Here is a 288,358-nt window from a genome sequence, read left to right as displayed (position 1 = left end):
GGAACTCCCATAAGGCTAACAGTTGATTTCTCAGCAGAAACTCTACAAGACAGAAGGGAGTGGCATGACACATTTAAAGTGATGAAAGGGAAGAACCTACAACCAAGATTATGCTACCCGGCAAGGATCTCATCTAGATTCAACTGAGAAATCAAAAGCTTTACAGACAAGCCAAAGCTAAGAGAATTCAGCACCACCACATCAGCTTTACAACAAATGCTAAAGGAACTTCTCTAAGTGGGAAACACAAGAGAAGAAAAGGACCTACAAAAACAAACCCAAAACAATTAAGAAAATGGTCAGAGGAACATACATATCGATAATCACCTTAAACGTGAATGGATTAAATGCTCCAACCAAAAGACACAGGCTTGCTGAATGGATACAAAAACAAGACCCATATATATGCTGTCTACAAGAGACCCACTTCAGACCTAGGGACACATTCAGACTGGAAGTGAGGGGATGGAAAAAGATATTCCATGCAAATGGAAATCAAAAGAAAGCTGCAGTAGCAATACTCATGTCAGATTAAATAGACTTTAAAATAAAGAATGTTACAAGAGACAAGGAAGGACACTACATAATGATCAAGGGATCAATCCAAGAAGAAGATATAACAATTATAAATATATATGCACCCAACATAGGAGCACCTCAATACATAAGGCAACTGCTAACAGCTATAAAAGAGGAAATCGACAGTAACACAATAAGAGTGGGGGACTTTAACACCTCACTTACACCAATGGACAGATCATCCAAAATGAAAATAAATAAGGAAACATAAGCTTTAAATGACACAATAGACCAGATAGATTTAATTGATATTTATAGGACATTCCATCCAAAAGAGCAGATTACACTTTCTTCTCAAGTATGCATGGAACATTCTCCAGGATAGATCACATCTTAGGTGACAAAGCAAGACTCAATAAATTTAAGAAAATTGAAATCATATCAAGCATCTTTTCTGACCACAACACTATGAGATTAGAGATGAATTACAGGGAAAAAAACGTAAAAAACACAAACACATGGAGGCTAAACAATATGTTACTAAATAACCAAGAGATCACTGAAGAAATCAAGGAGGAAATCAAAAAATACCTACAGACAAATGACAATGAAAACACGACGATCCAAAACCTATGGGCTGAAGCAAAAGCAGTTCGAAGAGGGAAGTTAATAGCTATACAAGCCTACCTCAAGAAACAAGAAAAATCTCAAATAAACAATCTAACCTTACACCTAAAGGAACTAGAGAAAGAAGAACAAACAAAACCCACAGTTAGCAGAAGGAAAGAAATCATAAAGACCAGAGCAGAAATAAATGAAATAGAAACAAAGAAAACAATAGCAAAGATCAATAAAACTAAAAGCTGGTTCTTTGAGAAGATAAACAAAATTGATAAACCGTTAGCCAGACTCATCAAGAAAAAGAGGGAGAGGACTCAAATCAATAAAATTAGATCAAAAAAGGAGAAGTTACAAGAGACACCACAGAAATACAAAGCATCCTAAGAGACTACTACAAGCAACTCTATGCCAATAAAATGGACAACCTGAAAGAAATGGACAAATTCTTAAAAAGGTATAACCTTCCAAGACTGAACCAGGAAGAAATAGAAAATAAGGACAGACCAATCACAAGCACTGAAATTGAAACTGTGATTAAAAATCTTCCAACAAACAAAAGCTCAGGACCAGATGGCTTTACAGGTGAATTCTATCAAACATTTAGAGAAGAGCTAAAACCCAACCTTCTCAAACTGTTCCAAAAAATTGCAGAGGAAGGAACTCTCCCAAACTCATTCTATGAGGCCACCATCACCCTAATACCAAAACCAGACAAAGATACTACAAAAAAAGAAAATTACAGACCAATATTGCTGATTAATATAAATGCAAAAATCCTCAACAAAATACTAGCAAACAGAATCCAACAACACATTAAAAGAATCATACACCATGATCAAGTGGGATTTATCCCAGGGATGCAAGGATTCTTCAATATACACAAATCAATCAATGTGATATACCATATTAACAAATTGAAGAATAAAAACCATATGATCATCTCAATAGATGCAGAAAAAGCTTTTGACAAAATTCAACACCCATTTATGACAAAAACTCTCCAGAAAGTGGGCAGAGAGGGAACCTACCTCAACATAATAAAGGCCATATATGAGAAACCCACAGTAAACATCATTCTCAATGGTGAAAAACTGAAAGCATTTCCTCTAAGATCAGGAACAAGACAAGGATGTCCACTCTCACCACTATTATTCAACATAGTTTTAGAAGTCCTAGCCACGGCAATCAGAGAAGAAAAAGAAATAAAAGGAATCCAAATTGGAAAAGAAGAAGTAAAACTGTCACTGTTTGCAGATGACATGATACTATATATAGAGAATCCTAAAAATGCCACCAGAAAACTACTAGAGCTAATCAATGAATTTGGTGAAGTTGCAGGATACAAAATTAATGCACAGAAATCTCTTGCATTCCTATACACTAATGATGAAAAATCTGAAAGAGAAATTAAGGAAACACTCCCATTTACCATTGCAACAAAAAGAATAAAATACCTAGGAATAAACCTACCTAGGGAGATAAAAGCCCTGTATGCAGAAAACTATAAGGCACTGATGAAAGAAATTAAAGATGATACCAACAGATGGAGAGATATACCATGTTCTTGGATTGGAAGAATCAATATCATGAAAATGACTATACTACCCAAAGTAATCTACAGATTCAATGCAATCTCTATCAAATTACCAATGGCATATTTACGGAACTAGAACAAAAATCTTAAAATTTGTATGGAGACACAAAAGACCCCGAATAGTCAAAGCATTCTTGTGGGGAAAAAACGGAGCTGGAGGAATCAGACTCCCTGACTTCAGACTATACTACAAAGCTACAGTAATCAAGACAATATGGTGCTGACACAAAAACAGAAACATAGATCAATGGAACGAGATAGAAAGCCCAGAGATAAATCCACGCACATATGGTCAACTAATCTATGACAAAGGAGGCAAGGATATACAATAGAGAAAAGACAGTCTTTTCAATAAGTGGTGCTGGGAAAAATGGACAGCTAATGTAAAAGAATGAAATTAGAACACTCCCTAACACTATACACAAAAATAAACTGAAAATGGATTCGAGACCTAAATGTAAGACCGGACACTATAAAACTCTTAGAGGAAAATATAGGCAGAACACTCTATGACATTAATCACAGCAAGATCCTTTCTGACCCACCTCCTAGAGTAATGGAAATAAAAACAAAAATAAACAAATAGGACCTAATGAAACTTTAAAGCTTTTGCACAGCAAAGGAAACCATAAACAAGAGCAAAAGACAACCCTCAGAATGGGAGAAAATATTTGCAAATGAAGCAACTGACAAAGGATTAATCTCCAAAATTTATAAGCAGCTCATGCAGCTCAATAACAAAAAAACAAACAAACCAATCCAAAAATGGGCAGAAGACCTAAATAGACAATTCTCCAAAGAAGATATATAGACTGCCAACAAACACATGAAAGAATGCTCAACAAAATTAATCATTAGAGAAATGCAAATCAAAACTACAATGAGATATTATCTCACACCAGTCAGAATGGCCATCATCAAAAAATCTAGAAAAAATAGGGCTTCCCTCGTGGCGCAGTGGTTGAGAGTCCGCCTGCCAGTGCGGGGGATGTGGGTTCGTGCCCCAGTCTGGGAAGATCCCACATGCCATGGAGTGGCTGGGCCCGTGAGCCATGGCCACTGAGCCTGCACGTCCGGAGCTTGTGCTCCACAACGGGAGAGGCCACAACAGTGAGAGGCCCACGTACCGCCAAAAAAAAAAAAAAAAATCTACAAACAATAAATGCTGGAGAGGGTGTGGAGAAAAGGGAACACTCTTGCACTGCTGGTGGGAATGTGAATTGGTACACCTACTATGGAGAACAGTATGGAGGTTCCTTAAAAAACTACAAATAGAACTACCATATGACCCAGCAATCCCACTACAGGGCATATACCCTTTGAAAACCATAATTCAAAAAGAGTCATGTACCAAAATGTTCATTGCAGCTCTATTTACAATAAGCCAGGAGATGGAAACAGCCTAAGTGTCCATCATTGGATGAATGGATAAAGAAGATGTGGCACATATATACAATGGAATATCACTCAGCCATAAAAAGAAATGAAATTGAGCTATTTGTAATCAGGTGGATGGACCTAGAGTCTGTCATACAGAGTGAAGTAAGTCAGAAAGAGAAAGACAAATACTGTATGCTAACACATATATATGGAATCTAAGAAAAGAAAATGTCATGAAGAACTTAGGGGTAAGACAGGAATAAAGACACAGACCTACTAGAGAATGGACTTGAGGATATGTGGAGAGGGAAAGGTAAGCTATGACAAAGTGAGAGAGTGGCATGGGCATATATACACTACCAAACGTAAAATAGATAGCTAGTGGGAAGTAGCCGCATAGCACAGGGAGATCAGCTCGGTGCTTTGTGACCACCTAGAGGGGTGGGACAGGGAGGGTGAGAGGGAGGGAGACGCAAGAGGGAAGAGATATGGGAACATATGTATATGTATAACTGATTCACTTTGTTATAAAGCAGAAACTAACACACCATTGTAAAGCAATTATACTCCAATAAACATGTAAAAAAAAAAAAACTAAAAATAGAACTACCATACGACCCAGCAATCCCACTACTGGGCATATGACCAGATAAAACCATAATTCAAAAAGACACATGTACCCCAATGTCCACTGCAGCACTATTTACAATAGCCAGGTCATGGAAGTAACCTAAATGCCCATCGACAGACGAATGGATAAAGAAGATGTGGTACATATATACAATGGAATATTACTCAGCCATAAAAAGGAACGCAATGGGGTCTTTTGTTGAGACGTGGATGGATATAGAGACTGTCATACAGAGTGAAGTAAGTCAGAAAGAGAAAAACAAATATCATATATTAACGTATGTATGTGGAACCTAGAAAAATGGTACAGATGAACTGGTTTGCAGGGCAGAAGTTGAGACACAGATGTAGAGAACAAATGTATGGACACCAAGGGGGGAAAGCCATGGGGGGGTGGGGATGGTGGTGTGCTGAATTGGGCGATTGGGATTGACATGTATGCACTGATGTGTATAAAATTGATGACTAGTAAGAACCTGCTGTATTAAAAAATAAATAAAATAAAATTCAAAAAAAAAGAGGTCCTCTTGTCTGCATTGTCCATCACTGTGACCTGGGCATTAACAACCGGTAGGCTACAATTCAGCCACCTAAGCTCAATAGATCTCCTACAAAAAGGTAAGTGTTTCTCATTCATCTCTTGGCAGGACCCATGAGGAGGGATGGACGTTGTATCCAGTGGGACGCAGAACAGCCAGCACCTCCCACCGCTAATGCTTTCCCGAAGCTCACCTTAGGCTTCTTTAACCAACACAATGCACACATCATTTTACATGCTTTGATTGTATAATATGATCTTTCCTCTCTTACAAAGAAATGCATTATTTTGGGTCTTCTCAGTAATTGCTCAAGTTACAGTTTTCCTAAATCACAACATCATGTTTCTTTTTCTCAAAGCCCTGAAGTCACCTCTAGAAGGAAGACTTGGGAGTTCAATTCCACCCACAAAAGATGCTTTGAGCAGACCAGGTTCTGCCTCTCTGCCCTCCAGCGTCAAGGAATCCCAAAGACAAGAAAATGAGAAGGCCAGTTTCTCAAAACACAGCTTGTCCCTACCAGAGCTGGTATAGAGGTGAGAGGGCCGCCTTGCTGAAGGTCACTGTCAATACATTGTAGCTCTCCATTCCAGCTTCTTTTCCACAGGCCAGTCTCAAAAAACATGGTTTTTCTACTTTTACAGACTCAAGGCAAGCTGATGATTCTTCCCTTTTTGGACTCCGATTGTTTGATGGCATAACCACAAAAAAAAAAAACCCACTTGTTAGCACATTTACATATAGGTGCAAGGAATTCCATAGCCTTATAGCCCTGCAAAATCAGTAATATTAGTCCATTTTCTAGCTGAGAAAACAGAGGCTCAAAGATTATAACACTTAGTCCAAAATGACATGGCAAGCTACAATGATAATACTGAACTGAAAACTATACTGCCAGTTATGTGTTAAACATTCCGAGATGACCCAGCAAATACACAGATTCGTGTTGAGAGGAAGAAATGGAAGCCAGGACAAACCATCATTACCCATGTAGTGACAGGTCATTAGGCTAGAGCCAGGAGGGGGCAGCAGAATGTTAGCCAGGGAGCCAAGACGAGCAGGGGCCCAACGCTGGCTAATGATGAAGGAAACTAGTTGATGGGGTGTCCGTGACCTCCTCAGCAGGGTCTTGCCGCTTACGCCACGCCTGGCTGGGTCTCTCCCCAAACTGGCCATCAGGGAGGGCATCCAGCAGGCAGAGATGGGGCAGGTCGACCAGGATATACCAGGTCTGAAGACACTGGTCAGCTGCCTAATCAAGGAGGCCAAACTCCCAGCGAGCCCACTCCCTCTCCGCAGTAACCCCGCAGGAACTCCGTCCCACCGAGGACAGGCACGGATTTCTTGGGACCAGAGTCTGTCTGTCGACTCCTCCTGTCTCGTGTGCCAAGCAGCTGTGAGCTCAGTAGGCGTTTGCTAAGTGATGGAACAAGGGACATGGGGATCGCGTGTGTTGACTGTTCCAGCTGCCCTGCCCCACCAGGAGGCAGGGTGATGGGGCCTCATCCAGGCCTGCACAGTGATCGTGTACCCTCGCTGGTCCCCAATAGACGCCCCTCTTCACCTTCACCTGAGAGAGCAGCTGAAATCTTTATCTACCAGTTTATTGGGCCACTTTTCATAGAGCTTCCTCCCCGACCCAGCTGGGTGACCAATCTTGTCTTGACAAAATGCCCCAGGTATGTGTTGCTTCACGTGAAGCCACCCATAGAGGCTTCAAACAACCACGTATTTTGCTCACAGTTTTGTGGGCAGGGGAGCGCCCACAAAACTGTGGGCGGGGATGATGTGTCTCGGATCCATGAGCCGTCAGCTGGGCGCCTTGGTTTCCTCGCCCAGCTCTGTCTCCACGTACCTGCTCATGGCCCAGGATGCTCACAGCCACCAGATGCAGGTTTTGCCCAGCGTGGATGTCTCCAGGTGTCCCACTCCTCACAGGACAGCGCTTCCAAGAGGCAAGAAGCCCAGACTGCTCAGTGAAGGGCAGCACCAATGTTACTGACCAGGGTTCTAGGATTCTTGAATCAATAGAAATTGATCAGAGGCCAGACTAGGAACACGGGCAAGGCTTTGTTGGGACTCGTGCTGCAGCACGAGGGAGAGGAAACGAGTAACAGGTTCCCTTGCTCGTTCCCCGAGTGTGGGCAAGCTGGTTTCTTAAATGGGGTGGAGGTAGGGAGGGATCGGTGGGTCGGGCCCAGAGGGACAGCTTAGGTGGACGGCCCGCCCCCTGGGCTGTGCTGTGTGCAAGGACCATGTGCAGTCCCCTGCTTTATGCTCCTGGCACATCAGAAATTGCAGCTGGTTTGTGGCCTTTTTGTATCTTACTGTTCATACGTTGCTCCAGCTGTGCATGCACGCAGTTATTTTTAGTCCCTTATAGTTTCTTTGTATCTGCTGCTGGAGGAGATGTTTGTCCAGGGGCAAGCCCTGCAGTAAAGGGCCCCAGGTCCCAGCCTGTCTCACCAGGAACTGAGCCATTTGTCACCACACTCTGCTGGCCCAAACAATCACAGTGCCCACCCTAACCCCAGATCCAAGGAGGCAGAGACTCTACTCCACCATAGGGGAGGGACAAGTTCACTACCCATTGCCCCTGTTAGTAGAAAAACCCGGCCTGCCCGCATTGCAGTGCACTGTAATTGCTTTCTAATCCTTCCGACACTAGATCTGGAAGGGCCCAGTGAAAGGTTTAACTCCCTCAGCCCAGGTTGGACACTGCCCCCACCCCCTTCCACGTCCTTCCAGACAACATGCACTGAGGCCCTCCTTAGCTTCCTCCCCCATAATTCACACATTCCTTCTATCACAATAAAAAAAAAGAAAGAAAAAAGAGCAACAAGAAAAATAGAACCTTATCATATTAATTACATTCCTGTTAGAGCATTATAGTGGCTCTCTGATGACAACACAACAGCCAAGACCTCTATTCATGTCATTCCTGAGTTCCTACCTGTGCTGGAATCACAAAGAGCTGCCTTATAAATGATCCTTATGACAAAAAAGAAGCAGACTCACAGACATAGAGAACAAACTAGTGGTTACAGTGGGGAGAGGGAAGGAGAGAGGGGCAAAGTAGGGGTAGGGGATTAGGAGGCACAAACTATTATGTATAAAATAAGCTAGATATATTGTACAAGGGTCTATTGTACAACTCAAGGAATATAGCCAATATTTTACAATAACTATAAATGGAGTATAACCTTTAAAAATTTTGAATCACTATATTGTACACCTGTAACATATAATATTGTACATCAACTATAGCTCAATTTAAAAATTTTTTTAAATAATAAATTAAGCTGAATCACAAAAAAAAAAAGATCTTTACTCATATGAGATGCACGACTGGCTAATGGGCCTTAACAAGCCCTAGACGGGAGAAGCCCAAGATGAGAAATGCAGTCAGACAGCTGCCCTCATGGCCCCAGGACACAGCTTGACCAAGGTAATTGATGTCAAACAGAATCCAAACAGTCTCTGGGGTCTTGTCCACTCCGGGAAATGCTAGAGGGAGACTGCCAGGGCCAAAGATGCACGAGAAACAAATTAGCTGGAACCACCACCCCCATCACTACCTTGCCCCGCAACCATATCGCCAGCTACTGGAGGGGAACCAAACCTTGGGCTGTGCCTTCACCCGCCATGGGCCAAAGAGGCCACTCATCCACTTGCAACTAACATCTCTGTGCACAAAGAGATGACAAAATTCTGCCTCTAAGCACCGAAGTGCTGCATAAGCCCATAAGGGCATACGAACAAAATACCACTAGTTCCTGAAAGGAAAGGAGTCTTGTCCATAACTGCCTGCCAGAACCTGCTCCCTAAGGGCTGCCAAGACCTGGAGGTATGTTCTGTGTGCACGAAGCCAGCAGAATGAAATCCCCGCAAAGCCCAAGATGGGCGCAGAGACAGACAACAGAGCTGAGGGGGGCAGAACAGACAGACTTCGGTTTGGGCGTTTTTGCAGTCCCACCGATTTCTTGATTTATAGATTGTGGTTATATTTCTGTGTTCTTTTCAAATTTAAAATGTTTTCGTTTTAAACATTTTAGCATTTAAAAAAATTATTTACCCTCTCAGAAGCTATTCAGACATGGCTTTTGTTTCATTGTAGGGTACCTGGGATGACAGAAAAATAGGAAGATTTCAAAAGATAAGTCTGCAAGAAGAGTCAGGGAAATGCCAGTGGAGAGTAAGAGGGAATGTCTGAGCTGCTTTGGGTGCTGGAGAAAGAAAGTAGAGGAACATTCTACAGTCTGGTCGGCCTGTCTCAGGGCCTGGAGAAAGGAGCTTCCAGGTCACCGGGGCATGAATGTGTGGCTACCCCATGCTGACCCCAATGTTAATACCCATAGTAGATTGAATAGTATTTCCCAGAAATTCATGTCCACCCAGAAACTCAGAATGTGACCTTATTTGGAAATAGACTCTTTGCAGACATAATTAGTTAAGGTTAAGATGAGATCATAAGGTGGGCCCTCAATCCAATGACGAGTGTCCTTCTACAAAGAAGAAAAGGCAGACACAGAGGTGAAGGCCAAGTGAAGATAGAAACAGAGGTTGGAGTGATGAGGCCACAAGCCAAGGAATGACAGGAACCACCAGAAGCTGGAAAAGACAAGAAGGATCCTCCCCTGGAGACTTCAAAGGAAGCTGGGGCCTGTCACCACCTTGATGTCAGACTTCTGGCCTCCAGAACTGTGAGATAATACAGGTCTGTTGTTTTAAGCCACCCCGTCCATGGTAACTTGCTACATACAGCAGCGCTGGGAACTGAATATAAAGCCCAACCCCCAGGCGTCCAATTGGCAGAGAAAGGGAAATCCAGAAATAGAACCACACACACAAGGAAAGCCAGCCACACTGTCAGGTCTGGAACCCCACGTGTTTTCCCTCATCTTGGGAGACCTGAGGTTTGTGATTCTCCAATCTGAACAGGAATGATTTGATCGGTGTCTGGGCTCTACCAAGAAGACACTGCGGGGACACCCTGAAGGCATCATGACAATGACAGTTCACCTTGATAGTTTTCTATATGACCGGCCCTGTCCTCAAGTTTCATGGGAAAAGAACAAAAGAGCACACGACACCCGAGTGGGTGGGAGCTACTGGTACCTCATGGAACGGCAAGGAGATGGGAGCTCAGAGGGGTTAAGTGACCTGTCCACTTAGAGGTTTGCTGGAGGCTATGCCAGGGTCAAACCCAAGTTGTCAGACTCTGGGGTAGGGGGCTTTTCTCTTACTGTCCAGGCTACTGTCACCAAAGCAGAGGGCATTAACAAGGAAGCAGGGGCTGAAACCCACGTATGAATTCCCAATGGCCACCAGGAGAGGAGGACATCCAAGGTGGAGTCTCCTCTATTAACTAGGAGAGGGCAGCAGGCAGAGAGGGAAGGGAAGAGGGAGGGACAGAAGGGACAGGAGACAAGGGATTCGGGGACCTGCCATTATCCACCGGAGGGGATGTCTTGCATAACTTGGAACACGGTCTAAACATAAACCACTTCTAGAGCACTCGGCAACCTCCACCGTTCAGCCGATAAAAGGCGCTAAACCTTGCAGGCTGCCACCCTTCAGAGGAGATAATGAGACGACTAGAAAGGTCAACCGCCCTCTGAAATGCGTCCTGGAAGAACAGAAGCGAGCCCGAGGAACTGTATTCGCTTTTCCTGCATGTCTGTGTTTAGTAGTTACACTTTCCTGGTGCATTTTTTAAAAGGAAAAATCCACAGTGTTGAGGTTTGTTTTGCCTTCCCTTCAGGCTACAACGCATCCTCCGGGGTTCACGGTCTGTCTGCATGAAGCCAGAGCACAGGCTTAGGAGGAGTCTCTGTGGGATGCAATCCCCCCTTCTCATCCACTGATATCAGGGGGTCCCACAAGGGAGAAGGGAGTCTGGGGTCCCTCTGGAGTTCTTCATTCCCAGGATGAAGGAGGGCTAGGGGAGCAGCTCCACTAAGAGGGAGGCAAAGGCAACCAGACTCTGTGACTCTGTGACCCTGGGCATCCAGGGCTGGTTCTGTGGGATTGCTGGGCCAACTCAGCTGCTTAGGTGGCACTGGGACATGCCAGGCTTGCACACATTCCCCAAGGGCAGTGCAAGGCATGGGACCAGGGCTCCACCAGGTAAGCACGAGGGTTCACGCAGGGCAAAGCCAGGGCTCGCCTGGGAGCAGTACAAAGCCCAGATCAGTCTGGAAAGCACATAATGCAGCCTACAGCTTGCCAGAGAGCACCAGTGCACCCCTGGCTCCAGCTAGCCACGTATGGCTTCCTTTCTTCCTAAAGTCCTACAGCCACAGAGACCTAGAATGGTAAGGATTTACGTCAGAAGGACACAGTCCCATTCCTCAGGCCAGAAGAAGATGCCGATGGCTGAATGTCCCCTTTCCAGTGGTGACAGTCAGAAGCAGGACCCAGACCTCCTGCCGTCAGTCCACCAACCCCGCTCGCACGCACCTCGCACTCCCACCCAGGATGACGCTGTTCCGTTACCTGTGCCTGTCGACTTTGCCAGCTCCTTGAACACAAGGTCCAGGTGGGCTCACAGCCCAGCAAGCAAGCCTAGCTGTGTGTCTGCTCTGAGTTTACAGAGGCCACAGGGGGAACTGACCATGGAAGAAAGCCCTGGAGGACAGAGCAGCGCAGTGTTTACACGCACCTGCTCTGGACTCAGGTGTGTATCTGACATACTCTGTGCATCTCTGGGCAAGTCACTCAGCCTCCCTGAGCCTCAGCACCCTCGGCAGGACCTATCTTGAGTGGTATTGCCAGGATGGATGAGTCACTGTGAGCGAAAGCTTAGCTAAGTGCCTGGACCATACCAGGATTCAACAATTACAGTCAAGAAGTATTATCATCAATTACCTTTCAAGTTACTGCACGGGAAAAATCCAAGTTCCCTACTGGAATTTCCACCCAAGAGAACCGAAGCAGGAAACCCCAGAGTAGGGACGGGAGAGTGACCCATGGTTAACATCCCAGGCCAGGACCTGCCTTCCACGACCCATCCTTCTACCCTCATCGAGCAATTGAGACCAAGTCAAACCATGCTTGGCGTCATCTCCCCGGTCCTCCCCGGCACTGCCCCAGCCCGAGGGGCCAACCTCGGCACTGCACAGCACGCAGAAGGAAGACTGTCCAGCTACAAATTCACTTTTTTCCTGACCCTGAAAAATTGGGGAACACATCCCCAGAGCCTAAATAGGCCCTCCCGGAACATGCAAAAGGAGAAAGCCAATCACGCCCCCTGACCTTCTAGCCTTTCCAGACTGTAATATCATCAGTCTCCAGGAAGCCCTGCTTTGAGCAAGCAGCTTCCTGTAAGTCTGGAGTCTTAAGCCCTTTTCTCATCCATCCTTCAAAGAAAGAATTTGAACAAAGAAAAGCAGGCTGCCCACGTGATCATGGTCGACACGGAAAGTTCTGCTTGTGAGCACCTGATCACAGAGTAAAAACAGAAGCTACTTGGCCTCCAAATACTGGGCGCTGGGCTAAGTGCTTCACGTACATCAATTCATGAGATTCCCCACAACCCCTGATGAGCTAGGTTTGATTACCCCCATTTTAGAGATGAGGAAACTGAGGCTCAGGACCTTTCAGTAACCTGCCCTGGCTTCATAGCTAGCAAGAGGGGGAGCCAACATGCTATCCACCTCCAGATCCAGCATCTACACAAAGCATCCTGGGTGTCCTCCCCATGGATGTTCAGACCCCTCCGATGTCTGAAACTAGATTTCTAGGAACCCACGGTCCATGAGCTAACAGAAATTTCTGGAAGCTTCGAAGGCTGTAATGACCATAATCTGTCTGTAAAATAATTGTTTCAGGTGGATCTGGCTGTCTAAATGCCTGTCAGCCTTATCTGTCACCCCTAATTAGGAATGTCCACTTTATTAAAACTGAGGAAACTTCAAGCAGCCGCTTCTAATTATTTCATTAGCAACCCACCACCGCTTCTCACCACCCTGAAACAAATATTTGGGGCATAACTGAAAGGTATCATTTCTTCCATAAAGTTGCTCTCGTGTTAGCACCTAAAATAAGAAGATTATGCATATTAGGTTAAAAATGGAGACTCTTATAGCAAAAAAAAGAAGCAACCGTCTGCTTTCTAGAAGAGTTCTCTTCTCAGAAAGGTGGACCCCTAGCTCTGCGGATGGAGCATGAGACGGCATGCAGCTGAGAACCAAAGGGCTCACCATCTCATCACTGAGTTCCATCCAGATTGCCCAACACCCCACATCCTGGCAACGCCACAACACCATGGCTAGTGCGTGATGGTGCACCCCCTAAGAACCCAAAAGTGAAAGAAGTAAGACTGCTCCCTGAGCTTTGAACTGTGGTGTCAGCGGGAGGGGAGAGGAGAGCAAAGCCACCCAAGACACTTGGCATCCTTACCTGACGTTATAGGGTTGGGTCAGCAGGATCCCCCCAGTGACACCTTTAGCCAACTTGGCTAAAGTACACTGCGGTTCAGAGAGCCTCAATAGGGAGCATCAATATAGGGATGCAGGGCTGTGTGTCTCCACCCTCCACTTACTCTCTGAGGCCAGGCTGAAGGGTTGGGGCCACTGACCATTCTTACGGAAGGGCTGACATGCGCGTGCTAGGTTTTGAGAAGATTCCTCTAAGAGCAGAGGGGTCTGGGAGGCTAGTCAAGGCCGGTGCCGTCATCCAGAAACGGGTACAAGGGGTGATTTGGGGTTGTGGCTCGGGGAGGATATGGAGTGATGTACACAGGAGGTGCTGAAGGAGGACTCACCGGGACGTGGGAGGGAAAAAAGAAGCAGGATTTGGGGTGACACACAGTGGGGAGATGGGGGGCGGGTAACGTGACTGGTGTGGTCCGTTTAAGGGTGATTTGAGGTCAATTCAGCACAGTCTCGACCTACTGATTCCATTAGCTGTCTCTCCCTCTTGGACTTCTAAATGCAAACGATGTGTTCAACTGAATCATTAGGAAGCGTGTGGTTTCAACTCTCCACAAAGAAAGCCCTCCTTGGATTCAGAGATAATACGATGCTTTCAGGTTTCCGAAACAGGATGCTGCACACCCTCAGCTGGTCCCCAAAATGCTGACTTCCGGGCAAAGGTGAGAGAGCATCAGGACAGGAAACAGGTGCTGGGGAGGTTTCCCCGACTTTGCCAAACTGTAGCTGCAGACCTTTGTCATCACACTAACCCATGGCTTCTATGTTGTAATTTAAAAATAAGGCATTTATGGAACTAAACCAATTTCTCCCCTTTGCCTTTGCTGCCAGTGAATTCAGTCCTTGATGCATTCCTGGGGCCAGAATATAGCTATTTCTCAGTCTTGTCATTAGAAATGTGTCCTTTCTTCCATAATTGTCCCATTACCTATGCATTGACCTTCATAAGCTGCCTCCAAACTTTTCTGAAAGTAAGCAAGGGATGTGTCGCTAAAAAGATGCTCTATTCCATGCAGCTACTTCCATGCATCAAAGAGCCCTGAGCAGAGTATCAGACACACAGGAACCCCTACTGTCTGGTGGCCCCACCTCACGTACAAGGTCCTTGTGTGGGTTATACTGTGTCCCCCAACAGGTATGTTGAGGCCTTAACTCCTGGGTACCTGCGAAAGTGACCTTATATGGAAATGGGCTCTTTAAAGATAAAATTAAGATGTACATTAGGGTGAAGTCATACTGAAGTAGGGTGGGCTCTTCATCTAATAAGACTGGTGTTTTTATAAGATGAGGAGAAGAGACACAGAGACAGGGATGCAAAGAGAAGGACACCAAGTGATGACCCAGACACACAGAGGGATAATAGCCATGAGATGATGGGGGAGGGGGGAGCGGAGGTGGGAAGATGTTAGAATTATGCTGCTGTGAGCCAAGAAATGCTGGCAACCACCAGGGGAGAGAACATGGCCCTGGCGACACCTTGATTTCAGACTTCCAGTCACCAAAATTGTGAGAGAATACATTTCTGTTGTTTTAAGCCACCCAGTTTGTGGTCTTTTGTTACAGCCGCCTCAGGAAACTGATACAGCCCTTCATACTAGAGCAGACGCCGCCATGACCCTCCCCACCAGCTCCATCCTAGCCCCATTTGCCTGCTTGCTGCCCCTCAAACCCTCAGCAAGGGTCTCAGAGCCCCCCACCAGCCTGCCTTGGCAGATCTTCCCCCAACATCCCGACATCTGTGGGACTTGCTCCCTAGTATCTTTCAGGTCTCTGCTCAGACATCACCTTCTAAGGGAAGCCCTCCTTGACCACTCTCTATATACAAACCTACCCAATCTTGCCCTCTGTATTCTCCAATACCTACTTGTTAGAGGTGGAATTGTCTCCTCCCGGGCAAAATATGTTGGAATCCTAACCCCCATTTACCTCGGAACCTTATTTGGTGATAGACACTTCACAGAAGTAATCAAATTAAAATGAGACCATTAGGGTCCCAATCTCATATGACTGTGTCCTTGTGAAAAAGGGAAATTTGGACGCAGAGACAGACACACACAAAGGGAAGATGATATAAAAACGATGAAACAGAATGACCACGAAGCCTGGAGCAGATTCTCCTTCACAGCCTCAGAAGGAAGCAACCCTGCTGGCACCTTGATCTCAGACTTCCGGCCTCCAGAACAGAGAGACAGTACATTTCTATTGTTTAAGCTGCCCAGTCCGTGTATTTGGTTAAGGCAGCCCTAGAAAACTAATACGCTTCCTGATCTGCTACATGTTGATTTCTTTTTTTTTTTTCTTTGCTCCCTATTAGAATCTAATCCCACGTGGGCAGGGATTTTTTATATTTTATTCACCACCCAAGTGCCTGGAACAGTGTCTGGTGTGAAGCAGTTGTGCAATAAATATTTGTGGAATCAGTGAATGAATTTGTTAATTGCTCCCTCCATGACGGCACCACACACACATTATGTACAGTCCTGAGAGGTTTCTTTCCTCCTGACACCAAATATATGGTGTCTTTTCCAACACCACTTCTCCAACTCTCCAACACCAGCTGGGTGGCCAGCAATTCAATTCAGTTCTGACACTCTCTACCTGGAGTCAGTCAGTTAAAGGGGTCATTCGGCCCCTCAAGACTGCCCTCTCTTCAGACATCATTCACAAATCCTGGGCCACCCAATCTTCTGACCAAACGGCTATAAATCAGAAATTCCCAAGACCCCCTCCTCAGGTTTGATAATCCTCTAGCACAACTCACAGAACTTCAGGAAAGCACTTCACTTACTATTACCAGTTTGTCATGGGGGATACAACTCAACAATGGCCAAATGGAAGAGAAGCATGGGGGTTGGGGGTGGGACACAGAACTTCAATGCCTTCTCTAGGGAGGCCACCCTCCAGCACCTCGATGTGTTCAGCAACGTGGAAGCTCCCTGCATCCCATTGTTCAGGAGTTTTTATAGAAGTTCCATTACATAGATGTGATTGATTCAATTACTGGTCATTGGTGATTACCTCCAGCCCCTCTTCCCTCCCCAGAGGTTCCCTCCAGGCTTCTATTCCTGGTGTGATCTTTCTGGAAACCAGCCCCCATCCTGAAGAGGTAAATACAAGACCAAGAAATATATAAAAAGATGGCCAGTATGATTAGCAGATGCAAATTTTTGTATATAGCATGGATAAACAACAAGGTCCTACTGTATAGGACAGGGAACTATATTCAATATCCCATGATAAACCATAATGGAAAAGAATATGGAAAAGAATATTTATATGTATAACTGAGTCACTTTGCTATACAGCAGAAATTAACACATTATAAATCAACTATTTTTCAACAAAACATTTTTTTAAAAGATGCTCAATATACATACTAATTAAGGAAAGATAAATTAAAACACTGAAATATTTTATAACCACCCAATTGGAAAATATGCAAAAACCTAACAATTTCAGTATCAGTGCAGATATAAAGCCATGGGATAACTTACACATGGGTATTTGAAGGGTAGTTTGCTACAATCACTCTGGAAAGAAAAGACTTGCTCTTCAATCCAGCGGTTCCATTGCTAGGAAAAGAATAGAAAAACTCTTACAGAAGTTCCATAGGGAAAATGGCACAAGAGAGTTTATTGCATTATTTGTTTGTCATAGAAAAAATATACACAGTATGACATCAATAAAATACATTCTGACAACACAAAAAAATAGGGATTCACATATAGGATGTTAATAGAATTTTCAAATGCCATTCTAGGTAAACACCAAATTCAAGATGACAGTTCCCCTCTGGGTGAGGGACGGGGAAAAGAAAGGGATCATGGAAGGATATACTGGGAGTTTTGCCAGCATGTGTGTTCTTTTGCTTCTTAAAGAAATAGGAAGCAAGTATGACAAAATATTGGAACTCCCTAGAGCTGGGTGGTAAATGTGCTGTGTTTGTCATGAACTTTTCTGTGTATTTGAAATCATTCATATTTTAAGAAAAGCATTCAAAAGTGTGCCTCTTAATGTAGTGACTCTTTTTCTCTTGAGCAGGACCTCTTTTATCAGTCCCACGGTTGCCACGGCAGCTGCACACTTACTATGCCCCCTGCCACCCTCACATAGTGGGCTTTACACTGCCCGGACCTCTGTAAATGGGGAGAAAAGGATGAACTGATAGTTCTTCAGACCTCTGAAGATCATATGAAACGTCTTCTCATCTCTTTTCGAAATGGGCTACCTCCTGCTGACCACTAGGTAGGACACCAGCTTGCCAGTTGCTGAATAAAAACGCTACGTAGAGAATCCTTGAAGCAGCCTCTGTTTCTGCAGAGAGGACCATGCTCAGAGAGCTGTTCGTGGTGTGCTTCCCAAGTGTGTAAGCAACACCCTTCTGGACTCCCGATGATGACAGTTCATTTGGAGTGCAGGGAGCAACACGTTGCTAATTTGCGCACATTTAAACATATATTCAATTAACTGAAATTTTTGTTGATCCATGATTTTTTTTTTTTTCTGGCTAACTGTGGTTGGGAGAAGGAAGAGGAAAAAAAATGGAAAAGAGCACTTATTTGATGTCCGTTATGTGCCAGGAAGCAAATGACAGCTTTGTCTCCTGTGACCCTTGGGCCTGTCCTTGAAGGAGGAGCATCATTTCAGTTTCAAAAGGAGGAAGCAAAGGCTCTGAGATGTTAGGTGCCTCACCCAATATCTCACACATGAGCAACAGACAGAAGGTTTGAACCCACCTCTCTCTTCCAACAAAGCTTGCCCTCTTTCTGTCATACTCCTTCTCCAGAAAGCCTTTGCAGTGAAAGTCTGAGAGAGAGAAGGCAGAGAATATATTTAGTGTAATTTAAACATCTGTAGGTACAGCTATAAGAGAACAGATTATAAGAAAACAGACAAAAGGGCAGTCACCTCCGAGTTCCGCCTGAACCAAGATCACAAAATAAAATGAAAAATATTGTAGCTTATTCCTCCCACAAAATGAGTTTTTTAAGGGAGTAAAACGTCTAGGGAGCTATTCTTATATAACAAGAGGGAAAATAAGGTCCCGGTATGGTCTTTTCACTCCAGACGTGGTGAACTGGGAACAGATTCTCACAAGCATTTGTGCATTTGTTTGTTCGGGGGCGGGGGGCGGGGTTGGGGGGAGCGGGTTGAATCTCACTAGGGCTGCCATAGCAAAGTACCACAGACTGGGAGGCTTTAAATAGATTTATCCTCTCACAGTCTGGAGGTCAGAAGTTTGAGATCAAGGTGTCAGCAGGGTTGGTTTCCTCTGAGGGCCCCTCTCCTTGGCGTGTAGATGGCCACCTTCTCCTTGTGTCTTCACATGGTCACCCTCTGTACTTCTCTGTGTCTGAGTCTCCTCTTCTAATAAGGACAGCAGTCCTATTGGATTAGGGCCCACTCATATAACCTCATGTAAACTTAATGACCTCTTTAAAGATCCTATCTCCAAATACAGTCACTTTCTGAGGTACCAGGGATCAGGACGTCAAAACATAAACCTAAGGGAAACACAATTCAGCCCAAAACAGGGAAAATAAGAGGTGTGAAGAAATCAGATCAGAGTTTGTGGGATTCTGTGAAAACAGTCATAGATGGTGACATAGCGTTGTTTAGCCACCAAACCAGAACAGAACCATCTTCTCTAGAAATATCCCAGTTGACTGGCATCAGAGTTGAATCATCAGTAAAATCTTTTTTTTTTTCCTTTAGAATCATATGAAAATAATTATGACAAGGATTCTGGGGAGATTGTGAGGCATAATATTTTCATCTCTTCAAATTCCTCCATCAAATCAGACCAAGCAACCAGTGTATCAAAATCAAAGACCTTGGGCTTCCCTGGTGGCACAGTGGTTGAGAGTCCGTCTGCCGATGCAAGGGACATGGGTTCGTGCCCCGGTCTGGGAAGATCCCACATGCCACGGAGCGGCTGGGCCCGTGAGCCATGGCCGCTGAGCCTGCACGTCCGCAGCCTGTGCTCCACAACGGGAGAGGCCACAACAGTGAGAGGCCCGTGTACCGCAAAAAAAAAAAAAAAAAAAAAAAAAAAAAGACCTTGAACTTCTACAACAAAATAATTAACAAGGTATTCCAATGAATCTTGCAGAATGAGCATGTGGGGTAAATCACCAACAGCTACAAGACCCGTATGGTTGAGGATCTGTGTGGGAGGAAAGAAAGGGATTCCGACAGTACAGAGAACAGAAAAACCACAACATTTCTCACCTGTATTCACTGACAGCACAGAGGTCCAATTTGAAAATTGTAGCATCCAATTCACAGGGGAGCACGAGGGGACCATGACACACCATTCTGACCATGAAGGAGAAGTCTGGAAGCCTTCAAAAACAGCACAGGGAAGCTACCTGACAAGACAAACTCCACAAGGAAGAGATCAGGAATAAAGAGTACAGAGAACAGAGGTGGTGCAGGAAAACTTGGGGGAGGGGATCAGAAAGTCAGATCTCTGAAAATATTGAATACAATATTTCTTGTCACTTTGCAAAAGCAGCAGAAGAGGGAGCACTAGAGCCAGGAAGCTACAAAACCTATTTTGCTGTATCCCTCACTCCTATAAATACAGAAAAACTCATTTCACTTAAAAACAAAACACAATAGAAAGGATCATGGCCAATTCTAATATAAAGTTGTTATAAGAGGAAAGAGAAATAGAACATAATATTGTCCTTACAGGCAACGAGAGCAAAACAGAAAGCTATGCTGCACAATGCAGATGAAAATGTAACCTAATATTTGCAATGAGGTGAAAGGAATTAAGCAAATGATAGATGTTATTAAAGCGTAACTTAGGGAATTCCCTGCCGGTCCAGTGGTTAGGACTTGTCACTATCACTGCGATGGCCCAGGTTCAATCCCTTGTAGGGAAACTAAGACCCCACAAGCTGAGCCATGTGGCTAAAAAAAAAAAAAGTGTAAAAATCAAAACTAGAAACCTTTAGAAGTATAGGATTTGAAAGGACAGGTAACAGAACTCAGAACAGGATTAGAAGTACAAGGAAAATTTTTCAGAAAAAAGTAACTAAATTAGCAGAGACATCAAAAGCAATAAACAAAACAAATAATGGCTTAAAAGAAACAAAATATAAAACAGCAGATTTTCCAAAATCAAAACAAAATGAAGAGGTTCCACTTTTGGTTAAGATGTAGAAGATCACAAAAGACCACCACTACACCATAGCTATGAGAAAGTGCTGGATAAGCTTGAAATTGTATTTTTCTTTAACACCATTAAAGAGTTGTAGATTCAAAAGAAGTCTGAATAAACTAAAATCCAGAGAGGGATGAGCCCTTCTTTGTTGAGCACGGCCTCTTCCATTACTGGGGTAAGTTGTCAAGTATGGGAGCCTGGATGGGCAGAAAAGCAAATTGGCTACTGGTAGAGAAAAATTGAGGGGATAAGGAGAAACTGAGTGTTTAACAGCTGATGTGTAGATTTGAATCTGGTGGAGTCCCAAACACAGAGTCAGACATCACTGTCTGCCAACCTTCTCTCACAGAAATTTACTGAGTAAATGGAGGGCAGGAAGATGACACAAGAAAGAGAAATTTTGTGGTATCAGATCTCACAGCACTGCTGGAAGGAGGGTAATCCCACACTCAAGATATTTAGAAACAGAGGTGAATTAAGTTAACCAGAGTGACAAACCCAGTGCTAATTCAGCTCAACTAATGATTAGATTGAAGAGATCAGATCCTAGACCAAGATACCTGACTCAAAAAAGAGCAAGAACTTCCTGGAAAATATTATAATTTCTGTCTGTTTTCACTGCTCTGTTATACTCAAACAGTAGTATTTAATTAAAAAACAAACAAAAAACAACAAGAAAAAAAACCTAAAGTACATGTGAATAAACCTGAAAGTATCACCCATAAATAGAAAAAATAGTCAGTAAAAACAGACCCAGGGATGACCCAGAACTGTCATGTGCAAATAAAGACTTTAAATGTATTAATATATATGTTAACATTTTAAGAGTGAAAAATGCGCAAAATTTGTGAAAATATAAGGAATTGTAACAGAGAAATAAAATGAGAAACTAATCTAGTGCAGAAATGATTTCCAGGAACACTCTTCCTGCCCTCTGTTCCAATTCACCTGGCTTGGTGACACAAATATCACAATATATTGCCTTGAGCATCTCATTTCTTTAATTTCATAGGAGAAAAAACTGCCTTCATAAGACCTAAAGTTGTTAACTACTGTAATATTTTGCAGTAATTATATGTTTTTTTTTTCAGGTTCAAGTGATTGAGTAATTTAAGTACACATTATCAACTGGATTTTTATTTGAAGAGTCTATTTGTAGAGAGATACTACTATAAATTCATTCAAGCCTTGTAACTTGGATATAACAATATTTTAAGGACTTTAATATATGTTTTTAAAGATTCAAGAGAGAAATCCAAACACAGCAGGAATGAGAAAAAGAATTATTCAGAAAACTTGATAAAATTTGAATATGCCAGTTTAACTGCAATTTGAAAATGTGCTTTGGAATGTTTCAATAAAACAAATGAGAAATTATAGACTCGTATGGACTTGTATAAAAAGTGTCTTTTTTGACACTAAAATTTGTTAAAGCACTGAAAGAAAATACACATAAAAATTAATAGAGGGCTTCCCTGGTGGCGCAGTGGTTGAGAGTCCACCTGCCGATGCAGGGGACACGGGTTCGTGCCCCAATCGAGGAAGATCCCACATGCCGCGGAGCAGCTGGGCTCATGAGCCATGGCCGCTGAGCCTGCGCGTCTGGAGCCTGTGCTGCACAACGGGAGAGGCCACAACAGTGCGAGGCCTGCATACAGCAAAAAAAAAGAAAAAAGAAAAAAGAATATTTAAAAAGCAACAAAGATGAGAAATGAACAACAGAAATCATTCTGCTGTCAAAGAGAGAACGTTAATAATGAAAAAGTTTAGATGATCCTGAAAGTAGTCGATCATTAAGACAAGGAAATAAATTTCTAATAGAAATAATTGTTTCTTGAATGACGTGGTATCCAATTAATAATGAGAAGTGAGTCATAGGATCAGACTGAAATAAGATTTCAATATTTTGCTTCTGTGACACTGAATAGTGACACGGATGAAGATAACATAAAACTCCTAACACCACTACAACAAGGACGTTGATGACCATCTGGTTAAAGAGGATCGGTTCAAAGAATACTTAAGAATAGTGAATCAGGGCTTCCCTGGTGGCGCAGTGGTTGAGAGTCTGCCTACTGATGCAGGGGACACGGGTTAGTGCCCCGGTCCGGGAGGGTCCCGCATGCCGCGGAGCGGCTGGGCCCGTGAGCCATGGCCGCTGAGCCTGCGCGTCTGGAGCCTGTGCTCCGCAACGGAAGAGGCCACAACAGTGAGAGGCCCGCGTATTGAAAAAAAAAAAAAAAAAAAGAATAGTGAATCACAAGAAAGTTGAAATGCCTTGCAGTCCTAAACTTCACGGGTGACAGAAACTCAATAGAGATGGTCCCAATTTTAACAATCCTAAAACTTTACATGATATTACCAGTAATTAGTTGTGAGGTTGTAATTAATTAATTAATTAATCTTTGCCAAACTATCAATAACAAATATTGATCACAGATGCCAGAGGAAAGACCAAATGACCAATCTATTCTCTCTTTCTAAATATAGTTTAAAATCGTTGCCATATGAAGAGGAAAGCAAAGAATATGCAGCCCAAAAAATAGAGAGGGGGGAAAAGAGGTGGTTCGGGCAGCTAACTAATAAAATAGTGTGTTACTTTTCTGGACTTTTTAATGGGTGTGCTATTAAATTTATGATCGATGGTGATTTTTTTCTCTCCTAAATAAATATTCACCATCAAACCTAACTCCATATTCATAATTTCATGTTATTTGTTATTAAAATGGACCCTCCAATAATACAAGCTTCGGGCCTCAGAAAACCTAGCTCCACCCACACAGAGCACTGGCCAGTCTCCGTGGGCACTGGCCACGTTCCCTGATTAGTGGGGGTTGGGGGATGCAAGGGCATACCCTTCAGGTTCTTTTTTTTTTTGGCACATGCGGCATGTGGGATTTAGTTCCCCAGCCAGGGGTCAAACCCACACCCCCTATATTGGAAGTGCAGAGACTTAACCACTGGACTGCCAGGGAAGTCCCCAGGTTCTTTTAAATAAGTCACCAATGTCTCTTATTTTTCGTTTGCTGGGTTTGGTTTTATGATTTGTCTTTTTCCCCCTTAAGGAAGGGCTGTCGGTCATGTTAATGAAAGTGACAGCATCCCCAAGTGGGAAGCATCCTGGGACCATTTCACCCACCAAGACCACTTCTGAAGCAGAAAGTAATAGTGGTTCCACCACCAAGCCAAAGGGCCCCATGGAAAGACAGGAAAAAAACATGTGCTCCCTAAGAGAGATAAGACAGGCTGACCAGAGAAAGGGTGAGAGTAGCCCAGGAGAGGTTCCAACCCCTGGGGCTTCCTGGGAAGGTGGCAGGACCCAGAAGTGTGGGAAGCTGATCTCTGTGAAGGGAACTTTGACCATGGGAGATGGAACAGGAGGATCCAGTGGATGAATTCTACCTGCCTCCCTCCTGAAGGATGGCTCTGAGCAGCTGCATGTTCATACAGCCAGCCCGGAGACAGTGCATGGGACCAAACAACCAGCCAGCCTGTCTGGCGAGGCTGGGATGGGTAAGTAACACACCCGCTTGTCTGCTTTCCCTCCTTGTCTGCTCAATCAATTGCCCCTACTCTGGCTTCTCAGGGATTTTCACACACACATACACACACACACCCAATAAAGTGTTAGCTCATTGTATCTGTTCTTCAATTTTAAAAAGGTGTATCAAGAAAACTGACCTAGAAGCCCAGATATAAAGTTTAGTCAATTCTCCAATCACTTAGCCATGGAAAGCATGATGATTATATAATCAGAAAACAGCCCCTTCCTGTCCTCATGCCCCAGTTGAAAATGGAAAGCAAAATGCCCAGATGTGAAAAAGGCTTGGGATAAAGGCCAGTGTCCTAGAGGGGCAAGAGTTACCACAGAGAGGAAATGACCAGGGAGCATCTGACAGCATGTGGGTGAGTTGGATTAAAGATGGAATCCAGTGAGTGATGAGCAAAGGTTTTGCAAACCTGAATGTAAGTGATGTGAAAGTAAGTTTCAAGCAAATGTTGAAATTAGGTTTGGCTGCAAATAACAGAAAATTGTCAAAAGCAACTTTTTCAGTACTCTGAAAATTAACCAAAGGCTTGCAACAATTTGAGGAGATTTATTCAAGAAAAATGACTAAATCTTGGTAAGAAATGTGAACTTTGTAGCATTTTCACTTGCCCTGGGCCCATCTTCCTTTTACCAGCTGGGGCAGTTGGGGCAAGTTGCTCCCCCCAAAAGTCCCATTCCCAGACTCTGCCATTATTGTCCTGTCTGCGAGTTTTCTTGAAATCCCAGTGGCCACACACGATGAAGAAAATAGACTATACACATTTAGTCTGGAAAGTTCGTAAACAAACAGCAGCTGTTGCTAACAGAGTCTGGGAGATGTGATTTCCAGAGTTTCCACAGCATATGATTTAATATGTCCGGTTTGCAACAAACACGTTATTAGACCTATAAAGACACAGGAAATATGGCCCACAGGAAAAAAAACGCTGTCAGAAACTGCCCCTGAGGAAGCCCAGATGTTGAACTTACTAAATAAAGATGTTAAATCAGCTATTATAAATAAATTCAAAGAACTAAAGGAGGCCAAGCTGAGAACAAAAAGAAAGCATGAGAACTATGTCCCACCGAACAGATAATATCGCTAAAGAGATGAGACTTATTTTTTAAAATAAACAAATATAAATTCTGGAGCTAAAGAGTACAGTAATTGCAAAGAAAAACTGAAGAGTGGGGCTCAACAGCAGATTTGAAGACAGGTTGGTTGAGATTACACAGGCTGAGGAAAAGAAAGTGTCTTAGTCAGCTCGAGCTGCTGTAACAAATACCAAAGACTGGGTGGCTCAAACAACAGACATTCATCTCTCCCAGTTATGGAGGCTGAAAGTCCGAGATCAGGGTGCCAGCATGTTTGGGTTCTTGGTGAGTTCTCTCTTCTTGGTTCTCACATGGCAGAGAGAGAGAGAAATCTCTGGTCCCTTCATCCCCTCATTAGGACCCCAATCCCATCATGGGGCTCCACCTCCATGACCTCATCCAAGCCTAATCACCTCCCAAAGGCTCTACTTCCAAATACCATCACACTAGGGATTAGGGCTCCAACATATGAATTTGGTTGTGTGGGGGGAGAGCAACACAAACTTTCAGTCCACAGCAGAAAGAAAAAAGAATTTTTTAAAAAATGAACAGTGTCTCAAGAGAGCTGTGGGACATCGTCCAGTGTACCAACATGCACTTAATGGAAGTCTCTGAAGGGGACACACAAGACATTTGCACCTACCACTCCTCTGAGTTGTCCTTCCCTTATCTACCAGCATGGCTCACTCACTTTCCTCTTCCAGGTCTCCACTCAAATATCTCCTCAACATGGAGGTCTTTCCTGACCTCCCTGTGTAAAACAGCAATTCCCTAGCCCTCCTCACCATCCCCCAACCAGGCACTTCCAGGCCTCCTACTCTGCATTGTTTTTCTCTATGGTGGTCATCTACCTGATTGTCTATCTATCTATTCGTTTATTTGTTTGTGGTCTTCTCCCTCTACTGGTGGTAATTTCCAGGAAGGCTGACAGTTTGCTGTTTCACCACCAGCAGCTGGCCCAGTCCTGGCACCCCACAGCTGCTCAACAAATATTTTTGAATGAATGAATTCTGTCAGCCATAAAAATATCTGTCTGCTTTGATCCAGTAAACTCAGTCCTGGGAATTTAAGCAAATAATTCAAGAGAAGAGAAAAGTTATGTGAATGCAAATGTCTATTGCCGTAGAGTCGTTGGTCAAACTTCATCTTACCAAGGGCATGGGATAGGCCAATGATGAAAATATGGAGTCGGGTTTTTAGGAAAGGTTCCTCGGAAGAGAGAGTCTTGAGCAGAATCTTGAAGGAAGTGGCAGGTTTGCTTTAGCAGAAGAAAGACTCTGGCCAAAGACCCAGGGGGAGGAATGGGTCCTGGAGCATGAAGCCTAAAGGACACCAGTCAGTCATCGGCACCATGGGTCCCAGGGGAGTGGAGTTTGAGAACCAGAGAGAAGTTGGTGGGTGAGGGGGGCTGGGGTCATAGAGAGCACCCGAAATTCAGTATAAACACCACTGAGCTCTTCTTGCAATAAACATGGGAGAACCCCAAGATACTGTACATGTAAAGTTTGCATCTTACAAAAACTATTTTAAAATACCTACAAATGGGTAAAGTATGTGAGATTCACTCTTCCAGATCAGGAAAGTCATCGTGCAGTTCCTGGCAGATCTGTCAAACAAACTCCCACCTGGGTTTCTAATCCAGAACCAGCACCATCAGCGAGGGCAGCACTTCTTGTCTGGGGAACACCTCCACACCTATTAAGGATCCCATATCAGATCATTTGGGGGTTGTCGGCGTGTTTGCAACTCTGTCAGAAGAGATGTGAGAGTAATTTCAACAGAAAGACTGAAAAGCCATTCCTCTAGGGGAGAAAAGTCCTTAGACTGAAAAGTTCTTCAGGCAAAAATATTTGAGAACACAATAATAACAACAAAATTCTCAGGGCATGGATTTGCAGCAACATGGATGGACCTAGAGATGATCATACTAAGTGAAGTAAGTCAGACAGAGAAAGACAAACACCATATAACATCACTTATATGTGGAATCTAAAATATGACACAAATGAACTTATCTACAAAACAGAAGCCAACTCACAGACATAGAGAATGAACTTGTGGTTGCCAAGAGGGAGAGGGGATGGCTGAGGGATGGAGTGGGAGGTTAGGATTAGCAGATGTAAGCTCTTATACATAGAATGGATAAACAACAAAGTCCTACTACATAGCACAAGGAACTATATTCAATATCTTGTGAGAAGCCATAATGGAAAAGAATATGAAAAAGAATATATATATATATGTATAACTGAATCACTTTGCTGTACAGCAGAAATTAACACAACATTATAAATCAACTATACTTCAGTTTTTTTAAAAAAAAGTTCTGAACTTTTTAACTCTGGTTTGGTTTTGTTATCTGTTTTACTCAAAACGACAGTAAATAGCATTTTACCATGAAACACATTTTCATGATGCAGATGGCTTGATGGTTTTCCTCAGACGTTGGATTTTTAAACTTGAATTCTAATTCTCTTTGCATTACTATATTTATTCCTATTTTGTGTCATCTCAATAACTACCATTGAATGCTGTGGCTTTGCCTATGCCCCTCACTTAAGTTCCAAAGTTACCATGTGGCTTTAGCCAAATGATTTGAACCCTGCCCCTCCACTGTACAGTGAAGATAATCAGATTCCTCAGTCCTAAAGGCAATTTTAGTTAAAATGCTAAAAGTATGATCTACAGCACGAGATCTGACTCAGCTCTAAGGAATCACTGCTGCTGATTGGTTACCTTCAGAAGAATGGGAAAGGTTTTGCATATTCAAAGATTTTGAAAAAACTGGTGTCCAGTCATTGTAGCTCCCAATGTCACTTAGAAGAGAGATTCAACACGCAGAACTACCAAATAACAATTCAGAATGGGATACTGATAAGCTCCCAAGTATGCCCTTCCAATTAATACATGCAGTCATCCCCACTTATCCTTGGGGGATATATTCCAGGACCCCCAGTGGATGCCTGAAACCGAGGATAGTACCAAACCCTATATATACTGTGATTTTCCCTAAACATACATGCTGAAGATAAAGTTTACTTTATAAATTAGGCACAGTAAGACAATACCCTAATTGCCAGCATCACTACTCTTGTTCTTTGGGGTCATTATTAAGTAAAATAAGGGTTACTAGAGCACAACCACTGTGATACCGCTATAGGTGATCTAACAACCAAGGGGACTACTAAGTGACTAACGGGTGGGACATGTTAGAGAAAAGGATGATTCATGTCCTGGAGGGATGGAGCGGGAGGGCATGAGGTTCCATCATGCTATTCAGAACGGTGCACAATTTAAAACTTATGGATTGTTTATTTCTGGAATTTTCCATTTAATATTTTTGAACCACAGTTGACCTCAGTTAACTGAAACCACAGAAAGCAAAACCACACATAAGGGGGAACTACTGCAGTACATTAAAATGAAGTGAAAAATAGGGGTGGGGAAAGGAGAATTGGAGGAAGGTGGTCAAAAGTGGAAAGCAAAGAATGTTGCCCACCATCCAGCTCTACAAGGATTGAGTTATTAGTCACTGCAGTCGCTGACCTATATATAGAATTCAGGGCGAAGATCAAGAATGAGGCAAAACAGGCCCTTAGAGAGTTAGAAATATTTCAGATGAAACTTTTTATGAACCTGGATTCTTGCTTCTTCCCATACTTAGAAAAGCACTAAAATCATTAGCTGAGATATCTGTCCCTCATGATGAGCAGTAAGCTTCCACTGAGGTCTATGTTTGAGTGCACATACCCCTTTGCCAAAATCACGTGTACTCTGACCTCTCCCCCTCCCTCTTTGGAGCACTTCCTCAGAGCTATCTGAGAGGATTTCTCCCGGGCTCTAGTCCTCAGTAAGTCCCCTGCAACTGAAACTCACAGCTCTCACACTGTGTGTTTTTTTTCAAGTCAATGAAAAGTACAAACTTCCCATTATAAGATAAATAAGTACTAGGGATGTAATGTACAGCATGGTGACTATAGTTAACCCTGATGTACAGTATAGTTGAATGTTTTTAAGAGATTCAATCCTAAGAGTTCTCATCACAAGGAGGAATTTTTTTCTTTTCTTTTTATTGTATCTATATGAGATGATGAATGGTAACCAAACCTATTGTGGTAATCATTTCACAATATGTGTAAATCAAACCATTATGTTGTACATCTTAAACCTATACAGTGATGTATGTCAATTATTTCTCAATAAAACTGGAAAAAAATAATTATCAGGATTTTTCAAATGATGTGAGAAATAATATGCAGAAGGTACCCATGGAGGAGACTCAAAAAGTCATGGAGGTGGACCAAGATGGCGGAGCAGTAAGACGTGGAGATCACCTTCCTCCCCACAGATACGTCGAAAATACATCTACATGTGGAACAACTCCTACAGAACACCTACTGAACGCTGGCAGAAGATGTCAGACTTCCCAAAAGGCAAGAAACTCTCCACATACCTGGGTAGGACAAAAGAAAAAAGGAAAAACAGAGACAAAACAATAGGGACGGGACCTGCACCTCTGGGAGGGAGCTGTGAAGGAGGAAAAGTTTCCACACACTAGGGAGCCCCTTCACTGGTGAAGACGGTGGGTGGGTGGGTGGAGCTTCAGAGCCACAGAGAAGAGTGCAACAGTGCTCTTTCTCCTGAAATTGTTATCAAAAGTAATTTGATGTCCTTCTCCCTCTGGCCCCTGTGTCCAGCCTGCACATTTACACTATTATCAAGAGCAGCACTTGTCCAATTTTTTGGGTAGGTGGACCACCTGGGGACCCTGTTATAAGGCAGGTGCCTGGGATTCTGCATTTCCAAGTTCCCAGTGACACCATCCAAGGAACAGACTTGGAGTAGCAAGGTTCTTGGGTCTAATTCTCAAATTAGGGGAAGACATTTCAGAAGCTCCCAGGGAGCTTTCTCACACTTGCCTAAACGACCTACACCAGTCCACAGGGTGCAAAGGCCTCCTTCCATGCACTTTCCACCCCAAAGCTTTTGCTGGGCAGACTGACCAATGACAGAAATAAAAGATTATTAAAGACTAGGGTTTGTTTTCTTTTTTTTTGCTATATTCAACTAGAAAAAAAGCTCTGAGCCTCGAATATGGTCTCAGCCTTCTTTCCACCTTCCATGTCCTAACCACGCTCATTAAAATTGCAGATTCCCAAACTCTGTCCCAGAGAGTCCGATTCAGCAGGTCCTACTGTGGCCCAGGGACTGACCTTCTGATGCAGGTGGGGCCTGGACCACATCTAGCGAAGGACGGAATCATTGCTCAGTTTCCTTCCAGGGCTACTCAACTGTACCTCACTTTGGGAAGAAAATCAAATCTGCTCAAGTGTTTTGAGATCGATTTAAATACATTTTGGGTTTTTGTTTGTTTTTGTTTTTGGCCGTGCCGCAAGGCACGTGGGATCTTAGCTCCCTGACCAGGGATCGAACCTGCATCCCCTGCACTGGAAGCACAAAGTCTTAACCACTGGACCGCCAGGGAAGTCTGTAAATGTGTTTTCATATTCTGATCAATTTAGATAGCCAGAATATAACTGCAGTGCCTGGAAGTCTTCCTCTGCAGGTTGAAGCAAAAATAAATTAGATAAAATAACAAAATATAAAGTAAAATAAATCAACCCCAGAAGCCTTGAAGAATAATGTAGACTCTTCTGTAGGAATTTCTGAAGATGCAACCCAGTGCTTTACATTGCAAAGGCTCTAAAGTTTCCCTCTCTCTTTCTGTCTCTCTCTCTCTCCTCTTCCTCCATGGAAGCTTCCTCACCTTTTCCATATGTGCGCCCCCATAAACGCCACCTGGACCCTGTCTCCTGGGTCAGGGACCCTCCCACAGTTCACTGGAAAATGTAGTCTGCTCTCCTGTCCCCCTTTCCTTTTCTCTCACATTGAAAACCTGGAGTTCTATGGAATAGTGTATCCACTGTGATATCCTTAGATCTCAATCAGAAGTTCTGGAGTTACGTTTCTTCAGAAAAAAGTCAGTGAAGACAGGGGTCCTATAGGGGTTAAGAACCCCTGTTGGTTTTGAGGCAACATTGGTATCGACTATTAAGTGGAGGGGACCGCAAAGGACTTCAACCATTTAAAACTACAACAGGTGATATCTTAGAAGTTGATGAATGGGAAGAAAACTCAAGAGTGGTTTCACAGCGTCTCACTTCTTAAGTCTCAGAGTCCTCCTGGGTGAAATGAAGGTAACATCTAACTCACAGGGTCATTGTATTTGACAAATAAATGCCTAACTGGGGCTACTTGGCCGTGGAAGCTGTGGCATATTGCACTATAATTGTTGAAGGGCCTGTTCTCTCTCCCGTTCCAGACTGTGAGTCCCACTGGGCAGGGTTCCCTATTTTCTGCAGGTCTCCTGAGTCGGTGCTTATACCGTGCTTGGCGCTGCAGCGAGCTGTAGGATGATGTGGAGGAGGGAGACCCGCTGGTCATGCGGGCAGAGCTCGTGGGACTCCTCAGCAGGCTCCGCTGTAAATTCACTCAGAAATCACATCTGTGATTCGCCAGACACAGGAATGAAGGCCAGCTGCAGCCTGCCACCTTCTGCCGGGACGGAGAGAAATAATGCCTGCAACCGTGAGTCACAGTACACGTCTCACTGAATATCAACCTTGGGGAACCCGGGGCGGGGGGGTGGGGGGGAGGCGGAAGGCGGGGGACGGCGGGGTGTCCTGAGGTCCAATCTGCATTCCCCACGGGGAACAGGAGTGAAAAGCAAGTTGGGACCAGGCTTGGATACTGCGGGGAGGGGAAGATGGCCTCTGCAAGGATTTTCCTGGGAGGGTTCCTTCACGGCGGTGAGGGCTTTCTTCGGGCACCACGTCACGGGGCACGGCGAGGATGTGACCCCGTGTGGAGGGCTTGCTTTCCCTAGCGCAGCCCTGGAGCAGTCTCTAGAAAGCCCCATTCCGGAGAGCTGCCCTGCAGCACGCCAAGCTCAGCACAGCTAATGTGTCCAACCACCAGAGACGCAGCAGCACAGATCCCGACGTGACCCGGAAGCCGAGAAGCCCAGCTGTCCCCACCCAAGTGCACCTGAGGACGCCACTTCGCCGGCAGCCGCACCTCCTCTGGGAGCGAAGGGCCCGGCCCTCGGGGCGTGGCCCGGGAGAGTCCGGCCAATCGGTGCCGCGGGCTCCGGGTCACGTGACCTCCGGCCGGGGGCAGCCTCCTCCGCCTTCCGCGTCGCAGCTCGGCCCAACGTGGCGAAAGGGTGCTGGCACCACCAGGATGAGGGTCTGCTCGGAGAGCAACTCAGACAGCCTGTCGTCTCCTCTGTCCCGCGCCGCCTGTAGCCGCACCCCAGAATAGAGGCTGCGAAGCTCCGCGGCTCCGGCGTAGCGTGCAGGGGGCCCCACCAGGGGAGGGCAAGGGCGAGAGCGTGGGAGGGAGCTGCAGCCGGCTTGCCCCTCCCCGCCAGGACAGCAGCGCTCCGCGGGGCTGCACGCCGCCCTGGTGTCAATCGCCTCCAGCCGACCCCGGGGGGCCCCAGGCCCTTGACCTGCACTTCCCTTGACCTGCACTTCCTGGGTTAACGGGTGTCACTGGGGACTTAGGATCCCGTGATTTTCCGGCTTTAAAACATCTTTGTCACCACCTACCCTCCGCCCACTGGAAACCTTGAGGCATGGGAGAACGTTCCAGAAGGAAATCCGGGGTCGACCCCATCTGAGAAGATGTGGTGAGAGCAGCTCGTGTCTGCGCATCCCACAAAGGCTCCAGCTTCTCCCCAGATCACCTCACCTGTCCTATAACTACCCTGCAGGGCGGGCTTCGTCCCCATTTTAGAGACGAGGAAAGAAGTTCAGACGGGTTTGAGGAACCTTGCCCAAGGTTGCACAAAGCCAGGCTTTGCATCTCAGCTGCTTGTGAGTGACCAGCTGCAGGCCGGCAGGTGGGCCTTGAGGTCTGAGGGGACAGGCTCGGCTCGATGCCCCTGGGCACTCATCAGGGAGTGGGCTGCACGCTTGATCCCCGGCCCCAGATGTGCCAGCTGCTGAGCCCAACCTCCGGTCCCCAGGAGAAGACGGCCTGTCAGCAGTACCCCCCAGAGCTCCTCACATGCCTCTGGCTTGGTGCCGCCCCCGGATCCAGCCTTCCAGCCCCGGGGCCTTGGAGGAAGAAGGAGGCCCGCCATGGACTCCAGCGGTAATGTGAACGCTCCGGCTACGAGGGGCCACTTCGTAACCACAGAGATGGGCAAGAGTGAAAGATGGCCTCCCTCCGATACACTTCTCTGAGCGAACTCCTCAGGGGTTATTAACAGTGTCCCAACTTAAATCCATTCGCGTCAAATGAACATTTGTCTCAGGCCCACCAGGATACCTGGCAGAGCCACACCAGTCTGCTTCGGCCACCTGCATGTGAGTCAGAGGCTGCCCTGCCATTTAAAACACTCCGTGGAAATGCCTGAAATTCCATTAGCGATTCTCTGAGATGAAGAATCATCCTCTCGGGCTTCCCTGGTGGTGCAGTGGTTTAGAGTCCGCCTGCCGATGCAGGGCACGCGGGTTCGTGCCCCAGTCCGGGAAGATCCCACATGCCGCGGAGCAGCTGGGCCCGTGAGCCATGGCTGCTGAGCCTGCGCGTCCGGAGCCTGTGCTCCGCAACGGGAGAGGCCACAACAGTGAGAGGCCCGCGTACCGCAAAAAAAAAAAAAAAAAAAGAATCATCCTTTCTGGATTCTTTAATAGATAAAAGACACTAAATCCCTGATTTCCTGATAGGAGAGGAGGTAACTTAAAGCGCAGGATTCCTAGGGAGAGGGAAGAGAGGACACAAAGGAGGGGGAAGCCTCCTTCCTACCCCCCACCACTAGGGCCTCTGAAGAGAGTATAAGAGGGGGTCTTTCCACTTGGTGCAGATCACTCAGAAAGTTATAAGACCTGGTTTCTCCAACTCATTTAATACTCCCCAAGCCTTAGAGGGGTGCTTTTCTTCCCTTTGTGGGGTTCTGAGACCACATGAGCCTACTGAATGCTCATGGCCCCATGTAACCACATACCAGGGATATGAACAGGAATCCCAGCGCTCTCTACTGGCCAGACTTCCCTCTGAGCAGCCGTGTCATCAGAGAGTAAGACCAGGCCTTTCCCGGGATTCATCAGAACCATTTCTGTTACCCATGCGGGGAAGCAAAGCAAAGCTATACTCAGGAAATAACGAGAAAGAGCCATGAAGTCAAAGGAAAAAGGAAAACAAATTGATAAATCAGTTGTGTTGGCTCTAAAGAAGAAACTAAGAACCCCAAGGCGATACACATTATTATTAAAACAGGAAAAATTACTGTTTGGACATGCTCTTGACTCCTGTCTCTTCATCTGCTCAGACTCCTGATTTCAAAGCCCAGGATGAGAGTGTGGAAGTTGCAGAAGGGGCGCGGAGGAAGAGATTTATCATTTATCATCCGAGGAGGAGATCTGACATTCCTTCCTCACTCTTCTAGAAATAAAGGGTAGATTCATAAAGCAAGAGCACTTCCATAAATTTTGAGAACTGTTATCATCAAAATGAAGCAAGTGGTCCAGAGGAAACTAAATCCATCCTCATTGCTGCCGCCCCTCCCCCGGGCAAATGCTTGCTCACATTGCTGAGAATCTGATGTGATTCAGGGAAGGCAGAGCCAGTCGCCAGTAACTTGTTGGTCCCCCAGTAAAGATGCCACCACTTCTAACTATATGGAAGGCCAGTGAACCCAGAACTCTCGGGCCTTCTACATCTTGGTAAGGACATCCCTTCCCTTTCCTCCCTCCACACTGCCCCCTCCCCCCCACCAGAGGCATGGCACAGAGCAGGTACCATGCTGCTCTGCCACCCAGCTGGGGTGGCAGGGAAGAGAGGCCCCTGATGCGGGAAGAACGAGCCACCACCTCGGGGCCCAGCCCCACCACCCCTTATTGGCTCTTCCCACCTTCTAGGGGAGGGACTCTGCCTGGTATTTCTTCGAGATCTAAGCAATCACATCAGAGATCCAGGCACAGGTCAGGAGGACAAAGGAGGCAGCAACACTTTATATTTGCACAGCACTTTACGGTCTGCAAAGTACTTTCACGTAACTTCCTTTAAGAAGGTTATCATTACAAGCCCTAGATCAGGACGCTGGGGCACAGTGTTCTAGGCTAAACTGTTTCCCCTCACAAATTCATATGTTGTTCTAACCCCCAGTATTTGGAGAGAGGGTCTTTAAAGAGGTAATTACGGTTAAATGAGGTCATTAGGGAGAGGCCCTAATCCAATATGACCAGTCTTTGTCTTACTGAGAAGATTAGGACCCGGAAAGGAAAGACACACACAGAGGAAAGAGCATGTGAACATTTGGAGAACATGGCCATCTACACAACCAGGAGAGAGGCCTCAGAGGAAACTAACCCTGCTGACACCTCGATCTCAGGCTTCTAGCCTCTAGGGCTGTGAGAAAATAATAATATCTGTTGTTTAAGCCCCCCAGTCTGTGGTACTTTATCATGGCAACCTGAGCAGACTTAGTACTCAGAGGACAGTCACACAGCCATGGGGCGGAAGAGGTAGGGTTATTCTCCAATTCGTTGATTCCAGTCACAGTATTCCTTCACCTCCCAGGCAGCATGCACCTCTGCACGAATTAGGAAGAAGCACCCCTTCCTCAAGATACTGCTGACTGCCAGAAAACTGACCTAAGATAGTGTGACGAGAATGGTGCCCCTGGAGTTGCTCAGTGCACGACATGCACTGCCATACAAGGCAGCCTAGAGTGGAAAACACACTCGGACACCCTCCATGGCAGAGGGTCGCATGGGTCATTGATCAGGCTCCCCAAGCACCAAACACAATCTACTCCGTGATCAGGACCTAAGATAAAAAAAGCCACTGAGGTCTCACGAAGGTCCAAGCAGCCCCTGCATCAGCAGGGCTCAGAGAAGTAAGGCTTCCTTGTGTGAGACCTCAGGGGCACTCACGATACACAATCGCAGAGGGGCTTGCAGGCAGCCCCGGCTTGCCATGGCATGATTTTAATATTGTACATACCGTGAAATCCACACGTACTTTATTAGGTTTGCTTTTTGCCTAAATAATTGGAGGTTTCGATTTAATGTCGATTTGGGTCAACTGGCCCAAATGTTATATATCATATTGTAATTAAAATTGTATCATATTGTTGCTTAAAATTATTTTCCAAAGAGTTGTTTTTGAAATAAGAACAAGCTGGGGACGGGGGTGGGGGGTGACAGGGTATGGTCACAGTTTGCATGGCCATTGTCCTAACATCAGCCTTCTCATGAAACAAAAATCTATGTCTGTAGAGAATAAACATATGGACACCAAGGGGGGAAAACCGCAGTGGGGTGGTGGTGGTGGTGTGCTGAATTGGGTGATTGAGATTGACATGTATACACTGATGTGTATAAAATGGATGACTAATAAGAACCTGCAGTATAAAACAAACAAAAAAAACAACTAATACTAAACTTTCTTTGGGTTACTTGTATGGAAATATGTTAACATAAATGTTTCAGACATTACATGAATTTTCTAAAAATATTATATGTTCTGGTATAATATAAGTCATAATTCTAGTTATTACTTTAAAATGTATATCTCAGAAATAACTAAATTTCTTTGTCAATTGAATTATTATGAACTTTCATCAAATCTTTACCCGTGGTCATTTTCAAGTCTTTTGTCATTTACAGACGGTTCTGGGTGTACTCTGATGCTTTTGCAAAAATGTTCCTATAAAAGGGTTTCATCTTCAAGGAATTCATGGAAAAGACCCTGACAAGTACAGGTTTCTGGTAACTGACTGTACTGCTGAACTGAATGAATAAGCATTTTCAGAACTCTAATGGAAAACTGATGAATTCATAAAAGTGCTAACAAAAGATCAAGAAAAAAAAATTAGTTACATGGGACTGAGTGAACTGATGAGGATGATAATTTTTGTGACTTTCTGTTTGAATTAAAAAAAAAAAATCCCCCCCCCCCAAAATCTGTCTGTCAAAACACCTTATATTTTCTCAGATAAAACAAATTACTGAAGGACTTTTAGGAAGTACAACTGTTTCTGGATATATCCTTTGAAAGAAAATGATTACTTATTTTAAAAGCAATTTTTCTAACAGTGAGCAAAGAAAAATTATTATATAAAATGAAAAAAAAAGAAGGAGATGCAAACAGCGTGAGAGAAAGTTCTCTTAAAAGCTCATGACAATGTGGTTTGTGCACACAAGGAAATAGAAGCTGTATTTTGGGGGTACGGTGCAAAGCAAGTGGAGTGGAGTAAAAAATACTTTTTATTCAGGTGGCACCAGTCTCTCTTAAAGAACAAATTTCTTGTTTGAGAAAAAAAAGAAAACAACAACTGTGGTACACTGTATGGTAGGTTAATATTTTCCAAAATTGTCAATGTAATATTTCTGGTCTCACATATCCTTCCAGGAGGTAGCATACTCCCTTTAGGAGATGGTGTCTATCCCCTGCCGCCCTTGAAACTCAGAGGGTCTTTGGGAATAGAATGTGAGGACTAGAATGCAGCAGTGTTCTCTCTCCACCATCCCCCCCGACACATCATCTCCCCCACCTCTCTCTCCACCTCTCTTCCCACCTCTCTCCTCCTTCTCTCTGTGTGTGTGTCTCTCTGTCTCTCTCTCAGAATATACATGCTTAAAACCCAACCACCATGCTGTGCGGTGCCCAGAAACCCTATGGGACCTGAGGTCAGAAGGCTCTCACAGGGAGCGTTCCGGGAGAAGCACGGGAATATGACCATACTAAATTGTAGGGCAGAGATCAAAGCAAGTAGAAGTCCAGGGGAGAAAATGCTCTACAAGAAAGGAAATGAAATCACAGTATATGAGTTGGCTCAGCAGGGAACAATTGTTACATTGTCATAATAACACACTGAGAGTGTAAGGGGAGGAGGTGAATAAAGATGTTAAGAGTGAAATCCTCCAGTCTAGTAATAAGAAATCAACAGATAATGCGGAAAAGATGGGTGTCAGGAAATGACCGTATCAGCACATATGGACGTGATCAGCAGAGTAATGGTCCCCAAAGACGTCCAGATCCTGGAACCTGTGACTACGGTGCCTTATGTGATAAAAGGGACTTTGCTGATGTGACGAAATTTACCACCTTGAGATGGGGAGATGATCCCGGATCATCCCAGTGCGCCCAGTGTAATCACAAGGGTTCTTAAAAGATGGACGAGGGAGGCGAGAGGATCAAGAATGAGGTGAGACCATGGAAGCAGAGGTCAGAGTGATGTGACTATGGCTGTGAGGTCGGAGGAAGGGCCACATTCCAAGGACTGTGGACGGGCTCCCGAGGCTGGAAAAGGTGAGGAAACAGGTTCTCCCCCGGCCTCTCCAGGAGGAACACAGCCCAGCTGACACCTTGATGTTCGCCCAGTGAGACTCGTTGCAGACTTCTGACCTCCAGAACTGTAAGATAACAGATTTGTGTTGCCGCCACTAAGTTTGCGGTAGTTTTTAAAGCAACCACAGGAAATTAACACAGGAGGTAATGCCCAGAAGCAACAGCTCAACGGGTGAAACAGTTTTCTGGGAAGCATGGCTATGGGGGGAAAGGAGTGGCTCGAGGGACAGCCCTCACCGTCTGTGCCTTTCTGTTCTAGATAATTCTTCAACTACGTGCATCTGTTTGATAAACATTTCTTGAGCTCAACAAGGGGTCCCTCACATCCTAGTCACTTAAAGAGAGGAAGATGGGAGAAAACGGACTGTGGTTCCTCCAGGGATGGAGGTTGAACAATTAAACAACCAACAGGGGCTCCATGTGAGCCTCTGTGGGGCCCCCCACCTACAAGGTGGTCTGAGGGATTTTAAAAGATGCCCAGGGACTTCCCTGGTGGTCAAGTGGCAAAGAATCCACCTTCCAATGCAGGGGACGAGGGTTCGATCCCTGGTTGGGGAACAAAGATCCCACATGCCGCGGGGCAAGTAAGCCCACGCGCCACAGCTACTGAGCTCAAGCACTTCAACGAGAGAGCCCGCGAGCCGCAAACTAAGACCCGATGCAGCCAAAAAAATAAAGAAAGTAAGTAAATAAAATCTTTTAAATGATAAAAGATGCCCAGACCCTGCACCCAGGGGTCCATCAATCCCACTTGCTTCTCACCTCACAAGACCCAGAGCCAGGCAGAGCTGCCCCGGGCGGCACGGCCCCAAGGCCATGGGCACTGGGAGTCAGCAGAGATCAGGATGGGTTGGTGACGTCAGAAGGACCTGACGTGCTGCCTGGAGGGCCGGCCTCGAGCTGGCCTTAAAGAATTGGAGGCTTCTGGTGAATGGCAGGTACGAGGGGCAGGTGAGTGCCGTGTGTGTTGGGGGACACTGTCAAGACCACCTGGGGTTCCACGTGGATGGGATTCAGCCCAAGGGTGAGGCCTAAGAGTGTGTGATCCACAGCTGCATATTTACACCCCTGCCGCGTCCAGCCAGCGTTGCCAGACACTCGCACCGCTCGGCTTCATTCGCAACGTTGACTTGGAGATTTCCTGCTGCGGTGGGCAGGTACCACTCAGAGGGGCGAGAAGGAGCCCACGGCTCTTCCTCTGAGCACCTTGTCTACCATTGATTCATTCAGCAAACACTGTTCCAGCACCTCCATGCACCAGGGGCACTCTAGGCACCGGGGATCCTGTGATGACCAGGACAGCCTGGGAGCCTGCCCTCGGGGCCCACCGTCCAGTGAGGGAGTGATGCTGAGCACGTGCGTTTATGGGGTGGGTGTGGAGGAACGCTTTGAGGGAACGTAAAGCAACGGGAGGGAAGAGAGGGTGTGCCCTTTCAGAGGGAGGAGTCAAGATATGACTAAGAAGGTGACATCTGGGAAGACGGAGTGGCGGGGTGGGGGGGGGTGGGGGGGGACTGACCTCGACTTACGTATCCTGGCACCGCTGCCGGATCTCCTGCAGGACCTAACGAGGTTCTGTGGTTTCTCCTCTGCCTCTGTCGGTAAGACCAGCGACGGTCCCACTGCCACAAGAAACCATTCCAGATGTTTGCTCCCATTTGCAGATGGCTCGGCTGCCCAGCTCTGCTTGCTACAAGCATGTATCAGCTGTTCAACACACCGGGCTGAGAGCTCTCCAAAGACAAACGCAGGGGCTTCTCCGGTGGCGCAGTGGTTGAGAGTCCGCCTGCTGATGCAGGGGATGCGGGTTCGTGCCCCGGTCTGGGAAGATCCCACATGCCGCAGAGCGGCTGGGCCCGTGAGCCATGGCCGCTGAGCCTGCGCGTCCAGAGCCTGTGCTCCGCAACGGGAGAAGCCACAACAGTGAGAGGCCGGCGTACCGCAAAAAAAAAAAAAAAGACAGACGCAGACACATGGTGACACTGTGGACAAGGCGCCTTCAGGAGCGCCGCTCGGTCTGTCCCCCCGTAGATCCTTCCCGGGGCCTCCGTGCTCTGTATAAGGCACACGGCCAGACACACAGAGTCATCAGCGGGGTTTAGTGTCTCTCTCTTTGGAAACGGCACATCTTCTGAGTCCCACCCAGGGCATGTCCGCCTGTTGTTCTCTTTCGGCTGGGCCTTAGCCTTACAAAGGCGCACACGTGCCCACGCACGTAGGCGGAAGGAATTGGGGCACGTGGCCTCGGCGCTCCGAAAGCATCCTCCCCTTTAAGGGGCTGCGGAGGTTAGGCTAGGTTCAGAGTTCAGCTGGACTTGCTGAGATTTTGCAGCAGAGGTTCCTAAACTTTGGTGTGTGCTGAAAATGCAGATCCCCAGGCCCAGAGAGCGATTCAGATTCAGACGTTCAGTCTGAAGAGGAAGCTGCAATTCTGCCAGTTACAGGCCCCCAGGAGCTTCCCGTGCTGTTGGTCCACAAAGCACACGTTGAGAAATGGTTTTACTGTTTTACAAACCAAAGGTAGTGTTGGAGGCGAGTTTTCTGAGATGCCATCTCCTAGGGCGTCGCACAGTCAGAACACAGAACAGCTTCCTTTTAAAACCAAAGCGCAAACCCCTCAAAAATTCGAGCAGGGGCTTCCCTGGTGGCACAGTGGTTGAGAATCTGTCTGCTAACGCAGGGGACACGGGTTCGAGCCCTGGTCTGGGAAGATCCCCCATGCCGCGGAGCAACTAGGCCCGTGTGCCACAGCTACTGAGCCTGCGCGCGTCTGGAGCCTGTGCTCTGCAACCAGAGAGGCCGCGACAATGAGAGGCCCGCGCACCACGATGAAGAGTGGCCCCCGCTCGCGGCAACTAGAGAAAGCCCTCGCACAGAAACGAAGACCCAACACAGCCAAAAATAAATAAATTAATTAATTTTTTTTAAAAAAAGTAAAAATGAGTTGATTTAAAAAAAAAAAAAATTCGAGCAGAGAAGTGCTGGAGAGGGATCCCGCATAGATAAAGTGCGTTTTTCAGCTCATCTCCAGGGCTCCCAGGCTCTTCCCTCCAAGATTAACTTTCCCCTTGGAGTGTTGTTGTTGTTGTTGTTAAGTCTGATTTCCATGATGCCCATCAAAATTCCAGTCCTAGATCAAAGTCTCTTACTCCCTGAGGATAACCAAAATTAGCTGATATTTGCAAAAGAATGTTAATATAACTAAGACTGCAGAAAACTAAGGGGAATCCTTATTGAAAATACAAATAGCAACAAAATGCAAGTTTCCAAAATGGAGGTTTCTGGTGCTAAGATGACCATCCACCAGCGGTGAGTGGGCGCCTCCCACCCGCCACCCCCAGTGTCCTCGCCTCCTGGACTCCTGCTGCCCTGTATCCCCCTCCAACCACCGGACAACACAGCCATCACTTCCTCTGAGAACCGAGGCAGGAAATGGAAAGATGGTTTCCTATGCTCTGTCCATAGAGTGACCCCACCCATGCTGCTGCCACCCGAGGGGCTCTGGTCTCTTTAGCCCCAAGCTCTGGGCTCTGGGCTTTGCAGGGGCGCATTCGTGCAAATCCCATTCATCGCACACCCGTCACTTCATGGGTAAGCACAGCATACGTGCCATGATAATCCACACCCAGAGCAGCTCACACGCATGTCCCCTGCAGAACCACTCTGGAATTCCATGAGACACAACTTTCAGCACAGAGCAAAGACTTGAAAACTGGCCTCTTGGATTTACGTCCAATAAAAAACGTCCAGCTCTCCAACCAACAAGTTTAAGCCTAACTCCCCACTTCACACCTTATTAGCAGCCCCACGTCTGACACACGCCCTCCTGGATTCTTATCTTCGTAACTAGTTCTTAACCTATAGGAAAGGACCACAGCTACAATGCCTATATTTCCATAACAAAAAAAAAAAAGAAAGAAATTGAGTGATGACACACCGAGTGTTTGCTTGGATTTGTGAATTCATGTGTGTGTAACAGTCGTACAACTCCATAACAGTAAGTTGCATTTAGACATTTAACGGATCACCTTAACTGAAAAGAATCAAATTCCACAGAACGAAGGCTGTCCTGGAGAAAGTGGGATGTGTGGTTGCCGTAGTAATCGATATCTTCCAGAACGAATCCGTGCTTGGCTAATTACAGCCTTCTATTTTTAAACTCATCTGCATTCTTCTCCCCCAGAGCCCAACATTTCTCACACGACTTCAGCAATAAAATACTATTACTGTTATCCGTACAGACTGTGCTGGTCTCAAAATAACTTGTTTCCAGTCGGCCTCCGCATGCCATGTGAGGCAAGAGGCCCTTGTTCCCCACGCACATGGAAGGCCAAACGGACACCTTTGAATGAGCCCAAATGCTTTACAAAATGGGAGTAAAACAGCAGCATGGAATTCCAGGGCTCCAGCTGTCTTGTGAGCACCCGGGGCCTGGGGTCGGGGTGCAGCCAGCTGGGCAGCTAGCCTACCACTGCCCTGAGCCAAGGCCCAGGCCTCTCACTGTCTCATGGGAAGCTCTTTGGTAACAAACCACAGAGGTGATGGAACAGAAATACTGATGGTCAGTCTGGAGCCTATGGGATCGTCTCAGGTCAACCCCCGGGCTGTGCCAAGGCCCAGTACCCCCAGCCTGAGAAACAGCTTCTAGCAGCCTTCGACCCTTTGAAAGCCTGGCTGCCTGGGGTCCTGCTAACTCCATCTGAAGACCTGTCCTTCCCAGCAGGGATGTGGTGCTGTGGAAATAGATGAAGACCACCCAGTGACAGCAGGCAAAGGCTCTCATTTCTTCCCAGCTTGTTATAGCAAGGGAGCTGTATTGGTACGCTAAGGCTCCTGTAACAAGGCACCCACCACTGAGGGTCTGAAACAGCAGAAATGCGTTCTCTCACGGTTCTAGAGGCCAAGTCTGAGAGCATGGAATCAGAAGAGCCGTGCTCCCTCTGAAGGTGTTAGGGAGAAAGTCCCCAAGCGTCTCTCCTGGCTGCCTGTGGTTTGCTGGCAACCTTTGGTGTTCCTTGACTAGTAACTGCATCCCCGGGTCTCGGTGCAGATCTCTACGCAGATCCATTTCCAAACGTCTCTGTTTTCTAAGGACACCAGTCGTATTGCGTTAGGGGCCCACCCTGTTCCAGTGTGATGTCATCTTAACTAATTGCATCTGCAATGATCCTATCTCCAAATAAGGTCACATTCTGAGCTGCTGAGCGTCAGGACTACAGCATACGAATTTCTGGGAGTTCCCTGGCGGTCCAGTGGTTAGGACTCAGCACTTTCATTGTCGAGGGCCCGGGGTTCAATCCCTGGTCGGGGAACTAAGATCCCGCAAGCCATGTGGCAAGGCAAAAAAATAAATAAATAAAAGTGAATTTCTCGGGGACACAACTCAACCCATAACACTTGCCTCTGGCAGAGACTCAAAGGCAAGCAAAGCAGGAAGTGGGAAAGCTTTAGCGTGAATGAGAGGGGAGGCTTCAGGGGGGCCCTGATGGGAGGCTGCTGGCACAGGGAAGCTGGAAGCAGCTGACTAGAAGTGGGCATCCTATGTGGTTGGTTAAGAAAAGCGCAAGTTTAGCTTTCTCTGGCTGGTCCTGAGCTGGAAGTCAGGGCAAAATTTAGGGAAGTTGGCAGTCACTGACCAAGTCCTGGGCGTTTTGGGCCCGTAGCTGCAGAGGTTCTATTTATATCTACGTGGTCTCTCCATGCTATATTCAGTCTCTCAGTGCAAATGACACCTCCTGAGGTTCTCAGGATGCTTCTGGGGCCGGAGTGGGAGGCAGGTGGTCTGGAAGGCGCAGCACAGGAAAGGCTCAGTGCCTACGAGAGCAGACCCACGATGGGCAATCCCACAGGGCAGATCGGCTCAGACCCTTGTCCAGAGAAGAGGCAAAATGCCCAGGGGCCCCGTCTGCAACCTTCTCTTTTTATTCCCACAAGGCTGAGCACAGATGTGTAGCGAGGAAGTGTACATACTCTGACCCTAGAGCAGCGGTCCTCTGGCTTTTGGGTTTAGCTCCTCCCTTTAAGGACCCCAAAGAGCTTTTGCTGATGTGGAGAATAGCTGTCAATATTCACCACACTAGAACTAAGAGATTTTTAAAACATTAAGCCCATTACATGTTCATGGAAATAACATTTTATGAAAAATAATTATATTTTCATAAAAGAAAAACACTGCAAGAGTGGCATTCTTTTAAATTTTTGCAAATCTCTTAAATGCCAGCTGGAATCTCATGTCCGCTTCTGCGTTCAATCTGTTGGGATATCACACATCATGTGACCTCTGGAAAACCCCACATTACATTCATAAGAATGAACAAAAGCTAGTGTGGTAGGATCATCATGAAAAATAGTTTTGACCTTGCAGGCCCTCTGCGGTATCTTGGTGACCCCCAGGAGTCCCCAGACCACAGCCATAGATTCACGCGTGTGGACCAAAGTAGAAATCAGACCCGTAGCAAGCCCGGGCGCACTGTGACGTGGGAGAGGAGGATTATAACCCACCTTAGTCAAAGAGACTCATCTCACAAGTGAGGAAAATGCCCCAAGCCTGAGCAGAAGGTATGAAGTGTAAGACGGGTCAAAGTCAATGACTTCCAGCATCTTCACCTCCCACCTGAAGATGCAAAGTCAAAAAAGCAGAAATGAAAAATGAGTAACCCCTCATCGCTTGTTAGTTCCATTTTTCCTCCACTACTTCCAAGATTACAGTTGTCGCTCAGGGTCCAAGGGGGATTGGTTCTAGGACGACAGCCCACCCCCAGGATACCAAAACCCGAGGATGCTCAAGTCTCATACAAAACAAAACGGCATGGTATTTGCACGTAACCTACACATATCCTCCCATATCCTTTAAATCGGCTCTAGATTACTTGTAAAACTGAGTACAACGTAAACGCGATGTAAATAGTTGTAAATACAGTATAAATGCGATGTAACTAGTTGCCGGTGTGTGGCAAATTCAAGTTTTACTTTCTGTAACTTTCTGGAATTTTTTTCCAAATATTTTTGATCTGCGGTTGGTTGAATCCAAGGGTGCAGAAGCCTTGGATGCTGCACGTGCAATTAGAAACTGATTGAACTGATGGATGTTGGGGAGCATTCGTGCCCCCACCCTCCCCGCCACACACACACACACACACACACACACACACACACACACACACGAGTCCTTATTAGACCCACCCCAGCCAGGGAACCCAGGCCAGGAGCAGAAGGGCAGTGAGGATGCAGGAGCTCCTCTCTTTTCCAGTCTTCTGCCTCAGCCCCACCCCCTTTCTCTCTAACTGCTCTGGGCTCCTTCCCCCTCCTTCCCCTTCTGACTCTGGCATAGCCTGAATTACACTTTACCATCATATTTAAGATGAAAGAAGTAGCTGGCTGGCCACTTACTAGAGTAGATTAAGACTAGTGGATGGGGCTTCCCTGGTGGCGCAGTGGTTGAGAGACCGCCGGCCGATGCAGGGGACGTGGGTTCGTGCCCTGGTCCGGGAAGATCCCACATGCCGCGTAACGGCTGGGCCCGTGAGCCATGGCCGCTGAGCCTGCACGTCCGGAGCCTGTGCTCCACAACGGGAGAGGCCACAACAGTGAGAGGCCCGCGTACCGTGAAAAAAAAAAAAGACTAGTGGATGAAAAGGTAAAAAGAAAAAAAAATTAGAACGTTTTTGAAAAAATGCAGTTGCTGGAATTCTAATCCTTACCTCGTACTGTTCCATCCAGTGGAAGAGAGAGGGTCTCTCCTAGTGGATTTACAGAATGAGGAGAGACTGTCTCCAAGCCCACCAGCCCCAGGAAGACCTCTTTGCATCTCCTTGCCTCTGACTAGTTTCTGTGTCCTTCCTTGAACTAGTTATTGATGGCCAGGGACTTGGGATTCCCTGATTGACTTAGGGATCCTTTCCTGGAGCTGGGGATGGGTTTCAACCTCTTCAAATCTTGTGGCTAAGAATGGGGAGGGAAACAAAGGGTTCTGTTCATGAAAGGAGGGGGCTTAAAGAAAAAGAAGACTAACACCCTTCTTTAAAGTGGTTGATTTTATGTAATGTGAATTTTGCTTCATTTCAGTAATAATAATACCCTTATTTTAAGTCTTGTTTAATTTTTAACTTTTTTTAATCCCATTTAAAATGTTTATTTCAGCCATTGATTTAATAAGGAGGAGGAACCTGGAAATTCTGATTCCATAAAATGTGATAAAAAAATATGTGTTAATTTTTAAAGAAAATTTAGTGAATCATGTAAAGTTTCCTTACATTATACTCCAAATGTAAAGAACAACAAATTAAATATGGACACAATGATAGAGAATCAGAGATACTCAGCTCAGTTCTCAAAATGAAGGCTTGAAACTCCAGAAGTCCCCTGCTTGATGGACCTGTATCTACCAAAAAGTAGACGTCCAAGCAGGGCTTCTAGCTCTATCCCCAAAGGCACAAAGACAGGCGTGATGGAGAAGTTGGGGGAAAGTAAACCATACAAGGATGAAACTAGAAATTGGAAGTATTGTTTGTTAACCAAAATTTCAGAAATGGGGATCTGATTGAAATAAAGAGGTATTTCTTTGGGGTTTCTTAGGATTGCAGCCAGGAGACACGGATTCCAGGGGCACCTGAACTGTGTTCCACAGGACCACAAAATGGAGAAAGCTTGTAAAGGCAAAAACTGCAAGGCCATTGTTAGTTACATGAGTTGTTTATCAAGAATTATAATGGGAGCTGGCAGGAAGGATTGGTTGGGGTCCAAGGTGGTTACATAGTTATAAGGGAGAACAGCCTTGAGACCACAAGGTTGCAGTTGGCAGGTGTTGTTTTAAAAATGACTGATGGTGTCCTTGAGTTTGGTACAGTTCACAGAAAGTCCAAGTTCCCAGGGGTGCAAGGACGTGTCTGAGACCAGATCCTCATGGCCGCTGACTCCTTTTTGTATGCCTGAGCTATAATTACTCCATTATGACGTCAATCTGTCATCGAGGTCCTATCGCTGCAATACCGTTGCCTAACACACAACCCCAGCACTCTGCATCTTGTTGACCTTTAGAGGTTGTGGCAGGTTGATTGCACTTTGGTGGATCTAGGCTGCAGTGTGGCTTCTGGTCTATTCCCCATGTTCTTTTTATGATAAATAGCAGAGCACCAGAGGCGAGGAAAACCACTCGTTCAAGACCTCTGCTTGCAAGGGGCAGAGTCAAGATGGCGGCGTGGGAAGACGTGGAGTTTGGGTCTCCCCACAACTAGGGCACCTGCTGGATGCTGGTGGGGGACCTCGATGCCCAAGGAGATGGGAGGAACCCCCAAGCAATCGGGTAGGAGGTGGGGGGACTGAGAGGGGAGAAGTGGAAGTCAGACAGGACCGGCGCCCCTGAGGGGTGGCTGGGTGGGGGGAGGGGTCCCCATGCCTGAAGGGACCCTCGGGAGCTTGGATCAGGGGGTAGCGAGTCTAGCATTTCCCCTGCTCAATCAGTGTGGGAAGCCTTCCCAGCTCTTGAGCCGGGTCCTACACCCTCAGAGGCCCACTCTGGGCCATGTTGGTCCTGGGGGCATAGGAAGGAGGCTGGCAGAGAAGAGGAGAGGCAGGTGGCAGGGGCCCTCCAGGACCAGAGGAGTGGGAGAGGAGCAGAGGGCATATGCCTCGCCCACCTGAGCCTGGGAAGCCTGGTGGGCTCCCAGGCCGGGTCCCCCCACCCTCGGAGACCAGAGGCACACCTGGGTCCCTTCTGTCGGGTTGAGCCTAAGACCCAGCCCCCACCCCCCCCAGGGCCTTTTCCAGCCCTGTGAGTCCTAAGCATAGGCCCCACCCACTGCCTAAACCCCACCCCTCCTAAGCTCCGCCCCCTCACAGCCAAAGCCTTTTCCACCTTTTTTTTCTTTTCTCCTCTTTTTTACTATTGTGGTTCTGTTTTACCTTCCAGTTGTTGTTTCATCTATATTTTTATTTTTATATTCTTTCTAACATATCTGTTAGTTTCCTATCTAATTTTATTTTTTACTCTTTATTATTGTTCTGCTCCTTTTTTTCTTATTTCTTTTTTTCTTTTTTTTGTTTTGCCACCCTGCACAGCTTGTGGGATATTGGTTCATGAGCCAGGGGTCGGGCTGAAGCTCCTGTGGTGGGAGCTCCGAGTTCAAACCACTGGACCCCAGGAAATATTCATCGGAATGAGGTCTCCCAGAGGTCCTCATCTCGGCACCAAGACCAGCTCTACCCAACAGCCTACAAACTCCAGTGCTGGAAGCCTCAAGCCAAACAACCAATAAGACAGGAAAACAATCCCACCCATCAAAAAAAAAAAAAATGAGATGGCAAAAAAGTATGTCACAGATGAAGGAGCAAGGTAAAAACCTAGAAGACCAAATAAATAAAGAGGAAATAGGCAAACTACCTGAAAAGAATTCAGAGTAATGATAGTAAAGGTGATCCAGAATCTCAGAAATAAAATGGAGGCACAGATTGAGAAAGTACAAGAAATGTTTAACAAAGATCTAGAAGAACTAAAGAACAAACAAACAGAGATGAACAACACAATAACTGAAATGAAAAATATGCTAGAAGGAATCAATAACAGAATAACTGAGGCAGAAGAACGAATAAGTGAGCTGGAAGACAGAATGGTGGAAATAACTGCTGAGGAGCAGAATAAAGAAAAAAGAATGAAAAGAATTGAAGACAATCTCAGAGACCTCTGGGACAACACTAAATGTATCAACATTTGAACTATAGGGGTCCCAGAAGAAGAAGAGAAAAAGAAAGGGTCTGAGAAAATATTTGAAGAGATTATAGTGGAAAAATTCCCTAACATGGGAAAGGAAGTACTCACCCAAGTCCAGGAAACGCAGAGAGTCCCATACAGGTTAAACCCTAGGAGAAACACACCAAGGCACATATTTATTAAACTAACAAAAATTAAATTCAAAGAAAAAATATTAAATATTAAAAATATTTAATATTAAAAGAAAAAATAACATACAAAGGAATCCCCATAAGGTTATCAGCTGATTTTTCAGCAGAAACTCTGCAGGCCAGAAGGGAGTGCCATGATATACTTAAAGTGATGAAAGATAAACCTACAACCAAGATTACTCTACCCAGCAAGGATCTCATTCAGATTCAATGGAGAAATCAAAAGCTTTTTCAAACAAGCAAAAGCTAAGAGAATTCAGCACCACCATAACAGCTTTACAACAAATGCTAAAGGAACTTCTCTAGGCAGGGAACACAAGAAAAAGACCCACAAAAACAAAGCCAAAACAATTAATAAAATGGTAATAGGAACATGCATATCGATAATAACCTTGAATGTAAATGTTAAATGCCCCAACTAAAACACACAGATTGGCTGAAGAGAAACAAAAACAAGACCCATATATATGCTGTCTACAAGAGACCCACTCCAGACTTAGGGACACATACAGACTGAAAGTGAGGGGATGGAAAAAGATATTCTGTGAAACTGGAAATAAAAAGAAAGATGGAGTAGCAATACTCATATCAGATAAAATAGACTTTAAAATAAAGACTGTTACAAGAGATAAGGGAGGACACTACATAATGATCAAGGGATCAATCCAAGAAGAAGATATAGCAAGTATAAATGTTTATGCACCCAACATAGGAGCACCTCAATACATAAGGCAAATGCTAACAAGCATGAAAGGGGAAATCGACAGTAACACAATAACAGTAGGGACTTTAACACCCCACTTACATCAATGGACAGATCATCCAAACAGAATATAAACAAGGAAACACAAGCTTTAAATAACACAATAGACCAGATAGATTTAATTGACATTTATAGGACATTCCACCCGAAAGTGGCAGAATATACTTTCTTCTCAAGTGTACACAGAACGTTCTCCAGGATAGATCACATCTTGGGTCACAAATCCAGCCTTGGTAAATTTAAGAAAATTGAAATCGTATCAAGCATCTTTTTTGACCAAAACGCTTTGAGATTGGGAATCAATTACAGGAAAAAATAAACTGTAAAATCCACAAATACATGGAGGCTAAACAGTGTGCTACTAAATAACCAAGAGATCACTGAAGAAATCAAAGAAGAAATTTTAAAAATACATAGAAACAAATGACAATGAAAACACAGTGACTCAAAACTTTTGGGATGCAGCAAAAGCAGTTCTAAGAGGGAATAGCAATTCAATCTCACCTCAAGAAACAAGAAAAATCTCAAATAAACCATTTAACCCTACACTTAAAGCAACTAGAGAAAGAAGAACAAAGAAAACCCAAAACAGTAGAAGGAAAGAAGTCATAAAGGTAAGAGCAGAAATAAATGAAAGAGAAATGAAGAAAACAATAGCAGAGATCAATAAAACTAAAAGTTGGTTCTTTGAGAAGATAAAATTGATAAACCCTTAGCCAAACTCATCAAGATGAAAAGGGAGAGGACACAAATCAGTAAAATGAGAAATGAAAAAGGAGAAATCAAAACTGACACCGCAGAAATACAAAGGATTATAGGAGACTACTACAAAAAACTATGTACCAATAAAATGGACAACCACGAAGAAATGGACAAATTCTTGGAAAGGTACAATTTTCCAAGACTGAAACAGGAAGAATTAGAAAATACAAACAGACCTATCACAAGTAATGAAATTGAAACTTAAAATCTTCCAACAAACAAAAGTTCAGGACCAGATGGCTTCACAGGCGAATTCTATCAAACATTAAGAGAAGAGCTAACACCCATCCTTCTCAAACTCTTCCAAAAAATTGCAGAGAGGAACACTCCTAAATTCGTTCTACAAAGCAACCATCACCCTGATACCAAAACCAGAAAAAGATATCACAAAAAAAGAAAATTACAGACCAATATCACTGATGAGCATAGATGCAAAAATCCTCAACAAAATACTAGCAAACAGAATCCAACAACATATTAAAAGGATCGTACAACATGATCAAGTGGGATTTATCCCACAAATGCAAGGATTCTTCAATATACACAAAACAATCAATGTGATACACCATATTGACAAATTAAGGAATAAAAACCACATGATCATCTCAATAGATGCAGAAAGAGCTTTTGACAAAATTCAATACCCATTTATGATAAAAACTCTCCAGAAAGTGGGCATAGAGGGAACCTACCTCAACATAATAAAGGCCATATATGACAAACCCACAGCAAACATCATACTCAATTGTGAAAAACTGAAAGCATTTCCACTAAGATCAGTAACAAGACAAGGTTGTCCACTCTCTCCACTCTTATTCATCATAGTTTTGGAAGTCCTAGCCATGGCAATCAGAGTAGAAAAAGAAACAAAAGGAATACAAATTGGAAAAGAAGAAGTAAAACTGTTTGCAGATGACATGACACTATACATAGAAAGCCCTAAAGATGCCACCAGAAAACAACTAGAACTAATCAATAAATTTGGTAAGGTTGCAGGACACAAAGTTAATGCACAGAAATCTCTGGCATTCCTATACACTAACAACAAAAAATCAAAAAGAGAATTTAAGGAAACAATCCCATTTACCATTGCAACAAAAAGAATAAAATACCTAGGAATAAACCTACCTAAGGAGGTGAAAGACTTGTACTCAGAAAATTATAAAACACTGATGAAAGAAATCAAAGATGACATAAACAGATGGAGAAATATACCATGTTCTTGGATTGGAAGAATCAATATCGTAAAAATGACTATACTACCCAAAGCAATCTACAGATTCAATGCAATCCCATCAAACTACTAATGGTATTCTTCAAAGAATTAGAACAAAAAATTTTACAATTTATATAGAAACACAAAAGACCCTGAATAGCCAAAGCAATCTTGAGAAAGAAAAATGGAGCTGGAGGAATCAGGATCCCTAACTTCAAACTATACTACAAAGCTACAGTAATCAAGACAGTATGGCACTGGCACAAAAATAGGAATATAGATCAATGGTACAGGATAGAAAGCCCAGAGATATACTCATGCACATATGAGCACCTAATTTACAACAAAGGAGGAAAGAACATACAATGGAGAAAAGGCAGCCTCTTCAATAAGTGGTGCTGGGAAAACTGGACAGCAACATGTGAAAGAATGAAATTAGAACACTACCTACTACCATACACAAAAATAAACTCCAAATGGATTAAAGACTTAAATGTAAGACCAGACACTATAAAACTCTTAGAGGAAAACATAGGAAAAACACCCTTTGACATAAACCACAGCAAGATCTTTTTTGACCCACCTCCTAGAGTAACAGAAATAAAAACAAAAATAAACAAATGGGACCTAATTCAACTTCAAAGCTTTTGCACAACAAAGGAAACTATAAACAAGACCAAAAGAAAACCCTCAGGATGGGAGAAAATATTTGCAAATGAAACAACTGACCAAGGATTAATCTCCAAAATATACAAAACAGCTCATGGAGCTCAATATCAAAAAAACAAACAACCCAATTAAAAAATGGGCAGGGGTTTCCCTGGTGGTGCAGTGCTTGAGAGTCTGCCTGCCAATGCAGGGGACATGGGTTCATGCCCCGGTCCAGGAAGATCCCACATGCCGCGGAGTGGCTAGGTCCATGAGCCATGGCCTCGGAGCCTGCGCATCCGGATCCTGTGCTCCACAACGGGAGAGGCCACAACGGTGAGAGGCCCGCGTACTGCAAATAAAAAAAATGAATAAATGGGCAGAAGACCTAAATAGACATTTCATCAAAGAAGACTTACAGGTGGCCAAGAAGCACATGAAAAGACGCTCAGCATCACTAATTATTAGAGAAATGCAAATTAAAACTACAATGAGGGAGGAGGAACCAAGATGGTGGAGTAGAAGGACGTGCTCTCACTCCCTCTTGCAAGAACACCAGAATCACAACTAGCTGCTGGACAATCATAGACAGGAAGACACTGGAACTCACCAAAAAAGATATCCCACATCCAAAGACAAAGGAGAAGCCACAATGAGACGGCAGGAGGGGCGCAATCACAGTAAAATCAAATCCCATAACTGCTGGGTGGGTGACTCATAGACTGGAGAACACTTATACCACAGAAGTCCACCCACTGAAGTGAAGGTTCTGAGCCCCACGTCAGGCTTCCCAACCTGGGGGTCTGGCAACGGGAGGAGGAATTCCTAGAGAATCAGACTTTGAAGCCTAGTGGGAATTGATTGCAGGACTTCGACAGGACTGGGGGAAACAGAGACTCCAATCTTGAAGGGCACACACAAAGTAGTGTGTGGATCGGGACCCAGGGGAAGGAGCAGTGAGACCAGGGGAGACTGAACCAAACCTACCTGCTAGCGTTGGAGGGTCTCCTGCAGAGGTGGGGGTGGCTGTGGCTCACCATTGGGACAAGGACACTAGCAGCAGAAGTTCTGGGAAGTACTCCTTGGCATGAGCCCTCCCAGAGTCTGTCATTAGCCCCACCAAAGAGCCCAGGTAGACTCCAGTGTTGGGTTGTCTCAGGCCAGGGAACCAACAGGGAGGGAACCCAGCCCACCCATCAGCAGTCAAGTGGATTAAAGTTTTACTGAGGTCTGCCCACCAGAGCAACAGCCACCTCTACCCACCACCAGTCCCTCCCATCAGGAAACTTGCACAAGCCTCTTAGATAGCCTCATCCACCAGAGGGCAGACAGCAGAAGCAAGAAGAACTACAATCCTGCAGCCTGTGGAACAAAAACCACATTCACAGAAAGATAGACAAGATGAAAAGTCAGAGGGCTACGTACCAGATGAAGGAACAAGATAAAACCCCAGAAAAACAACTAAATGAAGTGGAGACAAGCAACCTTCCAGAAAAAGAATTCAGAATAATCATAGTGAATATGATCCAGGACCTGGGAAAAACAATGGAGGCAAAGATCGAGAAGATGCAATAAATCTTTAACACAGACCTAGAAGAATTAAAGAACAAACAAACAGATGAACAATACAGTAACTGAAATGAAAACTACACTAGAAGGAATCAAGAGCAGAATAACTGAGGCAGAAGAACGGATAAGTGACCTGGAAGACAGAATAGTGGAATTCACTGATGCAGAACAGAATAAAGAAAAGACAATGAAAAGAAATGAAGACAGCCTAAGAGACCTCTGGGACAACATTAAATGCAACAACATTCGCATTATAGGGATCCCAGAAAGAGAAGAGAGAGAGAAAGGACCAGAGAAAATAGTTGAAGAGATTATAGTGGAAAACTTCCCTAACATGGGAAAGGAAATAGTCACCCAAGTCCAGGAAGCACAGTGAGTCCCATATAGGATAAAACCAAGGAGAAACACACTGAGACACATAGTAATCAAATTGGCAAAAATTAAAGACAAAGAAAAATTATTGAAGGCAGCAAGGGAAAAACGACAAATAACATACAAGGGAACTCCCATAAGGTTAACAGCTGATTTCTCAGCAGAAACTCTACAAGCCAGAAGGGAGTGGCATGAAATACTTAAAGTGATGAAAGGGAAGAACCTGCAACCAAGATAACTCTACCCAGCAAGGATCCCATTCAGATATGATGGAGAAATCAAAAGCTTTACAGACAAGCAAAAGCTAAGAGAATGCAGCACCACCACACCAGCTTTACAACAAATGCTAAAGGAACTTCTCTAGGCAGGAAACACAAGAAAATGACCCACAAAAACAAAGCCAAAACAATTAAGAAAATGGTAATAGGAACATGTATATCGATAATAACCTTGAATGTAAATGTTAAATGCCCCAACTAAAACACACAGATTGGCTGAAGAGAAACAAAAACAAGACCCATATATATGCTGTCTACAAGAGACCCACTCCAGACTTAGGGACACATACAGACTGAAAGTGAGGGGATGGAAAAAGATATTCTGTGAAACTGGAAATAAAAAGAAAGATGGAGTAGCAATACTCATATCAGATAAAATAGACTTTAAAATAAAGACTGTTACAAGAGATAAGGGAGGACACTACATAATGATCAAGGGATCAATCCAAGAAGAAGATATAGCAAGTATAAATGTTTATGCACCCAACATAGGAGCACCTCAATACATAAGGCAACTGCTAACAGCTATAAAAGAGGAAATCGACAGTAACACAATAAGAGTGGGGGACTTTAACACCTCATTTACACCAATGGACAGATCATCCAAAATGAAAATAAATAAGGAAACATAAGCTTTAAATAACACAATAGACCAGACAGATTTAATTGATATTTATAGGACATTCCATCCAAAAAGAGCAGATTACACTTTCTTCTCAAGTGTGCATGGAACATTCTCCAGGATAGATTACACCTTGGGTCACAAATCAAGCCTCAGTAAACTTAAGAAAATTGAAATCATATCAAGCATCATTTCTGACCACAACGCTATGAGATTAGAAATGAATTACAGGGAATAAAACGTAAAAAACACAAGCACATGGAGGCTAAACAATACGTTACTAAATAACCAAGAGATCACTGAAGAAATCAAAGAGGAAATCAAAAAATACCTACAGACAAATGACAATGAAAACACGACGATCCAAAACCTATAGGCTGAAGCAAAAGCAGTTCGAAGAGGGAAGTTAATAGCTATACAAGCCTACCTCAAGAAACAAGAAAAATCTCAAATAAACAATCTAACCTTACACCTAAAGGAACTAGAGAAAGAAGAACAAAGAAAACCCAAAGTTAGCAGAAGGAAAGAAATCATAAAGATCGGAGCAGAAATAAATGAAATAGAAACAAAGAAAACAATAGCAAAGATCAATAAAACAAAAAGGTGGTTCTTTGAGAAGATAAACAAAATTGATAAACCATTAGCTAGATTCATCAAGAAAAGGAGAGGACTCAAATCAATAAAATTAGAAGTGAAAAAGGAGAAGTTATAACAGACACCACAGAAATACAAAGCATCCTAAGAGACTACTACAAGCAACTCTATGCCAATAAAATGGACAGTCTGGAAGAAATGGACAAATTCTTAGAAAGGTATAACCTTCCAAGACTGAATCAGGAAGAAATAGAAAATATGGACAGACCAATCACAAGTAATGAAATTGAAACTGTGATTAAAAATCTTCCAACAAGCAAAAGTCCAGGACCAGATGGCTTCACAGGTGAATTCTATCAAACATTTAGAGAAGAGCTAACACCCATCCTTCTCAAACTCTTCCAAAAAATTGCACTCCCAAACTCATTCTATGAGGCCATCATCACCCTGATACCAAAACCAGACAAAGATACTACAAAAAAAGAAAATTACAGACCAATATCAGTGATGAATATAGATACAAAAATCCTCAACAAAATACTAGCAAACAGAATCCAACAACATATTAAAAGGATCATACACCATGATCAAGGGGGATTTATCCCAGGGATGCAAGGATTCTTCAATATATGTAAATCAATCAATGTGATACACCGTATTAACAAATTGAAGAATAAAAACCATATGATCATCTCAATAGATGCAGAAAAATCTTTTGACAAAATTCAACACCCATTTATGACATAAACTCTCCAGAAAGCGGGCAGAGAAAGAACCTACCTCAACATAATAAAGGCCATATACGACAAACCCACAGCAAACATCATTCTCAATGGTGAATAACTGAAAGCATTTCCTCTAAAATCAGGAACAAGACAAGGATGTCCACTCTCACCACTATTGTTCAACATACTGGAGAAAAGGGAACCCTCTTGCACTGTTGGTGGGAATGTAAATTGATACAGCCACTATGGAGAACAGTATGGAGGTTCCTTAAAAAACTAAGAATAGAATTACCATATGATCCAGCAATCCCACTACTGGGCATATACCCAGAGAAAACCATAAATCAAAATGATACATGCACCACAATGTTCATTGCAGCAGTATTTACAAAAGCCTGGTCATGGAAGCAACCTAAATGCCCATCGACAGAAGATTGGATAAAGAAGATGTGGTACATATATACAATGGAATATTACTCCGCCATAAAAAGAAACGCAACTGAGTTATTTGTAGTGAGGTGGATGGACCTAGGTCTGAATGAGGTAAGTCAGAAAGACAAAAACAAATACCATATGCTAACACATACATATGGAATCTGAAAAAATAAATGGTACTGATGAATCTAGTGGCAGGGCAGGAATAAACGAAGACATAGAGAATGGACTTGAGAGAGAGTGCCATGGACTTATATATACTACCAAATGTAAAATAGACAGCTAGTGGGAAGCAGCCGCATAGCACAGGGAGATCAGCTCGGTGCTTTGTGACCACCTAGAGGGGTGGGGTAGGGAGGATGGGAGGGAGGCTCAAGGGGGAGGGGATATGGTGATATATGTATACATATGGCTGATTCACTTTGGTGTACCACAGAAACTAACACAGCATTGTGAAGCAATTACACTCCAATAAAGGTGTATTAAAAAAAAAAAAGACCTCTGCTTGTACCATGTTTGCTAACATTCCATTGCCAAAGCCAGCCAACCTGGTCAGAGCCAATATCAATGGGTATATCGTGTCCACAGTGACAGGGGGAATTATTGCTCAACAATAATTCACGTGATCAATTTGGGGCGGAGAGGGGACAGTGGCCACCATGAAATGTGTGGAGCAGCATCTTCCAGAAAACACGAAAAACGTGGTGCTTTGATTTAAAGTCTGCAATAGAAAAGACTCATTTTAATGAGTCTTCTAAAATAATAGTATCTTACAAAAATGAAATGTATTTCTAACTCTGCATTTTGAAACACACATATTAAAATTTATCAAATAGAAATAATGTACTTTTTATAAGAAAAACTCTAAATCAAGTTGATAGGGACAGAGTAAAGGGACAAAGTAGGTGGTGAAATAGTTAATCCCACTAGGGGATTGTAAATAGAGAAAAAAGTATGGGAGACCCTGTAAGTTAATGATCACTCAAGAAAGCAGGTTTGTTTAACCACAAAAACAAGCAGGCTCACTTAGCAACAAAACCATGCAACAGAAGCATGAGACATGCCCCCAAACAATAAAACAATGGTGGCGTGAGACCCACATCCTGCCTGGTGAGCTCAGTAAGTCAACGATTCCTAGCACATGGGCCTCTGTGCACACTAAAAATAAAAATATAAGGAAAGAGTGACATTACACTAAAACCTGAGATGACTTACCATTTTTAGCATATACCACCCTTCTGCTAATTTGAATAGTACCATGATAGGCCCAGTTGGACCACGTAGGGACAAGAAAACTCCCCCACCCAACGTGGAGGAGGAGCTGATGATGGAAGCGTGACGTCTACTCAAGAATGAGGAAGGGGCTTCCCTGGTGGCGCAGTGGTTGAGAGTCCGCCTGCCGATTCAGGGGACGCGGGTTCGTGCCCCGGTCCGGGAAGATCCCACATGCCGCGGAGCAGCTGGGCCCGTGAGCCATGGCCGCTGAGCCTGCGCGTCCGTCCACAACGGGAGAGGCCACAACAGTGAGAGGCCCGCGTACCGCAAAGAAAAAAAAGAATGAGGAAGAAGGTGGTCTTATCCTCCTCCCCACTTTTCCTTGGATTATAAAACTGTAGCCCACTTTGTCCTGGGCACGGCATCCTCTTGCCCGCCGCTTGTATTTGTCACAAGTGTCCTATACTAATAAACTCTTTCCTTACCTGTCACTCTGCCTCTCACTGAATTCTTTCTGTGCCGAGACAGGGGAACCTACACTCTACTAAGTACCCAGATGCGTTCTGTCGGTTTCAAAGTCATCCGACCTCAGGACAAATAGTGAGTAGAGGCCATCTTCAATTATTCATTCATTTTCATTCACACCAGAGGGTTACTGGGTGACAGTGTGCCACTCGGGGGCTGGGAGGGGTCCAAGGGGGAAAAAGACAGCTCGCCCGAAGCACTCAGAGTCCAGGCGGGGAGGGGAAAAAGGAAAGAAATGCCCATAAATAATTAGAACTTGAGATGAAAAGTGATAAACACTTAGAGAAAATGGTTCCGGGGGTTTAGCAGAGGGGGCGTGTTAATTCCAGATGCTGAATGATAATACTGTGGGTTGTCATGATTGCAAGAAATCCACAGAGCTTTCAAACTAGGGAAGATGATGGGTCCAGACTCTTCATTTTCCAGAAAAGGAAACTGAGGCCCAGAGAGATGTAAAAGGGCCAGGACCCACCGGGACTCTTCCACTCTGTCTTCTGTAGCTCTGCTTCCGCAATCCCCAAACCCATTTTCCTGGCAGCATTTCAATTCTATTCAATGAAAAATTATTCGGCTCCGAGGGTGGCATTTACAAGGTGTGGGGAGAGGCATGAAGAGCGAGCACGTGGTTGAATAAATACCAAGCTGGTCAGAAAATAACAAAGGAAATATCAGCCAGAAATTTACGACCTGCACGTATTTTCCTTACTTTTTTCCGCCATGTATATTCATCCAGACTCCCTGTTCTTTGACCGAAATACCCAGAAACACACCCATCTTTTTTGGCCCGAGGAGCAGAGATGTTTTCAATGATCCAACGTGTCTCTTGTTCTAAGAGCCCTTAAAGGATGTGAGTTATGAGGCCTTTCCTCCTGCCATGGATCCTTTAAATTATGCTCATAGCTTGGCAAAGCACTCTTAACTGCCTGGCCCATAAATCAGGCGTTGCCGCAAATTTCTTGCTTCATTGCCAGTGAAGAATCCTCCTGGAAGATGTTCATGCTGGAGTCGTTAGTGAAGCTCCCGCCAGATCAATGGCCTTGTCGGACCAGGGCCCCCGTGTGCTCTAAGAGAACACAGGGCAGCCCCAGAATGCACTCCTGAGGAGTTCCCCAACCTGGGTTGAGCCTCGGTCCTCCTTGGCTGTGTGATCTAGCATCAACAACTTCATCGCTCTGGGCCCCTCATCTGTAAAGCGGGAATCATCTGACTTACCTCCCGGATTGTTTTGAAGGTTAATGAGATTAAGTGTGTGAACCAGAGGCTATGAGATTAAAAGATTAGAAAATAACAATAGAATATCCTGGAACACAGCACGGGCTTTCCCCAAAGACTCCTTACTCTTGGGTCCAGCTCCATGGGAGAAGCCCCTCCTTTCTTATCCCACCAACTACCCACAACTTTCCACCCTTGTCATTCAAAATACTGCTGGACCGGGAGCCCCTGCACTGCAATAGCGGAAGAAATAGGCCTGGAATTTGCTGTGGACCAAGCCTATTTCATTCTCTTCCTTTCTCTCTGAAATGCAAAACAGGCAGGACACACACCACTCATCCAAGTTGCCATCCAAGTTGCACACCCCAGCGTGAGAGGCCGGGTCCTGGTTTCTTAGGGCATCTTCCTGCAGGAGCTCCAGGCCGTCCTCACAGCCTGGGGCCACTGGTTTTCCTTTTATAATGCTTTTCCTCCCTTAATTTTGGCCACAGCCCAGGGTTTCTCCTTCCGGGGCACTTCTCAGGGTGAGTCGTCCATGGCTGCAGCATCTTTGCTCCGTTTGATTGTGAAATAGTAACACAAGGATGTCACTCCAGATGTAGAGTGTGTATGAGTTGAGACTTGAAATCTCAGTCCCAGCCACAGCTCCTGATGGGTAACCAACTACAAGAGCTGCCTTCTTCCAGGGAAGGCAATCACATCTATCAGGATGTGTAATTGGCTGTTCCACAAGTAGATGGCTGGGGAAAGCAGGGCCAGAATCAGCAGGCATAACGCCCACAGCCGACAGATTGGGGTTCACTGAATATATAATGTCTGTGCTTTCAGAGCCCCCCAGAACTTGCTTCCCTGCAGGAAGGCTGTGGTGGTCCCTGTACTCTCTGGACATTTGTAGGTCTAGTCTTTGGCCGGAAGCTCTGGATCTCTGAGGAGAGTCCTGGGACAGGATCCGACCCCCAGCATCCAATCTGATACAAAGTCATCCTGGAAAGAGACTCCATAAACGCCCATCTGAAGGTTAAGGTAATTTGGATTCTTAACCCTGCCTCAAAGAAAAGGGTGAGTGGTTAAAAAAAATAGTTTAGTTTAGGTAAATTCATTTTATGTTTTACATTTGTTGTGTTAGATAATTCTATAATAAATATAAGTAATGTGAAGACTCCCTTCACTTTATTACATGTCTGAAGTCAGTAGTGTGAACGTAATGTGGTTGGCTGTAGACCTTTGACTTCCGCAAATCTTTCTTGGAAACTACTCATAGCCCTATATCTTTTCTCAAATTAACTCCTGCTTCCTCCCATAATCACTGTATAATTCAGTGGTAATGCTTTTTGAAAAGCATTTTTGGTGCCCCTTGCATCTCAAAGGTGGCCTTGTCAAGGATTGTACATTTGGGAATTAACCCTTCATCTTCTTTTAAATGTGTTAGGTCTGTTCCTTTAGCTTTTATTCCTTTTCTTTTTGTTTTGTTAAGGCAAAATTCACATAACGTGGAATGAACAGATCCTAAGTATACCATTCAACAAGTTTTGACAAATGGATAAACCCGTGTGACTCTAGCCCCAGTAGTAATACAGAGCATTTCCAGCACCACGGAAAGTTTACTCACGTCCTTCCTATTAATCTTTCTGCCCCAGAGAAAACCACTGTTGTGGTTTCTATCAGCATAGACTAGTCTGTCATGTCCTAGAACATCATATATAGGATCAAATAGTGTGTATTCTTTTCCATCTGGCTTGCTTTACTCAACATAATGTTCTTAAATGCATACGGTTTCATATATCAGTAGTTTGTTCTTTTCTGCAGTTGAGTAGTATTCCATCATATAAATACATCACAATCCACTCTCCTGGGGATGGAAATGTAGGTTGTTTTCAGTTTTTAACTATTAGAAATAAAGCTGTTATGAAGATCCTTGCACGACTGTTTTAGTGGACATACATTTTTATTTCTTCTGGGTAAACAAGTGGAAACGCTTAGTCATAGGGGAGGTGAATGCTTCACTTGACAAGAAACTTCCATTTTCCCAAAGAGATTGTACCGTTTTATACGCTCATGACAACATATGAGAGTTGTGGTGACTTCATGTCCTGAACAAGCATTTGGTGTTTTGGGTCTTTAATTTTAGCCATTCTCCTGGGGCGTAGGAGTACCTCATTATGATTTTAATTTGCATATTACTGATGAATACTGAACGCTTTCTTATGAGCTTATTGGCAATTAATGTGTCCTTTGTGAAGTATATGTTCAAATATCTTGCCCCCTTTTCTTTCTTTTTTTTTTTTTTTCTTTTTCTTTTTGGCTGCGTTGGGTCTTTGTTGCTGTGTGCAGGCTTTCTCTAGTTGTGGTGAGCAGAGGCTACTCTTCATTGTGGTGTGCAGGCTTCTCATTGCGGTGGCTTCTCTTGTTGCGGAGCACGGGCTCTAGACTCACAGGCTTCAGTAGTTGTGGCTCGCGGGCCCTAGAGTGCAAGCTCAGTAGTTGTGGCACAGGGGTTTAGCTTGCTCCGCGGCATGTGGGATCTTCCCCGACCAGGGCTTGAACCTGCGTCCCCTGCACTGGCAGGCGGATTCTTAACCACTGCACCACCAGGGAAGTCCCTGATTGGAATGTTTTAATGACCTTGAATTCCTAGAATAAATCTTAGTTGGTCATGATTACCCTTTTTATATGTTGTTGGATTCTAATAGCCAATATTTTGGTAAGAATTTTTACATCTGTGTTTTAAAGGACTACCTTCTGTAATTTTCTTTTCTTGAAATGTTCTTGCCTGGTTTGATGTCAGGGGATTCCTTGTCCATTTTCCAAACAATTTGCACAAGATGTACATTATTATTTCTTAAATACTTGGTAGAACTGACAAGTGAGCAATCTGGGCCCTGAGTTTCTTTGCGGGAAAGTTTATAATTACAAATTCAATTTCTTCAACAGATATAGAGTGATTCAGACTTTCTATTTTTCTTTGACTATTATAAATTTGCTTCATTCAAGAATTTGGCCATGTTAATTAAGTTACTGAATTTATTAGCAGAAAGCTGTTCATATTTCCTTATCCTTTTCATGCCTTTCAAATCTGTAGTGATGTCTCTCTTTTATTCCTGATATTAATAATTTGTGGGTTTTTTCTTCAGTCTTTTGAGGCATTTATGAATTTTATTCATCTTTTTGTTTTATTGATTTTCTGCACAGTTTTCATTTCACCAATTTCTGCTCACATTGCCTTCTTTCTACTTTGTTGGATTTAATTTCTTTCTTCACTTTTAGCTTTATGGATCATTGATGCTAAACTTTTTCTTCTTATCTAATATATGTACTTAAAGCCATAAGTTTCCTTCTATGTACTACTTTACCTGAATTTCACAAATTTTAAAATCCTATTTAAAGTATTTTTAAAATACTTTCTAATTTTATTTTGATTTCTTCTTTAATCCATGAGTTATTTAAAAGTATGTTGCTTAGCTTTCAAATATTTGGGGACTTTCTAAGTATTTCTTAATTAATCCTACTGAGACCAGAAAGTATTATTTCAATACTTTTTAAAGTGTTGAGTTTTATTCTGTGGTCTATTCTAGTGACTGTTCAATATGTATTTAAAAATAAGAAGTGTTTTGCTTTTGTTAGGTGTAGAATTTTGTTAATGATAAACAGGTTAAGTGGATCAAAAGGATTATTTAAATCTTTTTTACCTTTACTAAAATTTTTTTTTTCTTGCGGTACACGGGCCTCTCACTGTTGTGGCCTCTCCCGTTGTGGAGCACAGGTTCCGGACGTGCAGGCTTAGCGGCCATGGCTCACGGGCCCAGCCGCTCCGCGGCATGTGGGATCTTCCCGGACATTTTACATTTTCTCCTTCCCTTCGTGTCATACTGTTTCAGAAATTTTACATCCACATTTTTTATAAGCCCTACAAGATGTTAATATTGTTACTTTTAATCAAATTGGCTTTCAAAGAAATTAGGAAATGGGGAAAATATTTTATACTTTTCCCATATTCACCATTCTTGTTCTTTTCATTTTTGTGTGTTAATTCAAGTTTCCTTCAGTACAATTTCCCTTGAGCCTAAAGAATTTCCTTAACATTTCTTGTAGAGCAAGCATGCTGTCTACAAATTTTCCTAACTTTTTTGTTTCTGGATATGAATCATTTCATTTTTTAAAAAAATTTTATTTATTTATTTTTGGCTGTGTTGGGTCTTCATTTCTGTGCGAGGGCTTTCTCTAGTTGCGGTGAGCAGGTGCCACTCTTCATCACGGTGTGTAGGCCTCTCACTATCGCTGCCTCTCTTGTTGCGGAGCACAGGCTCCAGATGCGCAGGCTCAGTAGCTGTGGCTCACGGGCCCAGTTGCTCCACGGCATGTGCGATCTTCCCAGACCAGGGCTTGAACCCGTGTCCCCTGCATTGGCAGGCAGATTCTCAACCACTGCGCCACGAGGGAAGCCCCATTTTTATTTTTAAAGGCTATTTTCTCTGAAAATGGGACTCTAGATTCACAATTTTGCCTTTTAGCACTTATAAAAAATGTGCCATTATGCTGCCTCACATTGTTTCTAATGAGAAGTCAGAATCATTCTTATTGTTCCTGTGTATGTAATATGAGGAGTTCTTCTAGCTACTTTTAATCTTTTTCTCTCCATCTTTGAGTTTTAGCAATTTAAATATGGTACACCTAGATGTGGTTTTTCTTTGTGTTTATCCTACTTAGGTTTTGTTGAACTTTTTGGGAGGATATTTCTCATCAAGACTGGAAAATGTGGGGACTTCCCTGGAGGTCCAGTGGTTAGGACTCTGAGCTTCTATTGCAGGAGGCACAGGTTCAATTTCCGGTCAAGAAACTAAGATACCACAAGCCGTGTGGCATGGCCAAAATAAACCTTTCACCTTCTATTTCTCTTGCACAATTTTTCCTCTTAGGTATGGATCATATTTTCCTGGTTTTTAAAAAATATTTGTATTTGGGCTTTTGTTAATAGTTACTTATTTATTTGGCTACACTGGGTCTTAGTTGCAACACATGGGATCTTTAGTTGTGGCACGTGGGATCTTTTTTAGTTGCAGCATGTGGGATCTTTTTTTAGTTGCGGCATGCAGGATCTTTTTTAGTTGTGGCATGCAGGATCTTTTAGTTCAGGCGTGCAAACTCTTAGTTGTGGTATGCGGGATCTAGTTCGCTGACTAGGGATCGAACCTGGGCCCACTGCATTGGGAGCATGGAGCGTCTTAGCCGCTGGACCACCAGGGAAGTCCCTCCTGCCTTTTTTGGATGCCTTGTAATTTTTTATTGTTTGCTGGATATTGTTCATGTTGTTATTGAGACTCTGAGTTTTATTGTCTCTCTTTAGAATGTGTTGTACTTTGTCTGACTTAGCAGTTAATTACTGGTGAATCATATATCCACGCGGTGGAACCAATAAGACATATCTAGAACACACAACTAACTCTTACAGCTCAGTAATGAGAAAACAAACAACCCAATAAAAAAAACCCACAATATTTTAATAGACACTGCACTAAAGAAGGTATACAAATAACAAGTAAGCACTTGAAAAGTTGTTCCACATCATTAGTCATCAGGGAAGTGAAAATTAAAACCACAATGAGGGACTTCTCTGGCAGTCCAGTGGTTAAGACTCCACGCTTCCACTTCAGGGGGAATGGGTTCAATCCCTGGTCAGGGAACTAAGATCCCACATGCCACATGGCGCAGGCAAAAACAAACAAACAAACAAAAAAACAATGAAATACTATTATATGCCTCGTAGAACAGCTAAAAATCAAAGAACTGGGGCTTCCCCGGTGGCGCAGTGGTTGAGAGTCCGCCTGCCGATTCAGGGGACGTGGGTTCGTGTCCCGGTCCGGGAGGATCCCACATGCCGCGGAGCGGCTGGGCCCGTGGGCCATGGCCGCTGAGCCTGCGCGTCCGGAGCCAACGGGAGAGGCCACAACAGTGAGAGGCCCGCGTACCGCAAAAAAAAAAAAAAAAAAATCAAAGGGCTGAAAATTCCAAACATTAGTGAGGATGTGAAGAAACTGGAACACTCATATATTGCTGGTGGGAATGTAAAATGGTACTTCCACTTTCGAAAACCATCTGGCAATTTCCTGAAATGTTAAACAAACATTTATCATATGACCTAGTAATTGTACTCCATTTCCTATGAGAAATGAAAATATATGTCCACACAAAGACTTGCACATAAACAGTCACAGCAGCATTCACGATGGCCAAATCCATCAACTGATGAAGCAACAAATAAAATTTGGTATATCTATAAACAGAATACAACTTAGTAATAAAAAAGAATTAACTACTGATATGTGTAACAACATAAATGGACATTAAAACCACTTAAGACGTTAAACAACAAAGATATACTGTATAGCACAAGGAATTATACCCATTATCTTGTAATAACCTAAAGTGGAGTATAATCTGCAAAAATACTGAATCACTATGCTGTACACCTGAAATTACACAATATTATAAATCAACTATACTTCCATAAAAAATAGATAAATAAAAGACATATACCAAAATAAAAAATAAAATATAGCTATGTATACACATTTTGAAATCACGTTAAAAAAAGAGATACATCGATCTTAAAAAAAAAAACTTAAGTGGAAGAATCCAGACACATATGTCTATACAACTATAGAGACAGAAGGAAGACCAACGGTTGCCTGGAATGAAAGTAGGGATGGATCGCAAATGGGCAAGAGGGAATTTTTGAGGGTAATGGAAGTGTTCTAAAAGCTGGATTCTGAATTTACGGACTCATCAAACTAGGCACTTAAAATCAGTGAAATTCATGGTAAAGCCAAATTACACCTAAAAAAAGCTATTAAAATGTGTTATGTTGAGTGAAAGAAAATTTAATTAAAAGAAAGTATTCAATATAAACTGTATTATTCTATTATATGAGGTTTCAGAAGAAGTAAAGTTAATCTGTAGTGAAATATCACAACAATAGTTACCTCTGAGTATTGTAGGTGGGGATTGATTAGAAGGGGTAATCAGGGACTTTTCTGGAGTGATGGTGATTTCCATAACTTGACAGATGTTTGGTTACACAGTTGTATGCATTTGTCAAAACTCATTAAATACGCATTTAATATTTGTGCATTTCACTCTATAAAAATTTTACCTAAAAATAAAGACTATAAATAAATATTGAACTCTAATTAATATTATGCATGTTGCAGCTCCCACGCCTGGCTGTGCATTTGAGGCACCTGGGCCCCCTTCCCCTACAAGAAACGCCAATGCCTGAAGGAAACTCCAAACCATCTTAGGTTTACATTGACTTGTAACCTACCAGAGTCTACCTAACACATAACATCAAATGAAGGAAGGGTTCTTAATACCAAGGATCCTTATTTTTATTGCTCGTCTTAATGTTTTTTCTCCCCTGTCACACTTGACTTATTCCCTCAGTTTGAAACAAGCACACTATTTATTTGCATTACAATGATTCAAATATTAGAACAAATCCCACAATCAGTGGGTCCCTTTATGTCATGGTGTTTCCTCCCACTCTTCCCGCATGGCTCTTATAAATGAACCGTCCATCTTACCACTGACAACATCTGACACTCAGAGACATATGGCAGTAGGCACTAAATCATTGTTTGCTGTACTAAACAAGAGCACTACCCTGAAATCATAAACAGCTAATACTTCTGAGTAAGGAAGCAAATAAAAAGCCAATCCCAATGAACTCAGTTTCTCAGTGTCCCCTTTCTAACAGCCTTGTCATTGCTCACCAAACTCCCGAAGCCACGTCTTCACCTTCCCTTCAAAGGCAAACTGGCTGCAAGTCTGGTCTGTGTTGAACCAAAGGCAACAAGTCAATGAGTCTTTGGGAAGGATGCTCGGTCCCCCCAGCACCCTGAGAACAGGGTGGGGAGGTGATGGACTACAGGCTCGACAGGAGAGGACGGTTTAGAGGACCAGAGAGGAGGCCTTTATACACACCTCTGTGTTCACAGTGTACCCAGGACAACACTGAGGACAGTAACACTTAGCAAAAATGAGGCCCCACTACCTTGTCCACTGACATGGAAGAGCTTTGTTAACCTTGTTTTGCCTGTTTATTTCTCAGCTTCCCTCCCAGGTACTCAGGATGACAGGACAGAGCCTCAGGCTGCCCGTGAAAACATCCTGCCCGCACGGGGACCCTCAGCCCGTACGCATGAGCAAACCGTCCCCACCTACAGCCCCTTCCTGTGCCTTCAGTTTCTCCCCCCTTTTCACCTCCACCCCCCAGTTCTACCTACTCTTGACGGGAATGACTCACAGGCCGCAGAGGTTGACACAAAATCCTCAGTTCTTGCATTTTCTCAAAAGACACCCAGAAACGCATTGGGAGGAAGGGAAATGTACATTCTTGATCATCTACCAGATCACAGATGGCAACACAGAAATCCTAATTTGTTATCTTATAAATGCTTTTCCCTTCTCATCTATCAAGAGAATCTGAAGGTCTGGGCGGCACAGGCTCAGTTTCCCCACCACGTGCTTCAGAACCTACAAGGACACCGCTGCGCCCGTCTCAGTGCCCGGCTGCCACCAAGGCTGCCTGGAGGGCGTCAGGAGGGGGGGGGGGTGGGAGCGCCTCGTGTCCTGTGGACTCAGATCTCACCATGCACAGGGGAGCGTAGTGGGAATTTGGCTTCGCTTAAAGACGGCAACCTCTTAACAAGCGTGGTTCCTTGACCAGCACGACTGAGCGAATGACCCTTGTGCAAAACAGCCACTCCTGAAAGTGACAGGGCTTTTAATTGAGCTCCATTTGTCACCAAATAGCAAACACTCATGTTGCTTGCCATCTGCAAGAAACACCCTTTTGAGCAAACACAAAAATAACCACGCATTGACCTGAATCCTGGAATTAATTAAACTGGGTCAGATGAACTTTAGATGAGAGATTTACATACAATGATTATTATAACAATAATAACTAATGATAATCAGAATGTTTTCAGCTCTTTTGGTCACAAGACCCCCTGGGTTGCCTCAGTAAAGGGGTTTCCATGCACAGAAACCCTGGACGACAGCAGAGGTGACGGCCAAAGAACAGCCCCCAGAGGAGCCAGGCGTGGCCTTCCGACCAAGATGGGCAGCAAGTGTCACAGATGATGTGTCTAGGGGCCCCTCAGTCCCTCCTGCGTGGCCTCTGCTCTTCCCGGTGTCACCCTCCACCTGAATCCTCCTCTCCACCTGGCGGCCTGACTCACCTGGAGCTCCCTCTTGTCCACAGCTCTTCTGCCTCGTGACGCCTGAATGAATCAACCAGCCTGTCAAAGGGGGAGGTCAAGAGAAACTTGGCAGAAACCCTGAAACAGAAAAACACACGTGACCTTTCGCGCACCGTGACAGCGATACCCACTAACACGTCCCCTGAGAGGCTGTTCTCAAGAGTGAGGTCACCAAGATGAAAACGCCATCTGTGCAGAACAGAGAGTACATCCCCTCGCTGCGTGCCTCCAAACCCTCCTGCCAGCGTGATGGTCCGAAAACGGGAGTCACTGCCACCCTGTCACGTAAGCCTCTTGGTCTTGCCCCAAACCCCAGTCTGCCTTTCCGCCTCCATCTTCCCCTCAGACTTGAGGCACCACCAACCTGATCTACTTGGCCTGCATGGGCTCCTGTGGCTACTGTAACATATGACCACAACTTCACTGGCTTTAACAAACGCAGGTGGATCGTCTTACGGTTCTGGAGGTCAGAAGTCCAAAACGAGACTTCCTTGTCCCCGGAACAAACTCGTTTCTCATTCAAAATCCTTCTTAAGTGTTATATCCTCTGTTACCCACTTTGTTCCTCCTCTGATCCTGTAAATCCTTGAAGCGTGTCCATGTTGTGTTAAAATAACTACGTATGTCAGCCCCTGAGACTGAGAACACGCACGTGCCAGGAAACGTTTTCCACTGAAGAGAACTGCCTTTGTCACGTCTTAAATTCCATCCATAGACGGTGGGCCGTATTTCAGGCTTGTCTGCTCTTCCTCGGATCTCGTGGTCTGTTCCTAGACCCTGATTTGGTTGCAGTGGCTTTACAGAACCTTCTGACATCTGGTAAAGCAAGTCCCTGCAGCCCCTATCACTCTTCCTCATTGTGTCTTTCTTGTCTGTCCTCTCAGGAAATGATTCTCCTATATACATCTTAAGGTTGTTTTAACCGATTAAACGCTCTGGGCAAATCGGCGGTTGAGGCAGATGAAAGGAGGGATCGCACTGGGAATTGGGGTTTTGGAGGAGATGGAACTGTTATCCGACAACGGTGGTGGTTACACATGTGTATACATACATTGAAACTAATCAAACTGTACACTTATTTTTTTTTAATCTTTGGCCACGCTGTGAGGCATGCAGCATCTTAGTTCCCCGACCAGGGGTAGAACCCACGCCCCCTGCATTGGGAGCACGGAGTCTTTACCGCTGGACCACCAGGGAGGTCCCAAACCCTTTAACTGTATCCATCCATACCCCGGGGCTGTTGCTGACAGTTTATGCTGAACGCAGCTAGGACCTTGGCAACTTGGCAAATGAGGGGGCGGTTAGATTGGAACTAAGAAGCTATGTTTTCGCTCCTTACAAAAGGAAATAAACGCTTGACCTCGTATTAGTCATTTAGTTCCGTCGGTATGAATTAGTGCTGCTGGCTAGTCACGTCTCCTTGGATGGCTGGCAGCAAGTCGCCCACGGATGGCTTCCGCGGGTGGCTCAGGGCAGAGTGCCGGCAGGTGAGGCCGCCGGAAGCCCGTGCCCTGGACACACCGCTCGGCGCTTCGCAGAGGTGCCTTCGCTCAGGATGGCGGCCAGCCAGACCCTCTTCTTGCGGGGCCTCTGCAGCACCTCCTGAGGCAGCCGCTAGGGTCCCGAGACGTGGTACCTCCTTTTGCAGGGTGGAATGCAAGCAAATCCTGCCTGGGGAAGTCCCTGTAATCCCCTGAACTGTGCCCGCACGGCGGGGTCTGGATCTCAGCCCTGGCAGGGGCCTGTCTCAGTCCCAGGTGTGGTGTCGGCTCCCTGTGCCTGTTCTTATTTTATTTCTGTTTTTTCTATATTTGGCCCCAGTGCACGGCATGCAGGATCTTAGCTCCCCGACCAGGGCCTGAACCCACGACCCCTGCATTGGGAGGGTGGAGTCTTAACCACTGGTCCTCCAGGGAAGTCTCTGTGCCTGTATTCTCTAGCGGCCTCTTATTAGCCATTCCCCGGTACTCCTGTTCATACTTCTTTATACTAAGCTTTCCCTGTACAAATTTCTGTGTGGTTTCTGTCTTCTGGATGGACCCTGACTGACACACAGGCTAAGCAAACAATTCCGCAGCAAACGTCAGCTGCCTTTCATGGAGAAGGAAGGATGCCTGAGAAGGTGGGGTCAAAAGCCCAGAGGAACCGAGGTCCATGGAGATGGCCAACGATGATCCCCAGGCCCCAGTACTCCTGCTGCTATGTAGACCCCTCCCCATTTAGGGACGACCAACAAGATACTGAGGAAATGACAGAGTGAGGAGATAAGTCATAGAGACTTTGTAGCTTCTACCTAAAGCTCTTGGCATACTGGACTTGGTGGAAGCTAGGTGCTATGTGAGGATGCTATAGGGGTCATACGCAGAGATCCCCATGGTGAGGAAATGAAGCTTCTGCATGAATTCAGTGACTACCTAAAGCCTCTTACCAACAGTCTGGAAGGGAGATATCTTGGCAGGAGACCCTCCAGGCCCAGTCAAACTTTCAGATGACTGCAGCCCTGATGGACATCTTGACAACAACCTCAGCTCTAGTGACCCCAAGCGAAACTATCCCATTGAGCTTCTCCCAAATTCCTCACCCAAGGAGACTGTGAGATAATAAATGGTTATTACTTTAAAGCCACTAACTTTGGGGGTAACTTGTTATACAGTATTAAATGATGTATACACATAGTCTCAAAGTATCTCCCATCAAATGCTAATGACTTACAAAGGGAAAGCTAATAACTTTACAGTGGAGAAAACTGAAAAATACCACTTTAACCAAGGGATCAAAGTTAACATCACCAGTAATAAGATACAACAAAAGCCTATGCCTCCTGGTGTGATGTAATGAGAAGAGCACAATATCACTTCTTGGTATTCTTACCAAAAATGTATAACCCTAATTTAATCACAAAAAAATCAGAAAAGACAAATCCAACGGAAATTCTATAAAATACCGGGATGGAACTCTTCAAAAGTGTGAAGGTCCTGAAAGACAAAGACTGGGGAATTGTCCTGGAGTATAGGAGACAGAAGAGACATGACAACTAAATGCGACGCGTGATTCTGGTCCAGAAAAACGACGTTAGTGGGACAGCTGATGAAATCTGCATAAGGACTGTAGATCAGTGACTAGTATAGTATCAGTGTTAACCTCCTGACTTTCATAATTGTATTGTGGCTACAGAACATGGTTACTTTAGAGGAAACTGGATGCAAAGTATCCGGGAACCCTCTGCACTATGTTTTTAACTTTTTAATAATCCTGAAATTATTTAAAAATTAAACGTTAAAACTAAAATTCCTTAAAAATGAAGGTAAGGAGGGCTTTCCTGGTGGTGCAGTGGTTAAGAATCTGCCTGCCAATGCAGGGGACACGGGTTCGAGCCCTGGTCCGGGAAGATCCCACATGCGGCGGAGCAACTAAGCCCGTGAGCCACAACTACTGAGCCTGCACCTCTGGAGCCTGCGCCTCTGGAGCCTGTGCTCCACAACGGGAGAGGCCGTGACAGTGAGAGGCCCGCGCGCCGCGATGAAGAGTGGCCTCCGCTCGCCACAACTGGAGAAAGCCCTCGCACAGAAACGAAGACCCAACACAGCAAAAATAAATAAATAAATTTATTTTTTAAAAAATGAACGTAAGGAATAGTTTCAAATATCAAAAACTAAAGTAATTCACTACCAGTAGACTGCAATTTTAAAAAAACAAAAACTTGGGCTTCCCTGGTGGCGCAGTGGTTGAGAGTCTGCCTGCCGATGCAAGGGACATGAGTTCGTGCCCCGGTCCGGGAGGATCCCACATGCCGCGGGGCGGCTGGGCCCATGAGCCATGGCCGCTGAGCCTGCGTGTCCGGAGCCTGTGCTCCGCAACGGGAGAGGCCACAACAGTGAGAGGCCCGCATACCAGAAAAAACAAACAAACAAAAAAAAAACTTAAAAGGTGTCCTTCAAGCAGAATGAAAACAATCCTAGTTGGAAGCTCAGAGATGCAGGAAGGAATGAAGAGTATGAAAAAGGGTGAATCTTACTGTGGGTAAATCCTACCGACTGCTGACTTCATAGAAAGCAATAAAATCTACTGTGGGCTAAAAATAGAGTTCAGATATAATAATCATATCATGTAAATTGAGAAGTATGTACAGTTAAAAATATTCTAAGATCCTTGCATTGTCTAGAAAGAGGGTGAAGTGCTTTAATAATAGTAACCTTAGATAAATGAGTGTCACACTTTTTAATCTCTATGGTTACCACTAAAAGACAAGTGGAGTGTTGGATAACTTCCAGACTAATGGGGAAAATAGAATGATAATTGAAAAATATACTATCAACCCAAAAGAAGAAGAAAATTACATAGAAATAGAAATCACTGGGGACAAAAAGAGTAGGTAATATAATTCTAAATAATGTATAATTCCAAATATATTCTTACTTATATTAAATCTAACATATAATTAATATGGAATCAATGTACAATTCCAAATACATCAGCAATTATATTAAATCTAAGTGGATTAAAAGTCCAATTAAAAACAAAAAGACTTTCAGAGTGGATAAAAATATGTCCAGTCTGACTCTATGCTGTCGACAAAAGACAGATAGAAAACAAAAGGATACAGAAAGCCTGAAAGTAAAAGGATAGTAAAAGATATATTATGCAAACACTAATCAAAAGATAACTGGTACAACTGTACAAATTATAAAGAAAGTCAGGAGTAAGACAAGGAGGCCCACTATGTTTTCTACCACTCCAATAACTGCACTGGAATTATTAGCTAATGTCGCTAGATGAGAGAACAACAAAATGACAGCCACTGGAAGGAAAATATAAAACATCCCTGTTTGCAGATGATTTTATTGCATACTAGAAAAGCACAAGAGTCCATGGACAATATACTAAAAAAAAAAATGAGAGAATTTAGTAAGGATATAAAATTAACATTAAAATACCATAAAATAAATAGCCTTCCTATATTCATATAATAACCAATTAGAAGATATAGGGGAAGAGAAAAATCCCACTTACAGTACAAACAAAAAAGGAAAAATACCTCAGCATAAAATTTAAAAGAATTGTGTAAAACTTTTATGAGAAAATTTTACAACACTCCTGAAAGACACAAAAGTGGATTTAACCAATGAAAAGACAGACCATGTTCTTGGATAAGATGACTCAACATCAAAGAGAATCAATTCTTCCCAAGTCAATTCATCATTCACAGAATTTTCTTCTGAAATTAGATATATTTGAAAAGTCATATGGAAAAAAATAAACCAGCAAGAATAACCGGGAAAACTGTGAGGAAAAGAGTGATAAATTGGGGGTACTGGCCTGCCAGATACTAAAACGTGCCACAGAACCTCTGCAGTGAAAACAGCGTGCTTGTGGTATATGGGTAGGCTTACACACCATGCAACATGTTAGAAGGTACGAAAGACCCAAGCAATTATGACAGTTAACATATGACAAAGGATACATGTGAAATCTTTAATTAATGGGAGAAAGATGGACTTTTTAATAAAAGGTGTTGAAACACCCACATAGCCATTTGGGGAAATACAAAATCGGATCCTTGCCTCACAAGATAACAATAGAAAAAATTACAAATGGATCAAAGATTTAAATGTAAAAAATGAAACTATCAAACATATTAGAGTGGGGAAAACTGTTCTATCACCCAAAATATAGAGAACAAACTTCTGGATCTAAGGAGATTTAAGAAACACAACAACTAAATGCAATGTCTGGACCTTGATTGAATCCTAGTTTGAACAAATCAGCAGTGAAATATATTGGGGGGACAATGGGGAAAGTTGACTGTGGACCTGGTATTGGATGTGACAGTAAGGAATTACTGTTAATTTTGCTTGGTTAAGCAGGAAATTGTCATTTTTTTTAGAGATGCAAATTACTGAAGTAATTTGGGTGAAATATCACATTTTCAGCAAAACAAAAAAAAAGGTAAGTTGAAGAGATTTTTGGCGTATTATCATAGAAACTCAAAAAGTCTCTGAATGCTTCTAGTTTGGGAAACTCATTGCCTTTTTGTCCTTACTGCAGTTAGAAACTATAGCTGGAATTTTGTCACAAAAAATATCATTCTAGAAAATGCCCCAAATGGCACCCAAATCAAACTCTGAGCAGTGGACGTTCACATTCAGCTGTGCCTGATGTGGCTTAGTACCTAAGGATTGCCGCGGCCCCGAAGGCCAGCCAGGGCAGCTGCCGGGGCGGTTGCAAAAGGGAAAGAGGAAATAATTCCTCCCAAGGACATAGAGGCCCAGAAGCCAGAGCTGAGGACAGCAAACCAGTGTCTGGAAGGAGTCCTGCAGTGGGGCGTGCCCAGAGCTTTCCCAGCCCCCCAGCACTGGGGGCCCAGGGCAGCCCTGGGAAAATGAGCGCTGGGGTGAAGGGGCTGCCCCATTTTCTCAGCTCTGCAGATCTGAGACCAGGCCGCCAGGGAAGTGATGGGCAGACAGTGTTTTCAGGGCCTGCTGGAGATTAGCCCAGGATGCCTGGAGACGGGTCATTCCAGCAGCAGGAGGACTGTGACATCACGCTCCACAGGTTTTGGGGAGAGCTAGGGCTGGGCGTGGACAGGTAAGGGCGGGGCGGGGGCGGAGCTAGGGAGATTCTGTCTTCTCACCACAGTTCCTCTTTCATCCCAAGGCTGCTGTGTCTTGGGAGAACTTGGTCACACAAGAACAAACCCTTGGGCTTCCCTGGTGGCGAAGTGGTTGGGAGTCCGCCTGCCAATGCCTGCCAATGCAGGGGACGCGGGTTCGTGCCCCGGTCCGGGAAGATCCCACATATCGCAGAGCGGGTGGGCCCGTGAGCCATGGCCACTGAGCCTGAGCGTTCGGAGCCTGTGCTCCGCAACGGGAGAGGCCACAACAGTGAGAGGCCCGCGTACCGCAAAAAACAAAAACAAAAACAAAAACCCTTTCTCTGTGTTGAAAGTTAGTCAGAGAAAGGAGAGGAGATGCAGACTCACCCTTTCCAGGGCAAAAGTCACCACTCTGCTTGACCGGAAGCATCACAGATGGGCAGTTAGCTGGTCCCCTGCAGCCGTGGGCCTTTCTAGAAAGACTGAGCCGTCAATGCTCTAGAGGTAGTTTTAAGGTCCAAGAAGTTTCCTTTGACAGTATGTTAACACTTGCTGTCACCTCCCAACCCGAGGTTTACATATCTAATCTTGAATAGGGTTTATTTTCACCTTATAAAACCCTGATGCTACTCTTGTGACTCTGGTCTATGTGGTGACATTGGGCTTCTGTCCCATGTCTCTCAACGGAGGAGTATCACCTGGGACCCAGATGGGCACACTTCTCAAGCCCAGACTTTTCATCACCACAGATTTTTTGCAATTTAGGCTTATAAAACATATAACCATTTATTAAATACTCAGAGACCCAAAGAAACTTGTCTATTTTTAAAAAATTGTCTTCAGGTTCAAAAAACAAAATTCCCTTGGTGCAATTCTTACCTGTTTTTTTTTTTGTTTTCCTTCACCCGTTTCCCGGTCTTTGGTTGTGGTCCAATGCCTGTTCCAGCCTCCTTCAAACCACCTGCACCCCTACCCTGGCCTCTTGATAGCGGGCATGTCACCCTCACTCCAGCCCCACCCAGGCCTGCTCAGCCTGGATGCTGGGTGCACAAAGGTCACCTTCGATGGCCCCCAGCCCCAAGCTTCCGATCTGTGCAAACAAAACAAAAAGAATCTGCCCCAGGGTGGTATCCACTGTAAAAACAAAGAATGTTACCCACCATTCAGTTCTACAAGGATTAAGTCCTAGTTCACCCTGAAAGAAATTCAGGACAGAAAACAGGAAGAGGCACTCTGTGCTTTGGAAAAAACATACCCCTCAGATAGTTGGATGTATATCTCAGAAAGAACTTTAATGAACCCAGATTCTTGCATCTTCCCCTACATAGAAAAGCACTAAAATCATTAACTGAGATACCTACTCCTTGTGACTAGCAGTAGTGTTTTACCAAGATGTGTGCTTGACTGCACGTATTCCTGAGCCAAAAATCTTGTATATTCTGGTTCTCCCCCCACCTCTTTGGAGCAGTCCCCTCAGAGCTACTGAGAGGCTGTTTCCTGGGCTATATAGTCCTCAGTCAGATCCTTGAATAAAACTTAACTCGTAATTCTTACATTGTGTGTTTTTCCTTCAGTCAACACCATGAATGGAGGTGTAGCACCCCTCTGCTTCCCTAAAGCCAGAGGGGTAGAGGTAGCTGATTCCTCTCTCTGGCCTGAGAATGTTCTGTCAGGTACAAGAGTGAGACATGGTGTCTCTCCATCCATGATTCTGTGAGCAACTTCCTGCTTCAGGGAGTCCCAAACACACAAACTTCAAAAAGCTTTTGGAAAGAGACTTAACGGGTCCGGCCAAATTCTCTTCCTTTCCAGGAAGCACATGCTCCCATTCATTCTTTTACTCCACAGGCGTCCCGCATCCTATATTGACTTTACCCCAAGCACTGGAGAGAGAGGAGGAAGGAGAAGCAGGCCCTGCCCTCCAGGTGCTGGCCAGAGAGACATTGTTAACTTTGACACATTGGTCGACGTTTGCGGGTGCACACAGGAGCCGTGGAACACAGGCAGGACCCTGGGTCATGGAGGGAGGGGGCACTGGCAAGGACCAGGAAGGCATCACAGAAGATCAGGCTGGGAGCAAAGGCTGATGCAGGCACATTTGAGAGGCTGGTGAAGCTGGAACACAGGAGGCTGCGGCTCAGTGGGGCAGGTGGGTGTCAGCTCTTGAATGAATTTTCTAGAACCTTAAATTATATCCTGGCAGTGATGGGGTAGGATTTTAAATGGAGGAGGTCAATGTTTGTCTGTGAGAATGCTATCAGGTAAGTGATGGACCGACCGGGGGCCTAGGAGGCAAGAGACAGAGCTGGAGTCGGGGTGGAGGCTTGGATGGGAGGCCGTTTCGGGTAATGGTGAGTGAACTCGCTCAGTCTGAAAACCTAGGCTTGAAAACTGACTCCAAAATTAACAGCTCTGTGACCTTAGGCCAGTTACTGAGCTGCAGGTAACAGTCCTTACCTTCTGGAAATCTAGAACAACTAATAAGAACTGACAGTTACTAAGCTCTGCTATGTGCCAGGCACCGTTCTAAGATTATTTATAATATAAATGTATTTAATCCCACAATAACCTACAGGGTGGGTGATAGTCTCATCCCCATTTTACAGATGAAGAAACTGAGACCCAGAGAAGTTGAGTACCCTAGTCGATCAGAAGCACAGGAGCCTGAGAACTTGTGGTTGGCATCTGAAGTGGCGGCAGTCTTGCGGGACTGAACCCTTTTACATGCAGAATCTGATGCTAACTCCAGGTAGATAGTGTCAGAATTGAATTGAATTGTTGGACACCCGGCTGAAGTCTGCATCAGCAGGAAAAGGTAAACCTTTCAACGCCTTTGTACGGGCAAACTGATGAGTGGAGGTCAGGCATCCGAGGACAGACCTTGTCAGTAGACAAGCTTTGAGCCACAAACTGGTCTATCACTCCCTGCTGCTGGACACGGGGCTGTCCCGTTGGTGGTTCTCTGCATCATGGCCTGGTCCTATACCAACAGACCATGGCCCAAAGACTCTTTGGGGAGCAGAGATTGTTTCTGGGAGTAGGGCCAGAGGGTCCTGGACCTCTGTCCCAAACTTGCCTTTTGGTGTACTAATCTGGAGACTGAATTCACTTACTCTTTCTTTGCTCCATCTATTGTAGGAGAAGGCAGATTTTTATTTATTTATTTATTTATTTTTGGCTGCATTGGTCTTTGTTGCTGCGTGCGGGCTTTCTCTAGTTGCGGCGAGCGGGGTATACTCTTCATTGTGGTGCGCGGGCTTCTCATTGTGGTGGCTTCTCTTGTTGCAGAGCATGAGCTCTAGGCGTGAGGGCTCAGTAGTTGTGGCTCGTGGGCTCTAGAGCACAGGCTCAGTAGCTGTGGTGCATGGGCTTAGCTGCTCCGCAGCATGTGGGATCTTCCCGGACCAGGGCTCGAACCCATGTCCCCTGCATTGGCAGGTGGATTCTTTAGCACTGCACCACCAGGGAAGTCCCAAAGGCAGACTTTTTAAGAGGCCAGATATTAAATGTCTTAGGTTTTCTGGGCCAAGAAGCAAAACTCTAGGATATTGTGTAGGAATTTATATAATAAACAAAAAAATTTAATTGGTGAAAGCCAACTATAATAATAATTGAGTATAATTTTTGTGTAATACAGGTCTAGTAGTAAGAATAATTTGAATTCTTTGGGGGAGATAACATTTCACTTAATTGAAGTTCAAAGCTAGTGATTAGTATCAAAATTAATTGCACACCTTCATATGCTAATGCTGATTTGTAATGAGATTTTACATACTTCATGTTTGAAAATGTCTTCCCACGGATAGGTACTTCCCAATACTGATATCAGTCGATGAGCACAAGGTTTTTAACTGCACATATTTATCGCTTGAAAGACATTTATAGGGAATTCCCTGGTGGTCCTGTGGTTAGGACTCCACGTTTCCACTGCAGGGGACATGGGTTGGATCCCTGGTTGGGGAACTAAGATCCAACATGCTGTGCAGAGTGGCAAAAAAAAAAAAAAAAAAAGAAAAGAAAAGAAAGAAAGACATTTATAGAATTCTATTAGATTTTTCTCTTGATGTTTGCTTTTTAGCAGATTAATCACTTCAATTGAAGGTTACGTGGAAGCTCCTCAATTGCAGCTAATGGATTTTGAAATGTGCACATTTCTTTTGGGTTTACATTAAGGTCTAAAAATGGCTCCTGGAACTGCAGTATGAGCTCAGATAACATACCTGCCGCTAACGTGTGTGGGAATAATGGAACTCTTCCTCCTTGTTTCAACTTTTGACAACATGTTAACATTAGTTGTGATCCCAACAACGTTAGTTCTTGTTGAAATGCCTTTACCATAGTGTGAATTCCATGTATAAACAGTTTTCCCTTGTGATTTTAGATAGAATTCATTAGGAAACATTATCAATCTGCAGCAAAAGCTAATTTCCAAAGCTGTTCAGTGTTTGACAATAGTGGTTGAGGGCAGTTCTTCTTATTCAGAAAAGTTTCAGTCTTGGTCCTGAGGTCAAAAATTGAAATAAACTTTACAACTACTAAACCACTGAACTGTTGTGTTATAGACCAGGTCAGGACTTTCAGCTACTATTTCTGACAAGAATTCATGGAACTGTTGCCAGGTAAGTCCACAACAGCAACTGAAGTTCACTGTTGACAATATTGGTTCAATAACACATGATTCAAATATTTTCCACAACATACCCAGTGATTTAAATAATACAACAAATAACCCTACACTTTAACATGTTATATTATCACAAGCATTGTAAGTTTGTCCTGTTAATCCTTTTTCTACTCTTCACATATTTTTTCCACCATCAGTTGTAGCACATCTTAGCAGATTCCACTTCAGGTTGTACTCAGTTTCTCAACTTTGAAAATATTTTTGTCTGTAGTTGTTACACCATAGGGTGTGCACAAAGGCTAATTTCCAACTTAGCACAGGTTCCTCAAGTAAGCTAACATACATCAACTCTTGTAAAAAAGAGTCACAGAAAAACACTCAAAATCATTTGCTTTGTTTTTTAATTGACTATTGATGTCACTCCTGTTGTCTGCAAAATTTTGGAGCTACTCTTACCATCGAAAGGCTGGTAGTTCTAAACAGGCTTACTTTCTCTGGTGGTGTTTCTTCAGCTGCTGCATCACACACGATTGAATTAACCCACCATAGGTAAGTGGCTTTCCTTGCTTGCCTAATAAACGAGCCAATCAGAAACTGACTTTGGTTGCAGCCTCCTTTTCCATTTTTATTTCTGTGAAGGAATTCTGTGATGAGATGTTCAATTTTAAATTTTCTAATTTTCCTGACCATTGCTTCCTTGTGAGTTAGAAGTCATTTGTTGGATGTTTAGACTGGTAATGCCAACACATATTGTATTCTTTGTAATGTGACAGCTACCATATCATTGCGTGTTGCCACTTAATTCAGGAACAAAATAACCCATACTCCATCAAAGCTGTGATATTTGAAATCCACTTTCCCCTTCTCTTGTTTTGACATAATGACCACACTGGTAATAAAAAATGAATGCGTGGCATGGCAAAATAGGCAGCACTGAAAATACTGTTGATTTACAACCGTCACTGCCACGTGCAGGGCACCAAACAGCAGGGCAAAGTGAGTGCGCCACGCATGCGCTCTGTGGCAACTCCTCAACGCTGCCAGTGTAGCAAAAAGCAACCACAGGCAATATGCAGATTTTAAAATGTGGTGGTGTTCCACTAAGACTTCATTTATGGGTACTGAAATCTAAATTTCATATAATTTTCACAACATGAAATGTTATTCATTTGATGTTTTTCAACCATTTAAAATATAAAAACCATTCTTAGCTGGGCAGGCTATACCAAAGCAGGAGGGTGGCTGTGATTTGCCAACACCTAACCTTTGGCGACAGACAGGAAGCAGAGGCCAAAGCCATCCCTGCTTTTCCGGAGTCTCCTGTTCCTGAGGGGCCCACCGCCCTGGAACGATGTGCTGAGGGCTTGCTGCCAGCCGCATGTGGGCAAATGTGAGTAACGGCAGCAAGGAGCGAGCAAGCTGAAACGCTTCAGAGAGAAGAAAAAAGGGAAGGCTTCCTTGATAATCACTAAAACAGCATGAATCTCCTTATTTTTTCTTCCATTTACAACTCTATTTTTACCTTTGTTCAGAGAGTCCTCAAGAGCCTCACTTAATCCAGAGGCATGGGCTGGGGGCCTGAATTAACAATCTGGATTTGCACGATTTGTCTGGACTTGGCGGACAGGCGGGAGAGACAAAAGGGGCCTATGGCTGCCACGTGGCAGAAACAGTCTCGGTGAAGGGCTCCCGACTTTGTCACACGACACCCCAGACACCAGCCTGAAACACCGCCAGGGAAGAGGTGAAGCCGGAAGAAGAATGCTGGACCCTGGAAACCAGAAGGAACAAAAATGACCTTGGGAGAAAGGAAGGGGGACAAGGGACAGCATTTAGAGGAGGAGAAGGGGAAGCAGCAGAGTCTCCGTGTTCACTCTTCAGAGTCTCCCGGGAGCTATTTTAGTTACATAGTTAAATGAAAAGACAATCAGAGATAAACCTGTTCAACATTTCCAGGTTCAGGAAAGCCATGTCTATCGTGGTTCATGAGAACAATGCAGTCCTTCCAGAATCACTAAGCTTAGTCAGCCCATATGCCAAGAGTCTACATGAACTGATGTTAGTCTCACCCATAACTCCACTTCGGGTGGTCACAGCAGCTGGAGGGATCGTCCGGCTGCAGGTTGTGGTATGTGATCCCAAAAGTCGAGGTCATCGTGGCGGCCAGAGCCTGGCCTGGAAGTTGGAGGCTGTCACTGGTCAGGTGTGGCATCTTGAACAAGCCGCTTCAACTCTTAGGTTTTCTCCAAGGTTTCTCTTAGGTTTTCACCTCACCCAGTGAGGTGCCAAGCAAGTGATTCTCACCCTTGCACGTGCATATCAATTACCCACAGCCGTTGTTAATACGCAGGTTCTGAGTAGGTCTGGGCCGGGCCTGAGGATCTGCGTTTCTAACAGGCAGAATGGGCGATGCTGATGCTGCAAGTCCCGACTACGCCGGGTGGCGAGGGTCTAGGTGACCTCTCTGCCCTCGCTAGTCCTAAATCATCTGAAGGCCCAAGGCAGGCGTGGGCTCTTACTTTTCCGACTGTACAGGTTTCTCTGGTGAAAGTGCCCGGGCTCTCCTCCCACCTCCCTTTACGTCATCTCAGTCCCCATCACCTGCTTACAGAAGGACCAAAATCGACCACCCCAGGCCTCACCTTCACCCCTTCAACCTGTCCTTTTATATCAAACGATCTACTCGACATGCCCACTTAAATGTCCTGGAAGCCCTTAGCACTCAAAAGTCCTGAACTGCAGGGAGATGGTGTAGGAGAGCTGCTCTACCTCAAACGCTCCCAATACCATTGACAGCACGGCCGCCACCAAGCTGCTCAGGCCAACGCCTCCACTCCTGCCACCCCCCCCGCCCCGCCACTCACTCGGTCCGATCCACACCCCAGGCCTGCCAGCTCTCCTTCCTAAGTGGCTCTGGACTCCATCTGCTTAGGAACAGATACCTGCAAGGCCTCTCACTTCCTCATTTCGTCAGGCTCTGAACATACTCTTTCTTCAAGATTCTAGAACATTCCCACCACCACCTGGCTAACTCCCATTCACCCATTAGGTTAGCAGCCTAACCCTCAATTCCTCAGGGAAACCCCGTCCAGTCCCTGGACCAGAAGAGGGTCCCTGTTCACACCCTGACCCTAATAACACTCGGCTCAGCTGGAGTTGAGCCCCACCCCCAGGAACAGTGATGGACTTGGCGTCAGCCCTAGGACGTAGCCAAGTGCCTTGCACAGGACAGGTGGTCATGATACTTTTCTCTCAGGTAGTCCTCATGTCACCTGCCTCAAGACACACCCCCTTCCTCCAGCTAGTAAGACATTTTACTCAGAGTAGGGCTTTCCATTTATAAATTCTACTTCCAGGGTTAGTACTGATTGCTTCCTTCGATTCGGAGTGTCGTCTGCAGGCAGCAGGGGAGATGTTTCTAGTTCACTCCGGTTTTATCCGACCAGTGAGGGGAGTCACCGCTAGCGCCCCGCTCCTAGTGAAAGCCAGGCAGGGCCCTCACCCACAGAGCAAGCTGAGCTGCGGAGAAGGACCGCAGCTGGTGACTACGGGGGAAGCCGCACAGGACAAGCCCTAACTTGACTCCTCCTGGACCAGTACAGATGTGAAATCATTGCCCTTACACGTGCGCAGGAGGCACCTTCAGAAAAGTGTCCACGGTCTCAGCAGCGCCCACCTCCCCACGCCGGGGGCAGGACCTGGGCGACAGTCGTACTGAGTCAGAGAGTGGCGGTGATGAAGACCGTGTGAGCCCCCCTGCAAACGGCAGAGCATCTCTCAGGTCTGACAGCAGTCTTAGATTCACCCCCATCCTACTCTGATCCGAGGTGTGCAGTCAGCACTAGGGCTCCTGCTGGCCAGGCCCTCACGCCAAAGGCATGTCCAGAGGGCAGAGATGTGCCCGCAGGTCAGGGAAAGACGGAGAGCTATTAAGAGGCACAAAAGCAGCCCAGTTTGGTTTACAAGAAGGAGGCTGTCCATTGTATGTGAAATTTAGGATCGTGGGGAACTCTTGTCTCCCCAAAGCATTTTATCTACCTCAGGGAAACATTTAAATCCATTATTAGATCCATCGTGAGCTCCACCCAGCTGCAGCCACAGGCCATGTTATGCACGTGCTCCTGTGCGGTAACGTCAACCACACACATATGTTCTAACTCGAAGGAACAGACTTTCTCTCTTAAGGCATTTTTGTCCTTATGCTTGCTCTGAGGAAAGGAGGATGCCTTAGGAATGAAAAGGGAGTCAAATTACAGGCCCCCAAGCTGGTGGAGGTACACAGTCCTCTAACATATGAACAAAATAAAGAATAAAAACAAAAAAAACCAAGCAGCAGCTAGCTCCTTAAAGCTTTTAACGTGTGGGTTATAACTAAGTTTTGAAAGCTTCCCCAATTATATTGCTGTTTACGAACTTGGGAACTGATTTTTTTACTTATCCTCCTTTCTCCCTAAGTCAAATCTCTGAAGGCTAAAAATGTAACATATGCCTTCAAGTGGGAAAAGGGACGTAGGGAGAGGCCACCGGACACATGACGGCCAGGTTGAATGACAGTGCTTGTTAAAAAATGGGCCCTTTCCATAGTTAGGCCTCCAAACAGCTTCCTTTAAGTTACAGAGAAAAATCCTTTATAAAACATTTAAATATCACACATTATATCAAAGCCAACTACAAAACACACAACCTCAAAATTCTAAAATAGATGTAGGTACTATGCAGTAGCAAAATCAAGTAGGAAGGGAATAACGTCCAGTTACAGACTCCAGAAATAAAAGTAAACTGGAAAGTAATCCTATTTAATCCTTCACAGAGAACACTACTCGGTTTCCCACAGGATGCTTGTTAAATTGATACAGAAGTAGATCCATTCATACTGTGGACCCAAGCTCTCTAGTTACAAATTATATTTATTGAGCACCTCCTACATTGTGCTAAGATTCTTATGTACATTATCTCAGTGAAGCTGCATAAAATCCCAGAGTGGATACTACAGTCATTCCCATTTTACCAAAAAAAAAAAAAAAAAAAAAAAAGGAAAGTGAGGCTTAGAGAAGTAAAACAACTTGCCCAGGATAAGAGCACGGATAGCACGGACTTGAACCCGATTCTAGATTGAAAATTGCGGCCACTGCACTGCGGAGCCCTCCGGAATGTCTGCACGCTCAGACCAGGTGGCTCATGCCCTGGAGAATTTGCCGCTGGGCCAACAAAGACCACACGAGACTGAGGTGTGAAGCAGCACGGCCCAGCCCCATCTCTGGGAAATAAACTTAACACGTGCCATTCTCATGGGACATCTGAGAGCTACTGATAGGTTGTCACACCAACCCCTTCCAAAAGGGAAGATGACAAGAAACAAACTGTGAAAGGTTTACACACTTACATCTGCTATTTTTGCCTTTCTTGGAGGCTTGTTTATAATATTTTATAATGCAGGCTAAGTTGTGAATTTTAATTACCCATTGATATATATTTAATTATATACACTTCAATAATGAAACTATTTTAAAACGTTCTTCAGACTTCCGGGAAGATGGCGGAAGAGTAAGACGCGGAGATCACCTTCCTCTCCACAGATACATCAGAAATACATCTACGCGTGGAACAACTCCTACGGAGCACCTACTGAACGCTGGCAGAAGACCTAAGACCTCCCAAAAGGCAAGGAACCCCCCACGTACCTGGTTAGGGCAAAAGAAAAAACTAAACAGAGACAAAAGGATAGGGACGGGTCCTGCACCAGCGGGAGAGAGCTGTGAAGGAGGAAAAGTGTCCACACACTAGGAAGCCCCTTCGCGGGTGGAGACTTCGGGAGGCGGAGTGGGGGAGCTTGGGAGCCGCGGAGGAGAGCACAGCAACAGGGGTGCGGAGGGCAAAGCGGACAGATTCCAGCGCAGAGGATCGGGCCGACCGGCACTCACCAGCCGAGAGGCTTGTCTGCTCGCCCGCCGGGGCGGGCGGGACTGGGAGCTGAGGCTCCGGCTTTTGTCGGAGCGCCGGGAGAGGACTGAGGTTGGCGGCATGAACACAGCCTGCAGGGCGTTGGTGCGCCGCGGCTGGCCGGGAGAGAGTCCGGGGAGGGGTCTGGACCTGCCGAAGAGGCAAGAGACTTTTACGTCCCTCTTTGTTTCCTGGTGCGCGAGGAGAGGGGATTGAGAGCGCTGCTTGAGAGAGCTCCGGGGACGGGCGCGAGCCGCGGCTAGGAGTGCGGAGCCCAGAGACGGACGTGGGACGCTAGGGCCGCTGCTGCCGCCGCCAGGAGGCCTGTGTGCGAGCACAGGTCACTAGCCACACGCCCTTCCGGGGAGCCTGTGCAGCCCGCCACTGCCAGGGTCCCGGGATCCAGGGACGGCTCCCCGGGAGAACGCACGGCGCGCCTCAGGCTGCAACGTCACGCCGGCCTCTGCCGCTGCAGGCCCGCCCCGCACTCCGTGACCCTCCCTACCCCGCGGCCTGGGTGAGCCAGAGCCTCCGAATCAGCGGCTCCTTTAACCCCGTCCTGTCTGAGCAAAGAACAGACGGCCTCCAGCGACCTACATGCACAGGCGGGGCCAAATCCAAAGCTGAGCCCCTGGGAACTGTGAGAACAAAGAAGAGAAAGGGAAATCTCTCCCAGCAGCCTCAGAAGCAGCGGATTAAAGCTCCACAATCAACTTGATATACCCTGCATCTGTGGAATACCTGAATAGACAACGAATCATCCCAAATTAAGGAGCCCTGTGGATGAAAGGCTCTTGGTGCTGCAGCCAGGAGTCAGTGCTGTGCCTCTGAGGTGGGAGAGCCAACTTCAGGACACTGGTCCACAAGAGGCCTCCCAGCTGCACATAATATCAAACAGCAAAAATCTCCGAGAGATCTCCATCTCAACGCCAGCACCCAGCTTCACTCAACGACCAGCAAGCTACAGTGCTGGACATCCTATGCCAAACAACTAGCAAGACAGGAACACAACCCCACCCATTAGCAGAGAGGCTGCCCAAAATCATAGTAAGTCTACAGATGCCCCAAAACACACCACCAGACGTGGACCTGCCCACCAGAAAGACAAGATCCAGCCTCATCCACCAGAACACAGGCACTAGTACCCTCCACCAGGAAGCCTACACAACCCACTGAACCAACCTTAGCCACTGGGGACAGACACAAAAAATAACAGGAACTACGAACCTTCAGCCTGAAAAAAAGGAGACCCCAAACACAGTAAGATAAGCAAAAAGAAAAGACAGAAAAACACACAGCAGATGAAGGAGCAAGATAAAAACCCACCAGACCTAACAAATGAAGAGGAAATAGGCAGTCTACCTGAAAGAGAATTCAGAATAATGATAGTAAGGTTGATCCGAAATCTTGGAGATAGAATGGACAATAGAATGGACAAATTGCAAGAATCAGTTAACAAGGACCTAGAAGAACTAACGATGAAACAAGCAATGATGAACAACACAATAAATGAAATTAAAAGTACTCTAGATGGGATCAATAGCAGAATAACTGAGGCAGAAGAACGGATAAGTGACCTGGAAGATAAAATAGTGGAAATGACTACTGCAGAGCAGAATAAAGAAAAAAGAATGAAAAGAACTGAGGACAGTCTCAGAGACCTCTGGGACAACATTAAACGCACCAACATTCGAATTATAGGGGTTCCAGAAGAAGAAGAGAAAAAGAAAGGGACTGAGAAAATATTTGAAGAGATTATAGTTGAAAACTTCCCTAATACGGGAAAGGAAATAGTTAATCAAGTCCAGGAAGCACAGAGAGTCCCATACAGGATAAATCCAAGGAGAAATACGCCAAGACACATATTAATCAAACTGTCAAAAATTAAATACAAAGAAAACATATTAAAAGCAGCAAGGGAAAAACAACAAATAACACACAAGGGAATCCCCATAAGGTTAACAGCTGATCTTTCAGCAGAAACTCTGCAAGCCAGAAGGGAGTGGCAGGACATATTGAAAGTGTTGAAGGAGAAAAACCTGCAACCAAGATTACTCTACCCAGCAAGGATCTCATTCAGATTTGATGGAGAAATTAAAACCTTTACAGACAAGCAAAAGCTGAGAGAGTTCAGCACCACCAAACCAGCTCTACAACAACTGCTAAAGGAACTTCTCTAGGCAAGAAACATAAAAGAAGGAAAGGACCTACAATAACGAACCCAAAACAATTAAGAAAATGGGAATAGGAACACACATATCGATAATTACCTTAAATGTAAATGGACTAAATGCTCCCACCAAAAGACACAGATTGGCTGAATGGATACAAAAACAAGACACACATATCTGCTGTCTACAAGAGACCCACTTCAGACCTAGAGACACATACAGACTGAAAGTAAGGGGATGGAAAAAGGTATTTCATGCAAATGGAAACCAAAAGAAAGCTGGAGTAGCAATTCTCATATCAGACAAAATAGACTTTAAAACAAAGACTATTAGAAGAGACAAAGAAGGACACTACATAATGATCAAGGGATCGATCCAAGACGAAGATATAACAATTGTAAATATTTATGCACCCAACATAGGTGCACCTCAATACATAAGGCAAATACTGACAACCATAAAAGGGGAAATCGACAGTAACACATTCATAGTAGGGGACTTTAACACCCCACTTTCACCAATGGACAGATCATCCAAAATGAAAATAAACAAGGAAACACAAGCTTTAAATGATACATTAAACGAGATGGAGTTAATTGATATTTATAGGACATTCCATCCAAAAACAACAGAATACACATTTTCTCAAGTGCTCATGGAACATTCTCCAGGATAGATCATATCTTGGGTCACAAATCAAGCCTTGGTAAATTTAAGAAAATTGAAATTGTATCAAGTATCTTTTCTGACCACAACGCCATGAGACTAGATATCAATTACAGGAAAAGATCTGTAAAAAATACAAACACATGGAGGCTAAACAATACACTACTTAATAATGAAGTGATCACTGAAGAAATCAAAGAGGAAATCAAAAAATACCTAGAAACAAATGACAATGGAGACACAACGACCCAAAACCTGTGGGATGCAGCAAAAGCAGTTCTAAGGGGGAAGTTTATAGCAATACAAGCCCACCTTAAGAAGCAGGAAACATCTCGAATAAACAACCTAACCTTGCACCTCAAGCAATTAGAGAAAGAAGAACAAAAAAACCCCAAAGCTAGCAGAAGGAAAGAAATCATAAAAATCAGATCAGAAATAAATGAAAAAGAAATGAAGGAAACAATAGCAAAGATCAATAAAACTAAAAGCTGGTTCTTTGAGAAGATAAACAAAATAGATAAACCACTAGCCAGACTCATCAAGAAAAAAAGGGAGAAGACTCAGATCAATAGAATTAGAAATGAAAAAGGAGAAGTAACAACTGACACTGCAGAAATAAAAGAGATCATGAGAGATTACTACAAGCAACTCTATGCCAATAAAATGGACAATCTGGAAGAAATGGACAAATTCTTAGAAATGCACAACCTGCCAAGACTGAATCAGGAAGAAATAGACAATATGAACAGACCAATCACAAGCACTGAAATTGAAACTGTGATTAAAAATCTTCCAACAAAGAAAAGCCCAGGACCAGATGGCTTCACAGGCGAATTCTATCAAACATTTAGAGAAGAGCTAACACCTATCCTTCTCAAACTCTTCCAAAATATAGCAGAGGGAGGAACACTCCCAAACTCCTTCTACGAGGCCACCATCACCTTGATACCAAAACCAGACAAGGATGTCACAAAGAAAGAAAACTACAGGCCAATATCACTGATGAACATAGATGCAAAAATCCTCAACAAAATACTAGCAAACAGAATCCAACAGCACATTAAAAGGATCATACACCATGATCAAGTGGGGTTTATTCCAGGAATGCAAGGATTCTTCAATATACGCAAATCTATCAATGTGATAAACCATATTAACAAACTGAAGGAGAAAAACCATATGATCATCTCAATAGATGCAGAGAAAGCTTTTGACAAAATTCAACACCCATTTATGATAAAAACCCTGCAGAAAGTAGGCATAGAGGGAACTTTCCTCAACATAATAAAGGCCATATATGACAAGCCCACAGCAAACATCATCCTCAATGGTGAAAAACTGAAAGCATTTCCACTAAGATCAGGAACAAGACAAGGTTGCCCACTCTCACCACTCTTATTCAACATAGTTTTGGAAGTTTTAGCCACAGCAATCAGAGAAGAAAAGGAAATAAAAGGAATCCAAATCGGAAAAGAAGAAGTAAAGCTGTCACTGTTTGCAGATGACATGATCCTATACATAGAGAACCCTAAAGATGCTACCAGAAAACTACTAGAGCTAATCAATGAATTTGGTAAAGTGGCAGGATACAAAATTAATGCACAGAAATCTCTGGCATTCCTACATACTAATGATGAAAAATCTGAAAGTGAAATCAAGAAAACACTCCCATTTACCATTGCAACAAAAAGAATAAAATATCTAGGAATAAACCTACCTAAGGACACAAAAGATCTGTATGCAGAAAATTATAAGACACTGATGAAAGAAATTAAAGATGATACAAATAGATGGAGAGATATACGATGTTCTTGGATTGGAAGAATCAACATTGTGAAAATGACTCTACTACCCAATGCAATCCCCATGAAACTACCACGGGCATTTTTCACAGAACTAGAACAAAAAATTTCACAATTTGTATGGAAACACAAAAGACCCCGAATAGCCAAAGCAATCTTGAGAACGAAAAACGGAGCTGGAGGAATCAGGCTCCCTGACTTCGGACTATACTACAAAGCTACAGTAATCAAGACAGTATGGTACTGGCACAAAAACAGAAAGATAGATCAATGGAACAGGATAGAAAGCCCAGAGGTAAACCCACGCACATATGGTCACCTTATCTTTGATAAAGGAGGCAGGAATGTACAGTGGAGAAAGGACAGCCTCTTCAATAAGTGGTGCTGGAAAACTGGACAGCTACATGTAAAAGTATGAGATTGAATCACTCCCTAACACCATGCACAAAAATAAGCTCAAGGTGGCTTAAAGACCTAACTGTAAGGCCAGAAACTATCAAACTCTTAGAGGAAAACATAGGCAGGACACTCTATGACATAAATCACAGCAAGGTCCTTTTTGACCCACCTCCTAGAGAAATGGAAATAAAAACAAAAGTAAACAAATGGGACCTAATGAAACTTAAAAGCTTTTGTGCTGCAAAGGAAACCATAAAGAAGACCAAAAGACAACCCTCAGAATGGGAGAAAATATTTGCAAATGAAGCAACTGACAAAGGATTAATCTCCAAAATTTATAAGCAGCTCATGCAGCTTAATAACAAAAAAACAAACAACCCAATCCAAAAATGGGCAGAAGACCTAAATAGACATTTCTCCAAAGAAGATATACAGAGTGCCAACAAACACATGAAAGGATGTTCAACATCACTAATCATTAGAGAAATGCAAATCAAAACTACAATGAGATATCATCTCACACCAGTCAGAATGGCCATCATCAAAAAATCTAGAAACAATAAATGCTGGAGAGGGTGTGGAGAAAAGGGAACCCTCTTACACTGTTGGTGGGAATGTAAATTGATACAGCCACTGTGGAGAACAGTATGGAGGTTCCTTAAAAAGCTACAAATAGAACTACCATATGACCCAGCAATCCCACTACTGGGCATATACCCTGAGGAAACCATAATTCAAGAAGAGTCATGTACCAAAATGTTCACTGCAGCTCTATTTACAATAGCCCAGAGATGGAAACAACCTAAGTGTCCATCATCGGATGAATGGATAAAGAAGATGTGGCACATATATACAATGGAATATTACTCAGCCATAAAAAGAGACGAAATTGAGCTATTTGTAATGAGGTGGATAGACCTAGAGTCTGTCATACAGAGTGAAATAAGTCAGAAAGAGAGAGACAAATACCGTATGCTAATACATATATATGGAATTAAAAAAAAAAAAATGACATGAGAAACCTAGGGGTGAAACAGGAATAAAGACACAGACTTACTAGAGAATGGACTTGAGGCTATGGGGAGGGGGAAGGGTAAACGGTGACAAAGCGATAAAGAGGCATGGACATATATACACTACCAAACGTAAGGTAGATAGCTAGTGGGAAGTAGCCGCATAGCACAGGGAGATCAGCTCGGTGCTTTGTGACCGCCTGGAGGGGTGGGATAGGGAGGGTGGGAGGGAGGGAGATGCAAGCGGGAAGAGATATGGGAATATATGTATATATATAACTGATTCATTTTGTTGTGAAGCTGAAACTAACATACCATTGTAAAGCAATTATACTCCAATAAAGATGTTAAAAAAAAAAAAGAATAAAGAACCATATATAATTCCCAGATATAAAAAAAAAAAAAAACACGTTCTTCAATTCAGACTCCTGTCCGGTTAGCCAAGCCAATCTCTGGGCCCTCCAAGTCATCCTATGCAAGGGCACAGTCACCGGTAAAGCCACTTAAAAAGCAGAGACCCAGGCCCCACTCCCAACTCTCTGAATCAAAAATTCTGGGAGGGTGATGAGCACATCTGTGATTTTATAAAATCCTACGGGTGAGTCAGATGTGTGGCAGGGTTGAAAACTCGTTTTAAATTGATGAGCACTTATTTAACAGTTTGGTAAGATCACCTAGGGTTCACCAAACACACCGTTTCTTTTCCCCAGAGCTTGCTTACGGATTTGCTGGGCAATTAATGGAGCAGCGCCTGAAGTCAACTACTTCACCCAGCTCAGGATCCCGTGTGTCATGTCACCTCTTCAACAGACGGGGGCTTGCCTGCGATGTACGTGAAGACTTTCTCCTTAGGGTCACTATTTCACTATATCGTGCTTTAGACCTTTAAAAACATAAATAATCCTTTGACACCATCAGCAGTCATCTTAGTGTCCAGGGAGTTGACAACCCCCATCCTCACCCAGCCTGCTATTGCATTCCTATGCAACAGTGAGTCAAGGGTGACTCACAAACTCACCACCCTGGGCTCTATTTTAACCAATTCAACACTCTCCTGGCAAAGCTCCTCCTTCTTGACAGACCTCCCTGGGCCCCAGCCCTGGGCCCAGCTGCTCGGCTGGTGGCAATGGCCCTGCCTGAGGAAGAACCGCCACACACCCAGGGCCTGCCCCTCTATCTTACCTTTGGCGCGGAATCCTCCCCCTTTGACTGCAGCTTCAGCTAAAGACCTGAGGCAACTATAGTGATTAATGAGGAAATATTGGGAGTAAAATTTACAAGAATAAAATAAAATTTTACAGAAGTATTTTAAATAAACTGTGGTCTTTAAAACAGACAAATGAATATAATTCCTACATGGCCTTTCTACATGTTGCAACCTGAGAAGTCCTCAAGTATCTTTCTAGATCTGAGAGCACACGGTTGACCACACCCGAGCCTGCATCACCCAAGGGCGCCACCTTCACCGGGAACGGGTGTGCGCTCACTTACGCCCACCTCCTCCATCCTTCACCAGGAGCTTTGTCACCCATTTTTCCTGCCGCACATTTAACCTGCGTTTTACCAGCCAACAAGATTCCTACCGCAGTGCCTCTGTTCCTTCAGAACCCAGCTGAGACTGGACACTGACATCCAGTTAAGGCACAAGGAAGCGAACTGGAGATTCATCTTCCCTCCTCGCTGCTCTGAAGCAGCGTCCCCAAGTCCTGCTGCAGGTGGCAGGGAATTCATGACATGCCAAGCCTGAAACTTAAGTCATTCCCACCGCTCTCTTTAATAAAAGGTCATACCCTCAAGGTGTGAAATTATGTAAAAAAACAAAAACCCTGTGTTTTGGGCTTCCCTGGTGGCGCAGTGGTTGAGAGTCCGCCTGCCGATGCAGGGGACATGGGTTCATGCCCCAGTCCGGGAAGTTCTCACATGCCGCGGAGCGGGTGGGCCCGTGAGCCACGGCCTCTGAGCCTGCACATCCGGAGCCTGTGCTCCGCAACGGGAGAGGCCACAACAGTGAGAGGCCCGCGTACTGCAAAAAAAATAAAATAAAATAAATAAACCCCGTGTTTTCATGTAAAGAAGCTGATATTGAAACCTGTGGGGCTCTACCTAGTTATCTGGTACACATTTAAATCATTGTGTTTTAGTTGGAGAAATACTTTCGTCTTTGAAGATCTAAGGTAAGAAAACTGATGACAAATACCTCGGGCCCTCTCTGTGTTAAGGTGAATGGTATCCCCAAAAATTACGATGCAAGAACACCTTAGCTCTTTTATCATGTTTTCCTGTGAGCAGCTGAAACCAGGGACCTTGGCTGTACATAATGCCAAAGAGAAAGAAAAACGCACAAACCCACAAGACCACTTACCATCCTAAATGAGTCTTCCACAAAAAAATAACGAGTGCTTTAAACACAGGGATATGTAGGAATTAATACTAGAGTGTGAAAGCCCAGGTGATACCCACAAGATGGTTCTCAGGGGACGGGGAAACAGGTTACAGCTATGCATTATGAGGGATGAAGAAGAATACGATAAGCTATGTTCTTAGGGTTTTCTTCTTCTTTGTACTAAAAATTACTTGATGTATGTTTTCACCCTAGGAAACAAGTCTAGGGAAGGAGATCCATGGTTAAGAAAATGAGACCTTCTACTCTGCACTTCCTGACACCAAAGGCTTCCCAATGTCGAGCAATCCCAAGGATTCTAAGAAATCTGAACAGACTCAGTATACCGATCGGTTTTTCTCCTAACCCTAATCTTAAAATTTCAAACTTTTTTTTCATATATGGCACTAAGACCAAGTTCTGTATCTGGAATGAACCATCTGATCTGTTAGCTTTGGTCACCACTACAAAAATGGATATAAAAATGAGTACTGAACTTGTATTCTGAGAGCTAACAGAGTAAAGGCAGGCCAAAAGGAAACTGGGGAACTAATCTAGAAGAAATTTGGCATTTCCTATCGCATCATTGTATCGCCTTATTATAAGACTTATTACAACAACAAGTTTAACAACATAGGAGCTGGGAAAGACGATACAGTAGCAAACAGAGTAGTCATCTTGTGGGCCTTATATAATTATTGTAGCCTTAATGATTTTTCACGTGTATCAACAGTTCTAATAGTCATTAAATAAAAATAAGCCTAAGTTTTTTGGATACTGATTCTGATATACAAAATGTGCCACTTACCTATAAAATGCTCATTACCCTAAGAAAAACACTAAAGGAAGTTTCTTTCATACATGTGGTAAGTGCACTTTATGTAGACAATCTGAACTTTACAAAATCACATTTAAATTTACAGTAAGTTTTTTGCCTTCTGAAAGCCACCTTAATGTATACTTATGCAGGCTAACTTATAAAAAACAGGAGACTTTAGGTTAGGATTAATTCACTGTGGCAGGAATTCTAGACTTTCTTGTATAAAGTCCCTGATAGGCCCCCATCAAGGATCTGGGGAAAGAGGAACGATATTATTTGTATTTCCTCTTGCTTCCAAGCAGGTCAAATCCTAGAGAAAATCATCTAACTCTCACATCCATCCTAAACATTACGGCCTATGAGCACTTTGAATCAAAGAGAAACTGTGAATATCAAGTAAAGAAACAATTTTAAAAAATCAAAATGGTCTGTTAAACCTCCAATGTTTACTTTCCAAGATTTTTGAAGCCTACGTTGATGTAACTACTGTTTTCCTTTCTACACGTCTGACTAAACTTATAGTCAGTATACCTACCAGACCATTCATTACCTGGACCAGGTTAATTGCATAGAAAGATTTCGACTATGTTTACATTTTTCTTAAACTAATTTTAAAAAAGCATAGTAAAGAGTCTGAGGACAAATTATTCAACTGTTTATCATACATAAGACCGCATGACTATAATACAAAGGGGAGTTCTTTTTCATTTAACGTTACAATATACACAGCAAGTCCGGACCAGATCTTACAATCTGCACACAGGTATTTAACCTTTTCCATGCTGTTTATGTTTACAATGCACAGAAGTCCTGTAACCAAACCGTGTAGTAAAGCACACAAAACTGGACTGTAACATAACACAGTATGCAGAAGCATTGGATTTTATGACTTCCTTTATGTAAATAGCGGTTTAAAAACTGCTTTCGTTTTTTGGTGCTTGCTAAGATGTGGCAACCAGCACAGAAAATGACCTGACCCATGTATCTTCACCTTATATTCCTAAACAGCAGTAACTACTGAATTCCTTTTGATATTGCTAGACTCAAGATGATGTCCTTTTATTCACTGTAAACTTTATGAACTACCGAGTTCAAAAATCCATCCACAGGCTTGACATTTAATTACAAAATAAAAATGGATTTCCTGATTAACAACAAAAAAAAATTTTGTGGTTTATAAAAACTGATATTCCCAAGTTTCCATTCACATGATTTTAAGCCTTTTTTCTTTTGTCACTGACTGATTACATATAAAAACCTGCTCTTGTTCAGAAAAAATTGATCTAGTCAGCCACATGGAATTGACCAATAAAAACTAATGTGGTGTTTCTGCTGAGTTGTTTTGAACAGGGTTATCGGCAGAGGTAGATTACTGCTTCTTTTCTAGGCTTCTTTGATCCCGGACAGGTAAATTCCTTAATCTTCATTCTCCCAACTCAACCGCTCAAAAGTTTAACACCATAAAATTGGTCAATTTAAAATGGGAACACAAATTTAGCAACTGCCAGACTGTGTTACATTAAGGCAGCACAATCTCAAAACTAGGCACCTGTTAGACACCAGCCTGTTCCCTTCCGGGTCATGCATGGAAGTTTTGCTTTACTCGTGCTCATAGTTTGGACCTGTTGGTGCAATCAAGGTCTTGCTTTCAAGTTTACAAGTAGGTTAATCAGGAATACAAGAATCAACTGCTGGTTCCACAGCTTCTGGATCCAGTGTCCCTTTACCTTCAGAAGCCTGGACACATTTAGGATGTAACAGCTGTTGTAATCTTGAGTTAGATGTCAATCTATTATGTTCAGTACACAGATTGCTGTAAATGTATTGGCTATGGATTCAACAACAGTTCCAGTTTTGTTTAAGCAATAGTACAGCCATAATTTTCAACTGACATTTAAAAATGGTCTAGTTACACCTTGTGTCAAAGTGCAGAACTGCTACATTATTGGTTACAGACATCTATGTGCTATAAAAACAGCTTTGGTACAATAAATTATCAAAAAAGAAAATAAATTTTTGTAAAATTCACAGCATAATTGTGAGGCAAAAAAGCAGTCACATAAAATTCTGCATTTTTTTAAAAATGTTCAGGATGAACAGAAGACATCTTTGTGCAGAAGAAATGGTGGAGATACCACGTGCCGAGAAAAAGCAAAAGAAAAAGTAAAAAGCAGGAAGGGACACAGCTGTAGCTATTTCCATCAAAGCAAACCACTACTTCTGTGACCTTCAACCAATAAGGAAGTCAACTTTATGACACACGCAAAGTGACCTTGCAATACCTTACAATTAGTGGGTCACAAAAGTCTATTTTAAAAGAAAGGCCTCTTGAATTACCCATTCTCTGTGTTTTCAGCATTAAGGACTGTCTGCAAAAGCATGTCCAAAAGTGATTGCATCTGAAATGGTAGGCTCTTCTAACTTCGAGTCCAAATCCATAAGGCCAAAGGTTATCCCAAAGACCACCACTCAGACCTCCCCAGGACTGGCCACAACTGACCCGTTGATTGCTTCTCAGTGCACCTTGGTTAGGAGACCAGTCACGTTCCATTACTATCTCACTGTGGCCTCAACAACGGGAGACCCACAGGATCCCAGGCAATTGCTGCTTTGCTCCTCAGTAGGTTCAGACAGGAGAGTTCTGATCCCGCCACTTAGCATGCTTACTGTGCCTTACAAACTCCAATACAACCGTCCCTTCCATACAGCTGAAGGTGATGTTTGTGTGAGCTGGAGGTCCCTCTTCCTTACAGTACTGCATTTCCGTGCCCAAGTGTGTTTAGAGGACTTAAAACCCCAAATTTCCCACCCCCCACCCTAAACAAAATGAAAACAAAACAAAAACGGGAAGGAAAAAAGGAAAAACAAAAATGGAAGGAAAAACACCCTCATGGGGCCCTTTAAAATGCAAATTATGTGCAGTGCCTTTTATTTTAAAATTAGTTGGCAAATGATTAAGACCAACATCTGAACAACAACTTCTGTGGAATAGAAAGACAAAAACCCCACTATGACTGGGATGTGGCGAGTTAAAATGGGGGAGGCAAAAAGAGGACACCTCTGAGCTATCCGTGAAGATGGGTTTGGACATGGCTCTTTTAAAAACTTCATTGTCCCTTTGCAATCTTTTCAAGTTAAAAAAAAAAAAAAAGTCAGCTTTGCCCTCTTGTAGCGGTTCAGTGTGTTAATCTCCTTCTGATTCAAGCAGCTTTGCACTTTGTTTTTTGGAAAAAAACACCACTTCTATAAAAACACACAAGAAACAAACTCAAGTTTCAATTTAGTCACGAGCTAGCTACAGGACTCTGTTGCACACAAACTCCTGTCATGGGGGACTCTTCTCTATCAGCCCCTTGCCTCATTGTCAGATGTCCTTCAGTCATGTAATGTGCAGGACCTGTATTAGCAGAAAATTGGTATGTTGGATGTCCAGCTATGCCAGTCTCTTGGCGGGGATTGGAGTAGACGGTTAAATTAACGTCCATAGCTCCATTCTGTCCAAAGTCCAAGGTATTAGCAGCCACTGGGCGATTCTGGTAGGCTTGATTGCCTTGATTACCAGTAGAGGAGGAAGATGTAGAGGAAGAAGTAGTTGAGGAAGACAGGGATGTCATGGAGTGGTGACTATGGCCAACCTCCATAGAATCCTGGGTAGAGGAGCTATTTGTTGGAGAATTGTAGACCCTTGGCCTGGTCCGGTTGCCCAAGGCTTGTTGTCCATGGTGGTGGTGGTGATGGTGGTGGTGGTGATGATGATGGGAACTGTTTCCATGGTGATGATGCAATGCATTCTGTTGAGGGGCTACATGAAAGGTTGTTTCTTGAACAGGATGAGTTTCAACAGTGACTTGTGTAGGAGCTTCAGTGCCTGACCAACCAATGGGAGCAGGAAATTGCTGACGCACCTGTAAGAACAGATTTTAAAACGATTTAAGAGTACCATTTCCAAGCTTTAATCTTCGATAAAAAGCTACAACACTAGCATTTACATTAGTTAGAGAGAGGGTTTTGAAACCTTAATGTGTTAGACAGTTCTATAACACAAACTTCCAAATGTGTTCAAGAGTGAAAAATATTTTATTATGAAAGCTTCCATTTTTAGCAAGTTACACCCATACTCATATATTTTACTCGCCACTTTCTTTTCTTGGGAGCACTGTTTAAGCCAGGGGTCAGCAAACTTCTTCTGGGAAGGGCCAGATAGTAAATATTTCTGACAGGTCCAAAAGGCATTCTTTACTTTCCCCCTAAAGCTCCTCCTCTCTCCAATCTTTCCTGTTTTAATAGAACCACTAGTACCCATCTAGCTGCTCAACCATTCCTCCATCCAAACAATCAGCAAGTACTACTAAAGCTACCTCCAAAATAGAACCCAAATCTGGCCTCTTTTCTCCATCTCCACCACGACTACTCTATCCTAGGTCACTATCATCTCTTGCCTAGACTAATATAACAGCCTCCTAAATCAACTCCCATCTTCCATCTTTGCCTTTTTCCAAACCATTCTCCAAAGAGTAGCAAGAACAGTCTTTTTAAAACACAAATCCAAATCAGGCAAGAAAAAGAAAAGTCATCCACATTGGAAATAAAGAAGTAAAATGGTCACTACCTGCAGATGACGTAACATTACATTATATGGAAAACCCTGAAGACTCCGTTAGAAAACTGTTAGAACTAATAAATGAACTCAATAAGGTTGCAGAATATAAAATCAATACACAAAAATCGACTGCATTTCTATATACTAATAATGAAACAGAAAAAGAAAACAATCCCATGTACAACTGTATCAAAAAGAATAAAATATCAAGAAATAACTTTAACCAAGGAAGTAAAAGACCTGTAGAAGAAGGTCTGGAAGAAGAAGACAAAAATAAATGGAAGGATAGTCCATGCTCACAGACTGGAAGAGTGTAAGAATCAATGTTGTTAAAATGTCCCAACTACCCAAAGCAATTTACAGATTCAACGCAATCCCCCACAAAATTCCAACGTCATTTTTCAAAAAAAAAAAAAGAATAATCCTAAAATTTGTAATCCACAAAGAAACCCAAATAGCAAAAGCAATCTTGAGAAAGAAGAACAAAGATGGAGGCATCATGCTCCCTGGTATCTAACTATACTACAAAGCTATAGCAATTAAAACAGTATGGTACTGACATAAAAAAAGGCACATAGATCAATGGAACGGAACAGAGAGCCCAGAAATAAATCTACGCGTATATGGTCAACTAATTTATGACAAAGGAACGAAGAATATACAATGGAGAAAGGACAGTCTCTTCAATAAATGGTGTTGGGAAAACTAGACAGCCACATACCAAAGAATGAAACTCAACCACACTATCTTACACCAAACACAAAAATTAACTCAAAATGGATTAAAGACTTGAATGTAAGACCTGAAACCATAAAACTCCTAGAAGAAAACATAGGCAGTAATAAGCTCCTTGACATAGGTCTTGGTGATGATTTTTTGAATCTGACACCAAAGCAAAAGCAACAAAAGCAAAAATAAATAAATGGGATGACAACATACTAAAAAGCTACTGCCCAGTAAAGGAAACCATCAACAAAATGAAAAGGCAACTTACTGAATGGGAGAAAATATTTGTCAATCATATTATCTGATAACAGGCTAATATCCAAAATATATAAAGAACTGATAAAACTCAACAGCAAAAATCCAAACAATCTGATTGAAAAATGGGCAGAAGATCTGACTAGACATGTTTCCAAAGAAGACATACAGATGGCCAACAGGTACAGGAAAAGAAGCTCAACATCATGAACCATCAGGGAAATTCAAATCAAAACCACAACGAGATATCACTTCACACCCATGAGAATGGCTATTATCAAAAAGACAACAAATAGCAAGTGTTGGTGAGGATGTGGAAAAAAGGGAACCCTCATGCACTGCTTGGTGGGAATATAAATTAGTGCAGCCACTATGGAAAACAGTATGGAGGAGGTTCTTCAAAAAATTAAAAACAGAACTACCATATGATCCTGCAATTCCACTTCTGGGTATTTATATGAAGAAAACAACAACAGTATCTTGAAAAGATATATGTACCCCCATGTTCATTCACTTCAGCATTATTTACAATAGCCAAAATATGGAAACAACCCAAGTAAGTGCCCACTGATGGATGAATGGATAAACAAAATAATCCAAAATCCATAAACAATCTGGCCAATGCTCATTTCTCCAAACTTTTCCTCTAGCCATCCTTCCTCTTGCTGCCTAAGTTCCTACTACACAGGATCTTCCTTCTATTCCTCTACCTAGTCAACATCTTTCAGAAGCCTCAGGGTGTTTGTACTTACTGTTCCTTCTGCCTAGAATGCTCTGATTTCTAATTTCTGCTTGGATGATTCTTTCTCATCATTTCAGTTCCAGAGTCTTCCCTCACCACTCTGGCTAATGCTCCCCCAATTTCTGTGGCAGAGGTTCCAAATTGTCCTCAAAAAACATACTCTTCTTCCTGAGCATAAGGCTGCACTACGCTTACTCCCCAGCCTCCCCTGTACTTAGACATGGCCATATGACTGTTTTAGTCAATGGAATATGAATGAAGGTTCCTATGTTACAGCCAGATCTGTCCCACAAAATACATCCCAAGTCCTTCTGCCTGCCAGATGCAGCAGACAACTAGGCCCTTGGGGATGGGGCAGTCATAAGATGGTAGGAACCCAGGATGTGGGAGAGAGCCACGCCACTAACCTGAATACCCACTCTGGACTATTACATAAAAAAGAAACTTCACATTTTTTAAGCTACCATATTTTGGGGGTCGCCCTGTTATCAGTTCGGCCTATCTGAATTAATACCTCCCACCCAACAAATCACTACTCTCTATTACATTATCCTGTCTTATTTTCTTTTTAACAGTTAATAGTACTTGCAATTTCTATTCATTTGATTCGTTTTATTTATTTTCTGTGTCACGGTAAGCTCTAGGAAGGCAAAGCCTGTGTCTTTATCACCAGTGGCTAGCACAGATCATTAAGACCACTCAACAAAGGTGGTCTCAGAATCAAAATTCAAGAAAAACTATTGAAAATAATCCAGTAGAAAAATAGGCAGAAAGTTCTCAGAAAATATTAATGGTTCTTAAACTATGAAGCTACTTAAATTCATGGAAAGAAGAAATAAGTGAAATGCAACTATACTCTGTCCAATACCAGGTTTTTCAGTTCAGACTGATCCAAAGGTGATCACACTGACTGCTTCTCCAAACTCTGTTAGTGGGAGGCTAAACTGGTAAAACTATATGGAGAGCAATCTGGCAACAGCTATCAAAATGACAAACCACGTTACTCTTTGACCCAGCAATTTCACATCCAGGAACTCATATCACATATAAACTGCATGTGTGTGGATGATTTATATGTAGGGTTATTTATTACAGCATTATTTGCAGTAGTAAAAAAGATTGGAAATAAGCTAAATGTCCATTAATAGGGAACTACTGCAATGACTTGGAATATCTAAACAATGGAATACTGTGTGACTGTTAAAAACACAACAAAAAGAATGAAAAAGCTCCCTATATGATACAGAAAGAGCTCCATAATATACATTTTAAAATATATGTAGGGCTTCCCTGGTGGCGCAGTGGTTGACAGTCTGCCTGCCAATGCAGGGGATGCAGGTTCGTGCCCCGGTCCGGGAAGATCCCACATGCCGCAGAGCGGCTGGGCCCGTGAGCCATGGCCGCTGAGCCTGCGTGTCCGGAGCCTGTGCTCCGCAACGGGAGAGGCCACAACAGTGAGAGGCCCGCGTACGGCAAAAATAAATAAATAAATAAAAATATATGTAAAACATGTTAAAATAAAAAAAACAAGATGTGTGCACGGTATGCTACCATTTGTGTACAAAGGTTAGGTGAAGGATATACATTTGTATTTGCTTGCATATGTATAAAACATCGCAGAAAGACTACATAAAACTAATAACATTAATTTAGAAACTGGGAGAAAGGGATGGAAGAAGGAAGGTCGTTCTAAAGAATTAGGGAAAGCCTCTGGCCATGATATTTGAGACCTGAAGGATATATAGTAGTCACCAAAGCAAAGACAGAGGAAAAGCTTATTCCAGGCTGAGCACGGTCAATGTGAGAAATGTGAAAGGGAACATGGTATACAGTCTGAAAAATGAAAAAAAAAAAAAAAATTCCAGGAAGACCAGAATGAATGAAGAGGAGGAAGGATGCCTGGGTAGGAGCCAGATGACAGAAATCACTGAATCCTGTGTAAGAAGTCGCAATTTTTTTTTTAAGTACAAGAGAAAGCCAGAAACTGGCTGAAAGCAAGGGAAAGAGCTGGATCAGACTGCTCTACTGAACATTCACTAGGCTGCAGAGAAGAGAACAGAGGCGAACTGGTGAATGAAACTGGACGCTGGAAGTCCGGTTGGAATAATCTTTACAGCAAGATAAGCTAGAGATGATTGTACCAAGCGGGTGAAGTAGAGAGAACAGACACATATGTAGGATATTCAGAATCCATACTATTTACCATTGGATTCAAGGTGGGGGGTGAGGGAGAGAGGAGTCAAGAATGAACTCCCCAGGTGCCAGGTGTACGACCTGAGCAAATGGGTAAATTCAGGGCCACTTGTATTGATACAGATAAAAGGAGATGAGCTTTGGCGGAGGAGAAAATGATGACATCAGTTTATAGGATGCATTTGCAGTGTTATGCTGTAGCGACTTCCAAAACGGTATTTATAGTAAATGATTAGAAATAAAGGTGTGGGGCTCAGGAGTGAAGTCTAGATCAGAAATAAAGACATAAAGTGACCGACATCGAGATGGTAGCTGCAGTCATTGGTAAGAGCAGGTGAGGTCACCAGGAAGTGTTTAAGGTGAGAGACAGGACACAGACCACCCACGTTTACGTGGCCGCGGGGGAGCAGAGAATCCAAAAAGGAGACAGTGAAGGAAGGAGGTGGGCTGGGATGAGGGCCATCCTGTCCGGGAAGGCAGAGGAGAGTGCTACAAAAAGCATGGAGAGGGGCTTCCCCAGTGGCGCAGTGGTTGAGAGTCCCCCTGCCGATGCAGGGGACGCGGGTTCGTGCCCCAGTCCGGGAAGATCCCACATGCCACGGAGCGGCTGGGCCCGTGAGCCATGGCCGCTAAGCCTGCGCGTCCAGAGCTTGTGCTCTGCAACGGGAGAGGCCACAGCAATGAGAGGCCCGCGTACCGCAAAAAAAAAAAAGCACAGAGAGGCCAGGGCTGTGTCAACGTGAGTGAGGACCAGAGAGTGACAAGTGACTGAGTGTCTGCCGGGCTCCTCAGTAATGACCACTGTGACTCCACAGGAACAGTTTCCTGAGTTGGGAAGCAGCCCAACTGGAGCAGCTGAAGACTTCTTAAAGGGTGAAGTAATAGTAGCAGAAATGTGGGGCGAGGAAGACAAGGGCCAGGGAAAGGTTTTGCTTCAGATGGGAGAGAGCTGGGGATGATCAGGTGCTGACGGGAAGAAGGCGAGCAGAGGACACAGGGGCCAGTGGCTGAGCAGGGCCAAGTCCTGTGCAGGTGGGAGGAGAGGGGCAGGGCCCGAGGTGGCTGACCCCAGGCAGGAGCTGCTGCCCCTGCTGACAAGGGGCCGGAGAAAGGGGACAAGCACACATGGCGGTGGGGCGAGGTGGCTGGTGACACGCAGTGAAGCGCTCCTTTCTGAGGACTGTTCCTTACACAGTGAGGAGTGAGGGAGAGCAGAGAAGGGGAGGCAAAGGTTTCTAGCAAGAGTAGGAGAGTCTGAAGCAATTATTAAAGAGAATGGGAGCACGATGAGATGACCTGAGAAACATGCAAGCTTGCCCAAGTAGATGCTGGTGACTACAAATTAACAGGGGTAACAATGCATCTACAGATATGCCTTTCTCCACCAGCACTCAGCTGCCCCAGTCCCAAGAATGGGCAGTGATATTCATCAACTTCCATTTTATTTCTCATTAGATAATATGCTTGCCTCTCACTGTAAACATCATAATGCAGTACTCAGTATGAATTAACTTATTATTTTACAAAGAGTATTTAATAAATATTCTACCATCATCTGCTTCACCCCTTAAAAAAATTTACTTAATTAGATCCTCTTTAACAAAAAACCTTCAAAACAAAAAATGGAGGTGAAAATCAAACCACAAACTGATTCAGAATCTAGGACTGTCAGTGATAGCAGATCACAAGAGGCAGTGGAGTGCAGTAATTAAGATCACGCACCTCGGAAAGTTCCCTAAACCTTGAAGTCACAGTTCCCAAAGTAAAATGAAAATCCAAACAGGGCAAGGCTCAAAATGCTGCCGGAGTAAACAAGATAAACAAACACCTGGAGCAGCTGCTGGTACGCACTCAATAAACGGGAGCTATTTCTAAACACGGAGGGAAAATGTTGCAAGGATGTGTAAGTTAGAATTCCTTACAACCAAGGAAGATATGAACCTTTTAGAGTAAATGACATTATCATTCTAAAACCACTTGGCATCCAACACTGGTACGCCTGGGCACAGTGGAGGGCGTGAATGAAGGGCTGTGTGACTGCTCACCTGGGGACTGTGTGTCTCACAGTCCATGGCCTGGACAGCAGCTGTGAAGTGCCCGCCGCTGTGCCGATGCTGGTGCGTTGGGTCCGACCTGGCTCTCCCACTGTTGCTAGTCCCCGATGACCCACCTGAAGCATCACAACACGGTACAGCTTGTGAGTGTAAAGTTAATTCTGTTCAAGTATATATCCTAAAACTATAACATTAAAACGGGAAGTGAGTCACCAAAAAAAAATCTGTATTAACCTGAAGTACACCAGGAAGGCTTCCAATTCTCTATGTTCTTTCACATCAACCACTGAACTAAAATATGACCAAGTTTGGTTAAGTCAGGGGAAAACTCAAGCATGTGAACCAAGTATTTCCATTTTAAAAACAATTTTAAAATTTGGCTAATAAGGAGTATTGTTTCCAAGCAGAATTTATTATACGCATAATTAAGTATTAGAGCTTTGGGGGAGGTGAATTTTTTTACTAGCCACAAAGAACAGGTTCGGGAAAAATAATTCCTCCCACCCATTAACAAACTTTAAAAAACTTTAAAATAACCCCCACTTTGTAAAGAAAAGAGGAAACATTTCAAAGCCTAATATAATATCAAAAGAACAGACCTGAGCTTGAAGATGTACTGGAGGTGGTGCCCGAAGACTGTGACTGCTCCATGGCAGGACTCGTGGATACACTATTACTTGTGTTTGTACCTTCATCAGCTGTTTTCTTGAAAAAACTGTGCTGCAGGGCATAGTAAGGTTGAATTCGAGTTTTGGGGTCATAATCAAGCATCCTTAAAATGAGGTCTTTGAACTTCAAGTAGTCAGCTACTGTATGACCCGATTCCCCAGCACGACGCCCACCAGGTCCTCCTGTTTCTACTCCGAGAATATTATGAAGTTTGCGGGTTCCTGGTGGTTTATACTCCTAAAGAGAAAAAAGATAAAAAGGCTTTCTCTAAATCTGATGGAATATGTAAAAGCCTACGTAATGTCAAATATGCTTACATGTATGATAATGTTGAGGCCTTTATTAAAAAGAATGCTTTATAGTTAGAGCCTCTATATTTTCACACTAATGTGAAATATTCACAATACTATTCACATACTATTCCGATTAAAATACTATTCACAATACTATTCACATACTATTCCGAACACACTGTACTTAGGAGAAATTCACTTTTGAGACCAGAAATGACTATAAAGATCATCTAGCCCAGAGATCAGCAGACTATGGCCTGGCTCAGAGCCTGTTTTTATATAGCCTCCACTATGAATTGTTTTCATATTTTTAAAGATTGTAAAAACAAACAAAACCAAGTAAGAATACTCAACAGAAGCCCACAAAGCCGAAACCTTTACTATGGGGTCCTTTACAAAGGAAGTGTGCCAACCAGTGGTTGTGAACCTCTTTTCTGCCCAATACACCTGTGAACTCAGGGGCACTTACTCAGTAACAGTGGCTCATTAAAGTTTTAAAGACCACTCCTAATAAAGAATCATGGGTCTAACCCTACCTGCTCATATGCAGATAGAAGAATCAGAAGTAAATTATTTATGCCTCATTTTATTGATAGAAAATATGGTTAATAATAAATTGCCTTAACATGTGCTGAGATTTTCTGGGAACTCATTTTAACAGATAACAGTATAACCTTTAAAATCCCTATGAATACGGAATTTATTCAGAATAGTATCATTGGATTTTTGCTTCTAGGTACAATGTAGAAATTCGCAAGAGACCATCGCTCTTACTCTAAAATCAAGAACAAGCCAGGCAGGCACACAACAAAATCACTGCTTTTTAAAAACCTATCAGAGAGCTGAGGACTAAAGAAACCAGATTAACTAAATTCTAGAAAATGAAGAGTCTTTCCTAGGAAAGAAGAGACTTATGGTGGGAGAAGGAGCAAATGCCACAGATGTGACTAAGAAGAGTCCAGCCCAACTCCCAACCAACTTCTAACAGCCACGTGTGGCTGGGCCACAGGACGGGACAGGCAGATGACCCAGGGAGGGTCCCCCAGGGCACTGCAGAGCTGGGTCCAGAGCAGCATTATGGACACAGATCACCCCGAGGCACCAAGAGTTAGCAACGGGTTGCTGGCTGGGCAACAATGCATAAAAGATCTCTGCAGTTTCCAAACACCGCTTAAAACCTATGAAGACAGTGGAGAATAGAATCTAAGTCAAGCAAACAAACAAAACACAGCCCAGATTCAGCTAAACTACAAATGAAACTGACTCAGTCTCATCACACTAGCAGCCTGACAGAGTAAGCAGCATGCCTCTTTCTAAAGGGAAATAAGATTTACTTCCATCTCAACTGTTCTTAAATACAGCAAGTCCAACATACATATAAAAAATTATAGACACATGAAACAAACAAACAAAAAGGGTCCATAATCAAGTGAAAAAAATAGTAGAAAACTCACATATATAAATGACCCAAATGTTGAAACTGACAGACAGGTATTTTAAAATAACTATGGGGCTTCCCTGGTAGCGCAGTGGTTAAGAAACCGCCTGCCAACGCAGGGGACATGGGTTCGGGCCCTGGTCCAGGACGATCCCACATGCCACAGAGCAACTAAGCCCGTGCGCCACAACTACTGAGCCTGTGCTCTAGAGCCCATGAGCCACAACTACTGAGCCCATGTGCCACAGCTACTGAAGCCCGTGTGCCTAGAGCCTGTGCTCCGCAACAAGAGAAGCCACTGCAATGAGAAACCCGCACACCATGACAAGGAGTAGCTCCCGCTTGCCACGACCAGAGAAAGCCTGCACGCAGCAACAAAGACCCAACGCAGTCAAAATAAATTAATTTTTTTTAAATAACTATGATAAAAAGAATTTACTTCAAAAGTTAGGTAACGTGTGGATAGACTGGGGGGGTGTTATTTAAAACTAGTTTTTTTTCTTTTTTTCTTTTCTTTTTTTTTTTTGCGGTACGCGGGCCTCTCACTGTTGTGGCCTCTCGCATTGCGAAGCACAGACTCCAGATGCACAGGCTCAGCGGCCATGGCTCACGGGCCCCGCCGCTCCGCAGCACGTGGGATCTTCCTGGACCGGGGCACGAACCCATGTCCCCTGCATCGGCAGGCGGACTCTCAACCACTGCGCCACCAGGGAAGCCCAAAAGTATTTTTTTAAAAAAAAAGATAAATTAAGTGAAAACACTAGAACTAAAAGAAATGCAGAGAATCCATTTAATGGTTTTAACAGCAGACTGGGCTCAAGAGAAGAAAAGCAATCAGTGAACTAGAAAGACAGAGCAAAGAAATTATCTAAACTAACACACAAAAAGAAAACAAAATGAATAAACCAGAGACCTCTAATAGTAAGCACTATAACATATATTTAATTGAATAATTAGCAGGAGAAGAGAGAGTGAAGCAGAACAAATATTTAAAAGGATGATGTCTGAGCACTTTCAAAAACTGATGAAAGAGATTAATCCACAGATCTAACAAACTCAGCAAACTCCATGGAGAATAAATACAAGGAAAACTATACATAAGAACCTAATAGTCAAACTGCTGAAAAATCAAACATAAAAAAAAAGCAAAAAAAAAAGAGGTTGAACAAAAAGATCTACAAAATTCATACCAGCTTTTATATGTCATGTTTGAGCGTGTCACCCAAATTGCTTGCTTCTTTTCTCTTCCACAGAAGATCCCTGTGCTAAAGGCATTTTCCTTCTTTGTTATATCCCCAAGTTCTCTTTCTCAGCGTGAGAGCGTGCTAAGCGCAGCTTGAGAAGACCTGAGCTTGCTTTCTAGCCCTACCATTCCTTGCTGTGGTCGCCAAAGAATTTATTTAACACTCTTGAATCTCAGTTTTCTGATGTGTAAAAATGGAACTGAGAATATCTATTATTACTATCTATCGTCATCTTATTGTGAGAATCAAATAAAAACATCTTAAGTTATAATAATAAAAAAAAAGCATCAAAATCAGCCAGGGGGAAGACAGAGAAATATTTCATAAAGAAAACAATGCTTAGAAAAACCATTGACTTTTCTTCAGAAACAATGTAATACAGAAAACAATGTCATTAATATATTTAAACAACTAAATTTGTTTAGGTTTACGTAAACCTAAAATTCCATATCAATTTGTAATTTCCATATCCATGGAAAATATCTTCCCCAAAACGAAGGTGAATAAAGGTATTTTCAGATAAGCAACTGCTGAGAGAATTCATCAGCAGAAGTTATTCACTATAAAATAAAAAGTTAAAGGAAGTTCTTCAAGCTGAAGGAACATAATACAAGATTGAAGTCAGGAACTGCAAAAAGAAATGAAAAATTCTATGGGTAAAAAGAAAAGAACTTTTTTTTCCTTTGGGGCTTGCAGGATCTTAGTTCCCCAACCAGGGACTGAACTCGGGGCCGCAGTAGTGAAAGCTCCAAGTCCTAACCACTGGACCACCAGGGAATTCCCAAAAAGAACTTTTTATTTTATTTTTTATGTACTTTTAAATCTCTTTAAAAAATCATTTTTAATTTAAGTAGTCAATGTTTGTGAGGGTTATAACATATGTGTAAGTGATATATAATGACAAGAGACAGAAGGACTTAGATAAAAGCACGTGGTTATCACACGGTTTATAAAGTGATATAACATTTTGTTAAGTTCAACTGGTAAGTTAAAGATGCATACAGTAAAAGCAACACTAAAAATTACACACCGAAGAACAGCTAAACAGTCACTTAAGAAAAGGTGAAATAAAATACCAAAAAGTACTCAACTCAAAAGAAGGCAGTAAAGAAGGAACAGGGAACAAAGAACAGATAAAACAAATAGAATACAAATAAGGCAAAAGTCTAAAACCCAAACCCCTGAATAATTAAATAGGTTAAATATTCATTGTGAAAGGAAGATACTATTTGACTAGATTAAAAAGGATGACTCAACTACATTTTGTATACAGAAGTCATACTTCACATACAAAAGTATGAACAGGTTTACTACAGTAAAAGGGTAAAAAAACCACTATAAAAATGTTAAGAATTAAAAAGCTGGCATAGAGTAATATTAGACAAAGTAGACTCAAAGACAAAAATATTATTAGAGATAAAGAGGAATATTTCATGGTAATGAAAGACTGAATTTATCACCAAGTCCTAAAAATACTAAACAAGTATACCTATTAAGAGAGCTTCAAAAAACATAAAGCAACTGAAGGAGATAAAGACAAATCCAGTATCATCACTAAAAATGAACACTCCTCTCAGTTATTGATAAAACAAATATACACAGACAGACACAAAGTAAGGATGTAAAGATTCTCGAAGAAAGATAAGGCCAACAGGCCCATGAAAAGATGCTCAACATCGCTGATTATTAGAGAAACGCAAATCAAAACTACAATGAGGTATCACCTCACACCAGTCAGAATGGCCATTATGGAAAAGTCTATAAATAATAAATGCTGGAGAGGGTGTGGTGAAAAGGGAACCCTCCTGCACTGTTGGTGGGAATGTAAATCGGTACAACCACTATGGAGAACAGTATGGAGGTTTCTTAAAAACTAAAAATATAGTTACCATATGATCCTGCAATCTGACTCCTGGACATATATCCAGAGAAAACTAATTCGGAAAGATACAAGCACCCCGATGTTCACTGCAGGACTATTTATTGGGTTGGCCAAAAAGTTCGTTCGCGTTTTCCCATAACATCTTGCAGAAAAACCCGAACTTTTTGGCCAACCCAATACAATAGCCAAGACATGGAAGCAACCTAAATGTCCATCGACAGATGAGTGGATAAAGAAGATGTGGGGTGTATGTGTATATATATAGCAAAATATTACTCAGCCATAGAAAAGAATGAAATAATGCCATCTGCAGCAACATGGATGGACCTAGAGATTATCATACTAAGTGAAATAAGCCAGACAAAGAAAAATAGATCACTTATATGTGGAATCTAAAAAAAAAAAAAGGAAAAGAAAAGAAAGATGCAAATGAACTGACTTTCAGAACAGAAACAGACCTACAGACATAGAAAACAAATTTATGGTTACCAAAGGGGAAAGGGATGGGAGGGATAAATTAGGAGTTTGGGATTAACATATACACACTAGTATATATAAAACAGATAACCAACAGGGACATACTAGATATTTTGCAATAACCTAGAAGGGAAAAGAATCTGAAAAAGAATATATATATGTATGTGTAACTGAATTACTATGCTGTACATCTGAAACTAATACAACATTGTAAATCAACTACATATACTTCAATTTAAAAAAAACTTTTAAAGGAGAGTATCTTCATAAACTTGAGGAAGGTAAAGATTTCTTAGAATACAAAAAACACTATTCATTAAAAAAAAGAAATTAAATTTCCTGCTCATTAAAAACTACTACTAAGGAAAGAAATAGGTGAGGTGCAGTCTGAGAATACTGACAACATGTATGTGACAAAGGACTTATATCCATTACATGTTAAAAAAAAAGGAACTCCTACAGCTCAACAATTAAACATCCCAATAACAAACAGGCAAAAGACTGGAAAGACTATCACAAAAAAGAAGATACACGAATGGCTAATGAGCACATGAAAAGGTGGTCACTATCATCAGTCATGGGGAAATGCAAATGAAAACCACTATATATACCCATTAGAATGGCTAAAATCAAGAAGACCAACCACATCAAATGGTGAGGATGTCATGCAACTGCAACTCTCATACCTGTGGGGATGCAAAATGATAAAACTGTGGGAAACTGTTTGCTCTTTTCTTATGAAGGTAAACACACATACACCCTATGATCTGGTAATTCTACTTCTAAGTAGTGAACCCAGAGAAATGAAAATTTAAGTGTACAAAAGTTGATACAAGAATGTTCCCAGTAGCCTTATTCATAATAGTCCTAAACTGGAAACAACCCAAACATCCACTGACAGGTAAATATAAATACAGTATTTCCATTCAATGAAATACTATGAAGCAATAAGATGGAGTAACTTCTGAGACACAATATGGATGAATCTCCAAAAACAATGTCTGTTAAGTGAAAGAAACAAAGTAATAAATACTATACAGATCCCATTTACATGAATTTTTCCTATGAATAGTCAAAACTAACCTATGATGACAGAAATCAGAAACTGAGGGTGAGATGACAGAAAAGGATATAAGAGGTGGTGGAAGTACTTACTCTATGCCTTGTTTTAGGTAGTGGATATATACTGTTGTATTTAAAAGTTAAAAAGTTAGAACACTTAAGACACTCATCTTACTGTGTATAAATTATACTTCAACAAAACGGTATCGTTTATACTCTTAATTCTTCATCCCCTTTCCCCACCAAAGGAAAAAAATAGATAGTAGGTATGGATTTCATTACTAGGAAGCTAAAATGGGCCCTTGAAACATAAAATGAGAAATTAAAAATAAAATCACTAAGGAAATAAAGCAAACAAATATACCCAATGATGGTGCATGCACACCTGTTTATACTTACGGTTAAAATCCCTAGTGCATCGTTACAATGTAACCATTTGGTTATGGATTTGATTTTTTTGTTGCTGAAAATTTATTTCTATTCAAAGAGAAGTAATTATCTTACACTTTAAAAAATAAAGTTTCTTAAGTCAGCTGCTTAATTGCAGCTAAAGAAAACCTCAAATAATCTATGGTTAATTAATATGTATTAAATGTGGGTCAAGATACTCACTTTCAATTTTAAGGGAAAAGATTTAACTACTCTTTTCTGAAATGTCCCCCCTAAACAATTTAAAATAATTATACCTGAATTTTGGAGAAATGATAGGTTACAACTCATTGTGACTTAACTGTGGTTTTATAAGGCAGAGATTAGGGAAATGGAATGAGATGAATGTTTCATTTAGAAAAAGGAAAAAAAACAGCAGCAGCAGAAGAAAAAAAAAACTTCAAAGTGGAAAAAGAAGTGGTAGCCTGTACTGCAGAGAGATAAAAACATAAAGAAGGCTTCACATCCTCCATGCTAATTAAAATCAACTGGTAGGAGCAACCTTGAATGCTGCAGAAGCTAAGGACTCCTAGGCTGTGTTTTGGTTCAATGGGAAAAGGCGCCATGACTGATAAAGCTATGTGGACAAAGGCAAAAGGATTCAGGATGTCTGCTTGGTATTTTCCATCCCTTCCTTATGGGGAGTAGGCATAATTTAGCTGCCAGATATTACAATGCTTGGAACTTCAGAGAATAAGGCAAAATGCAGTAAGTTACAAATCAGTTGTGAAAGATAGTTATATATATGTATTATTTTTTTTAATATTCTTAAAAAAAACCCCATTTGATATTAAGAGTTAAGACTCCATAGCTGAAGGTGAATTACAGCACATAAGCATCATCTTCAATTCACTGGAAATGACACCTGGTGGCAGCATCGCTAAAACGCAAGGGCAAAATAAAAAGTGTAGCAAAAATAAAATCTAAGTGTTGAAAACGCAAAAACTACAATCACAAGGTGTCTGGTATATGTATCACATACAATCACAGATTTATAGATTATTTTCATCTTATACTAGAAACAAGCTAGATTACAAAACATATGTTTATTTTCAGATATATAAAACAAAGATGTAAATCAAGATGCAAAACTGTTATCATTTACTCTATTAAACTGACACAGTTTAGGTCTCTGAAAAAAGTTCTCAGATAGAAGAAAATTACTAAAACGTACCTAACGTGTTTAAAAACCTCACTTAAATTTTAAAGATTTTGGAGATGTGAAACTCCTGTTACCCAAGCTAGGAATCTGAAATCTATCAAAAGGACCATTTAGTCAGTTCATATTCTTGTCACAAACTGCTTAAGAATCCTTTTCTCTCATCTGAACTTAAAAAAAAAAAAAAAAAGCCATTTACTGCAATTATGACTTCCACTGTTCACAGCTGCAGTATTGTTAACTGTGACTTCACTACGTACTCAAACTATGAGAAACAAAGGTCAAACTTACTAATTCTACTGTGGAAACAAGGCATGGTGATTTGATCAGCTACCTCAAAAGGCAGACATACAGTTTCAAAATGAAGCCTTAAAGAGCACTAAGCAAACACTGGTCCATACAGGTAGTTCAGGTCAAACTCTATAACCAACTTATGAAGAAAATATACATACCTAAGTTATCAGTGGAACTACTGTTAATAACTGACTTCAGCAACACTGATTTCAAGTAAATACAAAATGCGCTATATAAAGACAGCTCAGTAAAAGAAATAACAAAGGCTCAAAAAAATTATTTCCCTATTTTACCCGTTTTCCATCTTTGGTCTTCTTTAAGTTCCAAGTGCCATCTGGCAACTTCTCAAAGAACTTTCTTGCTTTTGGTGCTTGGTCAAGAATATGAGCAGGTGGAATACCCAGAACTTCCACTATTTTATTCATCTGATCTACCTGTATTAAAAATAAAAACAAAACACCTGTAATTTCTACTGTAGGAGATCCTATCTGTGCTCATCCATCCATTCATTCATTCATAAATTAGAAATAAATAAATCGAGCATCTCCTGTGTGCGGGGCACTCCTCGGGGCAGTAAGCATAGAATAATGAACAAAAGAGATAAAGTCCCTGCTCTCCTTGAGCCCCACACTCCACAGAGGGGAGGGCACACAATGAAGCAAACACGTACATCCATGGGATGGCAGGTGGTCACGGATACAATGGAGAGTAAGGAAATGACTGGAGGGAGTTTTAAAGTTTAAGTTTTGGGAGAATTTTAGTTAAATAATCACACAGAGAAAAAAAAAAACCCAAAGGCTTAAAAGTGTGGACCCAATAAAAGTATTTTTTTTAAGTGCAGATTAATTCACTCAAATACTGAGCGTCTACTATATGCTGGAAACCATGCGCACTAGAACACAGCAATAAACAAAACAAAAATCCCTGCCCCAAAGTTTGTGTTGTAGAGGAAGAGATCACCAAGAAGCAAATACATAATAAGCAAATACATATCAGGCGACCACTAAGAACCATGGAGAAAATTAAAAGGGGATGGAGAGTGAGAAGGGCACTGCAACTTAAAATAGGGTGTCACGAAAGGCTTCCCCGAGAAGGTGACGTGAGAGCAAAAACATGAAGGCCGCAAGGGCAGGAGCAAGAGCACTCCAGGCACGGAGCAAAGAATGAACGTAAGGGCCCTGGTACAAGCCTGTGGTTCGTTCGTAGGGACCTGAGAGAGAGCTGTGTGTGCTGGGCCGGGAGACGGCAGGGGCGGGGCGGGGCGGGGCGGGGCAGGACAGCAGGGAGAGGTGGAGAGAGAACAGGAGACAGAGGGAGTAAGGGATTTTCAAGCTACTCAAAAGGACTGGCTTTCACCATGAGTGAGATGGAAGCCACTGAAGTTTCAGATGCTCCTAATATTGTTTAAGCCCATGAAAAAGGTACTATTACCTTTATATTATTTATTATTAAAAGAAAACCAAAGACACACTTATGGCAGCTCTGCCAAAAAGTAGCTCACTGGCTAGAGTGAAGTGAATTAAAAGGAAGGAGGAAGGGACACGTTTCTGGCACTATTTACTGACAGTTGTATAACCCAGTTCAAGTCATGAAATTTCATTAGTCTTTCTTTTCTCACATATAAATGAATGGACTGATCACAATCTGCAATGGTTAACTTTTCTTTAATAAACAAAACACAACAGGATCCCACAAGCAAACAGTTTTAAAACCAATGAAAGCCCATTCTTCTGACTGTAAGGGAGCTTGGCCTCCCTCTCCCTTGCCCTCCCTCCTCCCAGGCACTGCCTCTGACCTTCAAAAATCTTCTAAGAACACAGAATAAACACCTGTGGACTCGCTCTGAAATTCTATAGTCCTAATTTACCCTGAATTATTCAGATCAAATATTCATCAACAACTACTAGTCATCATTTACTTTAATTTCAAATCATACTCTCAAAATTTACAGTCACGTTTACACTGTTTTTAGGGTGGTCCTCATTTCTTCATTATCATCTTTTTCTGTTCTTATACTTAAAATCTGTAAAATTTATACCAAAATACTTAACATTTTCTAATCTAATTTATTGCTCTCCTCCACTGGCAGATTGAAAGATCTCGCTTCCCGTCTTACAATTCTAAACTCACCGTTACATAATTGAAAAAAAATTTTAAATGGATAAAATAAGTTCAAAACTGACCTAACACTTGAATGATAAAAGTTGGTAAATAGACATCTTTTCCTAAAAACAACTTTCAGATTATACTGTCAGAGACTGAAAACAAAAACAGAATTTTTAAAGCAATCCATCATATACCTCATTGGCTCCACTGAACAGAGGTTCTCCAGTGTGCATTTCAACCAAAATACACCCAAGGGACCACATGTCGATAGCAAGGTCATAAGGCATTCCCAGTAGCACCTCTGGAGACCGATAAAAGCGACTCTGAATATATTGGTATATCTGAAATATATTTCAAAATAGTATTAATTCCAAAACAAGTTTTGTTTAACTGTGGTCAACAATGAATTAAGAACACAAGTCTAATATTAACAGCAAAAAATAACTGGGTTATTAGAGTTCCATTTACTGATTTCAACATTAGACTATGAATACTGTTTAAAGAACTAAACGTTTCAAGGGAGTCGTAAATCTGTGAAATGAAAAAAAAAAAATATATATATATATATATATATATAATTCAAGCCCTTTCATTTAGTTCAATCCTAACCGGTAACCAAGATATAGCTTAAACAATTATGCCTTATTAGAAGAAAATATTATTGAGAACAATTTATCTCCCTATTATTCTTTCCTGCTATGGCTGGTACTTGGTTTACCATTAATTTAACAGCTCAATTGTATCTAAATTAACCTGAAAGACTTTTTTCAGGTTAATTCAAAGCATTAAGAAAGACTCAAACTCAGTACAATGTAATTGAAATTTCAGACATCTGTACTGTACTAGTCTCACAGATAAATCTAGAAACACTGCCACATAAAGATTCAATTGGGAGTCGTTTCTGACTAATCACTTCTCTACCCTGTCCTCCTCCATCTCATTCTAAGACTTCTTAGAAAAAGAAATCTTGAAATGGATTATTTTCGATGAAGTAATCTGAGATGTCTTCAGAGACCAATTCATCTTCACCTGGCCATTTAAAATTTGTATCTAGAAATACTACAAAAGCAAAGATAGTTTTACTAAAAAAGGGGAGAGAAACAAAATCCTCCTACCCAAACTCCCTAACTTAACACTCAAACAAGGCAGCCAGCAGCATGGAGCCGCTTCTCACGAAAGCTTCTGTGACTTCCACAACTCCAGCCAAATCTGAGAACCATCCCATGCCTCCACTAGCAGGTCAGCTCAACCTTAAGGCCTGCTCAGAGTGAAGAAAGCCTAACTGAAAGGGACCAGAAAGAACTACTACATTTCCAAGTTTTTATAAGCCAATGGCATCGTGAAGCCCCAAAGACTCCCTACTACTGAGACTTATTTCCCAGCTTAGGAAAGGAAGTTTGTCACCTACCTATCCAGCTGCTTAAAGCAGTAGTCGGGTTATCTACAAGCCTGTGTGTGCCAGGATCGTCTAAGAAACTTTTTTTGAAACATACTTGCCCTGCCACCTTCTAACACTGAGCCAGCAGACCTAGAATAGGGCCACTGCATGTCTGTTTTGGAAATGACTTCCCATGGGATTCTGATACACTCACATAGTTAAAAAACTCACTGAGCTAGAGGTATAGCTGTTTCACTTTGGCTGGAGAGAGATAGTAGTGCTTGATATCACGGCGGCATATATGATTTGGTTTAAATAGGAAAAAATTTTACAAGTCTAAAATCTATTCAAATGACTCTCAAGATGGGCACATATTTTCCATTTACAATATACTTGATCCCTATTAACAACTATGAGCATCTTTTGATTTTCAGAGGCATCCGAAACTGCAAACTTTGCTTCCTATTCCTTCCATTTTTAAGAAGTATTTCAATGTAGCATTGCTACCATAAGATAATTTTCAGAAAATAACAAAAAGACAATCTTGTTAACTGACCATAAACCTTCATGATTAAATTAACCTACTGTATTTAAAAGCTGGAATAAAGTTGGATAGGAAATTTCACTAATTTGGAAAAACAAGAAATGGAAAGCCAATATGAAATAGGAATATCTCCATGTTAGTTATGTTTTTACCTTTTTTTTTTAAGAAATGCAGTTTCAATACTTACAAGTAAATAGGAACAACATTTTAAATGAATAAAGTATTATCAAATGGTGACCCTAGTTGGTTTCAAGAAGAGACCATCCTATAACTTCTATTTTATATGCAAAACACTGTTAGAGTAGCTTTCATAATGCTAGAAAGATCAGTAGGAAAAATTTGCTTTCCTAAAATCAGCTAAACCTAAATCTATTTACTGCTATGGACATGTCTGTTTTTAGCACTCTAAAGAAAACTAGTTCGGTGTCATAATTTATAAAACAAAAAAAAGATTTAAACTTATTTATCAAAACAAGTATGTCTATAAACCTAGTAATTTACACTGTATCACTGTGTGTAATGTAAAATTACCTGCATTTTTTTTTACCCATCAGCTTTTGAGGAAAAACATTTATCTCGACCTATATTTAGAGAAATATTTTACAGCAAGGAGTCAATGTTCTATTATTGGAATTTCCCCAAATTTATACTAAGGACCTCTATTTGGGAAATATAGTTACAACAAATCACCTAATATTTAATATATCCATCCCCTCTTTTCTCTTAGACTTTTAGTATACACATAATTTTTTAAGTTAAACTTTAAAAAACTAATACCTTCTAATTCAAAGTTTACTATTTGCATTTTAAAAGGTATTTCCCAAAATAGGTATCAACACAAGGTGATTCAAGTGCTGCATTTTAAAGATAACCATCCTGTAATTACCTCCAAATTGTATACAGATTAATAACATTTCAAGTATCTACTTACAGTCTTTTAACCTAATTCTAATTTTAATTCACAAGTCCTGAAATATACTTACCCTCTGCCCCAGCTGACAAGAACTGCCAAAGTCAACAATCTTGATTGCACTGCGTTTGGGGTTACAAAGAAGGATATTCTCAGGTTTTAGGTCACAGTGAATGATACTAAGTTCTGGAGTCGCAAGGAAAAGCAGTGCAGTGCACATTTGCTGTGCAAACTTTCGTGTTAGGTTCAAAGAGACGCCTCGAAAATTGGTGTTCCTCAACAAGTCATAGAGGTTGTAGGACAGCATTTCAAAAACTAAACAGAGGTGGTTTCGAAACATAAAGTGGCGTTTTAAATGCACTGAAAGAGAAAAAAGTTTCATTTTAAATTATACATACCAATAAAATGAGAATAACATGCACATGAACTCTCCAACAATCTGTAACATGACAATGTCAAATGCAGAGTGAAAATCAAGTTAAAATCTGGAGATCAGCATTCTGCACTAAACAGCACATTCTTTAATCAGTTAAGAATATCTAAATTGTTCATCTGCTGAATTAATATATTAGTGTATAGTGTCTGCCAATATGCAATATAATGCAAGAAGTACCACCAAAATGCCTTGCTTAAAAAAAAATTAAGTCAGGTATGAAAACGCAAGTAGCAAACTGACAAAGAGTACTGAGAATACTTTGATAATTTTATTGTCACTGGTAAGAGAAAACACGTTGTACTCCCTGAAAGCCCTACCTCACAACTTCATCTAAGCTCCATCCACTGGGATGTCCAGCTTGTGACGATGCTGTACTTGGCAGCCCTCTCTGGGAAGGCTTTGATACACATACACAATCTGCTTTGCTGAGCCTTAGACTTCACTAGTGATTTTCTGAAACAATTGTCAAAGGAAGACAGGTTTTTTTTTCTTTTGGGCAAATACAGCAAAGGCTCGAAAATCACATTGCAAGGTACTAGAGTTCATAATCAAGGCATCTGATTATGTTCATCAAACTGGTACATAGGACATCCTGTCCAAGACTGAAGGTTTGGGAAAACTTCAAAATAAAGCTCAATCACAAGAAATTGTGAGTAGGCTTATGAATGGGGAAAGTCTAATAGAATACATTACTTGGTATCACTACTGATCCTCTAAAAAGGCTTAATCGTCGACAAACTGCTTCGAAAAGTTGTGCTTTAAGTATTAACACTGACTTCACATCAGATGAAGTCATTCAATAAAGTAAAGAACTGCCCTTCACTATAAAAATTCTTACACACACCAAACTGAGCACCTATAATTCAACTGGAACGACATAAAAACAACCATTTGTCAAGGCTACCTTCATTTTGGTCTTTTAGTATCATTTAAAACAGAGGTTTCTCTACAGATTTATCTGGAATAACTAGGACAGTATTCAATGTCTGGTCCCTGAGAAAGGGGATACATTGTGTTGTCCTGGTAGGAGCCCTGAACTGTCTCCCTGGAAGCACTGCATGTCAATATAGCTTTTAGATCATTCCTGATACACGTGATCTAAAATTAGGATAAATAACACAACTACTACATGGCTCTATAGGAGTCCATAGTACAACTCAACTCTCACTAACAGTTACATAAGAATGTATAACATCTGTTCTTAATCACTGAGTTCATAGGTTTAAAATTAAGAACATAGCTCCATGTGACATAAGACACCCCAGAGACATGGTCCAAACAAGAGTTCTGACCTGGTTAAGCAGCAGCCGCAAAAGGTAACTGATGTCAGAATTCAAACGTGATTATGACAATCCCTCTAAGAAGCTGTGATTAGAATATTCTTCCAATGGAAGATCAATCCACTCAATTCCACTAATTCATCATTCATTTACTAAGTATCTATAATGTGCTGAGCACTAAAGACACTGTCAAAGAAAGCTCAAACACAAGTATATACATTAAGTTTTTTTAAACTGAACTTTGGGGAGAACAGACGGTTGGCAAGACTTTGTTCTACACTTAAACTGAATGTTCTTTTAACTAGACCGTGGCAGGTACCAAATAATCCAGATAAGAAATTATGCTATGTGGTAAAAAAAGTAAGAGTTTTTAGAAGTTCAAAGACTTAAAGACTATACAACTCATGAGACTAAATTATATTGATCAAATCACTTCAAAATTAAGTTATTTACGTTATAAAAGAGCAATACAACTTCCAGACACCTTAAATTTAATGTACCAACTCTACTGCCATGGCTGTGTCTAAATCTAAAGTTCTTTTTGCTTGTTTTCCAATATAGAAACTCAGTTTCTTAAGACACTGTGCATGAATTCACCTTCTTCCTAAATAAGAACCTTTAAAAACAAAAAAAACTCATCCAAAAGAATATCTGTAATAACTGATGCAATTAATGATCATTAAAGTCAGTTTATTAGAAACAAAAATGACAGCCATTATTATAACATAACCAAGTAGCTAACATTTCGTGTTTTCTTTCAACAAGGCAGAAATAAATTGTTGTAGTAATGCTATCAACGTTTTCTCTACTACTTAAGCAAAAATTCAAAATAAAGCAAGAGTGAGAAAGAAGAAAAAGGGAGGTATGTTTAGAGACTGTAAGTCTAAGGACTGCATCCTTAGAATGTCCTTCTTGGCCTCCTAAGCCCCTTGAACGGAAATGTGCTCACGTTACACTAAGTTGTAACTGAAAGTGAACAGCAAACATGCAGTAAGTGTGAAAAGACTTGAAATACAAATGTTATTACTGTGGGTTTTATCAGACATCTACAGAGAAGGCACTAAGGAAGAAAAATTAATAGTATAAGCTCATTTTATTGCAACAATGAGGAATGAAGGATGTTTCATAAATGAAATTTAATCTGAATATGTGAACCTTACACCTTTAAACATCAATTTTTTTGTTTCTGTTATTTTGGGAGGACTAAAGAACCATAATGCCCTCCCTTCATTTCTTTTTTTTTAAAAAATAAATTTATTTATTTTTGGCTGTGTTGGGTTCTTCGTTGCTGCACGCCGGATTTGTCTCTAGTTGTGGAGAGCAGGGGCCACCCTTTGTTGCGATGCATGGGCTTCTCATTACTGTGGCTTTCCTTGCTGCGGAGCACGGGCCCTAGGCACACATGCTTCAGCAGTTGCAGCATGCGGGCTCAGTAGTTGTGACTCACGGGCTCTAGAGCACAGGTTCAGTAGTTTTGGCGCACGGGCTTAGTTGCTCCGCGGCATGTGGGATCTTCCCGGACCAGGGCTTGAACCCGGGTCCCCTGCAACGGCAGGCGGATTCTCAACCACTGTGCCATCAGGGAAGCCCTCTCCTCATTTCTTAAAAAGGAGTTTGCTAATAAAACTTAACCTCATATGTTTTTCAGGTAAAGTTAGCATTTCTGAAGGTGAGCTGCTAATACATGCCTATAAAACAGTCTGTAATTAATTGACCCTAAGGTCTCTATCTTAAAATTGACATCATTTTGTGTTTACAGTTGGCAGCAATTTGTTTCTTGGTGGCACATAAAATTATGGTGTCTTAGATTTGATTAAGAATAGTATTAAAGAATGTATAATCAGAAGATGTTTTATCCATATATCAATTGGCCCTAGACTTAACTATTTTCATAATTCTTCTGTCTCCTCTTTTTGTATTCAGAAGAAACACCATACGACAATGAAATAAACACAAGCTCTGGAGTTAGGCAGAGGTAGGTTCAGACCCTAGCTCCAAGAGCCCTGGGACCTTGGGTATGTTACTCTTTGTACAAACTACCTGTAATATAAGGATTTACCACCTTCCTTTCAGGACTGCTATGGTTACAGATGATGGAAGAAAACCACAAGGAATATGGTAGTAGTTCAAGAAATGTTGGCTACTATTTCTTGAGGAAGAACCTGAGATCTTGGCTCAGACATTCCAAAAATGGTTCTGTAACCATTAACAACATATTAGCTCACTTCTAATTTCTGAGCTATATTAGAAATGGTTAAAGTTAACACAAAGTGGCCTCTCTATATAAACATGCACCATTAAAGCAAACAAATGACACTTGTAAGTTTGAAAAACAAAAAAAAACAACAAAAAAAGACACTATTCTCATTTGTTTTTATACTATATACCACCTAGAATGCACGTACCCGAAGATGTAAAATATTACTGCCAGATCAAGTAACGTGTATAAATCTATGCCCTCCAACAGAAATAACTGAATTTTTACCCAATCACTAAGATAAAATCAACATATATTCATACAAAAATAACTCAAATTTGTGGTCTGGGTTAGGGCGCACTGCTTTCTTTGCCTGTTTGTTTGTTTACCTATGTAGTATTTCATTTCAGTGTCATGTTTGTTCATGAGCTCAAGAAGTCGCACTTCTATCTGGGCTTGATTCAGAAAAGCCTTCTTGTTCTTTATTATTTTAATGGCGACCCATTCTTGCTCCACACGATCATACGCCTTTACAACCTAAAAGAGAAAAAAGACAGATGATACCTATTTCATTAATGAACAATTTAACAAGTTTACAGTTCAGCTTAATTGTACATTTATCTAATTCCCCTTTTTCTGACCTTCCTAATTAAAAGAGATCCTATTCGTTTCCATTCAACAGCATCCATTTACTATTTTATTGTCACTTTAAGTCATTTTTCAAATGGATTTCTTCTGCATCCTTACAGTATTTCTAAACATCCACAAAATAGATAACTTTCTTAAAATGAGATTAACTATTTTCCTCCTTCAGAAATAAATTATGAATCTTGACAAGTGCTTTGGGGTTTTTTACCTTTCTTACTAAATAACATTATAAAACAATTCTTCTAACTATTCTTTTAGTAAGAGAAAAACCTGGTTTAAATCCCAAGCATATGTGTGAGATACTTAAAAGGTTCTAAGTCATCTGAAAAATGCAGATAACTTTCTAAATGTGACTTGGATTTTCACAGATAAAAACTTAGGCATACCAGAAGAATTAGTTTACAGTTATTCAATTTAAAAAATATCAAAAACAAATAACCAGGAAAAAAGTTTAAAATGCCAAAATTAGGGGATTTTGAGTTTTAAAATGAGAAGGAAACTGAAACATTCATGTGCAAATCACCATGCATACCTCTCATTTAAAATTTTACTCATTTAAAACAAGTTTCACACTATTAATAAATTTATACAAAAATCAGGAAATACACAGATAAAACTATATCTCTACAAATCAGAAACTGCTATAAGTGATTAAATATTATATTTATAATATTACAAATAGTCTGAATAGATAATAGTTTTAGATACATTTTCTAGCATATTCAGAAAGTACAGAGATGCAGGTAGAACTCCAAGTGATTCCAATGTGTTGGCTGAGTACCACTGGATTAGAGGAAGAGAATGGAATGCATGGTCCAAGATCACATCAGTCAAGGTTACTGTCAATCATAGATCATAAATCATTCAGCTGAAATCAAACTTGGAATGAAACGTGCAGTATCTCTGGTTTCACCCAATTCTAAAAAAATACTATCTATTGTCTTTTAAATCAGAGGCGACCCATGTAAACATCTGACCAAGTGCTTCTGATATTCTTCTGTTTCACTGACCATATTGACTGGTACCAAGAGTTGCAGTTCAGTGCCCAGATCCTAACGGTCTCCAGGACAAAGGCCACTAACATGGACTCAACTATTTACTGACTTAGCAAATAGTTAATTTGCTCAATGCTAAAGCAATGATCTGCAACCCTGAATATCACACATTCAGTAGGGTGTTTTCAAAAATACCCATGCCCAGAATCCAGTCACAGAGACTCTGATTTAACTGCTTGGAGCCTAAGTATCCATCCTCCCCTCCCCACCCCACCCCCAATCCCCAAAGCTCCCTGGAGACTTTCAAAGTGCAATCAGGATTGATGACCACTGGCTTAAGAAATGAAGAAGCTGCTTCTCTGACAAGGATCTGGCAGAGGATTTAGCGGACGTCTGACCAAGTCGGTAAGGAAGACTTTATCTGGTGAGTGACAGGTCCTGACCCTGAACACACCTCAGCCTAGGAGAAAGGCATCAGTCAGTCTGATCTGGTAAAATGGATTTTGATGTCAAATAGGCCTATGTTTTCACAGGTTTACTATGCTGACTTGCTCTTAGGAATCAGAGTATAAGAAAATTAAAGGGGAGGGGGAAAGATCACGGTGAGCTCAAAGACTGAGTATTTAAGGAAAACTAAGTTTAGAGAACAGGCCGTACAGCCACAGTTTTCATGGTGGACATCACAGAAGTTTGAAAAGCGTCCTGTTGAGAGCAACTGCCTAAACGCTGGTGTAATTTTGAAGGTGGACATGACAATCACTCTATCCAGGGTGTTCACGGCCTTACTTAAAAGGTAGAGGCCTCAGAAATGCCTTTCCTTAAAAAGCTCTCAAGGAGAAGCAGAAGCTGCTTCTGACAAAAAGTAATCCTTTCTTAAAGAGGGACTCCCCACACACTGAGAATCCCCTGACTCAGGAGAAAAAGAGGTTACAAATCAAGGGGAAAGGCCCTGAATTACGTATAATTACAAAAATTCTGTGAAATCATGGACAGGGGCAAATGTATTATACATGGGACACCAGGGCCTGGTAGAGCCACACCAGAGTCAGGGGTCTTCTAAGAAGCTTGTTCATATTTCCCTATAGGTTTAATAGCTTGATCTGTCTGGGTCTAGAGCTGTAGCTGCTACTGGCCTGTAGTATACTTTTTGTCCTAAGCATGATTAGACTGACACATGATGAATTTTTCCCCACAGGTTGAAAAGAGGCATGCTTTGCTTTCACTCAGGGCAGGAACAGGTAAGTAAGAGTGTATGCAGGTTCCATAGTTTTAGACAAACCAAAAACAACCTCCAAAATCCAAAATATTGTCCAAGTCAAAAGAAGTATTTGGATTAGAAGTTATTATAGTAACTGACTTGCTGCACAAAAGCTACGAGGCAAAGGAGGCTGGGATTAACAGTAAATCATACCTCAAACAAAAAGGCTCTGTGACTTGATGAGATAAGATAGGGAGATTTACACATGGGAAGAGCTGGGGGATCCACTGCCAGAGAAAAGCTTTTTAAAAGTGCAAGGAAGAAGGTCTGACAGCTCTTAGTCTGGGCACAGCTGATGTAAGAGGCTAATGTAGTTAGGGTTTGTGCTTTGTATTGGGATAGGGTGGGCAAGTGAGGAGAAGAGAGCTGTGGGTGGAGAGAAGAGACTAGGAACGAACAAAAAACCAGGTCCACTGGAGTTCCTCCCTCACTCTTCCGGGTAGAAGCGGCCTGAACGACCCCACCCATCGGAACAATGCCAATCACAATATTAGCAACGCTGATGCCATGAGGACTTAAGAGGAGACCCTGGAGACCCTCTGCCCATTTAGAGGCCTGACGGAGCCAGAAGAGGAGCTGAGGAAAAACTTAGGGCACAGCCCCTGGTGTCCCAAGTCTCCAAAGAAGCGAGAGGACATGTGCTGTGCCAGCTGAAAATGGTAATTTTGTTCTCTGTGAGGAGGAGTATCCGACAGGAAGGTAATTATCTCTCTCATACATAACGACGAACCATCCAGAGACTAAAAACCCCACATGAAAGAGGCAATACTGTCTATTAGTGATTAAAATCAACCACTTAGTATTAGTAAAATAACTACTTGATAGCTATAGAAAGTTTTTTTTTAAAAAGTCTAATGGAGTTTTTATAGCTGATGCAGTTTTCTTACCTTTACAGAAAACTATAATAACCCAAATACTTACATATCTGTTGTTTAGATCTATTTGCAAATATTAAAAGTGTACTACTGAGAAAAGGCTATAGTAACATGATTCACTAAGAAGTTCTTTCTAATTTATGAAATTCAGCATCTTCCATTAAATTACCTGTCCAAAGGAACCTTTGCCTATCAAGGAGTCAATTTCGTAACGATCCATCCACTTTTCTCCGTTTTTTACAATATAATCATAGTTATCATCATCATAACCATCATTGTAAACCTTCCGCTCCTTCTTATGACTAGAATCGTCTCCCTGGCCCTGCTGGTGTCTTCGCTTCTTTTTTGCATAGTAAACCTGAAATGAGAAAATAGTGTTAGCTGTGCAATGAAAAATTATTGGGGACGGGGAGCAGTGAGGGCACCATATGTCGAGTACATACAAGACACATCTGCTATCAGTAGGAAACTGATGAATTTTTATTCTTTATAACACACACAAAAATAAAATAAATAATTTTCTATAGTTGCTACTGGAATTACAGAATAACACTGATATATAACAAATGAAAAATATCTACAGTAAAATTCACTTTAGAATTATACTGTTTATACATTTTTTAAATAGGAGATGTTACGTGACCACGCCAAAGTCTCCCACTCAAGAAGAGTAACAGGACCTGATTCATATTTATTTTCTAAACTAAGGTATAATTTATATACAGTGAGATGGTATAGATCTTAGAGAAATGCAAATCAAAACCACAATGAGGTATCACCTCCCACCATCATCAAAATGGCCATCATCAGAAAATCTACAAACAGCAAATGCTGGAGTGGGTGTGGAGAAAAGGGAACCCTCTTGCACTGTTGGTTGGGAATGTAAACTGATACAGCCACTATGGAGGACAGTATGTAGGTTCCTTAAAAAACTAAAAACAGAACTACCATATGACCCAGCAATCCCACTACTGGGCATATAGCCAGAGAAAACCATAATTCAAAAAGACACATGCACCCCAATGTTCACTGCAGCACTATTTACAATAGCCAGGTCATGGAAGCAACCTAAATGCCCATCGACAGACAAATGGATAAAGATGACGTGGCACATATATACAATGGAATATTACTCAGCCATAAAAAGGAACGAAGTTGGGTCATTTGTAGGGACGTGGATGGACCTAGAGACTGTCACACAGAGTGAAGAAAGTCAGAAAGAGAAAAACAAATACTGTATATTAACGCATATTTGTGGAACCTAGAAAAATGGTACAGATGAACCAGTTTGCAGGGCAGAAACAGACACAGATGTAGAGAACAAACGTATGGACACCAAGGGGGGAAAGCGGCGGGGGGTGGGGGTGGGGGTGGTGGGATGAATTGGGCTATTGGGACTGACAATGTATACACTGATGTGTATAAAATGGATGAATAAAAAGAACCTGCTGTATAAAAAAAATAAATAAAATTCAAAAATTCAAAAAAAAGAGTGTATAATATGAAGGACTTTGGGGAAAATGTATACGCTGATGTAATCAACATATGCTAAACAAAATAAAGAACATTTTCATCCTCCTTATATTCGAGTTCCCTCATGCCCCTTTCTAGTCAATCCCAATTTTATATTTGATCCTAGAGCAAAAGATTTTAAAAATGAAAGTTTAAATGTATAATATATGAACTGATGTTTTGCTAATATAAAAAGGGCCTCTGAGACATGCCTAGTTCTTAAGCCTGTAATAACATATTAATGAAAAACAGCCATGCCCCTCCCCCCCCCACTAAAGGCCGTAAACCTTATGGTTGGTCACAGATTCAGTTATTTTCCTTGTATCTATTTTTCTTATAAAGTAGTTTCTAAGACTAGTAAAAAATAATAGGTGGACTAGGCAACAGTCCAGGTAACTGGTAACTAACTTTCAGGAAATTATAAATTACATTACACAGAGCAACATCAGAAAAACTAGTTTACAAGGTGGCAAAACAGTTAAAAACAAACTTTAACAAAGCTACTGTTAACAGTTTAACAATTTATCAGATATTAGCAAACTGACATTAATCAATTGTTAACAACAATTTATCAGATATTTTCAGATGACCAAAAGCTAGTTTGGAACATCTTTTATAACATATAAATTGTATACAAAATCCAACTTAGAAATGCTCCTCATTGAGTTCACTTCAATTTTATCCTGCCACATTGCCACAATAATATAATACTGGCATTAAAACAGCATCAAACTGCTATAAAATTTATACACACATAAGAACATCTTTTTAGTTAAATGGCTCTAAAGCTGGTAGAAGATAAGTCTTTAACGTGAAAGGATGTAAGGCCCCATTGGAAGAGGAAAGAAAGCATAGGGTGTCCACCCTTCTCCAAAAAAGCTCATTTAATAATTCATTACAGAGCTAGAGTTGGGATTAGAAGCAAGTAACAACCAAGCCAAAGGTCTAAAACACCAGAAAAATAAGTTTTGAAAGCCAAGAGTCAAGTTGAAAGGTGAGTAATTCAAAGGGCTGTCCATGTTTTTTATCCTACTTACTTCCACCAAAAAGGCTTTCAGATATCTTACAATGAAAAAGATACAGATAAAAGAACACACATTAATTTAAAAAGAAAACTTTAAACTACATAAATATAGATAGATCAGACAGACTAGAGCAAATGCCTGTTAACTGGGCATTAAATACATCTCAGAGCTTCCTGACATCCATGGTAAAAGTAGAAACAGATATGTAAAAATTTAAGCAAAATTCCGTAACATTTTCATACTTTTATATTATCATTATTACCTTCCTTTCCCCTGAAGTTTTGGAGACGAGATTATTATAAAAATGACAACTCAGCATATATTAAATATAACTTTAAAAAGAAGGGAAGTTATCCACAATTATCTTAACTTTTTGCAGTCCTTGTTAATATATCTTATTTGTTTTACACAATTATAATTTTATTATCTATAAATCACTAACTTACCAGTCTTCATGATAATCATCAATATGACAATCCTTGGGAGTTAAAAATAATTTTAGTATGCTTAAATATGCTACAAAATAACTTTTTCCCTTGCTCTATTGCAAAATAGATGCTGTTATAACAAATCAATAGTCTTACCTCATTAATATGCTTATATGTTTTGATCAAGTCAACAGAAAGTTTTCTCAGGGGAGCAGTAGCTGGATCACGGAAGGTTTGGGGCATCCGCCTCTGTAACATGACAATATCAGGCATCACCTTAAATAGACAGAAAAGACTAGCACTTTAACTATACTGTACTGGTATGAATTCCCTCTTCTGTAACCTGTGTATACGTTTTTAAAAAAGAAAAAAAAAAGACATCTACGTTAGAATAGTATACATGCTCTCTTGGTCATATCTCTTTCATCCGGAATCCACTGAAGACAACCACTGGAACAAATAAACGGAATTAGAAGATAATATGCCCAGTTACCAAGGCTTCAGTTTTGTTCCCCAAATTCAACAAGAGGAATACAGATATACCCCTGGTCCAGGAGACATGCATGATGCTGCCCAAGAGGGCTTCTCCACCATACAATTAGCCTAAGGAAAAATTTCTTCTAAATTATTCCTAAAGCCTGACCTGGTTCACAACAGGCAGATGAAGACTAACCCACCTTTCAGCTTCCTAACACGGGAGTCTAAGACCCAGTTGGCACCACGAAGCAAGCTGTTCGTGGAGCAGAGATGGAGCTTGGTGCTGCAGAACTGCAGCTCCTAACAACCCCAGACCCTGCCCTCTGACCAGCACCTGTAAGCGAGGCTGAAATCTTCACTCACTTCTTTAACATGACTGAGTAAAACATGCCCTCTACCTTAACACATCCGACCTCACCCTCCACATTCCCTGTGCCCCCAGCCAGCAGCACTTTTCGGCACCTGACGTACTGGTATACATTTACTCATTTACTGGTTCTAGTTTTTTCTCCTTCTCCTTCCACTACAAGGAAAACTCCATATGGGGCAGGGATTCTTTTCTTCAATGTTGTATTCCCTTTGCCTAAAACATAGCAGGCATAGAGCCTGAAACACAGTAGGTACTTAATAAGTATTTGTTGAATAAACAAGTGAAGCCATAATACCAATATCCCTACCTATGATTACACTAGGAGCTGACCACAAATAAGTTCCAGAGAACACCTTAAAGCTAATGAAACTTTCTTTTAAAAAACTCATTTCAACCATACTCCCACCCCAAAACTAACCCATGTCTCCTTCATCGTCCAATAAGCAGTCAGGGTTCAACTGTGAGCTTCCTGCTAGACGGGGGATAAAGCAGGAAACACAAACGTCCTCCAAACATAAATACGCCCAGGAATGCTGCAACCAGCACACTAATGATCCTGGATGGCTGCTCTCGCCCCACTCAAGCCTCAGCAAAGGAGTTCCCAGAGGGGCTTCTTGGAAGCAACAGATCCTCAAAACCAATTAATGACATCAAGGTACCTTCAGTCACTACGCTAGTCATCCTTGGGCTCCTGTCTAGCTCTCCTGCAGACATTTACACCAGCAAAACAACTGAGCCAGAAGCCCCTGATGCAGCCCCTTCCAAAGGCACTGTGGTCAGTCAATCTGAGGGGCAGAGAGACAGAAAAGACATCATACTAAGGCCTCACAGAAATGTCTGGAGTCTTGGGAAAATTAACCAAGTTAACCCACAGTAACAAAAAAAGAAGACAGAAGGGTTGTAAGGACAGAACAGAAAAGAATCCCCATCCCTGTGGTATGAAAAGATGGTGTTACCTAGTTACAGTTACCTAGCTGTACTCTCTCTCCCTCTCTTTATTCTATGAAAGAAGTGGAAATTTGAGCCAAATTTGAGGATTATAACCTGGGAATAGCAACCCAGCTCCGAGAACTGTTCCGACCCTGCACTTTCTCTTAAACTGGTATTAACATTAGTTTCTTCTGAATCTATACTCAAACTCTAAAAAGTTGTTATCCGGATGGCAAATTCACTGAACTACTGAATTAAGTTAATAATTATTACCTCTTCCCATGATCCTCTCCTTCTTAAAGTTCCAAATAAGGTTTAAGGGAAAAAAAACCTTCAATGATTGTAACTATTTGTCTGAAAATATAGTAAGACTTAATAATATCACCTGAATTAATTTATTAAATATATATAGTTTTATTTTTCTAAATATGAACAGGTACAGTTAGGTTCACAGAATATTTGGTTCTTATACCTGTCCTTGGAGACTTAATTTAATGAATAGACAATATCAGTAATAAGCATGTCAAATACTTTTATGTGAATGAATGCTATAAGCATTTAAGGTAATGAAAGAGGTTTCTCTTAATGTATTTCCTTTTTTTATTTTTTAAGACCCTGACCGTTTTCAAGCAGGTAACGTACTTGGCAAGACCATTCTTGGACTATTGGAGTGTAGCCTCACTGTGAGGTTTCACGAAATCTGAACCAGTGAAATACTTGTTTACCTTTGCCACAAGAGTTGATAGAAGGTATAACTACTGCTAGAAACAACTGAATTACTTAAGTAGTTAATAAAATAATAATTATAGCAGCAAATATTTGCTATACACTATGCTTTGAGTATGCAGATTTTTACTCTCTCATGTAATCCTCTCAACAATCTCATGAGAATAAGTAACGTAAGTTCCTGTCACTATTTTACAAATGAGAAATCTGAGTCTCTGATGTGAAGTTACTTGACCAAGGTCTTAGAGCCAGTAAATAACAGAGATGAGAAGTGAGGCAGTCTCCCACCTAAGCCTATGATCTGAACCACAGCACTGGGCCAGGAGCTCCCTGTTAATTTTAGGTCTCTTGTCTATCCTCTTGTTGAATCATTTTTAGTCTATTTGTTGGACAAAATAATTGAGTCATGCATAATAAACACCAATAAAATAAACATATGCATTTATTACAATTAATTATGTTCAAAACTGTAAATACGCTTTTTTAACTTGCCCACTTACAATTCCACTGGTATTTCAAACATTGGAAAAAATGTGACTAGTGCCTACATCTTTCCATGAGTAATTATGCTCGCTTAAAACACCAAAATCCCACAATCAAAAAAAAAATATTTAATGTACATAGGACATGCATGAAATTGGATATGAATGTAATTTTGCCTAACAATCTTTCCTGCACTCAATATATGAGTGTGTGCTATGGCCTTGGCATGTCACACAATATTGCTAACCTCTTCCACAATTAGCCAAGCTACCTAAAAGGCCAAATCAATTAGCTAATTCTAAATACATTACTTTTCTTATATTCTTCTGGCAACAGAAGTTACTATTTCAGGGGCATCTGTATATATAAACCAGATGAATTCCACCCACAAAAAACTGGCCTTTAGATCAGGCTGTATTTCAGTGCTTCAAATAGTGCCTTGTGCAGGCTAGGCACTCAAAATATATGGAAAGAACAAATTAATTTCGACAAACTAAACGACTCTTCCTTCACAAACTTTCATTGTGATTTCCTGTTAGGCAACCAAACTTTCTGTTTCTCATTACTGTGGTGCCATAAGCACCAATCCAGAATTAGAAAATTAACTTGTCCAAATACACACTCAGTGACAAATCTATATACTAAGACTCAAGCCAGCCCTAAGCATTTGACACTTTGTCCACTTCCAACTTCTTATGGTCACACAGTCAGGAGAATGTAACATAGCAAGCTCCCTCCTTCCCTTCCGCAGCCGGGCAGAAGTCCCACAGCGTTCAGAGGACCCAGGGGCTCCCTGAGCCACTGCAGGTAGCCCAGTCCCACCACGGCCTCCACACCGCCCCCAACGCCCTCGCTGAAAAGGCAAAGTTGTTGAGCTATTCTCCTGCCACCTCAGCCTTAAGGCTCCGGGAGCCAAAAAATGTCACATCCCCAACGCTCCTATCTCTTGACCTTTCTGTGTGATGATGACACAGATCACAAAGCCAAAAAAAAAAAAAAAAAGGCAGTAGTTCACACCTCCTGCTTAAAGAAGCTACAAGAGCTAAAACAATCTTTTTTTCTTGAAAAGATTCCACAGTGTTAAGTACTAGGACTTTATTTAAAAATTGTTTTCTAGTTTAATAATACCTATTCCACCCATTTTATTTATGTTTACCTCATATTTTCACATATACAGTGGAGAATGAGAAACACCATGTCCTGCCATTCTTGCTATTTTGAGAGCTATTAATAAAGTTGAATAGCATATGTAACACATATCCAGAGTACATAGCTTAAGGACCATGAAAGGTACTGTGAAAACTGTTAACAGCCCAGAGAGACTCAGCATTCTGAACATCAATCATACTTTTCTACTTTTACTTTTACTTCATTTATCTTTTGAACAAAACTGTATTTAAATTCACATGAAACACACTCACACAAGAAAGATTAACTACCAGAAATAAAACGTTATCTTCTTTCAATTTACTTGTACAATAAACCTTACTTAAAAGGCACTGGATAGGATGATTATGGAAACTGAATAATGAAATTACAGAAGTTTAGAGCTAGAGAGTACTCTTCTGGAGGGTCTAGTCTAAGGTCTCAATCTTACATTCAAGGAACAGAGAGAAGAGTCCATGTGACCTGACTCAAGTCACACAACCAGATCATGAGTCAAGACCTGGAGCCCATGTCTTATGACCAGCAGACCACGCCACATCAGTGCACAGTTTCAGTGCTTTACACTTCAGTTATAAGTAAGCTTTTAATCTGACTGCCTTATTAAGGTTCCAAAATTTCTGGAGTTTGGCAGAAGTATCTGGCTGAATACTATTACTTAAAAGACAGTCTTTTTACATCATATGAATCTTTTAAAATATTTTACAGCTTACAATGGAAATACTAAGTAACTTATCTCTTATTTGAAAATAACCCTCAAATAAGATGTTAGCTGTATCTAAAAATAGGTACTTTGTTAACTAAATTACCTACTACAATAATACAAACATAAAATAACTTGAAAGGACTGGATTTTTTTCCTAGCCCTCCTTAGATGCCAGGTGTTACAACTGAAAAAGCACTGTATCTAAGAAGAAAGAAGCCTGGGCTGGGCCCCAGAGTCTACTGCCTACATACTTGGAGAAGTCACAAATGGGAGCTCAATCCCTTCAGCTGTAAAAACAGACTAAAAACAGACACCCTACCTGATAGGCTACTTTTGAACAAGCGGGAAAATGAATCCAAACATACTTTGTTTCTTGAAAGTACAGTGCAAAGACTGTGCTATTACTACTTTTTGGACGTCCAGAGAATTTTCTTCTGGTACACAATTGAACACTTTCCAATTCTGACCAACTGCTCCAATTCTCAAACATACAACTTCTCCATTTACTGCATAAAACAAATTCTTATGTCCTGTCATAATTTATCTTACTATTTAACTGTGAATGTTATTCACGTTATATAATTTTATAAATGTAAAGTCAGTTCAACTATTCACAAGATCTTATTATAATACATACAAGGGTGTCCTCAAATAATGATGTTACTTAACTGTAGCCAATAGCTCATTAAAACCAGGTATTATTGAATTAGAGAAAACACATTTCCTTCAAATAATCCAGTATAAGAAATACTTCGAAATTTTCTGGTTTTGTTCATATCGAAAGACCTAAACAGTGACAAACCAAATTCCTGAGTACATGGAAAAACAGCCATTTTCTGCACTCATCACACACAGTCTCAGTGGAGAAAGAAACTTTACCACAACTATAGCTAGTAAAAAAAAAAAAAAACTCCCGAAATCAAAAATCAACATGGTGGACGCAGTTAATTCAGGAAGATTCATACACACATGCATATGTGTATGTATATCAAGAGATTTCAGCATTTATTCACTTTACACTATCCGTCTTATGGAAAATTGCTGAATCTCTAGTCTGAATATTAGAATGAGCAGCATGATTAATTTATAATTTTTCTTTTTAATTTTAAGGAGTTTCATATTTATTTTTATAAATGTGTACTAAAGTAGTTTATGACAGTATAAAATCACCTCTTTAAGTTTCCTATAATGGAATCCGACTTGTTTTCCTATAACTTACATTTTTCTACTTAACCGCCTTCCCATAAAAATAAGGTTTAAGTTTTTTTATTTTAACTAATATTCTTTAGAAGTAACTTTTCCCCCATCGCAGAATGAGAGAATGTGGTTATGTTTATAAGTGTTTTTCTAATTAAAGTGAAATACATAGAAAAAACCAACCAAAAAAACCAACAAACTTTTAAACACAAACTCCTTAATATCATATTCTGTCAACCCGGAATCCCATGTGACATGTAAACTGAAAACCATTAAGGCATTCTGCCTATTTACTACTTTACCATTTTAATGAATAAATTACCATCCCAACAAATCATTTCTGATACGTCATAAACTTACCTGGTTAGTTAGAGGCTGCTGAATCTGGTCAGAATAAGATAAGGCAGAAACCTGTTGGTCACTTATGTTTGGCTGGCGACGGTCACTGTACTGATGTGAATGGGGCATCTGTCCAGCCATCTGAAGGCCAGCAGCATGGAATGAAAATGACGGTGCAAGCCGAACAGATGAAGGTTTGCATGCTGAAGTCTCTCCTCCTACGAGAAGATAATAAGTGAGGTTTAAAGGATGCATTCATATCCCAATGTTTGTATCTTTTGACTTATCTGATAGTTCTTTAAATAAGGACTTTAGGATGTTCAATAATATTAAAAACCTTTAAAACTGCAAACAAGGGTATGACACTCAACACAACTGTTGTACAATAAACGGTATAAAATATAATAGTGATTAAAATGAATATCTACAAGTCTGTTTTAAGAGAAAATCGTAAGTAAATCTTTTTGTAAAGCAATGGAAACAACCTTTCATACTTATTTTTACATGAGATTTGCATCAATTGAGAACCACAAGTTGCAAAAGTAATCTCTGAATTCCTGCAAAGGGCCTGTCCAATGGATCAGCTCTTCAAAAATCAATTCAAAGGAAAACTGCTGAGATGCCGCTTTGTCAGGTGTATGGCAATCAACAGCCCTAGCATCCCCCAAACCAGGTGAAAAATGTGTCCTAATGGTGCTCACCACTGACACAGGTAATTAAAAGTTGAGCGCACAATACATGGAAACAAATTCACAGGCTGCTGTATTCCTCTGGACTCTTCTGACACAGTCCTAAGAGAGCCTAGACCAGGCAAGCTTGCCACAAAAACGAACAATCAATTATTATCCCACAGGTAGGCTGGGACCATGGTCATAATTTTCATAGTAGAAATGGAAAATTAACATTTTGGTCCTAAAAGTATTTGGTAGCTAGCTAATAAAAGTTAATTTTTCTTTAGGAAAAGAAAAAGACTTTTCTTCTTATATTCAACCAAATCTGCAAATTTGCAATCACAGACTAAAGCCAGAAAACAAAGCACAAAACCCTGGTCAACCAACACTGGCCCAGCATACATGTGCCTGTCTTCCTGAGTAAACCAGCAAACTCTCACCACACAACACACTACACTGTTCAGCACCAGAGTAATTTTTCTAAAGTCAGCTTGTTTTGAAACACACAACGGCGCTGGCCCCAAAGTGAAGACCACAGATTCTTAGCCAGGCTGCTGTAGTTTGAAATTTCAGCTTCACGCTTACCAGCTGTGTGGCCTTGCACACCTAATTTCCTGATAATGATAATAATATCTACCTCAAACAGCTGTGGTGAAGGTTAAGTGCTTTAATACATGTAAAGTACTCAGAACGGCTCCGGCAATTAGTAGATGGCTTAATATCAACTGCAATTACTGTACTGTAATGCACGGTACAGTAGATGGGAAGGAAGATGGGGCGAGTACCCTTCTTCTGGAGCATACAATCTCTACCTGAATGTTGCACAGATTCTGCAAACTAAAGAGAACAAAGCTCAATTCCCCCAAAAAAATATAAGTTCCACTTCTATATCCTACACAGCAAACGCCACTACGCCACTGTCTTCTACCCAGTCAACCAGAATCAAAGCTCTGAGAGTCACGTTCGAGTTCGTTTCCTCCACAGACGGCGTTGTGCAAATGGAAGCCCAATCTCACTGATTCTACTTCCCATAGAACGCTCAGTCTCCTCTTTTCATTTCCATTACCCCATGCCTCACTTAGATGACTAAAATAGATTCCTAATAGATCTCTCTCTCTCTTTACTTTGCCCATGTGCAACTCCGCATTTCTTCAATAAGATGCCTAGAGTGACCTTTCTAAGGCGCAAATCTCAAGTCTTCACCCCCTACTTAGTGTTGTTTTTAGACCTTAGCTTCTATCTCCCTCCATTACAGCGTGCAGTCCTTACTGACCCAGAGTATATGATTCATAAATATCTGCTGGATAAGTACAATGTTCCTGCGATGACAGATGGGATAACTTCTCTAAACATTTCATTATTCATAATTTAAAAATACATTCAGTTAATCCAATTCCATAGAGCGACTTTGTTCGGTGAAAAAAAAAATTTATCCTAAGGAAATAATAGATGATGTGCACAAAAATAGTAAGGGAAGAATGTTTATTTTGGTATTGTTTACAACAGCAAAAAATTGGAAACCTAACTGTCAAATAACTGTGTGTGTGTGTGTGTGTGTGAAATCTGCATGTTAAAAACACAAAAGACTGGGAAGGAATATAAATGTATATGAAAAGAATTGGGGTCCTTGATCTATAAATAATTCTTATAAATAAATAGTAAAAAGACTAAGGCTCTGAATGGCAAACGACTTAACTATTCTGGGTCCTAGTTTCCCTACCTATAGCCGAGGTATTATTACACTAACCCTGTTCCTTTCGGATTGTTATAAAGTTTAAACGAGATACCACAAGTTGACATGCAGAATAGAACCTGGTACATAACATGCACTTTTTAAAACATACAAGTTTCTGTTTCTATCATCAATGTCATTATTACATATTGTGCTTAAACTTATTTGTTATAATACACAGAAAAAAGTCATTAGTATATAGCTTAAATAATTATCATCAATTGAACCTGTGGGACAAGAAAAATAAAACTTGCCATCATTCCAGAAACCCCGCACCACTACTCTATGACGCCTCCCAATCAATACCTAACTCCCTCATCCCTAAAAGTCACTAGTATCTTGACCTCCAAAAACAGATTAGTTTTAACTTTATATAAATGAATTTGTTTGCTTAATGTTAGGCTTATGAACTGTAGCTTGTTCATTATCATTACTTTATCCACCCTACTTTTGATTGACATGGGATTACTTCCAGTTCAGAGCTATTAAGCATACTGCCACTAGAAAGATTCTTAAGTGATTTTCGGTATATACAGAGATGCTGTTCTGTTGGTTTTTTTCCAGTTTTTTGTTTAATCAACCTATTTCTTCCCTAGTAGTTTATGAAAATTCCCTGTGCTCCATTCCTTCACTGACACTTGGAACCATCAGTATTTCTAATTTCAGCCACTGCAGTAGGTGTGTACTCCACTGTGATTTTAATGTGTATTTTCCTCGTGACTATGAGCATCTTTTCATTTATCAGCCACTTGGGTATCCACTTAGGTGAAATGCCCATTCAGATTGTTTTTCAATTTTTCTATCAAGAGAGTCTTTTTCTTACAAATATCTAAAGCCAAAAAAAAATAGATTTTTTAACATATTTTGGATATAAGCCCCTTATCGGTTATAGATGGTTTACACTGTCACTCTCTTAATGGTATTTCTTAAATTAACTAATTTATTTTATTTATTTTTTGGCTGTGTTGGGTCTTTGTTGCTGTGCACGGGCTTTCTCTAGTTGCAGCAAGCGGGGGCTACTCTTCATTGAGATGCACGGGCTTCTCATTGCGGTGGCTCCTCTTGTTGCAGAGCACGGGCTTCAGCAGTTGTGGCTCACGGGCTCAGTAGTTGTGGCTTGTGGGCTTAGTTGCTCTGTGGCATGTGGGATCTTCCCTGACCAGGGCTCAAACCCATGTCCTCTGCATTGGCAGGTGGATTCTTAACCACTGCACCACCAGGGAAGTCCCTTAATGGTATTTTTTGACGAACACAATCTCTTAATGTTACCAACTTTTGGTTTAAAATTAGTACTTTTGGTGTCTGTTTAAGAAATCTTTCCTTTATACCAAAGTCATGAAGAAATTCTATGTTATCTTCCAGAAGTTGAGTTTTACCACTCACATCTAAAGATGGGTAGTGCTCTTGGATCTGATTTCTGTGTTTCCGATAGAAATCAAGTTTCATTTCCCCCCAAAATGGACATCCAGTTAACCCAGAACCAATTATTAAAAGGAAAGTTTCCCCAATGCCCTGTAATGTCAACTTTATCAAAAATCACATACTCATACATACTTGGATCTGTTTTCAGATTCTTTATTCTCTTATGCTGGATAAAGACTTACCTAGATTTCTTGTATCTTTGTGTAAGAACCAAATATTGTCTAAATTATGATAGCTTCAGAAGTTGTAATATGTAGTAAAGAATTTTTTTCTTCTACAAGAATGTTTTGGCTATTCTTAGCCCTCTTTGTGTCTATGTTTTAGAATTAGCTCATCAAATTCACCAAGACAAATAAACGCATGCTGGGATTTTGGTTGAAACTGCATTGTCTGGAACAGCGCTGTCCAACAGAAAGTTCTGCAATGATGGATTTATCTGCACTGTCTAGTAAGTAGCTACTAGCACAACTGGGCACTTGAACAGTCTTCTTTTTCCCCCTTCCTAATCTTTATTCTTCACTTTGCCTTATTCTACTTGCTGCCACCTTCAGTACAGCGGTGATTAGAGGAGGTACAGGTTCTGCTGTCTCACACCCAATCTCAGAAGGAAAGCTTTCTGTATTTCTCCAGTATTGTGGTTGCTCTAGGTATTTAACTGATAACCACTACCAGGTTAACGAAGTTCCCTTCTAGCCCCAGTGTGCTAAAACCTTTTTCTCATGAACTGATGCTGAATTTTATTAAATGCTTTTTCTGAACTCCACTGAAATGACATGCGTTTTCTTATTTATTTAGTTAATGTGGTGAAATACACTGGTTTATGAATGTTAAATCAACTGCAGCATTCCTGGAATACAATTTGGTCATGATTATCCTTTTGTAGTAAATTCACTGGTGACATCACCTGGACGTGCAGCTTTCTTTGTGGGTAGGTTTTTCAATTAAATTTCTTAAATATGACTATTCAGATTTTACATTTTCTGGTGTGTCTGTTTTGGTAGGCTATATGTTTCCAATACTATGTTTACTTTGTCTAAATTTCAAATGCATCGTTATCAACTTCTTCATAATACCCTCTCTTATAAGCTTTTCAATCAGTGTAGACATAACTGTAGTGACAGCCCCTTCACCCAAGATTGGTTAAAAAGTCCTTCTCTTTTCTTCTTTGTGATCAGTCTAATCAAAGGTTTATTAATTTTATTAAGTATTTCTCTTTTACTTGTATTTTCTATTTCTGTACTTATCTTATTCCATCGGTTAGCCAGAGAGGTATATTAAAAATCTCCCATTTAGGTCATGTACTGCATTACATAAATTGAAAGTTTTTATACCTTCCTGATGAATAAGGCCTTTTATCATTAAAAACTGCCCCTGTTTGTTTCCAATAATGCTTTTCACCTTGTCTGACATTAGCATGACTACACCAAGCCCACCTCTTAATCTTCGCATGGTATGTCTTTTGTTCATCCTTTTACTTTCAACCTTTGTTCCCTTATATTTTAGGTTTGTTTCTTGTTAAACAGTATGTAGTTGGGTTTAATTCATGTATGAACACTAATAACCTTTCTATACTTATTCCAACTGTTTTATGTTCCTTTCTTACCTTCTGCTGGATTAAACTTTATATGCCCTCCTTGCACGCAGATTATTTTTTTTAAGTTATCTTATACATTACAATATGGATTATATATCCTTGACTCACCAAAATCTAATTACTCCTTTAATTTGTATACTATTGTTGACTTGCGTATGTACACACACACACACACCACAAACACACAATCACAAGACAGTGACTAATCATCCAGCATGAGTAGAATCAGACTCAAGAATACATTTTGGGTGACGGATCAATAACTTTTTGATATCCAGACAGCCATGAAAGAAATACAATGAACTGGATAGCTGCTGCTTGATTATTACTGTTACAACTATCCTCCTAAAATACTTGTTTCATTTTCTGAATCTAGATCTAGTCAATTACAGGCACTAAATTCAACAAGCACTCACTGAGGGGTAACTAAGGCATTGGTTTGTGGGGGTGACAATGCCACCCACGATCTATAACAGTGAGTCTCAAACTTTAACGTGCTTACAAATTGCCTTTGAATCTTGTTAAAACTGCAGACTGACTCAGTAGATCTAGAGTAGGGCTTGAGAGTCTAACAAGCCACCAAATGATGCCAATGCTGCTTTGAATAACATCTAAAAAAATTTAACTGCTCATCTTAAGAAAGCTATCTTCCAACTAACGCAAATAGCAGAGAGTCCAAAAACAGGCTATATTCTGACTACACAATACACCGTAAGGCTTTTCCCCCCACATTTTGGGGTTTGTAGGTTGTTTTTTTTTTAAAGACTAAAACACATTTCTGTCCTAAGAGTGGTATGGTAGGTGACAAAGAATCTGATTTTCCTTTAAAATTTGCTGTAGGTAATCTAAATGTGGGTCAACAAGAAACAACTATGTTTTTCACTTGTGGGATTTTTTTTGGGCTGCATTGGGTCTTCGTTGCTGAGCGTGGGCTTTCTCTAGTTGTGGCGAGCGGGGGCTACTCTTTGTTGCGGTGCACGGGCTTCTCATTGCGGTGGCTTCTTTTGTTGCGAAGAACGGGCTCTAGGCGCGTGGGCTTCAGTAGTCCAGACACAGAGGTTCAGTAGTTGCAGTGCAGGGGCTTAGTTGCTCCGTGGCCTGTAGGATCTTCCAGGACCAGGGCTCGAACCTGTGTCCCCTGCGTGGGCAGGCAGATTCTTAACCACTGCGCCACCAGGGAAGTCCCTGTGGGATTTTTTTTTTATAAAGCTATTTACAATACCATCTGTTTACTATAAAATCTATTATAACTACTTAGTAACATTACCAGTTACTTAGCGAAGTGAAAGAAAGATTAAGCTTCTAGCACTAAGGCCTGGTATATAGGTGGTGTCTGCCACATGCTCACTGTCTCCTTTCTTAGCTCAACTGCTGCATGTGAAATCCAGAAAGAGACTCAAGTTTAGTTTCCTCCCACAATGCCAGAAAGTATTTAAGGTATTCACTCATTCATTCCTCTCCTATAATAAGACTCCAAGAAGACAAACTAATATGGGAATTTCTTGTCAACTTGATTCTATAATTAAGCAAATCACCATGGTTTTTATTCTTTCTAAAGTTTCCATCTTCCTTTTTTTTTTTTGCGGTACGAGGGCCTCTCACTGTTGTGGCCTCTCCCATTGCGGAGCACAGGCTCCGGACGCGCAGGCTCAGCGGCCATGGCTCACGGGCCCAGCCGCTCCGCAGCCTGTGGAATCTTCCCAGACCAGGGCACGAACCCATGTCCCCTGCATCGGCAGGCAGACTCTCAACCACTGCGCCACCAGGGAAGCTCCCATCTTCCTTTTTAAATCTAAATGTTAATGAGGAAATAGACTCAGTTCATCCTATAACAGAGACGATGATAAAGAATTAGGCTGAACTATATGAAATTGCTGACATTAGACCTCCTTTGGCCTACAAAACAGCAATTTCATATGGTTTAACCTATATCTGCCATATTATATATAACCCTTATTCAACTAAATTAAAAATAATATTTTAGCCCAAGAATGTATCATAAATACATGTTGCAATAGCAGATATTTTAATTTAATGATAAACTTACAAAACTTAATTCAAAAGTATTTTTTTTAAATATCTTTACTGGAGTACAATTGCTTTACAATGGTGCGTTAGCTTCTGCTTCAAAATCATGCCTTGGAGCTCAACTCCAAGGTAATATTTTAAATTGCTGCCAAATAGTATAAAAGGCAAGCTGGAGAAAAGGATGCATGTAAGGTTCTGTCTTCATTTTTTATATCCTTCTGAACTCTATGAATCTTTTTAACCATAAGCATATCTTCATAAATTTTAAAAGTTCATAAAAATGTTGGTAAATAGTTTATTTAAAAATGAAGCAGCGGGCTTCCTTGGTGGCGCAGTGGTTGAGAATCTGCCTGCCAATGCAGGGGACATGGGTTCGAGCACTGGTCTGGGAAGATCCCACATGCCGCGGAGCAACTGGGCCCGTGAGCCACTACTACTGAGCCTGTGCCACTACTACTGAGCCTGTGCATCTGGAGCCTGCGCTCTGCAACAAGAGAGGCTGCGACAGTGAGAGGCCCATGCACCGCAATGAAGAGTGGTCCCTGCTTGCTGCAACTGGAGAAAGCCCTCGCGCAGAAACGAAGACCCAACACAGCCAAAAGTAACTAAATAATAAATAAATAAATAAATTTTTAAAAATGAAGCAGTTTCCTCACTATGTTCTAAACTTTAACAACTAGAGACCATAACACTAGTAGAGATTAGCACTGATTCTAGAGAGAAACATTCCATGAACAGATCTCAGCGACTGAGAGACGGCAAGACAGAGGCAGAAGTAGACACAGAGGAAATACCAAACAGAAAAGCCTGGGAGAAGACCCTGAGTGAAAATACCAATCATTTATCTCTGATATAAGACCCACATGTAGCATCACTTGTAGCTAACTTGAATTTTTTTTTATTAATATACTGATAGGAGACCATCCTTGTGACAGTATTAATCCACATTAGATTTTAAAGAGACAGAACAATGTTAAAGAACAAAAAAAATGAAAATAATTCAAGTTAATTAAAACTAAGACATTCAAATGCAGAAACTTTTACAAGGCCAAGTTTCTGAGACAGAATCCCCTAAGAAATGACAGAAAGGCAACCAACCTTAAGTGGGAAGAAACCTCCAAGGTCCCTAGCAACAAGATATACCCATAGCAAAAGAGAAGAAAAACGTTAAAGGAATAGCCAGTTGCACTTTTAATGATGGCTGGCAAGAAAAATACAAATTAAGAGGGTAACTGAATGGAAGTCCACGAGTAAGATATCATTAGTACTAAGAACAGTGCCTGGGACGTGGCCTGCATTCAGTAAATATCTGTTCGGTGAAAGAATGAACTGAATCCATCAGGAATATTTAGAACATGAAGAAATGGTTCAAAAAGGGAGGGAGAAAGCTGAAGGGGGTAAGGATGAAAGAAGTATTTTTAAAATGGCAAAGTGGTTAAGAATCCGCCTGCCAATGCAGGGGACATGGGTTTGAGCCCTGGTCCAGGAAGATCCCACATGCCGCAGAGCGGCTAAGCCCGTGCGCCACAACTACTGAGCCTGTGCTCTAGAGCCCGCGTGCCGCAACTACTGAAGCCCGTGCACCTAGAGCCTGTGCTCTGTAACAAGAGAAGCCACCACAGTGAGAAGCCCGCGCACCACAACGAAGAGTAGCCCCCGCTCACTGCAACCAGAGAAAGCCTGCACGCAGCAACAAAGACTCAACACAGCCAAAAATAAAAATAAATATAAATATAAATAAATAAATAAATAAAATGGGGGCTCATGAACCAGAAGTAAAGAACAGTCTAATCACAGCACAGGCTACATCTATTGCTGACAGTCAATTTCTCTTACTCACTTTTATATCCCAAACACATGACAGTGCCTGCCTCCACAGGTGTTAAATAAATATACATTAAGGTGAAACTATGTTATGATTCTATAAATTATCTAATTTTAAAAACAAATGAACTGATTTCTTATTACCCTCTAGCTAGTGGCCAATATGTATCACCACAGAATGCATGTGTACATGTACACACACACACACACACACACACACACACACACACTTTAACCTAATAGCCAAAACAGCATATTCAATTGTCTACAAACAGGATGAAGTTGCTCATATAACACCTAAACAAATGCTCGGTTTATCAATATGAGATGTTAAGTAAATCTGTGCATTAAATTGTTAAAAGTAACAATGGTATAGGGATAAAAATATTTCTCTTTAAAGCCTATAATATCAGACTTCCACTTCTGACCATTTTAGAGCACCTGGTACCGAACTACCTCACTCACAACAAACCACTACGAAACTAGTCAAAACAGATGAAATGACTGTTTTCAGACACTGGACAACAGGCCGCACAGAACAACAACTTTGTGTGCCTAGTGATCACCGAGAAAAGGGAAACAAACTTGGTGAGCCCCACAACCACCTTGGCTTTCTATCTGGAGACAATTTCCAGAGTACAGTGCAGGGAGGGGGGCCCAAACAGAACACAGTGGTCTTACTGAACTGAGGAGACAGAGATGAGAGTTCAAGGCTACTGAGTTAGCTGGAATCTGTGGGGCAGGCAGTAGAAATAAGGAAGTTATGCAGAGAAGGAGCTCCATTCATCTATACCTGGGGATGCCCTTGACTGTGTGGCCAAATACTAAGCTGCACAATCGTCAGGTGAAGGTCCATGAGGCCACACAAAGAGCAACAGGCAGGGAGCTGAAAGCTGAACAACTACTAGAACTTGCCCCGGACTGAGAGACAGTAAGTGTTCTAATCACTTAGGGTGGAGAAATCGTGACAAACACCACAGACATTCAACAGAGACCCCAGAAAATCCACACTTTAGGAGGAAAGCTATACTGGCCCTATAAAAGGCAGCCTTCCACTTGTAACAGAGACTGAAACAAACCTCAAAGGATCAAGATGACCAACAAGTAAGCTAACAGCCCACCAGGACAAAATTCAACACTTCTTAAAAGGAGGGCAACAAAACCCAGATGCTCAACAGCCTAGCATTCTTAACGTCCATATCCAGTCAAAAATCACTAGGCACACAAAGAAGCAGGAAAAGGAGATCTGTATTCAGGAAGAAAATACCTCATTAATAGACCCAGAAATGACAGAAATAGTGAAATTAGCAGACAAAAAATAGATTACAAATCTTTTAAAATATAAAGGAAATTACGGACAAAATAAAAGAACAAACAGCAAATCTTAACAGATAAATGGAAAATATAAATAGGAACCAAAAAGAAATTCTAGAAATGAAAAATAATTGAAGTGAAAAATTCACTAAATGGACCTAATAGGAGACTAGACACTGTGGAAGGGGGGAAAAAATCAGTCAATTTAAAAACAAAGAAACAGGCCTTCCCTGGTGGCGCAGTGGTTAAGAATCCACCTGCCAATGCAGGCGACACGGGTTCGAGCCCTGGTCCGGGAAGATCCCACATGCCGCGGAGCAACTAAGCCGGTACGCCACAACTGCTGAGCCTGCGCTCTAGAGCCCGCGAGCCACAACTACAGAGCTCGCGTGCCACAACTACTGAAGCCCACGTGCCTAGAGTACAAGACACTATAACTTAAGGATGCATGTGGTAAGCCCTCAAGCAACCACTGAGAAAGACTGGATGGATGGATGGATGGACAGATGGACGGATTATCCTCAACTAGATCACAGAAAATCTTACTTAGCCCTAAGAAAGACAGTAAACGGTCCTTTACCCTTTCAGTTACTAACGGCAAACCAAATTCTTATAGCTGAAGTAAAATGTCAAGCACTTATTTTTAATAATAGCATCTGGGGGCTTCCCTGGTGGCGCAGTGGTTGAGAGTCCGCCTGCCGATGCAGGGGACACAGGTTCGTGCCCCGGTCCGGGAAGATCCCACATGCCGTGGAGCGGCTGGGCCCGTGAGCCATGGCCGCTGAGCCTGCGCGTCCGGAGCCCGTGCTCCGCAATGGGAGAGGCCACAACAGTGAGAGGCCCGCGTACCGCAAAAATAATAATAAATAAATAAATAAATAATAGCATCTGGAACACAAAAAGGATTAAAATAATCACTCAAGATACAGCTGCCAGACTCTATAATTATTATACTGTACATAGTATATATAATACATAATATGGGTAATTTATATTTCTCCCAATATTCTAAAATTATAAAATATGTTTAAATAGAAAAAAATAAATGAAACAGATAATACTACCTGGTTATTTTATGGGTTATCAGCAGCTATGAAAAAATTCCAAGTGGAAAAAAAGAAATCCCTTTTTTCTTATACTGTCCATTAAATTAAAATGTTTAATCAGTAATAAGCCCATCTAAATAAAAAATTTCCCCCTTTAGTAGGAAACAAGGTGCCAAGCAGCCTTTGAGCCCTTAATTTTTAGTAATGGGGGGTGGGGCTGAAACAAAAGACAAGTAAACATACACAATTTCCGTAGAGAAATTTTAGAAGCGAGATTAAACCTTTCAAGAGATCAATTCCAACCACTTGAAGAAAATGAAGATCAGTGATTTTCTTCCTTGGCCTGGTAGCTACTTAGTGACTGATATGGAGTCCACCTCCCAGTCCACCTCCCAGTGCAATAATGTTACTGAAACGGACACTCCCCCTGCCCTCCTCCAGCTTTGTTCACTACTGAATCCCTAGGACTTAGAACAGTGCTCAACATGCAGTAGACATGCTGTAAGTAACTGCTGCCTAACCAACTCACTGTGCAGTACAGAAAGAGCACAGACATTTACAAATTTATAAATATGAATCTGCCATTAGGAGAAGATTTAGAAATGCCAACACAAAAGATTATTATGTTACAATAAATTAAGCATACAAGCTGCTGAATTTTAGGTGTGATTAACTGGTAACTGATTGTAAATGACTTCAACAAAACTTTTCTAAAACTTAAAACTAAAATTTTACTGGAAAAATTACATGCTAAAGAAAGCAACATACTTAACACAGAAACCAAAATAATGGCCACTTGAACAAAATGTTCACAAACATGCTTTTGAGGCAAATTAAGTTTGAGGGAAATACGATAAAAAAAAAAGGTTTATCTTCATGATGGCAGCTGCATGATCCTTGCTGGCTCATAACTGTTTCAAAGTTATATAGCCTCTAACCCATCCACCCCACCCTACTCCAGTCCTTTTGGGAAACAAAAAGCAAACTTGTTTCTGATAGTTTAATTTTAGATGCTGTTTCACCGGACAGCCCTGCAGAGGGACAGAAAAAAGATGCCTTCTGAACGAGCAAAATCCAGCTCTCAGCACAAGGGAACAGCAAGGAGACAACAGCTGCTGCAGCAGCCTTTTCTGGCTGTCTCAGTACAAAAACAGTGTCACCTATAAATATAGGACCTAATTTACATAAATTTCTTTCTAGCCACAGTATGAGAATAACATGATTTATTCAACAGGTAACTAATCAGGCTAAAGGAGACCAAGATTCGAAAAAAAGAAAAAAATCTACTACCACTGTGAGAATAAAAGTATTTTCAAGAATCTAGAAGATCTACACAGGACAGTGCTGGTTGCTCTATCAGGCATCCGGGTTAATACCAAAGAAAATGAGCAAATAACTGGGGTCCTGACTAGAATGCTTGTATAAATGCTAAACATTTGTTTAACTGAAGGATTCACATGTTCACTGCAGTCATCTGGCCTGCAGTAAGTTTAACTTTCATAAATAAATAAAGATACTGAAAGTATTACAAAAATGATGTAAGTCATTCAAACTGACAAACTATACTGGTTAAAATCAAGAAACAATTCTTTCAAGCAAGCTAAGGAACTATCATCATTCAGTTAGACGGTAAGCCAGATCTGAGAGTCTAGCGTGCCTTTCAACGAGAAGGGACGACAGTGATCGCGTAGCTCAAGGCTATCAGACAGCTGTCCCTCATACTAGAATTTGTCAGATGACACATACCCTTATTTATGGTTTAGCAAATACAATCACCTGAGACAGGGTTAGCGGTAGTTGACAACGCATGAAACAGTTAAAGTCAGCCTAACCAGCAGTAACGTGACATGTGCATTCAACGAACGCCACTTCCTATTTTCAGTCAGAAGATGGGGTTTTCATTCACCTCCTCTCAGGTCAGAGTCATCTGTGGGACAGTTAAGGAAAAGCACTGGAACCATCCAGATGGGATAACTGTAGATCTCAAGCTGCTCATAACCACCTTTGTGAAGCTCTGCTTTCCGTATCTCAGATTCCTCTGTAACAGGCAAATTTAGCATATTCATTTACAAAACAGGTAAAATGAGAAATACACCAGGAAAGTTCAAGCTTGCTACATAGAAATACACTGAACTAGGATTTAAGACTTCCTCTCGCTTGCTGTAACACCCGCATAAATGCAGCATGGTAACAAATAAGTCAGTTTCCTCATACATGAAATGAGATGGTTCATCATCTTGTCCAGTCACGTAAACACAAAGTATTCCTTCCTTTGTAAAATGCCATGGATTTGAAATGTTACACAGATCACTGCCAGAGGAAAGGAAAGGTTGTGCTCAAAAGTCTCTGTTTAGAGCTTAAATGACACATTTTAATAAATGGTGGTTAGATTCTAATTTATTTCCTTTTTAAAAAAATCTATACAAATACATAGTAAAATACTATTTATCTAAAAAAAACTTTAAATGTTTTATATATATATACACACATAAAGTATATACACGTATATACATACACACACATAATGTATGAGTATGTTCATACATATAAACCTGAATTACCCAAAGATGCTCCCTCCCCAACCCCATTCCAGGATTTTTCTTCAGATCTCTTGACCACGACTTTGCTAGGGCCCATAAACACTACAGTTGCCTTCCAGAAACCTGGAAGTACAAAAGGAAGAGAAACCACATATTACAACACAACTAAAAGCTAAAATATTATGAAGCTATTAAAAAGCTGAACACTGCCTGCTTAGCTGCCTTCCCCTCCAGGAAGAAGAATCAGAACACAGAGAGAGGCCGCTAGGAATACAACACAGGCGGAAATGTCACCTACCACAGGCTGCCATCACTTCAGCTATGCCACAACCATGCCACTTTAACAAGTGTCTGGAGATGCTACTAAGTTTCAGGCACATAAAGTTTCTTTGGAAAGAAAGCTGCCCCATACGTTCCCTCATCTTTGCCTCTGCCTTCTCCCAAAGCAGGCACAGCAACAGCAGCTGAGAAAGAAAAAAACACTTTTAAAACTCTCTCCCTCTCTGATCCCAGGCGGAAAAGAGGAGAACATACACATAACTCCTCTCCTCAGTCTTTTTTCGTTCTAGCTAGACAGCTGTTAAACATACAAGATATTTTTAAATCTAGTTAAGTGCTTAGTTGGGTACCTATATTGAATTGCAGCATAATACTTAAAATTATCCAATGAGGCAATCATTTGGCTTTGTGATTCCAATTAGAACACTGTATATTTACAGGGATTTTCCATTACAAAATGCCCCAAAGGCAAGATATTTATCTGACCAGAGACACTTTAAAAGTTAAGTACTGAGCAAACTGTTAACTGTTCACAGAGGTTTTAAAATGTAATAATATTTTTAAAAGGAACACTTCATTAAAACTATATTTATGTAGCAAATAAATACATCATTTTAGAGTTCATCATTAGTTTTCCCTCTTCCATTTCTACTGTGCAAAAGTGTTTAAAATTTGCATCTGAGTTCCATGCCAAATGAAAACAGTCTGGAAAATGTTACTGTCCAAAGTGTTATACAATATCCTTAAATATATAAAGCTCTCTAACGATACAATTAAAAACACTAAGATCTGCCCCCACACCCCGAAAAAAGGCAAAAGATGCAATTCTCACAAACCAATAATAAGCATATGGGAAAACTTTCAAACTCACTGGAAGTCAAAAAGTAAGTCGACAGGTAAATAACAATGAGATTTCATTATTTACCTCTCAAACAAGCACATTTTTCTAAACCAAAGAGAATACCCTCAGTAGTAATAGTAAGAATAAAGCAGGTTTGTATGACCCTTTACCAGGATGCTCTGTCAATAGTTTTTCACAACTAAAGAAAAAGTAATAAAAGTAAAAAATAGTAACAACATTCATTAAACCCTTCTTCCATGCCAAGTTTTGTTCCAGTATGCCTCATATCCATGAAAGCTCCAAGAATTAGGTGGCATCATTACAGCATCTGTTACACTTTACATAGAAAGAAACTGAAGTCCAGCAGCTGCACAGGGGCCCTGAATGTGGTGGCCCCATGCTCATGGCTGGTCAGTGGTAACACAACCCAGGCTCTGCAGAGTCCACTCTCCTCACCAGGGAACGCCTCAAAGATAGAAAGAGTGGGAAAGTGCTCAAGAGACACGAGAAACACCTCCTACAAGACGAGACTGCTAAGTCCTCCCTTGCAAAGGAGTGAAGATAAACTGAACTAGCAGGGAAAAGAGATCGAGGCTGAGAAAGAGCACCCTGCTTGAGAATGTCCTTCCCAAGTACAACCTGCTTGAATTCAAGTGAAAATAAATGCAGCACGGATGCATACAAATGGATGGCTGTGGCCAGAAGAGAGGGGAATTTAAAAAGGAATCTAGGAAAAACAGATAAACTTCACATGAAGCTTTACAAAAGTACCTTCCTAAAAAAGCCAGTTCTCAGTCTCCATGAATCTTGTGAAGAGCTCACGAAAATGTCCTGTGGAAAAAGACAAGACCGGGAAGTGGGCCACGGTCCAGACCTACCTTCACCTGCAGCCTCACCCTGTGCAGGCCCTCCCTCAGGCTCCAGCCCCAGCTCTCCCAGGTGCACCCTCCGCTCCCTCCTTACTCCGCTACTTTGCCCGACCAACTCCCACTTCTCTTCCAGACAGCGGTTCAAACGTCACTTCAAGTTTGGCTGGAGAACATAGACAGAGGGGTAGGTTACAGATAGAAAGGCAGGCTGGACCAAAGAGTCTTTCTGCCAGGATAAGAGATTTGGATTTTGTAAAATAGGTAAGAGGGTGCCAGAGAAAGGGTGCCAGGAGTGACACCACTCCAGCTGTGTTTTCAACTATAGAAACACACACTCTGGAGTGTCTGGATTCAATTTTGCCACTTACTACCTAGCTACTGAGTGACTGGATAATTCAATCTCTGCCTCCCTTTCCATCTGCAGAATGGGTTAATAACAGTGCTTGAACCTCAAGACTATTATGAAAGTTAAAGACAATGTTTTAAACCAGGGGTCCCTAACCGCCAGGCCACGGACCATTATCGGTCCGCAGCCTGTTAGGAACAGGGCCGCACGGCCAGGGGTGAGCGGCAGGCCAGCGAGCGAAGCTTCATCTGCCTCTCCCCATCGCTGCATTACCACCTGAACCATGTCCCACCCACCCCCCCATCCGTGGAAAAACTGTCTTCCACGAAATCGGTCCCTAGTGCCAAAAAGGTTGGGGACCACTGTTTTAAACAATATCTGGCACATGGTAAGTGCTCAATAGATGTTCTATTATTTAAGCTTATCATAATTGATGTGTAATACGGATTGAAACAGAGAGAAACCTCAAGCAGAGATCAATTAGGGGCTTATTTCAACAGTCCGAGCAAAGGACTGTGAGAGGCTTTAGGAGATTAATGTTGAAAAAAAAAAGGAAGATGTATGAAGAGACACCACGGGATAGAAATGACAGGACTTAAAAACTTGTTTAAAGATGGAAGATGAGAGAGAGACAAGCTGGTTTCAAAAATGGCTCAGTGGTTTTGAGCCTAGGAGACTTAGGAAACAGTGGTGACAATGAGAAAGTCTGAAAAGGGCACTAGGTTGAATGAACACATGTTCTTAAATGTAATGACTTGGTCAAAGACTGCTTCCTAGTACATCTCAGCAGTTTTCATGCTATCAAGCACAAGACAGTTAAACCTTTATTGAGAATAGAAAGGAGAAAAGGTACAAAAACAATAAAAGGAGAAGGAAAAGAGTGTGGCAGAGAAAAACAAAAATTGGCCTGGGGAGGAGAAGCCCACAGTTCCGGTCCAAATTCAGAGGTTAACTACGTGACACTGGGAAAAACATGCCACCTGTACCAACAGCCCTACCCCATCACATACCCTACTGCGTCACATGCAGAGGAAGTATCACCATCTATTTGGGGCTTCTTCAAAATATACACATCACCCTCCTTTCTTCCCCATCTCGGAAGCATTTTCCTAGAAAGCCTCTGTTTTGACAGGTGTTAACTTAACCTGCTCTGGATGCTTGGGCAGATAAAAGGTTGAACACCCATGAATAACCATCTCCCCAGTCACTTCCAGCCTTGACATCATCATATTTGCCTGAGCATACCTCAGTCAGGAATATACGACTGTCCCCAAAGCAAGAAGAGTTCACATTTCCCAATCAGACCACGACTACAGGTGTGCCTTGTTCTACTGCGCTTCACTTTACTGAACTTCGCAAATATTGTGATTTTTACAAATTGAAGGTTTGTGGCAACCCCGAGTCAAGCAAGTCTATCGGCACCATTTTTCCAACAGCATTTGCTCACTTCATGTCTCTGTGTCACATTTTCGTAATTCTTGCAATATTCCGAACTTTTTCATTATTACTACGTTTGTTATGGTGATGTGTGATCAGTGATCTCTGATGTTACTATTGTAATTGGGGTTTTTTTGGAATTTTTTAAATCAAGGTATGTACTTTTTTAAAAGACATAATGCTATTACTGAACACTTAACAGATGACGGTATAGTGTAAACATAACTTTTATATGCACTGAGAAACCAAAAACTTCATGTGATTCACTTTATTGTGGTGGCCTGGAATCGAACCCACAGTATCTCTGAGGTGTGCCTGTGCATATCTATCTATATATATGGGAAGTGTCCATCACGATATAGTCAAAAGCCTACTTCCAATCTTCAATACCAGTTTCTTGTCCTCATTAGATTTCCTCTAAAGTCACCTAGGTTTCCCAGAGCACACAATCTTAACTTCTAAACTGTTTTAAAGGCAACATTTTTTGAATGACCGTATGACACTATAACTGGATATATTATCCCAAGTAAGATTAAAAACATTTTAAATTAGAAGAGTTGATGTTTTCCATTAATTCTACGGGTATATTCACGATTTCTACTTATTACAATACTTTAAAAAATGGTCTTCAAAAGTTTTATTTACAACATCAACACCTGAAAACATGAGATCATGACCTTAAAAATCTGTGTTAAATTTCTCTGCCTCACTTTGAACAGATTCGTTACATCAAACGATCTCCATAAGCATCCCAAACTACTACTGAAAGCAGTTCCCCATGCTTACATGTCATCCTCAAACAGACCTCTATTATTCAGATAAAGTAATGAACAGTAGTAGTATACCCCATAACAGAAGAGACAATATAAAAGACTGTTTAAGAACTCAAGTATGTAGGGACTGAGGAATAATTTTGGGGAAATAACCTTATTTTATATTCAGACATGTACAATGCAGATAAATATAATCACAATGCTAAAAACTAGATTTGATTAAGTTAATTTTAACACAGAAAATACTTCTTTTTCTAGTCGAATGACATCAAAGAAAGAATGTAGATACATGTCAATAACACTTCTTCCCACTTCCCAAGTGAAAAGATGTTTTTCTTTTCCTTTCTTTTTTTGTTTGTTTGTTTGTTTGTTTGTTTTGTGGTACGCGGGCCTCTCACTGTTGCAGCCTCTCCCGTTGCGGAGCACAGGCTCCGGATGCGCAGGCTCAGCGGCCATGGCTCACGGAACCAGCTGCTCCACGGCATGTGGGATCCTCCCAGACCGGGGCACGAACCCGCGTCCCCTGCATCGGCAGGCGGACTCTCAACCACTGCGCCACCAGGGAAGCCCTCCTTTCTTTTTTTAATTAAAAAAATTTTTAATTGAGGTATAATTGACATACAGCATTATATTAGTTTCAGGCGTACAACATAATGATTCAATTTTTTTAAGTCATTAGGGAAACCACTTTTAAGATTTTTTAAAATAACTCTCAACTATCTAATATCTAAAATGAGGGGAACAAATAGTTATAACACAATTCCAATTAGAAATTTATGCTAAACAAACTGGATTTGGGTTTCCTAAAATATAACTGAAGAACATACCTCTTCAAAAGAGGTAAGATAGCAGAACATCTCTCATCCTTCCTACCTGGGCTGCCAGACCCCATTTCCAACTACCTCCTCAGGGGCCTTCCTCCAGGGAACCTCCTCCATCAAACTGCCCCTTTATTATCATCTACCTCTCCCTTCCAGTTCTGTCAAACATATTAATATGCTCTATTTCCTTACTGTTAAAACCAAATCCTTCCTGGATTCTACATGCCCCCTTAACAACCAATCTATCTTCTAATTCATTCATTCAACAAATATTTACTGAGCGGGCTTCCCTGGTGGCGCAGTGGTTTAGAGCCCGCCTGCCGATGCAGGGGACGCGGGTTCGTGCCCCAGTCCAGGAGGATCCCACATGCCACGGAGCGGCTGGGCCCGTGAGCCATGGCCGCTGAGCCTGCGCGTCCAGAGCCTGTGCTCCGCAATGGGAGAGGCCACAACAGTGAGAGGCCCGCATACCGCAAAAAAAAAAAAAAAAAAAAAAAAAAATTTTACTGAGCCCCTACTATGCTCTAGACCTAAGCTGTCCAATATGGCAGCCACTAATCACAGGTAGGGCTACTCAGTGCTTGAAATGCATCTGGCTGGAACTGAGATGGGCTGTAAATGTACAACAAACGTAAAACATACAAGATTTCAAGGACTTAGTACAAAATAACAGAATGTAAACTCTCTCAATAATTTTTAACTTTAAAATAATATTTTTAAATAAATAATATATATTGGGTAAATAATAATAATATTGGGTAAAATAAAATATATTACCAAAATTAATGTTGATTCTATTTTCTAAACTGTGACTCCTAGAAACTTAAATTACATAGGTGGCTTACATTATATTCTGTTGGACAGTGCTGTTCTAGATAAAGTTCTCAGCATTAAGGCCAAAAATGTGAAGATGAAGGGCAAAGTCTCTGTCTTCCTGGAGTTTGTATTTTATTGCTGGTGGGGGGAGGGCAGGATCCCTGAGACAATAAGTGAACTTGATAATACCAGAAAAAATGTCCGATTAGTGTTCTGAAGAAAATAAGACAAGGAAAAGAGAAACTGGGTGTGGAGGGGAGCTGTGTCTTCTCTTCACTTCCCATCCCTCACAACAGAGAAAAAAGGCAGCAGGTTTCCCCTCTAGTACAAACTCAAACAGACTGGCAGTGGCCGTCTGGAGCGCATACTGTTACAGATTCCAAGGCTAACTTGAACCTCGGTTTAGAAAGCACGGCATGCTGTGTCTGCCCAGGCTGGAGCAGAGAGGAATGCCAAGTGCAACCCACTTCTATAAACTGCATCCCCCCTATCCATCCACTCAAGCTAGAGACGGCAGAGCCTTATTCACTGTCTCATTTCCCTCCCTCCCTGTGCACGCACATGCGCGCACGCGCGCACACACACACACACACTCTCTCACACAATCCAACTACATTCTATGACTCTGGCCTAGGAATGTCTCACAAATCCATCTGCTTATTTCTGTACTCTTCATCAAGATCTCAATTCAGAAGAAAGGGTTGAGGATTCTACAGTACCTGCACCTTCTCCCCACTGCTGTCAAAGTTTGCTTCCTTAAAAAAGTTTCAAGATCTCCAACACCTTGAGACATTCAGAGCTTCCAGGTTTAAGTGTTTACAGCTCTCATCTCATTGCCCACCATTCCCTCCATCCTGTCCCCCCATCACACATCCTTTCTCTCAGCTGCATTGACAGTGTCTGAGCAGAAGTTTTCCCTCTATCTAGAATACTCCCTTTTCTTTTTTCTGCTCCTAGAAATCTTGAACTCAAACTTCAAAACCCAGATGTAATGTCATCTTCTCTTAGAAACCTTCCCAGAATCTTACAGCGAGCTGCTCCCTGCTCCATTTCTTTTCCTACTATTCTGCGGTTAGCACAGCAAGCATGTTCTGTGCGGGAGTAATCAGCATGCCCTCACAGTTAGCACCCTTGAGGGAAGGACTGGTCTTATTTGTTCAGGTATTCTCAAAACTACAACAATGCAAAGGCTTAAAGCAGACACTTTAATAAATCAATGAGTGAATGAAGCAAAGAGAGATACAGGAAACCCCTGCCCACAACCCTCTAATCTGGATAAGGGACTCCTCACGAGCTGCCATCCCACCCTAACTGCATTGGAATGATTTCTGTGCTCATCCACTGAACTACGAGAAGGCCAGGATGTCTCTCTCACTCACCTCTTTTAAGCCAGCACATAAAGGCACTCAATAAATATTTTATTCAGTGAGTGAGTGGATGAACCAATATTATCAGGCATCAAGTTCCCAACCTCAATTTATAAAGGGGGCACCTGCAATCCAGAGTTTTAACGACTTGTCCAAAAAGGTCAGTGGCAAAATCAAGACTGGAACAGTCTCCTATCTTACACCAAAATATGGGACATTTTCTCCTGATGAAAAGGTGCTAAAGTAGGGGTTTGTCACTTTTTGGTCACTTGGTCTCTGGACACCCACCACGGTTTGTGGGAATCACAGAAGACAAAGAAAGCCATGCCTCCTACTATAAAAGCTGAACAGTAGCAAAACTTTGCTCTTCCTCACTCCTTGGTAACTAGGGCTTCGCTAGCAACCCAAGTTTGAACAGTCAGAGCGAGCATCTTGAGGAGTCACTTCTGAAGATGCACCAACAGTGAGAGCACACTCACTGTGGGGACGGGACAGACAAAGCTCACGCGGCGACTGACTGCAAGGTGCCAGGAGAGGCATCCTGTGGCCTGACCTGGCTGTGTCCTCTGCTGCCGGCCACTTTGGTTCCTACTTATTTTTCCAGCACAGTCTCCAGCTTTCCAATCAATTCTGCGAGCTAACTTATAGCCTTCCATTAAATTCATTTTCTTCCCAAATTAGGAAAGGATGAGTTTTTCCGCATCCAAGAACCCTGTCACACATAAAGGAACAATGAAGGACAATCACCCAAAATGGGGGGGGGGGGCATGTGGGGGAAGTAATTTAGCAGAATCATGGGGGGATGAGAAAAGGAACAATGAAAGAAAAAATTACATAGACTAAATCAAGGTCTTGCTGGTCATATTTATGGTGGCTGCATTTGCCATGTGGACAAGACTACTAATCGGTAACTAAAGGTACTTTTTTTTTTCCTTACTGAGGCAACTAGTCATTTCCCAGCTTCTCTTGCAGCAAGCATGGCCCTGTAACTAACCTCTGACCAATGGAATGTCAACAGAAGTGATGTGTGGTACTACCAGGTCTGACCCATAAAAATCTCCCATGTAAACCTCCATGCTCTTTCCCAATCCAATGACTGAATGCCAAAGCCCAGGGTGACCTTTATACACCACATGTAAGATAGGAAAATGTCCACAGTTTGGTCCCTGAATAACTGTACAGAGCAGAACAGTTATCCCCTGATTCAACAGTCAGTAGGCTACTACATGAACAAGAAATAAACTTCTAATTTAAAATCACTGAGGGCTTCCCTGGTGGCTGAGTGGTTAAGAATCCGCCTTCCAATGCAGAGAACACGGGTTCGAGCCCTAGTCCGGGAAGATCCCACATGCCGCAGAGCATCTAAGCCCGCTCACCACAACTACTGAACCTGTGCTCTAGAGCCCAAGAGCCACAGCTACTGAGTCCGCGTGCCACAACTACTGAAGCCCACGCGCCTACAGCCCATGCTCCGCAACAAGAGAAGCCACCGCAATGAGAAGCCCACGCACCGCAACAAAGAGTAGCCCCCGCTTGCCACTAGAGAAAGCCCATGTGCAGCAACGAAGACCCAATGCAGCCTGAAATAAATAAAAATATATATTTTTTTAATTATAAAAAAAAATGGGGCTTCCCTGGTGGCACAGTGGTTGAGAGTCTGCCTGCCGATGCAGGGGACACGGGTTCGTGCCCCGGTCCGGGAAGATCCCACATGCCGCGGAGCGGCTAGGCCCATAAGCCATGGCCGCTGAGCCTGCGTGTCCGGAGCCTGTGCTCCATAACAGGAGAGGACACAACAGTGAGAGGCCTGCATACCGCAAAAAAAAAAATATATATATATATATATATATATATATATATAAAAAAATAAAATCACTGAAATGTTGGGTATGTTTGTTATACCAGTTAGCCTACCATAATGAATACAGAAAGTAATATCTACCCAGAAGGGTTAGTAAATACTTAAAGAAATGTTATTTCCCAGTTTGAAAACAGTGATCAGATGTATGCCACCTCCCATTAGTAAGGATCTGGACTAATACAAAGCTACCACCCAAAGGTTAAGAAATGTGTTTTTGGTTTTGAGAAGGTAGACTTTTTCTTGATGAATAAGTACAAAAGCAGAGGGTGGGAGGGAGTGAATTTATGTGAATCTTCAAATCAAATGAAATAACCCCTGTCTTATATGTATTTCCCTCCTTTGTTCAATATTTGAATTCAAAGAAACTCAGTATACAGATTTTTTTTCCAGGATAAACCATGAACTATATATACCAGAAGCATGTAAAACCTTACCATTTTCCTATAAATTTTCATCATGAAAACTAAGTTGTATTATACAAAGTGCTACCTACTCAATAGCTCGCTTGGGGGACATCTCAACCTCTAAAGATCTGGAGTCATTTAGGTCTGAAATGGGGACCAGACATCAATATTTTTCAAAGATTTCCCAGGTGATCAGATTATGGGGCCCCTCTACTAGAACGAGAATTTTCATTAAAATTTGTGAGATTCAGAACAGTGATGATATAGTACAAAGTACTTTAATATTTGACATGAAAGCATAATTTTAAAAATCTACAATGTCTACTCATCAACTGATGGGGAGGCTTCTATTAAAATCCTTCCTAATTCTTTGCATTTTGAGGTGCCAAGTCAACTAAGGGGTCACAATGTACAAGAAGATAATCAGAAAATCAATTTTTTTAAAACTCTTGGGTAGAAGGGAATATTTAGACAGAGGTTAAAATCCATGTCTTAACAGCCCTTAAGGGACTTCCCTGGTGGTCCAGTGGTTAAGGCTTCACCTTCCAATGCAGGGGGTGTGGGTTTAATCCCTGGTCCAGGAGGTAAGACCCCACCATCCCTCACGGCCAGAAAACCAAAACATGAGACAGAAGCAGTATTATAACAAATTCAATAAAGACTTTAAAAATGGTCCACATCAAAATAGATCTTAAAAAAAACCAGCCCTTAATAATGAATATTTCTGAAGAATGGGACTCTAGGGTAACAGGAACAACTCCCATCATCTAATTTATATATACTTTCATTACGTCATTTTTATTTATTCATTAATTTATTTATTTATTTTTGGGTGCATTGGGTCTTCGTTGCTGCGTGCAGGCTTCCTCTAGTTACAGCAACCGGGGGCTACTCTTCATTGCGGTTAGCGGGCTTCTCATTGCGGTGGCTTCTCTTGTCGTGGAGCATGGGCTCTAGGCACACGGGCTTCAGTAGTTGCAGCACGTGGGCTCAGTAGTTGTGACTCGCGGGCTCTAGAGTGCAGGCTCAGTAGCTGCGGCACACGGGCTCAGCTGCTCCGCGGCATGTGGGATCTTCCCGGACCAGGGCTCGAACCCACGTCCCCTTCACTGGCAGGCGGATTCTTAACCCCTGCGCCACCAGGGAAGTCCTTATTACATCATTTTAATACACATTTTTAAAATCACCACATACCATTCACACTTACTAGAAAACAACAATAAATGCTCTTCTGCAAGCATAATAGGTTCCCTACTTCAAAACAAATTATTCAGTCACCTCCATCTTTGGAGCTACCACAGCGATCCCGCACCTAGAGAATGGAAACTACCCTCTCGGCCCCAAAGTTCCAACCATCTATCATCTCTGTCGGCTTCCCAATCAAGCTTTATTTTCTAGCTCTGAAGCTGAACCAGTACCTTCGAGCACAATGGCTGGCAAGATCTTGAGCAAGCAGTGAGCCAACTTTTTCTTCAAGCCAGAGTGTGAATATTTTAGGCTTTATCAAGCACACAATCTCTGCTGCAATTTAATCAACTCTGCCCTCACAGCACAAAAGCAGCCACAGACAATACATAAACCCATGAGTGTGGCTGTGTATTTATAAGAAAGAGGCAATAGGCTGGATTTGGGGTCTTGCGACTTCAGAGGCAGCAATGTTAGTGAGGCACCCTAAAATTATACACACACACGCTTATATATCTGTATGTTATGTATCTACATGTATAATATAAAATATTGTGTATTTATGTATTTATTTATATAGTACATGTGTTTGTGTTATTATCTGTTTTACCCCAACTATAACACAAGTCCCTGAAGGATGGAACTGCTGCTGCTTCATTCACTGACATATCTTCAGTGAATGGGTACATAATGGCACTCAAAAAACATCACTGCCTGGCTCAACTAACTCACCTCATGAGACTCAAACACAGATTAACAGGAAGGAAGGGGATACAAAAGAACCAGTTTCTCCTACTAGGAGAGTAGAGAAATGGTAAGTGCCCTCTGGTCCCCTCCCAAGCTGTCACTGTCACCGACAAGGAGGACAAGTGCTAACAAAGAGGGACAGTCATAAGACTAGTATCAACCAGAGGAGCAGTGACTTGTATCAAGAACTCCATGCAGCAGAGTTATCAAGGGGGCACCGAGGGACAACTCCCTCTGCCCATCCTGGGCACGGTGCTTCAACAGGGAGAAGGAGGAGAGCCAGCCAGGCCTTCCTAGTTGTGACGTCTACAGTGCCTGTTCCATACGACAGGCACTGAGCAAACACTGCACTAAAAAGAGTAAGTGGATTCTAGCCTCAGCTCTACTATCTCTCAGTGTGACCCTGGCCGTCTTCAAGGCTCGGCTGCCCTTCCTTCAAGTGGGGATGATAAGTCATTCCAACACCTATGAGAGGGTCATGTGAGCTAACACATATGAACACACACTTTGTAAACTCTAAAACACCACCCAAATTCAAAGATGAAGGATTTGAAAGCTGCCTTCATGCTATGAATTCTCAAACTCCAGGATACTAATATTTTTAATAGCTAGAAAATAGTATCAATTTTCCTATTAACTACTTTATTGAAAAGAAAACTGATGTCAATTAAAATGTTTTTTAAAAGTCCCCCATGGACCTGAATAGGCTATTTTCATTTCGAATTTTTGAAAAATGCAACCTGTCTGCTTTGTTTCCTGAGTTGCACCCGCTACAGTGAGTATTTAATAGTAATGCACTTAGTTCAACATGTTTTAGAAAAAGAGTTATTATGCCTACGTTTTCAGAGATACTACAATACTTAGTAGATGGTTAAAATAAGTGCAGTATAATCCATTTTATGCAAAATGAGTGAATTGAGAGGCCTAGTGCTCAGGAAAACTCTTTCAAACTTTCAGTTATAAAATGTTCTTCCACATTAACTATCAAGAAATATCGATGGTATGTATGGGCACTAGCAAGGATTTTCCTGCACAGTGCTACATTATTTTCTTAATGCTGAAGACATTTGTGGTAGCAGAGTCTACTCACTGTTTTCCAAGCAGGGAAGTCCTTACCCCCAAATGAATGATGTTACGACTGCTAATACTGACACGAGCAGGATGCTAAGTTCCCTCCCTTTCCCCGGCTCCATAAGGAGATAGACTGTGATTACGAATGACCACTCCTTTACACAGAGCTTCCTGGGCTTTCATATGGACAACTATCATTCCTCTACTCCAACTGGGAAAAAATATTAAGTTGTTCTAGATACAAGAATACGTTTGCAAGATCTTATGGAGGACTGTGGCTGGAACTATAAACTAGACTATCCCACAGGCACATGTTCATTTGAAACAAGTCAAATGAAACTGAAGTAAAGCACTCCCTTGGAGAGACCATCCCTGGCCTTTCTAGCAAAAACTACCTCCCCCAACCATCTGCTTGTTTAGATGTTTACTGTGTATCTCTAGCCATTAGAACATAAGCTCCATGACAGCAAGGACTCTGTCTTATCCACTAGTATATATTCAACACCAAGAGGAAATGTTTGGCACAATAAATGCCCAAAAACGTATGTTGCTTACCTCACTGTTTTCTTAAACTACCTGACATCCAGCAGAATATCCCTTATCTACTAACTGATCATAAATAGTTCCATTATTTTCAGGTATGCATTCTGTAAGTTGTATAAATTTAACAGAATTGCTGGGACTTCCCTGGTGGTCCAGTGGTAAAGAATCCGCCTTACAATGCAGGGGACGAGGGTTTGACCCCAGGTCAGGGAACTAAGATCCCACATCCCGCGGGGCAACTAAGCCCGCACGCCACAACTACTGAGCTTGCGCACCTCAACCAGAGAGCCCGCGTGCCGCAAACTACAGAGCCCACGCACTCTGGAGCCCGTGCGCCGCAACTACAGAGCCTATGTGCCCTGGAGCCTGCACGCCACAAGTAGAAAGAAGGCTATGCACCACAATGAAGAGCCCGGGCACCATAATGAAAGAGCCCGCACGCCTCAACGAAGAGCCCGTGCAGCACAACTACGACCCAACGCAGCCAAAAAAAAAATTTTTTTAATAAATAAATAATAAATAAATCTTAAAAAAAAAACAGAATTGCTTTGGTTTCCCTATATTTATTTTTACTCCCACCTTCATTAAGTGACAAATGAGGCTGATGTTCTAACTTTGTAATAGTATTATAGTTTCCTTACGAAAAACTTTAACGTGTTAAATAAGTGAGTACATTTAAAGAAAAATATTAGAGGCAGCATGGAGGAGTGCCTAGAAGCACAGACCCTTGAGCCGCGACACCCAGTTTGAATTCCAGCTCCACCACTTACTAGTTGTGTCCTTGAGCACCTTTCAACTTCCTGTGCCCCAGCTTCCTCATCTAGTCAGGGAACTAGATGCCAAGGAGAAATGATCATCACATTATCACGTCCCAGTTCTCCAGCCCTTCCACTCTTCCTCCGAACATTTTCAGAGTATCACCTACCCAGGAAAGCCCCGCTGTTGACCCCGTCAGCCCCTCCCTTAACTAGCTACTCATGCTCTCTCTCCTTTTCATGGTAAAGCAGGACCAACATCTATGAATTCACTATTCATTTCTGAATTTTCTGCAATCTGCAATTTCTACTTAGAAGTTCTATTTAACCAGAAGCAAACTAACTTATCTTTTCCCCCGAGAAAAGAATGTCCTTGCCTGACTTGAAATTTCCACTAACAATACTCTCCCACTCATCCAGGCTTCACATCATGCTGCTCTAACTCTTCTTCATCCTCCACCTTCGTGACTAATCATTCTTTAAGTTCTGTCTAGGGTTCCTTAGGAAATTCCTTCATATCCATCTTCTCTGTTCTTTTACCTCGTAACTGTTCTTTTACCTCGTAACTGTTCATAGACAGTAAGTTCCATGAGAATAGTGGCAGATTCTGTAATTTTCACAGGTCTATCAATTACTAACACCTAGTAAAGGGTTCTGTACCTAGTAGGCTCCGTAAGTATTTGTTTAATAAACTAATGCATGGCTGGCTTACTATAACCACCTCCTAAATGGCTTCCATGAGTCCAGACTCCAATCCTTCCTAAAGTTATTAATCTTTCGTAAAATGCCTCGTACCTACAATTTGTCTGCTCAGACACACTCATTAATATACTCAATTCAAGTAACCACTAATTATAAGGTACTACAGGCGGTACTGGGGAGGAAAGAAAGAACTGGGGCACAATTCCAAAAATGAGTCCTCTCCAGTTCTTCAAAAATGTTGCCAAGTATGTGCAAGAAACAGCCATGTAAACGCTTATAACAAAGGGTAAATAGACATTAATTCTGATTAGTAGGTAGTTTTTAATTAAGATAAGCAAAGGAAAGGAAAAGGAGACATTCCAATGAGGAAAGAACATAGATAAAAACGTAAGAGCATAAAAGTGGTATGTTCAGGGACTTCCCTGGTGTTCCAGTGGCTAAGACTCTGCGCTCCCAATGAAGGGGGCCCAGGTTGGATCCCTGGGTCAGGGAACTAGATGCCAAGTGCCACAACAAAAGATCCCACATGCTGCAACTAAAAGATCCCACGTGCCACCAGGAAGATCTCACATGTTGCAACTAAAAGATCTCGCGTGCCACAAAGAAGGTCCCACATGTCGCAACTAAGACCCAGCACAGCCAAATAAATAAATATTTTTTAAAAAATTAAAAAGAAAAAAAATTTTTAAAGGGGGTACATTCAAGGAAACACCACTAGGGGAGGGGGGCAGTTACAGGCTTAACTGTGTCCCCTCAAAATTCATGTTAAAGTCTAACCCCAAGCACCAGAGAATATGACTTTATTTGGAACTGACCTTATTTGAAAATAGGGTCACTGCAGATGTAGTTACTAAAGATAAGGTCATTAGGTTGGGCCCTAATCCAGTATGGCTGATGTCCTTATAAGAGGAGAAAATTTGGACAAAGAGACAGGCACACAGGGAGAACACCATGTGAAGATGAAGACAGAGATCAGGGTGACGCAGCAGAGGTCAAGGCATGCCAAAGACTGACAGCAAACCACCAGAAGCTAGGCAACATACACACCAATCAGACTGGGAAACATCAAGATTCACAGAGCATTAAATAAATTACACAGGGTACTATCTTCTCAGTAGTGAGGAACAATCAGACTAAACACTGTGCTGGTCTCACACACAAAACCTTAAGTACAACTCAAAAGATCAAATTATTTCTAAGAAATCTAACTGTCCCAGAAAAAAGATCACAGAAATTTATAGGTATGTAAAACTACCCAGCACTCAACAAAGTAAATATTCACGAATGTCTGGCACACAATCAAAATTACCAAGCATGCAAAGAAGCAGGAAATCATAACCTATGGAAAAAAAAAATCAATCAATGGAAACTGATCCAGAATTGACACAGCTGTTAAAGTTAGCAGGTAAGGACAATAAAAGAGGTATTATTATAACTACATTCCACATATTCAAATAGTTAAGGAAGGTTGTGGAAAATATTTTTTAAAAGACACAAATTGAACTTGTATAAATAAAACTACACTGTGTAAGATTAAAAACACATTAAAGGGACTTCCCTGGTGGCGCAGTGGTTAAGAATCCGCCTGCCAATGCAGGAGACATGGGTTCGAGCCCTGGTCCGGGAAGATCCCACATGCCGCCGAGCAACTAAGCCCATGCGCCACAGCTACTGAGCCTGTGCTCTGGAGTCTGCAAGTCACAACTACTGAGCCTGTACACCACAACTACTGAAGGCCGCGCTCCGCAACAAGAGAAGCCACTGCAATGAGAAGTCCACGCACCACAACAAAGAGTCGCCCCCGCTCACCGCAACTAGAGAAAGCCCCAGCGCAGCAACGAAGACCAAACACAACCAAAAATAAAATAATAAATTTAAAAAAAAAACACATTAGACATTGTAGGAAAAAAAGATGAGTGAACTTGAAGACACAGCAATAAAAAGTATTTCAGAATTCCAACTGACTATTCAACACCTGAAACCAGCTGTCAAAACAGAAAAAAATAAAACAGATTTTTAAAAAGAGAGAAAATAAAATTAACAGACATTCACTGAGTTCTGGGACAACCTCAAATATCATAATATACATGTAACTAAAGTTCCTGATAGGGAGGAGAGAATGAACAGAAACAATTTTGTAAAAATAAGTCAGAAATTTTCCAAATTTGATTAAAAAACCACAAACTCACAGATCCAGAAGTTCAACAAGCCCCAAGCGCAAGAAACATATAGAAAACCACACCAAGGCACATCATAATCAACCTGCTCAAAACTAATGACAGAAAAAAATTCTTAAAAGCAGCCAGGAAAGAAAAAGGACATATTATACATAAAGGAACAAGGATAAGGATTAAAGATTTCTTAGAAGAAACAATGCAAGTGAGTAGAGAGTGGAGTAACATCTTAAAATTGTTTTGCAAGAAAAAAGTATCACCTAGAATTTCTATACCCAATGAAAATATCTCTCAAAAACGAAATAAAATGCAAAAATTTTCAGATATACAAAAGGTGAGAAAATGTGTCACTAGCAGACCTGCACTACAAAAAATATTAAAGGAAGTACTGAGGATGGAGGAAAATGTGACCAGATGGAAACAGGACCTAGACAAAGAAATGAAAAGCATCAGAAAAGGTAATCACATGGGCAAATGTATAAGAATTTTTCTAATTAGTTAAGTCTCATTAAAAGATTATTAACTGTTTAAACAAAAATAATAATGTAGTGTGGGGTTTTTTAACATACATACAAATAGAATCTGTGAAAAAGCAGTAAAAAGACCAGTAAAAGATAAATGAAAGTATTCTATGGTACAGTCAATATGCCAAATGTGATGTGATATAAGTAGTAGTATTTGAAAGTAGACTGCTATGAGATAAAAAGCAATCACTGAATTAAAAAACAAAGGGTTAAAATGAATAAGCCAACAAAGGAGAAAAAAAATCAAATAATAAAATATATTCATTTAATCCAAAGAAGACAGAAAAAAAAGAGAAAAGGGGGAACAAAGAACAGAGGGGACAAATAGAAAATAAATAGCAGCCTGATTTAAACTGAAACATATCAATAATCAAGAGGCAGAGATTTGCAGACCTGGGGCAGGGGGAGCAAGACAACTATATGCTGCCTATAAAAACACATTTCAAATACAGACATTAACACATTAAAAGTAAAAGGCTGAAAAAGATATATCATACTAACACTAATCAAAATTAAGACAGAACAGCTATATTAATATGAAACAAAGTATTCTGTAACCCAAGGAATATATGACTAGGAATGAACGTCATTTTATAATGATAAAGATGCCAAATCATCAAGAGGATATATTCATTCTGAATACGTATGCACCTACTAAAAGAGTTTTAAAATACACGGAGCAAAAAAAGATAGAATTGCAAGAATAAATAGGCACAATTATATTAGAAAATTTCATATCCTTCTCTCAATAACTGATAGTACAAGTAGACAGAAAATCAGTAGGGATATAGCAACAACACTATACACAAACTTGACGTAACCGACACTTAGACAATACTCCACCAAAGAACAGCTGAACACACACTCTTTTCTAGCAACACAGCACATTTACCAAGACAGACCATAATATGGGTCATAAAACAAATCTCAACAAATTAAAGGGAATCAAGTCACACAAAATATGTTTTCTGACGGCAATGAAATCTGAAAGTAGTAATAGATGTATGGAAAATCCCCAAATACTTAGAAACTAAATGACACCTGTGGCTCAAAGAAGAAATGGCTCTAAACACCTGTGGCTCAAAGAAGAAATCAAAGAGCAAATTAAAGGTATTTTTTTTGAACTGAAAGAAAATGAAATACATTATATCAAAACTTGGGGGAAACAGCTAAAGCAACACTTAGGTAGAAAATTATAGCACTAAACACCTCTATTAAAAAAGACGACATTGGATAATGGAATGGACAAAAACACAGTACTGTTTCTAATATAGCAAATAATGTCCAGTAGTACCTCTGTTGTGTGAATTAAATATATAAATGGAAATAGAAAATATAATTTGAACTAAATATAAAATATTTTTTAAAAAGAAGTTCTGAAATCAATGGCTTCTGTTTTCTTGATATACAGTGAGCATGAATCTGAAGAATCAATATTGTTTAAGAAGTCAATCCTTCCTCCAAAACTATCTATAGATTCAACACAATTCCAACCCACAACCTAGTAGGCTTGTTTGCAGAAACTGACAAAATGATGTGACGATTCACGTGGAAGCTCAAAGGACCTGGAGTGACCATGGCAATTCTGAAAAAGAAGAAAGTCGCAGGACTAACACTACTACTACCAGATTTCAATACTTATTATACGGCTACAGTAATAAAGGCAATATGGTATTGGTGTCAAGACAAACAGATTAATGGAACAGAAAGTCCATAAACAGACCCACACACATATGGAAGACTGATTTTCAACAAAGATACACAAGTAATTCGCTGGAGAAAGGACAGTCCTTTCTTCAAACGGCCCACTTGCAGAAAAAGTGATTTTTTAGCTACACCTTGCAGCACCATTTAAAATATTAACTCCAAATGGATCACAGACTTAAATGTAAAACCCAAAACTATAAAATCTGGAGGGGGAGAAAAAAACATAGGAAACTTTTTAGACCTTGGGACAATCAGGCAAAAGTTTTCCAAAAGCATGATCCACAGAAGACCAAATCAATGAATTAGACGTCATAAAAATTAAAAACATCTGTTCTTCAAGACACATTTAAGAGGGCTTCCCTGGTGGCGCAGTGGTTGAGAGTCTGCCTGCCAATGCAGGGGACACGGGTTCGAGCCCTGATCTGGGAAGATCCCACATGCCATGGAACAACTGGGCCCGTGAGCCACGGCTACTGAGCCTGCGCATCTGGACCCTGTGCTCTGCAACAAGAGAGGCCGCGACAGTGAGAGGCCCGCGCACCGCGATGAAGAGTGGCCCCTGCTTGCTGCAACTAGAGAAAGCCCTCACACAGAAACGAAGACCCAACACAGCCAAATAAATAAATAAATAAAATAAATCTAAAAAAAAAAAAAAAAAGACACATTTAAGAGCATGAAAAAGTAAGCCATGGACTAGGATACATTATTTGCAAATCATGTATCTGCTAAAGGACTTGAATCCAAAATAGGTAATTCTCAAAACTCAATAAAAAGGAGAAGAAGGAAAAAAAAAGGTTGGACAAGGATTTGAACACTTCACCAAAGATGACATACGGAGCGCAAATAAGCATTCCTAAGACCATGTGAAACACCACTTCCACCAAGAATCTTTTCCTTGTCCCAATCGAAAAAGGATCACCCCTCTTCTGAATCTCCACCTCTCTTGTAGCACGGATATTTCACCACTTTGCATAACTATACCATACAGTTATATAAAGACATACCTCATCCACCTCCATTAAATTATAAACTCCCTGAGTGCAGGAGCCTATATCTCTCTGACTATGGGGACGAATAAAGCATTTCTATTCATTTGTTTTATTTTATTTATTTATTTTTCTTCCAGCTTTACTGAGATATAATTAACACAGAGCAATGTGTACATTTGTTTTAGAATACATCTTCAGTAAATATGCCTAGGAAAAACAATAATCAGCTATTAAGGTTTAATTTTTGTTTACATTCTTTGCAAGGCTGTAAGATTGTCCAATTAGCCTGTCTAATTTAACCAGGCCCTTAAATAAAAGATATAACAATTAAAGGGGTAAACTTCTCAGAAAATTTGATATAGACATCTAAAACTCAAATGGATTATTTCTGGTGCCATCTTGTGTTTCAATGCTTTAGGGCCAAGGAAAAGGGAGGAAAGAAAGTTTAAAAGCCCTATGCTTTAAGCAACAGACACAAAAGGTGAAGAGCACTGGTTGCCACAAAACCAAGTGAAGAAAAGCCAAAGAAAATTAGAGCTAGAACAGTATAACAGCAGTTCTTATTTTAAGGGAATAACACCAGCTGGCTTAGAAACTCAGGCACTGAAACATCTAAGACGCTGAAGCCTTAATCACTGTGACCACCTATACTGGATAACAATAATATCAGAATGTTACTTTTGTTCAATTGTTATCTGTTCTTCATACTAAAATGTTCTTCCTTCCTATTATTCTCCAGCTATTTGAATTAAGTCATACTTAAAACCTTAACAAAGTTCTGTGGGCTTTCTCAAAAGCCTTTCCCAGACCACTCAACCCATTTCCCATGTCCCTATCCTCAAAACGCTTGGTGATTTCTTTTTACCTGTACTCTTCCAGATAAATACTTATGGCACGTTCTAAGTATGACTGTCTTATATTTTCATCTAACTTTGCATGTGTTTACTCTTCACCTCTTAAGTTCTTTGAACAAAGCACTGAGTTTTTTATTTCCTACAGAATCTCTCACCTAACTACTCAATAAAAACTTAATGTAAACCTAAGATAGTATAATACAAGCAATAGTTAAAGCATCTGACTTAAATCAGAAAGATAATAATAAGAGTTGGTGAATAACAACCTGATCTTCCAAGTGAACAGAAGAGCATGAACAGGGGGTTCCAGTTATGCTCCTATCTGCTAAGATTACATGAGCAGTACAAGATAAATTCTGCCCCAGAGCTTGCACCAATTTATTAAAAACAAACATGTACCTTTATAAAAGGTCAAAATCATGAGAAGTATCAAATATGCTACTTTTTGCAATGGTACTATTTCTAATCTGAAAAGAAAGAGATCAATTTTACTGAATAGAGTCTTAGAAAACCTGTGCACAGCGCTGCTCCCTGGGTTATATTTTGGCAATGCTATTCCCTTTCTGTTATAAAGTATTTAATTAGATAAAGATTTTATACAATTTAACTTCTATAATTTAATACACATATTTTGGTTACAGGTATTTAACAAAGCAATTAAATCCTTATTTCCACTTCTGTTCTAAAATCCGCCTGCCCGCAGTGAGTGGGAACTGCTGCAGATCATTAAACGCTCATTTATCAATGTCTCTCACCAGGCAACACAACGCAGCAGAACAGCACATAGAAACCATCCTGAACCCCAGCAACAGCGGCTAATTAGCATAGCCTACCACTAAACCGGCGCCATATGATTGGAACTGTTAGTCGGAATGCTAGCCAATCAAACTAGGTTATGCAAACAGCCTATTTTAGTTGCCGGGGCAGAGCTACTTCCAATTGTCCAATAGGAAAACAAGCAATAAACAAGAAATGAAATTGAGCTTTGTCACATTTTCAAGTTGCTGTTAACACTTTCAGGTTTAGAGCAAAATTAACAGCAACTGTAAAGGATTAGAATCATATTTTATTTTTCACTCCAAATGAAATCCAATGGCAGTACACACAGAATACAGTTAATGTAGTGTATGTATTGTAATTTTAACTTTTTACTATATAGCTATGAGTTTTTCTATCAGAAGCTGCCATCAACATTTTAACTTTTTCCCCCACCTACTCAAAGGCAGGCATTATGTAAATGTCTTTCTATACATTCAAACAGATTCTCATTTTAGAGAAATCCTATAAAGCATTTTTATTCTATTACGGAAAGCCTGAACAAAAGGTCGGCATAACAGAACACACGGCTCAGTGGAAGTCTGAAACAAGCTTTATCAGACTGAAGAGAAATAACATTTTGGTTTTGGTTATGATATGTGTTAATATATAGTTTCAAAATAATTTTAAAATAATAAAACCCACATTAATTGTTAACCTATAGGGCTCAGAATACACAAATTGGGACCAAGAAAATAATACTCATATCTTGGAACCAAGATCAAGATATGAGCAAAATATAAACACATTATATTCATATGTAAAATTTCTAATAATGAATAAAACATTAAAAAAAAAAAAACTTCTACTCTGTCAGTACATACTAACAGCTACAAATATAGCCTTAAAGAGCATCAGTGTCCTGACAATTCTTAGTGGTTGAGAACATTTCTTTAATCTCACATATTCAGAGAAATGCTTTGAAACATGTCAAGGAGACACAGTTCCCATTTGTGCCTTGTAACTGTATCTTTATAAAAGATACAGTTTTATTTTAAAATAGATCAACTTGTCCCACCTATCCTAGCAATTATCTCCTTCTAAACGGGAGTACAGATTCATCCCACACCAAGAAGTCAGTGATTTTCAAATATATTTTCCCACAGAATGTCTGTAAATGTCTCCAGAAAGACTGCTAGCATTTGTAAAATACATTGAATTAAGACAAAGAGCAGATTTCAAGCACCAGATTCAAAGAAAACAGCATGTTGCTCCTATCTCTACCACTGCAAACTATCTTCCCCCTTAAGAAAACCGAAGCCACTTTTCCACCATCTCCAAGCATCCGTCACCCATACCTGTCTCCTAATTTCTTCTCATGTTCTCTCTACTTAGCAGTTCTGGATGAAAATCATTTAAAAAGTCCAATAAAACCACAAACCAGAGTCAGCTTGTTAGAGGGAGGAACTTTAAAGCTGGAAGAGACCTGAAAGACTAACACTAACCCCTTGTTCCATAAACAAACTATACTTTTAGAAAAATAGTGCAAAAGATCCTACAGATGAAAATCAAAGCCCTCCCAAATAATCTTCTAACAGTATCTATAAATAATCAATATATCCGTGGGGTACCTGTAAGTCTCATGGTTTGCTGTTCATATGAAAATATATTTAAATATAAATGTTCAAAAAAGATTAGCTCAGAATCATTCTCCATGCCATCATATGATAAAAGCATCTATTAACCAAGGCTTACTTAAGAAAGGGTTGAAAATCACTAACCCAAAGCATTTAATCCATTCCTGAAAGACGCAATCTCATTTCACTTCAAACTTTAGATATCATTTGTGTGTTTTTTAAACACTTGGAACCCTTTACAAGCCTCCTTTAATTCCTAAAGACAAGGGCAAAGAAGATTTTTAAGCCAATTTCATTCATACTCTTGCTCTTGCCCATGAATCTTTAATATCTTGGTCATTTCTCCCAGGTTCAAGTTTTTCTTACTTCCATCACATTGATTAAGTGATCTTAATCCAGCCTGTCTTCCAATCTACAGCAGTTAAAAAAAAAAAAGCATTTTCCATATAAACAAAGGCTGTTTCCTGGCCCACCTCTTTTTTTTTTTTTTTTTGGCCCACCTCTTAAACACTTTTCATAGGACAAAATTTTCCCATCCTTGAAGAAGAAAAAAAAATTAAAACCTTGGATTCTTATTTTCCTTTGGGGCCTAGAGACACAAGGAAATATCATCTGTCTGGTGACAGATGCTCTAGGATAAAACATCCTGAATTTAAATGTTGTTTAGTTATCAGCAGTTCTTTTAAAAGTTACTTAAATTGTGGAGTTTAGGAAAACGTCAATGACTACTACTTTTAGAATCAGAAATTAAACATTTAAAATGTTTAAAATTAGTTAACTCACTAAATTAGAATCTTCATTATATAAAATATGTATTTTAAAATTCCTAGTAAAGAAAATGGTAAGTTTTCTAAGTATACAATTAATCATTAACTTTTTAAAAATATAGTATTCCAATTATGTTTTCTCCCCTATATTCTAATTAGAAACATATTTAGAATATATAACTAGTAACTTCTCATCTGCAATTAATGATGTTCAAGACATATATCCTCTCAATGTGTAAGAGACCATTATTATGCCACATAACAAATCATCCAAGATTATCTCAAATGACAAATCACACCATACCAACAATTTTGCATTTTAGGGAGAAATACAATGTAGCTTTATAGTTTTGAAAAATGGCAAGTATTTTCCTTTTTTAATTTGAAGCCATCTAATCTGGAAAAATATTCAAAAATTTTTGAGCAACTACTGTGGTCAAGTTTGTAATGCCTCATTCTATAAAGTGAGGCTGCCACCATACTGTTTAGCTGGACATCCTTTACAAAAGATTAAGTCCAGGGCTTCCCTGGTGGCGCAGTGGTTGAGAGTCCACCTGCCGATGCAGGGGACACGGGTTCATGCCCCGGTCCAGGAAGATCCCACATGCCGCGGAGCGGCTAGGCCCGTGAGCCATGGCCGCTGAGCCTGCGCGTCCGGAGCCTGTGCTCCGCAACGGGAGAGGCCACAACAGTGAGAGCCCCGCGTACTGCAAAAAAAAAAAAAAATTAAGTCCAGTAGATTCTCTCCAACTTAAGAGCAATCCTGATGCTTTTTTCCCCTCCTTCTCACGAGTCTGCTTGTAAAAACAGAAGGTAGGGCTTCCCTGGTGGCGCAGTGGTTGAGAGTCCGCCTGCCGGTGCAGGGGACACGGGTTCGTGCCCCGGTCCGGGAAGATCCCACATGCCGCGGAGTGACTAGGCTCGTGAGCCATGGCCGCTGAGCCTGCGCGTCCGGAGCCTGTGCTCCACAACAGGAGAGGCCCGCGTACAGAAAAAAAAAAAAAAAAAAAAAAAAAAAGAAGGTAAACTGTTATTTAAATCTGGATTATAGACATAAATTTTTAAATCTTGGACTATTCTCTACTCTTGTGGATCAACTAATTCACATTTTGGAAATGGCCCCATCTTCATCCTCCTTCCCCTCCCAAACCAAAAAAGGCACCAAAACATTATGAATACTCACTGTTGTATATTAAATATACTTTTACTCCCTCATCAGGTATCATGGAAATATAAAAATCTGATCAAGCCTTTATTTAGCTAAATGTTATCATAATCAATGCACATTGCCAAAACAAACAACAAAAAAAGATTCTTGCAAATTAACTTTGGGGTTAAAATCTTTCTTTGTATTGTGCTTATCAAGACAATAAAATATAGTAAGTTTCATCTTTCTTAACCATCTTCACCTATACATTAAGTATTTTCTTATCAATTCCCATGTCATATGAAAACAGGTGGACAGATTTAATACATTTAGGGGTTATATTCAGTTTGACTTTAAAAATGAACAGTATGAAAATTTCACTTTCAAGATGGTTGTGTTCGAAGCACCTGAGATAAGCAGACATCCTCCCAAGCAGCGGTAACAAGGAGAGGCCACGTGGAGGTAATGGACAAAACATGGACAAAGAAAACAATGCTTCCAAACAGAACCCAAACCAAAAGTCACAAAGGCAGAAACTGAAGTACAGGTATTGACTCTCAAGAGAGCTATTTCTCACATGGGCAACTTTAATTGCTATACTACAGGTGGGTAGTAGAAGGAAAGTTTTACTGAGACCACGAATGCCACCTAGTTCTTAATATTTACTACCAGAACTCACTAGTAAATAGAGAACCAAGAACAGCGAGAACTGGAGTAATGCTTGAAAAATCCTTGAAGACTACCAGCAAGAGAAGGAACCGACGCCACACCCAGAAGCTCAGTTTCCTAAATTGAGGGTGGAAGGTGCTTTTAAAAAGAAAATCTACAGCACTAGATAGACTAATAAGCATACCGGTTCATATGCTCCATGATATCCACCAACACAGCAGTCAAGAGTCACAAAAATAAAATCAATTCATTGAAGCATGGGATGGAGAAATACCAGTGAGCCAAAGGTTCTGACAGACTTCTTCAAGATAAAAGGCCAACAGGATCATACCAATATCCAAAGAGTATCAGAAAGACCCAGAGCTGAAAGCTGACACCAAGAACCACAGCAAAAGTGGCAGGTGCCATTCTGAGTGGAAAAGGAAAACTGGAGGAGAAGGATGGGCAGAAGTGGGCTTGATTACCAGACAACTACCTGCTGCGTGGTCAGCCTGTCCCAACAGCTCCAAGAAGTGTCTACCACACAGTCAACACACTGAGACTCAGACACTCAAACACAGATGAACAGTCACCCCCAGGCTGAGGCCAAAGAAATGCCCCAGAAGACACTAAGCCACCTGCCTAGGAAGGGCTAGACAGGAGCAGCACAACTCGGTACTGCTCACTGTGGTCCCCCACCCTGGAAATGAAAGTATGAGAAACCTCTTGCCAGGACCCCAATTCACAGCCACTGAACTGAGGTCATCCGTCCAGTGTCTCACCACAAACGCCAAATCTGCACTCGTCCTGTCACTTGGGAGAAAAGATAATGGCAGAGGGAGTTCAGGTTCTTGAGTTGGGCAATAGGGGTTACAAATATTTTTTATTAAAATAAAAATTACAATTACTCTGCATCTGAGATTTTTAAAAATTTTTTTCCTAGTGAAAACTGAATGCACATCATACAATTAAATCATTTTTAAAAATCATCATGACATTGCACTACACCTCCAATCTTTGTTAACATTTCTTCTGTGAGTGGAAGGAGCTCAGTGACATCGTATTACATCTCCCTCTCTATAGGTTCTAATACACTATGTGGTTTTTCCCAGTATAGCTTTTTGTGTTTTTAATTTTCAACAGAATCTCAAGACAAAATCATGGAACTCAATTGCAGTTAAAGAAAGATATCTAAGTGTATATTCTTATATACAATGTAAAAGTCATTGTCTGTGAGGTAAAAAGAAAGGGTACTAAAGCCCTCATTTTATATCTTGGGAAAACAAGAGAAACTGTCTAAAACTGACAGGTCAAGAAAGAGAGGTTTAAATCAATTTTATAAAATTTTACTAATAACAGAAAAACTTTAAAATAGTAATAGAAATTGGCAGAAAGAAAGGTAGCATAGAGAGCTATTTGATTTCCTCTTTCTGGGACGACAGCCATTAGTTTCTTAAATAATAAAATAGGTCTATTACTCTATTTAAAGTGATGTAAGTAACCAAAGGAAGAATTTAAAAACTGAAGATTAAAAGGCATTTTACCACTAAGGAGTGAGAATGAGGAAAAGGAAAACTGATATTTCATTTTTTACTTCCAGAATTGATTAAGGTTTATTAACATAAGCCCATAAATTTAGTAATTAATGAGTAATTAATGCTTAATATAGAAGAAAAGTACAAATATGATTTTAACATGTCAGTTAAGCATGGGCTAAAAGATACTACTACTAGTAGGGGAAAAAAAGGTTGGTTGTAACCAGGAGGTTATAGAAAAGGCAAGCATTCAACAAATTTTTTTTAGCTTTTATAACTTTATACAAAGCAGACCTAGGTTTCTATTAACAAGATAAATATTTACATTTTCAAGTGTCTGCTTTTTGAGTACTTGATCCCATGTATATTTTGTGGACAGTGTGTAAAAATGGAAGTAAACTTATATGTGCATCTCTCTAATCTCTAACATAGATCCATTTAATAATATGGACCTCTACACTTTTTAATAAGACTAGTGTTTAAAGGACACCCCAGGCCTCAACCAAACTAAGGAGGGACCAGTAAATAGTAGCCTGATGTCAAACGAAAAGGGAGAAAAAGCACTTAGAAGTGCAATCTTAAATTATACCTTTGGAGTAGCTGATCTACATTGTCAAAACCTTTAGCATTAACTTTTTACATCAGCTTTTTTACTTTGGGTTTTCCTTTTAAAGGATTTTACTGCTCAAAATAAACCAAAATTTATTCAAAAAGCCTTTTAAATAATGGCCAAGTCTATCCATTTTCTAAAACTACAAAAACCAAACTCCATCAAATTATTCCTACACTCAAAACAAATATTTCATTTCACTTGAATCTACAATTCAAATCCCTGTCGATAACATACATTCTTCACCCCTCATATTTGCTTGTGTAAGAACACATGTTCCTTTTTAAAGCAGTAATTACTTCCACAGACCTTCCAGAAAAGCTAATACAGATAAGCTTATTGTATCTTATCAAAACCAAAGAGTAAATTATTTATGAAGCCCTTGGGAATCCCTGTAAAAGAGGATATACAATACACAAAATAAAAGGTCACCACCACCAACAGATTGTTAATGGGTTTATTCTCATTTGTTCAACAAATATTTGAGAATCGATTATGTTCCAGGCATTGACACTAATAAATAAGACCTAGTCCCTCCATACAAAAACTTAGAGCTACTGGATAAAATAATACTATGAATTAAATTAAAACACAAATATGAACTGCAAAATTATGAGAAGTAAGTAACAAAGCAGAAATATACTGGTTAAGAGTTGGGAGTCAAGCTCCTGGGTTTGCATCCAAGCTCCATCCCTGACTAGCTGTGTGACCTGGGGCAGGCTACCTAACTTCTGGCTGGGTTAATCATCATACCTATCTGAGAGTAATCATCAAGAAAAAAATGAGTTAATAAATGTCAATCATTTAGAATGGTTCCTGGCATATATATCATCAGAGTCAGTGAGGAACTCTTAGAAAATGAAATTTTAAAAAAAAATACTCGAGAAATATCAGCAAAAAATTTTAAAAGGAAATTCACAGAACATATAAAAACATATTCAATCTCACTATATTCAAATAAATGCAAATTAAAATATTAAGTTATGTTTTGTCTATTAAATTGGAATATTTTTAAATACTCAGAATTCTAGAATGTGGTAAAATTCTGCTGTGTAGCTGGGGAAAGCATAAACTGTCCCTTAAAAGGACAGTTGAAAATATGTATCTTAAAAATGAACATATCCTTGGGGCTTCCCTGGTGGCGCAGTGGTTAAGAATCTGACTGCCAATGCAGGGGACACGGGTTTGAGCCCTGGTCTGGGATGATCCCACATGCCGCGGAGCAACTAAGCCCTTGTGCCACTACTGAGCCTGCGCTCTAGAGCCGGCGAGCCACAACTACTGAGCCCACGTGCTGCAACTACTGAAGCCCGCACGCCTAGAGCCCATGCTCCACAAGAGAAGCCACCGCAATGAGAAGCCCACGCACCACAATGAAGAGTAGCCCCTGCTCACTGCAACTAGAGATAGCTGGCGCACAGCAATGAACACCCAACACAGCCAAAAATAAACAAAAATTTTTTTTAAAAGTACATATCCTTTAACTCAATAAATGCAAGTTCTAGGAACTGGACCTAAGGCAATAAATCAAACATGAACACAAGGACTACCACAGTAACATTCACTTAAACATGAACTAATTAGCAACAATGGGGAATAGTTATCTGATTTGTAAAATACTAATTACTCATTAAAAATGATGCTATAAAAGAATATTGATGGAGAAATGTTTAAATTTTAAAAGAAGACTAAAAAAAGTAAGTAAAATGTGACCCCATTTTGTTTCTTCAATACTGTTTGAAGGAGCCACATGTACATAAGGTATAACAGGCAAAAATATATCAACTAAAAAAATACAGTGATATTCTGATTATTTGGATTACTGCTGATTTTTATTTTCTTCTTTACAGAAGTTCTATTTGAACTTGAATTATTTTTAATTAAAAATATACAAACTTGGGCTTCCCTGGTAGCTCAGTAGTTAAGAATCTGCCTGCCAATGCAGGGGACACAGGTTCGAGCCCCGGTCCGGGAAGGTCCCACGTGCCACAGAGCAACTAAGCCCGCGTGCCACAACTACTGAAGCCGGCGTGCCTAGAGCCCATACTCCGCAACAAGAGAAGCCACTGCAATGAGAAGCCCATGCACCAAAACAAAGAGTAGCCCCTGCTTGCCGCAACCAGAGAAAAGCCCGCACGCAGCAACAAAGACCCAATGCAGCCAAAAATAAAAAAATTAATCAATGAATTATATATATATACACACACACACACAAACTGGACTGTGGTGGTAACAGCTGCACAACTGTATAAATTCACTCAAAACTCAAACTTACTCCTAAGATGAATTTTATGATATGTAATTTGTGTCAGAGAATATTTACACACACAAATACACACATACTTTACTTCTATAAAAGGTGAGGGATAGGAAAAAAGTCCTTGCCCTCAAAGAGAGAAAAAAACTACATTTTGTGTTTTACTGAATGGGGAAGAGGGAAAACTAAAGTATTTCAGATCTCTTTCGACAATAAATTTTCGTTATAACAAAATCTTTTTCTACTAGATTCATGTAAAAATGGATGTTAGATAATCATGTCAAGTATATCACTATGAAAAAACAAAATGTTATTAGCTTTTCAGGTAACTTGGTTCCCAGAAAAAACCCTTTGCCCCTATTACATTTTTTCCCTATCTACCCTGCTCCTGCAAATAAATCCTTTCTGAATAATTCCAATAAGTAGGAAAAAAATCAGCATTAATTCCAATGCCTAATAAAACAGTCCTTCAACACAAATTTTAAATTATGTAAATGAGATGAATTTGAATTAACTGTAAGTCTGATAAAATTTGAGACATTAAACATGTAATTTGAGAAGACAGGTCAAATTCTCAAATAAGGGGGAAATTTAAGAAAATGCAAAACCTAAATACTCATAAATAGTATGGTAATAACAACTGAGAGGAGAGAGAATAATAATAATTAAAATAGAGCACATCTATCAGGCATGTGCTCGGACTACATTGTGAGGTTTTATTACCATTATTATGCCTCCTATTCCCCATATGAAGAAAGTGAGATTTGGAACTTTGTATTTTGTTCTCATGGTTACCCAAATCCCTTCTATTTTCCTTTCTTTTCACTATGTGTCTAGGGGTGAAAGAGTATGACCTACTGATTCCCCTACTTAGAATACCACTGAAACTTAATTAGTAACTTTTCCCCCCTCCCCTCCCTCTTCTCCAACTTGAAGTAATATTCTTTTATTTCCCATTAGTAACAATGAAGCAATCAGAAACTGTATTCTACCTTTTTTTGTTGTTGTTTGTACTGTATCTTCATTGCAGAGAATCTAGCCATTACATATTACACTCACTCATAAGCATCCTTTAAGTTCCACAAGTACCTATTTAAAGCTCCCCTTATATCAACGTCCCTGCAATCTCTCTGGGTGCCAAAGTTTAGTCTCTGGTAGATTCCTTAAGAAGTGCTCAAAGAAAGAACAGCCTCCAAATTCATACTCACGTTCATAATATTTTCTCTGCTGTCTTTATACTTCAGTCAATTTAGCTAGGTGTAAAACTCATGGCTCTTATCTCCTTTCCTTGTGAATATGAGATGCTACTCCATTGCTTCCAGAATAAAGCAATGCTATCAAAATCAGATGATCTAATATTCTTCCTTTAAAGAACTGGGTCTTTACCTAGATACCCCGAAGAATTTTCAATAATGTTTAAAGAATATGTCTACATGTTGGTTGTTTCTGTATCGATTTATCCAAGTATACAACATACCCTTTTCAAATGTAGTGGCAACACTTTTTTTTAATTTCAGGAAATTTACTTGAGTTATTATTATTAAAACTTATTAAGTTTCATTGCTTTGGTTCCTCTTCAGAGACTCTTATTATTTGTATGTTGAAACTTCTTGCCTCTCTTTAGTAAATGTCACTTTCTCCAGAATGATTCTTTATTTTTCTTTAATTCTTTTTTATCAGAAATTTTTTTCTTCTATTTATCTTCTGTTTCTCCGAAGAAATTTTCTACTATTTTTTCACTCTTGTGTCCTTCTAGTTTAGACTTCATTTTTTAAATTATTTTTTCTTTTATTTCTCTTTCCTTAGCTATCACCACATTTCTAACATTTCCTTATTCAGATTTATGTTGCTCTTCCATATTTGTACCATTTCCTAAATTTCTCTGAGTTCATTTAGAAACATTAGATTATATTTTTCATTTGTTTCATTAACATTTCTTTCTAGTAATATGTTTTCACTGTCTGCAGCAATATTATTCTCTCCTTATTCCTTTCTTCTTACAAAAGCTCTGTGGGGAATTTGACTGTGATCCTAGTCAGTTGCTCTATTTCATGTAAAATAAAAAACTTTTAGGAAACTGGAATAGCTTTTCCGGTTTCAATAAGAGTCCTTTTCTGTTTTCATGAAGAAGAAATGAAGGACACTGAAATATAGTTTCATGAATGAGGTCTCCTGTACTTTCACCTTCCCCCAACTTTATATGTCCTTTTTTCCCTTTTCCCCACTGTCTTCATCCTCCTTAATTTGGATTCTATTACCAGCAGCGTCTCCTTAGTGCAGGACTTTGACCAGCAAGGGAACTTCAACTGGTAAGTTTTGAAAATTCATAGGGACCAGATGGATCTAACCCACAGAATTCACTGTGGGCCCCTGGTATCCTGAGAACTCAAAAACATCTCTTAATTTTAGCTTCTGTTCTCCAACTTGCCTGCCACACTTTCCAGGGACTTTTTGTTAGCTAGCCTGGGCTTCTCCTGTTCTCAGGTCCATCAGATTCCTGCTGCTCCCTTCTGCATCTTTCTGTACAAATGCTGACACCATGCAGGTCTTGTAGTTATTGGAGATTTGTCCCCACCTACTTCCATTAGGGTTTGTAGTGATACTGTTCACCTAGTCTTATAGAAAGTGTCCATGAATTTTTGGTTTTGCTGTGCTGGTTACTCTGTTTTTAGGGAAAACTACGAAGATTCAAAAAACTATGCCCTGCTGTCATCTTCCCAGAACTCAAAACGTTCTTTTGGAGGTACATTTAGTAAGTCCCTAAAATCTAAAATAATGAATATGAATCTATTTGCTTTCGCCTAGGCCTTGAATAAAGGCACTAGGGTCTAAGAAATTCAACTTTACAACATGGCTAACCTCAGGTTTCCCATCATCTTCTCTATAAATATCGTATGTTTTCTTATGAGATATATATATGATATAATCATTATTAATTGCTTTCACTTGGAAATCAGAAACTTAATAAAATATGAAACATAAAAGGATAAGGAAATGGAAAATAATGCAGAACTCTTAAAACTGTTTGAAGAAATTTATTAAGGCAGACATTCAGAGTAAAATATTTTTAGGCATTAGTAGAATGACAAAAAGTGGTTTTTTTCTAAGTGTTCGTTGAGCACTTTCTATGTCACAGGAACCCTGCGAGACACACACAGCAAAGACAAACAGGATAAGCCATGGTCCTCTGACTTTGAGAATCAGACTAGCTGGGACCAAAAAAACTGGTAAGCAAACATGTGCAAATGCCATAAAAGCATTAAATACAACCATTTGCTAGAAAGAATCCTGGGAGGAGAATATTTACTGAACTATATTAGTTTTGTCACTTTATACATTTCTGAAGCAACTGAACTTTTTCCTCCATTGAGTACACACTATCACTTTTATATTTTCTAAAACAGAAGATTCTTCTTTTTGCCAGCTGAATTAGAAACTTGTTTTTAATTATAATACTCAATGCTCACAAATGTATATTAAAAGACCAACATTCATCTAATGCTAGTGAGTATAAACTGGTACATATTACCAAACACCATTCTAAAAGTCTGTATGAAGGGCCTTAAAATTTTCCAAGCCCTATGACCTAATACTTACGCTCATAGGAATAAATTACAAGGAAATAATTTAACATACAACCCAACACTCATGCACAGATGTCAGTACTTTAAAAAAAAGTGAAAAGGAAAAATTAAAAAAAAAATGTCTAATAAGAGAGAAACCTAACTTAACTAGGAAATGAGCATACAAAGAAATGGTTTCAACTCAGCATACTTTAAAATAAATTTCCAAAATAATTCACCTGCAAAAAGTTATAGTTCTGAATGCTCTGAATTTGCTCCAAGTTCAAAGGAACAGCAGATCACTATAGTTAGTAAGTTTCTGATGACACAGGGAAATGTTCACAATATAATGCTAGGCAATAAAAGAAAAAATATAAACAACATAAAAATAGATTCTACCCAAGCACACAAACCTGAACAGATATTCAGATGATATTAATTAATCAAAAATGGCATTGCAAACAAAACACTAGAAGGGGAAGTGCCATAGTGCGACGGGCAGTAGAACTCTGGGTATGTTTCCTTCCACTTACCTATATTCTCATAAATTTCCAAATTTTTTCACTGACGCTGTATTACTTGGTAAATACAAGTATTTATCAATTTTTTCTTGGGAGAAAAAATTAAAATCTGAGAGCAAAAATAAATCCACTCACCAAAACCCATCAATTCATTGAATTATTAAGCACAAAATCAGACCGCTCGGGGTTAAGAAATGAATGACAGCTGAAGGAGGGAAAACACTTACAGAAAAAGACCAGATACGCAGGACCACATGAAGAACAAGTCCAAAAGGAAGAAAATGGGCAATACACTCCCAAATATCAAAATGTACATATCCTTTTATTTCCCCCAGTGCACCCTGTACATGAATGGAATTACAGAAGTTGGTTTTATTTAAATATACAGATCTGATTTCTAATTGTTCTGCAATAGTATGCCATACTCTTGTGACCACTGAAGTATATAAACTTTGCCCTACAAAACCCACATTTTAATCTAGAATTAAAACTCTGCTATATCAAATGGTTTTAAGCACTTAAATTCATAGAAATATGGCAGACAATATGAACAAATGAGCGGAATTTAAAATAAATTTCCGGGACTTCCCTGGTGGCGCAGTTGTTAAGAATCCACCTGCCAATGCAGGGCACATGGGATCGAGCCCTGGTCCGGGAAGATGCCACATGCTGTGGAGCAACTAAGCCCACAACTACTGAGACTGCATTCTACAGCTCACCAGCCAAAACTACTGAGCCCACGTGCCACAACTGCTGAAGCCCACGCACCTAGAGCCCATGCTCTGCAACAAGAGAAGCCACCGCAATGAGAAGCCCACACGCCGCAACAAAGAGTAGCCCCCGCTCGCCGCAACTAGAGAAACCCCGCACGCAGCAACAAAAACCCAACGCAGCCAAAAATAAATAAATAAATTTATATAAAAAAAGAATTGATTTTCAAAATAAATAAACAAATTTCCAATGTTATTCATCCTCAAAGAGTTTCAGTTCTGTATGTTCTAGAACTATTTCAAGTTCTAAAACAACTAGCCTATCACTATTGTTAAAAAACAATTTCAGTTGTTAAAGAAGCCCAACAAATAAAGAACAGTATCAACTGCTGTATCCAACAGCTTTTCCCACTAGTGTTCCCTTGGATGTTAACAGGTATAAATAAGAAATAAAAGGAAGGTGAGGTCCTTTTATCAAATAAACTGGAAAAATGCAAACGCCTTTATGTTAATGTCCACAGTGATCTCTGAGGCAGTGCATTTTCCAAATTTAATCTCCTAAGTGATTTCTACATTCTAAATAAACGGAATTTGGTTATAACTTAATTCAAAGCGGTAAAAAGTAGCTCCTAGGTTCCCAAGATGATAGTGTGCTTGGGTAGAACGGTGTCACTCATCGCTAACAGGGATAAATAGGAGAGGAGGGAGTGTGTGCAGGAGAGACATGTAGGAGGCAGTTACATGAGTCTGGAGCTCAGAAGAGAAGAGTGGGACACAAAGGTAGATTTTGACAACATCGGCATGAAGGTATCAGGTGAAGCCATTACTGCAAATGCTATTAACCAGAGAGTGCTTTCTGTTTTTACTCTAGATGGCTTGAATTCAACAGACAAGTGTTTAAGATGTATCATAAACATCCACTGCAAAATTTGTTATATATCTGCCCCCTCTTCCAATTGAAATGTGTTCCTATGTGCTCCTTGATTCTAAGTACAGGGATCCTTACGAGCAGAACACTATTACAGTACCTGGTACAAAGCAAATGTTAGCCAAATAAAATGTTTGGTCATAAATGATTTTTTTTCCCAAAAATCAAAAAATAATCTAATTTTACCTAATTTACATTCTAACTGTATTTTAAAATATGCAAAAATTCCCTCAAATTAAGTTAAGTACAGGAACACCTATATACACACGTACCAGAGATATATTGAAGTTTAACTTTGGTTTGCTGTTCAGTAAAAATCGATTATTAAGCTGTGGCTTTTGAAAGACAGTCAGTCAAAGCATACTTCAATGTCCTTTCTAGCATCCCTGAACCTGCACCTAAAATGAAATGGTATGAGAGAGTAAGGTATCATCACAGCTAACCAACATAAAGTCAGGACCATGAATGCCTGGGGAAACAGTATTCACTTTCAAGTAGGCAAAAGCATTCTAGAAATAACTTTCAATGAAAAACCTCCTTACGAGCTTTTATGTGTTAAAATTCTATCCGTTGAAGAATAAATGTGTGCACAGTAAAACAAGAGCAAACTTCATTAATTAATGATGATTGTGAAAGCTGTTAATTTTACATTCAAAAACAATTATTAACTTTCAAACTGTTGAAAGGGAAATACGCCAACAGCTAATATGTATATTAGAGAGAGTCAGATCTTTCTTCTTGAGTTTTTTCCTTTATAAGCCAGTAAATGTTGGTAATTTTTAAAGACTATGAGGCTGAGTAAGAGACTAGATTATATCATAAATCTAGTATTTGTAATTTTTTTGTGTGTTCTAGCATTCATAAAATTAACTAGATAACCTTTAAAAACTGGATTTACTCTTTAGATATTTCATTTCATCCATAAGCCTTTCAAGAAAAAGAGTTATTTAGAAACTCTTCATATCTTATGAAGGTAAACTAGAAATAAAATAGCAACTTTGCCACCTCAAAATTTCTTAAGGGAAAATCTCCAAAATCATTAATATTCATGGATAAATCTATGAGATACCCCCAAAATACTTTGTTCCTCTACTGACCTCAGGCGAAAGTGAGCATCTACTTGGTATAGCCAATGTGCAGTATAGTGCCCAAGGAGCAATCCGGGAGCTGACAGTGCTGAGCAACTGTTCCTGCACCAAAAGGTCAAACGTATAAAATCTGACAACAAAATTTTCATAAAATTCTGTAATTTTTTCTGTAAATATTCCTATTTATTCCTCTATGACACTGACATTCAGCCTCAGCATCATGTTGCTTTTGTCAGCCACTCAGCCAGCATGTGTACATGGTGTACCTCTAATACGTACAGGCAAATATACATGTGTACCCGAGAGACAGATTACAGAGATAATTACTCAAACACCTTTTACTCAAAAAAGAATTATCATCAGATTCTTTGAGTCCCTCATGAATGTAAAGTATGATTTGATCTATAATTAAATTTAATATATATTCAAGCACATTTCTTCATACAAAATGGCACACCTGAGACATTGTTTTTTAAAATCCCGAGCTGAAGTCAAAAAATGGTAATTTTTTTTCTTTTTAGAAAACAAAGATCACCCAAATAAAAAGCAATCACAAAATCCTTAGCACCTTCACCAGTAACGTAATTAAGCATCTATCCAAGATTTATGTGGTTACTTCTTTTCCAGTTAAAGATCACTCTTTTAAACAGTTTATAAATCAAATAAGACTATCTCTGACCAGACCTGCAAATATAAGCCACTTGGTTTAACAAAATACCTCCTAATCGGCCTGATTTAAGAACATTCAAGTTTAAAAGTTAGTTAACACTTCATCCATTAGCTACACTACATTTTCAAGAGCCCAAACACAGCCACAGATGGAACAAGCCTCCATTTTTCCATGTATAAGATCACCTCAAATAATTATAAAGCAATCAAAAATATTCTTTCAAAAATGCCTTCTATACTGCTTCTCTTGTATAAATACAAATGACAAAAGGATAAACGGGAAGGAGAAAAGGAAGAAAGAAAGGAGAAAGAGAGGAATGAAGGAAGGGATGGAGAGGCAGGAAAGAAAAAACAAAATCCCAGACCATATTTTTTAAGGAATCATACATATGGGTATAATATCCTTAACTGAATTATCAGAGACTTAAGACACACTACTAACATCTACTCCCTATGCCTTTAAAAAATCTGCTCTCTTCTAACAGGGATCTGGGGGAACATGCATTCAACCATAAAGGTGAATATTTTATTTATTTTTAACAGAAATACTTCAATTCTCGCCAAAGTATTAGCCAACACCCCTTTTGAAAAGGTCAAGTACTAGCAATCACTATGCTGTATTTGTATTAATAACACTATCTGTCACTGATTATCAAACTGATTCCCAAAGTCAAGTTTAATAAATATCCCAACTATCTTTGCATTTATTGATCTAAATAATTCTCCCCACTAATGCTGTTTATCAGAAAGCTCCCGCATTCAAAATATACCACCAGTTCCCACATTCTCTCAGACAGCCACAGTTTTACTGTATTTCAAAACTTGAGTCACCTGTATGCATCGTCTTCTTTCAAGTCTCATATCATCCTGATGGGGTGGGGGAAGGGAGGGAAGAGTCCAGCAGCAAAACTATAACACTGTGTGAAGAAAAACAGATTATGATAAGAGATAAGGATGCAAGACAATTACCCCTAATTGAGGAACATCTAATGTAAATACAATCCCCAAAACATAGAGATAAAATTACTGCAAATTCATTTCCTCACATTTATTTAAGTTTACTCGAAAATAATTTTCATTAATGAAAAGCAATTATATATAAAATATAAAATATTTAATTGTCAGGGAGAAAAACAGTTTTAAAATCTGACTACTACCAACAAAAATTTCACACATTTCTAGGGATGAAATAAACTGTCAATATTACACTGTTCTATGTAATTTTATCTGAATAAAAAACATCTACATTTTGTAATCTACATCAATTCACAAATCAGTAAATGTGAATTCACTTTTCACCATGGCTTACTATCAGAGGTAATGAAACTTACTCTATAGGAACGATCACATCAATCTACCAATGTTACTGGTAAATTAAGTTCTGAGACACTGCTCACCAACTGTTCCCCTAAGCCCACAAGCCCTCTTTTGCTCTAGGAGTGGCTTCTTGTACTTATTGTAATTCTTTCACTTTACTTCCTACTTATTACTTACACTGCTATTTTATGATTGGCCAGCAAATTCCATGACTGATGGGAAAGAAAAGCAACCTGGTAGCTATTGTCAACTGAGAGCACGTGATGACAGACAAGACAAAGACAAGCACAGGCTGAAACCTAACTTATAAATGAGTCTGGTCTAAAAATCTATTTTTCAAATTGATGCTGTGGAAGTAAGTATTATTCCTAATGAAACAATGTTGCTTATGTTGGCCAAGTTCCCAGACTAGCCAAAAGACATCTATTGAACCCAAAAGATAATTACACCAGCCATGGGCACTGGGGACCCTGCAGAAGAAACATAGAAACTTAACCAATTCTAGATCCTCTCTTTATCCAGACAAATTCTGAAATAGGTTGTTTTCCTTTGTTAGCACTCTCTCAACTCCTGATGCCTGTAATTCCCTAAATTTTACATTATGACATTCCAATCATCCTGCTAATAACAACGCTTTCCCCTAAGTATGTTCCTAAATTACCACCCAAAGCTCCTACTGCCTCAGTGTAGTTCATTTCAGGTATGTGATAGGAAGAAATCAACAGGGCTGAAATAATTCACTTTAATATTTGCAGTTTTCAACAAGGATGCTAGCTAGTTAGCCCAAATAAACCCCTAAATGATAGAATTCTAACAGTGTTGCAAAATAATGTTAAAAACTACTGAGATAGTTTGAGGAAAAACATTTTTATGCAAGTGGGTCATAATATGGATTTGACTATTTATTGCCACCAAATATTTCTGCTTTTCACTTATTTCTGCTTCTACTTACTTTTGAACCCCAGAAGTTCTTTAAAAGCTCAAATTCTGTACTCCAAATAACAGCAACTGAAAGAGCAGCTCAGGGAAGGGGTTTACATGTATGAATTACTTGTAAATTAGGAACTACCTGTGTCTGAAATCATTCCCTGGATTCCAGATTCCATTCCTGAAGAACCACTTTTCCAGCTTAGATGCTGCTGTGGTATCAAGGAAAACCCTAGGCATGTGACCAATTAGTACCCAACCTGGGGGAAAGGCGATATGGACAGATAAATGGATGAACATTAAAGTAGTGCATCAAAATAGTTTTATTTGCAAAAATAATATTTGAATCATCAAGATTCAAGATTTTTTACTGCAAAGACATAGTTTTCTAATAATTTTTCCCTCATAAATGGTCAGTCTTTACAATTCTAGCATAAACCATGGTAAAGGAAAATGTGAATTTTTAAATCTCTTGCCATGAACTGCACATTTTCAAATCCTTCAGGCTCTTGACATCACACTCTTCACCTGTAAGATGTCACAATGCTACCTATACCCTGCCAACTTCAATGGTTTCAATAGGAAAAGATGAGTCGGCCAGTGGCACAATGGATAATGCATCTGACTCTGGATTATCAAAATGGTCTCACCCTAAAACTGACATCTTTTAGAAAAAAAATCAACCATTTAATCACACTCATTTGAAGAGCAGCCTTTAGCAAAGGGTAAAGAATTTCTGTAAGTTACAAAATCTGCTGCTGACATATGCAGCAACTAAACCATCATATACTGAGAAATGATAAACTCCTCAAGTCTTGACCTTAGATTACTTTAAATAAAGATTCTAGTGATTATTCCAATATATCCTTCAGGCTGGTCACTTTTCAAAAAATAGATGTGAGTTTTAATGACAATAAGTAAGTAACAGCGAACACAAATGTACTTTGCAATTACAGATACAATTTTCTTTCTAAAGAAGCTTACAAATCCAGACAGTCATATTTTTCTTTTTTTCTGAGAAAAACCTACAGTGATTTTTTTATCTTTCCCCCCACAAATGGAGCCATTCACAAATTATGGAGCAAAATTAGATGCCAACAAAAAGCATCTACTATCCTTACCATAGGAACCTCCCATAGTCCTCAAAATCTTTTACAGTATGTTTTAGCTCACATTTTGCCCAAGGCAATATAATGGTCTATGAACGATCTAGGAACTGAGCTTAAGTGGTTTCTGAAGTTAACTTACAAACCAATTTTTAGTTGTCTGAAAATCACTGCATAAAATTAACCTACAGCACATCTGCAGGGATAACAGAATTTCAACAAGCTGAGTTTACGTGCATGGTATGCTCAGGAAGGTATCAGACTCGCTCTCTTTTTGTCTGTCTCTCTTTTCTCAAGAGGGGTGGGGGAGATGAGAGGAGGGGAGAGAGGGTGGGAGGATATCGAGACACCTAATCAAAAGCACTGTCATGCTGAGATTTATAAAATTACTACAAATCTGAAAAAAACTAGAGTGGCAAAACTATGGTTGAAATGAATGCATTAGCATGATACGGCAAATCCAGATTAACTGAAGAGTTAAACTAAATGGCAGGTATTAATGTATTCTCTAATGACACAATGTTTTGTACTGAGGCAAAACTAAAAACTGTATCTAGTTTTGTTTTTTTTAAAATAATTTTATTTATTTATTTTTGACTGTGATGGGTCTTTGTTGCTGTGCGTGGGCTTTCTCTAGTTGCAGCGAGCGGGGGCTACTCTTCGCTGTGGTGCGCGGGCTTCTCGTTGTGGTGGCTTCTCTTATTGCGGAGCCCAGGCTCTAGGCGTGCAGGCTTCAGTAGTTGTAGCACGCGGGCTCAGTAGTTGTGGCTCGCAGGTTCTAGAGCTCAGGCTCAGTATTTGTGGCGCTCGGGCCTATCTGCTCCGCAGCATGTGGGATCATCCCGGACCTGGGCTTGAACCCATGTCCCCTGCATTGGCTGGCGGTTTCTTAACAACTGAGCTAACAGGGAAGCCCTATATCTAGTTCCAAAATAACTAAAGTAGTAGGGAAGTATCATAAGCAGCCAGTGAAAAAACTCAGTCTGATACAAGCTTCAGAAGTACTGGTAGGTACTATTTTATTTCTTAAGCTGGGTACAAGTATACAGTTGTTTTTTTTATAACCTTTTAATTTTATGTGTTATATCAATATATATTCTCATATATTCACAATTTTAAAAATTTAACCCACATGAAAAAATAAAATATAATGCACAATGAGATTTAAAAGGACAATTCTGATAGTTCAGAAGATGCCAATTAAGAATAAGCTACAAAAAAATAACAAGCTACAAAACTGAAAACAAAGTTGAGAGAGTGGCATGGACTTATATGTACTCCCAAATGTAAAATAGATAGCTAGTGGGAAGCAGCCGCATAGCACAGGGAGATCAGCTCCGTGCTTTGTGACCACCTAGAGGGGTGGGATAGGGAGCATGGAAGGGAGGCGCAAGAGGGAGGAGATATGGGGATATATGTATATGTACAGCTGATTCACTTTGTTATAAAGCAGAAACTAACACACCATTGTAAAGCAATTATACTCCAATGAAGATGTTAAAAAAAAATGAAAACGAATTTGAAAGACCTAAAATTTGATTCCATGGATCAAATTACAATGTGATTATCTTAAAATTATACTCTGTGATTAGCTTTCCTTATAAACTTCTGCTCATTTACACTAACAGAGCAAGGAAGTGATAGAAGAAAATGTCTTTTTTCCAGATAATAATTTTAGAAATAGATTTTCAAGAATTATAATAGCCAAAGGAGTCATGGGGGAAATGTTCTGATACCTAACACACAAGGAAAATAAAAAATCTATAACTCTAATTCCCAATAAGATGATCAAATGGCATACACAGAAAAAAGTCCTTTCACTAACTGGGGCTTTCAAGAGAAATCCTAAAAACCAAGAACATTTATGATTTCCCCCAGGATCCCTAAGAAATAGTCACAGTCTTAAAAAAAAAGTAAAAAGGCAAAAAGCATTATGATGATATCAAATCGAAATTATGAGTAAAAGTGCAGGGAAAAAGCCATTTGCTATACACCATCAGCTGAGACACTTCACAGACGTTGACACACACCACACACCGTACAAGTAGGCACTGTTATTTCAACGGTGGGGAAATCAAGGGTCAGAGAGATTAACCTGCCTGGCCTATGGGCACAGCTTGAGAACTCTGGTCCCACACCAAAGTTCACTACTTTCCACCACTCCAAGATGCCTCTCATTAGGGATCATTGAAATGGTTAGGAGAAAATTGCAAACCTGCAAGAATCTAGGTGACTTAGTCTGATTTTAGACTCACCACTCTTCTGCCTCAACCATACCAAACATGAAATAAAGCTCATAAGCAGTAAATTAATTTGTATAAAGTATTTCACTTTAGGGGAATGGAAAAGTAACTCTCCTGCAAAGTCAGCCTAGCAGAGAAATTCTGATTACAGCATGTAACAGTTCGTTCTATATTCCCTTTACCAAAAAAAAAAAAAAAAAAAAGAATTAAGGAGACAAGATGAAAAGAGTGTAAAAACCAACAGCAGATAAGTTATTTTTGCACTAAAGCCTCAGGCAAGATAAAAAGAACATGAAGGACTGAAAACCTGGGTCTTGGAATATATGACTCCAATGGCACGGTGGAAGTGGAAGTAGCTGATACATGGGTTTAAGGGGAAGAAGGATGTGATTTCTCATGAAACTGTACATAAAGAACTAACACAACCCTGAGTGAGCACCAGAGAAAAGGTTCAAGAAGACAGAGCTGAGTGGATTAAATAAATATTGTCCCAATTTTTGCTACCTCAAACACCAAGTTACCTGGCCTCTCCAGGACTATATCTGGGCTAAACTGAGACAAAATTAGGCACTGAGTATTCATATATGGCAATAAATACAGGAAAACAGGAGGGAAATAACTCATAGGCATATTACCTGTTACAACACATAACGCATTGACAAATATCTTTTTTAAGACTGGTGGGCAGAGACTGAAAAGTTTCTAGGAGTAAGCTATGACCAAATTAAAGTACGGTACCCTGCCACTAATTCAAAACACAGAGACTTCCCTGGTGGCGCAGTGGTTAAGACTCCGCCTGCCAATGCAGGGGACACGGGTTCGATCCCTGGTCCGGGAAGATCCCACATGCCACGGAGCAACTAAGCCCGTGCGCCACAACTACTGAGCCTGCGCTCTAGAGCCCACACGCCTAGAGCGCGTGCTCCACAACAAGAGAAGCCACCGCAACAAGAAGCCCACGCGCCGCAATGAAGAGTAGCCCCCGCTCGCCAAAACTAGAGAAAGCCCGTGCACAGCAACAAAGACCCAACACAACCAAGATAAATGAATAATTTATTTTTTAAAAAAACATATAAACTACCAGTGATACTTTATTTTGCTTGCCATCCTTTGTCTCCTTTAGTGAGTCTGAAAACAATGATTTTCACAGGTTTATTTCAACCTTCAAGTCTATCAACCTATCTGCATGTATTCTCTTATACTCCAAGTTCCTCAAACATTAATATTCAGACCACAGCACTTTTCAGGAACCTAACTTCCACTACTGGAGAGTGACTACTACTATATAAAGTAGATACTAGGACATATCCCTGTCATAAGCAGACCTAAGTTCCAGAAGGCTCACTTCTAAGATTTGGTTGAAAGGCAACATTAAGTACTATCTTAGTTATATGTGGAATTAAGCAGACTGAAAATACCAACTTGCCTCTAGCCCACCTCTCTCCTTTAAGGTTCAGGCCCACATTTCTGAGAGTCCAGTGAACGAGCTTGATTTTGTTTCCCACTTATAACTGCATATGAGGTATCTTATATTTAATGTACAAATAAACATTTTCCTTTAATTCACTTAATTCTCATAAATAATTACATAAGTTAAGTAGCACTATTACCCGTTTTACAGGTGAGGAAACTAAGACCCAGAGAGGTGAAGTTGCCCCAAGTCACACAGGACGAATTGTAGAGAGATAAGATTCAAATCTAACCAAACAGACTCCAAAGCCGCTGATCTCAGGTCCCACATTAAACTGAATTTGTCATTTCCCCACTCTTCTCTCTTGATCAAAAAAGACGAGGAATGACCAGGCAGGACAGGAAAAAAATCCACTTCTCCTTCCTGTACTCTCAGTTTTGGTTAACGGGTATCACTACACCCCAATCTCCCAAACTAAAACCCTAATATCATCTAGGACCTCTTTGCTATTGCTTACCCCACATCCAATCCACACAAATTCTTGTGTTGAGAAATTCCCTGGCGGTCCAGTGGTCAGGACTCGGCGTTTTCGCTGCCAGGGCCCAGGTTCGATCCCTGGTTGGAGAACTAAGATCTCACAAGCTTCGAGGCGCGGCCAAAATAAGAAAAGTGAGTTCTGTGAGCTATTCTAGGAAATGAATCAAACCTAAGGAGGAGGTCACAGGAACCTCCAGTTTGTAGCCAGTCAGACGCCCAGGTAACAACCTGGGCTTGTGCTTGGTGTCAGAAGTGGAGGGTCTTACAGGACTGAACCCTTTACCAGGTAGACAGTGTGAGAATTGGGCTGAATTCTCAGACACCCCGCTGCCATCTGAGAACTGCTTGGTGTGAAAAAGCCCCTCCCCCGTGAAAAACATACACACATACACACACACACACACACACACACACACACACACACACACACACACACCCTCACATGCTGGAACTGGGTACAGGAATCCTTTGTAAATAGGAATTAAAAGCAAAGTAATATGAACAAAACAAATTTTTTCAATCTCTTCTGCTGATGCGCTTGCTTCACATCACCTACACATAACATACTCAAACTTTCTATTACTCAAATCGATCCTGCTCATAAGAGGAATTAAAAAGGGGTGGCCCAACGACCTCTAGGTGCTTTGAGAATCAAACAAGGTTGAGACCCAGCGCTCAGTGTCATACCCCGTTACATTTCCCTCCCTAACCTGACATCTGGGGTGATCTCATGCATGCATGTATTCCAGAAACAAAGCATATCTATCAGACAGAAGACACTTAGGAAGAATATGTTCAATCAATAATAGTCTGCGACCCCTTCTCATAACTAGTTTCTAAGAAATGCAATAAAAAAACTGCTCACTCTTTCCTTTCTGATAGTACCGACTTTTCTAAATAGAATGGTCTGAAGTATTTATATGTATGTGTGTGTTTCTAAAGTATTTTATATACACACAATTTTATTTATAAAGTATATATTATATGTAATTAATTTACATAAGTACATGCACACATATACTTAGTTGATTATGTGTACTTTAATACATATAATTATATATAATCTTATGAACCACTGTTTTTTAATTATCCTTGAATTTCAAAAATACAGAAAAACAACAAGATCCAGAAATAATAAAAAAACACACACTATTATTAACAGCTTACATGTTCTTCCAATAAGCCTATTACTAAGAGTAGTAAAATGAGTTTAGTTGCACTTATTTTCCCTGCTAGACTTTTGTGGAACTTAGAGAAATGCTACCTCCTAAAAAATTCTTAAAATGTGTGACCTTGTATTTCAGGGTACCAATCATCCTCCATGTCTCTTTCACCTTTGGCTCCAAACTCAGGTGTTACTCTCCAGTTCCATCGTCTGGCCCCTCCAACTCATTCTTCTATACATCTTTCCCTCTAAAAGAAGTACTTCAAAGATTTACTCTGAACTAATAATTCCAGACTCTCTTCTCTACCCTGACCGCTCACTCAGTATCTAGTCCAACAGCTGCTGGATGCTGCGTGCAGTGCCACATTACTACCTCAACTCACTATGCCTAAAAGGCATCCTCATCCCTTCCTTACACAGCTCACACTGCCATCTCTACACGTGCCCCCAACACCACAACCATGCTAGTAACTGCTGACTTCTTTAGCTACTCTAAACAGTCTCACTAAATTCTATCGATTTTCAAAATGCCTCATGCCTTTCCATTCTCGTCCACGCCTACTGTTATCACCCTGGTCCATGTCCTTATATCAGTCCCTATTTCACACATATTACAGAGGCCTCCTAAACTAAGCATCTCCTAGGCCAGACACTATGTCAGAAACAGTACAGGAGGTTGCCAAAACTAGACTGCAGACTCCACCCCAAAAGATCCTGATTCAGGAAGCGTGGAGACGGACTCAAGAATCTGGTTGTTTTTAAACAAGAACTTCCAGGTTATTCTTGAGCACAGCCGATTTGGGAACTGTTTTACTTAAAGACAGCTCATCCCTTGTCCCATTTCATCACACCTTTAGCTGCCACGCATACATCCCTGAAGCACAGACTTTCAACCTGGATTTAACCCCTCTGTAACTTAGGAACATTAGATCAAATCTTATCGCCCTGAACTCAGAGCTCAGCATGGCATTCTATAAAATGCCACTTAACCTCCTTCTGCATCAATGCTCAAATCATTCCCCCTTCCTAAAACTTGCCCTTTCTTTACCTAAATCCTATCCACTCTTCAAGACCACCTTAATTCTCCCTCATCCAGCTTAAAGCCACTCCAATCTCTCCTCTGAACTTGCGTTTACTTATCGACCACTATATTTTAGTAATTATTTATGTTATATTCTTACTCAAGTCATAGTATCTACTGCTTGGTGAATCTCAATCTCATATTTCTATTATAGCCTAGGAGATGTTCAATAAGCACGTTAGAATGATAGAATAACAACATGGAAAATACTGTCTTATATAGAAAAAGTGGGCTATAAAGCAGTATGCAAATATATTCATTTTTAAAAAGGAGAGAGTAACTGTGTGCAGAGAAAAAAAAAAAAGACAGGTTATACACAAAATGCAAATAGTTATCTCCAGAGAGAGGAACTGCAGGAAATTGTTATTCTTATCTTCAGTATTTTTTAAAGTTTCTAAAATGAATGGGCATTTTGTAATGAAACGAAATCTTAAACCTAGAATCTTAAACCTTAAAATCTTAAACTAGGATTTTCTTGATCAATGGCAATTCTGTATAAATGACTGGCATGGGGTATCAGCAGCCATACTGTCACAATCCTAACACATATGACTGATGTGTTAATGTCAACATTTCCCAACCTATATTTCAAATTCCGCTGGCCTCACTAGACTGGATGTTCAACTTTGGGGACCTCTCATTCACAGTCATGCAAATCAGTTACATACACGGGCATGCTATTTTGCTAGCTGCCTGTGTGGAGTTTTATTTGTTTGTTTCTTGTTCTGGTTTGTCCTTTCAATCAAAACTGCAAACTTTAACATAGTAATGCTGCTCTTATGTGGAAATATCCAAAAAGAAACACACAACAGGTAAGAAAACTAGAACTAATATTAAAATAAATCTTAGAAATAAAGGTCTAGTTATACCTTTAAATCGCCATCTTAAGCACCCCTTCCTCCTTATGCAGAATAAAATCCTAAATTTATAGTGAAAATCTACCCATCTCCAAGAATAATTCTCATGATAAACTATACCGAGAATTTTCAATCCTGAATCAAACTGTATGCTAAATTCCTCCATACTAACTTACGTTCATGTTTTTTTATGCACTCTGAAGAAACAGAAAATAACTATACAAAGCCTACAAAACACGCTTCAGATGCACAGAGACTTATTCCTCAGCTTCTTCTCCAGCTGAACATCAAGACACTCAACCTCTCTTCTCAAATTTAATTAGCCAGTCCCAGTCCATTTTTCTTGCTCGAATCTTATGCTTTATTTCTCAATTTATAATCTTCAAATCTATACATGGTATACTTGAACATGAGCTTCAGCAAAAGTAAGTATTATTCCCATACAATTTTCTTCATGTAACACTGATTCCCATTCTGCTTGTAGTCTATTTTGCTTCACATTCAACCTCTTTTAGAAATACATTTCATGATGAAAAATACAAAATTTATATACAAAAGTACATCATCAAAAATAAAAAATCAGAAACAATAAAAATGTTCAACAACACTTTCAAAAGAAAAGAGGACAAAGATTATTGTACATTCACATGATAAAATATTATGTAATCATTTAAGTTCTTAAAACAATTATATTACATGAGGGGAAAAGGCATGCATTATATTTTATCAGAAAGAACTCAAAATCTTCATCAAAGCGCAGTCTCAGGAAAGTTAAAAACAAAAAAAAGAATAGAAAAAACTCTGGAAGAAAATACATAAACTATTAATATTGAATGTCTTTGGCTAATAAAAGACTGGACGGTTTTTATTGTCTTCTTTACACTTTTCAGTGCATCACACTTTTCAGTGCATCACAAAAACTTTTGTTTTTTGCGGTACGCAGGCCTCTCACTGTTGTGGCCTCTCCCGTTGCAGAGCACAGGCTCCGGACGCGCAGGCTCAGCGGCCATGGCTCACGGCCCCAGCCGCTCTGCGGCATGTGGGATCTTCCTGGATCAGGGCACGAACCCGTGTCCCCTGCATCGGCAGGCGGACTCTCAACCACTGCACCACCAGGGAAGCCCTATGCACATGTTTTATAATCAGGAAAAAATGGTCCAAGAAATTCAGCCAACATAAAAGTTGACATGGAATCTAGCTAAAGCCACAACTATGAAACAACCTTTAAGTACCTCCAATGTTTAAAACTCCAGTAAAGGTGAAAAGCTCATGAAAATAAACTATTAAAGATATTTGCGGGCTTCCCTGGTGGCCCAGTGGTTGAGAGTCCGCCTGCCGATGCAGGGGACATGGGTTCGTGCCCCGGTCCGGGAAGATCCCACATGCTGCAGAGTGGCTGGGCCCGTGAGCCATGGCCGCTGAGCCTGCGCGTCCGGAGCCTGTGCTCCGCAACGGGAGAGGCCACAGCAGTGAGAGGCCCAAGTACAGCTAAAAAAAAAAAGATCTCTGCTTTTAAAACTCAGTTAATATACTGCTAGGTCACTGTCCATGGTAGGACCCCCAAAAAGTGCTTTGTGCTGCTTAACCTGGTGTTCAAGGCCCAAAGCCGTCAGGCTCCGGAGTCAGCCTGCTCTAGTTTAACTCCTGGTTCCACAACTTACTAGGTGGCCTCACGCAAAGTTCTAAACTCCTAGTTGACTAAGTGCCCTCATTTACAAAGTGAAAATTACCCCATAAAATAGTGCTGCTATCGATGACATAGCACATGTAAAGCATTTAAAGCACTGCCCGGTAAATGCTCATTACCTGTTCACTTCTTCATACTGTCATATTTTATACTGTCATTATTATCTCCACCTTTCCAGTCTTATTTCCTACTATATGCTTTCCCCAAATCTACACTCTAGCCACGAGGGACAAAGATCATTCCCCCAACATCACTTTTTTGCTCAGACTCCATGAGCCTTCCTTCCTTTTCTGCCTGTCAACACCAATGCCTTCTCCTCCAGATAGTCTCCCACCAGCAACCTCTACAGTAGACACCACTTCCCCCTCAACCCTGCCACAGCAGTATTTATACCAGATTAAGGCCCTAACCCCACTCTGCCTTCAACTGTAGCTAACTATATGCTTGACAGCACCTAGCCCCAGAAAGTGAGAACAGCCTGTTCAACTCACCCTCCAGATGGCCAGCTTCCTCAACTATAGCTGACTCTCAATACAGGAGGGAAAGGAAACCAGTATCATCAAACTACATCATCTCCAAAAAAATATCTGCTTTTGGTTGCTTTGTTGAAACAAATGAGTTAAATTTTTTAAATATTTAAGACAAGATTATAAGCACAGTTAAGTCATACCTGCAATCTAATGATGGAACAAATGACTTTGCTAATTCATTTCAATGCGAAAGGCACAAAACTGAGTATTTCTGATACAGAGAATGGTATATGAACTAAAAAAATATTTTATATAATTATCAATTCTCTATAAATAGCCATAATCAGATAAAGCTTGGGCACAGTTTTTGTTTCTTGTTTTGAGTTTGTTTTTTTTTCCTCTTAAACACCAAGCCTCTTTTCTAAAGAGAATATTTTTAAATGTGGTATTATTTATATTGAAAATGTTAGCAAACCAGGTGGGCAAAATAGTGACAACTGTGGAAGCAGGAGGACAGGGACATGAGGGTTCATTATATTCTCTACTTTTATGTATGTTTCAAGTTTTCCATAATTAAAAAAAAATTTTAAATAGAAGTGGTGATATATGAAAGAAGTATTAGAAATACAATTCTTTAAACTATAAAATAAGTGAGATACTTGACAAAAGCAGCTAACTAAAAGAAATTTAAAGATTTGATATTCTATGACAGAGAACTTAAAAACATACCATGACTAAGCAAAATTTGCTTTTTTTTATTCTTTTGTTTGTTTCTCTTTTGGGAGAGGAGATAGGGGTTAAAATTGCTTGGGAAACTATTTTACATAAAATGCTTTATATAAATAACTAACCAAGATTTACCTATGTAAACTTTGATTCCTATAAAATTTTTCACAGGGACATTTATTGTGTTAATAAATATACAGCTGTGATGTGAAAATTCAGGGAATTGGGGTGAAATTCCTTTTAGGGTGTCATCAGTTAGCTCTGAGGGATCAACAAAGCACAAACTTCCTAGTGCCAAAGTCCACAAGACAGACAGATCCCACTACTAGTTTTAGCAGCTAACGTTCTCTAGCCACTCTTGGAGAAAAAAAAAATTGAACATTTTAACAACTTGCCCCAAAATTTCCTCTTGCTACCCAAAGTCATAATTGATGTTTGATCTTCCTGTTTTTTCAATATTACAAAGAATAACATGTTTTTTGTGGTAGCTAATACATATGGATTATACAATAACACTGAATTTAGTATCAGATTGAGAGCAAGAGGTCTTCAATTTCATTTAATTCAAATCAATCCTTTAGTAGATGTGGAAACTCAGGTCTAGAGGTTATGTGCCTTACTTAAAGAGTATGTGAAAGTAAAATAAACAGATCAGAAAAGATCTGATTATCAAACCAATGATAATAGCAAAATAATACTTAATTGCCATTTTAATTGAGCTTCAAACTGCATTGCTACAAAGAAATATGGGCAAACATATATCTGTACAACAACAACATAAGCATACTTATGTTTCTTTTCATATAAATGGAAATACACAGGAGAATGTCCAGAAAGATAACTGCAAACCTTGAACAGCAGTATCTGTCGTTAGGACAATGGGACTGAGAAGGTGGTTGGGTAGGAATGGACAGGAGTGGACAGAAAGTCGCAAGAGGGACAACCATACATACTTCTGTATACAATTCAGAAGTGCCATCACTTACGCCTATTGAAACAACTGAAAAATAATTTTAAATAACTGCATACACACAAATAATATCCTAAAAATCAGATGATGTCATGACATGATGAGAGTTTCAAATCTATCATTCATTTCTTCAACAAATATGTGCTGAGAACTGGAGACACACGGGTGAGATTTACTGCCACTGTGTCTGCCCTCAGGGAACTCACAGTCCAACGTGGGAGACAGGCAAAATCACACTAATATATAACTACAAACCATGCTCACGATTATGAGGGGGAAGTACACATTGCTAAAAGAGAAAATTAACGAGAAGAACCAATTTAGATTTGAGGAAGAGGGAGTATCAGAAAAATCTTTCCAAGAATTTGACAGGTGAGATCTGGATTTGTAGTCTTAGTATGGGTAAGGCTTCTGAAGCTCACAATTCTTTCAATTTCTAGATCTACGTAAGAGAGGCAGTGAAAATTCAGAACTTCTGAGAAAGTAATTAGGTGAGTTGGGGATCTGGAAGTACCAAGGACGTTCGGCCAAGACAATGAAAGATTAAAGGACCAGTGACTAGACATTTCCAAATAATTTAGCAAGTCTCAAGGATGGAATGAACTGACCTTGACTCGCTCCCTGTAGTTAAAGAAAATAGGACTAAGAGTAAGAAGAATGTTACAGGAGAACAAGTGGCAAATGAAGGAAAGAACGAAGGCATCCATTAATGGGAGAGCTGTTTCATGAGTGACAGCCCCTAGTCATTGCATCTGCAGAGCTTGCGACCCATGGCATCTGCCTTGGCTATGGTTCCAACACTAAGTGGGAAGTGGGGTACAATTTACTCTAGAGTCCACCCCTTTGGCCTGACCTTCATCCAAAGGTCCACATCACTACAACATTATTTAAAAGTCTGCCTACTCCATGAAATATAATCAGGGAAACAAAATTTTTAAAGAAAATTGTCTCCTCCACTGACCCTGTTTTCTTGCCCAGGTTCTCTGGGGACAACTTCCCAACATGGTGGAGGGAGCTAGAATCCAAGCAAAGCATGGGGGTCCTACTGAGATGTGAAAGTAAAGATTAAGAGTTCCAAACAGCTGAAGCACCTGGAATCTTTGGGGGACAGAGCAACAGAGAGAGGAGAGCTATGCAGAAAGGGGTCTCCAAAAGTCTGTAGAGGGGTCCCAAGAAGACCAGAACGTACATGGGGCAAGGATAAGACAAGCTTAGTGCAGAGTGACTGCTAAGAGGTTGAGAGCAGAACAGAAATGAAAGAGAATGGGAAATTTTGGAGTCTTTGCCCAGCCACAGTGGAGAGATCTCTTTAACAGAGGTTTACTGTGTCAACTTGACTGAGCCATGGGCTGCCCAGACAATAGGTCAAACATTATTCTGGGTGTGTCTGTGAGGGTGTTTCTGGATGAGATTAACATTCCAATCCATAGACCGACTGCCCTCCCTAATACGGGTGGTCCTCATCCAGTTGGTTGAGGGCCGGAGTAGAATAAAAAGGCTGACCCTTCCACAGGTAAGAGAGAACTCCTGTCTGACTGCTTTGAGCTGAGACTTCAACCTTTTCCCTGCCTTTGGACTCAAACTGAAACAGCAGCTCTTGAATCTTGAGCCTGCTGGTTTTCAGACTAGAACTTAAACCATCAGCTCTTACGGTTCTCAGGCTTCAGACTCCGACCAGAACTACACCATCAGCTCTCTGGGTCTCCAACTTGCAAAGTGCAGATGTGGGGACTTCTCAGCCTCCATAACCACACGAGCCAATTTCTTACACTAAATCATATACCTCCTATTGGGTCTGTTTCTCTGGAGAACCCTTACTAATACACACCTTAACATCCTTTCCCCCTTTCAAGACTAAGGACCACACTTTTAGAGTATAGCCTTCTGCAGACCAAAACGAATAATGTCTAAAACCAAACCCAGGCAAGATCCACAGGAAGACCCAGTTTGGAAGTCATGTCCCACCATATTAGAGGGGCCAGGCGTCACCTTGAGCTTTCTATAAATCTTGAGTAATAAAATACAAAACCAAACATAAATAAATTCGAGGTGACCAACCAGCTTTGTAGAACAAACATTCTCAAGAAGGAAAAAACAGTATTCAATCAAAATTCAGTAAACAAGAAACAGAAAAATGTGATCCACAGTCAAGGGGAAAAAAGAGTCAATAGAACACCAACCCCAGGTTGCACAAGATGTTAGATATAGCAGACAACAACTTTAAAGCAGATATTTTATACAAAGTATTAGAAGAAAATGCATTCAAAAACTTTAAGGAACAATTTGCTCTTTAATGTGTGAATGAACAGAGTATCTCAGCAGAAAAATTGAAACTACAAAAAAAAAAGGAAATTATAAAATCACAGAAGACAGTGAGAAAACAGTAGAAAAATATTTGAAGAAATCATGGCTAAAAAAAACCTCTCAAATTATAACCACACCCAGGCACATCATAGGCAAACAGCTTAAAACCAAAGATAAAGAGAGAAATCTTGAAAGCAGTCAGAGAGAAAAAAGACAGTATACACAGAGAAAAGAACAAAATAGTAACTATCACTAACATCTTACCAGACACAAGGAAGCCAGAAGACAGTGGAACACCACCATTAATATGCTCAATGACAACAACTATCAATCTGGAATTCTATACCCAGTTAAAATAACCTTCAAGCCCAAAGGTGAAATAAAGACAGAATTTTTTACCAGCATACCTGCACTACAAAAACCACTAAAGAATGTTCTTCAGACTGAGGGGAAATTATACTGGATGGACACACAAATCTATACAAGGAATGAAGAGTGCCAGAAATGGTAAATAAGTAGGTAAATTTTCATAAATGATTATTTTCTTGTAATTAAATTAAAAGATTATTGTTTAAAACAAAAATTAATCATAAATTGGAGCTTAAAATGTGCTTAAAGCTAAAATCATAAAATTGTAACATACATAGGAGTAACACATGTAGGAGGAAAAAATATGGCAACAACTGCACCAAGCAGGTAAACAGCTTGATAGTGTTTACCGTTATTACACTTGGGAAATAGGGAGTGGGAAGTGCAAAGTGTCACTGACTCTAAATATTTAAACACAGATATGAACTTCCCTCGAAGTTGATACACAGAACACCTTCAGAAGTTCCTGTGAAGAAGAGCTCATACAAAGTAATTACAAACACACAAAGAAACCCTCCATCACAAGAGAAACTCAGTGGGTAAACAACCAAACTTCATACCCAAGGAACTAGAAATAACAGAACTATCTGAAAAGAACTTCCAAATATGTATCTTAAGATATTAGAGAAAAGAGTCTGTTTTTTTTTTAAGGGTGACAAAAAAAAATTAGGCACGTTCAAGAAAGAACCAGGTATTAAAATTAATACACACACATACATTTATGTTCATGACTGGCTCAGGACTGCAAAAACCCTCCATTGGTACCTTCCATTCTAAGTGTAACAACCATCTTTTCTTTTTAAAACAACACTGTTTACTATGTGTTCATACCTTATTCAAAATGATCAGTCCAAAATTCGCTAAAATAAGGTATAGCATAATAAAAAACAAGAAGTCCAACTGTAACACATTTTCAAGTTTGATAGAACCAAGCAATTTTAGGAAAAGTATAATCATAGTATATTTTTCATTATCCTCCTGCAATCGCACCTTCTCACAGTCATTAAAATTCCTAAATTGCTAAAATGAGTACCAATAATTTATATCATTTTCTTAAATTTAGACTCATTTTTAATAAATCCTGATAAAAATTACAACTTTCACTCGAGCTAGTCCTAAAAGAACAATAACCTCCACTATTTAGAGACAAGTAGCTCAAAACCATTGTTATAAATGACATGTGAGGTGGTAAAATTTGGGGCAATGCCACCCAATTTGGATCCCAAATTTGAATCTCAAGCTAATGTTGAAAAGATGTAAGATACATCATGAATGTTTACTGTAACTGGAAATATACTTACGAATATCTTAAAGTTACTATTTCAAAAGCAAACTTCCTACTCTTCCAAATAATGCATAGGAGTGTAAGCTAAAAAATGTCACCCTCCAAAAAATATGCACATCCTAATCTCTGGATGTTATCACAGTTAGAAAAAGGTCTTTACAGGTGTGATTATGACGTAGTTAAGAATCCTGAGATGAGGAGATTATCCAGGTGGGTCCTACATGCCTTTACAAGTGTGCTATGAGAGAGGTAGAAGGACACGCGACACACCGGCAGAAGAGGAGAAGGCAGAGCGACCATGGAGGCAGAGGTCGGAGAGATGCAGCCACAAGTCAAAGAATGCTGGCAGCTGCCAGAAGCTAGGCGAGGCAGAGAAGAGACTGTCTCTTAGAGACCCCCTGGGCCTGATGACACTTTCATCTTGTTTCAGTGGTACTGATTTTAGACTCCTGGCCTCCAGAACAAGGACAGAATAAATTTCTATTGCTTTAAGTCACTAAGTCTGTGGTACTTTTTTTACAGCAGCCCCAAGAAACTAATACAAAGAGGTAAGAAAGACATTTTCAAATCTTCTTAAAATATGTACATTTACAAATGTCACCTATGAAAAATGCTCCAATCTGTATTTGTATTCTTGAAGGATGTGGAAAAGTACGCTTGATTTATGTCAACATCTCATTTGGAATGATCTTCAATCTTACTGCTTTTTTGTGAGTTCCTTCAAGATTTAAAAAGACATAACCACTGGAAAACATGCAGTGTAAAATCCCCACCACTTTCGTGCTCAGTGAAACCCAATACTGAGCTATCCAATCTGTAACAGTTCAAGAAAGCTTTCACATGTTCTATCACAAACAGCAAATGTTAAAATGTCAAACCTAGGCTGTCAATGACATGAGGGCACAAACTGTATTTGTGTTTTTCACTACTTTATCCCCAACTTTTGGTACATTATCAAATAAATCAGCCTTTGTATTTCCTGTCAAGATTCCCTACTACCATACACTGCATGTTTGCTATACCACACTTCCCCTTCCTTTACTCTGCAGCTTAATAATGAACCCCCAGACCTCCATCCGTAATATCTCAATGGGTTAAGCAGCAGCCATGCCCTCGTCAAAGCCAAGGCAAACCTAACATGCTGAAAGGAAGGAACAGTCTGACATGTCCTGTCAAGTTGCTTCACCAGGAAGAAGCCACTTACTTGAACATCGATGCATAAGCCAGATTTGGCTCCAACATTACCAACTGCTTCTAGGCTTTAAAATCCCAGGCTCCTTCCACTAAAGGACACGGCCTCTCTCAACTCACAGAACTGTTGGAACTGATTAAGGTGATATACATTAGGGCCTAGCACATGGTTTGCATTATCACATTTAGTTCCACTTCCCTTTACTTCAGAGAAGGAAACGTATCCTTAACCTTCACAAGCTTCTCTATCATGTTACTTGCCTTACAAGGTCCAGGCAACTGCAAATGGGGACAGAAAAGAGTCCTCCTAGTACCTGACAGAGGCTGGTCCCTCTGGGGTAGAAAGAAAAAGGGAAGTCACTCCTCCTGTCTCAAGCTGTGCTCTTCACCTTACGTGACCTCTCCCATCTGAACCTGAATATCATATTCAGAACCTGCCTTGTAACAGTTGTAGAATTCATCCCTTGAGAAGAAAATGTTCTTAATAATGGTACTGTGATCTGTTTATAAGTCTTGTCTTCTCTACCAGGTTGTAACTTCCTTATGGGCAGAGACTATATCATATTCAAGGCCAAAGTACAGAGCACAGTTTCCCACACAGATGACAATGAAAATGTATTTAACGGAAGTCATCAAGTCGATATACAGTATCTTATCACTATGTTAAAACAAAAGTATGTAAATTATCTGGCTTGTTCTGCTATTGGTAGTTATGCTGAGCAGATAACTTTTCCAGAATCCCTGTTCAATTAGGCAAGGATCAAGAAGTCTAGATTTCTATCTCACAGTAATTTCCCAGCTTACTTCTAAAGGGAGATATGAGCACTTAACTTTATTTACCAAATAAATTAGCACAATACCTGGCACGGACTTAACTTATAATGCCACCTAACATTTTTTATGATACTTTTTAATTTATGAAACAATTTCAAGTACAACTCATGTCATGCTCCCTGAACCCTGTGAAACCAGGTAGGTATAATTTTGCACTTTTACATGTGAGGCAACTGAGGTGCAGACTATCCAAAGCAGTGGACATCCCATACCACTGACGGCTGCATCAGAGTCACCCTGAGGGGCTTGTTAAAAATTCAGATTCAGAGACATAACCATCAGAACCTCCAGAGGATAGGGCCTGAACCTGTATTTTGAACAAGGGCCCCAGGTGATTATGACACATGGCCAAATTTACAAATTAACAAGAATTCAGAGCCCAAGAGGCCTGATGGTATTTAAGAAGGAGCTTCCTTCTGTTGGGCTAGTTTACCGAAGTGAACCATGGGCTACTCCTCTGGAAAACTGAGATGTCACTTGTGACTGAATGTGCACCTAGGTGTTTCTAGGAACACAGAATACAGCAAAGATTAAACGACTCTTTACCTGGCTTGTACTCTGAGGACACAAAGGTATAATCCGTTAGAGCTGGTTAGTTTTATGTTCCTAATTAATTTCAAAACTTGCCTTTTGATATACTCTACTTAGCATTTTAATCCAAGTGCCAAAATAATTTACTTCCTCTTTGTGTTAATTGTAAGATTTTTGCTAAACAAAAACATTAAGTAAAAAGCTTCCCCCAAAAGGGTGCTACTAGGAAGGCTGAATGGTTTCATCCACACTATCTGTGGCAGAGACAGTCATCTCTTTCCTCCATAAATATAGTCAAGCACACAACTTCCCTGCTAGGTTACACTTCCCAGCTTCCCTTGCAGCTAGGTATGGCCATGCAACTAAGTTTTCATGGACAGAATGTGAAAAAAACAGCGTGGGGTGACACTTACGGTCTTTTAAGACAAGGAGTGAACACTTTTCAGTCTCTTCACCTGCCTGTGAGTTAGGGCAAGGACAACACAGATGAGGGCCGTCCCCTAGGGTACTGTGAATGATCAAGGTGGAAGAAACGTGTCTCTGGATGACCCACTGAGGCAGCACCCCCAGCAACCTGGCCATTCACCTCCTCGAGATGATTCTGTGTTCTCAGAGTCATCAAAGTGCTGGCTCCCACTTACAGCAGCTTAACCGTGGACCCTAATACACTACCGTGTACGTGACAACTAGAACTAATCCCCTCTAACAACTATTTAATACATCAGCTGAGGACGTTTCTAAGGTGTCTGATAATAAAATGTTGGATGCTGAAAGGCTCTTAAAAGATCATCTATGAAAGTCTAGAGATTAAAAGACATGGCAGGAAGAACACTGGACCCTGGGACTCCTAACTTCCCAGGTCACTCTCCCTTTAACATTATGTTAAACCTGGATTCTAAAATCATAGAAAAAAGAACCGCATTTTTTAAAATAACCTTTGGATTAATTTTATTCATTGATTCAACAAATAATCTACCCCAGCATCTGCCAGTTGCCAAGCAATGTGTTTTCAGGTGAATGCAGATTTACAGAGGCCTTTCGTTTCCTGGCTGTACTATGCCTTTAACCCTCCTGAGCCTGGATAAATTACACAGAAAACAAGTACAAAGACGTTAACACTACCCTGAAGGACCCAGAAATACTCAAATCAAAATCTGAAGTTTTTCCTTATAGAAAGTAATATATTAGAAACATCTCTTCTACTTCTGCTACTGCCCTGTAATAGCCCCCATCCCAAAAAAGTATTTTCATTTGTACCCAGTCCAAAGCAAAGAAAGAAGTCAGTAAACCCAAGTAACAGTATTCGGCCTACACTCCTTCCCAGAGAACAGGGGCACTGGGGTCCTGCCTTCTCACCCACCCTGACCCCCCCAGGGCCTGCACCATACAGGAGACAGAGGCGTGGGAACAGGCCTCACTCCCAGGAGAGACAGGAACGCCTCCTTTCCTCTGGCATACAAGAGATCCTGGTGAGCTATGTGATAATAAGCTAAAGAACAGGAAGAGCTTTTTCTAGAAAGCTAAAAGGTTTCCAAATCCCAGAACAGAGTCCATTCTAACAGTGCTTTGTCCATAAGGATAAGATCGATCTGCCTGGATGCAAAACTCCATAGAGTAAAATGCTTTCCCCCTCTGGATTTTTAGAAGAAAATCTATTAGTGCAGGTAAAACCTCAGTATTAAAAAAATTACCCAGATCACATACCAAGGTTTTCCAGGATGGGGGAGGTGGCTCAAGTCCTGTGGGGCAGGCACTGTGCAGGAGTAATCCTTACAGAACAATGTTTCTCAACCTTTTCTCCTTCGTTCCCATCACCAGGAAGAAAACTTTAGTTAAATTAAATTTCTCCTTAATGAGTGAAATTAAATATTATGGAATAAGATTCTGTCAGGTAAGGCTGACTTACTGTAATATCTAAGATTTTTTTCACTCCTCCACGCCCAAGAACAAGTTCTCCCCCTTGGGGAGTGATATCACCTCCCCCATGGAGAATGCGTGTCACAGGACCTAAAAATGTGATCCTCAAACTTTACACATCACCCAGACCCCTTCTCAGACATTTGGATATGCTAAGTCTGGGGGTAGACCCAAAAATCTGCATTTCTTTTAAGCTTTCCAGAGGACTCCAATGTATATGGTCAATGAGCCACAATGTTTCTGACAAATTTCCATTGTTACACCCAAGCCCAGTAACAGGATGACCTCAATATGAGAACTATTTAAATGAAATGAAACACTGAACACTGTCACATTCCCAGCATTAAGGAGATCTGTTCAGGGGCAAAAAAGAAAAGTCTTGAGCTACAATTACAGGAGATATGATTATCTATTTCTTCTTTCTCCTGTACAAAGGACAATCACAGGATTACTGGAGAAATACTTGAGATATTTTATGGACTGTAACATGTGACCCAAAAGGAGGTTTACATCACTTATTTCACAAAGTACATATTCAGGGTTTTTATCTAGTACTTTGGTACTTTAACTTAGGTGTAATTTGGAGCTGAGAAGGCCATAAAGTACTCATTATCTCTTCTACCCAATCTCCAAATCTATATTTATAAACCCTACCAAAATTATCAAACCACAGTTTAACTGAATAAGACAGATTATGTTAATATTATACAGCTATCTGAATGTAGTTACAGCAAAAAGGAATACAATCACATCAGTGCATTATAAAATGCATAAACTGGTCAGATTAGATAATAAAAAAACAAAACAGAAAAGTCACCTTTTTCCCCTTCAGAAAAATACTTCGTTCATGTAGTGGGATGTTCCTTGGTGGTCCCAATAAACCACTCTTGCCAGTGTCCACACCTTGTACAGTCTCCTCTGCTTGAATCTGGACAGGCCTGTGACTTGCTTTTGGCCTAAAGAATCTGGTGAAGATGACATTATGCCAGTTCCAGGCATAAGTCTTAAGATGGCCCAGTGGCTTCCGCTGTTGGCACCTCCAGAATCCAGTCACCACCTCTGGAATCCGCCACCACGTACGAAGTTCAACTACCCCAAGACGATGCTGTGAGAAAGCCCACAGTAACCAGATGAAAAAGTCACAAGGAAGAAGATGTCTCAGAGACCACACATGTGCTGGAATCCAACATCTCAGACTTTCCAGTCCCAGGAGACACCATGTGCAATGGAGGCAAGGCCTGCCCAAATTGGAGAATTGTGAGCAAAGAAAAGAGTATTGGTTGTTTTAAGCCACTGAGATTTGACATGGTTCATTAAATAAATATAGATAACCTCAACATTTTGTATGTAAGCAAACATGGAAGAAAAGTTACAATGTATGTGTTTGGAAAATGAAAGTAAACACTCTACATCTGAAATCATTTATCTTCTTGAACTGGAAAAAGGCTGGTAAATTCTGACACCTTATATTGTATCAGCACACTTCTTTAACAAACAACTCAGGACTCCTATGAGATGCTCAAAACTGAGGAGAAAAGGGGGTCAAGACTCCATCTCCAGACTAGAGACGTATACATACCCACCACAAACAAAATAGTTTATTAAACTTCAGTAAAAAACTTGCCTATAGATAATCTCTTTGAGAATATGTCCTACTGGCTAAGATACAGAGTGGAGTTTTTTAAACTGGTTTGTATCCTTACACAGAGGCATCAATGAGTACTGAAGAGTATTGTTACCTGCTATCAGTAAATGACAACCATGGATAAGTCTTTATATTAATGGGTTCAAACACTTATTGAGAATATTAGATATACTATGGGCCAGGCATCCCGGATACCAGAAAAAAAACAATCCCTGCCCATAGCTGCTCAATCTAGCAAAGGCCCCAAATACAAATAATGATTTTATAAATGCTACTTAGAATAAAACTGTGCACAAAAAGGAACTAACAAGAACACAGAAGACACAGCTATTCTTTCTACCCAATTCCTGCCTCCTTCCAGAAGAGCTAGGAGAAACTAAAAGAGATGACATCTGAGATGAGTAACTAAGGTTATGGAAGACTTTACCCAAAACCCACCCCACAAGGAAAACATTCTAATATTGGTTCCATTAAGGGCACATTTGTCTGCTTTGTTCCCCAAGTGTCTCGAGCATCTAAATCAGGGCCTGCCACAAAATACGTACACAAACATTTGTTAAATGCAATTTAACTCCTACAGTTATGACCTTGGACATTTCACTCAGCATAATTTATAAAAGATGAATAATGGCTTACAGAGTTGCTTTGAGAATTAAATGAGATACTGTATGGTAGTATTTGGAAAATGGTAATAGGTCAATAAAATGTTTGGGTGGTATTATTATTTTAGAGGAAGCAGCATTTGTTTATGTATTTAATGCATCAAGTGCCCACTATATGCCAAGCTCTGTGCTCTATAGAAAATGTTATAAAACTAGCACAGACAATGTGCCTCAAAGGAAAACTGAGAGGAAAGGAGCAGAAAGCATAACACATGTGGGGAAATGAAAGCTACTTAGAATAGCTCTGGAGTGGAGCAAATACGGTAGGGTTGCAGATAAAAAGACTGGAAAAGTAAGCTGAGGTCCAACTATAAAGAGAACCTGAATATTTTAATAAACTTGGTCTTCATTACATGGAAACGAGAATCACGGATGATTACAGGCTGTGGCAAAACAGCACAATCAGGGTGAAAGCAGCTATAGTAGGAGGGAGGTAAGGCTGACAAGTGTAAAAGAAAAATAATGACAACAAAAAAGATCTGAAAAGGGAACACTACAGCTTCACCAAGTACACATTCAACACAGTGGATAGTCCATGCATTTACAATTATTCTCTCACAAAGCTCCACTGAAAATAAAATCAGTATAGAAGTCAAAAAATAATAATAATAAAAGAAAGAATGGACCAATGTTTAGATAATGAAATAAAACACAGACAGTGGTAGTAGACTTAGGAGAATGAAGGAAGGCACAGAATAAGTGTCTACACTTGGAGATACCAAAGAAAATAGTTAATGTACCCCGAAATCTGGAAAGGCCTAGGACACACACATATTCTCTATGTCCACTGAGACGGGGAGAAGATCCACACCCTAAGAGCAACAAGCACACCTAATGCTCAGGCTTTGGTTTCTAATACCATTCTCCATGAAAAAGAACCAGAGCTCTAGGCAAAGAGTTCTCACACTTGACACCATATGCATGATCCATAAAGGAAAGATTTAATAAACTGGACTTCATCAAAATTCAAACCTTTTGCTCTGAAAGACTCTTTTAAGAGGATGAAAAAACAAGCTATGTATGGACAGGGAGAAAGTATTTTCGAACCATATCCAACAAAGACCTTGTATCTAGAATACATAAAGAACTCTCAAAACTCAGCAGTTAAACTTTTCTTTAAAAATCCAATCAGAAAATGGGCAAGACATGAACAGATATATCACCAAAGAGGAGATACAGATGGCAAACAAGCAAATGAAAAAATGTTCAACATCATTAGTCATTAAAGAAATGCAAATTAAAACCATAACAGGGTATCACCACACCTGTTAGAACAGCTATAAATAAAAAACAGTGATAGCACTAAATGGTGGGGAGGATGCTGAGAAAGTGGATCCCTCACATAGTGCTGGTGAGAACAATAAAGTGGTACAGACACTATGGAAAATAGTCCGGTGATTGCTTACAAAACTAAAGATGTGTTCACCACATGACCCAGCAATCACACTCTTAAACTTCTACCCCAAAAAAACAGAAAACAATGTTTACATGAAAATCTGTTCTCAAACATTCAAAGCAGTTTTATTCATAATATTATACAAAATATTGGAAACAATCCCAATGTCCTTCAGTAGGTGAATGGTTGAACAAACTTGGTACATCCATACAATAGAACACTACCCAGCAATAAGAAGGAATTAACTATTGATATACACAACACCAAATGGACCTCAAGGCGTTATGCTTTGTGAAAAAGATTGATCTCAAAAGGTTAATACTGTGTAATTCCATTCATATTGAAGTGACAAAACTACAGACATGGAGAATAAACAGAATGGTGGAGGGGGGTGTTGGGAATACAAAGAGGTAGCAAAGGAGTTCTTCTAAAGTGATGGAACAGCTCTGTTATCTTGATTGTGGGGCTAGCTACACAACTCTATACATGGAATAGATAAGTTACAAAAGACTATACACACACGCAAATGCAAGCTTAAAAAATAATGAGAAGTGAGTAGTTCTGTAGTGCAGTTAACAGAAATGTACCAGATATATCAAATTTCCCAATTTTGATACTGTAGTAGGGCTACACAAAACTCCACTGAAGGAAACTGGATGAAGGGCGTACATGGGACTTTATATTATTTTTGCAACTTCCTGTGAGTCTACAATTATTTCAAAATAAAGGATTTTTTAAGGGGGTGGGGGTCCTTGGAAAAATAGCCAATTCCAAGACTGAGACAATAGTTCAAGATGAGCCTGGAAAGTGCTCCAAAAAATGATGGAGATATGCTAAAAGGACATAGAAGCAAACTTGAAGGGGCTTCTACTAGCAAAATCTGGGACAAGTGAGGCATCAAAATAAATAATGACAGTAATGGATTACAACCCACTGCATAAAACAGAAAATCAGGTACTCATAGTGATATAAAACAAGTGAATAAATTAGAAGCCTGATTACTGATGGAATATTTACACAGTCTCCAAGTATCTCTACACAAAATATTTATTACAAAGAGGGAGGAAAAGTAACTTTAAAATGGAGAAGCCTTAAGGCACCACCATAATCAAGTGATCAAAGTAAACGTCATCAATAAGGAACAAACTGAAATCATATGCCACCTGTAGTACAGGCACAACGACGCCCCTGCCCCAAGACTGGTCCACACCCTCATCCTCAGAACCTGTGAACGTGTTACTTTACACATGGCAAAGGAGAATTATGTTTGCAGAAGAAATTAAAGTTGCCAATCAGATGACTTTAAAATTGAGATTATCTTCAATTACCCCAGTGGGCCCGATGTAATCACAAAGGTCCTTAAGAGTGAAAGGGTGGGGGGGGAAGAAGAGAGAGAGAGAGATGGCAGCACGAGATGGACGAGGTCCAAACCTGCTGGCTTTGAAAAGAGAAGAAGGGGGCCATAAGCCAAGAAATGCAGGCAGCCTCCAGTAGCTGGAAAGGGCAAGGAAAAACATTATTTTGTAGAGTCTCCAAAAGGAATGCAGCCCTACTGACACCTTGATTTGAGCCCAGTTGAGATGCATTTTGGACTTCTGAACTCCAGAACTATAATATAATAAATGTATGTTTTTTAAACCACTAAATTTGTGGTAATTTTTTTACAGCACAAACAGAAAAACAATAATACACCATCTAACAAAATGCACTGAAATTAATATAGCATCACTTCTATGATACTCCTGGCAAAGATACTTAACCTACATCTAATACAAAGAAACATCAGACAAACTCACATTGAGAGTGATTCTATAAAATAACTGGCCTGTATTCTTCAAAAATATCAATATCATAAAAGAAAAAAACAGTTGAGGGACTATTCTAGATCAAGAGTTGAAGAGACGTGACAACAAAATGTGTTAAGTGATCCTAGATTGACTGTATCCTTCTCCTATAAAAGAGCACCACTGGGGCAACTGCTGTAACCTGAATGGAGGCTTAAGGATCAGACAGCTGTAATATATCAATGTTACATTCTTGCCTTTGATGGTTGTATTGTTGTCAGGCAAGAGAATGTCTCTTTGTAGGAAACATGCACTACAATATTCAACAAAGAGACATCATGTCAACAACTCTCTCTCAAAAGATTCAGGAAATAAAAGTTATCTGTATTTTACCAGCAACTTTCCTAAGTTCGTTTTAACAATTAAGTATATAAAGTAAATGTAGTAAAACCCCAAATTACAGCCCAAACCCTATACAGGCTGGCAACTATCGTGTCCCCAAATAGACCAGAGGCATGCACGCTCTCTGGGGAAATGCAAAGAGGCTCCACACGTTGAAAGATCAAGCACAACAGAGAACTGGTTTGAGGCAGAAGACGAAAAACAGAACTGGGTAAGAGTCTCTACATGGAACTGTGGACTCTAGTCCCCTTCTCCAGTTCTGCTTGCAGAACATCAGCAACAGGAATACACGTCCCCTCTCCCCCAGGCATGCGATTTACAGTTTCAATCAGGAGACACCAAGAGCCCTGGAGTAAAAGCCCTAGGGTTACTCATATTCATGGGTCCCTCGAGCACCACACTAAGCCTTCAGTGAACAAGCCTCAACCTCACAAAGAGCTTCCTTCCGCTTTACTGTAACTTACTCCTAAATATAAGCCACCAGCCCAGGGATGGCCAGGTATTTGAGGAAAGCTGCCAAAACTCAAAGGCAGAAATCAAAACAAGCAGAAAAACAGGAATACAGAGGAAACTGAGACAGTGCCATGAAAGGGGGAAAAAGGCAATTAACCATAATATGAACGTGCTTGAAGAGGCAAAAGAATATATGTAACCATGAAGTAAAAACAAAATGCTAGTGGGGGGGAGGAGCAGAGAACATAAAAAATACCTTGATGGAAAGTAAAAGTTGAAAAATATCTCCCCATAAGCGTAAAAAGTAAACAAATAGAAAATAGACAAGGTAACACTACAAAACTTCAGAACACCACAGATGAAGATCAGATCCTTAAAACTTCCAGGAAGTGGGAGGGTTCATATAAAAAGGATCAAATTTTCTAATAAACTAATGGATCTATATTAATATTTAGTAGCCACTAACATCACAGAAAGTCAGATATTTTTGTGCCTCCTAAAGATAACATACCACCCATGCAGTATTCTCCCCACTCACCACCTCTCAAAAAAAAAAAAAACAGAGAAAAAGAAGAAAAAACCAAAATTTTATCAAGATCTTACTGCCAAGTAGAGGAAATACATTACAAGGGACGGGGAACACATCAATGACACCACAGGGTTTCATTCAACAACATCCAAGCTGTAGAACACTACAAGACAGATGATACACTTTCTTTAACAAATAAAACTCAGGGGGAAAAAAACCACCAATAGATTAAGAGACTTAAGAGATTTGTCAATCAATGACAATTTATGGACCTTACCTACATCCTCATTTGAATGAACTGTTTAAAAATATAATTATGAGACAATCGAGGTAACTTGAACTTTAACTGGATATTTGAAGAATTACTGTTAATCTTTTAAAGGTACGATAATGCTACTGGGGTTATGGTTTAGAAACTAGTCCTTATCTTTTAGAGATACATACTGAAATATTCAAGAGTGAAATTATATATCTGGGTTTGCTTGTATAAAATCAAAGGGAAGAGGGGTAGATAGGATTATGAATTTTTTTAAAGTGGCCATGAGGGCTTCCCTGATGGCGCAGTGGTTAAGAATCTGCCTGCCAATGCAAGGGACACAGGTTAGAGCCCTGGTCCGGGAAGATCCCTCTTGCCACAGAGCAACTAAGCCCTTGTGCCACAACTACTGAGTCTGCACTTTAGAGCCCACGTGCCACAACTACTGAGCCCACGTGCCACAACTACTGAAGCCCGTGCGCCTAGAGCCCGTGCTCTGCAACAAGAGAAGCCACTGCAATGAGAAGCCCGCGCACCTCAATGAAGAGAAGCCCCCGCTCACCGCAACTAGAGAAAGCCCATGCACAGCAACAAAGACCCAACACAGCCAAAAATAAATAAATTAAAAAATGGCCATGAGTTGATCAATGTTGAAGTTGGGTGATGGATACATGGGAGTGCATTATGTTCTCTAACTTTTCCAATGGAACCCAGAATACAAATTATATCTGCTATAGAAGCTAAAAAACCATGAAGAAATCCATTCAGAGTTCTCAGTAAAAATTATATTCCAACTGCAATTCTGTACCCAGTCAAAACTTTTACTCGTGAGAGAAAGCAGATTAAAGGTATTTTCAGATGATGTCTCAAAAAATTAACCTCTCTTGCACCCTTTCTCAGGAAGTACTGAAAGTTGTGCTCTGGCAAAAAGAAAGATAAAGGCAGGAAAGATAAAGTTCAGAGAACTAGGAAACAGGAGACCCAAACCTGTTGGAAATACACAAAGGAACCCTATTAGACCTAGAGAGCAAGAATTCCATACAGACTAATAAGGACCAACTGTATACCACAGGGAACTTTTCTCAATACTCTGTAATGACCTACAAGGGAAAAGAATCTAAAAGAGTAGATGTGTGTATATGTATAACTGATTCACTATGCTGTACAGCAGAAACTAACACAACATTGTAACTCAACTATACTCCCATAAAAATTTAAAAAAAAAAAAAAAGAATTCCATACAGGAGTAGTTTGATGGACGGCCCCTTGAGAACATTCTTAAGGGAGGGGGTGGGGGTGAGTGAGAATGAGGAACAGGACAACTAATTATCTGATATTTGTGCAAAACTATATGGAGAGGCTATTAGAAGGTACAGGAAAACTCAGTCACTAGTACCTAGAAAACAAAACACAACAGAATTATACGAGGAAAACAAAACAGGAAAAACAAAATTATACAAGGAGGGAAATGTAATCATAGTATACAATTTTCCTCCATGGTGAACAAGACTTACATAATCATCATTAAACATATACATTTAAAGAAAAAATATATATATATAAAACTATAATGAACAGATGGGAGAAGAAGTGTAAAACAGGTGGTTTAAAGTTAAATATTCATCTACCTTAACAGAAAGTCAATAGATAATATCTTAAATTTTAAGTCAAATACCAAATTAGGGTCAGAGTTACCTACCCAGCCTCCACTCTCCCCTTCTTCCTTTCTAACAGAAGCTAATTTTGTCCAGAACCGCTTTGCACACCCATCCCTTTAGGCATGTTCTCAGGGAAAGCGCTCAGTTCCAGGCGTGTGCTTAATTGGTCTAAATGTAATTCCATTTCCCTTCCTAGTGAGTCTTTCAAAAAAAGGCATACAACCCAGGAGGTAAGTCTGCCGGAGTTTCTAGGCAAAGTTTCCATATTCTTATACAGCTACAAGAAAAATAATTTTCTTTTTCTGGACACTGCTGGATCTGGGTACAACTCCTGAAACTGCTGCAGCCATCTTATTAGTCTGAGGATGTAGCCGGCCAATGACTAAAGGGGGAGACAGAAAACTGGGGCCCTGAAGACATTATTGTGCCACAAAACCAATTAGCCCTAGAGCCCACCCTACCTCTGGACTGAAGCCAGTTTGGGTCGTGGTCTCAGTACTACCATCCAAAAGCATCCTAACTGATAAGCAAATTATTTAGAAATAGATAAACAGCAGAAGAAACAGGTAAGAGTTGAGGAAAAAGTGACCACCTACGGGGCAGAGCTTGCCAGCTAGTGTGCATGGCACACAGTGCCACTAACGTTCCAGAAGTGCCAAGATCCCCTAAAGACCTCAGGACACCCAAACAGCCTCTTCTATTTTGTCCACACAGAACCTGAGGTGGAAAAGTTCGGGAAGCACTGCTCTACGAAGCACGGCTGGAGTAATGAAGGGGTGCCTGGGGACAGGCTGTTTTCATCACAAGCCTTTCAGTAGTATTCAATTTTGATTATATGCATATTAAAACTAAAAAGTAATTCTTAAAAAAATTATTGCAGTAAGCAAAAAGAAACTAAAGATCTGATCTGTAGAGAGGTCATTAACAATAATGTAAAGAAAGAACTTAATTGAAGACTATTTCAGAAACAAAACTCAAGAGAGCTGGGTAATAGAGTAAATTCAAAAGTAACTGAGAGGAAGTTACAAGGAGTCAGAGACTACATAGATGTTTCTTCTTTAGGGACATAACTACTCAATCACTGCAAAGTGAAAACACAAAATTACTTTCTGTTGCAATCCACTGATTGGATTACACTAGCTGCTATCTACAAAACTCTCTTCAAGTTTTACATGGAATTCAACTTGGGAAGCCGATACAGTTTAAAATAATACCAGAAACCCGTCATTCAGCCATGTATTAAGGGATAAGCAAGATTCTAGCCCTAGATACATGACGAACAAAATGTACAAGGTTCTCAGACTTCCCTGGTGGTGCAGTGGTTAACAATCCACCTGCCAATGCAGGGGACAAGAGTTCAATCCCTGTTCCGCGAAGATCCCACCTGCCGCAGAGCAACTAAGCCCGTGCGCCGCAACTACTGAGCCTGCGCTCTAGAGCCTGAGAGCCACAACTACTGAGCCCGCGTGCCACAACTACTGAAGCCCGCACGCCTAGAGCCCGTGCTCCGCAACAAGAGAAGCCACAACAAAGAGAAGCCCGTGCACTGCAAGGAAGAGTAGCCCCTGCTCGCCACAACTAGAGAAAGCCCGCATGCAGCAACGAAGACCAATGCAGCCAAAAAATAATTTTTTTCAAAAAGGTACAAGATTCCTGCTTTCATGAAATTAATATTTGCTAAAACATATTCCACAGAAGCAATACAAATAATAACTAAGAGTGAGGGCTGAACCTGGTTTGAATTCTATCTCACCAACCACTAGGGAAAATTACTTCACCTCTAAACCTAATTTTTATCATCAGTTATTTGAAAATAATACCTTACTAGGTTGTGATATGTGTGTGTTTATAAACTATTCAGAGCAAGCTTAATAAAGATTGCCCTTACCATGTTACAGGTTTCCTATAATATGCTAATGTGTACTGTGAATCTCCAAGAAGGTAATTTTCTCCAAGCTTATTTCCTTCATACCACACCATGGAGTGATCTGCAGAGCACATTTACTGCCAAGAGAAACTCTCTACTGTGTACCCTACTTCTAATCCAATAGGACTGATTTTTACTACTGTATCCTCAATACGGTCAGCCTCTTTTTTTTCTTTTTTACCACTTTTTAGCATCCACTCTGCAAACGTCTTTAATCACAGTTCTAAGACTATTATGCCTCAGTCTCCCATGCTAGATCCTGACCATCCTAGAAACAGAGGGAGTATCTTTTAGACTAACTGCTCCAGTACTTGGAAAAAACACAGTATGGTAACACTAAAAATGCCATTTCAAAGAAACAGTGCATGCAGTTTAACCTCATTCTTTCAATTATTCAGCATTTATGGAGTTTTCTATACAACAGGCCCTTCTATGATTCTATGCTAGGCCCTGAAGAGACAGCAGTGAACAAAGCAGATGCAACTCCTGCTCTTAAGCAGCTCAGTCTAAAGAAAACAGATACAAAAATAAATAAACCTAACTGGTATAAAATTCAGGTGGCGTGGTAAGAAAAAGTTCAAGGTGTTGTGAAACCTAACCTAGACGGGAAGGACTCAGGGAAGGTTTCCCTGAACACAGACATCTAAACTGAGATGGGGAAGATGACTAGGAGTGAGCAGGATGGAGTCCTAAGTGCTTTACAAGCATTCTATTACTCTTCACAATGCTATGAACAGTAGGCATATATTATCCCCACGGGGAAACTGAGGCTCAGAGAAGTTTTCATGGCTAGGAAAAGGCAGGGCTAGGATTCAAAGCCAGATATCTAGATCAGACTCCAGGGAATGTACAAAAATGTACAGCATCCAATCAAATGTACAGCACTTCTTTACCACTATACTCTACTGTCTGTAATGGACAGACTCTAAGATGGCTCCCACGACACAGCCTCCTGCTGTTCATGCCCTTCCACAGACCCTTCCCTTGAACCAAGACCTATGACTTGCTTTTAACCAAGAGAATACAGGAAATATGAAGGGATGTCACTTCTGCGGTTATGATACATGAGACTGTGTATCTGTCTAGTGCGTAGACTCGCTCCTTCACTGTCTTTGAGAAAGTAGTGGCCATGCTGGAAAGGACCACACAGCAATGAACTGAGGGCAGATGTCTGCCAATAGGTAGCAAGAAACTGAGGCCCTCAATCCAACACTGCACAGGGTACCGAATTCTACCAACAATCATATGAGCTTAGGGGAGACCTTCTTCCCCAGTTACACCTTAGATGAGACCAAAGCCCCATCAATAACTTGACCAGAGCCCTCTGAGACCCAGCTAAGCTAAGCTGTGCTCAGACATCTGACCTACAGAAACTGTGAGGCCATAAATGTACTTGTTTTTAAGTTTCTAACTTTATGGTAATATTGTTACATATCAAGAAATAACACCCTGTTACACAATAAAGTTCTTCCGCCATATCCTGGTGCTTTGCTGAAATAATGATTTGCAACTACTCTTAACTACACATCAAGCCAACTTCAGGTAGCAGTCACAATTGCTCTTTTTAAGCAAAACTCATGTACCAAGATGTCAACATTAACCACAATCTGACCCTGTGTTTTATTTGTATTTTTTATTGAGATACATTTGACATAAAATATTAGTTTTAGATGTACAACACAGTGATCTGACATTTGACCCTGCATATTGTAGCCATTTTTTAATAACCTTGTCTGCTAATTCCATTTTCTCTATCATTTCTGTTTCTCCTGAGTTTTCTCTTCTGTCTTCAAGCTCACTAATCTTTCTTCTGCCATGTCTAATCTGCCATTAATGCCATCCTATATATTTTTCATTCCACACATTAGTTTTCACCTCTAAAAGTTTTATTTGGATCTTTTTATACCTTTCATAATTTCTAACTTTTTGAACATATGGAATACAGTAACTGCTTTCATGTCCTTGCCTGTTAGTTCTAACATGTCAGTTCTAGGTTGGTTTCAATTTACTGATATTCTAATCGTAAGTCACATTAACCTACGTCTTCACACATCTAGTAATTTTTGATTGGATGCTGGACATTTTACACTGTTGAGTGTTGGGTTTCTTTACGTTTCTTTAAAGAGTATTGGCCTTTGCAATGACTCGCAATTACATTACTTTCAAATTACAGGTGACCCTTGAACAACAGAGGGGTTAGAGATGCTGACCGCCCCACACAGTCAAATCTCCAAGTATAAATTCACAGCCAGTCATCCATATCTGCAGTTCTGCATCCATGGACTCAGCCAACCGCAAATCATCTAGTACTGCAGTACTGGAAAAGATCCACGTGTTAAGTGGACCTGCACAGTTCAAGCCATGTCGTTCAAGGGTCAATTGTAGTTTGCCCCTTTTAAGGCTTGTTTCTAAGATTTTTTTCAAACGGATCTAGAGTAACCTTTATTCTAGGACTAGTTTAGCCCCATTAAGACATGACCCTTTTGGAGTCTCAATCAACGCAGCATATAATGAGATCTTTCTACTTTGGTTATCAAGTACTCAAATATTTTCCAGCCCTGGGTGAGCTCAGAAAATTGTTCTGCTTACAGCTTCCCAGTGGATTCCTTCCCCAGAAATGTTTCCTTCATAAAACTGTACCTACACATGCACCACACATTGGCATTCAGTCAACATTTAAGGGGACCACTAAGGAGATTTATGGAACTCTTTCTCTGCATAACTCCCTTCTTTCCAGAACTCTGCTCCTCAAATCAGAACCATTTTGGCCTCCCCCAACTCCAATCTTTCTTTCCTCAACTCACTGGCTTTTTTGGGGATCTCCTTCCCTGCTCTGAGATCTGCCTCCAGGCAGAAAGGTGCACCATCACAGGACCTCCTCGTTTGTTTCCCATCTGTTAGGGATCGTGGTTCTGCACTGCCTATTGTTTAATATCTGAAAACAGTTGTTCCATGTATTTTGTCCAGTTTCCTAGCTGGAGGGTAAATTCAGAATGTTACTGCCCCATAGTCAAAAACAGAAGTCATGACTCCTGACAACAATTTTAAAGTAAATGTTTTTTTTTATAAGATACAACTCCTAAACATACACACACACATCATTATCACATTATCCTGTCTTTATTTTTATCATGATATGTATCACTCTTGGTCAATTATGTTATTTGCTTTCTTGCTTATTCTACATTTCACAATAGAACGTAAGCTCTGTGAGTACAGGGATCTTACCTGCATTGTCACTCCTGTATCTCCAACACCTAGAACATATCCTGGACTAGAACAGGCACTCAAATTCAGCAAATTCATTAAATCAATAAGCAAAGTTGTTTTACGAGTATTTCACTTAATATATATTGTGAACTCTTCTACTTAGTAAATTCTAATCTAGATACAGGTAACCCTGACCACAGAGTTCCTTAGAATTGTCTATTGTCATAATTAGTATCATCTGAGTAAAGGTTCTTGGTTGCAAACAAAAGAAACTAACTCTACCTTTGTTGAAACTGTAAAGGAAGTTATTAAAGTGTATTAGGCAACTCACAGAAAACCCCAGGAGGGCCAGGCTGGAAGGCTACATAACCAAGAACACCGAAAATTCAAACCACAGATCTGGTCCGGTGGAGACAACACAGGATTCGGTCCCTGTGATTTGTAGAGATACCACTGACCCCGGAACTAAATGCTACAACTGGATCTGTCACTGACTGCCTCCAGAAGAGCCGCAGCTGCCATCCCCCTTGCACTGCAGAACACAGACTCTGCAAAGTGCCTGCTTCTGCAAATCACTGGCTTCTGAGGTAGTGGAATGGAGGTCCCAGGTCATATGATTGCATCCTAACCCCCCAAAAATGCAGAGAATGTGAGCAACTGGCTTTCGTAATGGAAGACGTCTACCACCCACCAAGATTCTTAAGGGAAAGAATTCCCCAAACATAGAAAGCGATTAGATGTTCTGGTTAATTATCTGAAAGACTAATGAACCAGTAGCACAAAGCATCAATCCCAGCATACCAGAACTTTTATCTATTTCTTCAATTAATGGGTTATAGAAGCTCTATGCTCCTTTTTCTTTTCTATCTCAATGTTTAACTTTAGGGCCCATAACTGTTCACTGGGTTTTTTATTACCTGGAAGCAGCATAAGCAATCTACTATGATTAACCTTAAGCAAATTTACTTCCCTGCATCTCAGTTTTCTAACTTATAAACAGATACTATCCACCACCTTCTAGGGCTGCTGATAATATTAAAATAACTAATAATGAATATGTAGAGTCTGGCCCATAGCAGGCAATCAATACTAGCATTATTTAATAATGTTACCATTATTAAATAGTTTATTTTTTAATAAGAGAAACTCACTGATTTACATGAACATCTTTTTTTTAAAAAAATCTGCCAGTGCCAACAAGCTGAAGATCCAAGTTTCTACTTTACATTGGTACTATAAACGTTATCCCCCTTAGCCCCTTTGTTATCAGAAATGAAGCAACAATATAGTCTAACATGTTGCCACCAGAACTAAGTTCAAGGAATACATAAATAGATGGACAAATGGATAGCTGGATGATGGAAGCATCAAGCCAAGTTTCCTTTAGAGTTCTCTACAGTGAACTCTAACCATACTGAAGAGCTTCATGACCATGAATGGGACCATGTATGTCCATCTAACTCACAACTACGTCCCAAGGGCCTGGCAAGGGGCCAGGCAAAGAGCCAAAACATAAAATCTGAATATTTGCTTTTCTAAATATTTACTACAGAAACTAGTCCCCGAGAAAGGTTTCAGAACTACTTTAAAACAAGTCCCTTTTAAGCTTTTAAAAAGATCATTCACCTGACAAGATCAAAAGCTTCAGTAATTTTCTAACTACAAGACTCAATTCTTTTGAAAATCCATCAACGAACTTTCCCTCAATCATTCTTCCTGTTCTGTTGTCCAAATGTGAAGAAAAAGTAAAGCCAAAACGCATCCAAACCACTTTCTTCACTTTTCTATCACTTTTTTTTTGGCTGCGTTGGGTCTTCGTTGCTGTGCAAGGGCTTTCTCTACTTGTGGCGAGTGGGGGCTACTCTTCATTGAGGCGCACGGGCTTCTCATTGTGGCGGCTTCTCTTGTTGTGGAGCATGCAGCCTCAGTAGTTGTGGCACGTGGGCTCAGCAGTTGTGGCTCGCGGGCTCTAGAGCACAGGCTCAGTAGTTGTGGTGCACAGGCTTAGGTGCTCTGCGGCAAGAGGGACCTTCCCGGATCAAGGATCAAACCCATGTCCCCTGCACTGGCAGGTGGATTCTTAACCACTGCACCACCAGGGAAGTCCCTTCTATCACTTTTTAAATGACGTCAAAGCTAGAGCTTATTTTAAATGTGAACCCGAGAGCTACTGCAAATGCTGGATTGACATTCCAGATATAATTGCTGAATGAACCTCACTTTGCTGGCTAAGAATCATAAAGAACATCCAGCCTGATTCCCTCCACAATTTAAAACCATTCCAAATGAAACTAAAAACTGTATCTATTTCAATAAACTAGTAAAATTATGTACTCCTTTAATAGAGAAGGCACAATCTTTCAACTCCGTTAATACCAACACTGAACTTCTAACAACTAGTAGGTATTTCAATATGCACTGATTAAATTAATCCATGAGTAAATAACTTGGTCTTTTTACTGGCTACATAGTTTTCCAAGCTTATTTTTAAAAAGACAGGATTCACCTTTCTTCTTCTTCTTCAAGGCTCCCATAATCCCTGTCCAACTCTTACACCAAATGTACATTCCCCTTATGTAATCATTTGGTCCTTGAGACCAACTAGTAAAGACCAAAACGTAGTTCACGGATTCATTCAACAAATGTTTATTTGGTACTCACCATACGCCAAACACTTGCCAATCTCTTAGAATGCAAGGGGAAGCAAGACACCACTGCGCCTGCTCTCTGGAGGGTATTAATAAAACAAGCACTAAAAAAATTACCAACTGTGATAAGCACTGTGAAAGAAAAGTACAGGGAGACATGAGATATTGAAAAAGAAGAGGTGACTAGGACAGGACTCTGCTTTCCCTGACAAAGTAATATCTGAACTGAAAATGAAGGAGGAAAAGAAGTTAACTAAAACAAAGAAGGGATGATGGCTGGCCCAGGAAGCAGACATGCAAAGACATGGGAGGCAGGACAGCTTAAGTCAGCTGGAGCCAGATCATCCAGGTAGGGGGTCCTATGACTAGTCTAGTCTTTCCCCTAGAAGTCACAATAAATCATTAAAGAGGTTTTTTTTTTTTTTTTAAAGAACTGAGAATTCTTGTTCATCCATTTGTTCAAATCTCTCCTCCATTTCTATCCATTCTATTGAATTTTATTCCTTGACCTTCCCTATATGCCCACATCCTTTACTTCAGATGTCTGTATCTTTATCTTATTCAGCAAACAGCCTTTTTCCAAACATCTCCCATGAATCCTAAGACTTCTGTCTTCAATTTCTTCCCTTTGCATAGCTGACTCCAGTACTGCTGAGTAGCTGTGGGCCTTCAGGCCAATTCTTAGGTAAATTTACCTAGCATTACTGACATTTTGAACTGTACCACAAAACCACTATAAGGAAATTCAAAAATTGAAATTAGATTGCAAAATATGTTGAGATCCTAATAATTTTCTCACCATTGCTCTTTTGGAAAACTTTAATGAAACAGTCTTTTGTACCACAGTAAGGTCTCTCAAAAATAAATGTGTTTGGCTTGTGCTCCGCAACAAGAGAGGCCGCAACAGTGAGAGGCCCGCGCACCGCGATGGACAGTGGCCCCCACTCGCCGCAACTACAGAAAGCCCTCGCTCAGAAACGAAGATGCAACACAGCCATAAATAAATAAATAAATAAATAAATAAATAAATAAAATGTGTTTGATGTAAAGGTGAAGTAAAACACACCACTGTGATGACAGCTGTTCTTTTTCAAGGAGAAACGATCAAATCAGAACAAATTTTTCAGCAGACAGTATCTGTCTTAAAGACAGCAGTCCTACTTATATCCAAATAAACTTTAACCTAAAATTAACTGTCAAAGGGACTCTTAAAAGGAGACAAAAATTTTGACCTTCAAAAGCAACATCAAACATTACTCAATTTCATAGCCTGTGTTCCCTTTAATGAAAATTCATGTATACTCTAGACTGAGTCCTTAAGCCTACTCTGGATTAGGAGCAGGCTATTAAAGATCCCCCGCTACAACTAACTTCCGTGATGGCACACACGGCGAGGGCTTTATTTCAGCATTGATTCCCAGGCCCTAGTGCCATGTTTGGCACTAGTAGGTACTCAATAAATAGCTCTATCTGCCTCACAAGATAAATGCTTTTTAGACGATTGGTCTCCCAATAACGACATATGTGAAAATAAACAGAATATGGTATTTTTCAGGAAAATACTAAGACACTCAGAATAAATTAAACTCTCACATGTTTAACTACTCTATACTTTTCAAACCGTGAACTATGATACAACCTGTTCCTTTCCAGAATCACAGCTTCTGACACTGCCTTCTCCCACTGCCCCATTTTTTAGCTCATTTTTAATGGTGCTACAAATTACTTCCACCTGTCACTAATGTAAGGTTTGAGCTACAATAATAATTCTATCTTCTGTTCTTCCACAGTTCCTTCAGGACCTTACCAGGAAATATTCTCAACTGTCCCATGCAGCCAGTCATTCAACTCGTCATGGCCTTTACTATACTGCCACCAAAGCTGAATTCTCTCCTCTCTATCTCCAAAACCTGGGGCACGTTGCTATTTGAATCCAGCAATATTCACTTTGTTCTGTTGAAAATTAAATAATTAGGAACTCAACATGTTCCAAACTTGGCTCTCCCTCTGTCTTGTTTTTCCCTCTCCTATTCCTCATGCCTGTACACCTAGAATGAGCCTTTCAAAACCTTCCTTCTTAGGCTGTCATCTCCCTAACCCATGGATCTGCCATCATCGCCCTGCTGAAAAACCTTCAATTGCCCCAAATTCAAATTCCTTTTAAGACCCATAACTCTCATTTCTCACTGCAATTGTTCCTATCCCTCCCCCAACATAACACACACACACACACATAAACACACACACACGCTCTTAAACTCCAGGCACACCACCACAGGTGCCCATATGACTTCTTCCAGCCGACTGTCACTTCCCCAGGTTCTACTGTAAAAAGCCCATCCATTCTTCGAGACCAAGCTCCCATCCCTCCTCCTCCACAAGGCCTGCTCAGATGCCCCATCTGTCTGCCTTCCCCACGTTCTTCTAATTAGTTCTTTGTATGGCAATAGCTCTAACTGTTAGCAGCCATGGTCTTACCTGTGCTAATTTTGCCTGTATACACACAACTGTCTCAACACTAACAGCACAGGTCACCAAACCTTATTTACTTTTGTAGTCAAAGTTTCTACCGCCGTAATTCACATATCTTATACAGAGGACAGGCAAATGTTTCCTCAGCTGAAGAGGAACAAGAAGCCCCTTTTACAATTTATCAAAGCAGGTACAATTATAAGCATTTACAATTTATCAAAACAGTTTTTCATTCAACAGAATAAATACAGGAAAATCACAGAACAATTTTAACTAAACAACAAAGAATGAATACTTTGTTATTTAATGTACAAGACTTACAGTACAACTAAGATGCTCAAATTCACTCATAAAGAAATGCAAATTCAAACAATTAGACTTCACTATTCACCTATTAAATTAACAAAGATTTAAAGCTTTGATAACACCAGTGTTGGTGAGATTTGGGAAACTATACACTCTCAGACACTGCTGATGAAGTACGAATTGGTGCTACTTTCTGGAAGACAATTTGGTAATACATATTCAAATGTGCACATACCTGGTGAACCAGCAATTTCCCTTATAAATATATACTCTCTGGCTAATGCTCACAGAAAAGTTACATGTACAAGGATGTACACTGCAGCATTGTTTAAAAATAGCAAAGATAGGGGAAAATAATTTAAATGCTTTTTAATGGAGACTGACTCAATTGTGCTGCATCCATAACATGGAATACTTCCCATCCGTTAAAAAAACAGGGAAACTCTACCACCTGATATGGGAATAGTTCTAAGATGATCAAGAAGCTTAAGTTGCAAAACTGTGTGTTCAGCATGATCCCATTTGCTTTTGATTTTAAGTACACAGAGTGGATACACACACACACACAATGTCACACTAAAAAAAAATCAGGATCGCACTAAATATACAGCTTTGTAACAGACGTGTATATACTAAATGTTTACATATACAGTTGTACATTTATATGTATAGAACATTTCTAGTAGGAAAAACTAAATAGCTATTACTTATGGAGCACAGGGGGTGGGGAGGTGACACCATTCTACCGGGCTGGATCTTTTTTTTTTTTAATCGTGAGAATACATAACTTGTTGATTGTTAAGAACTAAAATTCTCTAGATCAAAATGATACCTTTTATGTCTGATATAAGACTGCTCAAATAGGAGCCCTAAAACGATGAAAAAACACTAAGAAAAAGAGAACACTCCTACTCCAATGACTCCGTATTCCATCAAGCCCAGTGGTCCTCAGCAAAATTACCCACAGTCCCATTACGGACACTCTTAGCAACAGAAGGCCAGCAAGTGCCAGTCTAATGCTACCAACCTCCGGCCACCAGAGAAGCCTCCGTGAACCCTTCCAGGACTGCACCACAAGCAGACATTTCTCAAACATGCCTTTGGTTTCCTTGGGCAAGGGCACATGTGCCCTATCCTTCCCTCCCCGTCCCAAAAAGCTCTCTTATTAGTGCAGGTGCTACTCTCCAATGTTTAAAATGACAGCCAGCTAAATGATAAAAATAAAGTGTTAGCCTGATAACAGATAAAGGATATTCCTCTGGGAATATTTCCACTTTAAATTAGGGAATCCAGCTCTTACCTTAATCTAAAGGAATGAATTCAACAGTGAGAACTGCAAGCAAACCAGAAGAAAAGGAAAGTAATAATTTGAGGACATGACCTCCCTTTGTTCCTTCTAAACATGCCAGGTCAAAACCTACCTGTCATCTACCCTAACGCTGGAGATACACTACCCTACTCACTACAGCACCAACACTAACTACACCTGAATTAAAACCTCAGTTTCCCACCTTTAAATACTATTTGACCAACTCAGGCTATTCTTCTAAGAGGCTAAGAAGACAGGTAAGTGAGCCAACCATTCACTACCAATGAGCTCACACATAAATAGCAACATATTTGAAAACAACAGATCTTCCTATAAAATCAAAAATGCAGGGCTTCCCTGGTGGCGCAGTGGTTGGGAGTCCGCCTGCCGATGTAGGGGACATAGGTTCGTGCCCCGGTCCTGGAAGATCCCACATGTCGCAGAGCAGCTGGGCCCGTGAGCCATGGCCGCTGAGCCTCCGCGTCCGGAGCCTGTGCTCCGCAACAGGAGAGGCCACAACAGTGAGAGGCCCGCGTACCGCCAAAAAAAAAAAAAAATGCAGTTGTACTCTATTCTCTGTCCCCTCTTCTGTAGAAAGAACAAAGAACCCCCAGACCTGCTTATTCTGAGGCACTGGTTAAGTCATTTATTTTCTCTGCATCCCCTTCCTTCTCTAAAATGAGAAATGAACTACGTCTATGTTTCTCAAAATGTTTCTACTGCATCAGGATTACCTGGAGTCCAAATTAAGAAAGGGGATTCTAGAGTGTCACCCATACCTACAGAAAGAGAAGTATCGGAGCTTGGGAATCCCACAACTTTGACAAGTTCTCCTGAAAACTGTTTGAGACCCATTAGTTCCTCAGGTCTCTACTTGACCTAATTATACGCTAGTTCAAAGAATCCTAGACCTTCCTCTTTTGTCAAACCCATGAAATAAAGAGGAAGATACTGGACAGTAAATGTTTAAATATCACTGCTATCATCCTCCTTGCAGCTTCAGTGATTCAAACATTTACTGAAAACCTAACAAGATATTGCGATACTGAATCACAATATCCTAGTATTGCTTGCTGAGGATATGCGCACAAATACATACAAAACGGTCAAGGGGACTGCTAAAACTAAATCCAAGAGCTTAGATTTCAAATACTGTTTACATATAATAGTCAAAGCAATCAAGAATCATGTTTCTATCAGAAAACACCATAGTAAAATAATGTGACCCAAAATTCCTTCACTACTAGAAGTTTAGTTACATTTTTTCTAATCTGACTACATATGTATATACTCTATATACTATGTACTGATAGTCTATTTCAATTTGTACACCATAGTTCAAAAGAGTAATTTGCTCAAAAGAGCAAATATGGAATATAAACTTATTAATTAGTGCAATAAGTTGTCTTTTCAAAGTTCATTTCTGTAAGTTTCTTCCAAAACATTTGAAAGTGTGACAGGCAATGTTTCATAATCCCCCCACCCCCCGATTCTCTTCTTTCAGTGGAAACAGATTTTCAGCCAAACAGCTACCTACTGAAGACCACATATCCCAGCCTCTTTTGCAGCTACATGTGGCCACCTAAGTTCTGACCAATGGGTGTGAACAAAAGTCACATATGCAACTTCCAGGTTTGTCTTTAAAGAGGGGATGTCCTCTCCCCACATCCTGTTCCTGGACTGTGAATGTGGTGAGCAGCTGTCTTGAACTATACAGGAAATGGTGTCCCCTTAAGCATAGAAAAACAAGACAGAAGGAACCAAGGTCCCCTATATCTTGGAGCCACCACAATCAGCCTTAGGCTACTTATATGAGAGAGAAGTAAACTCCTTGTTTAAGCCACTGTATTTAGTCAGAACACAGGTCCAATCTTGTGTTCCAACTAATGCATATAGAAAGATTAAGTTACTAATAAATATTACATAACAGCTACTTACCAGCTCAGTAAAGCTGAAACTCTAATTATAAATTCTTGGGTAATCTCACTACTGAAATTATTGCTACTGTACCAACTTACATTTTACGCTTTTTGCGGAACACCTCATTACAGTATCTCATTTCACATTCTCAAAATCCTGGGCAAGGCAGCGGGTGCTCTGCACATCTGGATACAGGACACTAAAGCTCAGAAGCTACTTTGCCCAAGGTTGCAGAACTAAGGAATGGTGCTCAGGCAGAATGTGGCACACAGGTTCCTCATTCCATCATTCCATGTACATGTACATTTAGCTACACCTGTTATGTGCCAGGCATTGGGGTTACAGAATTATTCCTGTCCAGATGGACCTTACAGTTTAGTGGAGAGAGGGAGAGACATACAATAAATGAGTACGTGTACTTACGCGTACATATGAATAACTGTATAGCAACATTTAGTGATGGCTGTCAAAAAAAGCAGAGTCTGTAAGAATGCATGGCCAAGGAATCTCACTTAGACTGGAGTTTGGGGGAAGGCCTCTGAAGAAGTAGAATTTATGCTGAGACCATAAAGATGAGTATCAATGAAGAAGAGGAAAGAGGGAGAAAGCTATTAAGAAATGTATGTGTGCTATCTCAGTCTTCACAAGAACCCCATGGGAAGTATCATCAACCCCATTTTACAGATGAAAAAACTGATACTTAGAAAAATCACTGTGCCTTAAGTCCACACTGCCAGTGAGTGGCAGGACCTGTTGAGATTCCAGACCTGCCTGACTCAGGAGGCTCTGCCTGGCACCATCTCACAGGCCAATACTCTCTCCACAGTTATCATGCTTCCTCAGCTGCTATCTCTAACTTGCTATCAAGCAGATTTTGGATAGATGTCACAATTTGAGCATCTTCTTACCCAAATGCATGTGCTAAACTGCCAACCTTAACCACAAATACCCATAAAACTTAAAAAAATAATAAACTCTTTCCAGTCGAAATTTTATATACTTAGAGAAATAAGGGGATTATTTAATGAACAGGTATGTTATTTAAAATAGAGGTGATGCTGAAACCAGTTTCATTCCATGTTAAACCAGTTCACTAAGCCCCTCTCCACAAAATCAATTTGAACAAGCAATCCAATTATGGGGAGATAAAACTGAAAATAATTCATCAAGAGTAAAGATACATTTTAAACTATTATGCACTATGTATCAGATATGGGCACACGTCCATCAAACAAACAAAACTTTAACAGTATTACAAACTTTTAAAAGTCACCTTCTAGAAGAGAGGATACATAGCTCTGGGAGAAGAATCAATTGCTGAAAAGCCAAAATGGTTCTGTATTAGCAAAAAGTATGCCTACAAGGAACCACATTATCTTAGATGTTCAATGTACCATAAGTTATCTCCAATAAAGAATTTTAAATTGTTATACAACTCTGGAAGTAGGATTTCAAAGCAAAACCAAAACTTTTTAAAAACATTTAGCTGGTTTATACAATGCAATATTTCCAAGTCATTTTGTTTTCATATACCAAAAAATGAAACTAAGGCTGCCTGTAGCCACTAGGTTAGGAAACAAGACTTGTCTCTTGCCTAATAAGAGCCTTAAATTAATTACTTTAGTCATGTGAAGTCAACATTTCACTTTCACATAACCAATGGTAAACTTTACAGCTCTAGCTTAACATTATAGCATTGACATAAGGCAAGATTTCAAATGATTTCTTTATTTAGAGGCAACTGGGGAGAAATTTTAAGTAATTTAAAATAATTTGATGATTTTTCCAAGTAATTAACCACAAATTTTAACCCCTTCCCCCAAAATTTTTAAACCAAAACTGTGCACGCCTTGGGTTATGAATTACTATAATTTCTCTAGCCATCAAAACGTTGCCCATTGTCAAAATGATATATGGTAAGAAGTCCTTCCAAAAGCATAACCACTATATATACATGTAAGGTGCTCACACGAAAGTAATAAAGTCATGCATTTCACCTTACAGGGCAAAGTATGATAGTGTCAAGTTTCAGGTGATCATGTTTGATAGCTTCAAGTAATATCTTTACTTCTAAACAGAAAATACACACAAGTATCTGGAGGTAAAACCACCCAAAAACTCAACAGAAAATAGTGATTCTTAACTCACAGTTTAAATTTACTGATAGTAATACAACAAAATTCTAAGACTACTAAAATTTTGGGAGAGAAAAATCAAGTTCTTTATAAAGACTCTGGAAGTTTTGGGGTTCTGCTGGGTTGAGATAAAGGTTTTCTGGGGGGGGGATAAAAAGAGAAACTGCTTGCGGGTGGGGGTGGGTATGTAGGAAATGTGAAAGTTCTTTGAGACAAGGGAAAAGTGAATGTTAAAGCAAAGAAAATTTGGCACACACCTTACCACAAATAAAGTCACAAATGAAGCCCCCTCTTCTATTAAGCTTATTTTTAAGATCACGTAGAAGGCAATTAATTCCCTTCTCACTCATAATAAAGTTACTTCTATTCAAGTTTTCTCCCCATGACTAGATAGTTGCCAAGCATAAACATGCATGTGAAAACATCCCTGGGCATTCTAAACTTCTAACCTTTTTTTTGTTTCGTTTTCAAGTAGTACCCAAGATTCAATACAAATTAGCATCTTCTTTCTTTACATAGTTTCAAAACAAAACATATGCCAAAGGTCACTCTCACCACGTATTATAACAAGTTATCTTAAATTTGGTTTCATGGGGATTTGTAGCTCTACAAAAACCTATGTAAATTCTTTAAATACCAGTTGTTGCACTTACCACACTCCCCACCACAACATCTCTAAGTCATACACACAAAAAAATCTCCATAAATGAAACTAAGGGGCAGACATCAGACAATATTCTAGAGGAAAAAAATTCTAAGGCAGGGGTTTTTTTAACATCTACATTCCCAAACAAGACACTGCATTACAATGGAACATCTTCATTTGTTTTGAATGTTAGTGCCCTTAAAAGAGGCTGGATTAACTCAATTTTTGAATCCCCAGGACACAGTAACTATGTATGTTTGTAAGTTTCCATTGAATTCCACCAAAAAGTCTTTAAAAGAAATGTAAGAAACGATCTTAAACATAAATTCCATATTCCAAACAAAAACAAGATCTCACTAGATCACTTAGTCCATCTCCCAAACTACCAATAAGGACCATCCACTCACTTAATTCTATTCAAATCCATAATCTTTTTTAGATTTCAAAGGAGTGAGTCTTCACCTTACAGACACAGGAGTGACCCTTCCTTTCAGGATAATTAACTTCTGAGCTCACGCTTCTTATGAACTTTTTATACTCAGTTTTACATTACAACTTGCTGTAGACATTGACAGGACTCAACTTTTTGGCAAGGTCTGAAGTCTAAATGAATTTGGACAGCCACCATAAACATCACTGCTACTCCAAGGCAAATCCTCCAAAAGCGCTGGGTGTACACTTTAAGTGTAAGTCATATGTATACTAAAAATCTTAATCTAACGGAGTGAACTTTTTTCATAACTGCAGTCTCTTTGAAATGATCTTCCGTTTAAAATCTTAGCACCTGAAATTTTAATTCTCTTTCCACATTTATCCTCTAGCTGAAAAAAAATTCTCGTAACTTATCAAGATATAAGAAGTTTACAAAACAAAAGCTAAAGGTAATTCCACTGAATTATGAAAACGCCCCCAAAATATTAAATATATCCATTCTTAAATACTTTGTATATGTAAAGTGTAAGGGATCACAGAGAAAATCTTAAGTGTTCAAAGATAAAAAGTAACTAAAAATAACTTTGCACAAAACTTTCTTATGACTCATCAATACTTACATGACTATAATTAAATTTAAGTGTGAACAAAACGCACTGAAGAATATTTTTTAATTCCTTCCATTCAAAAATTGTCTACGTAGTTTGACTGGGAGCGGTGGGGGGGGGGCCGGGGGGGCAGAAGCTGACTAGTTAGTTTCATTCAGAGGCCCTCACCTCAACCTTTCCTTTCCGCTTCCGCAAACCACAAAGTTAATTCCATGCAAAACACTATACGTGGACAGAAGCTCTAGGTTAGAATCCTGAGTCATTACACACAGATCGCTCCAAAATTTGCCAGTATTTACAATAATGAGTTATACCCTAGTGATTAAGAGCCCAGGCTGGCTACAGACTCCTGGTCCCAGCTGTATGACCTTGGATGAGTCATCGCTCAGTTTCCTCATCTGTGAAATGGGTAACAGTTCCTACCGGGAGGATAAGCGACTTAATACACATAAGGCCCTGAAGAAAAGTGCCTGGCACTATTCGTCCTAATCTTTAAATCAGTGTGAAAACAATGTTATAAGATGTATTTTCTAACAACTTGGGCGGAATTCAAGAACCAAATGGTGCTGGCATTCAAGTACTGCACCTCGATTACAAGATTCACATCATCCAAGGGTTGGACGACAGGCACAGAGAAGTGGTCAGAGTCACTCACTCACTAATTCTGCCATTTTTTAACTATTTCGGACCCGGGAGGGGCCTTTCGCTAAGTGTGAAGCTATTCAGCAGCTCCGGTGTCTCTAAACGAGAGTGGGTCTGTGCCTATTAACAGACTTGTGAAGTTCCGTTGCAATACCCAGGTATCAATTATAATTTACGCATCCTCAGCCACCAATTCCTCCCGCTGCCTAACAAGTCATCAATCCACCTCGAGTGGCCGGGCTCACTTGCACTCACTGCACAACTTCGGAGCATGCCGAGTGCCCTGACTCCAGCACACACCCCAAAAGGGCCGCGCGGGGACCGGACTCGCGACCTTCCCCGGCGCCTAGCCCGGCAGCCAGCCCCATTTCTTAACCCGCGCATTGTCCTTGCGGAGAACCCCGGCCGTTCCCACACTGGTGGGGACCAAGAGGAGGGACGAGGGAGGAGCTGGGGGAAGAGGATGAGGAGGAAGAGGAGGAGGAGGAAGACAACCTCCTCCCCTTCGCTCGGGCGACCAGTGAAGGTCTGGTGCTTTCTCCGGCCCCCAGGCCCCGGCTCCCGGGAGCTCCCGGGAGGCCGCGGCCCCATCTCCCATCCTCCGCAACTTTCCCTCCGCTCGCACCCGCCTCTCCTCCGGGACCGGGCCTGTCGGGCTCCCTCCCCCGGCGGCCGGCCCCGGGCCGCGGCGCCTCCTCCTAAAATGGCAGGTCCCTCCCTCCGCCCGGCCGGCCTCGGCACGGGCCCGGTTGCAGGCCGCGGGGGGAGCCGGGCGCCGGGCCGGGCGGGGCCGCGGCCGGGCCGGGCCGGACACTCACCGGGACGATGGCGGGGCGCTCGCGCCGTTCCCTCCGGTGAGTCTCTGCCTCGGGCTCTCGCCGCTGCGCTCTCGCCGCGGCCTCCGCAGCCAGCGCCGCCCCGGCCTCCTCTCTCCGCCCCCGGCGCTCCCGGCTCCGCGGCCGAGCCGCAGCCTCCTCAGTCTCTCTCCGGCTCGCGGTTCCAGCGGCGCCCGGGGCCGGGGAGGCGACAGCACCCTCCCCGGCAAATACCGCAGTCCCCGGACCCCGACTCCCGGCGGCGGGGCCGCGAGGCCCGGCCCGGCGCGGAGGGCGGCGGCGGCGAGGCCGGGCGCCGAGTCGCGGTCGCTGCCGGTGGCTTCTTCCCGAGGAGGATTTTGTAAATCTCACAAAATGGCGCGCGCTCCAAACCTGCGCAGCGAGAAGCGCCGGGGCCCGAGCGGCGGCGGCGGCGGCGGCGGCTCCTCCGCCAGGAGAGCCCGAACCGCCCGCCCCCGAGTCCCCGCACAGACAGACAGACACTCACACACACTCACACACACACGCACGCACACTCGTCCTCGCACACGCTCACTCACATACACACTCTCTCACACTCACACCGGTCCCGCCCGCTCGCCGGCGGCGGCAGCGGCACCAACAGCAGCAGCAGGAACAGCAGCAGAAGCGGCGGCGGCGGCGGCGCCCGCACCCCCCGCTCGGGGTGTCCGCTCCCTGAGCCCGTCCCGGGCCGCGATCAGCAGCAGCGACAGCAGCAGTCTCCCCGGATCCCCCCGCCGCTCTTGCCGCCGCCACCCCCGCCTCACTCCAATGGGGCTTTTTATTATTATTCGGGCGGGAAGCGAAAGGGTTTAAAAAAAAACCAACCAACAAAATGGCGACGGACCGACCCGGTCGCTATAGCAACTGTCAATCAAAACGCAAAACCCCGGCTGACGTGCTGACGTCCTCCTCCCGCCCCCCGGCCCCAAGCCGGCGGGCGGGGCCTGTTGCTCGGGCAACGGCAGATTCCGTTCCCTCCTTTCCCTCTCCCCCTCCGTCCCCAACCAACCACCCAACCCCCTCAGGTCACGTGAAGGATAAATTCGGAGTTCGGGCCCGCTACGAGTGTCAGAGGAGGGCGCGTGATTCGCTCGGGGGAGGGGAGAAGAGGGGGATGGCCGGGCCGAGGTAGGGAAGGGGAAGAGGAAGGGGGGCGAGGCGGCGGCCCGGCCTGTGCGCGAGCGCCCGCCTCTTCCCCGGCCGCCCAGCCGCGCCCCGCCCCGCTCCCGTCGCGCCCGCCGCGCCCGCGCCGACTGCGGCCCGCAGAGCGCGCGCGGGCCCTGCGCCACCGCCCTCACAGCCCAGCGCTTCCGCGTCGTGCGCCCGCAGCCCCGCCCGCTCCGGGGGGAGGGGGGCTGGACTCTGAGGCCACGCGGGGACCCGGGGAACCCACCCCTCGCGCGCCCGGGCCGGGGGTTCTCACCTTCATCCCCGGGGAGCGCGCCAGCCGCGCACGTCCGCGGATTTAAGCTGTTCTTCGAAGGGCTCGCGTGCCCCCCTCGCCGGAAAATGCCCACGGAGGCTGCGGCGGGGGGTGGGGAAGAGGCCGCCTCCGCGTTTCAGACATCTCAGGAATTCCGGACGCTTCGCCCGTATTCACGATGCCCCTGCGGCTGACACCTTGATTAAATCCTGTCGCTCGGTCTTTGAGGCGGCCAATGCAAGCGTACAGAAATTATGGACGGAGCCATCATAAAAACTTTAGGCTGTGCAGGCTCTCCCAGGCATTCCCACGGATTTCAACCCCCCCTCCCGCCTTTCCGGGCACAGCCTTCCTTCCCCGTCGGAATTCCCCGAAAATTAATCGTCTTAAGCTGTTACTGTATCTTTGTCCAACTCCCTGATTTCCTTTTTCATGTATCGTCTCAGTTTCCAGATTCTAGATCCGCCCACAATTTATTAATATTCTGGCCTTGGTTTATCTTTGTTTTATCTAGACCTTCTGCCCGACTAAATATTGCGAGGTGTGCTCCCCAGGCATTAAAACCTAGGTATGCTAGTAGCCCTGCTGTGCTGGCTACTGTGTAATTAGTAGACAGCCACTGTCTGAAATTATATTTTGTACCAGTCTAGTAAAATGGCATTTAATATTATGGTAAAAAGGATATTATAGATATTATTTTACTCTTATTCACCAGTTTATGGATTTATTTCTAAGCTTGTTTTTGCAATCTTATGATAATGTTCATATCAATTTTTTCTGAAGCTTAAACCGTTCATAAGTACAGTGGCTGCATATACAATCTTACAGGTGTAAAGAAAAACAACCCCATAGCCTGTATGGGAGAACAATCTAAAAAAAGAGCGGATGTATGTGTATGTCTAACCGATTCACTTTGCTGTACACCTGAAGCTAACACAACATTGTAAATCAACTATACTCCAGTAAATAAAATGTTTTTAATCTTTTAGTACAAATCAAAAGGAAAAACAACCCCGTTATAAATACTGGTCTCTATCCTGTGTGACTGGAGAAAAGACACTTGAGTTTTTCCAACAAATGTTTCCCTCCTACAGTTATCAGAACCTTGATATACTAAGGCAACCATTCAAATTAGCACAGGCCATGAAAGAAACCAGACTAAACTTAAGATAAGTTAGGCAAAAAGTAGGCAAATAACTTACTTCAGACTGATTCTCATGGTATCAAAAGTTGCCATGACTATCAAAAGTTCTTTTAGAGTGCCGACTTTTTCAAAATTAGTAATGCAGTTAAAGTCCACATTCAACTTGATTGTTTTGAAGGAAGTGGTGAAGAGTGTCCCTATTGAGGGTGAGAGATTGCAATCTTGACTCTGCCCAAACTTACACTTCCACCTATACAACCAACTCCTTCCTCCCTCCTGCTTCTCTTCTCCCTGCTCCCACCGCCAAACCCACCCCCATCCACCACAGTTCCACTTCTATCAGGACACTTAAGCATCTGCAACCTTTAACACTAAATTAAATTTGACTCAATTTTTTATTGCTGGTGGGACTTCCCTGGTGGCACAGTGGTTAAGAATCCGCCTGCCAATGCAGAGAACATGGGTTTGAGCCCTGATCCGGGAAGATCCCACATGCTGCAGAGCAACTAAGCCTGCGAGCCACAACTACTGAGCCCGTGAGCCACAACTGCTGAAGCTCGTGCTCTGCAACAAGAGAAGCCACCGCAACGAGAAGCCCGTGCACCACAATGAAGAGTAGCCCCCGCTCACCGCAACCAGAGAAAGCCTTTGCGCAGCAATGAAGACCCAACGCAGCCAAAAATAAAAACAAATAAATTTATTTTTAAAAAATGTTTATTGCTGGTAATGAAGGAAACTTGCATAAGTAGTCTTCTAGATAACCTGAAAAGAATATGACAGTGTCTCAAGAAATGTGCCCTTGTCTTCAGTCAAGTCCACCTAGAAGGTTATCAGGGTGAAGCAGAATCTTGAGCTTATAATCATGCAGTAATAGCAGGCATTGCTGGTCTTCATATCAAGAAGGCTGCACCCTTTCTCCCCTCCACCCCACCGCCACCACCATCCCTCCTCCCAGTATGACAGCCTTAAACAACGTTGATCAATAAACTGTCATGTCCAGGTTGGAATGCCGTAAAATGGTTTTATACAGGCTTCATCTAAAAAGTAACCTGTGAATTATGCTGATCCCAAACACGTGAACACATGTAGGCAGGAAGGACCCTGGTACAGATGCCAGTTTAGTCTTGACCAGGTTCAGTGATTAAATCCTTGCTCTCATCTGAGAATCTTCCCATCAGGTCCACAGACAGATGTACTACAAATATATCTAGTCATAGAAATTAACATCTACAAGCAAAGACCCCCAAATCACAGATGGTTACAGCCTGCACATACCCAGCACATTCTAGGGTATCTCTAAACCTCAGCAACATTACCTCCCCATTATACCAGTGAGAAATCAAGTCCTGAATAATTAAATAACTTTCCCAAGGTCATACCACCAGTAAGTGGTAAAGCCAAGATTTAAACTCATGTGTAATTGCAAAGCCTATGTTCTTTCCACCACACCAAAATGATGCAAGATTATTTGGAGAGCGGGTTTTTACAGAGGTATTCAAGATAAGGTCATTGGAGTGAGCCGTAATCCAATGACTGGTGTCCTTATAAAAAGGTAAAATTTGAACACACAGACACACACAGGGAAGATGATGTGAAGACACAGGGAGAACTCCACGTACACCTGAGGCTGCCAGAAACTGGTAGAGAGGCTTGGAACAAGATTCCGTTTTGGAGTTCTACCCTCCAGAACTGTGAGACAATACATTTCTGTTGTCAAAGCCACCTGGTTGGTGGTACTTTGTTATGGCAGTCCCGGCAGACTGATACACCGATCTAAGTCAAGATGCCAGGGGTTTTCTTGCTGGTTTCCAAATCTGCTCATGACCACTCTTGGTGGTGTACCATACTAAGCCCAAAAGTTCAGCAGTTGGAACCCCACTGGGAGTTATAACCCAAACATTCCAAGGATAAACAAGCTAACCAAAAATCCTATCTTTGCGCCTCATACCAGGTGACAAGGTGCACAATTTACAATTCATGCCTGGACAGTGGTGAGGACACCCTTGCTCTTCTCACAGACTTCTGAGTGAAAGTTCTTGATTGTTCCCTCATACAAGCTTTATTGTTTGTTCTGATTTTATAAGTAATTCATGTATATCAAACAGATTTTAAAAAAACAAACTAAATTAAAACAAGAGAGGGGGCTTCCCTGGTGGTGCAGTAGTTGAGAGTCTGCCTGCCGATGCAGGGGACACGGGTTCGTGCCCCGGTCCGGGAAGATCCCACATGCCGCGGAGCAGCAGGGCCCGTAAGCCATGGCCGCTGAGCCTGCGCGTCCGGAGCCTGTGCTCCGCAACGGGAGAGGCCACAACAGTGAGAGGCCCGCGTACCGCAAAAAAAAAAAAAAAAAAAAACAAGAGAGGGGCCTTATTTAAGCTGACAAATGTAGTATGCTGAATGGACCGAAAAGTTAACACTCAGTTCTCTACAGTGGAGGTCCAAAGCCAAAAAATAAAAATAATATATGGTCATTACAGACAGTTTTACAATATGGAAAAAAATAGAGGTAAAGATTATTCATAGATACCACCCAGAGGTAAACCTTGTTATTAGCTTCATACTGGAATAAGTCCTCCCAGATTTTCTTAGGGAAACATGAGCTCACACACACACATACAACATACAGAGGTACATTTTATGCCTTTTGCCTTTTTTACTTAGTTATGTTGTGACCAAATTTTTGTGTTAATCAATTGAAATTTAGATAATTATTTTAAAAGCTACAAGTATTCCATCAGGTGAACGAACCATAATTAATTTAATTGCTCCTCTAGTTTTTTTTAAAGGAAGTTTTCTTCTTTGTTTGTTATTACAAATAAAGTTGCATAAACAGCCCATATATACATTTTACATACCTGTCTAGTTATTTCCTTAGTATAAAGGCATGTATCCTTAAAAGGCTTGATTCATGTTGTGAACATATCCCACAGAAATGATTTCACCGATTTGCACTCCTAAAAGTAGTATGTGAGAATGGCTTTTTCCCACACTCTACCACACCCTCTTGTTTTATTTATTTATTTATTTATTTTTCATTTTAACATCTTTATTGGAGTATAATTGCTTTACAATGGTATGTTAGTTTCAGCTTCACAACAAAATGAATCAGTTATATATATACATATGTTCCCATATCTCTTCCCGCTTGCGTCTCCCTCCCTCCCACCCTCCCTATCCCACCCCTCCAGGCGGTCACAAAGCACCGAACTGATCTCCCTGTGCTATGCGGCTGCTTCCCACTAGCTATCTACCTTATGTTTGGTAGTGTATATATGTCCATGCCTCTCTCTTGCTTTGTCACAGTTTACCCTTCCCCCTCCCCATATCCTCAAGTCCATTCTCTAGTAAGTCTGTGTCTTTATTCCTGTTTCACCCCTAGGTTCTTCATGACATTTTTTTTTCTTAAATTCTATATATATGTGTTAGCATACGGTATTTGTCTCTCTCTTTCTGACTTACTTCACTCTGTATGACAGACTCTAGGTCTATCCACCTCATTAAAAATAGCTCAATTTCATTTCTTTTTATGGCTGAGTAATATTCCATTGTATATATGTGCCACATCTTCTTTATCCATTCATCCGATGATGGACACTCAGGTTGTTTCCATCTCCGGGCTATTGTAAATAGAGCTGCAATGAACATTTTGGTACATGACTCTTTTTGAATTATGGTCTTCTCAGGGTATATGCCCAGTAGTGGGATTGCTGGGTCATATGGTAGTTCTACTTGTAGTTTTTTAAGGAACCTCCATACTGTTCTCCACAGTGGCTGTATCAATTTACATTCCCACCAACAGTGTAAGAGGGTTCCCTTTTCTCCACACCCTCTCCAGCATTTATTGTTTGTAGATTTTTTGATGATGGCCATTCTGACTGGTGTGAGATGATATCTCATTGTAGTTTTGATTTGCATTTCTCTAATGATTAGTGACGTTGAGCATTCTTTCATGTGTTTGTTGGCAGTCTGTATATCTTCTTTGGAGAAATGTCTGTTTAGGTCTTCTGCCCATTTTTGGATTGGGTTGTTTGTTTTTTTGTTATTAAGCTGCATGAGCTGCTTATAAATTTTGGAGATTAATCCTTTGTCAGTTGCTTCATTTGCAAATATTTTCTCCCATTCTGAGGGTTGCCTTTTGGTCTTGTTTATGGTTTCCTTTGCTGCGCAAAAGCTTTTAAGTTTCATTAGGTCCCATTTGTTTATTTTTGTTTTTATTTCCATTTCTCTAGGAGGTGGGTCAAAAAGGACCTTGCTGTGATTTATGTCATAGAGTGTCCTGCCTATGTTTTCCTCTAAGAGTTTGATAGTTTCTGGCCTTACAGTTAGGTCTTTAAGCCACTTTGAGCTTATTTTTGTGCATGGTGTTAGGGAGTGATTCAATCTCATACTTTTACATGTAGCTGTCCAGTTTTCCAGCACCACTTATTGAAGAGGCTGTCCTTTCTCTACTGTACATTCCTGCCTCCTTTATCAAAGATAAGGTGACCATATGTGCGTGGGTTTACCTCTGGGCTTTCTATCCTGTTCCATTGATCTATATTTCTGTTTTTGTGCCAGTACCATACTGTCTTGATTACTGTAGCTTTGTAGTATAGTCCGAAGTCAGGGAGCCTGATTCCTCCAGCTCCGTTTTTCGTTCTCAAGATTGCTTTGGCTATTCGGGGTCTTTTGTGTTTCCATACACATTGTGAAATTTTTTGTTCTTGTTCTGTGAAAAATGCCCGTGGTAGTTTCATGGGGATTGCATTGGGTAGTAGAGTCATTTTCACAATGTTGATTCTTCCAATCCAAGAACATGGTATATCTCTCCATCTATTTGTATCATCTTTAATTTCTTTCATCAGTGTCTTATAATTTTCTGCATACAGGTCTTTTGTCTCCTTAGGTAGGTTTATTCCTAGATATTTTATTCTTTTTGTTGCAGTGGTAAATGGGAGTGTTTTCTTGATTTCACTTTCAGATTTTTCATCCTTAGTGTATAGGAATGCCAGAGATTTCTGTGCATTAATTTTGTATCCTGCTACTTTACCAAATTCATTGATTAGCTCTAGTAGTCTTCTGGTAGCATCTTTAGGATTCTCTATGTATAGTATCATGTCATCTGCAAACAGTGACAGTTTTACTTCTTCTTTTCCGATTTGGACTCCTTTTATTTCCTTTTCTTCTCTGATTGCTGTGGCTAAAACTTCCAATTTGCATTTCTTTGACCATTTAGTATCTTCTTTGTATATATGTATATATATGTTTATTAGCTATTTGTGCTCTGCTTGTGTATATCCTATGCCTATTTGGGGGAAAAGGAAATATAAAATGTCATATATATTGATTTTATTTTTTATCGATTTCTTTTTTTTTTAGTTACTGCAAAGAATAAGGAGGAGGAGAAAAAGAAAGGAGGAAGGGAGGAGGGGATGAAGGAGGAGGTGGAGGAGAGAGGGAAGAAAGGGGGGAGGAGAAAGGAAGAAAAGAAAACTGGCAGGCCATATGCTGTTGTTAGGCTAGTGTATGATATCAACACCAGACATTCATCACCACAGTCAATTTACCTGTGGCCATCTCTCCTTGGATCTAGCCCAGACTTCTTTCCTGCTCTCAGCCTCACTGCCCTCAGCATCCCTGCCTCCTCTTGAACAGCCACTGGGACCAAGTGCTCTGCTGCCATTATCCTAGCATCAATAAGGTTGCCTACAAGGTTGTTTATCCCAAGGTGGGGTTCTAATGCTGTCATTTTTTAGAAGGAGGACAATACAATATTCATTACTTTCCTAACCTGTAAGAATGTTTACCAGTATTATTTCATGAATTATCATTAACATTTTCTTTTTCTGTGACATCAAGATAAAGGTTGAATAGAAAATGTGAAATTGTGGATTAAACTGGATATTTGCACTGTTTGGAAATACCTTGAAACAGTATTTTGCAACATTTTGGCAAGACTTGAAAAGAACTACAATTTAATATATTGATTCATATATATATATATATATATATATATATATATATATATATATACCTTCCTTGAAATTAACAGGTTGAGGAAAAATACCCTAATGAAACTGTGAAAAACAATTAAGTACATGGAATTAAAACTAAGTAGGAGGCACAGAGATCTACAAAAGCCACTTACTTCAATGGTTCATTAGCTCAACAGTTTTGGAGAACTTTGGCTATTTTCTTGGCGCTTTAATGTAGGTATGTTAGTGGACATCATTTAATATTCCTACAGTGTTTTTTGGTATGTCCATTTCCTGCTATTTTCCAGTGTTTGCTTCAATTCAGTGCAAAAGATATTTATGTGGGTATAGCAGTGGTATTACTTTATTACATTGTATTTGCATGTCTAAACTATACGTGCTTTTAGGGCAAGGTTCCTATATTTTCATCATTATATCACCATATCTGGCATACCATAAATGCTGTTTTGCTTTGTATTGTTAAATGAATGATGATCTACTGCTATTTCCTTCCTATTTCCCTACGTGAGGTTTTTGGCAATTGTAAAACTTTATGAGAAACTGTCCATTGATTTGTATAGAAGTGGGAAATGTTCTCTTCTGATCTTAAAATGGATAGAATTTCTCTAGTGCCAGAGGATAGATTGTTGCAGGGCAAAACTGGAAGAAGAAGATTCCACTGAAGAGATACAGTAATGTTAGCGATTACCATGGAGCTAGTTCTATTTCATCAGTGTTTCTCAAACCAGTGTTCCTGCACAGTCCACAGCTCACCCCAAGTACCTCCAGTCTGAGAAATCATAGATTAGGGCATTCTCATTGGACAGGGGTTTAGGCAGGAATTCTGTGTGGCTGAGTCTTTTAGCTTCTATATCCCAAACACAAAAATAACAGCCTTCTGTCTGCTTGTACTATTAGCAGCTTAAGGGCAGAATCAAATAGCCAAACCATTTGTGAAGGTCAACAAAAACGCCTGTCCTTTCCCATGTCTGAAAGCAATTCCAGAATTTTTTTTTTTTGCGGTACGCGGGCCTCTCACTGTTGTGGCCTCTCCCGTTGCGGAGCACACGCTCCGGACGCGCAGGCTCAGCGGCCATGGCTCACGGGCCTAGCCGCTCCGTGGCATGTGGGATCTTCCCGGACCGGGGCACGAACCCGCGTCCCCTGCATCGGCAGGCGGACTCTCAACCACTGCGCCACCAGACAAGCCCAATTCCAGAATTTTAAAAGCAAAAATTATTTATTATGTTTCCTTTTTAAATCTATAACATGAAGAGTATAAAGACTAAGACCAAAGGAACCACTAATCCCATTATAATGACTGTTTATTTTAAAAATAAAAACAGTTCAAGCTTATGGTTTGAAAACCCAAACAGAACAGAAAAGAAGGACATAAAGAGTAAAAGCCCTGTCCCAGCCTCTTAGCTTGTTCCTCCTTCCCCCTCCTCCTCAGGGCTGCAGAGGACTCTTTCTCAAATTCAGTATAATATCACCTGTAAACACCTAAAGGGCTCTCACTGCTTTGGGGATAACACTCCTACGCCTCAGTTTGTCACCCAGTCCTCTCACGATCTGACCCTCAGGCCTCCTTGGTAGAGGCATCCCCAACTGAGGCCCCCATAACACTGTTCTCTCTTTTGGAAGGTCTCATTCCCTCATCAAAGCATTTCTCTTCCTGCATCTTCATTATAGGTTTCCTTTTCCGTCTGCCAGGAGGAAAGGAAGCTCTTCAAGGGCAGAGGCCTAGCTCACTTGGCTTTTTTTTAACCCCCAGTGCTTGAAATATACTGGCAACCAAGTAGATGTTTTTGTAAGAATGGAGCCACCATCGAATTGCAAAACAGCTGAAACCAGGAAATGGTTAAAAGCAAGAGAAGCCCACTTCACTCTGGGCTTGAAAGGGGGTGGCCATCTGCTTCCGGCCTTCCTCTCTGTCCCACGGTGGATGCAGGCTTCCTGCAGATTGGGAGGGAGCCTGCGTGGGAGAGTTATAAACCCAAAGGTGTTTTCAGGGAGGTGGGTCAATATATGGGACCCGCTTACTTGCTTTGCTAGAAAGGCCAGGTGGGGAGGGTCCCCCAGGAGTGCAGCTGGGAGTCGCTCACTAGAATATGATGCTGGGCAACTTCTTGGAGCCAAAAGGGAACCTGACATTTCATTTCAGTGCGCCAAGCCCAAACAGACTAGGCAAGGATTCGGGGTGGATGCCAGAAACAGGAATAATTTCCTGGGCTATGTGCTTTCCAGCTAGACAGATAGAGCGGAGGCTCAAAACCCAGTGTTCTGGGGGTCTGAGTTGACAGGGTCGAAGGTATATATGAGACAAGAGGGATAATGTGGCAGGTATAGTCATTCAGACCGCCAGGGACGGGGGCCCTGTCCTGAGCAGAAGGCACCTGAGACATCATGGAATCCTAGGATGGTAGAGTGGGAAGGAGCCCCGCCCTCACCTGTCAGACCCCTAATCGTGAAGTCGCTGCTATGGCATAGAAAGGACACACAGGAGACCCTACCTGTTAGCTGTACTGCGACATTCTGTTCACATTAGTCATTGGGGACATTTTCATTGCCTTGCAGTGAAGCAGGGCACAGGCAAAGTCCTGTGAGTCTGGACTTTCAAGAAGGGACTGCTGACCTTAACAGAGTAATAATAGCAACTGGAAAAGTGAGTGGTTGTAGGGACTGTGAACGTGAGCCTCTGGTCCAGCTCCACTACCTCCCAGCTGTAGGAACTTGGGTGGTTTACTTAACCTCTCTGAATCTGTTCTCTCATTTTATTCAATTTTATTTATTTATTTTTAGGTATGTGTAGTTTATTGTATGCATTTATACTTCAATAAAGCTACTACCCCCAAAAAAGCCTGCATCCCTAACTTTGTTCTCTCATTTTAAAAGGGGGATTCTTTCTAATACTTTGTGAACTGTAAATTATTATATAAATATTGGGCCCTGATACAAATAATAATAAATAATAAGAGATTTGCCTCCAAATTTTTGCTTTTGAAGTCTTTTCCATGACATCTTCCCCTTCAAAAAATAATGAATAAATCACTTCTTCTGTGTTTTCAAAACTCTCCGGTCTTTCTACTGTAAGCATAAGTGATTTTTAGTCTGCGTTTAAACATCTTCATGAGCTGGAAACTCACTACCTCCTGAAGCTGCCCTTAACTGTATACACCATGAACTGACCGCCTCACACTTTCCACCCACACTTTTGGGACCACAAAGACCAAGTCTCACTCCTCCTCCAAATACCAACCTTCAAATATTGGAAGAAAGCTGTGATTTTCCCACCTGAATCTAGTTTTTCTCAGGCTAAACGTCTCCTTTTCTTTCAACACTTGCCCTGGCCAATCCACCACCCTTCAAGCAACTCCCCTCGAGGACATCCTTAAGTTGAAACATTGGAAACAACCTAAATGTCCAGCAGTGGGGGCTTGACTAAAAAAATGTGGCAAATCGGGCTTCCCTCGTGGCGCAGCGGTTGAGAGTCCGCCTGCCGATGCAGGGGACGCGGATTCGTGCCCCGGTCCGGGAAGATCCCACATGCCGCGGAGCCGCTGGGCCCGTGAGCCATGGCCGCTGAGCCTGCGCATCTGGAGCCTGTGCTCTGCAACGGGAGAGGCCACAACAGTGAGAGGCCCGCGTACCGCAAAAAAAAAAAAAAAAAAGTGGCAAATCATGTCAAAATAGGGACTTCCCTGGTGGCCCAGTGGTTAAGACTCTGTACTCCCAGTGCAGGGAGCCCAGGTTCGATTCCTGGTCAGAGAACTAGATCCCTCATGCCACAACTAAATGAGCCCACATGCTGCAACTAAATGAGCCTGCATGCTGCAACTAAAGGAGCCCACACGCCGCAACTAAAGGAGCCCACACGCCGCAACAAAGATCCTGCGCAGCCAATAAATAGATATATTTTTTTAAATCATGTCAAAATAGAACACATAATAAAAGAATAAATAAAGTAGTAGATTTGGTATGACTTCAATTTTGTAATGAAAATTATATATATTAAAATAAATTTCTGTAATATTTACCACAGGGTGGTACAATTATAGGTGATATTTCCCTTTTTTGTGCCTTTTTTCAAATTTTCTACAATGAATTACTGGCGATTAGGAGAAAAAAATAGACCCTATGTCCCTGTATTTTTTAACCTAATGAATCAGGTTCTAAATCTTGGGAATATCATAAAATAGGCCTCTTCCCACGTCTCATTTCAGAAATAAACATGTGGCAGTAAGCCCAGAATACCAGGAGCCTAGCAGGCATCCAACAAGTATTTGTTTCCTTCTTTACTTCACTAAGTTCTTGAGAACTATTCTCATATCCTCCCTTCTCATTAAAATTTCCTTCATCTGCTTCCTATGCCTGGACTTCGATTCCATGTTACAAAAGACATTCTCCGTACCTCCAGCTCTGTCCGAGCAATTGATTTGTGGCGGGGCAGGCAGGGGAGGGGGCTCTGAAAGACACCAGCTCCAACAACAAGAAAGAAAAAATTGGACATTTCTTTAATACCCATTTAAGAGCGGGAAAGCAATTAGAGAGTAGATCATTTAAGTAAAGGAAGATGGGGAAACACCATCAAGTCAGTATCCAGCCAGTTATTCAATAGGATGATGGTACAAATCACCATGCAACAAATATCATCTCTTGCTTACCCCAAAGGTTAAGGAATTGGCTCACTGTAATTTTAGCAGTAACGAATTGGAGGGGTGAGTCAATCCACACCTCCCACCTCCGTCCTTCTCACAGATGAGAAAATGGCAGCCTAGGGGGGCTATGAGATTTGCCCCAAGTTGACCCACTTAACTGCAGAGTCGGAGGGAGAGACAGGCCACCTGATGCCTAGTCCAGGGCTCTCTCCATCTCTTCTGCCTTCCTTCCATCAGGTTTTGAGAGAGAATTTACAAAGTGTTTGCAGCAATTTGAAGGAAATAACACCAGCACTGTTGGCCTGAATCACCAACAGTCTTGAACCTGGAACCTAGGAAGGTGGGGGGAAAGTCTTTCCACCCCTACAGAGGAGCCTCCGGGTTCAAGACTGTTGGTGATCTCGGGCCACCTTTAGTGCTGGTGTTATTTCCTTCAAATTGCTGCAAACACTTTGTAAATTCTCTCTCAAACCTGATGGAAGGAAGGCAGAAGAGATGGAGAGAGCCCTGGACTAGGCATCCGGTGGTGGCCGGTCTCTCCCCCAACTCTGCAGTTAAGTGGGTCATTTGGGGCAAATCTCATAGCCCCCCTAGGCTGCCACTTTCTCATCTGTGAGAAGAACAGAGGTGGGAGGCGTAGATTGACTCACCTCTCCAATCCGCTACTGCTAAAAACTCAAGGAGCCAATTCCTGGAACTTTGGGTAAGCAAGAGAATATTTGTTGCATGATTTATGCTATCATCTGATTGAATAATTGGCTGGATACCGACTTGGTGTTTCCCCATCTTCCTTTACTTAAATGATCTACTCTCTAATTGCTTTTCCTCTCTTCAGTGGGTATTAAGGAAATATCCAATTTTTTCTCTCTTGGCTTATAGCCATGGCTTCTTGTCCCAGAGGTTTCTGAGCCTGTGAATAATTATCTGGTTTAAGTTAAGGATGCCCTGAAGGTAATAACATACTTTGCTCATGGTTCAATTTTGCTTGTACTTCCTGTGTAAAGTTCTCCCCTCGAAAACAATCTGCAATGATAACATTACCAACAATACCACTTTACATTTATACAGAAATTTTTGCTAGAGTATCTTTCATGTTTCTTATACCAGTGATCAATACAGGCTTTAGCAAGGAATAAGTAAGTGTCAAGTAAGTGTCCTCAGTTATGTTTGAGTGGCTCCTTAAAACAGTTTTCTAACCCTACCATTTCATTTTCCAATTAATTTGTGGCAAACATATGGAAAGAACTGATGTTTGTATATTGACCATGTATCCCAGAGTTTTGCTTAATTCATTAATTAGTTTTAATAGATTGTAAATTCCTTTAGATCTTCTGTGTACACAACTTCTTATCTGTAAATAATATTTCACTTCTTCATTTTCAAACTGTGTGCTTTTATTTCTTTTTTCCCATGATTGTACATACTTGAACCTCAGTATAATGTTGAATGTAAGTGGTGATAGCAAACATTTTTGTCTCGCCTGATCCTAGAGGGAAAAGCATTCAATATTTCATGATTCAGAATTTCATATATTAGCCATAAGCTTTTCAGATACTTTTATCAAATGCAGGAAGTTTCCTTCTATTTCTGCTTTACTGAGTGTTTTTGTGATGAACAGGTGTTGAATTTCACTGAGTGACTCTCTGAATCTATTGAGAGAATCGTATGGCTTTCCTCCTTTATTTTGCCAGTGATTTTTTGTTAATAATAGCTAATTTTTTGTTTAAGATTTCTGTGTTCATCAGAGATATCAGTCTGCAACTCTCTTACAATGTTCTCATCAGGTTCTGTTCTCAACGTTATGCTGGCCTCATAAAATGAGCGAGGAAATATTCCCCTTTTCTCCTTCCTGTGAAAGAGTTATATAGGATTAGTATCATTTCTTCATTAAATTTTCAAAAAAATTTAACAGCGAAGTCAGTTGGGACTGAAGTTTTTGTACAGGGACTGTTTTTAATAACAGATTCCATTTCATTAAACAATATGAGAATACTCAGATATTATACTCCTTGTATCAGTTTTTGATAAATTGATTTTTTCAAATAATTTCTCCATTTTATCTAACCTGTTGAATTTATTGATATAAAGTTGCTCTTAATTTCCTCTTATTATCCTTTTCTTATCTGTAGGATCTGTGGTTAAATCTAAGTTTTCATGACTGGTATTGATAACTTGTGTTTTCACTCATTTTTATTCATCAGTCTTGTAAACATTATATTATTTTTTTAATCTTTTAAAAAAGATTGGTCATGTTGATTCGTGGTCATGTTGATTCTTGTCTATTGCAGTTCTGTTTTGCCATTTCATTGATTTAGGGCCTTTTTTTTTTTTTTTTTTCGATATGCGGGCCTCTCACTGCTGTGGCCTCTCCTGTTGCAGAGCACAGGCTCCGGACGCGCAGGCCCAGTGGCCACGGCTTACGGGCCCAGCCGCTCTGCGGCATGTGGGATCTTCCTGGACCGGGGCACGAACCCGTGTCCCCTGCATCGGCAGGCGGACTCTCAACCACTGCGCCACCAGGGAAGCCCTAGGGCCTTTTTAAAAGTATTTATTTCCTGGTACTTACTTTCGATTAAATTTGCTCTTATTTTTCTAAGCCTTTTCAGATTGAAGTTTAGGTAATTAGCTTTCACCTTGTCTTCTAGTTTGCACATTAGAACAATATATCCCCCTGTCAAGCCCTGCTCTGGCTATACCCCACACATGTTGATGGATTATATTTTAATTATCATTTCAAGTCAAGATATTTCTAATCCATTGTGCTTTTTCTTTAACACATGGGTTATTTAAGAATGTGGGGCTTAATATTTACAGATAACTAGTTAGTTTTTGATTTCAACTTTAATTCCACTATAGTAAGGGAATATTCTCAGCGTGATTTCAATCTTTTGAAATTTTTTAAGACTTGCTTTGTCACTCAATGTAGAGTCTATTTTGGTGACTATTTCATGTGCACTTGAAAATAGTGTGTATTCTGCAATTGTTGGGTGAAGTGTTTTATAAGCATCAATTGGGTCACCTTGACTATTAATGCCATTGAAATCTGTGTTCCTACTGATTGTTTTGCCTGTTCTATTAGTTACTGAGAGAGGTGATTGTAGATTTGTCTTTATTGTGATTGTGGATTTGTTTATCTCTCTTTAATTTCTGTCAAATTTTGCTTTCTGTATCTAGAAGCTATGTTATTAGATACATATACATTTGTGATTCTTATGTCTTCCTACTGAATTCACCTTTTATATTGTGAAATGTCCGTCTCATCACCACCAGAACTTCTTGCCTTTCCATCTTTTTTTGTGATATTAATTTGCCAGACCAACCTTACTTAGCTAATGTTTACAGAGTATGTAATTTTCCATCTTTACACTTTCAGCCTAACTCTGCCTTTATATTTAAAGTGTAACTCTGTGAAATAGTATATAATTGGATCTTTTCTTATTGAGCCTGACGATCTTTGCCTTTGAATTATAATTTGATCCATTTTAATTTAATGTCTGATATGACTGAATGTATGCCTCCATCTTGTTATTTGTTTGCTACTTATGCAGTCTGTTCCTTGTCCCTTTGTTTCTTTTTCTCTTTTTCCTTTTACTAATTTCTTTTGGGTAAACCAAAGAAATGTATAACTCCATTGTATTTCCTCGATTTTTTTTCCAGTGTCATCATTTTGTGATTTTAATAGTTTAAATGGACACAGATTCTTGATAAGCAAGGAGTGTGGTACTGAATAAAGAATCACATGGAAAAGTCATATAATTTGTAGGAGCCATCTTGTTGGTGAAGATGGTGTAGCAGAGACACTCAGCATTGTGAACAGCAATGCAGAGCTGATCTTTGATTTGGTTTGGAGAAGTAAAGGCTGAAAGAGTACACTCAGGCACACAGCACTTTGTCTAATATTCAGGAACATAACTCTGGCTCCTCTCCATCTAAACCTTCTGAAATTTGTTGTCCGTAAAAACTTCTGTTTATTTAAGCAAAATTCATAATTTAAAACTGAATTAAAATAGAATCTATGTAATTAGAGTGCCATAAGTACATGATGAAAAGAAAAAAAAGGCAAATAAGAAATATTAAATAGAAAAATATTGCCATAGAGCAGGTGAAAATTGTGACAGAGTAGGTGAAATTGGTTCTGAAGAGATAAAACTGAATTACAAAAGCCTAGTTAGGCTGTTTCCTCTGTAATACAAAAGCACAAATAGACATGTAAGAGCTCAGGGAAATGTCCATACAAGCCAAAGAAAGGAAAGCTTAGAAAAGAAATTGAAAAAGTAATCCTAGTAATGAAGGTCCACTTAAAAGCAACACAAAAGAGAATGAACACTATGAAAAACATAATAAAGCATATAGAGAATAGGAAAGAGAAAAGCAAGAAAAAATGAATAAGTATTTTAAAAGGATTAGAGAGAATATGTTTTACATATGGAAGACAAAGAAGATCTAACCTGCATAGCCTTCATACCATTAGAAAAAACAAAAAAGCAAGGGAGGAAGGAGTGTAGAAAAATATTTAAAGATATAATTCAAGACAACTTTCCAAAAATAAAAGAGAATTTCAACCTGCAGGTTATAAGGAAATACCTTGTTCCAGAAAAAATCTCACAAAAAAAGATAATCATGAAGACATATTGTCTAAGGTTTCTGGTCTTCAAAGATAAATAATTCTTTAGACATCCTGTAAAAATATCACGTTATCTATATGTAGAGTGACCATATAATTTGTTGTCCTAACTGGGACACTTGTGAGTGAAAGTGGGTGGGCATTATTCATCATTATATTGGTACAACAGCATAAACTGGAGTTGTCCTCAGGGGGGAAATATATATATATATATATATATATCTGTATCTACCTAACCTCAGACTTTTCCACGGTAACATTCCATGAACATTCCTAGCATTCTCAAGGAAAGTATGCATAACCTAAGAATTTTACATCTAGATCTGTAGTTTCCATGAATGCTGTTTAAAGAAATTACACAGAACGAACTTCAGCCAACCAAGAGATAGCAGAACAACATACAAAGCATTAATGAGCATAAATCCATTTAAGAATATAACAGAGAGATTGTATATACCAAACTGAATAATAACACTAAAAATCTTAAGACTATAGAAGTGAAATAACTTAGAAACTAAGTGTGGGTAATGTGGAAAGAAGATGGAAAACAGGTTTTAAAATTTTTTTTTATAACCAGAGATAAAAAGATAACATCATTTGGGCTTCCCTGGTGGCGCAGTGGTTGAGAGTCCACCTGCCGATGCAGGGGACACGGGTTCGTGCCCCGGTCCGGGAAGATCCCACATGCCACGGAGCGGCTGGGCCCGTGAGCCACGGCCGCTGAGCCTGCGCGTCCAGAGCCTGTGCTCCGCAATGGGAGAGGCCACAACAGTGGCGTACCGCAAAAAAAAGAGAGCTACAGAAAATATAAAACACATAGTCGAACGGGAAATGTGCAGGATCTCTTTGAAGAAAATGCTAATATTCCACTGTGGGGCATTAAAAAAAAGATGGTAAATGTAGAGAAATACCTATTGCTAGATGGGACAACTCGATAATGTAAAGATACAAGCTCCCCACCCCACCCCCCCAAAAAAAGATAACATCATTTAAAGCTATTAAATGAGGTATAAGCATATTTAAATATATAAAGGTAAACATGTTTTAAAAATCTTGTACTTAAGTAGAATTACATGGTGGAAGGGACAGGGAAGATGAATGAAGTGAAAATATACTAATTTCTTATAGTATGCTTATAGTATGGAGTCAACAATGTGGTATCTACGGAAAAAGTATTCTCTGTTTGGATCACTAAGCCAAACTGTCTACAGGAGACATACCTAAAACTCAGTGACTCAGAAAGGCTTATTTGTTAATTAATAAGAGACAGGAAACCAAAACAGACAAATCCTCTCAGGAAAAATGCCAAGAGGTTTAACCATGAGATTCAATCAAATAAACCCTAAAGGAATGGATAACTGCAATTCTATCCAAATTGTTAGATTATAAAGTGAAGGAAATCTCAAGTACTTTTTTGTGTGTGTGATATTAGCTTAATGTACAACAAAAACCCAACTATGATAGCATAAACAAGAAAACTACAAAGAAATACCTTAGACTGACAACACAAGAATTCTAAATAAAACCTTGTATGACTATTACAATGACCAAGGAATTAAATGGTGTGTCAACATTTTAAAATCTATTAAAATAATTCACAGTATTAAAATATTAAAAGAGAAAAATAATGGACCATATCTATAGATTTTTGAAAAAGCATTTGATAGCAACCACTTTGAGCTAAGTTAGCTTTTTTTTTTTTTTGTGGTTCGCGGGCCTCTCACTGTTGCGGCCTCTCCCGTTGCACAGCACAGGCTCCGGACGCACAGGCTTAGTGGCCATGGCTCATGGGCCCAGCTTTTCCATGGCACGTGGGATCTTCCCAGACCGGGGCATGAACCCGTGTCCCCTGGATCGGCAGGCGGACTCTCAACCACTGCGCCACCAGGGAAGCCCTCACAGAATTCTTTTACTCTTCATGATACTTTTTCTTTTGATTCTCTTGGGCTTCCTCTGTAAACAATCATATAATCTGCAAATAAAATTTGCATAAATAGAATGCTCAGAAAACTGTCAAGTAATAGTTATGATACAGGACATCTTTATCTTGCCCCAATTTGGATGGCAATAAGCTTCATGCTGCATATAGGTAGAGATTTAAGTTCATCATGTTGTGGAAGTACCCATCTACTACTTTTATTGAGTATTTTTTAAAAAATCAAAGTGGCAAATATATAGTAAAGGCAGAGGATCAACCTCTTAACTATTCTAGGACAAAGATTAAAAGACAAAAAACTGTAAAATCAACTATAACTACAATAACTAATAAAGGGATAAACATGAAGATGTAAAATATGACATCAAAAACACAACAAGTAGAGGAGCAGGTAAAAATGTATATTTTTTAGAATATGTTTGATCTTAAATGACTACTGATTTAAAACAAATTGATATAGTTTTTGGTCAACATATATGAACCCCATGGTAACCACAAAACAAAAACCTACAATAGATACATAAAAACAAGAGACAAAGGAACACAAGTATACCACTAAAGAAAATCATCAAACCACAAGGGACTAAACTAAAAGAAGAAGGAAAAAAACAGAGAAGAACTACAAAAAACAACCAGAAAACAAGTAACTATATGGCAATAAGTACATACCTGTCAATAATCACTTTAAATATCAATGGACTAAATGCTCCAATCAAAAGATATAGAATGGCTGATGGAATAAAAAAAATAAGACCCATCTATTTACTGCTAACAACAGACTCACTTCAGAGCTAAAGATGCACACAGAGTGAAAGTGAGGGGATGGAAAAAGATATTTCATGCCAATGGAAATAATAAGAAAGTGGGGGTAGCAATACTCATATCAGACAAAATAGACTTTAAAACAAAGTCTATAATATAAGACAAAGAAGAGCATTAGATAATGATAAAGGGATCAATACAAGAGAATATAACACTCATTAACATATATGGACCTAATACAGGAGCACCTAAATATATAAAGCAAATATTAACAGACATAAAAGGAGAAATTGACAATAATACAATAATAGTAGGGGACTTTAACACCCACTTATAGCAGTGGACAGATCAGCCAGACAGAAAATGAATAAGGAAATAGCAGTCTTAAATGACACATTAGACCAGAGAAACTTAATAGATAACTACAGGTCATTTCATCCCAAAACAGCAGAATACACATTCTTTTTTATTTTTTTTTTAACTTTAAGTTTTTTTTTTAAGATTTAATTTTATTTATTTTTGGCTGTGTTGGGTCTTTGTTGCTGTGCACGGGCTTTCTCTAGTTGCAGCAAGCAGGGGCTACTCTTTGTCGCATTGTGCAGGCTTCTCATTGTGGTAGCTTCTCTTGTTGTGGAGCACGGGCTCTGGGTGCACAGGCTCAGTAGTTGTGGTTTATGGGCTCTAGAGGACAGGCACATTAGTTGTGGTGCACGGGCTTCGTTGCTCCACAGCATGTGGGATCTTTCTGGACCAGGGAGCGAACCCATGTCCCCTGCATTGGCAGGCAGATTCTTAACCACTGCACCACCAGGGAAGTCCTACACATTCTTTTCAAGTGCACATGAAACATTCTCCAGGAAAGATCACATGCTAGGCTGCAAAACAAGTCTCAACAAATTTAGACAGGATAGAAAGTACATCAAGCATTTTTCTGACAGCAGTGGTATGAAACTAGAAGTCAATTATTAAAAAATGGGAAAGACTGAAACATATGGAGACTAATTAACATGTTACTAAAAGCCCAATGGTTTAATAAAGAAATCAAAAAGGAAATCAGAAAATACCTCAACGCAAATGAAAATGGAAACACTTTTCATAATCTATGAGATTCAGCAAAAGCAGTTCTAAGAGAGAAGTTTATAGCAATAGAAGCCTACCTCAAGAAGTAAGAAATATCTCAAACAAACAACATAATCTATCCTCTAAAGGAATTAGTAAAAGGAAAACAAAGCCCAAAATCAGCAGAAAGAAATAATAAAGATCAGAGAGAAAATAAATAAAAAAGAAACCAAGAAAAAAATCAATGAAACCAAGAACTAGTTTTGTGAAAAGATAAATAAAATTGATAAATCCTTAGGTAGGCTATCAATGAAAACAAGAACTAGTTTTGTGAAAAGATAAATAAAATTGATAAATCCTTAGCTAGGCTCATCAAGAAAAAAAGAGAGAGAACCCAAGTAAACAAAATAAGAAATAAAAGAGGAGAAATAACAAATGATATCACAAAGGTACAAAAAATCGTAAGAATATTACAGTTATATGCCAACAAATTGGACAAGCTAAAAGAAATGGATGAATTTCTAGAAACATGTAACTTTCCAAGGCTGAATGAGGAAGAAATACACAATCTGAACAGACCAATCGGTTGTACTGAAATTGAACTTGCAATTTAAAATAATAATAATAAAAAAACTTTCAGCAAACGAAAGTCCAGTACTGGACGGCTTCACAGGGGAATTCCACTAAACATATAAAGAAGAGCTAATACCTAACCTTCTCAAACTATTCCAATAAATTGAAGAAGAGAGAACAATCCCAAATTCATTCTATGCGGCCACCATTACCCTGATACCAAAACCAGACAAAGACTACAAGAAAAGGAAAACTACAAGCCAGTATCTCTGATGAATATAGATGCAAAAATCCTCAAGAAAATACTAGGAAACCAAATTCAACAATATATAAAAAAAGGATCATACACCATGATTAAGTTGAATTTATTCTAGCATCACAAGGATGGTTCAACATACTCAAATCAATCAATGTGATACACCGCATTAACAAAAGGAAGGATAAAAATCAAACGATCAACTTAATAGATGCAGAAAAGGCATTTGACAAAATTCAACATGCATTCATAATAAAGAACTCTCATCAAAGGTGGTATAGAAAGAATATATTTCAATATAATAAAGGCCATTTGTAACAAACCCATAGCTAACATGATACTCAATGGTGAAAATCTGAATGCCTTTCCTTTAAAATGAGGAACAGGACAAGGATGCCCACTCTTGCCACTTTTATTCAACATAGTATTGGAAGTCCTAGTCACAGCAATCAGAAAAGAAAACAAAATAAAAGCATCCAAATTGGAAGGGAAGAAGTAAAATTGTCACTATTTGCAGATGACATGATAATGTATTTATTTATTTTATTTTTGGCTGTGTTGGGTCTTTGTTGCTGCACATGGGCTTTTCTCTGGTTGTGGTGAGTGGGGACCACTCTTTGTTGTGTTGTGCAGGCTTCTCATTGTGGTGGCTTCTCTTGTTGCAGAGCATGGGCTCTAGGAGCACAGACTTCAGTAATTGTGGTTTGCAGGCTCTAGAACACAGCCTCAGTAGTTGTGGCGCACAAGTTTAGTTGCTCCATGGCATGTGGGATCTTCCTGGACAAGGGCTTGAACACGTGTCCCCTGCATTGGCAGGCGGATTCTTACCACTGCGCCACAAGAGAAGACCCGACGTGATACGGTATATAGAAAATCCCAAAGTCTCCACCAAAAAACTATTAGATCTAATAAATGAATTCAGTAAAATTGCAGGGTACTTTATCAATAAACATAAGTCTGTTGCTCCTCTAAACACTAATAATGAACTATCAGAAAAAGAAAGCAAGGACTTCCCTGGTGGCACAGTGGATAAGACTCTGTGTTCCCAATGCAGGGGGCCCAGATTAGATCCCTGGTCAGGGAACTAGATCCCGCATGCATGCCGCAACTAAGGAGCTAACATGTCACAGCTAAGGAGCCCTGGAGCAGCAACTAAGGAGCCCACCTGCAGCCACCAGGACCAGGTGCAGCCAAATAAATAAATATTTTTTAAAAAGAAAAAAGAAAGAGAAAGCAATAAAGCAATCCTGTTTAAAATTACACTAAAAAGACTAAAAATACCTAGGAATAAATGTAACAAGGAGGAGAAGGACCTATACTCTGAAAACTATAAAACAATGATGAAAACAACTGAAGATGATACAAAGAACTGGAAAGATATTCCAAGATCATGGATTGGAATAATTTATATTGTTAAAATGTCCATAATATGCAAAGCAATCTACAGCTTTAATGCAATCCCTGTCAAAAATACCTGTGACATTTTTTTACATAACTAGAACAATGGAGCCACAAATGACCCCAAATTGCCAGATCAATTTTTTTTGACTAATTAATTTATTTTTATAGACGTATAGCTGATTTACAATGTTGTGTTAGTTTCAGATGTACAGCAAAATTATTCAATTATACATACATTTATATCTATTTTTTTCAGATTCTTTCCCCTTATAGGTTATTTGAAAATATTCAGTATGGTCTCCTGTGCTATACAGTAGATCCTTGTTGGTTATCTATTTTATATATAGTAGTGTGTGTCTGTTAATCCCAAACTCCTAATTTATCCCTCCCCACCCTGCCAAAGCAATCTTGAGAAAAAAGAACGAAGCTGGGAGTGAGTATCACCCTCCCTGACTTCAGACTATACTGTAAAACAACAGTAATCAAAACAGTATGGGTGCTTCCTGGTGTTGCAGTGGTTAAGAATCCACCTGCCAATGCAGGGGACATGGGTTCCAGCCCTGGTCCAGGAAGATCCCACATGCTGCGGAGCAACCAAGCCCATGAGCCACAACTACTGAGCCCATGTGCCACAGCTACTGAAGCCCATGTGCCTAGAGCCCGTGCTCCGCAACAAGAGAAGCCACCGCATTGAGAAGCCTGTGCACTGTGACGAAGAGTAGCCCCTGCTCACCGCAACTAGAGGAAGCCCACATGCAGCAATGAAGACCCAACGCAGCCAAAAAAAACCCAAAAAAAACACAGTATGATACTGGTACAAAAACAAACACATAGATCAATGCAACAGGGTAGACAGTCCATAAATAAACCCACTAATGGTCAGTTAAAATACAACAAAGGAGGCAGGACTATACAATGGAGAAAAGACAGCCTCTTCAGTAAGTGGGGCTGGGAAAACTGTACAGCTACATGTAAAAGAATGAATGAAATGAGAACATTTTCTCACACCAGATACAAAAGTAAACTCAAAATGAATTAAAGACCTAAATATAAGCCCTAAAATCATAAAATTCCTAGAAGAGAACATAGAACACTCTTTGGCATAAATCATAGTAATATTTTTTGGATCTGTCCCCTAAGGCAAAAGAAACAAAAGCAAAAATAAACATATGAGACTTCATTTAACTTAAAAGCTTTTGCACAGCAAAGGAAACCACTGACAAAACAAAAAGACAAATTAATGAAAGGGAGAAAATATTTGCAAATGATGTGACCGATAAGGAGTTAATATCCAAAATATATAAACAGCTCATACAACTCAATATCAAAAAACAAACAAACAGCTCAATTAAAAAATGGGCAGAAGACATGAATGGACATTTTCCAAAGCAGATATACAGATGGCTAACAGGCACATGAAAAGATGATCGACATTGCTAATCGTCAGAGAAATGAAAATCAAAACCACAATGAGCTATCAGTCACACCTGTCAAAATGGCTGTCACCAAAACATCTGCAAATAACGAATGTTGGTGAGGATGTGTAGAAGAGGGAAGCCTAGTACACTGTTGGTGGGAATGTAAACTGAAGCAGCCACTATGGAAAACTGTATAGAGTTTCTGCAAAAAAACTAAAAATGGAACTACCATACGCCCCAGCAATCCTACTCCTGGGTATATATCTGAAGAAAATGAAAACATTAATTTGAGAAGATACATGCACCCCAGTGTTCATAGCAGCTTTATTTATAATAGCCAAGATATGGAATCAACCTAAGTGTCCATCAGTTGATGATGGATAAAGATGTGGTACATATATATACAGTGAAATATATCTCAGCCATAAAGAAGAATGAAATTCTGCCATTTGCAACAATGTGGATGGACCTGGAGGGTATTATGCTAAGTGAAGTAAGTCAGACAGAGAACAACAAATACTCTATGTTATCACTTATATGTGGAATATAAAAAATAAAACAATCAATTGAATATAACAAAACAGAAACAGACTCACAGATATAGAGAACAAATTAGTGGTTACCAGTGGGGAGAGGGAAAGAGGGAAGGGTAAAGCAAGAGTAGGGCATTAAGATATACAAACTACTCTGTGTAAAATAAATAAGCAAAAAGGATATATTGTATAAGATGGGAAATGCTATATATTGCAAATCAACCATGCTTCAATAAAAAATTAAAATTTAAAAAATTTTTAAATCTTAATTAAAAATCTATCATCAGATGGGGAATTCCCTGGCAGTCCAGAGGTTAGGACTCCGAGCTCTAACTGCTGAAGGCCCAGGTTCAATCCTTGGTCAGGGAACTAAGATCCCACAAGCCATGTGGTGCAGCCAAAACAATATAATAATAATATATATCAGGGGCTTCCCTGGTGGCGCAGTGGTTGAGAATCTGCCTGCCGATGCAGGGGACACGGGTTCGTGCCCCGGTCCGGGAAGATCCTGCATGCCTCAGAGCGGCTGGGCCCGTGAGCCATGGCCACTGAGCCTGGGCATCTGGAGCCTGTGCTCCCTACGGGAGAGGCCACAACAGTGAGAGGCCCACATACCGCAAAAAAAAATAAAATAAAATAAAATAAAAATAATATATATCAGAAAAATAAGAGAAATATTGTAGCCATGAATTAAGAATAGGATGCTTAAAAGGGAACTAATTGGAGAAAAAGAATAAGTCCTTGAAAACTGAAAATACGATAGATATAAATACATATGATAGCAAAAAAGAAAAAAATAGTAAAAGAGCAGAAAGATATCTCTCTGAAAGTAGAAGGAAAAGAATATGTTCCACAGGAGAAAAAAAAGTAAGAAAATTAGAAGCTCAATGTGGAAGCTCCAATCTGGCTGACAGGAGTCCCAGAAAGATAGACTAGAGAAAATGAAAGGAAGGAAATTAGTAAATAAATAGTTCAATAAATTTTCCCAGAGGTGAAGAACACAAGTCTCCAAATGAAAAATTCCACTGAGTGTCCGGTGTGATGAATAGAAAAAGACTAACATCAAAGAACACCATGCTGCAATGTCAGGACATCAGATGGAAGGAGACATCCCAAGAATTTTTAGAGAGAAAAAGGTTACAAAGGGTCAGGAGTTGGAATGGAATTCAACTTCTCAACAAAACACAGATATCTATAAGATAAGGAAGCAAAGAAAACATGGGATCCAGGAATCTGGGAGGCAACACAAGAGAGATGCTGTGGGAATTCGCAGGGTGGTGGTGAAGGAAAGTCCCATTTAACTGCAGAGCAGCAAACCTGCGGAGCACACAGTTCAGAGCCAAACAGGTGCTCGGAGAGTTCCACATCAGGTGTCCTCAGAAAGAAAATGGAACTAATACAGACGATTTGTGGGGAAATGGCTTTGAGTGGGATCTTACAGAGCTGTTACCTTTAGGTGAGAAAACACTTAACAATAGTTCATGAAAAGCAAAGCAACTGAAGAAATAAAGCAATTAAGTCAAATTAAAAAAAGGTCGTTTTTACAAATCAGGAACTGTCATCATTATATACTCACTTGTTAATCAGTTTATGGCCTTATGTCGTTTAGTCATGAGTGAAAAGGTCAAATATGGATCTCACCACAAAAGAGCTAAAAGTGTCACCTACTACACTAGAAAGTTATTAGATAGATCTAAAATTGTATAGCAATTTTAGAAATAGCAGTATCTGCATTTATTTTTACATTTGGAGGTACATACCAGCATAAGCAACTAAATATGTTGAAAGCAGATATCCTGGGAAACAGGAAGTGGGCAGAAACAGGAGACCACATTTTTTGTAGTGAGATTTTTCCCACTAGAATTTTATCTCTGACTTTTATCTTGAAATTTTTCAAATCTATATAAAAGTTAAAGAATACTACAATAAGTAGCAACCATATACTCTTAACCTGGATTCCACATTCACTTTATCTCTCCCTCATTTTTTTCTGCACCACTTGAAGTGAGTTGAAAACATCACAAAGCTTCATTCATAAATACTCCAGCTGGTGTCTCTTGAGAACAAGGACATTCTCCTCCATACACAGAATATCATCACATCTAAGGAAATTAACAATGATCCCCTCTGTGGATTGATAGACAAGCCACAGTCAAATTTCCTCAATAGTCCCCCAAGTGTTGTTTGTATATCTTTTTTTTCCAGCCAGGATTTAATCAGATTGCAGAGTTTGCATTTGGATGGTTTATCTCTTTGGACTTTTAAATGATAGAATAATCCCTGCCCCACTAGGACTTTTCTGTTCTTTATGACACTGTCTTTTTTTTTTTTTTTTTTTTTTTTTTTTGCGGTACGCGGGCCTCTCCCGTTGCGGAGCACAGGCTCCGGACGCGCAGGCTCAGCGGCCATGGCTCACGGGCCCAGCCGCACCGGGACACGAACCCGCGTCCCCTGCATCGGCAGGCGGACTCTCAACCACTGCGCCACCAGGGAAGCCCCTGTCTTTTTTGAAGATAGGACTCTAGTTGTCTTATAAAATGGCTCACGTCTAGGTGTTTCCTCATGATTAGATTAAGGTTCCTATTGAAACTGTTCCTATGGGCATATATTACTTTAATATACAAAGTAAAACGGAAAAAATGAAGATAGTACTTGTGTACATTTCCGACAAAGACAACTCCTCTCTTAGGTCTCCTTCAGCTGGAGTTTGATGCCTTCCCTGTGTTAATTGGGTCAGCATGTGCTTACTAAGTGTTCCCAACACAAGTCACTCCAGGAAGCAGGTTAAACACCTTTTCTCAGAGAGGCATACGTTTTCACAGCTTTTCATTTTAAACTTGTCCCAGTGGGGATTTTTTCCCTCATCTACCCAAGAAATTCTGTTACTGAAAATTCTTGTGTCGGTTATCTCAACCACAAATGGAAGTTGTTTCTGCACAAATCCCTTAGTAGCTGAATAGATTTGATTCTCCTGTGTGATAAAGCAAGATGCAAAGACAGAGAAATGCGGAGGCCTGGCTTCTGGGCCCGGATCTGCCATTGACACTTCAGGCGACCTTGAGCCAGACGGCCGCCTCTCTAGGCTCCAGTGTTCTTATCTATAAAAAGAAGGGGTTGGACCAAGTTGATAATGAAAGGTACCTTTCAAACAACGATTCTGAAGTGAGCAGAAAAGAAAGAGTTCACGGGCAGATAGCTGTCTGCACACCCAGTGGGTGTCTCTTTTTACCTTCCTGCCAGCCAGACGTGACCATCCTCTGTACAAAACAAGTTGATCCTGGGGACTTCCCCGGCAGTCCAGTGGTTAGGACTCTGCGCTTCCACTGCAGGGGCATGGGTTCCATCCCTGGTCAGGGAACTAAGATACTGCATGCTGCCTGTAGCTCAGGCAAAACCAAACCAAAACAAACAAACAAAACAAGTTGGTCCTTGGTTGTGACGGGGAGAAGAGGCAGTAGGGGACGGTGCAGAGAAGAGCAAATAAGGGGCAATGATAGAAATACCAGTGCTAAAGTGGATGACAGAAATCCCCTGCCTTCCAGAGTAATCTACCTGATGATAAGGTGTGGGGCATGAACTTTGAGAAACAAACCTGATGTTAAAAGCAGAAGAAACTCCCAAGTATCCTTGTGACATAGAAGTACTCAACAAATATTTACTAAATAGTGAAGTTCAGGACACGCCACCCCAAAATATGTTGCTTTGGGATATTGATTATTTTGAGCTGAAACTACTGTAAAGACAGCACAAGCAGTGAGAAGATTTCTCTGAACTCCCCTTACCTGCCTAAACTCAGATTCTCCAAAAGAAACTCAAATGTCATAAGTGCCCCCCCCCCGCAGAAGTGTCAGCAGCAGAGAAGACTGACCGTTATCCCAGGAGAAGAGACCAGAAGTCCACACCACACCCAAACGTCCTCACAAACTATCGTATCTCCCATCTGTTCCTCTAAGGGCCCCTTCCTCTCTCCTGAAAATCATTTGCTCTCCCTAAGTTGGCTACATCCTCCCTCCCCTTCTCCTGTTGATGGTATTTAAGCTCTCAAATCACACCAATTTACTGAGTATTCACTTTTTTTCTTGTGATGCCCCATGCACATACTATTAAAAATAAACGTGTGTACACCTTTGCTGCTTACAGTCTACCTGCTATCTGTTTATTTCACAGACCCAGCTATCGAACCTAGGAAGGTGGGGGGAAAGTCCTTCCTCCCCTACAGGGGAGCCTCCAGGTTCAAGACTGTTGGTGATTCAGGCCAACAGTGCTGGTGTTATTTCCTTCAAATTGCTGCAAACACTTTGTAAATTCTCTCTCAAAACCTGATGGAAGGAAGGCAGCAGAGATGGAGAGAGCCCTGGACTAGGCATCAGGTGGCCTGTCTCTCCCTCCGACTCTGCAGTTAAGTGGGTCAACTTGGGGCAAATCTCATAACCCCCCTAGGCTGCCATTTTCTCATCTGTGAGAAGGACGGAGGTGGGAGGTGTGGATTGACTCACCCCTCCAATTCGTTACTGCTAAAAACACAGTGAGCCAATTCCTTAACCTTTGGGGTAAGCAAGAGACGATATTTGTTGCATGATGATTTGTACCATCATCCTATTGAATAACTGGCTGGATACCGACTTGATGGTGTTTCCCCACCTTCCTTTACTTAAATGATCTACTCTCTAATTGTTTCCCTCTCTTCAGTGGGTATTAAGGAAATATCCAATTTTTTCTCTCTTGGCTTATAGCCATGGCTTCTTGTCCCAGAGGTTTCTGAGCCTGTGAATAATTATCTGGTTTAAGTTAAGGATGCCCTGAAGATAATAACATACTTTGCTCATGGTTCAATTTTGCTTGTACTTCCTGTGTAAAGCTCTCCTCTCTAAAACACTCTGCAATGATAACATTACCAACAATACCACTTTACATTTACACAGAAATTTCTCCTAGAATGTCTCCCACGTTTCTTATACCAATGATCAGTGCAGGCTCTCGTTAAGGAGTAAGGACAAGTAAATGTTGGAGGGGTTTTTTGAAACAGTTTTCTCATCCACTCCTAGATCCTAACATCTTTGCTAGATCATCAACGTCTTTGGATTCTGGAGAGAAGGGAAGAGGACGGTACTCAGAGGTAGAGGCTTTTTTCAGGCAGAGGGTGGAATGCTGAGTCCTAGGTCAGACCTATAGGAAGCGGGGCAGGGGAGATCATTGCAGCACTCATAGATTTTTTAAAAAACATTTTTATTGGGGTAGAGTTGATTTACAATGTTGTGTAGCACCCATAGATTTTAAGTCTTAAGAAATACATCAATCAACCACAAGGAATGGGCCTTTTCTGGATCCTGACCCAAACAATTTGTTAAAAAAAAATTACAGGATAATGAAGGAAATGACTGGTTTGGGTTGAAATTAAAGAATTGCTTTTATTTTAAGCCTCCATCATGATGTTAAGGTTCACGTTTTCTTTGAAAAGTTTTTAATCTTTTAGGAATTCTGACTGAAATGATAATGCTGTCTGGTGTTTGCTTCAAAATAGTCTTGAGTTGTGGGAGTTGGGGGGGTTATATATAGAATAAGACTGGGCAAAAGCTAATAAACGTTGAAGCTGATGGATGAGTACATGGGCTTCGTGATAGGATTCTTTCTAACTTTATATCTGTTTGAACTTGTCCAAAACAATTTTTAAATGACAACCGGGAAAACAAATCTTTTCACAACTGAACGATAAGAGAATAAGGAAAAGCCAGCTTTTGTGTGTCCCATTTTACATTAGGCAGCCCGTCAAGTTGCTCGGGTAGAAATAAACTCTTGCATTTTAAGGTAAATGTAAGGAATGGGAAATGGGAGCAGGAAGAAGAGTTCTGATGCTTTTATTTTCCCACATAACCCTAATATTGCCATACATTTGAATAACGTTTTACAGTTTCAAAGTACTTTATATCTCATTCAATCTCAGAAAAAGCCAGGTATGTGTATGTGTTGTCATATGTGACATCTGACAAAATGTCTTCATTACGTTGTTTTTGCAATTTTCTTTTTTTAGTGATTTACTTTAAACCTGTGAAAATATTGCTGTATTAGTCTCTTAGTTGATACCTAAGGATTTATTTCTTGTTCTAGCTTTACATGGAAAACTCAGCCTGAATGTCTATTTACAATATTAGAATTCTTAAATGTTCCCCTGTAATGATTTGGAGCAATTTTATTTTTCCTCTTAGTTTCTATTTGGAGGAACGTATGGAGTGGTGGTGGTGGGGGGGAAACTTTCTTATTTTCTTTGAGTCCACCCAGCTGTTTTATTTTGTGTTCACTTATTTCCCAGGCTTCCACTTGGAGTGTGAAGCCATCAAAAGTGTTCTGTTCTTTTTAATACTTTATCAGCATTTCCTTTATTAGTCACATTATCCTTTATCTCTTTCCTGTGAAAGCTTTTAAAGTACCAATTGATGAGGCCATGTCTTTTGTTATTTAAATATTATTCCATCAACATTTACAAGTACATCATAAGAAGATTTAAGCACAATATCCTACCCTAATGATCACAAACCCACACATTTTTAAAAATCTGACTTCTTTTCTCTTTTTCTATGTATACCTCCCGTTCCAGGATTCCACCCACTGAGCACAGGAAACTACCAGAGGCCCTGGTATTAAAAATTCCGGACTGGTCACAGACCTTTAACAAGATCAAGAGAGGTAAACACTTTATCTTTATAAGGGCAACACATTCTTAAGTTAAAACGAAAGACCTAGATGTGTTTTACAAGCATTGATCTCGATGGAATCACTGGACAGCCACTGAAGGGAGCAATGAATTTCTATGCTGTACCAAGACCATCCTATAAGGGTCTCTAAGCAGAGCCCTGGAAGAGAAGGGATCCCCAGGGTGAAGGCGTCCCTGGGCTCCAACAGAAGTTACTCTGTGACTCTGCAAATATTAAATATAGCTACATGAATCACACTACAAAATTCCAGTCCTGAAATCTGGTGTCAGGCATAACAATTTGTTCTCTCTCCTTGCTCATGAATAACAAAGAATCAATTGAAGAAATTTTGGTTTGTATAAGAATACTCTGATGCTTTTCTCCTCCCTCTGGAAGACACATTCTGCATTTGACATGACATATGCTTCTCAAGTGTTATTTTGTGTTTATTAATCTTTGAACTAAATTGTCAGTCCTTGTAACTAGAAAGACATTTCCCCAGAACCCTCCTGACTTATGCTAAGGGTACACGACAGCTGATAAACTCCAGTGACCTCTGAGGGGACAGATGGGCTGTGTGGCTTTGAACACCCACGTGGCTTTCTGGACTATAGTTGACAGCATAACCCAGGTTAAAGTGGTTGGCAAAAATGATCAGGCTTTTTCCATACTTATCATGCTTATCACAGGGGTTGCGTCACCTACTCTATTGCTCTATCAAATCTCTTTCTTTATTATAACCTTCCTTGCCACTAACTTCCTCATTTGCATATGTCTGTGTATATTTTTCTTTATAATACAAAATAATCCATGCTCACCGTAATAGTAGCAAAAGCTAACATTAATTGCTTGCTTCTAAGGTGCCAGACATGTTGCTAAAAGCTTAACTCTTGCCTCACCTAATCTTCAACAATTTACAGGATAGGCATTATTATCTTCATTTTGCAGATAAAAAAACATGAATATGTAGGACTCAGAAAGTTTATCACCCATTCATTATTCCTGAAAAATTTTCCTTCAGGCAAAAACAAGGAGTCCAAGAAAGAGAATGAAATTCAAAACATATAAAAGTGGTGAAAAAAAAAATGCTAGTAAGATTTATACTTAATGTTAAGACATTTAAGAAAGGATTTTTAAGAAATAAAACAGAAAAATGTAAAAAGAAAGTTAATGATAAACTAGAACTAAAATTTCATAGTATTGCTACAAACATGAGATGCTTAAGGTCTTACCTAGCTCCAGAGGAAAAAGTTATACTGATTCATTCTAAATCCTTATAGAAAGGCATGTTTAAAAGGTTTTATTAAATTCAAGGGCCATCTCCTCAAAATGGTCAAGGTCATCAAAAACAAGGAAAGACTGAGAAACTGTCACAGCCAAGAGGAGACTAAGAAGACATGACAACTAAACATAATGTATCCTGGACCAGATAAAGGACATTTGACAAAAATTAAAGAAATATTGTTACCCAGAACCTGAGTTTGCCTCTTGGTGGGTGTTGGGCCAAAAGACACAACCAAGGCAAAGATCAGGAAAAGGAGGGGTTTATTATTATTTGCAGCAAGTAAGGAGCACACCAGGGATCTTCCCCAAAGCAGTGTCTCCCTAAACAGCAGAGTTGGGGAAGATTTAAGCTAAGGGCACATGCATATTCATGAAGGCGCTTGAGCAGATGAGAATCCAGCATAGAATTGGGGCAAAGGACCACAGAGTCCAAGTTTTAGTAGTTTGAAGTCAGAAAAGGTCAACGTCAACCTTCCATCCTCCACCTGGATGCAGGCCTGAGCTCCTACAGAACTCAAAGATATGTGTCAGATTGTTACGTATATCCCTTGGGGAGGAAATACGACTCTGTTCTAATCACTGAACTATTGGTTTTTTAAAAATTTATTTATTTGGCTGCACCGGTCTTAGTTGCGGCACGCGGAATCTTCATTGCGACGTGCGGGATCTTTAGTTGCGGCATGTGGGATCCAGTTCCCTGACCAGGGATCGAACCTGGGCCCCCTGCATTGGGAGCACGCCATGGAGTCTGAGCCACTGGGCCACCAGGGAAGTCCCTGAACTATGGTTTATTGACTGCTTTTCCATAGTTCCTGCCTTCTCTCATTTGCCTTAAGATCATTCATTACTGATCCTGTTCAAGGGAAAGCACTGTGGCCAGGCTTAGATCACGAAATGGCTTAGGCCAAAAATGGCTTCTCTTCTGTCATGAAAGCCATGCCTGCCTGGGTCTCTTTCCCCGGGACCCCCTACTCTATCTGCTTACAATATGAATAAAATTATGAACTTAATTTAATAAAATGTATCAATATTAGATCATTAATTTTGACAAATGTACTACATTAATGGAAAATATTAATAATAAGGGAAACTGACTATGGAGTATACAGGAATTCTCTGTACTGCCTTTGCCAGTTTTCTATAAATCCAAAATTACTCTAAAATAAAAAAATTTGTTTAAAACTTAGAAACAACCTCATAGAGTTATTATAAGAATTAAATGAAATAATATAAAAAGATCTGTGGAGGGACTGGAATATAGTAAGCATTCAGTAAATATGAGCTTTTAATAAGGATTTAAAAATTAAGGGCTGTCAACAGAGGAATAGGGATAGCATGCATAACTTCCCAAACCATGGATGGTGGGAGGGGAGAGATAAAAAAAGAAAATTTAATTTATCCGGACTTCCCTGGTGGCGCAGTGGTTAGGAATCCACCTGCTAATGCAGGGGACATGAGTTCGAGCCCTGGTCCGGGAAAACTCCACATGCCGTGGAGCAACTAAGCCCGTGCGCCACAACTACTGAAGCCCGCGCGCCGAGAGCCTGTGCTCCGCAACAAGAGAAGGCACCGCAGTGAGAAGCCCACGCACCACAACAAACAGTAGCCCCCACTCGCTGCAACTAGAGAAAGCCTGTGCGCAGCAATGAAGACCCAATGCAGCTAAAAATAAATAAATAAATAAATGTATTTTAAAAATATATTTTAATTTAATTTATCCAATAAAAAATAAAAAAGTTAAAGAAAGCATTAAAATGTATTTACATAAAAACATAAAATGAGATATAAGGAATCATTAACTATATTAAATGCAAATGAGTTAAACTCACTATCTAAGGGAAAGATTCCACACACATTAAAATTTAAGAAAAAAAAGAAAGAAAAAGAAAATAACAAGTGTTGGTGAGTGAAATGATCTGCATCCAATTCCAACAGGGGAGGGGAGGACTTGGTTCCACCATGACCACCAAGCAATTAACTCAGTTCTGACAGTATTTACCCAGAGACAGCATCACTCCCACAGGTTAAGGGTTCAGTCTCACAAGATTGATTGCCACCCCAGTTCAGACACCAATTGCAAGTCCAGGTTGTCACTTCTGTTTCTGACCCACTGGTTATAGATGGGAGGTTCCAACACCCCCCCTCCTTGGGTTCCATTAATTTGCTAAAGTAGCTCACAGAACTCAGAGAAACATTTTACTTACTTGATCACTTGTTTATTGTAAAAAGATATAACTTGGGAACAGCCAGAAGAAAGAGAGTTGCTTAGGGCAAAATATGGGGAAAGGGCTCGGAGCATTCATGTTCCCTCTGAGTATGCCACTCTCCCCAAATCTCCACATGTTCACCAACCTGGAAGCTCTCCAAACTCCATCCATTTGGGTTTTTATGGAAGCTTCATTATACAAGCATGATTGATTGAATCATTGGCCATTGGCAATCTATCCAACCTCCAGGTCTTCTCCCTTCCCCAGTGGAGATGGGGTTAGGGGCAGTGAAACTGAAAGTTCCAACCCTCTAATCACCGGGTTGACTCCACTGGCAACCAGCCCCCATCCTTTGGTGGAGTCCAAATGTCACCTCATTAGCTTAACAAAAGACCCCTCTACTGCTGTCATCACTTAGGAAGTTCTAAAGATTTTCGTTCTGTGCCAGAAAAGGTGGACGAATACCAAATATATATTGCTTATAAATTACGATGTCACAGTGAAGATGTGGAGAAATTAGAACACTTGTGCAGTGTTACTGGGAATGTAAAATGGTGCAGCAAGTATGTAAAACATTATGGAGGTTCCTTAAAAAATGAAAAATGGAATTATCATACGGTCCAGCAATTCCACTTCTGGGTATTGTTGACAAAAAAATCAATCAGTTGATCTAAGAAAGAAGTGGAAATTTTTATTTGAGCCAAATTGAGGATTATAACCTGGAAACAGCCTCTCAGAAAGCTCTGAGAACTTTTCTGTCGGTTAGGGGCCAATGTACAGTTACTTAAGTTTTCTGAGACAGACAGCTGTACATTAAATGACATATTATTGACAGTTTACACAATCTAGCGAGTAGTCCGTCATGGATCACAGTGGCCCCTTACAAGATTAAGAAGGAACGTTATCCTTTAAGGTGTTGTCTTGTTGGTACTAAGAGAACGTTGCTCTTTATGGCCGAGCAGCTATTTCTGCTGATAGGGAGGTTGGGTCAAAGCATGATGCAGATATACAATTCACAGTAGAGGGGAGAGAGGAGGCCAAAGGGCAGAGAAACTTTTTTCCTGTTTAAATTTTTCTTGTCGTGCCATAAAATATGAATTTTATTTCACATCTATATCCTAAAGAATTGAAAACAGGGTCTCAAAGAGTTATTTGCACACCCATGTTCATAGCAGCACTATTCACAATAACAAAAAGATGGAAGCAACTCAAGTGTCCATCAGTGGATGAATGGATAAGCAAAATATGGTCTATATGTACAATGGAATATAACTCAGCCTTAAAAAGAAATTCTGACACAGGCTACAACATGGATGAACCTCAAACATACTATGCTAAGTGAAATAATCCAGACATTTAAAAAAGATACTGTAGGATTCCACTCATATGAGGTGTCCAGAGTAGTCAAATTTATAGAAACAGAGAGTAGAGCGGTGGCTGCCAGGAGCTGGGGGGAGGGGAAAATGAAGAATTCTTGTTTCATGGATATAGAGTTTCAGTTTTGTAGGGTGATAAAGTTCTGGAGATTGCTTGTACAATTTAAATGTGAATGTGGGACTTCCCTGGTGGCACAGTGGTTAAGAATTTGCCTGCCAATGCAGGGGACACGGGTTCGAGCCCTGGTGCGGGAAGATCCCACATGCCACGGGGCAACTAGGCCCGTGTGCCACAACTACTGAGCCTGCGTTCTAAAGCCCGAGAGCCACAACTACTGAGCCTGCATGCTGCAACTACTGAAGCCCACGTGCCTAGAGCCTGTGCTCCACAACAAGAGAAGCCACCACAATGAGAAAGCCCACACACTGCAACTAGAGAAAAGCCCATGCACAGCAATGAAGACCCAATGCAGCCAAAAAAAAAAAAATATATATATATATATATATATATATAATGTGAATGTACTTGACACTACTGAATTGTACAATTAAAAATGGTTATGATGGTAGAGTCTACATTATGTGTATTTTACCACAATTAAAATTTTTTTTTAAAAAGAGTATTCTCAAACTGAGTGACCAAATGAAAGTAACCAATCTGAAAAGGCTATTTACTGTATGATTCCAACTACATGACATTCTGGAAAAGGTAAAACCGTGGAGACATTAAAAAAGAAAAAATCCGTGATTTTCAGGGGTTAGGAGAGAGGGAAAGGTAAACAGATGGAGAACAGAGGATTTTTAGGGCAGTGAAACTCTTCTGTATGATACTGTAATGATGGTATATGTCGTTACACTTTTGTCAAAACCCACAGAATGTGCAACACAAGAGTGAACCCTATGGTAAACTCTGGACTGTGAGTGATATTAACATGTATAAGTTCATCATGTTGTAACAAATGTAGCCCTCTGGTGCAGGTTGTTGATGGCTGGGAGGCTAAGCACGTGCAGAGGTAGGAGGTATGTGGGAATTCTCTCTACTTTCTGCTAAATTTTGCTGTTCTAAAAAATAAAGTCTATTAAAATTTTTTTAATGCAGTAATATCATATTCATAAGACACATACTAACAAAAAAATTGAAAATAAGGGGTGATCAAAGGCAAATGCAAACTAAAAAGAAATATAGGTGGCAATATTAATAAAAGATAAAATATAATTTGATGGCAAAGCACATTAAGACAAAGAGATAAATGAATATTGTACATTGATAAAAGAGTCAGTCTCTCACAAAGGTGTGATAGATGTGAGTCTTATCACATCTTATCAAAATATATCTATTTTAAAACTCTTCTGGAATGAGGTAAGAGAGAGTTTTCTCTTTTTGCCCTACACATCAGTATTATATTCATATCTATAGTCAATCTACCATCCTAAATGTGTGCTCGTTTGGTGAAAGGGAATGAGTATTAAAATTTGAATAAACAACAAGGTCTTACTGTATAAGCACAGGGAACCATATTTAATATCCTGTGATAAATCATAATGGAAAAGAATATAGAAGAAGAATGTATACATATGTATACCCGAATCACTTTGCTGTACAGCAGAAACTAATGCAATATTGTCTATCAAATATATGTCGATAAAAAAATTAAAAATAAAAAAATTTTTGGATAGAAATGTCAGTTCGTCCTCGAAAAGCGCTGTGCCAGTTAACATTTCTACCAACAAAGAGGGGTTTTCTCCATGCCATCTCTAATACTAAATAGTACCATTAAAAAAATTGTTAGCCTGACAAGAGAGAAAGTGGTATCTTGTTTTTATTTGCATTTTCCTGTTCAGAAGGGAAGTTGAGCTTTTTTTCTTAGCCAGAAATGATAATGTAATCCAGTCAGTCACATTCTTTTCTTTCTTGTTTCTGGTTTTAATGTCTCACTTTGAAGGACTATCCCTATGTGTATCCTCCTATATTTTCTGTTGGTACTCTTATTACTTTGTTTAGAATTTTAATTCATTTTAATTTCATTTTATTTATTATTTTTGAAGAAGCTGTCTATTCTACACAGTTCCCAGCTGGATATCCAATTATCCCCATTCCACTTATTGAACTTACTTTACCCCAAAGTTGAAATACCAACATTGTCAAGTCAATACATAAGTTTGTTTCTCTGCCTCTGTTACACTATTTTAATGACACTATTTTGGTAGTCCATTTTGAGAAGTACTAGAGCAATTTCTTCCTCATTAGTATTCTTTTCAAAGACATCTTAGCAGTCTTTAACATTTACTCTTCCAGATGAAGTTTTTTTTTTTTTTTACATCTTTATTGAAGTATAATTGCTTTACAATGGTGTGTTGGTTTCTGCTTTATAACAAAGTGACTCAGTTATACATACACATATGTTCCCATATCTCTTCCCTCTTGCGTCTCCCTCCCTCCCACCCTCCCTATAGATGAAGTTTTAAGTTTCAAAAAACTTCCTCTTGGGAATTACCTGGCAGTCCAGTGGTTAGGGCTCTGCGCTCTCACTGCGGAGGGCCCAGGTTCAGTCCCTGGTTGGGGAGCTAAGACCCCACAAGCTGCGCAGTGCAGCCAAAAAAATAACACTTCTTCTTAAGATTTTGCTTGGAATTGCATTGACTCTATGACCATTTGGGTAGAAATGACACGGGAACATGAGGCAACGATTGTTAAACAGGCACTAGACAAAAACAGCTTTTCTGCTTTGGCAAGTCAGTTCATCTCGTGAATCTTCAGTTTCTTTATCTTTTAAGCAGAGATGATAATAGTACCCATGTCATAGGGCTATTATGAGAATTAAATGTGATAACGCATATAAAGTGAGTAGCACAGTGCCTGCCACATAGTAAGTGTTCAATAAATGTAACCCTCGTATTCAAGTACAGAAATACCTTGGTTATATATTCTGAATGTCTTTTGGTAATGTTCAGTTTTCTTCATAGAGGTTGCAAACATTTGTTGTTGAACTTTTACTCTATTTTAGCTTTTTGATGCTATTGAGAATGGATTTTTTTCTTTCCTTTTAATAATATTTTCTAGTTAGTTACTGCTAGTATAGACAAACATCTTTAAAGAAGTAAAGCATTTTTTTCTCTTAGTAGTTGGTATGGGGATGTATTTATCTAGGGATTGGTTACCTTAATGACCTCTACTGCTGGTTCCAATAGATTTTTAGTTTATTCTTTCAAATTTTCTGAGTAGATAACACTATGACCCACAAATAACCATTTGTTTTCTCCTCATATATTTTCTCCTTTTGTATTGGTTGGAACTTTCAAAATGATTTCAAATAATGCCCATAGTAGGGGACATCTTTATGTTCTCATGACTTTATTGGGAAATTTTTACATTCTCTTTTATTTATTTTTTTAAACTTATTATTTTTTCATTTTATTTATTATTATTATTTTTGGCTGCATTGGGTCTTCATTGCTGCGAGCGGGGGCTACTCTTCGAGGCGGTGTGCAGGCTTCTCATTGCAGTGGCTTCTCTTGCAGAGCACAGGCTCTAGGCGCTCAGGCTTCAGTAGTTGTGGCATGTGGGCTCAGTAGCTGCAGCATGCCGGCCCTAGAGTGCAGGCTCAGTAGTTGTGGTACATGGGCTTAGCTGCTCCACGGCATGTGGGATCTTCCAGGACCAGTGCTGGAACCTGTGTCCTCTGCATTGGCAGGAGGATTCTTAACCACTGCGCCACCAAGGAAGTCCCTACATTCTCTTTTAAAAAACAACTTATGCTACGTTTAGAAGAGAAACAAATAGGAAATCAATAAACATTATATAAAGGGTTTGGTTGCAAAAAATACTCTGAAATTATGTTCCACATCAGAATAGATTCAGTCCAGTCACATATCTATATATTTATTGAGCAAATAATGAAACTATAAAGAGCATAAGGTGGCAATTCATGAAATAAAGGTTAAACTATACTTGGTAGATTCAGGTGAGGCAGGAACAGAAAACCACACATGTTACTACATTCATTAAGGATTTTAAATTAACCTTTATAAAATTAATGCATTCTCACTGAAAAAAAATTTTTAATACAGAAATATAAAAAGAAAAGTTTCCCCTTCCTATATTCTTCATCCTATATCCCAGAGGCATCCTTTGTTTACATGTCAGTGTGTATGCCTCTAGAAATTTTTTATGCATATATATACAAAAATGAGTAACATAATTTGGAAACATTTAACAACTTAGATTTAAAAAACATTAATTTTTAAAATTGAGCTTTAATTTGTAAACAAACACTGATTTAGGCATAAGATTAAATCCTTCGGCAGTCTGGTCAATTGGGAATTTAATAAAATCACTGCTAAACTTTGAGATGTTTTCCTGACAAAATCGTATATTTAATATCTGCCCTGAGATTCTTTCTTTCTTAATTTATTTCAATTTAAAATTTTTATATATATACATTCTTTTTAAAATTTATTTTTATTGAAGTATAGTTGAATTACAATGTTGTGTTAATTACTGCTATACAGCAAAGTGACTCAGTTATGCATCTATATACATTCTTTTTCATATTTTTTTCATATGGTTTATCACAGGATATTGAATATGGTTCCCTGTGTTATACAGTAGGAACTTGTTTATCCATTTTATATATAATAGTTTGCGTCTGCTAATCCCAAACTCCCAGTCTATCCCTCCCCCACCCCCCTCCCCCTTGGCAACCACAAGTCTGTTCTCTACGTCCATGAGTCTGTTTCTGTTTCCTAGATAGGTTCATTTCTGTCATATTTTAGATTCCACATATAAGTGATATCATATGGTATTTGTCTTTCTCTTTCTGACTTATTTCACTTAGTATGATAATCTCTAGTTGCATTCATGTTGCTACAGATGACATTATTTCATTCTTTTTTATGGCTGAGTAGTACTCCATTGTATATATGTACCACATCTTCTTTATCCATTCATCTGTCGATGGTTGTTTCCATGTCTTGGCTATTATGACTAGTGCTGCTATGAACATAAGGGTGTAGGTACCTTTTTAAATTATCTTTCTGCCTTTGAGAATCTTTTGCTCAGACTGGAATAAGAAACAGTTTTATTCTTAAGCTCTGATAATCCTTGTTCCTTTATAGTTTTTAAAAATTTTCTTGAGGGCTTCCCTCGTGGCGCAGTGGTTGAGAGTCTGCCTGCTGATGCAGGGGACACAGGTTCGTGCCCCGGTCCGGGAAGATCCCACATGCCGCGGAGCGGCTGGGCCCATGAGCCATGGCCGCTGAGCCTGCGCGGCCAAAGCCTGTGCTCCGCAATGGGAGAGGCCACAACAGTGAGAGGCCTGCATACTGCAAAAAAAAAAAAAAAAAAAAAGGGTTGCAGCATAGCAACATAAAAAGCGTTGCTTTTTTTAATCCTCCACTAATAATGTCCTCCCTAGTCTCCCACCTAAAACAATATCTCCTCAAGGGACTTCAAGTTTATACTAACGGTCTCCTCGTGGGCCTTTCCAGCTTCTGCCCAGTGCTGGTCCTAAGGCCCATGCTGGCTTTTTAGGTTTTTTGTTGTGGGTACACCCCAATTCCAGACCCTACATTTCTGTCCCAGTTACTGTTGCTGCCTAACAAATGAGCCCAAAACTTGGCAGCTTAAAACAACAATCTTGTTATGCTAATAGATTTTGTGGGCCAGAAATTCAGATGGGGCACAGTAACGATGGCTGTGGGTCTTCCTCGTGATGTCTGAGGCCTCTGCTGGTAAGCTGTTAAGGCTAGAGGGATTCAGTGACTAAGAGCTGGAGTCATCTGAAGACCCAATCACTTATAAATCTGGTAAAGCTCAGAAGACTAGGACTGCTGACCAGAACATCTGCATGTTGTCTTTCCCCTTGGCTTGATGTCCCCATGGCACAGTGGCCTGGGACGTAGCCCTTCTTCAGTAGCAGCTCAGGGCTCTTAGCATGAGTGTGCCAGCAAACAAAATAGAAACTACATCACCACTTATGGCCTCGCCTTGGAAGTCATACAGTTAAATTTTTCCCATACTCTATTGTTGAAGTCATGCCAAACCCACTAGATTCAAAGGGAGTGATAGACCTCATCTCTGGATGGGAAGAGTAGCCAGGACATATTGTTGAATACCTTGTGGGATGGAAGATATTTTTGTAGCTATCTTTGGAAAATACGATGTGTGACATAAATAAGAAATTAGTGACAATATAGATGATTTGAACAATGCAAATGATGCAAATATATATACAGTGATCTACATAAGTTAATTACATCAGTTTATTTGCATGATTTGTATATACATACATATTCGTATACACGTGTGTGTGTGTGTATATATATATATATATATATAAAACACTAAGTACAAAATATCCATTCTTCTGAAGTGTTCACAATATCTTTACCAAAAATGACGCTATGCTGAGCATAAAGCAAATCTCAACAAATTTCAAAGCATAGTAATTATAAAGAGAATGTGCCCTGGCCCTAGTGAAACTTACCTAGACATCAGCAACAAAAAGGTAAACAGAGCATCCCCATATTTGGGAAATTAAGCAACACATTTCATAGATCAAAAAAGAAATTCCAAGGGAAATTAGAAAATCTTGTAAACAGAATGATTTTTTAAATTTTATTTATTTATTTATTTTTGGCTGTGTGAGTCTTCATTGCTGCACGTGGACTTTCTCTAGTTGCAGTGAACAGGGGCTACTCTTCGTTGCAGTGCACGGGCTTCTCATTGCAGTGGCTTCTTGTTGCGGAGCATGGGCCCTAGGCGCACGGGCTTCAGTAGTTGTGGCATGCAGGCTCAGTAGTTGTGGCACACGGGCTTAGTTGCTCTGTGGCATGTGGGATCTTCCCAGACCAGGGCTCGAACCCATGTCCTCTGCATTGGCAGGCGAATTCTTAACCAGTGCGCCACCAGGGAAGTCCCTGAATGATTATTTAAATCATGCTTCTTATTTTATTATTATTTTTATTTTTTTAATTGAAGTATAGTTGATTTACAAAATATTAGTTTCCGGTTTACAACATAGTGATTCAAAATTTTACAGATTATACTCTATTTAAAGTTATTGTAGGGAAATCCCTGGGGGTCCAGTGGTTAGGACTTGGCACGTTCACTGCTGAGGGCCCCGGGTTCAATCCCTGAGCAGGGAACTGAGATCCCACAAGCTGGGTGGTGTGGCCAAAAAATAAAATAAAAATTATTATAAAATATTGGATTTATCCCCTGTGCTGTATAAATTACAATTTTTTTAAATGGTATATCAAAATCTATAAGACTTCTGCTTTCCGCCATGATGGAGTAAATGGTGCCAGTTTAGCTTTCCCATTCCCCCATAAATGACTAGAAAACTTTAAAACATATATAAACCAAATGCTGTCAGATATCGCACAACAGACAGTGCAGAACTGTGAGCCCTTGGAGGAAGAAGACAAACTTGTTCTGAACTGTGGTGCAGAGAAGGGGGGAAGGCAAGTTAGGATAGCCTTGCTGAGTTGAAGGAAACAGAGATTATAGTTCAGGAAGGCTGAAGCCAGGAAAGGGTTCTGGAAAGGAAGGCACTGTGCAGGGAAAGAACTCCTGCAACCTGTGTGGAGGCGCCACTGAGTCTGCACATGGGGAGAGCGAATCCCCATGAAGCTCCACGCAGAGTGACCAGAGAATTGTAATCTAAGTAACACCCAGAACACGCACACAGCAGGAAGACCTTTCCATCTGTCCAGCCAGAGTAGAAATATGGGCGACATTCAGTGGAGACCCAAGAGGAGTAATGGTCAGTGTAGGGTCTGAAGGAGTCCTGGAATGAGGCTACTCTTAGTGGGTCAAGCAAAATTTAAAGACAGGCCTTGAAGGTATCGAACTGAGAGCCTCAAGTAAACTAGCTGCCAGCTGAAACAGTCTTTAAAAGATGAAAACTCAATCCAGACACTCTGCTTTGTAACACACACAATGTCCACCGTTCAACTGAAAAATGCCAGATATGCAAGGGAGGGGTGACTATAACCGGGAGAAAAATCAGGCAGTGGGAGGCACTCAGTAAGGAGGGATATGAAGGAACTAGTAGACAAGGACATTAAAACAACTATATTTAAGAATTTAATGAATAAATGTGTATAATGAAGTGAGAAATAAAAAAGAAACAAATGAAACTTCTAGATGGAAATGCAATATACGAAATTAACTTTTCACTGGCTTGGACTAACACAAAATTAGACACTGCATAAGAAAATATCAGAGAACTTGAAGGCATAGAAATAGAATCCCTCTAAAATAAAATACATAGAGAGAAAGGCGGGGAAAATAAAGAGGTTTTATAATCTACAGGAAATATAGACTGATTTAACACACATCTAATTGGAGACCCAAAAAGCAAGGAGTGTGTAGGAAGCAGAAAATACATTTGAAAAGATAATGGCTGAAAATTTTTCCAAATTTGAAAACTATAAACACATAGACCACAAAAGTTCAATGACCTCCAAACAGAATTCACTTACACACACATGCACACACCCACACACACACACACCCCCACACAAACCAATTCAAATGTATCAAAATCTAATCACTAAAAATAAATGATAGAGGGAATATCTTTATTTTTTAATTGAAGTATAGTTGATTTACAATGTTTTATTAGTTTCAGGTGTACAGCAAAGTGATTCAGATATACGTATATCTGAATATATATATGTATCTGAATATATATATTCTTTTGCAGATTCTTTTCCCATATAGGTCTTACAAAATATTAAGTATAGTTCCCTGTGCTATACAGGTCCTTGTTGTTTATCTATTTTATATATGGTAGTGTGTATATGTTACTCCCAAATTCCTAATTTATCCCTCCCCCTCACCTTCCCCCCTGGTAACCATAAGTTTGTTTTCTATGTCTGTGAGTCTGTTTCTGTTCTGTAAATAAGTTCATTTGTATCATTTTTTTTAGATTCCACCTATAAGTGATATCATGTGATATTTGTTTTTTTTCTGTCTGATTTACTTCACTTAATAATGATCATCTCTAAGTCCATCCATGTTGCTGCAAATGGCATTATTTCATACTTTTTTATGGCTGAGTAGTATTCCATTGTGTGTGTGTGTGTGTGTGTGTGTGTGTGTGTTTGTACATATCTTCTTTATTCATGTATCTGTTGATGGATACTTAGATTACTTCCATATCTTGGCTGATAGAGGGAATATCTTAAATGTAGCCAGAGGAAAAAAGAAAAAGTCAGAAGATAATACTACAGTAGACTTCTTGTCAGAAACTAGAAAAGCCAGAGGCAATTGGAAGACATCTTTAAATATAAAAAGAAACTGTCAACTCAGAATTCTACATCCAGCAAAAACACACACACACCCCCATGAGGGTGAAATAAAACTTTTTCAGATAAATAAAAGCTGACCAAATTTGTCACCAGCAGACCTGCACTAAAATATCGAAGAAAGAAAGTTCTTCAGGCTGAAGGTAAATGATACCAGATGGAAACTTGGGTCCACACAAAAGAATAAAAAGCACTGGAAATGGTAAATATGCGTTTATGCGTTAAATATGATTTTCCTCTATAATTAAATTTTCATTAAAAGATAATTGACTGCCGAGAGCAGTGATTCTCAAGGTTTTCATTATAACCCTCCTAAGCAACATTTTTAGGCATCTTTATCTAATTACCCCACATGACAAGAATGTATGCTCTAGCATAATAATAATAATAATGTAGTGTGGAATTAAAAATATATGTAGATGCAGTGGTTGAGAGTCCGCCTGCCGATGCAGAGGACACGGGTTCGTGCCCCGGTCCAGGAAGATCCCACATGTCGCGGAGCGTCTGGGCCCGTGAGCCATGGTCGCTGAGCCTGCACGTCCGGAGCCTGTGCTCCACAATGGGAGAGGCCACAGCAGTGAGAGGCCCGCGTACCGGAAGAAAAAAAAAAAAATATATATATATATATATATATGTAGAAGTAAAATATACAACACTAATAGCACAAAGGATGGAGGAAGTGGGAGTTTACCATACTACATTCCTGAGGTAAAGTAGTCATCGTGGTCCTGAATTCTATTTGGTGGTAGTTTCAGATTTTTCATCTATATGTGTACATGATACACACCCACACTTTTTTTCTGACTGTTCATTAAGTTTTGAAATTAAATATAAGCAACAGATAAGTAATATCTAACATCACGATAAGAAATCCCATATAACCATGAGATATTAAACTAGCATTTTCCAAAGTTTTTGCTTCAGAGACCAGTAAAATATACTGACAAAATTGTGTGGATTGGTATATGGCTATTAAGTTTTTACTTTGC

General features: G+C 40.7%; 1 protein-coding gene and 1 long non-coding RNA gene across 12 annotated transcripts; both read right to left on the bottom strand.

Annotated features, from left to right (window-relative positions):
- Positions 1 to 66,184: 66,184 nt before the first annotated feature.
- On the bottom strand, positions 66,185 to 86,935 carry LOC141278619 (uncharacterized). Its single transcript, XR_012331614.1, has 2 exons — positions 69,950 to 86,935; positions 66,185 to 66,811 (listed from the first exon to the last, which is right to left on the bottom strand). It is a non-coding gene; the product is annotated as an uncharacterized lncRNA (long non-coding RNA).
- A 10,074-nt stretch (positions 86,936 to 97,009) lies between these two features.
- Positions 97,010 to 242,580, bottom strand: DYRK1A (dual specificity tyrosine phosphorylation regulated kinase 1A). 11 transcript variants are annotated; one of them, XM_019922620.3, is made up of 15 exons: positions 190,782 to 190,796; positions 189,291 to 189,383; positions 188,466 to 188,591; positions 152,348 to 152,513; positions 151,416 to 151,547; positions 137,900 to 138,096; positions 131,643 to 131,762; positions 128,691 to 128,879; positions 125,135 to 125,282; positions 120,906 to 121,192; positions 118,195 to 118,341; positions 116,188 to 116,328; positions 107,547 to 107,853; positions 106,939 to 107,063; positions 97,010 to 100,282 (listed from the first exon to the last, which is right to left on the bottom strand). In XM_019922620.3, exons 4-15 carry the CDS (start codon positions 152,469 to 152,471, stop codon positions 99,662 to 99,664), a joined length of 2,538 nt encoding a protein of 845 aa, XP_019778179.1. In that variant the 5' UTR covers positions 152,472 to 152,513; positions 188,466 to 188,591; positions 189,291 to 189,383; positions 190,782 to 190,796; the 3' UTR covers positions 97,010 to 99,661. The 11 variants fall into 11 exon arrangements, with proteins under 11 accessions (XP_019778179.1, XP_033711965.1, XP_019778176.1 ...); XM_033856074.2 differs by lacking the exons at positions 188,466 to 188,591; positions 189,291 to 189,383 and adding an exon at positions 242,181 to 242,580 and having other exon boundaries at positions 190,782 to 190,867; XM_019922617.3 differs by lacking the exons at positions 188,466 to 188,591; positions 189,291 to 189,383 and adding an exon at positions 240,737 to 240,874 and having other exon boundaries at positions 190,782 to 190,867.
- Positions 242,581 to 288,358: the final 45,778 nt, after the last annotated feature.

The sequence above is a fragment of the Tursiops truncatus genome, chromosome 4, assembly GCF_011762595.2.
Source record: "Tursiops truncatus isolate mTurTru1 chromosome 4, mTurTru1.mat.Y, whole genome shotgun sequence".
Classification (NCBI taxonomy): Eukaryota; Metazoa; Chordata; class Mammalia; order Artiodactyla; family Delphinidae; genus Tursiops; species Tursiops truncatus.
Note: the sequence above shows the minus strand (reverse complement) of the source record. Positions and strands in the feature narration are given on the sequence as shown.

Excerpts from the sequence above, each read along its gene's own strand:
- DYRK1A (XM_033856074.2), bottom strand. The coding sequence starts at position 190,811 with ATGAGACTTGAAAGAAGACGATGCATACAG. Across the intron at positions 125,283-128,690 it reads GCAAAGGTTCCTTTGGACAG|GTTGTAAAGGCGTATGATCG; the intron begins GTAATTTAATGG and ends TTTCTCTTTTAG. Across the intron at positions 107,064-107,546 it reads CAGTACATCTTCAAGCTCAG|GTGGGTCATCGGGGACTAGC; the intron begins GTCTGTTCTTTT and ends GTGATGCTTCAG.